General features: G+C 38.2%; 22 protein-coding genes, 2 long non-coding RNA genes and 1 other non-coding gene across 66 annotated transcripts in view; 10 read left to right on the top strand and 15 right to left on the bottom strand.

Annotated features, from left to right (window-relative positions):
- LOC105041944 (protein NEN1) overlaps positions 1–86 on the bottom strand; it is an 8,490-nt gene extending 8,404 nt beyond the window's left edge. Inside the window, exon 1 of the mRNA XM_010919018.3 lies at positions 1–86. This exon is cut by the window's left edge and continues 602 nt beyond it. The gene's annotated coding sequence lies outside the window, so the exon portion shown is untranslated.
- Positions 87–14,419: 14,333 nt separating this feature from the next.
- On the top strand, positions 14,420–21,168 carry LOC105033852 (protein FAR1-RELATED SEQUENCE 9). 3 transcript variants are annotated; one of them, XM_073243598.1, is made up of 4 exons: positions 14,420–14,571; positions 16,265–18,836; positions 18,909–18,994; positions 20,871–21,168. In XM_073243598.1, exon 2 carries the CDS (start codon positions 16,266–16,268, stop codon positions 18,828–18,830), a length of 2,565 nt encoding a protein of 854 aa, XP_073099699.1. In that variant the 5' UTR covers positions 14,420–14,571; position 16,265; the 3' UTR covers positions 18,831–18,836; positions 18,909–18,994; positions 20,871–21,168. The 3 variants fall into 3 exon arrangements, with proteins under 3 accessions (XP_073099699.1, XP_073099698.1, XP_073099700.1); XM_073243597.1 differs by lacking the exon at positions 14,420–14,571 and adding an exon at positions 14,578–15,952 and having other exon boundaries at positions 16,050–18,836; XM_073243599.1 differs by lacking the exon at positions 14,420–14,571 and having other exon boundaries at positions 14,578–18,836; positions 18,918–18,994.
- Positions 21,169–25,453: 4,285 nt separating this feature from the next.
- Positions 25,454–33,262, top strand: LOC105033853 (transcription factor TGA2.2). Of its 2 annotated transcripts, XR_012134381.1 has the most exons (14): positions 25,454–25,594; positions 25,707–25,923; positions 26,361–26,449; positions 26,837–26,904; positions 27,039–27,230; positions 27,988–28,041; positions 28,500–28,559; positions 28,673–28,750; positions 28,861–28,906; positions 29,147–29,418; positions 29,570–29,809; positions 31,976–32,118; positions 32,791–32,968; positions 33,043–33,262. XR_012134381.1 is itself a non-coding variant. In XM_019846798.2 (13 exons), exons 2-13 carry the CDS (start codon positions 25,817–25,819, stop codon positions 32,879–32,881), a joined length of 1,440 nt encoding a protein of 479 aa, XP_019702357.1. In that variant the 5' UTR covers positions 25,455–25,594; positions 25,704–25,816; the 3' UTR covers positions 32,882–33,087. The 2 variants fall into 2 exon arrangements, 1 of the variants encoding a protein (XP_019702357.1); XM_019846798.2 differs by having other exon boundaries at positions 25,455–25,594; positions 25,704–25,923; positions 32,791–33,087.
- Positions 33,263–36,280: 3,018 nt separating this feature from the next.
- LOC105033854 (uncharacterized) lies at positions 36,281–41,855 on the bottom strand. Of its 3 annotated transcripts, none has more exons than XM_010908804.4 (3): positions 41,725–41,855; positions 40,345–40,917; positions 36,281–36,706 (listed from the first exon to the last, which is right to left on the bottom strand). In XM_010908804.4, exons 2-3 carry the CDS (start codon positions 40,880–40,882, stop codon positions 36,528–36,530), a joined length of 717 nt encoding a protein of 238 aa, XP_010907106.1. In that variant the 5' UTR covers positions 40,883–40,917; positions 41,725–41,855; the 3' UTR covers positions 36,281–36,527. The 3 variants fall into 3 exon arrangements, with proteins under 3 accessions (XP_010907106.1, XP_073099941.1, XP_029117251.1); XM_073243840.1 differs by having other exon boundaries at positions 41,767–41,852; XM_029261418.2 differs by having other exon boundaries at positions 41,600–41,737.
- Positions 41,856–45,340: 3,485 nt separating this feature from the next.
- LOC105033855 (uncharacterized) lies at positions 45,341–60,459 on the bottom strand. 3 transcript variants are annotated; one of them, XM_010908806.4, is made up of 16 exons: positions 60,215–60,459; positions 58,963–59,646; positions 58,407–58,644; positions 57,758–58,035; positions 53,981–54,160; positions 52,695–53,462; positions 52,496–52,590; positions 52,313–52,375; positions 52,116–52,204; positions 51,958–52,023; positions 50,957–51,634; positions 49,762–49,836; positions 48,699–48,769; positions 48,522–48,579; positions 46,551–46,824; positions 45,341–46,331 (listed from the first exon to the last, which is right to left on the bottom strand). In XM_010908806.4, the coding sequence occupies exons 2-16, from the start codon at positions 59,367–59,369 to the stop codon at positions 45,589–45,591; spliced, it is 4,083 nt and encodes a 1,360-aa protein (XP_010907108.1). In that variant the 5' UTR covers positions 59,370–59,646; positions 60,215–60,459; the 3' UTR covers positions 45,341–45,588. The 3 variants fall into 3 exon arrangements, with proteins under 3 accessions (XP_010907108.1, XP_073099815.1, XP_073099816.1); XM_073243714.1 differs by lacking the exon at positions 60,215–60,459 and having other exon boundaries at positions 52,496–52,587; positions 58,963–59,511; XM_073243715.1 differs by lacking the exon at positions 60,215–60,459 and having other exon boundaries at positions 58,413–58,644; positions 58,963–59,511.
- A 4,102-nt stretch (positions 60,460–64,561) lies between these two features.
- On the top strand, positions 64,562–84,537 carry LOC105033856 (ACT domain-containing protein ACR12-like). 2 transcript variants are annotated; one of them, XM_010908810.2, is made up of 10 exons: positions 64,562–64,886; positions 77,349–77,403; positions 78,021–78,143; positions 78,852–78,946; positions 79,781–79,859; positions 79,951–80,010; positions 82,714–82,769; positions 83,482–83,587; positions 83,667–83,735; positions 84,061–84,536. In XM_010908810.2, the coding sequence occupies exons 1-10, from the start codon at positions 64,702–64,704 to the stop codon at positions 84,121–84,123; spliced, it is 891 nt and encodes a 296-aa protein (XP_010907112.1). In that variant the 5' UTR covers positions 64,562–64,701; the 3' UTR covers positions 84,124–84,536. The 2 variants fall into 2 exon arrangements, with proteins under 2 accessions (XP_010907112.1, XP_073100075.1); XM_073243974.1 differs by lacking the exon at positions 77,349–77,403 and having other exon boundaries at positions 64,762–64,886; positions 84,061–84,537.
- A 2,237-nt stretch (positions 84,538–86,774) lies between these two features.
- Positions 86,775–88,554, bottom strand: LOC105033857 (bZIP transcription factor ABI5 homolog). The gene is made up of 4 exons (XM_010908813.4): positions 88,262–88,554; positions 87,511–87,582; positions 87,157–87,186; positions 86,775–87,064 (listed from the first exon to the last, which is right to left on the bottom strand). The coding sequence occupies exons 1-4, from the start codon at positions 88,499–88,501 to the stop codon at positions 86,993–86,995; spliced, it is 414 nt and encodes a 137-aa protein (XP_010907115.2). The 5' UTR covers positions 88,502–88,554; the 3' UTR covers positions 86,775–86,992.
- A 5,775-nt stretch (positions 88,555–94,329) lies between these two features.
- Positions 94,330–95,210, top strand: LOC105033859 (germin-like protein 2-4). Its single transcript, XM_010908815.4, has one exon. It carries the CDS (start codon positions 94,364–94,366, stop codon positions 95,021–95,023), a length of 660 nt encoding a protein of 219 aa, XP_010907117.1. The 5' UTR covers positions 94,330–94,363; the 3' UTR covers positions 95,024–95,210.
- Positions 95,211–96,052: 842 nt separating this feature from the next.
- Positions 96,053–98,327, bottom strand: LOC105033860 (protein trichome birefringence-like 36). Its single transcript, XM_010908817.4, has 5 exons — positions 97,632–98,327; positions 97,384–97,555; positions 97,135–97,316; positions 96,891–97,049; positions 96,053–96,806 (listed from the first exon to the last, which is right to left on the bottom strand). The coding sequence occupies exons 1-5, from the start codon at positions 97,985–97,987 to the stop codon at positions 96,506–96,508; spliced, it is 1,170 nt and encodes a 389-aa protein (XP_010907119.1). The 5' UTR covers positions 97,988–98,327; the 3' UTR covers positions 96,053–96,505.
- A 4,859-nt stretch (positions 98,328–103,186) lies between these two features.
- LOC105033861 (uncharacterized) lies at positions 103,187–119,882 on the bottom strand. 2 transcript variants are annotated; one of them, XM_010908818.3, is made up of 18 exons: positions 119,677–119,882; positions 118,634–118,766; positions 115,611–115,728; positions 115,048–115,152; positions 113,488–113,606; positions 113,291–113,374; positions 113,049–113,195; positions 112,868–112,937; positions 112,627–112,781; positions 110,788–110,952; positions 110,596–110,667; positions 110,361–110,478; positions 109,617–110,282; positions 109,376–109,515; positions 109,033–109,296; positions 108,245–108,868; positions 105,037–105,192; positions 103,187–103,549 (listed from the first exon to the last, which is right to left on the bottom strand). In XM_010908818.3, exons 2-18 carry the CDS (start codon positions 118,760–118,762, stop codon positions 103,481–103,483), a joined length of 3,201 nt encoding a protein of 1,066 aa, XP_010907120.1. In that variant the 5' UTR covers positions 118,763–118,766; positions 119,677–119,882; the 3' UTR covers positions 103,187–103,480. The 2 variants fall into 2 exon arrangements, with proteins under 2 accessions (XP_010907120.1, XP_073100004.1); XM_073243903.1 differs by having other exon boundaries at positions 118,634–118,762; positions 119,677–119,804.
- A 13,356-nt stretch (positions 119,883–133,238) lies between these two features.
- LOC105033862 (uncharacterized) lies at positions 133,239–135,165 on the bottom strand. The gene is made up of 4 exons (XM_010908819.4): positions 134,839–135,165; positions 134,541–134,752; positions 133,918–134,185; positions 133,239–133,678 (listed from the first exon to the last, which is right to left on the bottom strand). Exons 1-4 carry the CDS (start codon positions 135,088–135,090, stop codon positions 133,370–133,372), a joined length of 1,041 nt encoding a protein of 346 aa, XP_010907121.1. The 5' UTR covers positions 135,091–135,165; the 3' UTR covers positions 133,239–133,369.
- A 16,496-nt stretch (positions 135,166–151,661) lies between these two features.
- Positions 151,662–161,260, top strand: LOC105033863 (diphosphomevalonate decarboxylase MVD2, peroxisomal). Its single transcript, XM_010908820.3, has 10 exons — positions 151,662–152,139; positions 152,490–152,688; positions 153,560–153,623; positions 153,828–153,891; positions 153,969–154,049; positions 155,450–155,536; positions 155,880–156,037; positions 156,166–156,214; positions 160,528–160,652; positions 160,735–161,260. The coding sequence occupies exons 1-10, from the start codon at positions 151,924–151,926 to the stop codon at positions 160,955–160,957; spliced, it is 1,266 nt and encodes a 421-aa protein (XP_010907122.2). The 5' UTR covers positions 151,662–151,923; the 3' UTR covers positions 160,958–161,260.
- Positions 161,261–163,543: 2,283 nt separating this feature from the next.
- On the bottom strand, positions 163,544–171,139 carry LOC105033864 (uncharacterized). The gene is given in 7 exon segments (XM_073243686.1): positions 163,544–163,759; positions 164,820–166,917; positions 168,584–169,248; positions 169,251–169,580; positions 169,583–169,798; positions 169,801–170,382; positions 170,385–171,139. Coding segments are annotated over 5 exon segments (2,298 nt in total). The 5' UTR covers positions 171,004–171,139; the 3' UTR covers positions 163,544–163,759; positions 164,820–166,917; positions 168,584–168,697.
- Positions 171,140–175,290: 4,151 nt separating this feature from the next.
- Positions 175,291–177,912, bottom strand: LOC105033887 (pentatricopeptide repeat-containing protein At5g66520). Its single transcript, XM_073243817.1, has 2 exons — positions 177,555–177,912; positions 175,291–177,473 (listed from the first exon to the last, which is right to left on the bottom strand). Exons 1-2 carry the CDS (start codon positions 177,903–177,905, stop codon positions 176,013–176,015), a joined length of 1,812 nt encoding a protein of 603 aa, XP_073099918.1. The 5' UTR covers positions 177,906–177,912; the 3' UTR covers positions 175,291–176,012.
- A 5,090-nt stretch (positions 177,913–183,002) lies between these two features.
- On the top strand, positions 183,003–184,575 carry LOC105033865 (protein SELF-PRUNING-like). Its single transcript, XM_010908824.4, has 4 exons — positions 183,003–183,308; positions 183,448–183,509; positions 183,777–183,817; positions 183,948–184,575. Exons 1-4 carry the CDS (start codon positions 183,108–183,110, stop codon positions 184,163–184,165), a joined length of 522 nt encoding a protein of 173 aa, XP_010907126.1. The 5' UTR covers positions 183,003–183,107; the 3' UTR covers positions 184,166–184,575.
- Positions 184,576–187,498: 2,923 nt separating this feature from the next.
- Positions 187,499–210,777, bottom strand: LOC105033867 (uncharacterized). Of its 27 annotated transcripts, XR_012134425.1 has the most exons (10): positions 210,460–210,777; positions 208,083–208,179; positions 206,792–206,814; positions 206,584–206,647; positions 206,450–206,518; positions 206,041–206,098; positions 203,397–203,503; positions 188,436–188,737; positions 188,223–188,344; positions 187,499–188,099 (listed from the first exon to the last, which is right to left on the bottom strand). It is a non-coding gene; the product is annotated as an uncharacterized lncRNA (long non-coding RNA). The 27 variants fall into 27 exon arrangements; XR_012134422.1 differs by having other exon boundaries at positions 206,584–206,814; positions 208,083–210,006; XR_012134421.1 differs by having other exon boundaries at positions 206,584–206,814.
- LOC140851875 (small nucleolar RNA R71) lies at positions 193,018–193,123 on the bottom strand. The gene has a single exon (XR_012134632.1). It is a non-coding gene; the product is annotated as a small nucleolar RNA R71 (small nucleolar RNA).
- A 6,002-nt stretch (positions 210,778–216,779) lies between the features above and the next one.
- Positions 216,780–221,934, top strand: LOC105033868 (protein ADP-ribosyltransferase PARP3). The gene is given in 20 exon segments (XM_010908825.3): positions 216,780–216,954; positions 217,514–217,824; positions 217,982–218,142; positions 218,145–218,176; positions 218,302–218,412; positions 218,532–218,589; positions 218,729–218,798; positions 218,943–219,117; positions 219,210–219,343; positions 219,432–219,669; positions 219,821–219,948; positions 220,099–220,175; positions 220,263–220,423; positions 220,510–220,719; positions 220,869–220,971; positions 221,050–221,132; positions 221,204–221,293; positions 221,295–221,348; positions 221,462–221,644; positions 221,727–221,934. Coding segments are annotated over 20 exon segments (2,454 nt in total). The 5' UTR covers positions 216,780–216,948; the 3' UTR covers positions 221,796–221,934.
- A 2,176-nt stretch (positions 221,935–224,110) lies between these two features.
- On the top strand, positions 224,111–230,468 carry LOC105033869 (CAAX prenyl protease 2). Its single transcript, XM_010908827.4, is given in 9 exon segments — positions 224,111–224,482; positions 224,485–224,522; positions 224,623–224,685; positions 224,835–225,053; positions 225,294–225,405; positions 226,455–226,526; positions 227,506–227,568; positions 228,878–228,958; positions 230,025–230,468. Coding segments are annotated over 9 exon segments (1,032 nt in total). The 5' UTR covers positions 224,111–224,232; the 3' UTR covers positions 230,159–230,468.
- A 1,069-nt stretch (positions 230,469–231,537) lies between these two features.
- Positions 231,538–244,925, top strand: LOC105033870 (probable aspartyl aminopeptidase). 6 transcript variants are annotated; one of them, XR_012134245.1, is made up of 11 exons: positions 231,539–231,749; positions 231,843–231,930; positions 232,096–232,231; positions 233,569–233,841; positions 236,045–236,195; positions 236,884–237,123; positions 237,677–237,893; positions 239,056–239,237; positions 240,838–240,950; positions 244,339–244,484; positions 244,614–244,925. XR_012134245.1 is itself a non-coding variant. In XM_073243099.1 (10 exons), exons 1-10 carry the CDS (start codon positions 231,588–231,590, stop codon positions 244,698–244,700), a joined length of 1,692 nt encoding a protein of 563 aa, XP_073099200.1. In that variant the 5' UTR covers positions 231,538–231,587; the 3' UTR covers positions 244,701–244,925. The 6 variants fall into 6 exon arrangements, 4 of the variants coding, with proteins under 4 accessions (XP_073099200.1, XP_073099201.1, XP_010907133.1 ...); XR_012134246.1 differs by having other exon boundaries at positions 244,571–244,801; XM_073243099.1 differs by lacking the exon at positions 244,339–244,484 and having other exon boundaries at positions 231,538–231,749; positions 244,571–244,925.
- LOC114912947 (protein LITTLE ZIPPER 3) lies at positions 244,869–246,200 on the bottom strand. Its single transcript, XM_029261423.2, has 2 exons — positions 245,953–246,200; positions 244,869–245,242 (listed from the first exon to the last, which is right to left on the bottom strand). The coding sequence occupies exon 2, from the start codon at positions 245,218–245,220 to the stop codon at positions 244,984–244,986; it is 237 nt and encodes a 78-aa protein (XP_029117256.1). The 5' UTR covers positions 245,221–245,242; positions 245,953–246,200; the 3' UTR covers positions 244,869–244,983.
- Positions 246,201–249,007: 2,807 nt separating this feature from the next.
- LOC105033871 (acyl carrier protein 2, mitochondrial) lies at positions 249,008–253,424 on the bottom strand. Its single transcript, XM_010908833.4, has 2 exons — positions 253,112–253,424; positions 249,008–249,365 (listed from the first exon to the last, which is right to left on the bottom strand). The coding sequence occupies exons 1-2, from the start codon at positions 253,307–253,309 to the stop codon at positions 249,189–249,191; spliced, it is 375 nt and encodes a 124-aa protein (XP_010907135.1). The 5' UTR covers positions 253,310–253,424; the 3' UTR covers positions 249,008–249,188.
- Positions 253,425–254,996: 1,572 nt separating this feature from the next.
- LOC109504799 (uncharacterized) lies at positions 254,997–258,535 on the top strand. 2 transcript variants are annotated; one of them, XR_012134312.1, is made up of 4 exons: positions 254,997–256,020; positions 256,094–256,261; positions 256,344–256,450; positions 257,522–258,535. It is a non-coding gene; the product is annotated as an uncharacterized lncRNA (long non-coding RNA). The 2 variants fall into 2 exon arrangements; XR_002163530.3 differs by having other exon boundaries at positions 255,002–256,020; positions 256,091–256,261.
- A 6,348-nt stretch (positions 258,536–264,883) lies between these two features.
- On the bottom strand, positions 264,884–270,767 carry LOC105033873 (uncharacterized). Its single transcript, XM_010908837.4, is given in 5 exon segments — positions 264,884–265,447; positions 265,996–266,365; positions 267,047–267,138; positions 267,141–267,757; positions 270,311–270,767. Coding segments are annotated over 5 exon segments (1,416 nt in total). The 5' UTR covers positions 270,597–270,767; the 3' UTR covers positions 264,884–265,396.
- A 13,404-nt stretch (positions 270,768–284,171) lies between these two features.
- LOC105033874 (sialyltransferase-like protein 1) lies at positions 284,172–287,251 on the bottom strand. Its single transcript, XM_010908839.4, is given in 5 exon segments — positions 284,172–286,674; positions 286,677–286,899; positions 286,902–286,972; positions 286,975–287,064; positions 287,067–287,251. Coding segments are annotated over 5 exon segments (1,197 nt in total). The 5' UTR covers positions 287,083–287,251; the 3' UTR covers positions 284,172–285,877.
- Between the last annotated feature and the right edge of the window lie 1,107 nt (positions 287,252–288,358).

Below are 288,358 nucleotides of genomic sequence, written 5' to 3'. Positions count from 1 at the left end.
GAGGATTGCGGGTGGGACAAGATTGGAATAATCCTGGAATCCACCGATTCGTTATGACCGTTGGCACGTGCGAGGAAGGCGCGAGGTAGGAGGAAAGGATCGCTTGTCGGGGGATGCCTCAGGGTATCGTAAGAGCAACAAACAGAATGCAACTGAAATATTTGTTTAAGCGCTTTGGTTTATTGACACGCCTGACCAAAGAAGAGATTGATTCATATCCGGCACCTTGATGTGAATGCTCCTTCTAGAGATATGTTTGGGATGGAGACTTGTCGTATTCCTCCGGTGAGACAAGAAACCGGGACATGCCTTGTGCATTGGATATAGCTTTGTGGTTCTTGAACGGGAATTCCTGGATGGCAACTTCGGGATGATGCTGATCCTCTTATTTCTTAATTGATCATAAATTTTAGGATAAAAAATAAATAATACTCTACATTTTATCTAAATTTACAAATATCCTCTATCTTGAATTGCTCTAATGTCAAATCTTTCATTTTTCTATTTATTACAATGTCCATCACGAACCTGCTAATTTGGGAGAAGCTCGCCGTCAGTGTGGTGTGACATATTATTTAGAATCAGATAATTAATATAATTTTATTGTGTTATTGTAAAAATGAAATATGATGTGGATTTAAAATAGTTTAATGGTTGAAATATGCAACCCTCAATCTTATCTTTATCTATTTCTCCACCTCTTCTCCCTACGATGGCCTATAACCCTGTCGGTGACCCCTTGACCACCGCATCACCATCCCTATCCCCCTGGCTACCGTTGCCCCCATCCTTCTCTCCTCTTGTCTCTTTATCTTTTTTTCACTCTCCTCCTAATGACTGATAGTGAAATTTTGATGATTGTCATATTGTTCCTTCTTCAACTATTTCAAATGGTATTTCTCTTGGAACCATATTTGAAAGGGTAGAGCCCAACTCCTTCAACTTGAAAATGGTCTAACTAGTTTTTGTATAGAGATTAAGAGGCTATTATAGTATCTAATTTTTCAGCTACAAAGAAGAAAGATAGAAATTAGCAAGCAAAACAATAGACGAGGAGAACAGTATGTTCAATATGAAAAGAAGCTTTTCTTTTCTTGCTAAAAATCTTAAATTTAGAAAGTTCTGAAAATATAAAATATTTAATTAAGTTAATGAAAATATATTAATATCATGAAGGAAAGCATAGTTTTGTTCACAACCAAACAGAGCAAAATGAGAGTAAAGCTATAAAAAGATGGGATGTTATAAAGTAGAGGATATAAAAGGAGTGACAAGAATATGATATGAATCTCTTTCTTTTCTATATTTTTTGAAATTCTGATTTTGAGTTGGGAAATGCTGTTAGAGGTTGGTTTGATTCATATACTATTTTAATCTCTTCCTTATAGGATCCCAAATATGAGTGCTCTGTTTTCTTTTTATTTTTTAACTTTACTTAAATATCTCTCATCTATGAAACTATCTCATCATGTGTATATTCTCCTTAATAAATCCATCAAAAAAAGGGAATGTGTTATGAAAGAAGTGGGAGATGAATGGGGAAAAGGCTCCTATTATTTTCTCACCCAGTCTCTATTTAAAAAGAAAGTAATAGGTAATAAGAAATGTTGAGTGCTTTAGAGGGGCGGTGAGGGCGTAGGAGGGTGAAGAATTTGTTGAGCACCGAAGAAATTCTAAATAGAAATTAAGAGAGCCAAAATCAAGTATAAAAGATAGGGAGCTAAAATAAAGCTAAGAATCCATCTCTTCGCCTCCATCCCTAAAGTGCCACCGCCTCCATCCTCCCCTCCTCCTTCTATCATCATTTTATTTTTCCTCCCTCTCTCTTACCTTCGCCGGCGGTATTTGGGAGGTCATTGGTGGGGTTTATATGGCCGTCGTAGGAAGGATAGTTGAGAAAAGGGATGAAATTAAGGTTGGAGCTTGAATATTTTAGTCACTAGACTATTTTAAGTTCACAGATTCAGTTTCATTTTAAAATAATGCAATAAAGTAACATTGGCCATCTAACTTTAAATAATATGCCATGTGGGATCGACAGGAGCTAACCTCTAATTTGGAAGGTCAGTGGATGATATTGTAATAAATTAAAAAATATAAAATTGATATTACAGTAATTTGAGATGTAGAGGATATTTACAAATTAAGATAAAATATAGGGTGTTTTTTTTACCCTTTTATGCTAAATCACTATCTTGTCTCAATTTGCATGCTTTGGCTGGAGTTTGGCAATAATTTTATAAGATTATTATTAGTTTGCTAGCCGAACTTAATATCCACTTATTTTTTTTCATAAAACATAACGTTTCTTCGTATTTGAGTTATGCTTTGTAGCTAACTACATATTTACCAAACAAAACTTAGATGATGTCAAAGACAACATTTTTCATGATCTTTGGAAAAAGAGTAAAAGTTGCTTGCAATAAAAAAGAAAATTCGATCAAACAAAAATTTTAATTTGAAATTGGTGACATACAAGGGGTAGCGTGGCGTGTTATCTACCGTGGGATTTGATGCAGTCCCCCTCACCCCACTCTACCGAGTTCATTACCTAAATAATTTTAAAAAAATATTTACTAAAATAATATACTTTTTAACTTATTTATAAAAGTAATGTAAATCTATAAAATACTATTTGAAATGATATTTTATAGTGTCCACCTCACCACCCTCTCTGCTCCACATGAACGATCTCAAAAAAAAAAATTAAAGTTGCCATTTCAAATGGTATTTTTGAAAACGTCATTTCAAATGGTATTTTTGAAAATGCCATTTGAAATGACATTTTTCGAAACACCATTTCAAATGGCGACTTTAATTTTTTACTTCTTAAAAAATAAATAAATAAATAAATAAATTATAATTTTAAATTTATAAAAAAATAAAAATTTTGATTTTGATTCAAACAAAAATCATCATTTCAAATTAGTATCTTCATTTCAAATTATCTTTTTAAAAAAATATCCCAAAAAAAGATCTAAAAAATAAAAAAATAAAAAAGGCTATAAAAAAAGAAAAAAAGGGAAAAGAATGTGAAAAAAAGAAAAATTATAATTCTAAATTAAAAAAAAAAATAATTTTAATTCAAATAAAAATTATCATTTCCAATTACAATCCCTATTTTAAATTAATTTTTTAAAAAAATAGCCCAAAAAAATACCTAAAAAATTAAAAAAAATGAGAAAAAAATAAAAATTATAAATCTAAATTTAAAAAAAAAAAGAAATTAGTTTTAATTTAAATAAAAAATATCATTTCAAATTAGTATCTCCATTTCAAATTAATTTTTTTAAAAAATATCCCAAAAAAAGAAAAGAAATACCTCAAAAAAATAAAAAAAACCATAAAAAAGAAAAAATAGAAAAAAATAAAAATTATAATTATAAATTTTAAAAGAAATAAAAATTTTAATTTTAATTTAAATAAAAAACATCATTTCAAATTACTTTTTCGATTTTAAATTAATTTTTTTTTAAAATATCCCAAAAAATATTTCAAAAAATGATAAAAATAAAAAAATAAAAATAAAATTTTATTTTATAAAAAAATTCAATTTTAATTGAAAAAAAATCACCATTTGAAATTACTTTCTCCATTTCAAATTAATTCTTTTAATAAAACACCCCAAAAAAGAGAAAAAGTACCCCAAAAAAATAAAAAACTAAAAAATACCATAAAAAAAGAGAAAAAAGGAAAAAATTATAATTATAATTTTAAATTTAAAAAAAATAAAAATTTGAATTTGAATTCAAAAAAAATCACCTTTTCAAATTACTGTCCCAATTTCAAATTAATTTTTTAATAAAATATCCCAAATAAGAAAAAAATACGTCAAAAATAATAAAAAAATGTAATAAAAAATGAAAAAATGAAAAAAAAAAAAATGGGAAAAAAGTAAAAATTTCAATTTTATTTTTTTTTAAAAAATAAAAATTTTAACTTTAATTTAAATAAAAATTATCATTTCAAATTACTATCTCCATTTTCAATTTTTTTAAAAAAATATCCCAAAGAAAGGAAAAAAATATCTAAAAAAAATTAAAAAAATTAAAAAATACCATAAAAAAGGAAAAAATAGAAAAAAATAGAGAAAAAATAAAAATTATATTTTAAAATTTTAAAAGAAATAAAAATTTTAATTTTAATTCAAATAAAAATCATCTTTTCAAATTACTATCTCCATTTCAAATTAATTTTTTTAAAAATAAATCTCAAAAAAAATATCTCAAAAAAATAAAAAAATTAAAAAATACATAAAAAGGAAAAAATAAAAATAAAAACTATAATTTAAAATTTTTTAAAAAATAAAATTTTTAATTTTATTTCAAATAAAAATTATCTTTTCAAATTACTATTTTTATATCAAATTAATTTTTTAAAAAAATATTACAAAAAAATATCTCAAAAGAAAATTGAAAAATGCCATAGGAAATGGTGTTTTTAAAAATGCCATCTCCCATGGCATTTTACCTGGTTAAGACCCAAAAAAAAAAAGCGATACCAGAACTCACCTTGGCGACGAGCTCCGGCGTCTTCCTTCTCCTCTCCGGCAGCACGATTGCACGGCGGCGAGCTCCGACGATGGTGAGCTCCCTTTTCTCTCTTTCCTCTTCCTATCTCTCTCTCCCTCTTCTCTCCTTTTCCTTGGCCCACCGGCGACAGCCGACCGACAGCGAACCCACGTGCCCCCCCATGTTGTTAGCCCGTCGGTGGGCCGGTGATGGTCGCCCCACCCATCCCCTTTTTTTGGCCGGCCACCCCATCCCCTTGCTCGGCCACCCCTCCCCACGCCCTTCCCCCTTGCTCAACCGACGGCGTCCCTACGGCGTGTCGGTGGCTGCCCCCCAGCGGCGGCGCCGCATGCCACCCCCTCCACATCCTTGGCCTGACGGCGGGCAGCGGCAGCCGCCCCCTCCCCACCCACCCACCCCTCGTTGGCCCTCCCCCCTCGTCGGCAGACGATGGCTGGCCAGTGGCCCTGTGGCGGCCGACCGGCGACGGCCCCCCAACGGCAGCCCCGCATGGCCCTGTGACGGCCCTGCGGCGGCCCCCCGGCGGTGGCCCTGCTGCGACTGATCAACTGCGGCCCCCCAGCGGCGGCCCCGCATGACCCTATGGCAGCCGACCAATGGCGGCCGACCGACGGTGGCCCCGCACAGCCCTGTTACGACCGACCGACGATGGGCCCCCGACGGCGGCCCCGTGCGTCCCTGCGGCGGTCGGCCAACAGCAGCCTTGCGCCCCCCCACATCCTTGGCTCGTTGGCGGCCCTGCAGCGGCTGGTCGGCAACGGCCCTGTAGCGGCCAACCGATGGCGGCCCCGTGCACCCCCCCACCTCCTATTTCAATTTTTTTATTTTTTTATCTTATTATTTATTATTTTTTATTTTTGTCTCATTAGATTCAGATTTGATTTAAAATTTGATTCGACCCTAATTGTAGAATTTTAAAATATGTTGCATTTCATGAAATCGTAGATCCGTCAATTGACCAATGTAGGATATTCTACGGTATTCATATAAAATATATATTTGATTATATATTTTTGTACGGACACCATAAAATATATATATTGATCAATTGATTATCCAGTTTGGACAGTTTGGGAATTGCATTTAATTCTGTAGGTAATTACATTATTCGAACGATATGCAGAGGGTTCAAGAGAAATTTCGGACAGTATTTTTCTTTAGTTCTCCTCACACATTTTCAGTCGTGTGGGGAGAACTAAGAAAAAATACTGTCGAAATTTTTTTCGATCCCTATTACGTATCATTTGCTTAATATAATTAACCTATAGAATTAATGCAATTCTCGAATGGGATAGGACCTATCTGTACCTATTTATTGATGATACGATATATTTATCATGTAAATCTTTTGAAACGATAAAATAATTACTAATACTAAATTTTTTTATTTTTTGTCATAGATTTCTCTGAGAAAATGGTCAGTACTCAGGTTCGTGTACTATTGTATTATGATGGCATGATACAAAATGACGAAACTGATGTGCAGTACCATCACCCTGCAAACTGGATGATTATAGTATCTTCATCATTATCACGTCAAAAATTATTGAATCATTTATACAACAGTATTCCTGTAGACAAAGAAAAATATAAAATAAAATTGAAATGGAGATCTCCTAATCTGTCGGGATAGTTAATGTAGAGCAAGTATATCTTAGTTCCAATTGATGACGATGAAGATATCGAAGAAATGCTGATCTTTCCTTTAAAATATTCAGAATATCGATTTTTAGAATTATATATTGAAAAGAAAGATGTACCGAGTTTTGGATACTATAGTCGGCTTTTAACCCAAGCGAACAATACTGTTGGACCTTCCTCGCCTTTCGTAACTCCTATGGTGCAAATCGATAGTATTGAGGTCATATTTGCAGAACAACATTCTACTACTGTCGGCCCTAGTTATCAATTATTCAAAGTCCTATGGTGACTTCTCCTGTGTCTTCTGCTATGATGACTTCTCCTTTGGTAGAAGTAGTAGTAAGTGTGGGAGACGACACTCATATAGGGAACGATGACTGGATAGGTGGTGGAATAAATTCTGATAATCTAGGCTTTGAGTCAGATGAAAGTGGAGATGAAGACTATTGGATGGATGAGGACAATAGCAGTCATGATGATGATGGTGAAGATGAGAATGATGATGAAGATATTTAGCCTAATATTATTGTGGGAGAACCTCAATTTTGTTTGCACGAATCTCCATAATTTTTTAACGATATAAATTTAGATGATGGTAGTTGTGTTAGTGCTGGTCGAAGATTGAACTCTGACTATCAGTTTTGGGACTCCTCGATGACTAAATTTTCTAAAGATCTAATGTTTGAAAGTAAAGATTATATAAGGAGAGCTATTGATCTTTATCATATTATGAAGCATCAGACATACAATGTAGTTCAATCACATTCAAAGTTGTGGTCTGTACGATGTGCATCATCAGATAATGTTCAAAATTATAAATGGAGACTTCATGCTGCATTGTTGAAAAAATATGAATATTTTCAAATCACAAGATATGAAGATCCTCACACTTGTTTGTTTACGAAGTTGAGTCAAAACCACAAATATATCAATGGAAGGATGATTGGCACATTAGTCTGACATATTGTTGAGAAAGATCCCGGTATTAGAGTTAAAGCTATTGTGGCAACTATTAATGATCAATTTCAATATACAGTGTCATACAGGAAAGCATGGTGTGGAAAGCAGAAGGCATTGGTTGATATTTATGGAGAATGGGAGCTGTCTTATGCTAAATTATTCTATTATATGGCTGCACTTCAACATGTAAATTTTGGTACAGTTATTTCATGAAATTTTTTTCAAACAACAAATTTCAATATTCAAAATTTAAATTATATTTTTTGAGCTTTCAAACCATCCATCCAGGGTTTTAGGCACTGCCGTCCTGTAATCAGTATTGATGGTACGTACTTGTATAGAAAGTTTAAAGGTAAGATGTTAATTATAATAGGAATTGATGGAGAAAATGGGATATTTTCATTAGCATATGTAATTGTGGATGAGAAGACGACTGCAAGTTAGAATTAGTTTTTTTTCCGACTCAGAATATATATCGTCAAAGATAGAAATGGAATATGCTTAATTTCTGACAGACATCCAGATATATTAAATGTCATCGCAGATAAGTCTATTGATGGAGTCCACCACGTGCCTATCATCGATATTGTTTAAGATATATATGCAGTAATTTCAACACTCATTTTAAAAATATGCAGCTGAAAAGAGCAGTATGACAAGTAGGAAGTACTCATCAAGTTTGCAAGTTCAACTTTATCATGGATAGGATCAGAACAGTGAATGAAGAGGCTTGAAGCTGATTATCTGAGTTAGAAAAGGAGAAGTGGATGTTGGCACATGACGACGGCCTGCGCTATGGTGTATTTATGTGGGATTGTATTTTTAATATTATTTTCTATCCGAAAATGAACTGTTTTGTGTGTTTAAGTTGTATTATATGACAATATTGTGTTTAAAATATATTTCTCATAAAATGAATGGCTATCATATTTTTCATGCTCTAATACATTTGAGATAATATCATTATTTTAGATTCATTAGCGTGCTATAGCTTACGATCCGCGGTATCCAAGCCCTCGAGACATGAGTATTCTTACATTGCAAGAGCACCATTGGTCACAGACTATTTTAAATGACGGCGTAAGCATTCCAATCCTACTCTTACTATTAATCTTTTTTTAAAATCATATACATCATCTAATTATTATATCTTAATGCAGGAGCCCAGACACCTTAGACTATGACGATCTGATGCTGACTTCTGGAGGACAGAGCATATCCTACTTAGAGTGGTGGATTATTTGCGATATCTTGGATTCTATAGAGTGTATCGGATTGATCGCATACAGATGGATGTTGATCTTGTTACTGCCTTACTTGAGAGATGGCGTCCAGAGACACATTCATTTCATCTTCCATTCAGTGAGGCAACCATCACATTACAGGATGTCAGCATTTTTATCGGACTACTGGTTGATGGCGATCCAGTTACCAGAGTTGATCCTATGCTTACCATTCCAGAGTGGCAGGCTTTATGCTTATGATTGCTAGGATTTGAGCCTGACGTCTAGTTTTTCGATCATTCATGACTCAAGATAGAGTATTTAGATGATCGTTATCGATATTTTTATATTAGGGATGATGCACCAGAGGAGATGATGCAGCAGTATGTCAGGGGTCAGGTGCAGTAGTATGTCAGGGGTTAAGTGCTGCGGTTGTTAGGTGGTATTTTATTATCTGATACTTCATCGAACAAGATGAAGTTGATATTTTTGCCATTATTGAAGGATTTAGAGTTCGTTCGTAGGCTCAGTTGGGATAATGCAGTACTAGCTTGCCTGTACAGGGCTATGTATCGAGGTTCTTATGCCAACCAGAGTGAGATTGGTGGTTATCTTATATTACAGGTATATAAATTAGAAATTTATATTTTTAATATTTTTAAAAAATTAATATTGTACCTCTGATTTGATATATCAGGTATGATTTTTTTGAAATTTACGGATTTGGATATGGGAGAGGATGCCGACTATTAGTCCATTACGACGACAGTTCCTCGAAATGCCACCAGAGCAGCATGACCTTGATATTCCATTCAGGCTAGACGGACCATTGGGATATAGGTATAAAAATATTGCTTCGTTTACTTCAAATTGAATACTGTTTTAAATCTGAAAAAATTTATTTAACATGAGTAGATTGTCAAATAGATGGAACATTACATTCAACATTCATCATGTATCGATGAGAATGACATCGGTTTATAAGTGCCAGCTGGATACATTAGTTAATACATATAGATGAGTAAATTTTATTTATTTATAAATATCATTTTACAGTATTCATAATCTATTAAAATTTTAACTTACTAATTTTTTTTATTTTAACTCTGTCGATTTTTGTGAGAGCCATATATACATGAGATATTGACTATATTATCGTAGATGTATACAGTTGGACATGACATATGGACTGCTAGTGTGCCACTTATTTATTTTGATGTGGTAGAGTGGTGTATTTCTGATCGTGTTCTACGACAGTTTAGTCAGATTCAGAGTATCCCAAAGCAGTTTGATACCTACCAGGAACTTCATCGTATTGATCAACGAGGGAGAGCTCGTATTGACTGGCGTATCAGACATGCAGAGTACATCGATATTTGGGATGCACGTCGAGATCACATTGTTCATGATGATCCCATTTTGAGAGGCCGTCCATATACTGAAAATTATATGCCTTGATTTTTTAGCATTACAATGCGAGTCATTGGACAGCCTCGGTATGCAGTTCCAAGATACGAGGATGAGAGTTCTACTATGCATCTTTTGGTAAGACCATAAAAATTATATTTTATATCAATATCTTTACTTCTAATAATTAAGATTAAAAAATAATTTATGTTGTTTGTGTTATATTTTTATTTTATATTTTATAGTATATTGCTAATTTTATTTTTATTATGTAGACTGATTCTATGTTGGATCTTGTGTTGGACACTCGTCGTGTTTTATCTACGACTGATGAGGACGAGCGGATTTGGATACTCTGTGAGATAGAGAGAACAAGTTCGAAAATATTAGTGGCGATTGGTGTTGATCCAGATAGCTGTGTGCCTTGATATGGACCAGTCGATGCGCCAGATATGAGATATACGCCGTCATCATATGTTCCACATATGCCATCACCGCATATTCTGCAGATATCATCACTACACGCTGCACAGGTGCCACCACCTTTTGATCCACAGATGGCAGCGCTTTCTTCTTCCTACATCCCCCTGATGACATCACTGGGTATCAGTTGGCTACATGAGTATGACACTTTCTTTTCAGGTCCATCCGTATACCCAAATGAGAGGGTTGAGGGGATCGCTCATTCCGTAGATGACCCGATAGCACCAGTTATTCCTGAGCAGTATGACCAGCAGACCTCCACTAATATAGGGGAGGAGCCATCACAGCAGATACAGGAGCAGGAGCAGCTATTGAGGAGTTTTCTGAGAAGGTTCAAGCGACCATGGGCACCACGACGTCCTTGTAAGACTTAGTATTTTTTAGATTTGTGTTTAGTATTTTTGAAACTTTATTGTATTATTTTTTGTACACTTGATATTTTTATTCTATTTTATATTATTAATTATTGATTCTATTTTATATTATTTAATTTTAAGTGATCAGATATTATGCTTTATGTATATGGATACACATAGTCTCATATGTCTCAAAACATTAGGGGAGAAAAAGTTATGCTAAAAGAGTTATAGAAATTATAACGTAAATAATAATAATAATAATATGTCGGATAATTTAATTATATTTTTTGAAATATCTAAAGATAAGCTAAATCAGACAAGTCGGTGGGGAACCAGTAAAGTTTAAGCTGATTTTTTGATAAATGAGATGAATCGGACCGCACTGGTACATCTCGATCTGCTACGGGTATGAACAGCTATGTACGGTGCGGTATGGACCGGTATAGGTCGGTAAGACTCGGTACATTATGGTGCTTTTACAACTGCTCGGTATGATGCGGTTTGGGCTGCTATAAGTCAATACGGGGATGATACGGATTGATTTTCTATTTTTTTTAAATTTATTTGAATTAAAATTAAAATTTTTATTTCATTTCCTCTTTTTTTGAAATAAAATTTATTTTAATTAAATTTAAAATTTTTATTTTTTAAAAATTTAGATTTATAATTTTTATTTTTTTATTTTATTTTTTTTCTATTTAAAAATTTAAAATTTATATTTTTTATTTTTTTGATATTTTAGCCTATTTTTGAAAATACCATTTCAAGTAATCGGATATTATGCTTTATGGACATAGATACACATAGTCTCATGTGTCTCAGAATTAAAAATTTTATTTTTTTTAAATTTATTTTTTTAAATTTTTTCTGATTTTTTTTTATTTTTTCTCTTTTTTATGATATTTTTTATTTTATTTATTTTTTTGAGGTATTTTTTTCTCTTTTTTGAGGTATTTTATTAAAAAAATTAATTTGAAATTGGAAAAGTAATTTGAAACGATGATTTTTTTTTAATTCAAATTAAAATTTTTATTTTTTTTATAATTTAAATTTTTAATTTAAATTTTTTTCTATTTTTTCCCATTTTTTTCTATTTTTATGGTGTTTTTTTAAGGTATTTTTTTTCCTTTTTTGGGATATTTTTTGAAAAAATTAATTTAAAATGGAGAAAATAATTTGAAAAGGAGTTTTTTATTTGAATTAAAATTAAAATTTTTATTTTTTTAAATTTAGAATTATAATTTTATTTTTTTTGGTTTTTATCTTTTTTATGGTGTTTTTTAATTTTTTATTTTTTTGGAGGTATTTTTTTTCTTTTTTTGGGATATTTTTTTTAAAAATTAATTTGAAATAGGGATACTAATTTGAAATGGTGATTTTTATTTAAATTAAAATTATTTTTTTTAAATTTATAATTATTATTATTATTTTTTCCCTTTTTTTAGTTTTTTCCCTTTTTTATGGTATTTTCTATTTTTTTATTTTTTTGAGGTATTTTTTTGGGATATTTTTTTAAAAAGATTAATTTGAAATAAGGATTATAATTGAAAATGATGATTTTTATTTGAATTAAAATTAAAATTTTTATTTTCTTAAAATTTAGAATTACAATTTTTATTTTTTTCCATTCTTTTCCCCCTTTTTTTCTTTTTTTATGGCATTTTTTATTTTTTTAGACCCATTTTTTTGGGATATTTTTTTAAAAAAATAATTTGACATAGGAATACTAATTTAAAATGATGATTTTTATTTAAATAAAAATTAAAATTTTTATTTTAAAAAATTTTAAAATTTTTATTTTTATTTTTTTACCATTTTTTCTCATTTTTTTTAAGTAAATAATAAAATCACCGTTTAAAATAATATTTTTAAAAACATCATTTCAAATGGTGACTTTAATTTTTTTTTTTTTTGGATTGTCCACGTAGAGTAGAGAGGATGGTGAGGTAGACACTGTAATATGCCATTTCAAATGGCATTTTATAAATTTATATTATTTTTATAAATAAATTAAAAAGTACATTGTTTTGGTAAATAATTTTTTTTAAAAAATTATTTAAGTAATGAACTCTTTTAATCTTTGTACTGAATCCAAGGTAATTTTACTCTAAATAATTTTTTTTTTTAAAAAAAACTGTAAGCCACGATATGGACATTTTGGTGAGGAGGAGTAGAGATTTGACAATGAGAACTATTGGATCCCATTCCAACTATTTTGTTTTTTTTGTTTTTTTTGCTAAAAGAGAGAAGCAGAGCTTACTAAAATTTAAAACAAACTAAAGTAACAATCTATTACAGCTTGGAACAGAACAAAAAAAGAAAAGCTTAACAGTATAAAGAGTGCACAGAACACTATTTTGTTGGAACGAAGAGTTCTAATCCAATTTCGGAGGGGAATGAGGCCATCCTAATCTTCCAAATCCAATGTAAACTCCTTCTTAGTATTTAAATTTTATTTTAATTTTAATTATAATTTTAAAAATTAAATATATTAAAAAATATGTTCATTTCGATTTTCTTTCTAATTTATTTCAATTTCAATTTCAATTCCAATCGCAAATCAAATGCATCTTTATTTAATTTATTTTTGGGATCAAAAATTGAACTTTCTATAATCCATGCAAAAATGTTTAACCATAACCAAATGGCTATCCATCATACAATATTGGTTAATATACACTTGCTTTTTATCAAAAAAAAAAAGATAAATATACACTTGTTTGCTATAAATTATAATTCACTAATTTTGAACCCGTGCATTGCACACGGATTCTAGATCTGATCATATTGAAAAAAATTATATATAAATAATAAAATAATATTCATTCATATTCTTAATGTTATTTTATATTCTCAACTATCTATATAAATAGACTTTAATTGTGAGAATACAATAATACCATATATTAATAATATAATTTAATTTATATAAATAAGATTTAATATAATTTTTTATTAATCTAAGATTTAAATTTAATATTTAAATGATTGTTAGATAGGAGGATACATAGCATAGAAAAAATTGCTTACATGGACAATCTCAAATGCTAAAAAACTTTCTTTCAGTTTTTACTTTATAATATATATATTATATTAGATTAGTAAATCATCATAATTTTTATGCTTAATTGAAATCAGAATGGATTGAAATGAGAATCAAAATGGCCATATTCCTTAATGTGTTTGGTTCACATCGGAATCAAAATAAAAATCAGAATGAGATTTGAATACTATTGATAGAGTAGATATTGGATTTTGGGACTTAAAACCCCTTTAAAATAGGAATGTTCATAATCAAATATTTGGAATGAAAATCATTTATTTCGATTCCAATCCAACTTCCTCCAATCATGCATCACTGCCTCATGAACTCTATTTGATGACTTGTTATGTAATTTAGTTTATAAATATAATTATCTTATCAATAATTTTGCTCATGATAGAGCAACTTATTATTGGGGAAATAACTTAGATAATCAATTTGTCCATTAACAGAATAATAAAGGAGCCTATAAATCCTATAAAGCAGTGCTAGCTAAACCAGCTTAAGCTAACATGGCACAATCTCTTTCATCATCTTGATATCGAGATGGAAAGAAAACATACTTAAATTTTTTAAAGAAAAATAAAAATATTGTTTAATTATTAATTACATGGTTTAAGTTCTATAGATAGGTTAAATGGTCACTGAAGCATGTTTGTGCCAAGATGAGGACAAGACAATTCAACTAGGCTTGGCGGAGCACAGGGTCGCCCAAGCCGAAGGCCGCCCACTTCTAGCCATGATTAGTTGTTTTTTTTGTCTTTTTGATGGAGTGATTAATTGTGTTAAGGTCTAAGGTTTGCGCTGCGATGCGGTGAGTTTAGGGTTATCCTCACACCATCGGGGGGGATGGCGAGGGCCGGAGAGGCCCAGCCGCCAAGCGGAGAAGCGTAAGAGAAGACCCCAGCAGCGAGCCAAAGCAAGTAAGAAGCGATGAGAGAGAGCCTCCTCCCAATCTTCTTCTCTTCCCCTCTTCCTCGGATTAACTCTCTGTCTCTCTCCTGTTTTTTTTTGAATTATTTTTTAGTCACTCCTTTTGATCTCCCTGCGGTTCTTTCCTTCCAGGTTTTCTTTATCCGCATCGTTTTCTTTCTTCCACTTAGCTTGTTTTTGCTGAATTTTCTGGCTTTCTGATTAGGGGTTTGATCTTGGTTTCACTCTCTTATGAATAAATAATTGCTCTCTATCTTTTTTGCGCATGACCTAGATTTCCGGAGTTATTCTGGCTGGATTTATCGATGGCTGTTGCCACAGTATCTTGCTATATTTTTTTGTTGCAATCCCCCTCCTGATGCTTTCGAGTTATCCGATCCTAAGGCATGAAAGACATGTTTTTTTGTTCCCTTGTTTCCTTTGATTAGTTCCGAGTTGTGTAGGATTTCGATTCTTCTCCATAGCTGCTATTTGTTGTCTTTGCGATATTTTTGCAGAAACTTTTCCGTCGTTCTGATGCCATTAGTCTTCTCTGGTCGTTGAGGCATGCAACAAAGTGTTTTTTTTTTTTTTTTGGTTACTTGTGAACTCTCAAGGGTTTTCATTCTTAAGACGGGCAATTTAATATTTTGCTTTTTTTTTTTCCTTTCAATTTTTCCATCAATCAGATGTTCCGATGATTGTTGAGGCATAGAAAAATTGGTTTCTTGATTCCCTCTGAGCTCTTGAGTTTTGACTGTTCTTCACAGTTGCCATTTTTTATGTTGTCATCTTTTCTGTTGGAAGTATTCCATCAATTTGATGCCCTTGGCTCTTCTTACTGTCGAGAAATGGTTAAAAAAAAAGTTTTTGATTTGACTTTTAACTCTCGGAGGTTTTGGTTCTTCTTCAGAACTGTCATTCATTATGTCGCGATCTTTTTGTTGTAAATTTTCCATTAATCTAAGAAAACTTGGCTCCTCTGTTTATCAAGTTATGAAAAAGAAAAAGGGGTTTCTCTGATTACTTCTGAGCTCTGTTGGCTTTTGATTTTGTCCCCCCCCGAACTGCGATCTATTATTTGGTATACCTTTTTATCGCAAGTTTTCCGTCAATCCATGCTTATCTGATTGCGAAGACATGCAAAGATTGGTTCTTTGGTTACTTTTAAGCTTTCGTAGGTTTTGATTCTTCTATGGAATGATGGACGACCAGCACCACGGCGGCAATGGACCTGCTAGAGCACCACTTTTTTATTGCAAATTTTGTTTTACCATACTTTTCACTGCAATTTTTCCATGAATGCGGTCCCATTCAGCTTTGCTGAATTTACAAACATGAAAAATGGTTTTGTGATTGCTTCCGAGCTCTCAAGGCTCGATCTATTATTTGGTAAACTTTTTTGTTGCAATCTTTCCGTCAATCCATGCTTATCTGATTGCAAAGACGTGAAAAGATTGGTTCTTTAGTTACTTTTAAGTTTTCGTAGGTTTTGATTCTTCTATGGAATGATGGACGACCAGCAGCACGGCGGCAGTGGACCTGATAGAGCACCACTTTTTTTATTGCAAGCTTTGTTTTACTATATTTTTCATTGCAATTTTTCCATGAATCCGGTTCCATTCAGCTTTGCTGAATTTAGAAGCATGAAAAATGGTTTTGTGATTGCTTCCGAGCTCTCAAGGCTTTTTGAGTCCTTTTCAGAATGATGGATGGCAACCCTCATGGTGTCAATGAACTGATAGAGCACCATGTAGACCTCGAAGATGATAGCATCAACTTTTGGGCGACGCTGGGTGTCAGTCCCCATGTCGTGGAGCCCGAGCAACACTCAATCCCACCACACCACCATATGGAGCAACAACCACCTCTTGAGATGGTTGAGCAGTCTGTCCGAAGGGAGCTGTTTGCACAGGAAGGGGATCCAAGGCTGGATCCTTTTGTGGGTATGGAGTTTGAATCAGGGGAGGCTGCAAAGACATTCTATATTGCATATGCTAGCCGTGTTGGGTTCTCTGTTCGCATTGCACGGTCCCGGCGATCAAAATGCAATGAGTCTGTGATCATGTTGAGGTTTGTTTGTTCGAGAGAAGGGTTCAGCAGGGAGAAGCGCATCATTGCTGGCAAGAAAACAAGGAAAAGGGCAGCATCCATAAGGGAAGGGTGCAAGGCTATGCTCGAAGTGATTCGAAGAAGTGATGAGAAATGGGTTGTGACAAAGCTCGTCAAGGAGCATAATCATGAAGTTGGGATGCCAAGCAAAGTGCATTATATTGCCACAGAAGGAGATGCTGTGATAGATCCATATCATGGTATGGAGTTTGAATCTCTCGAGGCAGCAAAGACGTTCTACTATGCATATGCTAGCCGTGTGGGTTTTGAAGCTCGTGTTCGGCAGTCTCGCCGTTCGTTGCATGATGAGTCCCTTAAAATGTTGAAACTTGTCTGCTCAAAGCATCGGTACCATTCAGGAAGGGACAACAATGGTGATGATAACACGAAGTTGCAAATTCAAGATCCTAATAAAGAAGGTTGTGAGGCATTATTTGAGATAATTCGGAAAGATGGCGATTTGTGGGTGGTTTCTAAACTTGTGCTGGAGCATAATCATGAATTGACATGTTCGACACCAAGCAAGGTGCGGTGCATTCGGTCACAAGGAGAGATACTTGTTATTTCAAAGAACTTTGATGATACTCGCAATCTTCTGTTAAATGGTCAGGACTCACAGTATCCTAGGGAGATTCAGTACAATGACTTGGGTCCAGATGATGCTCAAAATCTTCTTGAATATTTCAAGAAGACACAAGTGGAGAATCCTGCATTTTACTATGCAGTGCAGGTTGGAAACAACAATTGCATGACCAACATTTTCTGGGCTGATGCTAAAGCTCGAATGGCCTATTACTACTTTGGTGATGCTGTTAGACTTGACACAGCATACAAAAATGACAAGGAATTGATGCCTGTTGTTACATTTATGGGTGTAAATCATCACCTGCAACCTGTAGTTTTTGGATGTGCACTGCTTGTTGATGAGTCAGAGGCATCATTTGTTTGGCTCTTTGAAAACTGGCTTGCAGCCATGCCCGCACGCCATCCAGTGTCGTTAGTTACTGAACTAAACAGGGCGATGGCAGTAGCAGTTGCAAAAGTACTACCAAACACCCATCATTGTTTTTGTAAGAAACATGTCTTATTTACCATCCAACAGGAACTGTGTAATCTGTATTCTGTACAAACCCCATTTGAAGGAGAACTGCAGAAATGTATTGATGATTCTGAAACAAGAGAATTGTTTGAGTCATGTTGGGATGCAATAATTGATAAGTATGGCCTGAAGGAGAACACCTACCTGCAGTCCTTGTACAATATTCGCCATCAGTGGGTTCCCATCTACTTGAAGGAAATATTCTTTGCAGAAGTCTCCGTATCTCAAAGGTGCGAAAATTTTGACAAGGTTATTGAAAAATATTTCACTAAAAAGACCCCTTTGCGGGTGGCTGTTAGGCAACTTAGACAGGCCATTGCAAGTTGGTACGAAACAGAAGCCCAAGCAGATTTTGTTACATTGTTTGCAAAGCCGTTTCTGAGGACTGCCTCACCAATGGAGAAACAAGCAGCTGGCATCTACACAAGGACAATATTTGACAGATTTCAGGAGGAATTTGTTCAATCCTTGGGTTACCATGTAGATAAAATTGAAGACGGAGCAATTAGGAGGTATCAAGTGTTGAGAAATGAAGATGCTGAAGAGACATGCAGAGTCACATTTAATGCCTCTGAAAACAAAGCACATTGTAGTTGCTGCATGTTTGAGTTATCTGGTGTCTTGTGCAGACATGCTTTGAAAGTCTTCATTGTCAATGGTGTCCGCACACTTCCAAAAGATTACATCCTGAAACGGTGGACAAAACATGCCAAGAAAGGTTCTGTTTTGGATGATTATGGTGTTGAGCTCAGAGGTAATTGTGAAGATCCTTCAACCGCAAGGTATAATGATCTCTGTTGTGATGCTGTTAGATGTGCAAGAGAAGGGGCAACAAATATAGAGTTCTATAAGGTTGCAAAGGATGCTATTCAAAAGGCGGTAAATGAAGTTGTCTCTGCAAAGCAAAAGAGGGGACAGCAAACTCTTCAGAGTTTTATAACATCGCAAAAGAAGCATACCAGAAAGCTCGGAAAGGTCACACCTAAAGTTGATGCATCAAATAAGAATGTAAAGAGGCTGGCATCAAAAAGAACATTGATGGAACATGACATTAGATGATTTGATGTAAGATAAACTGCTATATTATGCTTTTGTCATTCACTAATGTTGTACCTTGTTGATCCCGTTTTCTCTCAGGTTTTGCAGATTGTGAGTTGTTTTATTTTCAGTGGAGCTTGTTAAAGGATGCATATTCAGAACCCTGGGATATGTTGAATTTGGAGGTATGGAGCACACCTTTACTTTCCAACAAACAATTTACCCCAAATTTCTTTTTTGTCATTTAAAGTAAATTTCTTCTCAACAGAGTATATCTGGACATTTAAAGTCATTTTATGGCTTGTGAGATTATTATTAGTTGTTTTTGTTTTCTGGTGTCAATAATGAGGTTGTATCACTATGTTTATATTGTCATTGTTGATTGCATAATGTTTATATGCTTGCCAACCTGTTTCTTAATTTTTCCATTTCCTTTTTCTCCTTCTTTTAGATTTGGTTGTTTGGATATGCCATTTAGCTAGGTTTCGAATAATAAGGTCTATATATCACAAGACCTTAGCTTTGTGGAGAAAGGATGTAAACCACTCTATGAATTACAGGTTTAAGTTTGTTCCTCCAACATATGTTTAGAGAAACGTGTGTTTATCACTCTAGTGAACATCAAGAACTTGTAAAATTTGAGCCTTGGATAGTTATTTAAGGTGCTTGTGAGTTGTAAATACATGAAACCAGCGAGATATGTAAATATCGGTGCGAGGTAAAATAAGGATATATTTAACTACCATATCTTAAGGGAACTCTAACTCAGCCTTTCAACTCTCCTTCAGGTCATCTTTTGCTCCTTTTAGGCTCAACTTTGCCCTCAATCCTTTGCTGTGACTTCCAGGTTGCATGATGTGCGGTTGTGCAGACGACATATGTCTCTCTCATGTTAGACTCAGTCATCTCTCCGTGGCATTTCCTTAAGTGTAGATATGTGCATTTTTTGCATCTCTTTGCACAGAAAGTAGAAGTCCTTGCCCATGCACATTTTAAAAATCAGATGCATTTCACAAGTGTATGGTGCATGCCTATTGCTAGCGTGCATGTGCCTAATGCCGATGTCTTTATTTACTTGTTTATTTTATTTATGACGCACAATTATTTACTATCCTAGTGTATGGAATCTGGATTAGTACATAATTTGAACCATTATTGTCGATCATATATTTGCAGGCGACAATTGACCTCTCTATATCAATGACTTCCAAATGTTAATGCCAATCATTTTTTTTTTTTCATATAAACACTTAGAAATGGTAATTGGTGCCTTTCCAGGAAGTAGGTATTGATTTTATTATTTTTTTTTTTCCCGGGTTGGGTGTGGGGGGATGGTGGGTGGGTGGGGGGGCGCGGGGTTTCCTGGGGTAGATTTGGATCTTTTCAGTTTGGAGGGATGGGAAAGAACCTATTGATTTAGGAGGCATGCAGGAGCAGCAGAGAGATAGAGGGAGTTCATTTGTAATTTTAACAGAGTGAGGTTGCAAGATTGTCTATGGAAAAATAACCTCAGCCTTCTCCTTTTCTGGGTTTTCTTTTTTCCTTTTGGAAGGGGGTAGGGGGCTGGGATGGTGCAGGAGTGGGGGTGGTCCTCTATGAAGCTCTGGGAAAAAACAGGAGGCAATGTGCACTGTAATTAGAATTCTAGTTCTTTTCTTCTAGGAATATCTAAAGAAGAGAACATAGTGACACATGCCAGAGGAAGTGTTTGAGGATAGTTTTAATAATGCTAACGAGTTCTTTATTCATATTTAGATGTGAGTGAAGGATATATTCAATTTTTGAACCCTCTTTATTCATAGATGCATGTAGAATGGTCTTGCTCCTATCGTTGCAATTTTCTTATTCAACTGCCAAAGCTATTTGTGGTCAAGACATTATATGGACATCTCTTCTAAATGTTGCAGCATTACTAGTTACCTTTTATAGAGTTGGAGTACCACATATTCATTTTTAATCCAAGGTTATATGTTTCTTTGAATCTCTTCTGTTAGCGTAATGCGTAAACCTTTTATTTGCTTGGTGGAGAATAATGCTCTCATATGTGGCTGCCTTGTCCAGAGATGAATTCCAATTACAAGAGTTCAGTAAGACCTTGATGCTTCAAGGAGTCACCATTTAGAGCCTCAGTGAATGGTTGACGACTCTACAAAGCCGGAACTGGATCGGTATACCTGCCAGTGTTGGACTTTGACTGGCCTTTCATATCTGCAAGAGATTTGCCATGTAAATTTGATCATATTAGCTGTGCTCACATAAGTGATGGTCTTATGTTGGAAAATCTGATGTTGCTTGAGAAATCTTTCATGCATTATGTCGGTGGCTACCACTTCCAGAAGTGTAAACCCTTTTCCTTTTCCATCCGTCCCTGGATTTTTGTGATGCTTTTTTTGTCTTTTCATTTTTTTGAATCATGAAAGGATGGTAACCCGATCAAAATTTATTGCGATCACGAACAAAGACATCAAAATGCAGATGGACCTGTTCTGCGTCGGTTGTATGATTTCATTTATCTTTTGCTTGATGGTTTATGACACATGGTTTCTGGCAGTTTTGCTCAACGTCTCATGCCATCATGCTCTCATTTATTTCACATCAGGTATGATCTTATACAAAAGGTTTTCCTACAGTTGCCCATCCATGACCCAGAACCTGGATTGGCGAGCACTCTCTGGCATAACTCAGGATGCAGGGCATGGTATGCTGCAATGCATGCTTCAAATGGATAAATCTCGGTGGGAATGGAGAGCCCACTGGTGGCTTATTCAAGGAGGATTGGTGGTTGAGTGTGATGTGCAGATCTCAAGCGTGATCAACATCAATTGCCTCTCCGTCCTCAGTGTAATAATTTAAAAACCTCCATGGAGTCGTTCCAAAAGAAGTTGTAGAAACACCAATAACTCTGATATCCCCCAATTATGTTGGACGGGTCCGTGATACCAATCATTTGTGTATCTTACCAGAGAAAATAGTAAATAATAACAAAAAAAAATAATGTCTTTTTCTTTCGAAATCACAGTTTCAGAAATCAAAATTTATTATGCTTACCCGTGGCATGTAGATTTGAGTTTAAGAATATTTACTTTGTTCCCATGAGCACTGAAAGCTGCAAAATAAAAACGACCACCATTCCCATCATGCATAGGTTATTACAATAAGTAAACAGGTAATAACTTAAAGTGGGGTCTGGATAAGAGTTATAACGGCCGGTGATTTAAATCCTGAACTACCGTCCGCCTGAACAAAACCCTAGCTCTTGGCACGTGCCAGCCATCTCGCACGTGTCTGATGGTGCTCCAGAACCCAAGAAACGAGGAGCCTCCCACTCGCCTTCTCCCTTCTCCTCTCTTGCTCTTATACTTTCTCTAATAAATCCAAATTCTCTCAGAAAAAAATATTCATGTGTTTCAACATATTTATATTCCGTCGTCCCCAGAACCTGCCAAGTATAATTGCTTACCACTGATTAAACTGGGGAAAAAGAATAGCATATGAAATATATGAACATACCCATACATTGTCCCTCAGCTTATTTGCATCTTCCTAGAATTTCTTAGCACAATGTTTTGTGTATTGCAATTCTTTGTTCATTTGGAGCAAACAAAATTCTTTCATCCTTCTCACATTGGAAAGCCTAGCTGATGCTGCTGAAATGAACGAAACCGTACGAGGAAATTCTCCCCAAAGAACTATGAAGACTCAGAATGAGACTGTCTAGAATAATGCGATAGCATTTTTTTTGCAACATTTATCCAACTAAGATCTCCCAAACACTGATCTGCTTTGTTTTTGTAATTCCAGAGCTTGTTCACCTGCTGGAAATTGGGACATGCAATTGCATAAACATTGATGGTTAATGCCAAACCCAAGCACACCTAGGGAACTCTATTCTTGTCATGCAGAGTTGCAAGCATCTAACGGTTGCAACACTGAGGTTGGCTGGGCCGATTCAATTTAACATTGCCAGGTCAGGTCCATGTCAATGTTATTAAGATCCATGGGGCCCCGGAAAATTCTTCGCTCCTGGTTATCTAATGATAATAACAGTTATTAAACTCACCCAATTATTCAAGATGGAGTGATTTATTGCGTCATGTATGTGTTATCTTTGGTATGCTTTTGAGTTCCTCTATCCTGCAAGATGGAATGGCATTATTGCCAGTACGTGAGTATAATAATTGGCCTAATTGTTCCTTGCAAATGACTTTCCTGATATTTGTATAAGCTTGTTCGGAGGCTTAGTGGAAACAAGAACACCTGCCAGATTCTTCGCATAACATGCTTGCATGCTACTGTGCATTTCTTTATTACTTTCGCTATTGCGTATTCTCAGGGGAGACATGAAAAGACTTGATATATTATGCATTGTCCCTCATGGGATGTTAAGTTTCAGAGACATGTTGTTCCATTTTCATAGCAGGGTTGAAATGCTCTATTTAGGAAAATACTGCTTTCTACTCTGTCCAGATGTGGGAACTTTCATATCAAGATTTCTTTTAAGTGATTTATTTTTGTGGAAATGTGCATGAGAATTTTGCAAGTTTCCTTCTCGCCTGATGCTCAAAACAGTTCTTAAGTTAGACAACATATGTGTTAAGAAGCTCTACAACTTAGAGCTATGCATTCATGCTGGTGAATTTTAGTTGATACATGTACTATCTTTGACATAACAAATGCATCTCACCTAGATTTCGGCCGGGATTTTCCGAAGGACACCAGAATCTTATATGCTTCCAACTTTATCTGAGAGAGCATTTTGTTAGAGAGCAGAATTACCAACAAGTGCTCTATAATGTGGGAGGTTCTGATCAAGAAGTTTGAACCAACAGCAATTGGTGCCATACCATGGTATTTGACCATTTCCTGTGCTGAACGTAGGTGGAATCTCCATTGACCAAACAAAGATTGAATGCCAGGGTTTCGTGCCTCTCGAGTTGACATTACACCAATAATCGTGGATGCAACCCAAGAAAAATTGTGTTATTGATAAATGTATTTTGACTTTCATAGCATATAAATTACCCAAAATGGTCCAGAAGGATCCCTAATTTCCATTTCTAAAGACGACATGAGACCTCTACAGTAAACTAATGCTTTAAAGAAATCTTTGGAAGCCTTGCATTCCCATCATTTTTTCACGCCAGAGTCACGAAAGCTTTGCATCAGGAAGCTTAAATAACAAATCAACTCAAATTATAGATCACCTAATCCATGGCATTTCTGTATGTATTCTTTAGCTTTTTTTAGGCCAATCATTGAAATCAAAAAGAATAATTGGAGGAGGCCTATCGCCTCCAAAAGTAGCGATAGGTGCAGCATAAAATATTTAGCATCCATCTCTGCACTGAAATGGACCTCTTTCACTGATAAAAGGGATCATATATAAACAATCAGCAGGGAGGCTGGCAGTATTACAATTTGGTAGACCTTATCAATTAGCTTTTTTTTTTGGGGGGGAGGTTGTAAGAGTGGCAAAAAGGATCCAACCGGACCTCATCAATTAGCTAATGATCAAAACACAAACAATATGATAGATATTTTCAAAATAATAAAAGGCATAATATTTTGTTTTACATCAAAACCAGCCAACCGTTGTAGTGGTTGGTTGGCTGGTGGCTTTTCAAAATGGCTTATTAACCCTCCATACAGAACACATAACAATTGGTTTGACCCGTTAATACTAAATTATGATCCATATTGAGCTTCAGTCTATTTTAAAAGTTTATCGCATTTTTGTCTTGCATATATGATTGGTAGGAGTGAATAAAGTTTTTTTAAAAAATGGCAATGCTACATACTTTGAAACCATTTCTCCTTTTTTTTTTTTTTTTTCCAAGCTTTTCATTTTTCTTCTCTTTTTGCTTCAACACAATATACCTAATATGGGCACAGGGGATCCTCAGGAGTGGGGGAAGAGGTTGCCACCCTAAACAGCCACAGGAAAGTTTATTACTGTTTCCATGGCCCTACGCAAGGCCATTCGAGCCATTGTTTAAGCTTCTGTTTGTGGAGACGAATCTTGGCGTGGCATGGTTTTTATGTGTTTTTGGACAAGGCATGGATGTCGACCCATCAACAAAGAGGATAATATCAAACAAACCCACTTCAAGGAAGGAATTTAATCCCAAGTGGATTAGCTTGTGGGCTGATTATTTCACTGTTTTAGTTGAGATTGAGAGATGGGAGGGACAAAAACAAGCAATGCCGTGCTTATCAAAGGCCCTCAGTTGTCAAAGTAAAAGTCGCTTCCTTGGTCCTAAAAGGGAACATGACAAAAACTTTCGAGACTTTTTTTTAATGATGGAGCGGGGTTGAGGTTGCTTGTCGCTTATGATATTCTGGTTTCGTTGGGTACTTTAAAATGCCTGAAGAGCCCAAGATAGAGCCAACGAAGGGGCACAGTTTGATTCCAGCGGGTTCCTGCCAAAGACCCCCCTTTTTTTTATTTATTTTCCTTGTCTATCACCTCACTTTTGAGAGGAGGTCACAAAGACAGCATATCTGTACCATGGATTAATTCCAGAGGGGAAATTATTACTGGGTAAGGTGACAAGGATACACAATTTTCAGTACAGAGGAGTAAGAGAGAGAAAACCATGAATGGTCAAGGTACCGAAAGAAAGGGTCCAACATCAGATGATTCAGTTTTATAAGTAGGTGTGCTCCCATCCCTTGGCCATGCTTGAAGCAAAGCAACCTTGGATCCTCCCACCCACCCTCTTCCTCCTGATATTAATTGGTTTAGAGCTCTCTCTCGCAGAAAAGATGCAGCTGAGTTTCCCAGGGTATTACTTATTTTTTTACTTCTCTTCCGTAGATGAAATATTTTGAAGCTCTGGAAGCTCTTGCTCTTAAGATTCTACCTTTATCTCCTATCTTTTGCTTTGTGCACAGCAGAAGGACGTGGTCTGATTGAGGCTTGGAATTGAAGCAGAAGTTGAAGGATCGGCATGTGGAACATCATTGGCGAGAGATAAGAATAGTGGGAGGAGGACAAGTCTTCTTGGATGGAAAATCATAGAGTTGGTGAAACTGGTCTTTCAGAATCTGGACCTTCAAGTCAGCCTGTGGCTTATGGAGTTCATGGCATCACTCCTGCTGCCACCAATTTCTTGTAGTTTTCTTCTTCTTCTTCTTCTTCTTCCTTCGGTTCTCCATATTATTTAACCAGCACCAACATGGTCCCTTTTTTTTTTCAATTTAGCTTTTCCCTTATTGTCTCCAATCCTTCTTTCCAAAAACCATTGGCTTGCATGTCTATCTTTTCAGTAGTTTTCTCCTCCCTCCACTCTTATGTATCACTTTCCAAATCTATCCTTCGTTGGTTCTTTTTGTTCAGTTTTACTTTTTATCTTCTCCTCCTCCTTTTCTGCTTATTACACCAATAAGGATTGCACCTTGTGCCACCAATTTCACAAACTTTTATCCTTATTTATCTATTGTCAGGTTTTCTTTTCTTTCTGTCTTCTGTTTGGGCGGAAAAAAAGAAAAAGAAAAAACATCTCTCTCTCGCTCCACTAATTTCATGAAATTTCTTATTTTTAATATCAGTGATCAGGAAGGAACTGCTTATTTTGGGGAGTTGGAAGAGGCTCTCATGCAAGGAGTTGCTGGCATTAGAAGTGATGGAGACAGGAAACGTAGGTCCCTCATCCCTCTCTCTCTCTCTCTCTCTCTGAGCATAACCACCTCTCAAATCGCACTCTCTCATACTTCAGCACAGATATGAGGGAGGGTTGAAATGGTCCTCACAAAGGCTGCTTTGCCTTTACCTACCTCAGTGGTCACATGAGGCAGGAGAGCAGGATATACGGTGTGATCCCCACTACTCACACAAACCTACTCTCCCCCTCAGTTGGCTCCAGCGTTCCATTACTAGCTCTCTGCCACCCTTGCAGCAGAGGGAAAGGAATAAGTTCCTTTTGGAACACGGACGCTTAAGTCTTTATTTCTTTCTGCTTCTGATGCAACTTTATTTGATTTGATTTCCTGCATCTCCTCTCTCTTTCTCTCTCTCTCTCTTGCAGCCTTTTTCACACCTCCTACTCTTGAAATCTTCCCCTCATGGCCAATGAGATTCCAACAAACTCCCAAGGTATGGTCTTACCTTTTGACTTGGGCCTTTGATACAGAAAGGGGAATTATTAAACAAAAAAAAAAAAGAGAGCAAGGAATTGATTGTTGCCCCATTGAGGCCTTATGGTGCTCCCCTTTCTTCAATGCCAACAGGGGAATTCACAGCCAGCAAAGAGCAGTGATTCAGGATCAGCCCAAAACACAATTTCCCAGCTGGACTTAGAGTCCCCAGTGAGCATAAAAGCTTCCTCAGGGCTGAGAGGGCAGCAGCAAGGGATGATGGCCAGTGATGCCCCCAGAGCAGGAGCAGCAGCACCAAATCATCAGCCCAAGACCCAAGATAATGTACTGTTTGAATGTTTGCCTACTCTCCATTATTGCAGGCCCAAATCCCCAAATATGTCATAAGAAGCCACTGTTGCATTTACATCTCATCTCATACCCCAGATCTCTAGTTTTTTTTTTCAATATTTTGCTGTATGTGGATGTTTGACCAGAACTAGCCATTTCAGGAAAGTATAGTCAGCATAGATCCCAAGGAGAGACATAACTTCTTGTTTGGTTGGGGTGTTCAATCTCCACACACCCCAAGAGATTAACTGTTTGTGACTTTCTTCAGACAACTATTTATGAGTGCTGCTGTATCCTTGTTTTAAGATGAGTTTCTGCTGCTTGTCGGCTGCATTTGCCTTCCACCATGACGACCAATTTTTTGCTAAAAATGATGCTTACAACAGTGTATTCCTTGCCACTTGTAGTTCACCAGGCATATTTCCCCATTTTTCACCTTAAATTTGCCGTATCGGCCAATTATAAACTTATAATTAGTGTAAATTTGTATTACCTACCGAAAGGGCATTTCGGACCAGTGGGTCTTTGGGTGGTAATAAATTAGTATAGTGACTAAGATTGACAATTTGGTGTCTTAATTTATTGAGAACAGATTATTAATTATTCTTTTTTCTGTCACCTAACCAAAGTTTCACTTACTACTGAAAATTTATAACATTCCAATCTCTTCCATCGTTTGTCACTGACTCGTTTATTCTTCTTTGGTCCCATCACATGATATTTAAAACCATTGTCATGCATTTCATGCCAGAGGAGGGTGGCTGGTTCAACAGCAGAGAAAGATGGAAAGATATTAGATGCGAAGGTGATGGAAAATCTCTCCCTCTCTCTCTCTCTCTCTCTCTCTCTCTCTCTCTCTGGTGTACATGTGGAAATCCGCATGTCTGGAGTCCTATCACATGCATGCATGCATGCGTACATGTATGTGTTCGCCAGGCATGTACATGCGTCCCTGCAAGCATGCATATGCTTGTAACATCCATATACATGCATGCATCCATGCATGTACCCGAGGCTGAATGGCTGATTAAGTCCTCTAACAACAAAACGAAGCACTTTTATTATATATCACATCGGGCATCTGACATCTGTTCCCTAGTATGCAGTTGGGTGGAATATTTTGCAAACACCAAACTCTATAAAACAAATTTTTGATTTATATCCCAAAAGGAAAAAAAAAAAAAAAAGTAAATGCTTTTGATTATGGAACCTAACCATGCGTATAAAAGATTATTAAACTTTACTGCTTCTTATTAATGACAGACCCTGAGACGCTTAGCTCAGAATAGAGAGGCAGCACGCAAAAGCCGACTGAGAAAGAAGGTGATTTAATCTCTAATCAGCGGATCTCATGCGGGAGTTGTTGAACTAGAGCTTCTGGGATCTCTAGATAACGTTAGGCTCATCTCACACCTACCTCTTTTCCATTTTGACAGGCTTATATACAGCAGCTAGAGTCCAGCAGAATCAAACTTACTCAGTTAGAACAAGATCTCCAGAGAGCACGATCGCAGGTAACATTGAGAAGATATGTATATATTCTTCTTTTGCTAGCTCCTTTCTATGCACATCGTACGTACTTCAATATATTTATCTCATCTCATCAAGTCTGGATGGTGTTTAGGGTCTATTCTTAGGAGCAGCTGGTGCAGGTGGAAATATCAGTTCCGGTAACAACCTCATTTCCTCTTCATAATCATAGTTTTGAATTCCAGAAATCTTCTTACTTGGATAAATAAATGTTAAGATTCAGATCTTATCATTTTGTATTAATTTTTGCTCATAAGTGTAATACCATGCATCTCTTTACTCATTGAGGCATCATTGAAGTAATTGAACTAAGTTTAATCATTACTCTCTCAATGTACTTAGACCCTTAATTTATACAAGACTATATATATTTTATACAGCTGCGGCGGTCTTTGACATGGAATATAGTAGATGGTTGGATGAGAACTGCAAGCGTATGACGGAACTGCGTGAAGGGTTGCAAGCGCACCTCTCCGATGGCGACCTCCGAGTCGCAGTGGATGAATGCCTCACTCACTATGATGAGATCTTCCGCCTGAAAGGAGTCGCCGCCAAATCAGATGTCTTCCACCTCATAACTGGGACGTGGACTACCCCGGCCGAGCGGTTTTTCCTTTGGATGGGTGGATTCAGACCTTCCGAGCTGCTCAAGGTCCTACACCTTATTATTTCCTTCCACCAATCAAAACTGAAGCATCTGCTCCCAAGTTACACCCATCGTTCACTAGCTAGAATGTGTTTCGATCGACAAAGGTTTTGTTAGAGTTCTAATATAATTAATTACTTAGTCTTCCTTTGAGCAGATTCTGATACCTCAAATGGACCCATTAACGGAGCAACAGCTGGTGGGGATCTGCAACCTTCAGCAGTCATCCCAACAGGCGGAAGAGGCCCTCTCGCAGGGCCTCGAGCAGCTCCATCAGTCCCTCGCGGATACGGTGGCCAGCGGGGCTCTCAGTGAAGACACGAACGTTGGGAACTACATGAGTCACATAGCCATTGCACTCGGGAAACTTGCCAACCTCGAGGGATTCGTTCGGCAGGTTCTTCTCTTATTCCCCATCTTGCTTTCTTGAGCTTTGAGGGTAGTCCTTGTTACTGGAAGTTAGCTTCAAGGACTGTCCTTGCTGCTCGGAAATTATTAAAGGAATTATGCTGGTTAAGATAGGTTTTGATCTATAGCAGAAATGATTGAAAGAGTGAACGGGTCCTCACTGCCTATCATAGTTCAGCGTGAAATAGTGGTCAAGGTTGGACTAGACCACGTTACAATCCAGTCATGTCATCCAATATGTATGTGTCATTTGCTTGCATTCCCATCAACTTGGATATTAAGCAAACTTCTGTGTCGACATCAATGTTTTGCCATCAAATGTCTGGCTGCTAGTATTTCCACACAAACACACGCACGCACATAGAGAGAGAGAGAGATTCTGCTAGTATGCTTCTTCTTTTCTTTTTTTTTTTTTTTGAAAAAGTGTGAGTAGTGGGAAGAAACCCAACAATTCTGCTCGTATGTTTTTTTTTTTTTTTTTTTTTTTTTGTTGGAAAAAGTGTGGGTGGTGGGAAGAAACCCAACTACCTACCAATTTTATTCATGGAGAAAATTAAAGAATTTAGATTCTGCTAGTATACAATAAAAAACTACAGATAAACATATATTGGAGTTATAGTAAGCTTCTAAGGACTGAACTAAAATGGATATATAAGGAACTTCAAATCTGAGCGTTGAAAAGCTATATCAGAAATTGTATAACCTTCTTTTGCTTCATGTCTCATGGTATTGGTTTTCCAAATGAATGCGGCCACATATTTCTCTCAAGCAAGTTACCCCTAAAATGGTTTAGCAAATCTTCTCACTATTTATTATAATAAAAAGAATGATATTTACAGAATTTACTAGACAACTGACTTATCATGTTTTTTAATTGGTTTTTTTTTTTCTTTCTTTCCTCTTGAGGTTGGATTCTCTCAAATTTATGCGCTACTAAGCCTCTTTGGAAATTTTGTCAAAATACCACATTCTTGCCCTTGACTCTGAACCATGCATTTTGGCAAGTCTCCGAAACATGAAAAATTTCACAGCCTTTGACTCTGATATTTTCTTTGGGAACCCCGAATTCTTCCTCCAAATCCAAATCAGCAGTTTGTACAAGAGAAATAGCGCGGCAGGGACTAGCCTGCCAATCTTCCATTAGGCTGACACCAATAAATGGTGGCACTGTACAAACTGAGAGCAAAATTATGTTCTTGGAAGGTGATTTGAATTTATATTTACATACAACTATCACGTTTTAAATAAGGTCAAGGACTATCAACAACTGAAAATTTTCCTTTAGTAGGTCCTGATATATACTGTTCCTTCCTCCATTCTTCTGTTTGTATCTCTCTCTCTCTCTGGATTTTTTTTTTTTCCTTTGGTGCTTCCAAGAGCGCCATCAAAATCCAGCTGCATGATTTCCTTTTAAATGCTGTATGCCTCACAAAAAGTTTAGAAGTTGCTGTCCAATTATAGAATTAAATAAGGACCGCATAACCTAACCTTCTCTGCCCTTGGATACCGCCAAATTGACCTATGTGTCGCGCTTATACACCATTATATTTGAATAAAACCTAGGCCTATAAGGGTTCATTAATTTTTCTCTGGAGGAGCAGAATGACATATTGCCTGCTTACTTTTAGGCTAAGCTTGTTATTTGGACAAGTTTGAGTGGGGAAAAGTGGGCAAGAGATCCCACCATTTTGTCCTTAAAAACAGTAGGACATATCAATCATTAAACATCGAAAGAACCCAATAATAAAACTGAAAATATCAAAAGAACTAATCATGGGGATTCTTTTCCAAATGTATGATTGGAAGAGTCCAAATGCTATGACCACGACAACTCTAATCCAACTCATGCCATCATTTTTTTTTTCTCACTCTGCCTATGATTTATTCTTTGCACACTTCTTATGGTAGAGATTACTTAATAAAATTATAGGTTCTCTTTCTAGACCTATATATCAACTTTTAGAAGATCAGTCTTCAATTTATTCTTTAACATAAGAAAAGAATCGATTAATCTAAAGAATGGGGACATCTTTTACATAGTGGAGCATTTTCTTTCATATTTCTTGAAAAAGTCTTACTTTCATGATTTTTTTCAGTACCATGCCTTACTAAATCTTTTAATTAATCTTAATTAACAAGTTTATGATTTATGTAGGCTGATAATTTGAGACAGCAGACTCTCCACCAGATGCGTAGGATTCTGACGGTCCGGCAAGCAGCAAGATGTTTCTTAGCAATTGGAGAATATCACAGCCGCCTACGTGCTCTTAGTTCCCTATGGGCTTCTCACCCTCGAGGGTAAGCTTTCCATGCACTTCTTACAGAAATTGATTCCTGGTTTCTCCATGTAATCTATGACTTCGCATGAACAGTTTCAGTATTTTTGATGCTTAATTGTATTCATACTTTATAAAGCACAGGCAAATGATTGGTCCAATTTGAGTCCATCACCTAGCTTCCTTTAATGATTTACAACAAATTCACCCCTTGAATTAATGCCAAGAATGGAGGACCACCTTCCCACCTAGAAACAAGGTTGAAAGCTACCTTAGCATCAAAGAACTACTCACTCTTGGGTCCACAGGATCCAACACTGGACCACCCCCACTTGATGTGCTAGGCTTGAATAGTTTCCATGATGTGTCAATCTACTCGTGATTTTCCAGTCAAAAAACAACTTAAATATTCTTTTAAAAAGTTAATGAATGATTTCTTGTTTTCTGTATTATGATCCTAAGTTGAAGGTCATAATTCATATACTGATCTTAGTTAGCCTTGCTTTGGTCTCCAATCCTGTCTGATTTGGCTTAAGTGCTTTTATCTTACAGTTTAAAGTATCCTTGTTAGCATCATATGTTTAGACCATATGTCTAGTTGTGATATGCCTGGCAAATCACATCTAATCTTTCAATCTCCTTGTCATGAATGAAGATAACAATTCTGATTACATGATCTAATGTTTTATAACAGGAGCTTGATCACCAATGAGAGCGCCTGCCCTACAACTACCGACCTACAAATAATTCACCAACCAGTTCACAGTCATTTTTCTGCCTTCTAACCGAACCAATTTAGAAGACAATTGACATTATCCACGTCTGGTTTCTGCACTTGCGGCAATGCTGGCAGCAGTGGGAGGGGAGAGGAGGTATATATAGAGAGAAGTAGAATGTCACATGATTGATCTCATGTTACCAGAGTTTTTACCTAGCCAAATTGTAGGAAGGAGAGGAGCTCTGAATACGATGGAGAGGCTGAAAACAAAAGAAGATGAGGAGCTAGGCAAAGACAGGAATGTGGTTTTTGTTCTTTAATGATGAGTAATTGAAAGGCTTAGTAGTCTTTAACAACGTAGATAAGAATGAGCAATTTTTTGCCATTATTGTTGTATATTCATATATTTATATCTACATGTATACCTAGAGCATGGTAATATTGGATATCTTAGGCACAACTTGTTGGGTACAAGTCAAAGTAGGAGGTTGATCTTTAGTGTATTTTTATTTGTAAGCTGTTGCCACAACCAAATTTCCTACTCTGGAGATGTTTGTTTCTTTTTTATTGGAGTGCGTGGGGGCTCTATCATGGCTGTCTATAAGCCAAGGTATATAGATTTATAAATGTGGGTGTTGGTGCCACCAACAGACATGGGACCCATCAAATGGACCAGAGGGAAATGGACAGGTGATCCTTTTTTTTGTTCAAAAAAAAAAAAAAAAGGCTCAATTTGAGCATATATTTCTGATGTTTCCTGACATTTGGTTTGGATTCCCTCCTCTGTGAATCTTACTTTCCTTGTACTGGTTGAACAAGCTAGTATGGTGGGGGAACAGATTGTGTTGGAAGTTGATTTGGTGGGGCTTTGTGATGGATGTTCTTTTTCTTTTCTTACCCATTAGTTTCGAGGTGCAGTGAACCTCCTACAATAGTCTCTAAAGCTAGTTTCAGTTTCTGCTGTCCCCCATTAAATTCTTTAACCATGTCCAACCATCCATATCCACGCTAATCCACTTCTTCTGGACTAAACCAACATGCCAACCTGTGCCTACTGGCTAAACTGGAACAAACCACTTTGATAATCAATATTTTTCACCAATCAAAACAGAAAAAAAAATAATATCCAGGTTTCTGAAACCTACTAAATATGATGCTTGCAGAGTTTCTTGTCACTTTTTAATTCTTTATTTACAGAATTGGAGATACGATGACGTTCCTACAGAATATGGATTTAAGAAAAGATTTGCGTTATCAGCGTAATTAAGATGTGCGAAGGAGGAGCAACGAAGATGGAAGATGCGGCATTGCCTAACCTATACAAACGATGAAGCCTGTTATAAGAATGCGTGATGGATAATGATGTAGTATGCTAATCTGTAACTTCCCTAAAACAGATTAGTAGGTTATTGTTATGCGCCTTGATTGCTATGTATGATGGAAGTTTGAAATTGATATAACTAAGAATTTGCTTGGTTGATCTAAAGAAAAAGTACGTGAGATTAGTGCAGTTAAACCGACAATGAAAAAATATTCCAGAGAGCAATTGGGAATGAAGGCGAGTCTTTTATCATAGGAAGTGAATTATAACCAGCGACTGAAGTCGTTTTCTTTTCCAAAAGGTGAGCTCACGAATGGATCAACATAGCATCAAAGTCGAAACAATAAATAAGATGATTAACAAATGAACCAAAGAAAATCGACTTGCAGAGAATTTAAACTCATGACCTGCAGCTTTAATACAATACTAATAATTCACCTTATCTAAAACAGAGCTGGTTGGAAATGGATCAACAGGTGCACATCAAGTTTTACCTTCTTTTTTTTTTTTGATGCTACGCAGCTGGATGCTCAGGGACCAAGAGCTGAATGATAAAAGTCGAGAAATAAGACAAGCTGATTTTAGAGCATTACACAGGTGATACGACATGGTAGTATTTCAGCACTGTCACGGACAAAAGTGCTGGAATGAGAAGTGGAGCACCAACCGGTTCTAGCAACAATGAATAAAACGGCAGCTATGAAAGAAAATCATTTACCACAACCAAGAAGATGCTCTAAATTCCATGATCACCTTGCAAAGCTGCATTTAGACATCCATCTCAATACCACAACCAAGAGAAGTCGAGAAGTGCCATAGGATCAACCCACACAGTTTTCTTCTTTCTATAGGTAAGCTAGCATGGTCCTAAATAACCTCATTTGCCGATCCCATGGCCTAAGAAAATAAAAAATCTTATATGAAAATTAGTCAGTTTCCACTGTCAAATAACTCAACTTTGAAGATCACAAACACAGGAGTACTAATCTCAATGAGCAAAATGAGCACCTTCATCAAGCTGTCATTTATTGCTCAGACAACTGATTGATACCAATCATATAAATTCATGGACACAGTCTAAAGCCTTGTCAAAGTTTGAGCAGCTACGTGGATGTTGTTCTATTTATTTTTTATATTTAGTCCAATCCCGTAACCAATAATCCCGTAACCAATACACATTATTAAACAGTTGAAAACCTAGAAGAACGTGTCCAGGTGTTGATGATTAAATATTGTGCATGATTTAGAAGTTTTTTTTTTTTTTTTTTGATACATATGCTTTAGAAGGTTTGACTAGCACCTGAAAGCTTGAGTTTACCAAATCCTGGTTAAAGAAAGAAAATTTCTTAATACAATTGCAGTCGTCAAAAGCCAAAAACATGAATCCTAAATATTTCCTAGTATGAATCCTAAAGCTTCTCTAAAAAGTCAGAACAGGCTCATGACTTGGTTGCCATAAAGTTTTCTCTGCTGCCTGGTATTTGGTCATTTTTCTCCTGCCCCCTTTGTGTTTTCAAAGACCTGCTTCCTCTTTTCTCCGTTTGTCTGTATCTTTCACTTTTTTCTGTTTTTTTTTTTTTTTTTTGTATTTTCATGCAACGTTCTTTCCTTATCCTATTAATAACATTTGGAGGTGGGAGTGTCTTACACTCCGAGTTCTCAAAAAGAGAAAAAAAGAATCCCCTAATTGTTGACAAAAGATAACCACCCTGTCAATTTCTAGGTGCCTTTCAGAAGTAGGTTGGAATAGAACAGCATACCTGAAGTAAAGAAAGTTCCTTTGGATATGAATGCTCAACATCTGTTGGGCGTTTTGAAATTGTAGCCTTACATTCCTTAGAAGGATAGGTGTTTCTGCAACATGTCGGCAAAAGCAGGTGACCGACACATGAAAATCCATCAAAAAGTAAAATTATGCATCAAGTTGGTTGACAATATTTCTACTGGAACAGCCTGTGCGCTCCTGCATTCTACAGATAACTGAATTTCTGAAACTCCTTCAAGATTTAAATATGAAAGATAGTAATAAAGATGCCTGATTATTCACAAACTGTACTTTTGATTAATATCATTGCTGAAAATTCGAAATAGGTTAAAAGACAAAAAAATGTACATGAAGCCATGCTGACAAGAGTATCCAATATCGACAAAGAAAAGGTGCTGAAGAATTATATTTTTCAAAAAAACAAAAATCCTGATTCCGTGCAGTTTGTAGATTTAAACATAAATCTGTAATGCTAAGACAATGATGTCGTTGGACTTGTACAAGTTCTCTGAAAAGTATCAGAGAATCAATTAAATGGCAGCTACTTATGTTCCTTTTATCAAATGATTGATTAAATTGCAGCTACTTATCCTCCTTTTGACAAATGATCGAATAAATTGCAGCCACTTATCCTTCTTTTGACAAATGCCGGTATTTAGTCCATTCCTCCAAGTTTTTCCGATGATGAGCATTCATTCTAATCCGAGGCCTCTTTTCTTTAACCATCTTCTCAGCATCTTTCCAGTCATCAGCCACACATAGTGCCACTAGAAGTGCACACATTACACAAACACTTCTGCCATGACCTGTTGCATGATCCACCTTCCATTAAATAGGAGTACAAGGGGGAAAATATCTTCAATAGTTCTCTTAACAAATAAATGTGGTGACAATGGAATAACAGATTAATTGCTAGTGGTTACATGATAAGGAGCTCATCAGGCAAAAAAGGAGAGAGAGTAATTATTTCCTCTGTCATTACTGAAGTACAAATTCCAAAAATAAGTAACCAACTCCTAAGAAAATAGATAGGACAAAATATTGAGCATGTTGCCAAAGGTTTTCCATGAAGAATGATGCACAGAATGATTATTGATATGGTTTGATTAACAATAATTATTTTAGGCAGCTAAGCATGTAGCGGCATGCTTCATGAATACAAAGATTTAAGGCATTTTGAACTCCTAAATTTGGTGAGAACATGGTGACCAACTGCAAGCTTTGGATTTAATACCTTACAATCAAACATGGGTCTGAAAGGGTCAAAGAAATATCATCATTACATTGTGTTTTTCATGTAAAAAGGTATATATCTAATCCATTCTCCCCTGTCAAAAAGTATTTCAAATAAATCTACTTCTTGTTCATGGCAGTGAAGGGGAATTTTTTTTTCTTTTTAGTAATCAGGTGCAGAGTGCAGACAGAGTTTGGTGTTCATTCTTTTCCAGAAAGCAGAGAGTAATATGGTCATTATTTGAGGAGGAAATCTTACATCTTCTTTTTTCTGACTAAAATGTCTGGACTGGTTCATCATAATATATGCAGTAAAGGGGTAATTTGTTTGGGTTAGTAGTGAATGCAAACAAAACTCTCATGAGCTTCAAGGACAGAATGTACTTTATGAAATTTTAATCCATTCACCAATAATATACCAGCCAAATATCCTCGTAAATTGCATGACAACTCCACATGCAACAATTTCTTTACAGCTTCTGTACCATCTGCAGTGATATTATTTACACCAGGTCTTTTGCATACCTCTGATATTTCAGTATGTTCCTGGATACAATGGTCATACGACATCACAAAGTTATACTTTATGGTTTTCTCATTACTATTTGTTAACCTACATCCTCACCTTTTCAGAACCACAAAAAACAAGTTGCATTTATTCTTTTCCTCAAATGAATTATTGCCTTCCTTGTTCATGGTTGCACAAACCATCATTTTGCAAATTTGTTACGTTTGATCATGCTTCTTCTCTGATAGTTACATCATCTTCTTTTTATTTTGTGCAATTCCCACAATCAAGCTGAAAGATTGGAACATGTCTTCAAGCCTTGTCACCTAGGGCATTTGCCTGCCCCTCTTTCTAGTGTTACTACTACTCTATGCCTACTTTTCTTGCCTTAATTTTGAAAAACTCCGATCAGCAGCATGAAGGAATCAAGATTTGCACAGTGCATTCAAATATATATATGTATATATGTGAGAGGATAGTGTATTAGCTAAATTAAGCTTCTGTCACATTCCATCCTGCAAAAATGTTATATGAACAAAACAATTTACCATATCAATCATATAATTTTTTTAATAATCACAGGAGTCAATGATCCATATTTTGTCTCAAATCCTTTCTGACAAAGATCAATAGAGTCAATACAGTACCTTGAGATAACAAAGTCTCTACAATAAAATGTTAAAATCAGTAACGTGTTAACTTGTTAAGAGAAGATAAGAAGTAACTTGGCACGACTACCATCATTTAAATCCTTTAGGTGTCATATTAGTATCTATATGTTCCAATAAATGCATAAAAGAGTTTTTGTTGGTAATCAAATGTATATATATCTCGGAGGCTAAACATGACAATGTGGAAGGCCCTTTAAAAATAATCATGGTAAAGAAACAATTATTAGTCAACAGAGAAGATTAGCTATAAAATTCAGCAAAGAATTTCAACTGCATACAACTTACAATGCCCATGTATTAATATTAATATCAATATTATTCATGATTCAAGGAAACAATACAGCTACTTACTGAATTTGGAACTATCCTATGTGAAAGTAGTCATAGTATTCGATGCTTAGAAGACACATGCATTAATGTATAATCTGATGCTCAGACTTGAACGTTTATTACAGGTTTCCCTTAGAAAGTCAAACACAGAAATAAGCATACAACTAATAATGTTACAGATATGTCCTTATCCAGGTGTCAAAAACAAGTCCACAAATGCATATCATTAAACCAGGTAAACTCTGATATTGCAGATGACTTGTTGCAAGCTTTAATAAGGTGTTTTTTCTCCCTAGAACATCTTAACAAAAGCGTCACATTTTTTAAGAAAGGAAAATATTAATCTCATGATATCCAAAATGCTAATATATGTGTACAATCTTATTAGCTTCTCTACAGCAATAGGAAAAACCTGCTACACAAATACTTTACTTTTCTATTTTCTTAGAACTGAAAACTGAGATCTGGTTATGATATTCTTAGCTGCTTTACAACAATACAAAAAAAATACCACATAAATTATAGGGTTTTTTTGCATATATACCCTCCCAAACATTCAAATTTGCATAAATATCCTTTCAAAATTGATATCTGCATGTATACCCTCATAAAATATCTTTTTTTGCATATGTACCCATATCATCTAACACCGTTAAAAAATTAACGGTTTAAAATTAAAACGACTAAAATATCCTTATGGATAGATATGCAAAAAAAAAAAATTATAAGGATACGCATACAAATAGCAATTTTAGAGGGTATTCATGCAAATTTAAATATTTGGAAGGGTATACACGCAAAAAACCCTAAATTATATACATGACTCTTTGATTAGAACTGAAGCTAAACTTTAGCTTTTTCACATTTGTTTATCCTCAACTCATCTCATATTGACCAAAGCAAATAACCCAGGAATTTGCTTAAAATTTTGAATTGAGGTAGCTCTGAAAGCCTAAGTAATCAAGCATGTCTAACTAGTTGTAAGCTTTGCATATATTGCTTAACTTGCATAAAGCATAAACAGTGTACAAACATACACGCATTTGGGCACATACACACAGACATTCATTGAAAGAGACATGATGCATGTACAAAATCCATATTATAATATCAAATAGTGGACTCTTCCTCGGTATCCATTCAAAAGTTCCACTATTTTGTTGCATCTCGAGCGAAGAGTTTATGGTTTCCACTTAGAAATAGTTTAACTGATTTTAGTCTTCAGAACACAAAATTGTACAGTTAGTTGTGAAGCTCATATGCGCTATGGAAACAGCATAAGGCTATGAAACTACATACATTCACATTTCTAAACTTGCCAAACAAACACATGTCCAGAGGCATGTTCTATACATGTGATCGGTAAAAGCAATTTTGTTGCAACTGGCTTAACACCCATCATCACTAATCCAGTTGACATGTAATAATTAAAAATCATCCCTCTCGGTACATCATGCATTTCATATATCCCTTGTTGGTGAGCAGCTACATGATCTTTTTCATCCTTGATGAAAGTGTAAAGTCAAAGAATAAGAGTCATGCATCATGAGTGTTGGGCAAGCAAAGTCTGCACATGCAGCAGCGTGCTGCTATGGTCACTGACAAAAGAACAACTCATGAAAATGGTATGAAATGAGAGTAGGTAAATATTAACACCAAGTTTAGCTGAAGAAATCTAATGAAGGAAAGATGGGATGCTCACCAAATGCACAGTGGATGTATATAGGCTTCTTCTGAGCCCTCTTTTTGCATGCCCAACGAACTGCATATTCAATTTGCAAAGGTTGAGGGGACCTTGTATCCCAAATGGCAATGTTAAGATAAGCATCCTTTGAAACAAAAGAGCTCCTAGGCAGTTCACACGTGCAATCAATTACTACAGGTTCACCAGGAGGCAAATGATTTGGGGAAGATGGCCAGCCGCCAACATATAAACCATCAGAAATCTCATTGTACACTGGTTCCGTACTCTTCAATTTTCTAAGGAGGACGTATGCCCGCACAAACATTAGAAATGGGCCAAACAGAAGTTTTGACCAAAGTGGAAAGCTCCCATCAGATCCCTTTCCCAGGATCGAGGGAAAATTTACAGCTGGATGAGAAGCGATGGTGACCAAATATGCAAGCAAAGAGCCAACTAGGAAGGGTATCATAACGAATGTCATGCCAGACTTCTTGAGGTAAACAGAGGTCATAAACAAAAGTGTTGCAGCCGATCCAATCACTTTAGATATCCCCATTATTGTTTCTCAATGACACTTATCTCTACTTTTACCTGAATACAAGAGATTGGAAGGTCAAAAAAGAGCATGGGTAGGCATATGTGCCTACATCAAGGCATGATGTATTATCTACCAGAGATCTCTAAGTAAATCAGAATAAAATGACTATTAAGTTACAGATTCAACTAGAGTCTCAACAATGAAAATCCTTGAACTTATCAATTTATAGAAAAAATTGATATTCCTCATTCTTTTCTTTTTTCTTTTTTTTTTTTGTCCAAGCCATTTTTTGGAACAAAACACTGATTTATAGACTGATGCCAAAATAGTACTTGGAAAGAAAATAGTTCTATAATGCGTTGATTCCGGTACCTAAAAATCTTTGAATCCATATAAATTATCTCCAGTTCTTTAAATATCATAATCGAAACAATAGTTACTTGCATGAGAAAAAAATCGAACTTTCACAACCCCATATTGGCCCCTGCATTGTTTATTGGCGACATAAAAACTGTGATCCAAATCACACAAGTTTCTTTTCTTTTCTCAATCTAAAAGGAAGCAGATCGCCAGGTCAAACCATACACAGCATATCCAAATCGACCAACAATATCAAGAAAACTTACAATAACGCGACAAAGATAGAGCTATCTCTTTTTTTCTTTTCTGAGTGAAAGGAGGCCGAGGCCAACCAACTCTCTCAAAATTCCAAGAAAACCTAGAGGAAGCGCAAACCTTTGAGATCAAAACCGAAAGAATCGAAAGGAAATCCGAAGCCCAATCGCTCACAGATAAATCGGTCAGCCCCAACTTCGCCCCGGGAGACGATGGAACGGAAAGACGGAAGGCAGAGATTTTACCTTCTAATGAAGAGGAAGAAGAGAAGAAGAGAAGGCCCGCACCGAGCTCTGAGGTCCGACGGGGTCGCCGTTGGAGAGCGATAGACGGACTCGGCCGCATTTATATTTTAGCGAGGAGAGAACTATTAATGCGCCCGGTCGTGAGGATGCAATGGTTTAAGCAATCAGTGTTTTTTTTTTTTTTTTGGTAGAAATTTAAGGAACCAGCCTTTTTTTTTTTTTTTTAAAGAAATAAAGAATCAGTGTTTGCATGACTCGTGCACGCTAGTTGTACACCAAGCCAGTATGGACGGTAGAAATAGATGATTTAGGATTGAAATTGAATCAGATACGGACCCATATTTATATTTATTTTTTTAAATAAATATAAATATAAATATAAATATTATTTGAATATAAAAATTTATATTTATAAAATTTATATTTATTTTTATTTTAAATAAATATAGATACAATTTAAATACCAAAAGTGTCGAATCAAAAATATTATTGTATAGATAAAAAATTTTATGGTTAAATTTTATGGTTACAGAATCAAAAATATTATTGTATAGATAAAAAATTAAACTAATAATATATTTATATAATTATATATTTTTAAAAAATTAATAAATATTATATAAAATTATATAGAATTATACGTAGATTTGAATATTTGGATACGAATCGGATAGTTATCTATCCATATCTATATCCATTTTTTTTTACAGATAAAGATACAGATACGGATACTAATCGGATCTTTAAATTTCTATGCATATCCAGATTAATTCGGATATAAAAATAGATCCAGATGGATAATATTTATACCACTTTTATCCTTAAGATGATTCTTTTTTCTAATTTTTTTATAAATATTAATTTTTAAAATTAAATATATATTCAAAGATAATATACAATATCGATATATATTTAATTTTATATCGATTATTCATTGAATTCGAAATGTGATAGGTAGTGATCTTCATAACTAAAATCTTATTTATTTATCTGAGTTAATAAGCAAAATCTCATCACTAATTCTTGATATACTGCTCATGAGGGGTTTTAGAAAAGCCACACGTGCAAAAATCCTTAATCTCATTAATTGGCAACCGTGCACAACCACTGAGGAACAAGCCACTATGTGATGCCATCCAAGCAAGACCCAATTATAATTACTCCTCCGATAAAAGTCACAATGGACACTTCAATAAGAAATAATTTTTTTAAAAAATCCTCAATTTTTTTTTCGACTAATGAGAAGCTGAAAATCATTTGAAGGTGAATTAGCAGCAATTACGTGAGGACTTTTTGCAAGTAAAACTTGGCCAGGTTCATTTCAACAGCAAACCAAACCACAAGAGTACATGCCTTTTCCAAGCAGTCAAGTCACATAGTTATTGTGGATAGCTTGTGACTTCAGTGGCTTTTCCAAACTTCCACCGTCTTGATGCAAGTCTCATGTTATTTTCATGCCTTTAAGACATCAAAGACCTCAAGCCAAATGAAATATAATGGTTTTTTGGATGCAAATTAACTAAGTTTTTGCTTATTTATTTTAAATTATTTTTTTCCCATTTTCTTTTTTCTGTAGAAGGTTGATCATAAAATATGGTGCATGCAAGAGGCATTGAACCAGTTGGTATAAAGCTACAAAAAGTCGATAGCCACCCTGTAGATGAGTATATGAAAACAAAACTCCGAAGGACAAAGGAAAGATCTAGATCATTTAACATACGAGGGAATATGCATTTTGGTGCAAGTTGCTGAGATTACCGAAGGAAGCCATTTCATGAGATGGTTCATTTTTACAACTGTACTAGAAGAAGGCATTCAATGAGACTTTATATAAATGATGCATGCTACCGGCATTCGGGCATCCGGGAACAGAACAGGTCTTCAGGTTGGACTATAGAATATTAGGGTTAGTTTCGCGAAACAACGACGAGTATCCGAACTCCGGTTCATGTGTCCCATAGCAACATCATGGAATTCATATGCAGATCACCTCGCAGAAAGACATGACAAACCCAGCTAGTAAGTTTGTTGGCATCCAGTATTCATTAGCATGCTGTAGACCCAGCAGTAGGAAACTCATGTGATGTTCACCAACTCTAATGCAGAGTGTGACTATGAGTTGCTGAAAAGCAAGCAAATCATTCTGTTATGGCAATTTTAATATAGTACTACAACAATTTTAGAAGAATAAATGATGTTAGCTGCCTTAACTAGGCGAAGGATCCTGATATATTGCTAGCTAACTGGCACCAATAGCATATTAGAGGACAAATTTGTAATGTACAAGATAGAAGATTATCAGCGAATGATGAGATAGATGGAAGCCTACTCCAACTTAGAATTTGGGCAACTGATCTACATCCAGAGATATACCAAAAATACTAGGCTTCAATTCAAATATGGATGAAATCCCATCAGACTCTTATAATGCAACAGATGCTTTAGTTGTGAATATATCTGAATAAAAACACAACTTCAACCAGCAACTACATAAAATTCTTCCCTTAGCCGATCATCTCTCAGATGTAGGATCAGTATCTTTGAAAGTCGTGACAGACAAAAGGAATGAACAAAGAACTCCAGTACCTATGACTTCCTGCTGTGCCACTTGCTTCAAAATCATGCTCCTGATACTACATCAGCTTCATCGACATGCTCAGACGAGCTATCATCATCCATTATCATCTTTCAATGAATATTGTATCACAAACAAGTTTACCCGTGCTTGAAATTACATTTAGTGCCTGCTTCTTAACACAATCACAAAACAAGAACAGTGTTCAAGATTAATTCCAACAACACTTGTTGGACACTACAATTTTTACAAATCACATCCTTGCTCCAGTGCCTACATTTGTCTCACCTGATTCCGGCTGCTGTGAGAATAACCAAGCTGAAACTCATAATTAACAAAATTAATCAGATGAACATTCTAGCAGGATGGCTATCTCCTCTTGGCCTAAAACCCCCACTGGCCCACAAACAGTAGTATACGTATTCACCTCAGGTACAAGCTTGTCGATCTTTCCCTAGACATCTTCAACTTCAAATTCTCTCAAAAGGCATATTTAACTTCCAAACAGGAAAACCCTCGTAACAAGATGTTGTTAACGGGAAAAATAATGACCATCCAGTTTGCAAGCATTATTGGAAAGCATTAAATGTCCAGGTTCCAAAAGAAATAACACATGTACTCACAATAAAACTTGCATTATAAGTTTCAAAGTTCAGATAAATAAAAACCTGCACCTTCACACATATGGAAGTCAAACCATCAGGAAGAAAGAACTGCTTTAGCTGGTAGAATTTAACGTAATTTCAAAATTCATGTAGTCAAACAACAGTCAACAGGTCACCCTCAAGATCCCACAGTTTGCCAGACAACAGAATCACTAAAAGAGTAGGGGCCTCACCTTGTCACAAGAAATATAAACTGATAGTAAAATGCATCAGAAAGAGGTGCTTAGGAGAGTGTGCTTGAATCATCTGTTTGGTTGACCATATGAGCTGAGGAATCCACGAAATAGGTGAATGTTCAGTTCTGCTGCTGAGAGAGTCCAGAAAGATGGATACAAATGTGATCAACAGAAAAGTTATAAAAGTGACGAATGCCAGCTTGAAATAATATAAATTAGATAAATTCTCAATTGAGATTGTAGTTTGTTACAGGAAGAGACCTCAGATGACAGAAGAGAATTGGGATCTGCCAAGAACTAAAAAGGGTATACAAAAGAATGGACTAGGCTAGTTACAAACTCTACTTGCTTGAGGTTGACATTTTGATTAGTTAGTTGTTTCATAATAGAAGCACTAGTATTCTGATCTAGACTCTTGAATATGCACAGGAGCTATAGTTGGCACTCTTCAAAAGTTTAATTTCAACTCTGAAAGGTCATCCATTGGAATTTCTAGGCCCACTAAATCATGGTCTTGTAATGCATCTTCATCAACATTCAACCAAGAACCAATATCCTGGCCTTGCCCACCCAGGCCTTCAGCTACATCTAATTCATCAATAGAGTCTATTCCATGTAATGGTAAGTTCGTGAATATATTATCATCCATCTCCTTGGATGAATTCTGAGCCCCATTACTTACACTCCGCAATTCAACCTCTTGATCGACTCTGGTGCCTGCACTGTTCACGGTTTCACCTGAAGGCAACATTAAGCTGGTTGTCTCTGTAACTTTGCCAAGACCATTTCCTGAAGTTGATAACTGTGCTATCTTCTGTTTCGGCTTTGTCTTTGTTTTACGCTCACCCCTGCCACTGCTTAATGACGGACGGCCAGCTTTAGCAGTAGGGTTCCTTGCCGGTGCATCTTTATTCTGATCCCTCTCCCTCTCGGTCCTTTTCCATTTTGGACCACCTGGAAGAGTGTGGCTGAGAGTTGATGCAGCTCTTGAAGCAGCACTTGTAACAACATCATCAAGTAGCACCTCTCTCTTCTTCCCTCTGCCCGAAATTGGATCATTTTTAACAACAGTTTGCTCGGACACATAAGCAAGGCCTTGATATGAATCCAATGGACCTCTGTCAATCTTATGACTAGACCCATGCCTCTCAGTGATACTTGATGTTGCACCTGAAGCCAAGGTACCAGAAGCTGCAAATTCACACCAGCAATAACTCATTATAGTTAGACTAGTTAGAAAGAGGACTTCACTCAGATTAGATAGCTATAGCCTGAAAATTGCATTAAAAAGCATTTAGCAAATTAATAAAGCAGCTCTAAAAGAATAGGTGCAAACAAACATACAGTATGCAATAGCTACGAACATTATATGTGCAAATGTGTATTATTTAGAGCATCTAAATAGCATACCTGATACACGAGATCCAAGCTGATAGCTACGTGATTCCCCATTTATAGGAGTAGCAGTTCCAGATGTAATACCATCAGCATATTTTGCATCAATGCTGTTATGTGGTGCAGCAAAGATTACATCACAGAAAGCAGGTTCACTAAAGCAGCTTCGACCTGTTTGCTCAAATTTCTGACATCTGGCAAGAGTACGCTTAGCAAAGGCCAAGGCGAGTTGTTTCGAGACCTTGCTGACACCACTCTTATGACTTGAACCATGACTTCCACGACCACCCTATAAAAATAGCAGGTCTTAAAGGCATTTCCGATTAATTGCATGCAATATTTCATATTTATCACATAAAGATACTTATCTAATACAGTGGTGAATACCCAGGACTAACATACAGCTCCTCAAGGAGACAAACTTAATTTATGGATCTTAACATAGAATACAACAAGCACATGATAATGATATGATAATTTACTTATGAGTTTTTTATATTGATTTATAAACATTAGAATAATGAACTAATTGTGGCACTGAAAGAGCATATACAAATTCGCAGGTTGCAAGCACACAACAAATAATTTGCATAAGATCAAAAAAAAAAAAAAAGAAATCCGTTTATGTACACTGCTCAAATGTTTAGCAGAATATGCCATCACAAAAACAGAAATATTAGCGCAAAGACTGATTTACTTATTTAAGCATAAAAACGAAGATAATTTGCCAGCCAGTTTACAGAAAATAGCAGAGACAACCAAGGTTAACAAAGCTCCCTTTGTACAGGATTGCCAAAGGAAAATCATTTAGAATTTCAATGACTCCATGGCATTCCAGAAACCAAGCAAGCATTAGATTAAGGAGGTGAAAGTAAAATGAAAGAATCCAACATAGAAAAGAAAAAAAAAATAACAAAAGAAGAAGATATGATATGATCTCCAAACCTCTATGCCTCCAACATATCTATAAGCAAAGTACTAAGCACTTAAGCATATCCCAAGAAATCCTTTTTTTTTACTTATCACCATCTAAACCGTCAATTTTATGAATCATATGTTTCTGCTAGTTTCTAGTAAATAGGAACATATACAAAACATATATAAATGGATACTAACCAACATACATACATAATAGCAACAATAATGAAGAACATATAGAACACCAAATCACAATAGCCGGTGCCAGATATAACTCTCCAAAAACAAGACTCAAACAGGCAATTCTAATAAGTACCTACTGCGCACGCACACACAAAAAAATTCTTTAAAAAAAAAAACACCTTAAGACCACATATAGAAATTCAAAAGCTACAGACAAATGTTTGCAATGAAACATTTGCATGCTTGCTTGATCAACTGGAGGGGAAAAAGGATACAAGTTCCGTACTAGGAAGAAAAAGACTAATTGATCACACCCAGAATGACCAAGGATAATTATTTAGTAATAGCAAACACAAACATAGGCTTGTGCTGGTAGGCTTCTCTGATGCCTGGTGTCCATAACAAGTATGGCTTCTATTGGCAGACTCAACACAGAAGCATCAAGAGCTGAGGCAGAAATTCTAGCTGTGACGATAGCAGTGCTCTCCGCTGCATAATAATTGCAACAGGAATGATCTCTGCTGTAAAGGAAGAAAATCGGCTTGAAAGAGATGTGGCTATGAGTAAAGGACAACAATTAACTGAGAATTTTGGCTTAAGAAAAATGCACATATGCCAATTATTCTGCATCCAAAGAAGATACATGACGAGTATGAGTAACAATACAATGAACAAATTCAATTAGTTGAATGCAACCGGATCCAACTAGTAGCTTAATGCATGAGTTTATTGCATCATGCATCCCTTAGTCCCTTGGTGGAAAGGTTTTCAACCTCGTATGTGAAAATATAATACCTAAAGCATTACAGTGTATATTTTATCCGACATTGAGCTTAAACATAATGTTATTACCTTCTAGGAGAAGAAAAAATTAAGAACAATTACCATTAGCCTTTTGTATGCCATCTCAACAAGTTTGTGCATTGCAAGCTGCTCAAGACTCCTGCAAGTTAAGTGATAGAAGATGTTTGGTCACACATGATGAGGTACAAGTAGAAACTTGTAAAGACATCTACATGTTGTAACTTGCAAGCGCACTCCAGAACACATACGTAAACATACCTTTCCTCAGTATCTTTTGCATCTTGAATAGCTTTTTCTAATTTATGCAACTGATTTTTCTTTTTCCTCACCTATTGAATCAGTAAAATGTCAATGCATTATATTATCAAAAGAAGATGCTTTCGTGTTTTGCATCGATTAGAAAGGGAAAACAATTGCAACCATGAAACAGATTACAGGGGGAAAGATGTTCAAAAACTGCATCAAGCTTTTATTTGTAACCTCTGACCATACAATATGCACTTCTTTCATATAATAATGATAAACTGCAAGTTGTGTATTACATTTCGAAACAAATACATGGGAATATGGAATGCTCCTTTTATTTCCTTGCACATCATCCACAAAAAATCAGAAGGTAACAGCTAGGTTTGGGGCACCGATGACCAAATCAATCCAACCAAGCAGTTCGGCCCACATACCAAACCGTACCAACACTAGCCCAGGAATATTCAGCCGCTCAGCTTGGTTCGTATACAAAATCCCTCCCCCCAACCTATTTGATGATTCGAGAACCTACTCTCTCTCATTTGCTAGCTCCCCAACTACTGCCTTCGGTGGTACCGATGCTGCCGAACACCGTTCACTCCCCCCTCTTAAACATCCCTTCCCCCCACCCACCCCCTTAACACCCCCCCCCCCCCCGGTGTCCCCATCAAAGCACTTGTTAGTCGTCCCCTCGAAGACCTCATCTGGTGAGTCTCTCTCTCAACCTCTCTTCCCCCCTCCTCTCTCTCCCTCCCTCTCCTTCTCTCCCTCTCCCTATCTTGGTACACTCCATAATGGCACGATATGGACCCGTACTATAATATACTAGTAGCCAACTGGTACGGGTCGCAGTACCAGTTCAGCAAACCCTCCTTTGGGGAAAGGGAACATCCTGCTGAATCCATGAAGGTTAAGAGAATATGTAATAGGATGGCATTGCACAAGCTTAAACAATTAAGTTATGTTAAAAGGATTGAATTATCTATCTATATTAGTAAAGCAAATTAACTTCTAATAAAACAGAAAAGACTGACTTGTACATATTTAAAAAAAAGATATATTGTGAAAATGCAACCTGCTGGTAAAGCCCTATCTTAAGCTCCAAAATAGTTTTATCGATCTCACAGTCCTCGCCCTCTGCCAGATCAGGCTGTAAAAAGGAAATTCCATAAATAGAAAGTAAATTTTCACGAAAGAATCCATTATCAAACATAAAAAGAAAACGGTTAACATGTTTTATTTTTTGCAGAAGATAATCAGCAGTTAAAATATAAAGCATAAAGCATACAAAATAAAATTATGGATACAAGGTTCAAAATAGAGATAATGGGCCTACAGATCTTTAATCTTTACCTCTCTCCTCAGAAAGCAAACCGGAGCATTTCCCTAGATGGTTTAGAAAATTTAGGCTGAGGCAATTGCAATTTACAACACTTATGTTGCTTAAAGCAAGTGTAACATGTATAATACTTTCAGCCAATGCTAGACATCCGCATGACTTGAGTGAAACAATAGTGTTGAAGATAAATCATCAAGAGCACAATTAAATTTTAAAATATAACATAGCAAGAAAAAAAAAACAGTGTCCAACAATGAGTCATGCAGCACAGAATGAACACATGAGACCACGTACATAAGAAACAAAATAAAAGTTAAACATAAAATATATATCATGGCAACTGGTGAGCTGGTGGTGGTACTTCAGAAAATCCACTGGTAAACTAGGGATGCTGCATGAGAAACAAAGTAATATCATTGACCTTGGCCTCTGTTTTATCTCTAGTTTACAAGATAACTCACCTGCAATATTTTCAACTATGATCCAGTATTAGATTAAAAAGGGGTAATCAAGTAACCAGGCTGAGTGCTAAAGAAGCACAAAGCTGTAGAGGCATAAAGAAAGAGATTGTATTAGAGAGCTAGAGAATTCTTTTCTACTTTCCCCATTTCATATTAATGACCATGTTATCATGCACCAGAAGAGCAATATAATGAAATATGTGCTAATAAAAACATGAGGACCATTTCAATAAGAAGATCAGCTAGTCTGGCCATATATATGTCTCAGAACAAAAAGGTTAGCCAGACATTGTGGAAATAGGTAGACTGTGGAAATAGGTCAATAAGAAATGGAATTGAGCAATGAGAATTGCATGGGCGAGGGTGACTGTGCAATCAAAAATAACAGGATTTGATAAAACAAGTCATGCTTGTCCAACAAAGAGACAATTAATCAAATGAAAGATTTGAAAATAGAAAAGTGAGCATACCACTGACTCTGGATATAGGCCTATACTGTGCAGCTCCATCAAGATCCTATCATCCAAAGACATATGCTCAAACTGGCACTCATATGGGGAAATACCAGAAAAACTTGTACCCATGGCTTGTAGCTGATTCGAATTAGTTTGCCCGAACTCTGAAAGAGACCCATTATCTGAATGTACCATGACATTGTTTTCTGCTAGTACCTCATCACCAGATGTGAAATTCCGAATATTTGAACTCCTAATACTGCTCGACATCACAAATCCATTGCAAGGAATGTTATCTCCTGAGTGGTTTTTCTGATTCTTGAAATCAAGGTCCATTTCAAACTCAGATTTCATAAAATCTGTCTCATGTTCATTTTCAACATTGCTATTAGTTCCATAAGGAAAAAAATCGCTTGAAAACTGAAAAACCATATCTCCTTGTTCATTATCGCAGTTAAACTTCTCAGTTCCTTCTTCTGCAATGAAGGCTGACAGAACCCTCTGTGATAGTGGAACCATTTTCTCGAGCCACTTCTCTCTTTCTACTTTTCCATATGCTGTGTTGGCATGCTGTGGCTCATCAACTGAACACAGAGTCCCAACAGATTTGTTCTGTCCATCAACATTTGCCTGACTTTGTTCAATAGAAAAAGAAGAGTGAGGTGATAGCACTGTTTGGCATGCAAGCTCACCCTGAAAAGAAAACAAATTTATATATACCAAATATCCATAGAGAAGGCGACTGAAATGAAAAAAGATATGTCGCTGTTCCAAAGTTCTCAGAGATAAACTGGTATTGCAATACCAACTGGTGGGCCATGGAAATAAAGAGACTAATAAGAAAGTGAAAGAAATTGAGATAACAATGGAGGAAGCCCCAATGTGTCTGAAGACCAAGAAGGAAAATAAAAAGAACAGAGAGCTAATAAGAGATATGACACTCTCTTTTTTTCCCCCAAAACAATGGAAAAAAAAAAGGCAGATTTTGTAAGAAGAGACTTGGAAAGAGTTGATACCATTATGTTACAGTCAATATCATGCATATTAGACAAGCTTTCATCAAGCTCCTCCACAAAATTTACCTGATTAAAAGGTTGATTCAACCAAAAAATGAGAATGGTATTAAAAATAAAAATTTAACTAAAATATAAATTGTAGCAGCACAGAAACTAGCCTCATTCTTCACATAGGTTATATCTTCTGAAGTAACAAAAGCAAAAATTAGTTCCATTTTCTTCCAGAAAGAACTAGAACAACCGTTATCTGCAAAAGAAAGAAAGCTGAAATTTATATATTAAAAACAAGAAAAGAATAAGAAAGAAAGAGCTTTGTTCTTTAAAACCAAAAAAGCTAGTAGGGTGGGTTGCACACAGCTAGAATTGCGAGCAGCATTTGCAGCTGATAACAGCTCTTCACGATCATCATCTGATTCACCTAGCAATTACAAATATATAAAATGCCAGCATATTCAGATATAGGCAAAAGAAGAATACCAACAATATATTACAAAATCTTAAAATATTATTATATTATAAAACATATTAAATAAACAACCTGTCAAGTCTGAGGAACCGCTATTTATAATTTGTGCAGGACGAGTAGAAGCCTTGCGATCAGATACCTTTTTGGAAGGAGGGCGACCTACCCTACTGCACCAAGGAAATAATAATTAAATTAAGCATGAACAGAATTAGTAACGAGCATGTAATCAAATACCAGATTTTCAATCTCTTCACAAATAAAATGGCAGCACCTTTCATTCTTATCAGAACCAGGCCTCCCACTTTTGAGAGGCTTCATTGTGTCGATATTTTCTGATTTTTCTTTCATTAAGGTTAAGCATGCTTTTGACTGCATTGAACCTCTTCCACTCCTGCCTTGCCTCCGAACTCCATCTCCAATTGCTTCTTTTAGAAAAACCTTATTCTTCTTTGTAGGCAAAACAAAAGTTGCTTTATGGACCGTACTCAGGGGCCCATCCTCCAACTCGCCACTCTCAGTTCCTTTTTCTTTAAGCTTGGTTTCAGTAGCACCTGATTCCTCACTTTCTGATAATCCAGCTGGAGATGGCACATTATCAGGTTTCAACTTTGACTGCAGAGTGCTATTATGTATGCCCCTGGGAAATAAAAGCCCACTGGACTCCATAGTTATTAATCTTGCCCCAACATCGGGAGCTGAAAATCCTTCAGGCAAAATCTGAGCTTCATCAAAATTTGAGACTGGAGAAACTACATTTGCCCTTCTCGTCCGGGAGATTTTTTGTGGCCGTTGACCTCCCCATTGAGTTACAGGGGGTGATGATGATCCTGTCGGCATGGGACGCTTACGATTGGTCGCCCCAGCTAAAGGCTGGACTTTGTTTAGGGAAGGGGCTTGCTCCCATCCCTCACCAGATGTGCGAGGAAAATTTGAAGAAGCATTTATGACAACAGCTGAACCTGTCCTTGGAGCTCTAGATGCTTTTCCTTTCGTCAAAGGACTTTGGCTTCCTGGTTGAGCATCCTCACGAGCATTTAACCTGGATATCAGGATGACTTAAATTCAGTTTAATAAATGGAAGTATAACAAATGAAGGAAAAGTAACGGAGAAAATTCTTTTAAAAAACTCCTTGTGAGACAATAAGAGCCTATCATAAGCAACAAGCATTGTGCTGCCCCATAAGGATATAATTATATAACCAAGCATGACTGACATGCAAGCACATGACAGACAGCATGGCATATTAAACAGTTGCAGTCAAGTTTGTAGACAGTGGAGATCAAGAAGCTAAAATCATGCATGCAAATGAAACCAAGAGAGTTGATTGCACAGGCATTGGAGGAAAGGAAAGAAGAAGAAGAACCAGGGTTTTTTTTTTTCGGTTTGGTGGGGGGGGGGGTGTTACACTGGGGAAAGAAAAAAAGAATAATAGCATAAATGATTTGTCAATTAATTCAGTCAAGGGATTTTGTATCATAAAATAGAATAGATGCTAGCTACCAAAGCAGTATTGATGAAGATACCAAGTTTGGAAGACCTCACAAAAGTATACATACTTATTGATTCCTTTAGCTATAATCCGCTCTTTATCTAGTCCAGCAGAGCGCTCTCTTCTATCATTTGAAAGAGAGCCATTATCCAAGTCATTCTTCGGTATGACACGAGAACTAGCACCACTTAATTGGGAATTGCCATCAATCTTGTTGCTTCCTACAATTCCACTGGATGATCCAGACCTGCAAGATGGGAAGTTCAAGAAGAAATAGCAGAAATTTCTCTCAATTCTATAACCACATAAACCTCACCAAATAATTTACATGATGGTGATTGAGCAGCAAATATGTCAAGTAACTAAAGCATTTATGGAAAATATGCCAAGTAACTAAAGCATTTATGGAAAGGCCAAAATGCAAAAAAGACAAGTAATTTCTTTGTTGTTTTTATGACATGAGGTTAAAGAAATGATAAAAGCATAAGCTTGGAAGCAGCAACAGCAAAACAAGAGTAGAACCTCGCTTTTCATGTAAAATGAGAAGTGACAATCATGATGCAAAAATTGGGAACAGAATAGCACAAGAAAAGAAAATGACAGGGTGGAGGTTGTACTCCAATGACAAAATATCCAAGAGAAAGGAGGCAGCTTTATTCCACAAACATATACAAATAGAAAAAGCAGGATACAAGAAGAAAGACTGTGGTGTCCAAACAGATAATAGTAGTAGATCCAACCTAAAAAAACTAACGAGCTAGCACAAAGCTCATCCTGGAGGAAATGTCAATAGCAAACAATCTCCATTTTAATTAAGCTTGGCATGCATGAAAATTATCCCAAAGCTTTCTTCTAAACAGCCAGATGAGGGATAAAGTTCTGTTCTTCCTCATCCTTTTCATAACAAACACATTTCCACGACAAAAGCCACTGCTCCACTGCTTTGGTCACACAAGTAAGAGACTGAATGTTTGAAGTACTAAGAAAGTAAGAATCAAAGATATGATTTAATATGACTATATTATTTTCATCCTCCAAAATCTAAAAGATCTTTGGACAAGCCCATAAGTGCGATTAAAGCAATCAGAAAACCAAGGGTAAGGAGTATCGTACATGTACAGAAATCTAGAACATAATGTGATATAGAAACCTCTGTAAATGATTATTATATGTAAATAAGTACAGATATATGCAACAAGTCTTATAACATCAATATGGGGTAAGTTCATGTGCATCAGTTCACTACTAGTTCCTAGGCATGCTCATTCAAAACCATTGGACAACAGGTCATTTGCAGTTTTACACAACAACCTATGATGAGCATGTCCAACTTTTCTTAATAATTTCTTCCTCACTTTATCATCTAATAATAATACTCCCCATACCCCCCTGTTGATAGCTCAACATTATAACATATATGATTGCCATAAATTTTCAATTTTTTTAATGATCTTACAAAATCTTCAAGCAAGTCCTAGTGACAGCTCATGGTGATATAGTGAGTTATCACATAATACTCAACAAAACTCCCATTCATCCACCCACCTACTTCACTCCTATATGAGATATTTCCATTTATCTTCTTATCTCTCCATTCACAAATTTGGAAGCTAGCAAGCCCACCATTTCCAACTCTTCATCCATACTAAACAAAAAGTGAGGATTTAGGTTGCATTTTAGTTACCTATTTTTTCTACTTTTTATCATTAAACTTCCATTATTCGGATAATCTGTTCACCCCTCCATAGTCATATAAGTCAATAATGCATCATAGACATATAACGAATATGAAGCAACTACTTTTTCTATAACAAAGCACATTGCATCCAAGAGACATACAAAGGTATAGCCTGAAGAGGCTTGTCATTGTCAACCCCCCAGCCACTTTATAAGTAGTTCATCCCTAACATTACTAACTTGTACATATCTTAAACCAATGTTAAAAAGATCTAGTAGATACAACTTTCTTCCCTATTACTTACCTAATAACTTCACTAGTCAATACTGTATCATAGGCAAATAATGTATATTAAGAAACTACTTTTTCAATATCAAACTCACTGCATCCAAGATGATAAAAAAGGCAAAGCCCGAAGAGGCTTGTCGTCTCAAACTAATAATCCAACCAGACAAGTAGTTCATCCCTGACCTCATACATATCATAAAACAATACTCAAAAGATCCACTAGCTGCAGCTTTCTTTCATATTACCTAATAACTCACATGGTGTTATAGCATACACTATTGGATAACAATAAAATCAATGTTCAGGTTCTGCCTCTTCATACTAATTTATTCAATGAATCAAATGATTCAGTGCTAACCTAGATGGCCTTCTCGGCATGACCAAATTATTTCAAACTCTCTCTCTCTCTCTCTCTCTCTCACAGAGATTCATCTAACAAAATTGCTAAAATGATTTAATACTGAAAGAGCACTGTTCATTGAAAAAAAAAATCTCCACACTCTGATCAGTGCATACATATTGTTTCTTACCAAAGCAACCTCCATTGCAGTCGCTTTAACCAAGAATTTAGGTCGGTACTATCAGTACAAAGAAGAAACCAGCACCTAGGACATTTGCTGGATGCTAGACCCTTAACGGGACAGGACATTCCATCTATCCTGGCTGAAACCAGTTGGGGGTGGTCGGCATGAAGGCCAGTACAGCCAGTACCAAGAGCGACCACAACATGTCATTAGATTTCAAAGAAACAAAGCAGAGAAAAAGAGAATGGTGGGGGCCATACTCTCTCTCTTTGGCTTAGTCATCAGAGTAGCATGGGTAGAGAGAGAGAGAGAGAGAGAGAGAGAGAGAGAGAGAGAGAAGGGGGAAGGAAGGGGAAACGAGAGAGGGACGTAGAGGATAAATTTAAGAAAAATAAACAAGCAAAACAAATATTCATTGACATACCTATTTAGGCTAAAAAAGAAAAAAGAAATTGATCAAACAAAAAAGAAAAAATAATAGTGTTCCGATCTGGTACCTTGACACAAAACAGTACCAAGAGTCGGGAGTCTCAAGACGGTAGCATCCTGATATCACCTCAACCCAGGATAAAACGGTATCTTAAATCTTGGCCTTAATGGTTATAGCCTAAAACATCATGGCAAACACATCTCTTAACAATATCTAGATACAGATTTCCATCCTTTCACATCCACACCATTCCTTATGAGAAGTGTCTTGCAATCACTTTTAGTAGATCCTACATAATAGATTAAACAAAAAAGCACCTCAATATCTCCTAGAGTCGTGGAAATTGATAATATTGCAAAACCTAGAATGGATGCACCAACCTTCTCATATCAAGAAACTTTAGAAATCCAGCAAGTACTAAACTTCTTGTACATGTAGTATAACTTACCTACTTTCCCTTGACTCCCTATTTTCACTAAAATGCAATATGTAGAATTTCATTTCTTAGCTAAAGATCAAGAGAGCTAACACTTAATCAATTATCTTTTCAATACATGAATCACTTAGAGGATTTTTATTGTTAATTAACGCCATTATCTACATATTTAACCCAATTTCTAAACTATTTCTCTTACGTCAAGTTTACTAATTACCAAACTTTCCACCAAACTCTTGATAAAAACACATCTTAAAGCAACAAATCATCCAGATGTTCCTGACACCAAAGGAATCGTCAAAATCCTTTAGCAATTCTATCAGCATGTAAAAAGCAGACTAACTGCAAACATCAGTTTGTGACAACCAATAAAGCAAGTGAGTAACTAGAAAACCAGGAACTACCTTCTATGGTAACTAGCAATTTACACCAACATATGAATTTAAGATTGTAAAAGGAAGAAAATATAATATCCTGTAGAAAAATACCGGTATCCAAGGTTATCACATGATCGTGGACGGGGTTCATTGTTGGGCCTCTGTTGAATTGCTTGTTTGGAGTCTCGATCACCCTCTGCAACTCTGTTAACCATTGTACCAACAGACCGTCTTCGTTTCATTTTTTTCTCCCAAACATCGCAGCCAGGAGGGAGCCCACGAATCTTGTCTTCAGAGGTCATGGGTCCACCATTGCAAGCCCTGATCATATTCTTATCCTTGTCTGTTGCTGTACCTTGCCTCACAAGAACAGCACTGCGGCCTTCCGACTATAGCAGAAAGAGAGAACTATTTATAGTGTATCCAGACCATATATCAACAATATTTGATATTCTTTTCATCAAACAATTGCCCAATGGTCAGAAACAAGTAAGCTATATGCTTCTTCTTATAAGGGATCAGACAAGCAAGCATACTATTAAAATATCCCATGGTTTTTTAATAAAGGCCTATATAACTGGCAGGGGGGAAAATTCATCTTTAAGCCTCACATATGAATGGTGTGGAGGAACATGACAGAAAATGATAAGGAAAGTGCTCATATACTGACTGCAAAGCTAGCTCTATCTATACAATTAAAAATCCATCATCAAAAGTTCAAATGCCTCAAGCAAATAACTACTTGATAGGAAATACAAACCCGTACTTCCGCCATAGATGAGCGAACGCGCTTATTTGGAACAACATTTTTTGTCCTGTCCTCCGATCTTTGACTTGCAACTTCTGCAGGGTTCTGATGAACTTGACCTCCCAACTTTAACAAATTTGTGGTACCTGACTTCTCACTTGATGGTTCACTTCTTTGTCGTTTCCTTGAGAGAATGTTGCGATACTTATCCAATTTCACAACCGAATCTTGCAAGAATCTTGCCCTATCCCTGGTCAAAGAGATGCTATATCTTCAGCAAACAGCCACTATCAGATATACATCGGTGTTCTATTGAATCTAGACGTGACTAATAGTCTGGTTTGAAGGATTTTCAGCATTTATTCTGTGTACCCTAGGACCAGCACATTTTAAATCCTTCAGCCGGATAAATTGACAGGATTCTGTTTGTGTCATAATGTATGGAAAAAAGTCTACAATTATACTGCGCCATAAATTATTGGGAAGAAAGGGAAAAGGCACCTCATGGTTACAGTATACATTACGGGCCACTCTCGGAATAAAGGAGGAAGGAATACAAGTAGAGTACCTGGCCCTGTTTGATGACTCTAGCACGCTTGCTTTGAAACGTTTTAGCTCCTCCGATGCTATAGGGGGGAGCGGTTTAGATTGTACAGCACCAAACGAATGCTCCTCAACAGAAATACCAAGAACCCTTCTTAACTCTCCTGAGCGAGTATACTTCTGCTCACTCATAGAAATAGGCTCCAGTGTTAGATACTGGGACACTGGTGGAACTTCCGTTGATGGAGCTGCGCTTCTGGATGTACCTGGCCCTGAAACCATGATGCGATTATCTAGGCTCTCACGAAAGCTTCCAGACCTATCCAAGTTGGAGCCGGAGTACGTTCCCCGCTGCCCACTTGAATATGTGGCAGCAAAGGTCGATCCATCCAAACTGCTTGAAGCCGACTCTGCTCTTGTGCTTCCCGCCATCTCTCTTAACCACGCGTTACAACTTAAATCCGCGTTTTGCCCCTTCTCATGCACATCACCATTTCCTTCACATTTATTGGGATCAAATACGGCACCATTCGATATAAATACCACACAAATAAGAGCGCAGCACTGAACATGGGTATGACAAGACAGATATATAGAATAGGATCAGGAACTCCTATAACCCCAGAAACTAAAGTCGATACTTTATCTGCATCCCACAAATTCAAGATTGTTTTTCCCCCTTGTTCATAGGAACTACACCTCCAACAACCTAGTAAAACAAAGCAGAAAACAGAGCAGAACTTAAGAAGTGAGAGGATATTAATGAAAACAGAACTAAGAGACTTCAACCGTTCAACTGAAGGGTCAAAGAGACCACGAAGCAAACCTAGCAACAACAAGAGCAAATGCAATAGGGATTTACAATACTCAAGCTATTGTAACGACCAGAAAACTCAATAATTCCACCAAAGGCAGACTCCCACGAGATGAAAAACGAGAAGTACAAGTAGGAACAGCAAGAGACCACCCCCAACCAAAAAAGAGAAAAAACTTGACCTGAAACTCCAGACTCCAAAGCTATAGAACGTAACAAGAAAATTCACAAAAAATCGAATCAAAATCCCAATGAGAACGAGAAATCCAAAGATTTGAGCAAGAAATATGAAGCAGAGCTCGAAGTCGTCGCCCGAATTACATCAATTCGGCAACTCTAGCTCCGCAACGCAGGCCAAACAGCCAAGGAAACCATCCGGTGACTGCGACGAAGCGAAATCAGAAGCTTAAGCAACCAAAATCAAGCGAGAGAAGCGAGATAAGTAAAAGAGGGGCGAGAGAACCCTAATCGCGGGTCGAATCCGGCGATTCGGCGGGCGGCGCCAAACCCTAGTTCCCTCAGAATTCTAGTGCTCCTCCGCCGACTGGATCGCCTGCCACATTCCGCGATCGGAGGGGATCGGATCGGAATTTGGGGACGCAACGGGCCGAATTGATGACGGAGAGAACGGACTTTGGACCTCCGAGCCGTCGTCGGGCGGAAACTTCCGATATAAGGGGGTCGGTGTATGTGTATTTTTTTTTCCCCAAGCAACCGGCGAGTGTCTTAAAAAAACCCCGCGAAGGCAAGACGAGGGGTTATATACTCACTTTTGGGGGTAAAAAAGAAGTATACATATTTTTCGATTGGGATTCGGATTGGGGGTAGGAGCTCCTTATCCTTTTGGCAGGGCTTCGGGCAGGCAAAGCGGCGTGGTATGGTCCAAAAGTGTTCCTTTGATTCTTGAATCATGAGAGTCCATTTTGGTAGGCTCAATCATCATTGATACCATGTCATGGATAAAACGTACGAACCTATAATTCAAGTCACCAAAGTTGAGTCTTTGACCAATGTAGGAAAGTCAACGGTTAGGTGATTTATGGAGGTGACTCGGGGTTGACCGGGAGGTCAAGATGCAGAGCAATTAGGTAACTAAGCTCGAGTTGTTGATTAGATTTCTAGGACTTATTGTCATGGAGTGAAGGTTGTATTTAGTTGTGATGAGAAGTCTTTCTTGCAACATACATTGAATTTAAATCATCATACATGCTTTGATCTTTCTCTCAATCTTGCTATATTTTCCTGGCTAACATCCTTATCTACGTTATAATCATCTAACGTCCACCATCTCCTACAATAACATTCAAATTCATATAAATAGAGTTAATATATAATTATTGCACGTAAATCATATTTTTTATTTTTTATGGAAATGTAATTCATATCTTTGCTGATCATCACGGGCACCTGGTAAAATAGCTCTTTCCTGCCACTTTTTGTTTTTCTTTTTTGAAGGAAAGGATTGGCTAAACCCATCCATATTTTATTGATATTATGAAATAAAAAAATAATAAAAATAAATAAAGAAAAAAAGAGATTTTGCAAACCATCAAGTTTCAATGTTTGGGAGCTCTACTAGCATTCGAAAAACCCAGTCCAAGCGAATGTTGACAATCTCCTTGGGAAGCAATGGGTCGAGCTTTATTTTAAATCGAAATATCAATAAATTTTTTTTCTTTCCGACTACTTACTTGGATCGACAAAATATGATTCGACTCATCAATCGGATCCATATTCGATCCATCATAAATAGATTTAGATTTATACTAAATGAATTTAGATCATAAATAAGACGATCCGTTTAATCCGTTTAATGTTTGGATTAAATTTGAATTTTAGATATCTATTCAAATTGAATTAAGTCGAATAATCTATTTAACCTATTTAATCTGTTTAATCTATTTCTGATCCGTTTAATTCGATTTGTTTAATCTATTTAATCCGTTTAAAATTTATTCAATCTGTTAAAAATTTATTTAATATGTTTTTGATCTATTTAACCTGATCTGTTTAACCTATTTAATCCATTTAGCATATTTAGTCCGTTTAACTTAATTTGATCTATTTAATAAATAGATCAGATTGAATTATCTATTTAATAAATAGATTAAGTTAAAATTTAAATTTTTAATTTATTTAATAAATAGATCAGATTTGAACCGATGATTTGATCCAACTCACACTAATTCGATCCTTATCCGACCTAAACCAACTCAATTGCCACTCCTGCTGCCCACCAAAACTAAAGCTACTAAATGGTCCAAACCTTGGCTGGTACTAAGAAGATTTCGAGGCCTGTGTCACCTTAACATTTAATTTTAGCTGTGAAACAAACCCATATTTTTTTTACATGTTGGCAACTTGAGAAGATACGCAAAGCATATCCGAGGACTCTAAATCACCCTCAATAGAACTTGGCCATGATCATTTTGCCAAATTATCTGCAACGGAAGTCTTATCCTTAAAAGCAACTCGAATAAAGACTTTAATTTTTTGAGAAAGAAGATTTTACAAATAACCGAAGAAAATGCTTCAAGCGAACCGTGAAGATGCTATTTAAAAACTACATCTGCTAAAATTTATGCTTTAACTATAAAGGATAAATAAGTTAAGAATTTCTATGTTACAGAATTTCAAGATACAATCTTCTAACATATTTATGCTTATGTTCTCCCATGTTTGAAGCATCTCTGCACATATTAATGTCAATTTAAATAATTTTGAAATGTTATGAAATTACAACATGAAATAGATTCTAATATTTACTTAATCACAATAAAAACCATGCTAGATTAATGTTTTAATGGGTTTTATAGTTGAATGTCCAACACAAAGGTATTTATTATTTTATAATATTTTCTGAGAAATTACAATTACTTAATTAAAAGATACAGTTAATGGATTCCCATCAATATATGAATGTTTGAGTATAAGGGCATTATACAGAGAAGATATAACTCCACTATTCCATAACTATATTATGTCTGATTAAATAAAGTTTCAATATTCAAACCTTTCATGGTGATGTAAAGCCTTTAGTTCTACCGATTTGGATTTTTTTTGGGTGATTTTTGAGATAAAATTTCACTCAAACACCAAGTAACTTTCCTCTCAAAAATACATGTGCATGTACAAAAGCATTAGAAAAAAGAAAAAAAACTTATGTCAATATTATATTACTCATATGCAAATGCCATGCCCAAAACATAAACTAATATATGGGTACAAATGTATCAACAAATTCATGGTGGAAAAAATACTAGTGTGTATGTCTCTTTTTGAAATATTTTTTAAATAATAATATTTTAGAGCATACCAAGAAATAAGAAATGGTTGTGCTACAAATAATGTGAAGGCTGTGATTTTTTCAGTTGTAGGATTTGGCAAATAATAAAATCCCATGTAGAGCAAGGGAAAAAAAATGAAGAGAGAAAGCAAATTTTTATATATTTTCATAAATAAAAATAATAAAAATTAAAAAAGCAAATATATATATATATATTATAAATAAATAATAAAAATTAAATTTAAAAATCTATTTAGCCATTGATATTGTCTCAAGTTAAAGAAAAAGAAGACATTTTATACTTAAATATATCTTGACTTTTAGAAATAACAAAAATCTACAAAAGGATCATAACTAAACTAATAGTAGTTTAGTTTACAAATTCATTATCTGTCTTCACAGGAATTCAATGCCGAACCTCTCCCTCCCATTGCTTGTTGCATCTGTTATCAATTTATAAACTTTTATGAAGAACGGATAACTATATGCCTATAAACTTGTATCAAGATACATGATACGTGTTACCCATCCACCTTATAACAAACTTGGGTGGCGTTTGGACACGTGCTAAACTACTTTGTTTAAATACCAGGCGGCTTTGCAATTGCTGGGATCCAGAAGGGATAAAAAAGAGTTAGATTTGTTGAGGTTACATATTCAGAGTGACAAATTTTTTCTCTTCATCCACATTCTTAAGCAGTAGACACTCTCGACTATGATCGATATAGGATTTTTGAGGCTCGGTCTCTCGATACCTGACCCACAACATAGTCTCCCAAGTCGAAAGGGTCGTATGCGTGAGTACAGGGACGGATTCTCTTACCTAGCGTGTCAATATTGAGGCTACGTATCCAGAGTGACAGATCTTCCCCCCTCACCGAAGTCACGTGAGGTATTGTCCGCTTCGGGACGAGGTGTGGGCCATTGACCCGCTAAGAACCCCAGCCCTCAAGATTTTGTCCCGCAAAAAGTACCTCATGTGGACAATGAGGGGTCCGCACTCTTAAACAGTAGACACTTTCGACTGTGGTCGATATGGAACTTTTGAGACTCGACCTCCCGATGCTTGACCCACAACAGAATTATGTACTGAAAGATAGAGATTTTGTGATTTTTTTTATTATCTTTTTTTCTAAAATTATCGATTTACTGATGTTTATCTTGAACTTGAACTTGATGCATATGCACCATACTATCTTTTGCAGTGCCATCTTGCGGAGGTGAGAGAAGAAAAATTATCAGGTAGACTCACTCTATCGTGAGTAAAATATTTGATAAATTTTGATTATTTTTTTATCTCATATTTAATTATATTTTATTATAAATAATAATAAATAATTAATTAATTGATGTGCGGATCACTTATTGATTATATATATATATATATATAAATATATATATATATATATATGATAGAATCAGTCTGCCGAATAATTTTTTGGGGAGAGGGGGGAGTTGTATATTTCGTGCAAAGAAATAGTTGTTCTTCTTTCGCAACATCAAGCTGTCGAAGGAAGGGGAAAACGTCACGGTGCTTTGAAAGTTGTGCGTCTGCTTTGAGAGCAGTGCGGGGCGCAATCCAGCGTGGGGCCTAGACCGGACCGCCTATAAAAGCCTCCGCACGCCTTTCCATTTCCGCTCTTTGTAACAGCTCGGTTCAGGCGATGGCTTCCACTACTGCCTTCTCGTCTCACTCTCTCTCTTCCTCTCTTGCCCTCCGCCTCTCGAGGGCTTCCACCCTAGGGTTTCCCCGCTCCCACTCCCTCCGGGTCGAGGTCGTCCATCCCTCGCCCTTCCTCCATGGGTCGATCGCCTCCGGCGGCAGCGGAATTCTCGGAAAGATCCGTGGGTGAGCTTGGATTCGCTGCCTTTGCTGCTCTCTTCTTAAATCGTAGTTTCTTGGTTTTTTTGCGTTTCCGATGCGATTCTGTAGTGGATTCTTTTCTAGCGTTTGCGATTGGAGTGCTGTGGTTTTGTGATCGGTCGTGGTGGTGTTTCATTCCTCTTCTTGCGGTTCACTTTTCTCTTCTTGCTGGGGTTTCGCATTTGGTTTCCTGATTTTTTTTTCTTCTTAGAGGTTGCTTGCGCTGGTCGATTGTTGGCTGCTTGATCAAGAACGCTTGCCCTGATTGAAATTTCCGTGGTTCTTGATGTGGATACTAATTCGAGGAGTTGCATGTAGTTAGAATAACTTGCTCTGGCAGTTTGATTTCCTTCATGCAGCCTTTTTCATCCGTTAGTCTTTGTGTTCTACATAAAGAATCTGTGCTATGAGTTCAGTACCATGCACTTCACTTGGACTTCTTTCTTTTATTTTTTCTTTATTTCTATATATTGGGAGTAAACTCGGGTTTAATCTTTGTTTCTTGATGTGGAATCTGGGTAGGACTATATTTACGGTCGAATGGTAAAATACTTATAGCATTAGTGTTGATGCGAAGAGATGCTTGCTGACAGTGTGTTTTAGTCCGGTTTGCTCCAGTTGATCCTTGAATTCTTGATAAACAACTTGTTGCGGCCAATCCCCTCGTCGCCTAGTCGTCGAGAACAAGCACCTACAAGAGAAGTCCACACTGATCGGAGATGCCTCCGACGGGGACCCTCCGACGGTCAAGTCAGAGAGGAGATTAGGCAACAGTAGAAAAGAATCAGGAGGACTCAACGAGAGAGAGAGTGTGTGAGAACTAGAGAGAGAGAGTGAGTCAAGGGGTTTTGAAAGAACCTCCCTGCAGCACTGTTGCCTTCCCCGTTTTATAATAAAGCGCGGCGTGGTGCCGCCATTAATGGCGCAGACAACCGGAAGAGTTGTCAAATCGTCGGAGGCTGTCAGAGTCACCGCAGACTGTCAAGTCACCGTGGGCTGTCAATTCGCTAGGATTAATCTATGTCCTTGGCAGGATAATGCTCCAGGACAGCTATGTCGCACGTCCTTGTCAGGACGACGGCCCACAGCAGTTGTACGGTATTTGGGGGAGCCGACCGACCATACATCGGCATTTGGTTGCGGGACGTCGAGTGAAGACCCAGGGACACCGTCGGCTGGTCTGGCGTATTGCGGGAATCGGATATCGGTCACCACCCCCGCCTGACAGTGAGTCTGTAGAGTCGGGCTCCACCGTTCGGCTAGTCGGGAACAGAATGGGTCTGCCTAACTGACATACCTTTGGTCGGACAGTATCGACAGTCGTCGGTTGGTGCGGTCGGTAGAGTCGGGCTCTGATCAGGCAGGCCCGAAGGTGAGTCGGCGTGAAAGAGATCGGTCGGCATATCCCAACAGTTGTCCTCCCACTCCAGAGTCGGATGTCGTGCTGGCCAGCGTCTTTGCATGGACGACGGCTTCGGGCGAAAGGAGTGGATATCCATCGCATCATGCTCCGACTCTGACGATCGTACCAATGATCGGTCTGGCGTCAGACGTCCGTCCCATCGATGTCAGACGTCCCATTGGGAACAGAAACCACCGTTTCTGCCGTCTCCTCGGGAACGCAAACTGCCGTCGGTTAGTGAATCCTGAGGCACGGTTCTTCCGCCACGTGGCAGGGTGCCATTGGGCCGAACCCGTTCAAGCGGATGGAGGTGACGTGATTTGATCTGGGGCAGGTGCGTCGAATCATCGAACCGAAGGAAGGCCCAGATGCTGCCACATGTCAGAATCCGGGAGACCTTCGTTGGGCGTGCCCTCGTCCCGGCCGTCGAGGAGCACTATATATACAGGGTCACCTGCATCCAAAACTCCACTTTTCATAGTTCTATCATCGAGACTCTGGTCGAGTGGTCCTTTGTCTCAGGTAGCTGTCCCTGCCTTCCTCTTAAGAAAGTTTTCTCGAAGCCTTTGTCTTCTTGTTTTTCGCTCCCTTGGAATTTTCTTCTTTCTTTTTCTTCTTCCTTCGACCTTGGTTCTAGCGTCATGACCAGAACCTCCCCACGAGGAAGTCGGTCGAGGAACTCGACCAACGATTTTCGATCGACCTCGGAGGTGGAGGTTTCTTCACTTTCGAGGCCGAACGTCGATCGACTCAGGGAGCAGTACTGCATCCCGAAGCAGTTTCGGCTGTTCGCCCCTGGAGCCGATGGTCGGGTTAACAACCCGCCTCCGGGTCAGGTGGCTTTCTACGTCGAGGACCTCCGGGTCGGTCTTTGCTTTCTAGTTCCGAAGTTCATCCGAAACATACTGGACTATTACGGACTTTGTCCGACGCAACTGGCGCCGAACTCAGTCCGGCTGATAGTCAGTTTTGTTTTGTTGTGTCGGCTTTTGCCGACCAATCCTCATATTTTTCTCTTCCGAGCATTTTTTGTTCTCAGACCCCACCCTAAAGCCCGAGGATGGTGGTTTTTCAACCCTCGAAAGGGTCTTTCCTTCATCACCGGTCTTCCATCGTCAATCCATGGATGGAAGAACCAGTTCTTCTTTGTTTCTTCCCTACTTCCCTGGGGTTTCCTTTCCGTTGGGGGGACCCTCGGACTCAGCCGAATGAGAATAGTCGGGTGGAGGACGGGGACCGAGAGGATTTCCACCGTTTGAAGGATATCTCGGTGCCGAAGCAGAGGGAGCTTGTCACCGAGCAAGTTTTGTATGACGCCGATCTGAGCTCGGTTCCTCGTTTAGGTCTGTTTTTCTTTTTCTTTTTTTCTTTGGCTGGTGCTGATCCTCTGTTGAAATTGCAGGCATGCCGCCGAGGGTGAGGCTGACGGAAGCCAATGTTCGGCAACATGCGGTGCGGAAGAGGCCGGCGCATGGGGCCGAACCATCGCGGCCTCCCAAGAGGCCTCAGGTAGCGCTGCCGAGCGAGCCTACGGCGATGGGAGTGCAGCTCGGCTCCGAACGAGCGTCGAACCGTGAGCCGATCATCGCGCTGTCAGTGCCGACAGTGCCCACTGAAGCCCCGTCCGAGGAACGGGCGGTCGAGGGAGCAGCCCCATCCGAAGGACGGGCGGCCGAAGAAGCGGCCGAAGATGTGCCGGCAGCACAACCGGCTGAAGAGGTTCGGGCAGAGACACGTGAGCCCGAACGACCCGCGTCGGCGGCCGTCGCGGCCTCGGGAGGGACCCAGTCGGGCTCGAGCCTCCCCTATCTCTCTGACGTCATGGTCTGGGTGTCTGAACGGGGGAAGGCCCCGATGGCGTCAAACGATGACAGAAGGTCGGCTGGCTGAGGCACGTCGTCCGACGCCCAGTTTCTCGAAGGAGCGTCGGCCCTAGCCAATCATGATTTGGCCAGGAGGTTATGCCAGACGACTATCCTTCCGGCCGACCACGAGGTCATGAAGAATCAGCGGGTATCCGACATGCTTTCTTCCTTTTATCCGACTATGATTCAGGTAAGTCTCTCTCCTTCACTTTTTATTTTCGTCGTCGCTTTCTATTAGTTCGATCTTCTGACGGTCGGTCTGTTGTTTGCAGCTGATTTACAACATATCCGAGCTGGAGGCCGGATATCGGAGGTTCGGTGATCTCCGGACGGCCTGAAAAGATAAGGTCACGGCCGTCGAGGCCGAGAAGGCAATAATGGTCGATCAGCTGAAATAGTCGGTCGACCGTGAGGCCCGGCTTGAAGAGGAGATCTCCCACCTTACCGGTGCCCTGGCCGCCTCGGGGGCCAAGCTGCAGTCGGCTCACGAGGAAGCCAAACGGAAGTCCCGCACTGTTCGCCGGCTGCGTCGCGAGCGGGACAACTACGTCGATGAACTTAAAGCCGAACGCGAGCAGCTCCGGATAAGTTTGAGAAATCTCGCCAAGGCCGAGGAAAATTTGTCCTCCGCTCAAGCCGATGCAGACATAGCGAGGGCGGAGATAGAGTCGGCGAAAGAGGCTATAGGTCGGGCCATGGAGGACTTCCGCGGCTCCGACGAATATCGGGAGGAACTCTTGGAGAGCGGTTTCCTCTCGTACCGAGTGGGGTACGAGGACGCTCGGAAAGCGGTCCAGGGCCTGTACCCGGAGCTCGATCTCAGCAGCATCGTTCCCTCAGGGCCGGAGGGCCAAGACACGGAAGAGTTGGCCGACCCGTCGTCAGGAGATCATACTGCCGCGGAGGAAGTCATCCCAGAGCAGGTCACCGAAGGCGAGGCGGCTCCGAACCCCGAAGCTACTCTGGCTTGAGCGGCCGCGCCGATCGCCCCCGAACTTCTCCCGATCGAAGATGCTGACTCCGACGAGTAGTTGGAGCATCCTTTGTTTTTGTTTTTGTTTGATGTACTTGTAGTCGGGCTTCGGCCCAATTTTGTAAATTCGGTTCATACTTGAATGGAATTAATTTTTTTTTTAACTCTCTCTTACTTTATATTTCTTGAAATGAATCTTGGAATGTATGTTTCGCCGAAACGCCTTCGAGCGTATAAGTCGTAGGCCCGACGTACCTAGCTAGAATGTTCGGTAAGATCTTAGGTAACTATCCGGGACAGTTGGTAGCACGCGCCATGATAAAGGCAGAGCGAGCTCCGATTTTAGATCGGCCTCCCGGCTGTCGTATGACCCGACAGTCGAGAGTTTAAGTCGAGCGCCCGTTGCCCAGACCTGAGTTGGGCATGTTCGTCGAGTCGGGTGTTGTCCGTCCTTCGGGCGTAGCTCTTCGACCCGATTATCTTGTGGAGTTCGATAGTTGAATAGTGTCCGATGCATTTGGTTGATGACAAGTCGGTCATCCATTGCCCGATTCTTTATCGGGCGTATGCGTCGTGACGTGCGATAAACAGTGGTAAGCCGAATATCCTTTGATCGGTCGTGACCTGGTCGGTATGTCACGAACGCGATGTTGGTCGCGTTGGCGTTTTGCCTTTCTTGGCCGGAGCCAAGTCGGCAAGTTAGTCAGTCACCTTGCTCGAGAACTGGCTGCGGAAGGGGCGTGGCTTCAACTTAGGGGGTTTTTTTTTCATCGCCATCGCCGGCCTTCCACCAACGTAGATATTTCGATCGTTGTAAGAGTCCGACGCGTCGTCGGCGATTGGGCCGCAGATTTCCAATAGAATGTTGGGCCCAAGTCGTGGCGTCGGGGCTCGTACTACTAGCGAGCGCCGACGCACAGTTGGAGAGCTGAGATTCTAGACTCCGAAGTTCTGAAGCTGAGTTTGTATTCTGAACAAGGGCACACAGAGTTTACTAGTAGTACAACCTCAGATTGTCGGCATTCCAAGTCCGGGGAATGGCGCTTCCTTTTAGAGTCTCCAGTCGGTAGGCTCCCGGCCTGTAGGTGTCCACTATCTTGTAGGGTCCTTCCCAGTTCGGAGCCAATTTTTCTTAGTCTAGAGGCTTCGAAACTTCTGCCTTTCTTAAGACCAGGTCCCCAGGCCTGAAAAGCTTCGGCTTAACCTTAGCGTTGTAGTATCGGGCCACTCTCTGTCGGTAGAAAGCCATGCGGAGTTGAGCCTCGCGCCGGAGTTCGGATAGGAGGTCCAAGTCGGTTCTCCGGCACTCGGAGTTGCCCGGCTCGCGGTACTGCTCGACTCTAGTCGATGGTAACCCGATCTCGAGCAGGATCATCGCCTCCGTCCCATAGGCCAAACTGAAAGGAGATTCTTCGGTCGGGACACGGGGTGTCGTTCGGTACGCCCATAGGACGGAATTCAATTCCTCGACCCAGAGGCCTTTGGCTTCATTCAGTCAGGTCTTTAGTCCATGTAGGATAATTCGGTTGGTTACCTCGACCTCGCTGTAGGACTGTGGGTGCCCGATCGAGGTCAGCCTGTGCGTGATATGAAATCTCGCACAGAACTTCCGAAAGTCTTGGTTGTCGAATTGTCGTCCATTGTCGATAATAATAGTGTGCGGTAGCCCGAACCTGAAGATGATGGATTTCTGGATGAAGTCTTCCATCTTTCACTCGGTGATTTGTGCTAGAGGTTCGGCTTTTACCCACTTAGTGAGTAGTCGATTGTGACGACTATGAACTTCCTTTAGCCAGACGCCGGAGGGAAGGGACCGAGTATGTCGATTCTCCACTGGGCGAAGGGTCACGGGGCGACAATGGGAGTGATTTGGTTGGCTGGTCGGTGTTGTATGTTAGCGTACCTCGGACATGGTTCACACCTCTGAACCAACTCGGTCGTATCCTTTCTCATGGTGGGCCAGTAGTAACCCTGCTGTAGGACTTTGTAGGCCAAGGATTTACCCTCCAAGTGATTTTCGCAGATCCCTTCATGTACTTTTCTGAGCGCGTAGTCCGCGTCAGTCGGTCCCAAGCACCTGAGCAAGGGAAGGGAGAACGACCTTTTGTAGAGTCGGTCATCCATTATCACGTATTGGGAGGCCACCCATCGGAGTCGTTTGGCTTCTGCGGGGTCTTCAGGGCTGGTTCCGTCGGTCAGATACCGAACGATCGGATCCATCCAGCTTGGTTTGGTCGTCAGTTGCAGCACCTCTTCGGTCCTGTCGATGCTCGGTCGCTCGAGACTCTCCACCAATGTCCGACCCAAGGCGTCGTAGGCTGATGTCGCAAGCCTGGAGAGTGCATCGGCCCGAGCGTTCTCCAATCTAGGAATGTGGGAGATCTTGAAATACTTGAGGTATGCCACGAGATCTCTCATCTTCTGGAAATATTTTGTCATGGTCGGGTCTCGCACCTCGAATTTGCCTTTGACTTGCCCCACGATCAGCTGGGAGTCAGAGAAGACTCTAAGGCTGTCGATCCCGAGCTCCTTCACTACTCTCAAGCCAGCGAGGAGCGCTTCATACTCGGCTTGATTATTGGAGGCTTTGAAGTCGAACCGGAGGGCGTACTCGGTGACCACTCCCTCTGAGTTGGTGAGTAGGAACCCGGCCTCGCTCCCTCGAGCGTTGGAAGCTCCGTCAATGTGCAACACCCAGGTGGACCCGGGGTCAGGTTCGGAGATTACCGCCTCTTTGGAGCTCCCGCCTTCCGATCCTTGGTCGGTTGTCGGGCACTCCGCAATAAAGTCGGTCAAGACTTGGGCTTTCAGGATAGGTCACGGTCGGTACTGAATGTCGAACTCACTCAGCCTCACCATCCATTTCGCCAGTCGTCCCGATGTATCGGGGCGACGCAAAATTGCCCTCAGGGGCTGGTCGGTGAGGACCACGATAGCGTGCGCTTGGAAATACGGACGGAGTCGTTGTGCAGACACGATCAAGGCGAATATCATTTTCTCCGTCTTTGAGTACCGAGCTTCAGCTTCGTGGAGCATTTTGCTGGTGTAATATATGGATTGGTGAATTCGGCTCTTATTCTTCCGGACGAGCACCGAGCTAACCGCCTCTGGGAGGTTGCCAAGTAGAGGTACAGCGTTTCTCCAACTTCTGGCTTTACAAGCAGCGGTGGGGAGACCAGGTACCTTTTCAGATCCTCGAAGGTCTGTCGGCACTCGTCCGGCCAAGAGAAGTCCTTCGTCTGCCTCAGGGTTTTGAAGAACGGGAGGCATCTCTCTGCTGACCGAGAGATGAATCGGCTGAGCGCGATGATCCTTCCGTTAAGCTGCTGTACCTCCTTTTTGGTACCCGGATGCCGTATGTCGATGATTGCCTTTATCTTCTCAGGGTTAGCCTCAATTCCTCGTTGAGAAACAAGGATTTCGAGAAACTTTTCCGAAGTCACCCCAAAGGCGCACTTAGTCGGATTTAACCTCATCCGATGTCGTCGAAGAGTGCGAAAAGTTTCTTCGAGGTCTTGGACATGATCTGAAGTCTGCGCGCTCTTCACCAGCATGTCGTCCACGTACACCTCCATGTTGCGTCCGATTTGGTCTTTGAAGATCTTATTGACGAGTCGCTGGTAGGTGGCCCCGGCATTTTTCAATCCGAAGGGCATTACCCTGTAGCAGTAAAGGCCCTTGGCAGTCACGAAGGCTGTGTGCTCCTCGTCTTCGGGCGCCATCCGGATCTGATTGTATCCGGTGAAGGCGTCCATGAAGCTGAGCAGTCGATGGCCGGACGTCGCGTCTACCAGCTGGTCGATTTTCGAAAGTGGGAAGCTATCCTTCGGGCAGGCACGATTTAGGTCGGTATAGTCGATGCAGATCCTCCACCTCCCGTTGGCTTTTTTCATCATGACAACATTGGCGAGCCAATCGGGGTACGTGGTTTTCCTGATGAAGTCCACCTCGAGCAGCTTGTCCACCTCCTCGTCGATGGCCTTCTGTCTTTCGGGAGCAAAAGACCGCTTCTTCTGCGTCACCGGCCTCATTCCAGGATCGATATTGAGTCGGTGAGTCATTGTCTCCGGGGGGATGCCGGACATATTCGCTGCCGACCAAGCGAATACGTCGGTATTGGCCTTCAGCAGCTCTACCAGCTGCCGCTGATCAGGGTCGGACAATTGGGATCCGACCCAGATCACTCGTTCGGGATTCTCCGCTATCGGGATGGAAACCAGCTGTTCGGCCGGTTCGCCCCGTTCTTCCTCTCCCTGTTGGTCCAACTTGTCGGCCGTCAGGGAGTCCTTTGCTTTGTTACCTCGAGCAGAGATTTGGAAGCATCGCCGAGCGAGTTGTTGATCCCCGCGTATTTCTCCGACTCCATTTTTGGTCGGAAATCGAACCAGCAGGTGGTAGGTCGAGACTATTGCTCTGAGGGCGTTTAGTCTGGATCTTCCAAGTATGGCATTGTAGGCCGAAGGTACTTGGACGACCGCAAAGGTTAGGTGGACGGTGCTTTGTCGTGGTTTGGTTCCAGCTGTCACGAGAAGAGTAACTTTTCCTTCCATCGTGACGGCTTTCCCGGCGATATCCACCAGGGGCGTGGAGACTCTCTCGAGCCGATCAGTCGACAGTCGCATTCGGGAGAAGATCGAGTAAAACAAAACATTAGTCGAACTTCCATTATCAACAAAGATCCTTCTTACATCATAATTTGCTATTGTTGCCGAGACAACAACAGCATCGCCATAGGGAGTTTAGATTTCCCGAGCATCTTCATCTGTAAAAGTGATTACATCATCTTGGCGCAGCTTCTTCGTTGACTCCCCTCCAGCAGTCGTCCCGCGGTCCAGTCGTTTGGAGATCATGTTGATGACCCCGATCGTGGGCTGATTGTTCGCTGCCTCCTCAGTCGGTTGGGGTCGTCGATCGGGGACGGATCGAGACGGCGGTTTCCTTCAAAATTTTTCGAGGTACCCTCGGCGTATGAGGGCCTCGATTTCATCCTTGAGTTGGATGCACTGCTCGGTGTTGTGGCCGTGGCCCCGATGAAATCGGCAGTACTTTCGCCGGTCGAGGCCTTTTGCCTTCAAAGGCGGAGGCCGTCGCAGATATTCTTCCCCCTCGATCTCCATCAAAATCTACGCACGAGGAGCAGAGAGAGGAGTATAGGAGTCATACCTGGGATGCATCGGCCTCGGACTCCGCCGTCGAGGCGATCTCGAGCTCCGTCACCGAGGTGAGACCTGTTTGTCGGTCGAGGGCCTGCTAGGCTCGGTAGGAGCTCGACCTTTCCTTCGCTTCTTCTTCGGGCCCTTGGTCTCAGTCAGGCGCTGGTCGGAAGCTCCTTCGTCTGCGCGCATATATTTGTACGCACGCTCCAGCAGTTCGGCGTATGTCCGGAGGAGGGTCTTGTCCAAGGAGTATGTAAATCGGGACCTCCTTAGCCCCCTCTTCATGGCTGAAATAGCCATGTCTTCGATGAGGTCCCGAACCTCAAGCGTGACCGCATTGAATCGCGTCACGAAGTGTCGGAGTGTCTCGTTTTCTCCCTGCTTGCGGGAAAAAAGACTATCCGAGGTTCGTGGGGACTTCCGGTTGGTGCTGAAATGGGCCACGAAAGCATGTTCGAGCTGTCCGAAGGAGTGGATGCTTCCTGAGCGGAGGCCGGAGTACCAGACCCTGACGGCCTTGCGAAGTATGGCGGGAAAGCCGATGCAGAGAAGGGCATCGGTTGCCCCTTAGATCGTCATGAGAGCTTTGTAGCTCTCCAGATGGTCAACCGGGTCAGTGGAGCCGTCGTAGGGCTCCACATGAGGCATCTTGAACCGACTAGGGATCGGTTCGTCGAGCATGAGTCGGGAGAGAGATTGGGCGGTCTGGAAGTCGACGTCGTTCGAAGACTTCTGTCCATCCACCTGGAGCTGGGCAAGCCGACGGTCGATTTCCTCGAACCTACGTTCGTAGTCGTCGGTCCGTCGGTGCTGGGAGATCCCGGGGGTCGAGTCTCCCGACGAATCTGAGGGGGAGGTGGACGATGTCCGCGGCCGCTTCTCCTTCCTCGCTCGTTCCAGCTGAGAAGGAGAGGGTCGTCGGGACCGATGGGTATCATGCCGTGGCCGCCTCTCCTCCTCTCGATGGGAGTGCTGTGACAGCTGCTCCCAAGGAGGAGACAGAGACCGACGCGGGCGTCGGCGGCTGCTCCTGGAGGGCATCAGGTGTGCCGCCGGTTGTCCCACCAGTGATTGCGGCAACCGGATTGGTTGTTGTTGAAGGCTCTTGACTGCATCTGTCAGCACAGTCATCTGCCGTACGATCGCCGCGATCTGTGCCTCCGTGGTCACCACGGGATGCGGAGAGCTGGGTTCCGCCATGGAGGGTGGAGGAGAGGCCTCTTCCCGACGGGAAGAGTGCCTCGCCGATCCAGTGGCCCTCGATCGCTGAGCCCTGGTTCTTGTCAGTTCGAAAGGATTTTTTCAAGCTCTGTGGGGGCCGTGATCCCTGGCCCCCCTTCCTGGCACGCCAAACCTATTGCGGCCAATCCCCTCGTCATCTGATCGCCGAGAACGAGCACCTGCAAGAGAAGTTCACACTGACCAGAGATGCCTCCGGTGGGGACCCTCCGACGGTCAAGTCAGAGAGGAGACTAGGCAACAGTAGAAAAGAATCAGGGGGACTCAGCGAGAGAGAGAGTGTGTGAGAACTAGAGAGAGAGAGTGAGTCCAGGGGTTTTGAAAGAACCTCCCTGCAGCACTGTTGCCTTCCCCGTTTTATAGTAGAGCGTGGCGTGGTGCCGCCATTAATGGCGCAGACAACCGGGGGAGTTGTCAAATCGCCGGAGGCTGTCAGAGTCGCCGCGGACTATCAAGTCGCCGTGGGCTGTCAAATCACTAGGATTAATCTATGTCCTTGGCAGGACAATGCCCCAGGGCGGCTATGCCGCACGCCTTTGTCAGGACGGCGGCCCAAAGCAGTTGTACGGCGTTTGGGGGAGCCGACCGACCATACGTCGGTATTTGATTGCGGGACGTCGGGTGAAGTCCCAGGGACACCGTCGGCTGGTCTGGCGTATTGCGGGAATTGAACATCGGTCACCACCCCCGCCTGACAGTAAGTCGGTAGAGTTGGGCTCCACCGTTCGGCTAGTCGGGAACAGAATGGGTCCGCCCGACCGATATATCTTTGGTCGGACAGTGTCGACAGTCGTCGGTTGGTGCGGTCGGTAGAGTCGGGCTCCGGTCAGGCAGGTCCGAGGGTGAGTCGGCGTGAAAGGGATCGGTCGGCATATCCCAACACAACTAGTACACTCTTTGTTTCTCTTGATTTACTTATCTTGGTAATAAAATTGGGTTTGGCCTTTGGTTTGCCTTTTTCTTCTTGCAACCTCTTTGGTTTGGTTTGGTTGGTCGGTCTTTGTTTTCTTGATGATTTGAGCCATGACGAAATTTTTTGTTTCCCTTAATCTGGTTTTATTTCTTTCTTCTTCTTTCTTTACTTATTCTCAAGGATACGATGCTCCCCTCTGGCAGTTGGTTTGATGTGAATATATGCATATGAAATGGTTGGGTCTGCTCTGATGATCTGCTTTCCTTATTGCAGCCCTCTTTTTTTTTTTGCTTTTTTTTTTTTTCCAATTCAATTGATCTTCAAGTTCTTGCATGTTATAATATTCATTTGTGCTTTCTTTGTTTATTTATCTGATTATATTTGTATATTTGCGTGTAAGTATATGTTTTGTTTTCTTGATAGCACAAGGATCTGTATAATAGGGATATACTGTCTGTAGAATTTGACTAAATTCATAATAGTGGTAGAAAAGCAATAATTATCTGATGCCATAAATCTCAAAGTATGATTAGGTGCATTACATAAGAGATTTGTAGCAATGCAGTGGTTGATGGTTCACAATGATGGTTAAAGAAGCAGGGTAGAAAAGTGACAGTACTCTTGTTAACTGTAGTTTTCTATTCAAAAAATTGTGCAGAGGACATGGCACCACATGCTGATACATGTTGTTTTTCTTTCATCTTCTTTGTTCACTTTTTCATACATATATCTTAAATTGTGAAAAGAAAAAAAACGTATTAGGGTTGTCGTATACCTATGATATTCAATGCTAAATTTTCTTTGGTGGGAGACAAAATTTTGTGGTACCACTGATTACACGACATAGACATTTTTTTAGAAATCATCATGAAGTATATCTTAAAGTCTTTGCTCTGCAGGAATGATTCTCAGTCTTCTATCAATTCAGAAGACACAATGGGATCTTCCTCCTCGGTATGTGAAAACATCCTTCATTTGTAATGTGTCTATTAAAAACAATCTTCTCTATGAATGTTCAAACAGTTGTATTAAGTACAATTATGCTTTGGTTGGGAAAGAGCAATGCTTCTTTTAATGATCCTCTCTGCATAACATTTTGTTTTGTCCTACTTTACTAGTACGAAGTCTTGAATCTTTGTTTTGTATATGCTGACACCTGTGAGGATCATTCTACCCAGGCCTGAAAGACTATAAGTGGGTTCATAATCGCCTAAAGAAGATATGAAATTCTGGAATAAATAATTTAAAGCTATCATCATAATCTTATTTAACTTAAACTAATGCAAGCGTTTAACCAGTGCCAACTGAAAATCTGGTCTCTGAAATGAAACTAGAACTAGCATATTATGCAAATATGGTCTCCAAAACAAAACTACATTTCTTGTGCAAATGCAATATTCTTCTGTTTAAATTTATGAAATGTTGTGCAAAGTAGGTGAGCTTGGTTGGGCTATCTGCAGTTTATGTGTACTTTAAATTGGTTGCTTCCTGAAACTGTATGAAATTTTTCGGTACGATTGGATTATATTGTTTTGATGTCCACTACTTTGACAAAGTTCTTTTTGTGGCAGATGTCTGACCAAGAGAAGGATGTGGTTCCAGTGCCAATGGTACTGATTGATCAAGATTCGGACCCTGATGCAACGATCGTGCAGCTTAGTTTTGGGGACCGTCTGGGGGCACTTGTTGACACGGTGATATTACTGTTTTTCCTTTTTCTCAGTAAAAAAAATTGCACCTTATCCCAGTTTACCTTGCTGGATATATTTTCACTCTCTTGCAGTTGTTAACTTTGTGGTGTACAGAACATGGTGATCTGTAAATTTGTGTGGTGGAATCCTCTGTCATGCAGTTGTCCTCCATTCTTTTCAAAAAAGAATATCTTGTAATCTTTTACTCCTTTTTTTTCCTGGTTGATTTGTCCACTATCATTAGTAAGGTCATTGACTATTTTGTCACTCGTGGGATTCTATATAATGGCAATCTATACAGCAGAGATGTACTCTACCCATAAAAAAGGAGATTTCTTGAATTTTTCCAAATTATTTTCTTTGTTTTGTGGTCAATGAACCGATGTTACAAAATGATAATGCCTTGGACAATCTATGCTGTTGGATACTCATTCAACCATTGCCTACTGTCATAAGCATTCATCTCGATTTAGTTTGCATGAGCAAAATGCGAAGCATTTGAAGCCAATGATGCGTTGATAAAAGTTAGGCTATGGTTACATTGCACTCGGTCCCAGTATTATGCATATCCTTGAGGGTGGGTTGGTTTGTCTATTGTGCTTCTGAACATGGTTATACTTGTCATTGTGACTTACAAGACAATTAGATTATTTAATATTTTCTCTGTATATCTGGGTAACATGATACTTATCGATTGTTACAAATCTGCAGATGAAATCACTTAGAGATCTGGGCCTGGATGTGACCAAGGGAAGTGTAACAACTGAGTCTTCTGTTATAAAGAGAAAATTTTTCATTAAGCGATTGTGAGTGATATTTTGTTATGTAAGATTTTTTAGTGATTTGTTTTATAATAATCTTTTAAAAGAAGTTATGGATCTTCGCTTAGAGAACTGGGCCTGGATGTGACAAGGGAACTGTAAGAGCTGAATGTCCTATTTAAAAGGCAAAATTTTTCGTGACACACAATTGCAGGTGTTATATTTGTTATGAAAGATTCTTAGTGATTTATTTTATAATAATTTTTAAGGGTAGTTATTGATCTTCTCCATATTTATTTATTTTTTGTTTAGTTGGGTATCCTGCCTTGTTATTGAACTCAATCCTCATATCTGAAAATGTCTTAAATATTACAGTCGGTTGATGAAGGCAGTCCTCTTGTTATCTATGCACCAATATTCTATCATCTAGGTCATTTACTTGGTGCAACCAGAATATGCACTGCATTTTTAACAGATCAGCCATCCAACATCTTCAACTTCTACTGGGATTGGTGATAGTTCATTTTTGGCAAAGTAGATGTATTTTTGTGAATATCTGATGTGGAAATGAATCGATGCAACCAGAACTTGAAGCCATTGTATACACCAAGTGCCACATAATCTGCTTTTGTTGTTATACCAGCAGGCAAGTCCTAACGGACATACCATCCTTGGTCATGAGCTTATCCATTATGTTTGTAATAAGAACCATTTCTAAGAGTCGTGCAACATTGCCATATTAAAGTGTAATTGAAACTGATTGCCAATGAGGGCATTTTTTTTCTTGTCATTTCTTGTGGAAATTGAATGGTTAGAGTTTTTGTTTTTCCCCATTAATATTGTTATCTGATCATCTAGTGCGCTTCATGAACATGCTAGGGGACGGAAGGTTGATGACCCTGCAATGTTGGAAAAAATTCAGCTTACCATAATCAACAATCTTCTTGAGTACCACCCTGTATGTTCCTATTTTCATACTTGTGTGGATTTGGCATGTGCTTTAGTACTTTTTGTCCTTTAATTGCACAACCTATTTGCTTTTTCTGTAGGAATCTAGTGAGAAGCTGGCAATGGGTGAGGTTTTTGGAATAAAACCTCCACAGAAGAAGGTAACAAAGTTCATTCTGATGGTTGAATATTGTACTACATTTTGTTGAGCCAAGCTTTTTGTTGATGCGAAGAATCTACCTTTCTGTCATTTCTAAGTTCAGTGTTTGGAATTTTGTATTAGTCTGAATCTAAATATTTTACGTATCCTTCATTGGCAAAATATATTAGCTTTCTTGCTGAAGTTCTAGATCAACCAACCACTGACAATGCAAAAACATAAAGAAATTGTGAAAAGTCTACATATGAGCAGTAAAAAGTTCCTCTCACTCCATTCTGTTGTTTCTTTCATATATTGCCCAGAAAAATGGAATTGAATTTGTTAGTTAATTAAACAGAAGTAACAAAAGGTGATACTGCAACTCCTTGAGAAGCTTATTAGCATAAAAAAATTCTTATTTTCATAACTTAAGAATTGATTCTCTATTAAGCTCTATGAGGGAATTTTCTTTACTGAGAGTTTTGATGCCCTCATTGCAAATTTTCGGTTATTTGGTTCTGAGTATTGCTTTATATTTACTTCAAATAAATGCCTTAAGGTTCACACAGTATCACAATTCTTCAAGAAACTCAATCAAATTCTTCAGGTACTGTACTTTTTTTTTTTTTTGCAACTTATCAAAATATAAGCATTTCAGGAGTTAATCTCCATCTGTCTATAATAAACACCATTCCCTCTACCACAACATGGCTGGACCCATTTATTGGACACAGTTTAAATGAGTTTGCTTGCTTAGCTGGTTTATTTTAACACGTAAAGAGAATAAATAAAAGAAAAGAGAATACAATATCTGGACCAGTTCTGCTAATTAAAACTTTATGGACTGTTGAAACTGGAATATTTTTAATTGAATATTTTGGAGTATGTTGGACTTGTTATCTAACCAAACTGCAATTTAGTCAAAATTTTCTTTTCATTTTAGAACTTGTTTGGCCTATTGGCCTGGTGACCTACTTCTTCTTATCAGAAAAGGAATGGGTTTTGTGACTTTAGTATTTTCTTTTCTCCTCTATTGCATGAGAGAAGGGCATGGAAACTAATTCTTTTTATCAGTACATGCTGTGGCCCTAAGGATAATGCTTTTGCTCTTTAGAAACACTTTGCTGGGCCTAAATAAGTGCACTGTATCAGTTCAGTATCACTACTGTCAGAGGAGAAATACTTTGATGAGCTTAACAAGTGCAATATTCACTGGACGTTGCTTACAGCAAGAGTGGTTATCCTCTTTTTCAATCTTTAGAAAGAAAATTACATGCCATATAATATTCTAGTAGTTTGGTTTCTGCAACATCCAGTCATACAATATTATATATGAGCTTTTTGGATTGGTGCTATATACTTTTTGATGTGTCATATCAGTTATACAATCTTACATATCATTATTCTATTATGTCTACTTTTATCAAATGGAGGCCTTGTTGCAAAAGAGGACTGGACGTATAGATAATGGCAGGTGTATTAAGAGTGGGGATACTGTAGTTTATCAATTATCATGGCATTACATTCATGAAGCATGCAATGGGGCTGTATGCAAAATTGTTGGAACGTGCAAAAAAACATGGGTTAAGCTAAGTAAGTCATTGAATGCTCAAGCCTCAAGGCCAGGATAATCTTGATTAGGTAATCACTAAAAATTTTTGGGGAATATATGCATTATGGTTTTATTTGTAGGCAAGAGCATGCCTTTAAGGGCCATTTGAGGTAATTTGGTAGGCAATAAAGTTGCTTATGAAGGTTTCCAAATAGAGCATGAAGGGCATGTACAGAGGATCAAGTAATACAGATGGAAACACATGCTAACCTCGAAACTGGCAACCAACATATAAAACAACATTTAAAAAAAAAAAAAAACTTTGCTAGTTAGATTTTTTAAGGATTTGAAAGATGGATGTAGAAGGTTCTAATATCATGGTCTGGAATGACAAAGTGAGATGATTTGAAGGCTCAGGGACAAAAAATAACCACAATAGAACTGTGTTAGGCTGTGTAAGTAGGGATGTGAGACTAATTTAGAAATGTGATAAATGATGATAAAGTAACTGCAAACTGATTGAAGTTTTAAAATTTTATGATTTTTCGCAACGGAATACAAAGGTAAGTAACATTTCTTGCAGGAAGTTACAGATGCATTGCAATTATAATTATGTGAATATTGGATTAAAAATTTGAAATTGGTCTAGTGCAAAGTATGTTAGTCTCTGATTGCAAATCCACCTTTTGCTTCCTAAGAGATGGACTGCCATATTACAAGAGGAGCTGTAGATCCATGGTTGTTTCTTCGAGAGTTGTTCATCAGTTCATCATTTAGTTAGTGCTAACTCAAACATTTGCAAGTGAAAGTAGTCACTTAACTGACCTTGTACGTAACATTTAATCTAGTAAGACTTATTCTAGGACCTGAGTAAAATCTTTGCATTGTTTGTGTCCAAACTGTTAAAATCATGTTTGAAATGTGCATGTTGTGACAAGCATCAGAGCATTCTTGTTAGTTAAAATATAAGGCCTTTTTTTTATATTTAATACAAAGTGTTAACTAAATGTTATATTCAATACAAAGTGTTATACTAAATTTGGAGCATGTTTTCAACTACGTTTTGCGTACCAATTGGGTGCATTCCTGGACCTAAAATTATCTGTCTTGGATGGCTCTCATCTTGCATGCCATTCAAACAGAAACCTTGACCTTGATTTTTGTTATTGACAGCTTGACATTGACGTTGCAACACGTATATTTGTTGAAGATGATGGACCGAAGAGAAGGTTTGTTACTCTCTCTCTCTCTCTTTTTTTTTTTTGCGCTTGATATTATTAAGTTTGCTGTAAATTTAGGTAAAGTTCTAAACATTTAAAAAGGAGTATGCAATGTGAGGTTTTGAAGTTAGCTAAGCATTATAATATTTGAAACCTTTGCTTAATGGCAGTCAGTATGGTTTACCAATGTGGTCATTGGTTTCCATGCTCATTACAAGTCTTTTTTTTGTCATTTTATTGGTTATCTTTCTAGAAGTCATCATAGAACACACACCTTTAATTTCGCATTAGATCTACGTATTTCTTTTAGAATAATTACATATTATTTAAGAGGCATGCAAGCATTGAGATGGTCTTTTTCTCACCAAGAATTGCCATCTCGGCACTAGACCCTCTGTTGGTACCATGTTGGAACAATACACCTGGTACATGGATAGATTTGGTGTATCGAGTTCTGGTTTGATATTGGTACAGTATGGTACTTGCATGGTGTGGTATATTTCAGTACGGCAAGTTTTAGTTCTCACACTATTCTGCTGTGCAGCTTGCACACCCCACCCATTCTCCTACCCATCTTTTTTCTTTTTTTAATTATTATTTTTTTAACAGTAAAATGCCTTTCTCATTGCTTTTCCTCCATCAGGTGGTTACTGTTTCCTTAATCTGGAATTTCTCAAAATGTCTCAATCCTACCTTCTTGAACTTCTTAATACTGCTACAGCTTACTCTACATTGAGACTGCTGATCGACCTGGGCTACTGCTGGAGATAATCAATATTATAGTAGACATAAATATTGATGTGGAATCAGCTGAGATCAACACTGAAGTATATCTTCTGCTTCTTCCAATAACAACTACCCATTGCTTTTCAAGTAAAGATATATCTAGTTTATCTTAATTTACAGGGCCTGGTTGCCAAGGATAAATTCCATGTAAGCTACAGAGGTGCCGCATTGGACAACTCCTTAGTGCAGGTAAGGTTATCTCTGTATTTTCTTATCAGTTATCGTAGGTAATTGTTTTGAGTCATATGTTTTTTCAAATACCTATGCAGACAAAGCTAATTAGAAAATTTGTCTGAACAAAAGGACAGCCTTATATCTTGCACTAGCACTTCCATAATCAGTAATCTGTTTCAGAAGAAGTCCAGAACTCAATAGAGATTGTGTGAATGTGATTGTTTAATGAGTGTATGTTGAAGGAGAGTTCGTGCAAATGATGATACATGATATGATGATTCCTTGACTTAATAGATAGTACTCTAGATCCTCTTATCCAGGAAATCTATTGCGCATGCAGGCGTTGACAAACTGTTTGCGTTACTACCTTAGAAGGCCTGAAACAGAGGAAGACAGCTACTGATGCCTCATTCCAATGCAGTTCAAGACTGCACAATCGGTGTAGCTCCCCTTCCACCTTTTACAAAACTGGTTTTCTGTAATTAGAGACCACACGGCACCCCTCCTGTTACATCCTTTGCCAAAATCTGTACATAATTGGTATCTGCTCTGTGCATTGCCTAAACTGTAGGCGTGGGCTCGAGCTCTCTATTCTGAAGCGAACTGGATGCTTTTAGCCTTTGATTTTGAATGGCTTTAGGTGCAGCCGCTTCTGCATGTCAGAGCGATTCATTCTAATCAAATGTTATGAATGATGATGCTTCTTTAGTTTTGCTTATCCTCCATTTTGAGCACTTGTAATTTAGGTCTGTTGCTTTGGAGATATGATCTAGCTCAAGTCCGACCACTAGGATGAAAAATACTTAAGCTGTCACTTCTTAATTCTGCTTTTAAAATCTGAAGTTTTCATGTTCAGATGCCAACAGCCTTTCCTTTTCTGATGAAATCAAACATGCAATTATAAATATATCGTGGTAATATCTTGTCACGGAAGTGATATCCAAGCAGAATACGGGCATTTAGCAAAGCCTCAAAAACTATTGTTTCGAAAAAAAGGGCAGAAAATTGAATGATATGCCTGAATATTTATTTCATTTTCATTTGATTGATTCTTTTATATCACATAACATATTTTTCTTGATATCTCATGTTACCGATAGCAAGGATTTAGCCCTTTTAGTGGTACTTTTTTAGGGATACCGTTATGGACAAATAATCTCTTTAGCCACAGTGACTAGGACACAGTGAATGGTAGTGGTTCATTGCCAAATCAGCAGCTGATTGGCTTTGTGGGTTTCATATATGTTGATAATTGTTTGAAGTAACAAAAGGTTGAATATTGTTGCAGGAGAATTAGTTAAATCATATCATGGAATGCATGCACTAAGTGTTTGTCAGTATAACCTAGACCCATCTCATTCCTATTGTATCTCCTATTCTAGCCTTCTTCCCATATGAGGTTGGTGTGAAAACTATAAGTGACGGAAAGAAAGAAAGAAATTAGTAGATTACATTGAAATTATTTATTTCTAATGATTTGGTATATGTTAATTATAATATTAAAATAGTTGTTACGGTTTCTAGTCTCGGGCAGGCCTCATGCCAAGGACAGTTTATATTTGGAGAAAACAAAAATGTTCTGGTAGAATTGACATGTCGATTACCAGGACTAGATCATATTCAACGGAAAAGAATAAAGAAAAAGTCGATATGGTGAGTTTCAACTATTCCTGCCAGCCATGCGTCAAGATTAGTTTTTTTGTTCGGCAAAAGCTTCTAAATGACAAGTTTCTACTAGTTTCGGCTCGTTCCTACTGAGACCAGTTCATATTTTAGAAAAAATTTCTCATCACAACATATTCCAACAGGTCCTTGCATGTCGCCTAACTAGATTGGTCGTATTTGAGTAAATTTGTTATGGCGTGTTAGGATTTGACATCTCGAGATTCAGCCCATATTGAGCCCACAGCGAGGTTCGCGACGAAAAACGGAGTCCAACGAGACCAAGATCACCTGAATCGGAGCTCGGATGGAGGAGATACGAGCTTTTGAAATCGGTACCAGAATCGAGGCGGCGGAGGATCGTCGGTGACCGACGGCGGGCTGTAGCGGCGTGGCCGTAGGCGGCGGCGCACGGGACGCGCGACCTAGGCCGGCGCGGGACGCGCGACCCAGGCCCGCGCTGTGGGGGCCCGCGGCCCAGCCGGGCGCGCGGCCCAGCCGGGGGCGCGCGCGGGTCGGCCCAGGCCAGCGGCCTGCTGGCCCTCTTGCCCCGGTCCACCGTGGACCGGGCGGTCCACGGCTCGGCCTGTGGACCGCGTGGGTGTTTTCCACGCGTTTCTCGCGGTCCACGGCACTATTCCGTGGACTGGAGCGCGATCCGACGGTCCAGGAGGCTTCCGGTCTTGATCCGACGGTTCAGGGGGTTTTTGGCTTTGTTTAGGACTCCTAATCCGTGTCTAATCAAACTTAAACTCTGTTTAAGCCTTTAAAAAGGCCCGAGACGAACAGAGAAGTGGAGAGTGCTCGGGTTTCTCATCGTACAGCCGTACGAACCAGCGTGAAGAGAGAGAGAGGCGCGGGCGTACTGTGAGAGAAGGAGCAGGAGGTTCCTGGACAGCGGTCGTCAGGCTCTTCAGGGGTTCAGGGGGGTCTCCAAGAGAGAGAGAGCTTTTGTGAGGGGAACTTCATGTGAGAGAGAATTGGGTATACAAGGGTTGAGGGTGAGGTCTCCTCTTGTAAAATTTTCTTTTCATAGTGAAGTTTGCATGCCCCGTGGAGGCGAGCCCTTTTGTGGCTGATTCACGTATTTTGATTGTTTTTCCTTTTGTTTTGTTTCTTCTTTCTTCCTGCTGCATCGCGTGGTACTGAAAGGATCTTGGGAGGTGGTGCTCTGGCCAGACATCCACCCCAACATGACGCGTTTGAGCTAGCGTACGCATCTTGGCCAAGGAGATTTCCTGATGGCAAGGACGTATACGAGGATTGAGGGGATTGAATGGGAATGACCATACGAAGTACAATTTTTCTACCGAAATAAACTGATTAAAATGGTAAAAAAAAAAAAAAAAAGGATTAAACCTCAGAACCTCTCAGAATATATACCATCGAACAATGAAGAGGGAGAACTTTTTATTCCATTTTGATTTCTATTTCTACAAAATCCATCCCCACTGCTTACAGAAAGTATTTGACTATAATATAGTGATCATACATAGGTCATGAAATCTGTGAGAAACAGAAGCCAACAGCCATTCTCATTCCACCTCCACAATTAGGACACCAATTGGAGTCATGGGGGGCCGGAGCCGGCGATGATGGGTGGCATCTCATCACCAGGGGCAACTGTTGTGGCGGCGACGGGGAATGCGGACAGTATTTTGCGCATCCATTGATTCATAGAGCTGGTGACAGATTGAACAGCAGAAACAACAGACTTAGTAATTGGGCTACTAATTGTGCAACGACATGAATCATAAAAGGTTGTGATTTGTACCAGGTGGCTCATCGTCGCCCAGTTTTTTTGCTGAAAATTAGGGAGAAAGGAAACAAAATAAACCTCGTCAGTGACTGCGTAGGACAGGAGCCGTTTAAGTTGTTTCTTAAAGATGCTAACAAGGACCTTAAGGAATGGGGACCACCAAATTACTCAGGTCCCGGCCGTCCGCGGGCCCACCCGCGATTGATTTATTTATATATATATAAGGCTGATTTGTTTTCTTTTCCGCCTAGATCCTGGAGTTTTTAAGTAGGACTCGTGCTTCCATGGAAGGACTTTTACTGGGAGGTTGAATTATAAACCTTCGTAACGACATTTCAAAGAAAACAAAGTTCTGTAGATCTCATTTACCTCCTCTTCTTGGAGCCTGGCATTCTCTTCTCGGAGCTGGTTAACCTTAGCCTCCAGCTCTCTCGTGTAAGCCTGTATGGGTTCCACAAAGAAAGGTCAAGAAATGAATATAAATTTGGTGCTCTCGAACAACAGGCTGCTTGGTTGTTACACTGCAACAAACAAGATTCAAAATAAAATAGCCATCTAAATATAACCTTGATGGACAAAAGGGATATCTGGAAAAGGTAGTCACTAATAGGCGAGCAACTCCACTGATGAAAATTTACAATTATAATATATATATGGATGAAATAAACAACACTACATCAATTATTTATTTCTCTCCGTATCTTTTCTGTTCTGTCCACCTCTACAACTTGCCATTAGATATGATATTTCTTCTAGTTCCTCGTGAATGCGCTCCATGATGCATCTGTGGACCCATCTCGGGAGGGAATAACCTCCCAAAAAGACATGATGTTCCCACATCATTCCACATAACGAATGATGGAGACACTCAGATGTTACACCAAGAGTAGAGTTCGGAGTGTGCATTGCATGTGATTGTTAAGCTGCCAACATCTGCAGCCATATGTGCTTGATACAACAACCAATGCAAGCCTTTTTGTGAAAATCTGAGAATAAGTTATTTAAGAACACACTTTATGTGAGTTCGAGGACTCTCAATATTTTCAAATGGGATTCCTGAAAATGATTAAAGTTAATAATTAGAGTTTTTCCCTTTTTCCCCTCGGAAACCCATTCGTACCTGTTTTTTGGCGTGAAAACGAGCGGCAGATTCCCTACTTCTCATCAATTTCTTCATTCGTCGCTCCATTTCCTTCTCGTTCGTCTCATTCATCCCTTTCCTCCCCATTCCACCTCTCTCCCATTCCATCCCCTCTCCACCGCATGGCCCAAGTCCTGCTGTTGGACCGCCCGCCGATGTCGAGCTAAACAGTACCGATTCCCCTTTCACTTGCTGCACCGCAAAATGTGACATCTCCATCCTCCCTCCACTTTCCTGCAGGGTTTGATGGTCTCCACACGCCACACTCTCCATTGGAATTGCAGCAATCTCACACGGATATGGGGATAATGACGGAGGAAGAGCGTCCAAGTCATCAACTCTCTGCGCTCCTCCCACGTTCATCATGAGGGGTAGTTTCTCCTTTTGGATCTTTGCCCACACCTTGTCCACAATCTTCCGGTGGAGAGGCCCCGGGATGGAGAGGGTAGGGGAGCCCTGGCGATGCACAGGGGTTGTTGGGTTGGGGTCCGCAGCAGTGGAGGTAGTGGCAGAGGTGTTGGTCTCCTCCTCAACAGACCAAGGATTGGGGATGAGCAAGTTGTCCATGTTCAAGGACTCAAAGGTGTCGCAGTGCTCGAGGAATATAGTTTCTATTGATGGCTGCCTCGATGAGGGCAGATTTGGGTCCATCTCCTGCTTCCTCTTCTGAGTCTCTCGCTCTTTGTTGATGTTCTCTTCCCGTCCCAATGTTTTATATGGTCTTGTTGCTAAGTAGGGAAGACCATTCGAGTCATGTCCATCAGCAGGTTCTTTTGTCCAGGAGTTCCCTTCTTTTTAGTGTGAGAGGGAACGTTAGTTTGGTTTTTTGCTGAAGAAAGAGGCAAGAGGAGAAGATTAAGTTAGCTTTGAGAATAGGAAAGCATAAACGGACATTTCTACGAGTTTATGCTAAAGCGGTGAGATGCAGACGCTTTTTGGGCAAACAAGGCCAAAAAAAAAAAAAAAAGACTACTGAAGTTGGTGGAGAACGTCTCTTTGCTTCCCTTGATGGTAGTGAAATTTCCATGGAAGCATACAAGAAATAATAACAACAATAGTAGTAGTAGTAGTAATATTGAAGCAAGGATTTTGACACACATGGAAAAAAAAAAAATATATATTTTTAGAAATGAAGTCTATGGCCAGCTATCTATCAATTATGCAGCTAAAGTTATCATGCAAACAATGAGGCCCAACAATAATTATCACCACTACGTCAATGAGTGCAAACCATCTAATATCTCCTCAACTACGATCGTATCTCTACGGTAGGCTATTCTTCTATTATCATAAATTTCTTCTTGCGCAGAAGAAGGTGAATGGAGGATGGGGCATGCTAGCATGTGGTAATTTGATTTGTTTGAAATAATTTGATCTTTTTAGTACAGCTAGCCATAAAAATTTGTAGATCAAAACCTAATACAGTCGAATCTATCTCTAACTTAGAATATGATTAAAATATAGAGAGCACAAAGCCCTTGTAGAACCTCCAAGAAATTAAAAATCCGTGCCAAGGGTTGCCATAAAACTCACTGTCTCAAAGAAGTCTAAGAATTCAAACAAACAAATTAGACAAAGCAAATTCTTCTATTTATGTGCTATATATAATAAAAAAACGGGTGGCTTTTATTGCCTTCCTTTTTGTTTTTTTTTTCTTTTTCATGAATTCGGAGGCTGGAAAAGCATCCGCCTACCAATTTATTGAGAGACAAAACTTACAGAAGTCCAAAGGGACTGAGGAGCCTTCCTTGCCATCAAAAAAGGAAATATTTATGTGATTAACCAGAAACAGAGCGTATGCTATGAAACATTTTAAAATCAGAGATAAAATGAATAGCATGACGATGAACTAAAGAGTTGTGGAGAGGCCCAAGTGCCAAACCATTAGACTAAGTTTGGAAATGCTAGGAATCTCGATGAGAAGAACGTTAACTTCAACTCAATCTCAAAATCCGGTCGATTGCTCAAACGACACATGCATTAGACGTATTCATGTTGAAATTAATGGAATCCAAACCCTATTTTGCGTGATCAGAGAGATAGAGGTAGAGAGAGAAAGAGAGAGCTCCAACTTCCACGTGGAAGGAAGACAAGGTAGGGGCATTACGTTACTCACACGTCAGCCTCCAGTGCTTAATTACTCCCTCAGCCTTGCTTAATTACTCCACGGATATATAAGGTTAATTTGCGTCTTCACGTCTTGTATATATTAGTTTTACTTCTCCTTAAGGAGCTCTCTACCACTAAGCTCTGTCGTTATGCTGGGCCCAAAGTGGAGATCAATTCTATTGTTCTTTTCTTAGACACCAGACGCACCGCAAGTCATCGATCTCCTTCCAATTAGTTTAGAAAACCCACCCTTTACCCGCCTTCAGTCACATCTTTCTTGGGTTACCAGTGGAAAGTTGTAATATCAAGAATTAGCAGTGCAAGGTATAATTAATCTCAATGGGTTATCACATTCGTTGTTTGCGTAAAAGCTCTTGATGTTGGGAATGAAATACTCATGGTACTTTAAATTTTTCAGAGAAAAGACCAAACACCATGAACGCAAATTGTTGATGGTGATTTTGAATTTTGAACATGATGTTAGGGATCAGTCTAAGCATGGCAATTATATCATTTTCACACTGGTGGGGACCCTAATGGTAGGAATGAAAATATCTGGGTCTAGGCTTATATATATATATATATTGAGGGAAAGGGAAGCAAAGACGTCACCCTGATTTTAGGCTTCTATATTTTTATATAACAATAATTGGTTTTATAGAAAGAAGATTTATTGTTTAGCTTCTCATTTTAACTACTTAATCACCCGTGGGGCTTGCAAGGTTGGTTTGTACTAGCTGTTGAATGTCCATAATGAAACTTTATCTCTAGTTTAACATAACAATAGCCTCTGTTAGTAAGTTAGAAACAATGACTTGAATAAATGGGTGACAAGGACAAGATTTTCAACCTAGAAATCTCAAAAGAATAAAGAAAACAACTAGAATGTAGGCCATTTTGCTAGAGATAACATAAGTGGGCATTTGATGCTATTAAATATATCATGAGTTTACAAGCTCTAAAGAGACAAAAAAGGACCTTTCTTTCGAAGCGACTATAGTACAATGAGTGAAGCGAGAGGAAAAAGATCCTTCGGCCATCATACTTGTTCGGTTTAGACTGCATGATTAGTTACACAAGAGCATGAGGATGGAGCTCCTGCAGGCTAGACTAATCTAACTATTGTAGGATACCAGTTCGAATTCAAATCAATTTTTTATATGATATATATATATATATATATATATATATATATATATATATATATATATATATATATATATATATATGTGTGTGTGTGTGTGGTGTGTGTGGTGTGTGTAATCTTATAGTCCTAAAAGATGAGAACAACCAAATATTTTAGAGATCAGATGTATTGCTAGAGTTTGAGAGAAAATCTTATAATTTGTAATCTTTAGTTTATTATAATGACATTTTTGCATCAATATCTATCTGCAGATATAGGTCCATAGACCGAACTATGTAAATATTGTGTATTACTCTTTTTTTTTTTTTTTGTGTCACTATTCTCTCTACCTATTGCAACAAATATAACAATGAATCCTCATGTTTTTTTTTAAGAACATAACGAAGCATGCAATTATATATCTATCTTTGTAATCTTTTGTCAGATAACTGATAGAGCGGTTCTTTTTGGTTAATAAGTTTTTTTTTAAAAAAAAAGACATGGAATGAAAGGCCGACCTGCTGCAAGTTTAGTTTGCAACATACTAATTTTTTTGAATTACAGTTTTTATCTTATATAATACTATGATTAACACTTTTACACCTTTCATAAGAAAGGATTATATTACATTTACTTCTAAGATTGTCTTATATTTCCCATAAGTTTCTTCATGATGACTTCAAACTATGCTATTCTTTTCTTCTAATTGGTAAGCGGGTGACTTCTGTTTTATAAGCATTTATAATTTTAGTCATATATATTAGCTTGTCTTATGAATGCTAAACAACTACCATATATTTGACATAGTAACCGCATTTAATTCACCATCTTATGATTAACATACGTGAGACCATGTTTACAACAATTTTTTGCCCAAACTAATTATGGATCATAAAACTTGAATCCCCTTATTTCAATCCACATTGCAAACAACAAAATGGTATTCCTATCTCAGATCTTGATGCCCAAACGGCATGCTTTTATGTTCACAAGATCCAACCCTTTTCGGTTGTTTTCATTCCATCCTCTTTTTCCCTTTTTCATTCATACATAACTAACGTGTTTAAACTTAAGGAATCAGACCTTCTGGTTTGTGTCTTCACATCAAAATTCGTGTCTTTGAACTCATATGCAGCAACCTCACGTCCTCACAGGTTTGACGCCGAGAGAATAGAGAATTATTCACCAAAAAAAAAAAGAATAAAGAATGCTCCTCAGAATTCTTGGGACGTAAGCATTAAAAACCATCAATGCGGTTCTCATGGCAATAATGGCTTTACACCCTCTCGGTGATAAGAAAAAGACAAAGTAAGGATCAAACTATGTTGAATCTAGCCTACATGCCGCTTTTCTTCTAAGCTAACGACAGCATGGACAAAAAAAATTTACGCCTGTATGATTTTTTTTTTTAAAATTTTAATCCCACCTTCCTGACAATTTCGTAGTAATGAATCTCGGACGCGGTTTTGGCAAGGCATCCCTGCTTTAATTGAGAAGGACGTCCCCCGCCCCGTGCGATACGACATGATTTAGGAAAGCACTCGCGGGGAAAATTCGTAAAAGAACGACTTGCGCCAGCAAAGCTCACCCAAACCGCGTGGACCAAACCTTTATCCCTACATGGGAATGTGCAACGAAAGCGCATCAGTTTGGGTGTGGGTGAAGTTCGCGTACAAAGCATCGCTCCTCGATATTATCAAAATGAGTCCATCATGTCATGAGAAGCTTCAATTTGTAACCTATCTACCATTCCGTTGACCTCATGCCCATGACAGTTGACTCAGATACTTGACCATATAGATGGGAGCAGGGTTCAGAATTTAGATGGGCTAAGTGTCAAATTATCCCATATCGACTAATAAAAAAAAAATACCATATGAATTTATTAGTCTGGATAGATCCTCTTGAGCTTTTGAATTTTGAGCCCATAACAAATAGTTTCTTAACGAAATCTTTTGCACAGCATAATTTTTGTCAATTATGCAGATTCCCATTGAGGGATATCAAAATTAAGTAGAATCTAGCATGGTTACTCGGATCATGGGTGGGCCCTTTCTTTCTTGAATATGGCTGCACCCCTTCTTTCTTGAATACAAATTGATTGTGATGAGATCATCATGAGATTAGAGGAAAAGATTGTCATGGTCTCACATTGAACAACAAAAGGAGTGCTACATGATGTAGTAGCCTGAGTTGGTTCTCTTAATTGCTTAAATTTTTAGAATTATGGATGTATTTTAGCATTGCTTTGGCATAACAGGGCCCGAAATGCAAACTTAAAGTAGTTTGATACCATTCAAAAAAAAAATAGCCCCACATGGTTTATTAATACCTTCTTACGTACATTACTAACATCCTGAAATGCCTAATAAATGTTAACACGCAAGATTATGAGATTTATGATGGTCTAGGAGCATCAATAAATATACGTGGATGGTAGGGATTAAAAAATATTTGTAGTATTGGATTAGTTCATTGGGTCTGTTCTATCTAATAGTTTCTATATTACATCAATCCCATTACCATACTTTTCCAGCAACATCCTTGTCAACCTTAACATTAATGCTACAAGATCCACTCTCACGAAATATTCTTTTATGTAAATAAATATTAATGCTCATGCTGCTTCTTTCAAATTAAATATATATTAGATTAAAATAAAATTGTAAATCTTCCGTAGCATCACAATCATTTGCAATAAGAAAATTAACACCTGGTAAACCAATGGAAAAGCGGGCCTCACTAACAATAAACAAATTTTGAAACGTGCCAAGTCCGTCAACCCATCGGGCGTTTATATATTCCCCTCTCCTCCTCCCTTCGGCCTCACCTCAAACCCCAACAAAATGGCCCGAAAATTAGCAACCATCTTCGTCGCTCTCCTCCCCATCCTCCTCGCCGTCGCGTCCGCCGACTCCGATCCGCTCCTCGACTTCTGCGTCCCCGACCCCGGCACGAACCCGATCGACCTGAACCGGCTCGCCTCCTACCCTTGCAAGAACCCGGCCAACCTCACCGCCAGCGACTTCGTCTTCTCCGGCATCAAATCCCCGGCCCAGATTCCCGCCTCGACCGAGTTCGTTGGCGTGGCCGTGAACCCGGTCCAGTTCCCTGGCCTCCACACTCTGGGGATGTCCTTCGTCCGAGCCGACTTCGGACCGGGCGGAGTGAACCCGCCCCACTACCACCCGCGGGCTACCGAGACGGCGCTGGTGGTAGCGGGTCGGATCTACTCGGGCTTCGTGGATTCAAGCGGACGGGTGTTCGCTAAGGTGCTGGAGGAAGGGGAAGTGATGGTGTTCCCCAGGGGGATGGTCCATTTCCAGATGAACGTCGGGGATTCGCTGGCAACCATCTTTGGGAGCTTTAATAGCGAGAATCCTGGGGCAGTCAGGATTCCGGCTACGGTGTTTGGATCCGATATCAAGGTGGGGCTGTTGGAGAAGGCGTTTGGGTTGAGTGCCAAAGAGCTTGAGAGGCTAAAGAAGAAATTGGGGCCCAAATGATGGATGGAGATAATGGGGTAGAAGGTATTTTGGAATTGGAACATTTAATGCTCAACATTTTACGTATAATTTCTTTTCGATTTGTTTAAATTTGATAGAATGACAATAAGCTAAAAATTTGAGAAATATGTGAGATGGGCTTTTAAGACCACAATGTTTATTATTAATATTAATATTATTATTTTAAGTGGCAGAATTTTAAGTACGTGGCATCTTCTTGCTCTTGTTTCTCTGAGCTGTAATAATGTGTGAACATGAGCACAGCACCAAAACGAGAGTTGGGTTGTCAGCTAGCTGTGCGTCGCGATTGGTGTAGGCGAACAACCGAAGGGAAAGTAGTTGAATGATGGGACCACATGTCCTCTTTCATTAATGGCATCCATGTTGGTAAGAGTGGCGCCACGCCCTCCCTCTTGGTAAAAGTAAAACCATTGGCGCACCACGTTGTCTCTTTTCACGCGAAACAAGGATTTGTCTTTCTTCGCATGAACCCACCATCAGATCACCCATGCACATATCACCATCCAAATTTTATCAATCATCCACCTTCGCAGATCGCAAAGCGGGCGGTGAATGATCCTACAGTATATTCATGCGCATGAAAGCGGATCCTTACTTCGCACGAAGGATTCAACTCCAAAAGACCCTGATCCTTGTTCCAACTCGTGTCATGAGCAAATCAGATCTCAGATCTAAATTCTATTCATTTTTAATCAGATTTGGGATCAGGACTATACAAAATTTTATATTTTTTAGATCCAAATTCGATCCATGATCAGCTCTAACCATAATACCGGTTCTACAAGCAGCAACTCATGTTTGTCTGGCACCTGAGACGAGTTAGGATGGGTATGGGCTAGTGGGTGGGGAATATCCCCTCCAGTTCTCGAGAAGAAATTTTTTTTAACAAAAAAGAAACTTGCCTTTCGAGGATGTTTTGATGCTCTAATACATGCAGTCAGTGGCAAATCCAGTAGGGTTCTAGTGGGAAGCAGGTTACGCCCCACGGCTATTGACCGCTGGGTCCGGTGCAAGGAGCCAAAATTGAATCCGAGGCGGCTCTGAAAACTTTTGACAAAAGCCATAAACTCGGGACCTCTTTGTAACACCCCTCTATTCATTGACCTATGGAATTGACCCTGTCACCATTTGCTGGTTAATTATGCAGTGCAATTATCATCTGGGGAAGGTGAATCAAGTCCGCCCTCCATTTAATTTGTTTAGCTAACAACCTGAACCATTATATGCTTGATCATTAATTAAGGAGCCCAAGACAAAAGGTTAACCACATGGATCTCTTATTTTAAGAGAAACATAGAAAAGTACACGCTAAGTTACATCATAGCCTTGATCATATAAGCAACCCAACAAAGAACCGCAGCATACCTTAATAGCATCACTACAAAGGCTCATCCCCAACACACCACTAGCTGAATTTTTCCACTGTTGCACCAAGACAGATTACATGATCTCTTCCGATATCTAGAGAAGAGCATAAAGCATCTCATTCCATGCATCGGGCACCCCGGGCAAGCACCAGTGGGTGCAATCTGAGGTCCGGACTGCTGTGTCCTGCCTCCCCTGTGCATCGGCGGCTCGTCCATATACCGATGGATGCCCATCTCTTCGAAGTGCCGACATGCTCGTCACGTCTAGAAGGTACACCGGAAAGCTCATCTTCTTCAGCACCTCACGTAGCACCACTAGTTGTCCGGGAACCCGAGGTTTGAAGCCCAGAAAGACCAGAGGCTCCCTCTGTTTGTAACATTGCCATCCATTTTCCCTATCCAAATTATTAATATACATCAAGGTCATGTTTCTTGTGCAGTTAATGAATCAAATTTTCCATAAGGACAATGTGTTACACCTGTTATGCCGGGGCGAGACGCTTCGAAAGATGACTCGAGTTCGATTAGGATCCAAGTTCAAGTCCACCCACTTAGCCCATGTTGTGAGTCCCTTCTCATAGGCAACCATTGGGTTCAAACTAGTGAATAGCCTCTCCCCCTCTTTGTAGTAATCCCACCTGCCATACTTTTCACATTTAATTTGGAATGGTTCTTAGTGCAATTGTAGATTACCACAAATAAAATGGAGAAATTTCAACTTACAAGCTCCATTTGCCGGAATGAGTCCACCAGTGTGCAGAATCGAACACAAGTATGTCCACTCCACGCCAGTACTTCGCATTGTCGTCGATTGAATCCAGGAGGAGAATTTTTTTGTTATGCGATTCTTCCTTCAATTCGACTAGAAGAGGAGCCCATGCAAACTCGATCGATGCTTGGTAGTCCTGCACGCTTCATTCCTTGTTATCATCTAGATTTCTCGATGCATGATAACAATATTATTGGTCTTACCATAGCATGGAAGGCAATGGTTTGGCCATTGGAAGAAACCAGCTTCCTCTCATTCGGAATCACTGCTTCCACCAAGCAAACGAGAGACTCCCATTGATTCCTCATCATGGAGTCTCCCACCAGCATGACTCTCTTCTTTCTTATTCTTCCAAGGAAGGCCAACGCATTGAACCTATGCAACATCATCACCTCATTAGAGTATTATGGAAATTTCTTTTTAATTACTAGGTGGCAAGTCTCTAATTTACCTTGGAATTGAGCATTGTTGCGGCTTCCACCTCCACTTCTCATAGTCAGAGTCCGGCCTTCCGTTCCTCCGGCAGCTTACTTGGTTACTGAGGTAAGGGCAATTTGGTTCATAGAGAGGGTATGATGCATCGAACACCCACTCTCCAACGGACAAGTCACAGTCTCTTGACAGTGTGTGTTGGCTCTGAACCTCATTAACCTCATCATCTTCCTTCTCTTCGGTCCACTCATCAACAGAGTCCACGTCGAAGTTAGCCAGACAAGGTGTAATGTAGAAGTTCTTAGAGACTATCGAGAGGGTGATGAAGCAAAAGAAGAGGAGGAAGGAAGTCTGGAGGGTTGATTCGGTAGCCATTTGGAGATCAAGGGAGAGGATGGATGGGGGGAGAGCTGAGGTTAATTTGTTGTAGAAGGCTTTGACAGCCTTTTATACAGAGGAGTAATCAGCACTAACTATATACGAGGGGGTGGGTGTGGTCAATTTTGTCCTATAATATACCTCATCAGGCACCATAAATGACGGGGAGAAATGGAGCAGTTGGCTTTCGTTTTCGTCCCATGATGCCAAGCCATCGAGATGTCGTGTTTTATCGTTGAGTGTGTTGGCCACGAGCATTCTAGATGCAGAGAAAGTTGGTTGGACGAGCTCAACTTCTTTTAGCAGGCTTCGTCTCATGTCATGATTTCATCTACAAAATAAAATATATCTGAATTTGCCTGTCATGCATTTTGTTGAAACTACTGAGTCAATGGTCTGACCATCAATTTGTACACTATTCTATGATCTACATTTCCGCATGCTTTGTATTTAGTGTCCCATTTTCACCCCAGGAGGACTGGTGATGGCACATAAGCAGACCCGTTCCTGGCTTTTGTTGGAATTTTTCAACCATATCCGCTCATGACTTGGCCACTTTGCATGAATAAATTGCAATCAACCTGGCTTGCCCGGTCCAACCCTGGTAACTGTCACTGCCTCAAGTGTTTCAGATAAAACACACAGGCTAAAATAAGTGATCGCTCACCAAAAATGTAACCCCACAGTTACAGTATGACTTCACCTAATTCATATGCTTAAAACTTTATGAGATTTGTTAGGCCACTAGGCCCGTGTATGCAGTGTCACTTTCATGACGGACTCATGGGCTACAATTCCTACTGGTACGGCCTGTAGACTGCTCATTTGGGCCGACCCAAACTGTTGTTTTAGAGAGAACGTGAAAGCCCCGGGCCCCCCACTCGCCGATACCATCTCTCCTCCGTAGCGGTCCACCCGATACGTGAAGCTTCGAATTCTAAATTCCCTCTCGTCTTCTTCCCATTATCTCTAATCAAGGCGAGGAGGACACGAACGAAGCCATGAACCCAAAACCCAACCCCTCGATGCTCTTCTCCTCCTCCTCCGCCACCGCCGCCCTCGGGCTCGTCTCCCTCCTATTCTCCTCCACACTCTCCTCCCATCTCGAGACCCAAACCCCCCAACCCTCCTCTTCGACATCCTCGCATCCGAACCCACTCGCCTTCACCCGCGACTTCTTCCTCTCCGGCGCCCTCCGCTTCTTCCGCTGGGCCGAGCGCCAGCCCGGCTTCGACCGCTCCGAGATCGCCTTCCTCGCCCAACGTCGGCATCCAGCCCACGATCGTTACTTATAACACGACGCTGGATCCTTGTTGCAAGGCAGGCAAGGCCGAGGAGGCCCTCAAGCTCTTGGTAGAGATGGAGATGATGGGCACTGGGTGCTTCCCCGTCATCAAAGGGTTGTCAAAGCAAGGGGAATTGGACAAGGCCGAGAAGTTGCTCGACAAATTGAGGAGTTGGGTAAAGGCTTCGGCATTATCTTGCCATCCTCTGATCGGTGCTTCTTTAGCAAAGGTTACATGGATGAAGCTTTGGGTGTTAATGATGGGACTTGGAGAGGTATGATGCCGACGGTGCGACTTACAATACTTTAATCTATGGATTATGTAGAAGTGGGCGGATGGAGGAGCCTCGGGAGTTACTTTGAGATGGAGAAGACGAATTTGGCGCATCAAAAGCAAGTGTAAATCTGAAATCTTTCTGTGTGGAGATACATGAAAAACCCAGAGAATAAAGGAACTCAGATTTGTTTTAGATAGAAATCCACACAAAGAATCACAAAATCCATTTAAGCTATTACGCAGAATCATGCCGATGATTTTTTTTTAAAAAAAAAATACCTCACACAAAATTAACTTGGTAAGATACAACTAAATGAAGTCCAACTAAATATTTCAGAAAGATATACATATACAACTAAATGAAATTCACTCACACAAGAAGAATGGGATTGCCCTTACATATCTGAAAGAGGGCTGGTTTGTATAGCCCTAGCTCCTCAGACAGATTACAAGAACAACTTTGTTTTCAAAACTAAATAAGCACCATGCTGAATCCTTTTTTTTCCATTTTTTCTTTGATAAAAAGATATTTTCTTCTTATACAAAAGAAGCTGAGCATGTTCCATGCATCATAAAAACTGAAGATTACAAACATGAAGCTTATATCTTTCTCATGAAAAAAGGGGAAAAAAATATAATCAAAGAAAAGGTACATAAAGCATAGAAAGGTCCGAGATTAAGTTGTTTGCACCAACTAAATGAGCTCTTCCATCAATTTCTCAAGGTCAAACTGCCCATGTGAGCACTTCATAGCACTCACCACCTCCTGAAAGACCGAGACATTGCATGGAAACATCAACCCACTCCTCTGTTCAAAGCCATACTCCCTGGAAGCCCTCTCCAAGAGCATCCTAAAGAGTGGGTGTGAAAGAAACTCGGTTGGAATGATAAACCTCTGCCGCTCTTCTCCGACATAAACCGGTAGACACCCAACTGGGATTGCATTCAGAGGAAGTTCATCGGAGCTTCCAAGCAACCATCGGTGCTTCCAAGCAACCATCGGTGACACAATGGCTTGAGACTATCGAGCACCTTGGCTTTTTGAACAACCTTCGCGACTGACACCATCTTCATCACAAAGAACAGTGAGATTGAGCTGACAAAGAAGGAAGAGCTTTAAGATACAAGTCTGTACCAATGCAGGATGATGGTTGGAATGTTAAGGATATGGGTAGCAGATAAGATGGATCATAGTATATATAGAAAGGACTGTACCTGGAATCATAGCTGTACGGCGAGGCAAAGTTTTTCAATAGGGAGGGGCGACGTTATGCCACTCCATGCAATCGTTATATAAAATAACAGAAGAGGCTTGCCGTTTGGGACCCGAAATATTTGATGTCTCATCCGGAATATTTCCATTTGAGTCCTAACAGTTCAACACAAATATTGAACTACTAACAAGCATGTACACATACTGTGGCTTGTGCAAAGTGGTCGTGGCTGAACACACAGGAATATTCGGTGAGGACTGATATCTCATCAGGCACCACAGCTAAAAGATCATGGAATTGCAAGAAAATAATGGAATCACGACAATGGAAGAAAACAGAACTCTGATAAATTAATAGAACAGTCCGGCCATGAGAAGTTTTATCTCAGTGTATATTTGAGATAAATAGATTTGAAATTCCTCTTCTGAAAATGTAGAAATGATCATGAAAAATCCAAGAATGGCGTATGAACTAATCCTGAGGACGACTGATATTTTCCTAACTTCTCAATGAGGGGTGTGGGGAAGATTCAAAAAATTTAACCTGGCAATAAGTTGATAAACATAGTGTTGTGTCTCTTTCTAATTGTCTCTACTTAAAGAATGGGGAGGATGTTCCGGACACGGGGCCACATAAGCTAGTGACAACTTCTGGTTTGAACTACTCCGTTTACGGTATCAATAGTAGTCTATTCTTTATTCTTTCACAATTAACTTGCAACTTAACCTATTCCCTTTTCCCTCCAAAAAGCAAGATAAGGCCTCCCCTCGCTGAAAACAACAGCAAGTTTTAACAATTCATTTCCACCCAATTCACAACAGGCCTCTTAACTTTCAAAATTTTCTAACCCAACGAATGCGACTGAAAAACTCTAACAGTAGCTCAATAGATGGATTTACATTTTTGCTGCAGAAGATAGCACAGACAAAAAGACTAATAAGTCTTAAAAATCACTTAAAATGGTGTAACAGTTAGAGAAGGTAGGATATCTAGTCCAGCCATCAGAGTTAATTTACAATGGGAAAATGGGGGAAAAACTTTGTTTGCGGTAAAAACGTTATAATGATGTGAATTCAACACTAACAATAAACTACCATTACAAGCTTCCAAACAAGAATTTGTAGCTGAGAATTTAATTGTATTTCTTTGTTTTGCAAATGTGTGTAATCACACAAGTAATTAATGTTAAAATGCATCCAGTAAGCTGTGCTTCTGTGCAAGAAAATTCCAACTTCAAAGAAGAATTGGAAACTTGCTCATATAATATCTACCAAACATGACATGGAATCTTGGATCACATATACTTCCGAAATTTGTAACTGAGCTCAAGCCAAATTACATCCCAGATGTCAATAAGCCACAGGGCAGGGTCAACAACACCGCTAGAAATTAGCAACCAACAAGCCTGGAAGAACTTACAGCGACCTTTACCACCAGATTCGATATCCTCACATTCTATTTCTATATCCATTGAAACCAACAATAGACAACTTCAACTGCTGCTTACCAGCATTATTATTGGAGTCATCCTCCTCCAGCTTATCAGACTCCCTAGGCAACACAAGCATATCATGTAAATCGGATATATTTCAAAAGGGCACACAATACGGACACTGTAAATCAGGGAAAAGGAAGAAAAACAATTACTTATATCACAAAATACACTCTCAACTTCTCAGATAGGCTAGAGTAATTTAACCTTAAATAGCTAGCCAGATCCCAAAAACTCACCAGATGACTTCAACTACATCCGAAAAGATTTATGGCATGTTTTCACCAATAATTCAATATTAATATTTTTATAAATTTAAATAAATAATATAATATTTTTTAAAATAAAATATTAAAATCTAAACGACATCATCTCAAAATAAAAATGAGTTCATGATATACCAAAAATAAATTCTTGATATACCACAACAAAATAAAAGTGAGTTCATGATATACCAAAAATAAATTCTTGATATAGATTTCACAGATTAAAAATATAAGATCCGAATTCAACCATAAATAATCAATTTTTTACAAATTCCAATCAAATTCCATCCAATTTACATCTTTCAACCAACCAAAATGAACACCAACCAAAATCGATGTTCATTGGATCGGCTTGAATGAATTTTTTTAAATTTCAATTATTTACTCAACCCTAAACCAGCTACCAAAATATATCATACGACAAAATTTAGTCAGGCCACGTTTCAAAGGCAAATGAAAAGCTTGAACATATCTAACAAAATATAATTTTGGACTCATTAGACTGCGGTGCAACCAAGAAAGCTTCAATAAACCGGGGCAATTGCTTTAAGAGCATCGAGTTAATTAGCACCGAGCAGCCAACATGAAGCAGGTCAAAGGTGACCACTCGGTGTTCTCATTGTATTGGCATCTATTCTATAGCTTCCAGAAAGAGATAAAGGTACACAGAATAAAGAAGTAAACATTAAATAACCCTGATAGTTTCATGTAACCATCTCAAACGAGAATAATTATTTGTTACAGTTTTGAAATGGTACAAACTTTGCATCATGCACACCACCAGCAAAGATCTCCGCACCTTAGGATTTGTCCGAAAAGATTGAACCCACGACAGAACAAATAGGATGTCGCACGTACTGTTACCATCAATGGCAGGTTGACGACATGGAACTGCAGGTTTTCACTTACACCAAGTCCACGCAAAGAAGTGGTTCACCGAGCACGTGGAATGCAACTCAAGACTCTGATCTGGACTCTCTTTCTAGCCTCTGACGGATGCTACGGCGCAACATCTCCATGTACTCCTGCAAAATTATATTTCTTTGGTTTGAGTTCCAGGAGGCTAACAAAAACTGATGAAGCGAAGAACTTTTTCAACTGCACAATTTTGGAAAAAAGGATAATGATGTTGGAAAAAAGGATAATGATGTCAAAGTAGGGATGTAGGATGCAACATTCTCATAATAGGTAATTCTGTCAACTTCCAAATTTGGCACCAACTATGATGTGTTCCACAAATTTGCACGTTCGTGTTACATTCCAAATCACATAAAATGAGAGTACGTTGCAGCCATCAATGTTTCACCTGTTTGACGCTGCTGAAACAGTTGATTAAATTCAACCTATGTACAACTCAGTTGAACAGGGCTCGAAAATAATAAACCTTAGTTGTTCTTTCCTATTTTAGTTTCAAGTTCTCCACTTTAGTCATAATACTACTGATGCAATACCTAAGCATAGAAGAACAAAGGGTTTAAACAACAAAGATTCCAGCAGAAGAGACCAACCTATGAAAATAAATCTCTCTCTCTTTTGCAGCTAAGGTGGTTTGAACCCAAAACCGCAGATGCACAAATCTTTGACAGCTATATGAGCATGGTCTGAAGACTTCCATGAGATTTTATATTAACCTTGTAAGCAAATTATATATGAAGTTTCACAGCTGCTTTTTCACTCAATGCTAAGTTTCAAGGCACCTAAAACAGCAAGGCCTGCAAAGGATTATTTAATGTTCTCAATTTTAATAGTTGCAATGTTGCACCATGTAAAATATTTTCATATCCTAACCATATGACTAATATACAATCAGTTCAAACATAGACTTGACACAAACACAAGTCACAAGCATGTGGAAGAAATGAGATCCCAGGACACATAATTTCCTGAACCAACATGCTTGTGAATCAGAGACCATGTTCAATGTGCACTACACCACGGCTGCACCAGTACTAAGACCTGTTAATCTTTAACCATGCGGTGACAGGTTCTTACCCAGAGCCAATCACAATTGCATAATATGTACCCTTACAGATGGTTATACTTGCATAAATGCATGTATCCATATGTGCACGTATGCACCCACATACATGCACAGACATCATCAGAAACAAGTTGATATTTGATGTCAGTTATGGTCAAACGAAGCATGTAGTAATAGTTTTCCTCAAGCAATGGTGACTTGGTAAAATGGTTTTATATAACTGAGAAGTGCGGTAAACAATTTGCTAAAACAAGCTCATCCAAGGAAAACCTAATTGTATCTTCCAATTAACTGCATAACCATGCTGGTCATTTTCTAACTTAACATTATATTTCGAGGGGACGTGCACTTGCCCCATGATTTTCATCATTATCAGTTACTTCAAATTATGACATAATATCACCATGTGCAGTTAAACCAGAAAACACATTTTCTTGCCGAATACATCAAGAATAATAATAAAAAAAACGAATAATCAAGTTGGTTTGGTCTCCTCTTCACAGTAATGTCATTAGCAGACAGAACGCTTACCTTGATGAACTCCACATTATTGCCAAGTTCTTCAACAAGGGCTTCATAATTGTCCTCTCCATCAAACAGATTGCCCGCACTTTCAAGCACAGCACGGAAGATATTTTCAGCAGAATCATGCTCTTCAATTCTTTCACGAGCTTGATGGAGATCAATCTGAGAAACCAATAAATATTGTAATAGTTTTTTAAGAAAAATGGCGCTCAGAATAACACTCATGTCAAGCATGAAGCACACCTAATTACAGATTCTTTTTCATGAATGACTAACCAAAATATAAGCAATACAAACAGTCTAAATTCCAAAAGAAAGACTACTTGAAGAAAAAGCTAAAGAAAGAAACTAAAGCTATTTAATTTATATTCTCCATGACAAAAAAATGCTGAGATATTCTAGTCAAGTGATAAGATTTTTGGGAACAAATTCACCAGAGTGCAATGAGTTTTCTAGACTCCAAGAAGACAATGTCACCACATTATATGAAAAAAGAAAGGTAATTAAAACATAAAATAGTTTATATTCTGTAAGTGCAAAATAAAAATATCTTCTTAGAGAAGGAGAGAGCACTAGAAATGAAACAGACCACTAGAAAATTTAGAATAAACCAAAATATACAGAGGTGGCATTGAGACAAGGAAAAATTATCATTCCAGTCTTGAGATCTGGAATGACAAACAGCAAATTGTACCATGATATTCAGTTTGTTGTGCACTCTGTGGGATGGTCTATTCAGTTCATAGTCACAAGTTCGAAACTTTTAGAACATACATGTAAAGTTCAGATAGAAAGGGAATGCCTCGATGAAGTACGCAAAGCACCCAAAAAAATAAAAAATAAAAAAAGGAAAAAAACTATGGTGGAGAAAAGGACAATCAAGGTACGCCATACCATACCGGATGGTACAGAGGCTGTACCAATACTTGGTACGCCAAACCAACCCCCATACCAGGAATATTAACACAGCAACAGGATGGCATTGGTATTGGGCCCGATACCAAGATGGCATACCATGACCATACTATTCCCTGAACATCATCAAATATGGTAGCATGAGGATTCTTGTTATAGCTTCCCCAAAGTTAAACAACAATAGAGCAACTATTTTTACCATTCCACAGTAAAAAGGAGCTCTTGGTTATCCAGAATTAATAACATTGAAATCTAGACTGCAACAAATAGAAAAGAACATTCAGGGATTACAAAAACGCACCACTGAATTGATATTATTCTCATTATCAGTATAAACTATCACATGTTTGGCTTTTCTTAAGCAAATTTCATTATCTTTCGTTGATTTTTCCTCATTTTATTCCTCCCATTCTTCTAAAATATCGGTCAATTTATATGACCATCGAGAAACCTTTTTACAGATTTATTCTATTCCAATAGATACATTTCTAGTGTATAAACTATCATGCGTTTGGCTTTTCTTAAACGAATTTCATTATCTTTCATGAATTTTTCCTCATTTTCTTCCTCCTGTTCTTCCAGAACATTGGTCACTTTATACGACCATCGAGAAACCTTTTTACTGATTTCTTCTATTCCAATAGATTCATTTCCAATGAAGTAGAATCATCTTGATAGAGATGACAGGCCCATTTTCTGCATTATCAATAGAATCAATTATAACAAATCACACACTCATTCTGAAAATACCAAAACAAATAAATCTCATGGTCTAACTACCAGAATGGTCTAGAATCTGAGTCTTTCTCCAGTAATTTTTTTGATTTCCAAGAGCATGAATGCAAAAATTTCAAAGAAAACTACATGGAATTACCATAATAGATAATAAAATCATACAATAAGTGCCTTTCATATGCATGTCCCTGCAGCAGGGAATATAAGAAACAAGGGAGTAAGAAATGGACAAGGATCTGAAAAGAGATTTTTTAACTTATGAGACAAGGTCATTATTACAAATCCATAATGGAGTATGACTCTAGAGGTGCAAACAAGTCAAGCCGCTTGCGAGCTACTCGAGCTTGACTTGAGTCGGTTATCATCAAGCTCAAATAGCTTGAATGTTTTTTTGAGTCAAGATACTCAGCTCGAAAGCTTGCGAGCCTACTCAAATTTATATATATTTTTAATAATATTATTTATATATATATGTATATATATATGTATGCGCGCGCGCGCGCGCGCGCGCGCACACACACACACATATATATATATATATATATATATATATATATATATATATATATATATAATTACTAGTAGACTCACGCTCGATTTCGAACTCGAGCTCGAGTATAACTCAGTTGATATTCGAGTCAAAGTCATATTGATCACGAGTTTTGCCTTTTTTTTTCATCAAGCCAAGTTTGAGCTTTAGATATTAAGGATCGATCGAGCTTGAGCCAAATTTCGAGCCCGAATATTTTGAGTCGAGTCAAGTTCGAGCTTCCAACTACTCGGTTCGGTTCAACTCAGCACAATTGCACCCTAATGACTATAATTATATCCCCAAGGGAACTGGTGAATAAACAAGGATTTGAAGAGACTTGTTGTTTTGGGAGACAAGGGCATGATTTACAGATCTATGATGAGGTATGATCCTCTAATGCCCACGACATACTGATGGAAAAGAAAGATTGTGTTATGGTCTTTTCAAGCTTTTTGTTCTTACTTTCTTGGTGCAGGAAACTCTTACCAAAGTCCACTATGTTTCAACTTGCAGAAAGCATTTCTCAAACTTATCATCCCCAGAGGACCTATTCCTCTGAAAAAACTTAGAAAGTTGTGTTTCATTTTTGCAAAGTCCAAAAAAGAATATATGAATGAAGTAACAAAACCTACATAAAGATATAGCCTTCTTAGAACTTTTATTGTTTTAACTGAATACAAGTTTTAGCCATGATCCTACAAGATAAATTTCCAGCACCAATATGAAGCATTGAAATTAAGCCGTTCACCATTCAACAGAGATTTCCAAAAGCTTGACCACAAAAACAACACATGACTTCTTTATTGATTGTTTGACTGAAGACATGCTGCCTACTTCACTTCAAAGGGGCATCTTCAAAACGAAGTGAGCATCCAAAACTTGAACCCCCCCCCCCCACAAAAAAAAAAAAAAGGCACGATTCAACATTTGCTAGCAATTAACATTATTCACATATTTAGAATCAGAACTTCAAAGGAAACTCTTTCCTGGAAACAAAAACGCAGAAAACACTGAAAAAAAACCAACATGCACCTGAGAATTTCGGCTGTCCAGCATATGATCTCCAACAGTCCTACCGCCACTACGCCGAGGTTCAGATCCAACACCATTAGCAGGCGTCGAGAGTGTTGACCCCCTGCCAAGAGCTTGTGATACAGCAGGCAACATTTGTTGAATCATTCTTGAAAAGTCAATTCCACCTTGGCCCCTCCCTAACCCTGAAAGCATGTCTCCAAGATCTTGGCCATGTCCGTCCACCTGTTGTACAATGTCATTCAATGTATTTCTAATCACAGGGCTCTGAGTACACATCTCCAACATGCTTCTAAAATCTGAAGGGGAACCAACCCCAGACCGCTCAGCTACACTAGTCAGGAGACTGCTAAAAGCAGGGCTCTGAAGGACATGAGACATCATGTTGCCAGCATCTACTTGCTGCCTAGCACCTTGCCCTCCCAAAGGCATGCTATCCATCATCTGACCAAGGACACTTGACATGGGACCATTTGCATTTACTCTGCTTGTATCAGAGCCCTGAGAAGCAAGAGAATGCAGAACTTGTTGGCCCCTGGCAATAGATTGCTGATTCTGATCGGCTGAAGGTGTGCCACAGGATATTCCATCTTTCTTTGTAGGCTTTGTTGGCCTACTCCGCCTCTGCAAACAGTTGAAAAATGGTTATGTATACAAGCAAACGTGATGTCACAATTAAATGAATACAATAAGTCACAAATACTTGGCTACAACCAACAAGCATAAAATGGCAGTGTATTGTCGAATATTTCCCCATTGCTGAAAAGCAAGATAAAAGTTTCTATCACCTTGGTAGGTTGCAAACCTCCAAGCCCTAGACCCAAGGGAGCAGGCCTACCACTCTCAACGTCCTGACTTGACCTTGAAGCATGCATAGTTGCAGAAGACTCTGAAGTTTGCTCTGAAGATTTATCCACCGATTTACTCGATGGAGCATCACAAGGTTGGCAGATTGTGAGGCCTCCTGCACTGTTACTAGTTGATGGTTTCTGGATGGCCAAGCTTCCACCAGATCCCACAATGTCAGGAAGATCATGGCCTTCTTGTTGGAGCTGGAAATGAAACAACAGTTTTTATCAATTTTACCTTTGAAGAGGGATAGGATAATTATAAGCACCCATGGAACATTACCTGCTTCCCTTCACCTTTTGTCATGCCAATATCAGAAACTTGTGATTCAACAGAACCACTATTGTCACAATCTCCTGCGTCTTGAACACTGTTAGCTGGACAACTCTCATTAGCATCACCTATGTTTGCCGACGAAGCACCTTGGAAATGAAACAAGGCATATTAGAAGAATGAAAACCATTTAATTAATCAGCAACATAAAGAAAAGACCTGCTTCAAGAGAAATTAGACAGATATCTACCTGATTCACCTAGTTGAGGTCCTTCTGTTGCAGGTGTTGTGTTAATATGTTGCATGCTGAAAGATGATGAGTTGTTTCCTTGGGCACTGCCAGAAAGTGCATTAGTTATCTGTGTACTTATCTGTGTAACAAGCCTAGCAATGGTATCTGTTTCTGAAGACGTCTGTGAAAATGGACTAGCTGTAATAGGTTGTACTCCACTACTTATAGATGGTTGAAAACCTTGAGCATCAGTAGATTGCAAACTTGGAGATGAGGAATCTTGACCAGATGCAGTGGCAACACGTGCAGCTGCTTGTGCTACAACAGCTGGTATACTAGCAGATTCTGGAGAAGGCTGGGGAGTGACAATTGCTGCATTGGGTTGTGTTCCACCACTCATGGACGGATGCGTCCCTTGAGAGGAGGCTAAAGGAATAGAGACTGATGCCTGAGACCTCACATGAACTGGGTAAATAACACTGAGGACATGGCTTGCAGTCTCAGCAGAAGAACGTGCTGGAATAGCAGCAACAACTGTTCTTGCTGGCAATCCTCGCACCGAAGCTGAATCACCTGAACCATTCCCATTTTGGCTTGCTGGTTCCACACCTTGACGTCCTCCATTAATGCCCTCGGAACTTGCCCTGGTACCAGCAGATGATACACCAGGTGCGACAGAAGTCCCTGATTGACATATGAAGTCAGTCCTGAAAATATAAGGATAATGGTCAAAAATATAGTCTTACAATATATTTCTCTTACCAGCATGAATATGGATGTTAATGTTTCTGGAAGGATCTCCAACACCAAATGGACCTGAAACTCCAACTGAAGGGGGTGAAAAAACAGCTGGAAAGGAGCTCATCTGTTGAGGAAAAGGCTGCATGGAGGAATAAAAAACCTTATAAATAAAACGTTTTTTTTAATACAAAAAAAAAATGTTCAATCAAAGGTTTGTAAGCAAGACATGAAACAGAAAGAAATGCTATATCTTTACCTGAACCATTATAGGATTTGGTCCAGTTGAAGATATATATACTGCTGGTCCAGCATTCACAAAAGACTCAGCCTGCACTATTCAATAATTTCTATAAATATTTACTAGTTGAAATCTTGCAAACTAAACCACATAAAAAAAGTATTTCACAGAATAAAAATTACATAACAAAAGAAAAAATAATCAACATACTGGGGATTGGCCCATACGAAGCGTCATCATGGTACGACCAAGCTCCAAAAGCATAGAACCTAAATGCTGCATTGATGCTCCTACATGCATTGCTTCAGTCTGAATCTGACTCCGCACTAATGGATCAGTAGAACTTCTCCCTCTTTCCAGATTTGCCGCAAATTGCTACATAGTTGCAATGATTAAAAATGATCTACATCAGACAAGCTGCTAAATAGTTGCATCACTTAAGATTGATCTTCATTAGACAACGTGCTTCTAAGAAAACATCAAAGGAAAACCCAAGGAAATCATAAAGCAAAATCATTATAACCCAACATACATACTGAGTAATGTTGAGTGTAACTTAATGGAACTGCCAAATGTACAACAAAAATACCATCAAGAGTTTAAGTCAAAAAAAAAAAGCACAATTCAACATCTACATCACACTAAAACTGCAACATTGTTGCATCAAGAATAATCTACATTAGACTACATTCTTGTAAATGCAAAGGAGTAAAGAAAAACCCAAGAATGTCATAAAGCAAATCATTATAATCCTAACGACATATTAAGCAGTGTTGAGTAGAACTTAATGGAACTGCAAAATGTATAATGAAAATACCAAAGAATTTAAGTCAAAACAGAAGCACAACTCAACCAATGTATGAAAATGTCATGTCAGCTTGTGTTTCCATCAGCAATTCAGGTAAGGTTTCTAGCATAAACATTATACAGTCTAGTACTGCATACAGATAGACACATATGCATGAATGGACACATCCAAGCATCTGACTCAGCAAAGCAGAAAAATAAAAGTCAAAGAAAAATAATAATCTCAATCAGAATTACCTTATAGCTGTGTAATGTTGTTGAATAATAAAACATTGAAAGGCAACGTTCAAAAAGGAGTTCCTATTGCTAAATTATTAGAATTGATTAGCTCCTCCAATCAGAATAGTCACTCACGATTTCAAAGGTGTTCACAAGCATAGTGAAAGGGGCAAATATTAGTAAGTTGGTAATGCTCCTTGGACTGAAAAGAAATATATATCACCGGCATGAATTTTAAGACTTTCAATTTGCCATCTTTAAATACAAGGCATTAGCATCAAGGATAATCACAAAAGTCACCTGGTATGTTACCTCTTCTTAATGCTTCCTATAATGGTTACCATGACCACTATCATGCACACAAACACACGTGAGACAACCACAACATCTTGTACAGTAATTGAGGGGTTTATATGGAAACTATGTTAGAAGTTCATTAGGAAGTGCTTTTTTACAAAAAAGAAACTCTAGCACAAAAATTGAAACCTACATTTGAAACAAGCAGAAGAGTACAAATCTGCTACTATATAATATTGTTGAATTAGGCAAACTATACAAAATTTCGACTTAGAACCAATTCACTGTTCCAACAATCAGAACAAGAACAAACTTTATCATTCACTCCAGCTTAAACAGCAATTTTTGGGAATAAATCTCTAATAGGGTGATATGGCAATCAAGCATGGGTGGCAGAAGCTAGATATGAAATAACTAAGACAGAAACAATTCCTATACTTATCCGCACAACAAAAATTCATGAATCCACCGCCAATTAGTCAAATCAGATCCTGGTTACAATATTCAGTTCGCAGGCATCATCGGCTGCATTTTGACTTTGCAAGCATAGGTGAATATAAAAATTTTCAGTCATGCATGTTAAGGAATGCCTACAACTACCAGTCCAAATATACAAAACTCCAAAGTCTGACTCTAGTCATTGCTTCTTATTTTTAGACAGAATATAATCATACATTGCAATCACTTTTGTGAAAATACATCACAATTGCAAAGATTGGGACATACAGAAAGTGCACTTGATGCATTGCCGCTAAGAAGTTGCTGTGCTCGCTCAACAACCAAACCCAACATCTCAGGAGTAAGTAATCCTCTCAAGTTCAAAGATGGGTCATCAGATCTTTGCGGATCACGAGCGTTGGTAGGTGCAGACAACTGAGAACCTTAATATTCCACAAAAGAAACCAAACTCATTAGCCATAACATGAATCATTTCCTTAGCTCAAGATAAATGGAGCAATGTACTTACCACCGTTTTGCAATACAAGTTCCATGCGGCTTATGAAATCCGAGAGGGTTGTCAAAGAATCAGGAATAACCTGAGTTGCAAACCAATAATCCAAAAGACAGCAGCCGTCAGACGCAATTCACGTCAAAAATCCAACGAAGAAGAAATAGAAGATGATAATGATGGTGATGATGATTACTACCCTCTGTCGTGAGAGTGCCCCTCCTGGTGAAAATTGTGGTATTTGAAATGGATGATTGAGAACGGTAAATCCTGGTGGTGCTGGGTTGCCAGGTTGGCTTCTGCCACTATTATTTTGCATTCCTTCTGTATCAGGACCTGGAGGGACCTGATTGGGTAGCATAAGACATACCATAAGTACTGATCATTAGATAAAGTTAAAATGTAAAAATAGCAGAAATAATGAAAAAAAATCCTTGTTACAGCAGCAGATGAGGTGTTGCCAGCTCCTCCAGCAGCAGGAGACAGGATCCCCGCTCCCAAAGAATGCAGAACTGCCCCGATAAGCTGAAAACAATGCAAAAGATAAAGAACAATCAGAACAAATCCTGCAGGGAATTACGTTAACCAGCTAAACTTTGATCAGACAGAACAGACCAAATTCAGATTAAAGTAGATACCCGGCTAATATCAGTAACCATCCCTTCCCCTTGGTCAGAAACATTGACAGTCCCGAGAACAACACTGTGCGAAATTTGTCCAGCCCTGTTACGAGGTGCATTGCCAGTAGAATCATTTCCTGGATAACAGGTTGAAAAAATAATAAATAAATGAATATTGCATAATTATTAGTCATGCAAAAACAATTTTTCCCAGCTGTGATTTAAAAGAAATAAGAGGCTAGGTTCCCAAATGATCCACAATATTATATGAAATGTAGAGCAGACACTCAGTAAAATCAAGATTACTTTTAGAAAAGAAAAATTACAGATGAAATGAATAGTTGACCCTGACTCCACATCATCCCTCTTCACCTAACCTTGCTTTCTGTCGTCCACACCTTAATCAGAATAGGCGCAGGAGCAGATTTAGGTGTAGGAACAAGAAAGCATGGTCTGGCATAATTAACATAGAAATGCCCAGCAATGTCTGGATATGAGTGCTATTTGAACAGTAGAAGGCAACAAAAGTCTACTGTATTTGGCGGTTGCATCATATAAAAGACATGATACATACATGATAAATTGAGAAAGCAAGTATTGCTATTACTTTCAAGGTTGGAAAAGAATGTAAGAATACAGAAATGGCACTAAGATACACTTGGACGGCCTTTTCTTGAATTCAGACTGTTTCAATTGTTCTCAATGGAATTAGACATGCTATGAACACTCAAAACATGTTTTTGACCAGTCTAAGTTGATCAATAAATACCAAGTAAGGATCCATGTTTAAAAGCTTCTAAAATCCTGGAGAAGAAAAACAAGAAATTAAAACCAAAAGATATGGATTGTAGATGCATTCAAGGTCTAACTATGTAAGTTTACAGTTCCACCATATCGGTTTGGATTTAGTTAAACTTACTTAGACCCACCAGATCTCTGGGTTGGGCATGCATCATGTATTATTGGGTTGGGTATCAAACAGTTCCAACATGTGAAGAAGTTGATGTAACAAGCAGTGGGTGGAGCAGTGATGAAGCCCTTAGGCAGAAGGCATTGAAAGGGACTGAAAAGGGGGGCCGGTCGGGGGACAAACTTCAGATTTCTTTTACACACTTTAAAAGAGCAGCTGAAGCTGAAATTATATAATTTATGTTATGTATGATTCATATACTGGGTATCCAGGTAGGTCAGGTTTGTTTTGACAAGACCTGGACCTGTTATTCTTTTTTGGAGCAATACCAAAACAAAAAAGTTTCTCCTCCCAAATTGATCGAGACCAATGAGTTTGATAGACATCATAAGCGCCAGAAGACAAAATTTGCTTCTAAGCCTAATAAAGTTCAAAGTAGGTCCTTAGACCCTGGAACAGGTAGTCCAAATTGAGAAGGGCTTCCATGTCCCTAAACTGAGTTAAGATGGAAAAGTGGAACACAAGATACTACAAGAAAGCTAAACTTCTATCTTAAATTCAGAAGTTCTAATTATTCAATATCTGCTTGGCAAGTGTGCCATCATAATGATACTGAACAAATTGTTCATCAAGAGCTGACAGCAAACTCTAGAGTAAAAAAATCAAACCTTGGTTTCCACCACTGTGAGCACTATCAGATGGTACCCCAGAAGTAGGTTGTGCCTGGACCGGCTGTCTGACAACCAAATGCAGTGTATGTCCATCTTCCAGATCTATATATTGTCAAGCATACAAAATATGCATGCACAACCGAAGGCATTAAAGTGGAAGAACAGTACCAGGCAAAGTAATTATGTGCATCAAAAATAGAAAGAAAAATTTCTATCTACAGCCTTTGCAGTCCAATCATCCAACTGATATTAACACAGTTTGAGCATGCTACATAGCAAAAATTTGACTAAGAATGGATTTGGTTTAACTAAGGCAAGATTTAACAATCTAAAAAATTAAGCTGTAACAAACTAAATTTTAGCATTATATCCCCTACAGGTTTTTTCTTTTTCTTTTTTTCTTTTTTTTGGTGTTTGTGTGGGGTGGGGGGCGAGAGTGGGGGGAGTGAAGGGGCGGGCGGCCTAGAGATTTAGTAAGTTTTCTGGGCAGTCAACCAACAGTTAACACCAAGCCAAAATCAAAGTACATTTAAAAAACAAAAAAGATAGAAAATGGATACGGTATTCAGAAAGGAGATGATTATCCTTCAAAACTTTTCCCCTAAATATCAGCCGCTGCTGCTCCACAGGAATGCCAATCGCATTAGCTACCTTCTCCTTTAACACCGGCACTGACATCTGAAAATATTTTAAAAACTATGTCAAAACAAAAAAGTTCCAACTCAATATAAAACCTATATATACGCTATATTCGAAAGAGCATCACTGAGTCTACATGCGTCATATTTTCCCACAGATAGAAACTTAATTAAACAAAAATATTTTATACATGATAGTTATGAAATGGATTTTAAATGTTGATATATCAGTTATCTCAGTGAGTAGCCCAGACCAAGATGAACTGAGATCTTGGTTTATCTCGGCTAATATGGAATTTAGAGGGCATTCAAATATTTTTGTACCAAGATATCAAAATCTCAGATGATATGATAAATCTGGATTAAGAACCATTTTTAGGTATGGATTTTGAGATTTATTAACTCAGAAATTCTAATCAAGGAAATAACAAAGTGATTAAAAAATATGGCCAATTCAAATATATTATAGTGGCCAATATCTCCAATTTTATCAGTTAATAGCAGCCAAGATAACATGGCTGAGCTTTTTATGTATATCATAATGGAAACCAAGATTGTGGTGGAGATGAAAAACCTTGTTTATAAGCATACATAATTTTGGAAAGACGATTCCCCCTCAATATCACCTCCCTATCTAACAACGTTATCCCTCTTCAAACTCTATACCCCATTTCAACCCCAACATTCCATCTCACTTCTTCCCTCTTCCATCTTCACTTCAAAATTTGATATTTATATTTTTGACCTTTCCTTATTTTCCAAATTTATATCAACCACCTTACTAGGCCTACTTAAACAAGAAAGTAATTTTCTCTTAAAATAAAGTATTTTGAATAAAATTATGTCTACTTCTCAATGCAATGCACACGCCTGTGCACTAGTTTTGCATGAAAATAATATGAAATAACAAATAAGCACAACAATCTTAAAAGATGTATGGGGAGAATGTTTATAGATAGAAAGTATATGATATATTAGTAGGAATATGATGAATTTGTCTTGCTCCAAAAAAAAAAAAAAAGAAAAGAACCACACCTGATAAGATGGTAGCTTAAATTAAAAAGCTTTCATGTTGCAAAAGACCTTGTCAAACAACTAGGCCATGGGCCCAAATCCAAATTATGAAGATTCTAGATTTGCCCATGTGCTTAAAAAACGGATAACATTGCTCATCAAAACTCAATAATCAAGTGCAAATAAGGACGGAAATTAATATTGGATCCAACCCTAACTACCAGTATTATTTTATAATGAAAGGAATAAGAGCAGTCGTTTTTGGAACCATTAGCACTTGCTACACATGCATGTCTCTAGAACAATCTTTAATGCAACACTATTTTTCAAACTTAATACTAATGAACAATCTGAACAAGCATTCAAAGGCATATATAATAAATTATCGTAAACTGCTATAAAAAGAAATACATAAAATATTCTTTTTATTTGGAAAAAGTTGTTGCAATAGGCTAAGGTTCTTCCACGTTGTTGCCCTAGATAATGCAAACCTTGGCCTTGACATCAATGGCAACAGAGTCCTAATTATAAAAATTCAAAAAATGACGACCTAGAATGCTAACTAATCTTTTCTCAACTACTTTGGCCAATACCTCTATCATCATCTATTGGCCTGAATCTAAGTTGCTAGAATCAAGTGCAGGAACAGGTGAGGAGAAGGGGATATTTTTTGGAACACTTTTAGTAATGAAGCATTTAAGAAGAAGGTGCATAATTTGAGATTCTGAGAAGATTCAAAAATAGGCATTACCCTAGGTAGAAGATTCCAGCAACTAAGGCCAGGATTTCACCATCTCTTTTGAATTTCTCCAGACCTTCATCTTGACCGAGATATCCTCAAAACATTATTCGTTGTTTGATCATCAAAATAATAAGGACCAAAAATTTTTTTTTTCTGTAGTATTATTTATCTTTGAGCATACAAGTATTAGCTCTGATGAAAAATTAATGGGTAAAAATTCGTGCTTGCTACTAAATTTACTTTCTCTATTCCTTATACCCATTTATGTCTTGATACAGTCTCATTCTTGGAAACTAGTAACTTAAGTCTTGAAAAGGATGCAAAACATGCGATAATCAGTGAGGCAAATAACCAACATCTATTTTAATAACATAGTGCAAACTCTGCCAACGGTCATTCATGAGGCATTTCCATTCACCCATGTTTCCCCCTCCGCAGATCTCCCTATTTTCCAAGTCCACATGCGCATGGTAACCCAGTTGGTTAGAGCATGATCATGTCAAACTTTCAAGGCCTTCCTCTAATGTTTATCATTTATTTGGATCGGTCTCAACATTTATTTTTTTTCTCCAAATAAAATCAAAATAAAAATAATAAAAACATGTGTCGCACATGCTGGACTCAAATATATAATTATCCCAAGTAGGGCCCTCTTATATAGCTCTTGAATACAAAATGCAAACAATGGTGTGTTTCTTTGTACGTTGGCATCCAAGCTTGTACCTTCACAGCACATGCCAAGCAATCTAGTACTTCAAAATCTATAACCATAACACATAAGATATCTACTGTACAGAAACTTATGCTCTAACATTAGAGTATCAGTCGAATACCTTCCCCGGCAACTTGTACGGTTGTTATATAAATAATAAGTGAAATTTCTTCCTTTTCTTCATGCTGCATGTCATATGAGCTTCTGCGCTTATGATTTCAGAATCTGATATTATTTACACCAATGATTTTCATATTTAGTATGCCCTTTACACAATACAGCCATGGCCAGTCCCAGACTTGGATCAGAAAGGTGTGGATTGACTGGCCAGTGATAAAACATATATCAAAATCTATGAAATGGATCCAAATTTATGGTTATACTATGTTATTAAGCCATTAATCGTGTATCCAAGCAAAACATCATCCAAATTCAAACTTATCAAGCAAGTATTCTAGAGATCTCAAAGAGCATTACATCTTTGTTCACCCGGAATGTGTAGATCTGTGAATCCAAAGTTTTGATATTGATCTCAATAGTAGGTTCCGAACTTTCGCCAGTTGATTGGCTTGAACTGGTACCCTCATTGAGAGTTTCATCTGCCATCTTGCTACATATAAAAGGCAAATTAACACAAGAGATGTCACAGATAGAAACAGATCGCATGCATCGTAGGCACAAACCAACTGCATTAACATAACTCCATGATAAGCTTATTTCACATAATACACTGAAAACAAAAGAAACATTTCACGGTGCTACAGTATGATTGAGATGAACTGATTATGCAATTTAAAAACATGAATGATCCAAAGGAAGCAACAAGTAAAGATATTTACTTATAACAAGATTCGGCTATATGGGAAACTTTCAACAAGAGAACCTTTTCGGTTATATGCAATAAAGATTCATCAGAAAGCAAGAACGAAAAGAAACACCGAAATGCATTCTCTATAATCACTACCAATGAAACTATGCAGAGAATCACTACCAATGAAACTATGCAGGAAAAAGGAGTCAAGCAGATAAATCACACAGGAGATATTCCAGCATGCGTGTAGAAAAAAAGTAATAATAATAAATTACATTGATTTCCTGCACCATTTTTTGAAAACAAAAAAAAAAGTATAAAATCAACCACAGAAATTCATTTCAAAAGGGAATAAAATACCCACTCATGCTCATGCAGATCAGCGCATAACCTAGAAGATTACAGCATGAATACAATCAAAAGAAATGGCGAGAAAAAAAAAAGAATTATCAGCAGCTCGATCGCGGAAGGGTGGAAGGGTGAAGGGGGGCCAGAGAAGGGGCACGTGTGGGAGGCGGAGGCTACGACTAAGGTCGAGCTGAAGGCCAAAATTAGGGTTCCAGAAGAAGATTAGGATTCCGCCGTGAAGATGGTTAGGGTTCCAGCGTTAAGAGGGTTACGGCCTGGGTTCGGGCGGCATCGTTTCGCCGGCGTCGGAGTTCGAAGGGAAGAGGAAGGGAGTAGTCGGGAAAGAGGAAGACAGACTTACCAGAACCGGAGGAGGGATCGATCGGAAGCGTCAACACGGGATCCGAGAGAGACGAGAGCAGAGAGGCGATCAGGGAGCCAGGATTTTGGTTACAGCAACGATGAAATAAGAGCCGACGAGAAACAAAAGAAAAGAGAGAAGCATAAAAAAAAGGAAAAGAAAAGAAAGACGAGTCCGGAAGTTTCGAGACTTTCTCTAGGCGGTCCGATTCAACGGATGCCAGTAATCCAGATTTTAATGCAGGAAAGACTTTTAGAAAACAAAAAAATGTTGAGTTGTTATCCATTTATTTTTTTTCTTTTTTTTTTTTTTGGTAGAGGGTATCAATTGGATGTACACTCAGAAAGCATGATAAGAGGCATTAAAAGCATGGTGAAACGCATTTCTTTCCGGATTCTTGAGGAAAATGATAAAACGCTCGTCAAAATTCAAGGTGCTTAGAGAAGAAACCGACTCTTTAATAAAAAGAATGAGGTTATTGAGCTAGAGATCGGTCCCCATAAAATAAAATTATATTACCAATCTGAATATAATATTATATATATATATATATATATATATATATATATATACCAATGTGAGGCGGCGGATCAGGTACGCTTGCTTTTCATCGCGAAAGAAACGCATCTGGATGATATATAGTTTGAGGGAAGCTCACAAGTAATCCAAAATGTCGCTGAAAACCTTCAGGCCCCTCTTAAAAGGGTTGAAAAAATTAACTAAAAATTTATATATTTTTAGATAAATATTCTTTAGATAATATTTAAATAAAAAAATAATTTATTTATATTTTTTATATATTAAAACGTAATTTTTAAGATTTGTTGCCTGTGTTTCTTTGCATTGCTATCTTTTTAGATAAATTGATATGATATATTTATATTTTTCATAATATTTTTTATTTATATATATACATATATATATTATAATAATTTTAAATATGATTATAATGATATTATTATATATTATATCATAATAACAAGAAATACATAATATTATATAAAAAAATATTTTAAAAATAAAAAAATATTATTTTATTGATCGATGGAAAAATAATCATCTCCCAAGTGGATAAGGCATTCCCTCTATTTCATGCGTGACTGTTATCCATAGAAAAATAATTTATCCATCTAAAAAAATATAAAAATATGGTAAATTAGTCTATAGGTGAAAGAAGAGTGCCCTATAAGCCAATCGTAAGTTTTACGATTTTTCTTTGTAATTTTTTAACTCATGTAATGATATTTATTATTTGATAATTAAATAAGGCATTGATTAATCATATTAGCTGTATCTTATTATAACTAAAATTATGATGCACTCAAAGATTAGGGCAATAGTTTTAGGAGACATGAATGGGTCATGCTAGTGAGACCTAAAATCCTAAAATCCTAATCTTAAATATTTCTGATCGTAGGAGCATGGAGTCAGAGATCAATGTTCCGGATAGACTGGCATATCCTATTTATGCTCGATGGAGAGGATGACAGATCTCACTAGCCATTTGTGTGGAACACTAATACAAGGATGTGAATACTCATTTGAAAAATGAGTCCACTGAATTGACTTGATAAAAGAGAACATCTTATGGAAGCCTTACTTGTATGTCAAAGATGGTTTTCTAAGTGAGAGTTATGCAAGTGATCCTTAGACCTGAGATCACCATAGAACCTTGTGCACATTAACTCATATTTTGGTTCATACCCAGGCATGGCATTAAGATATGTACGGGATATTCTGGATATGATAGAGTGTGTATGAAGGTTGTGAGTAGGTCAACATGAAATTGATCACTCCTAGTAAGAGGAGATCGCATCCTGTGTATTCTCATTCCTAGATGATTTTAAAAAAATCTTTTGGCCAAAAGTAGGAAGGAGATTAGAAAGAGTTTCTAATGCTTCTTCATTAGAGTCATCATTGATTAATTGAGAATCGATATGAATATGTGTTTGAGTTTGATATGGTTCCATACTCATGAACATATTTAGGGTGCAGGGATGATTGAAAGATTGAATTGCACAGTAACTTACCACTGAAATATGTATTTGATATTTTTACTAAATTTTACATCTTCTAGATAGTCATGATACATTGCTAGACATCAATCTTGACTTGTAGGTCTGATCGAATTAAAGAGTTTAATTCGATCACCAATTAGAACGAGTTCTAATTGCTGAAATCAGATTAGCTCGATTGGACCTAAATTAGTTAGATTAAAATCTAATCAAATTAGGTCAACTTGCATCCAAACTTACTGCTGACTAGATGTGGAACCCAATGGGTCACACATATATAGAAATTGGCCAAGGATCCTTTTAAAAAAGGTTGATTGGAATTTTGGATTCAATCAGGGTTTCGATAAGCATGCTAGCACATGTGGAATCTCTAGCTCCTTTGGAAATCAATTTGGTCTCATGCCTTACTGATTTGCTAGCCCAATTTGATGGGCATTTGGGTCAGGTCAAGACACCTGAAAACAACCAAAAAAGAGGCACCAGATCTTATCTTAACGCCAAAACCCAAGAGTCAAAGATGATAAGGACTCTTGACGCAAATATACAGAGTGCACGTGCTATTTGCTTTTGGCATACAGATAGACTAAGAGTTCTTCTGTTTTGGATCTCTATTTTTTATGACAATGAGATCAGATGATGAACCACTTAGCACACTATTTGAAGTATGAAAAATCCATCAAATTGTGCGTGAAAAAAATTCTTGGAACATTGCTGCACGAGCGACAGATTTTCTGGACGTGCGAAGGGATGTGAAGACTCCTTCTGTTTAAGGAGTCTTAAGTGACCTTTTTATCTGATAATTTTCTTGATAAGGATTAGTTTTAAGTGCTGATCACGTGGTAAAACTCTAAAAAATTATCAGATTAAGGAAGGTTGCTTTTGAGGCCCTTTTCTGGGCGTACATGCGTGCGACAGCGAGAAGGTGCTCGCGCATCTCTCTGGTGAAGAGTCTTTCTTAAGGTTGAACTCTTATTCAAATTAGGCATCACTTGCTGATAGCCTTTCTATTTGAATAAAGTGTTACATGGTAATTTTTCATGCTGATCTGAAGTCAGAAGAGACACGAAAAGCATCTCATTATGGACATGTGCATTTGAGAAGACTGAAATCGACGTATCACATCCTGAAGAGTCCTTCTGTTTAAAGACTCTCAAATAAGTGATATGATGACTTGATATGGCATTCCAGATGAGGCGTGCCTTCTCTGTTGGTGTCCCATCTGGTGCTATAAATAGGGGATGGCAGAAAGATTGATCATTCAATTCTTACGTCCCCTATCCACTCCCTCTCTCCCTCTCTTACAACTCTAGGGTTTAGGACTAGGGCTTGTTCTTTTAAGACAAGCCTAATCCTAATAGCTCTAAAGGTTTAAGAGATTCAAAAAAAGGTGGTCAGGTATAGTGGGTGGTTTTGAGAGGTTCAGACTTAGATCTGAAGAAAGATCTGATCGATTGGTAGCTAGTCGAATTCTAAGGGCTAGAATTTTTGAAGCAAGGTGAAGGAGGAGCGTTGTCTTTGGTTTAATTTTTATGTGGATCACCGTTGGAGGGCGAACACTTGGATATCTTGTAAAAATTGAATTAGCACTCCAGGTATTCTTCTGATCCAAATTTATTTTAATTACACTTTGATTGACATAGTCAAGGGTTTCTGGGTATTAGGGTTTCCTATGCATCAGGTATTTTTAATGAAAATTTTAAATACCTAATCCTTCCACTGCACCATCAGAACCCAACAGTGGTATTAGAGCCTATCTTGATCTATATAATCAAAGATTAAATTATTGTCTTGATTGTGATCAAGCATGGATTTTTGGTTTGGTTCAAGTCGAGTCAAGGGTTGAACCCGATCGAACATCCAAACCCTAGCATGTCTTAAAGATGTATTTTATGTTAAATGTATGATGTATGTATAAATTTTTTTTAGTAACTTAGTATTCTAATTATGGTTCATTACCAGATCGTTTGATCATAAGAGCAAGTAGGGTTCAGAGACCCTCTCTTCCTATTTTATAGGGTACTCTTATGGTGTGTAGGAGTGCCACTGTGATGTCCTAAGAAGAAGAACCGTGAAAAGAGTATTTTGTATTCATGCATATTATTAGAATTTCATGCATACATGATATGCTTGAGATGCTTAATTATAATCATATTATATGATTATATTTTTATATCTTAGAAATATGATTGGATGCTATGATTAGTTGTTATAATTTTTAAGATACAACTGTATTAGTGTATTATTGTGATTGATTGATTTAGGATGTGCTTGAGATCATTAAAATCCTAAAAAAAATTATATTAAGTCATAATGTTGTGAACCAGTAGCTGACCTATTTTTTTGAATCGATTAATCAATTGGTGTCTAAGGAGTATTTCAAGTGCGGTGGTTATTTGATTAGTTTCGTTGCTGGCCTGACCAATTTTATTGATGTCTAAAAAAAGCAACGGGGGGATCTCTACCAATCTTCATACTTTTCTGATCAATTGAATTAGTTCAAATCTTGAATGATGGTAGCTCAGTATTTTGAACACTACATATGCCTTCCTTCATGCCTAGTCAATATCCTGTCAAAAATCATAGTAGGTTTGTTATGATATCCACAAGGCTTGCTATGGGGATTGATGAGAATTTATCTTGATGCATATTAGATGCTTTACGGCATATTTTGGATATGTTACTTTATTGTGATATCCACAAGGACAGTATTTTTTAGATATGACTGTATGAAAATGAAGGATCTGACTTAACTACAAAATACTATAGTTTGTTGTGATATCCACAAGGCTATGAGTATTTTTAGAGGCAAGGATTATGTTGAAAGTTGCATAAGATGCAATTGGATAGATTTACCTATCTTTGAACTTATTGAGATTTATTATGATATTCACAAAGCTTCAATGAGGGATTAGGGACTCAACCCCATTAAGAAATCAGATTAGGATTTCTCGTTTATCATAAGAGATGGTTATGGTATCCGATAAAAATAATAGAAGATATAACTAGTTTTAAAAGTTCTCATCTAATTATGTATGTCAAATATAAATGGTCTGCTTATACTATTGTTCTTTATTTATGCAGATTTAAGCCTGCATTGTGGCTTCTTTATTTTCAATGCATAACACCATAGATAAAAATATATTGATCGATTTCAACTATGTAGATTGGTTGAGGATCTTACAAGTTAGATTTATATCGAAGAAGAACTCCGATGTTCTGGATATTAATGACCTTGGATTGGTCAGTTATAATGAAAAGGCAAAAGATGTCCATAAAGATATTATCTATTCATTTTGTGGTAAATTTAGATATTGAGAGTATAATTGCAAGAATAATCTTGCAAGTTTGAAGCAAAGTGTAAGTGAAGCACCAAAAGGTGTGTATATGATACAGACATATTTTTCATTGAGTAGCTCAGACTCTGATACTTGGATATTGGATACCGTCTGTGAATCGTATATTTATAATTTATTATCGTGACTACAGAATATCAAATGTATGAAAAGAGATGACATCGAGCTTTATAGCACAAGTGAAGAGTCCATTAGCGCAGAAGCTGTGGAAACCTGTATGCTTGATTTACCTTCGAGCAAAACTTTAGAATTGAAAGACTGTTATTATATGCTAAAGATTATTAGAATTATTATTTCTATATCTTTGTTATTAAAATAAGATTATGAAATTAGGCTAATAGAAAATGGATGCTCCATTTTCTTTTCTAATGAATTTTATGGCAGTGATTATATTGATAACAATTTTTTAATTCTTTTACTCAATGAAAATATTTTTTATATTGAAAGAAATATGAAAAGAAAGAGAGAAGATGTGAATATTATATATCTCTAGTATTGTCACCTTGGTCATATTAGTGAGTCAAGGATGAACAAGTTATACAAAGAAGAATTCTTTGACTCGTATGATTATGAATCATTGAGAACTTGTAAATCTTGTCTCATGGGTAAGATGATCAAGACTCCATTTTCTGAATATAGAGAGAGGGCAAATGAGTTGTTAGCCCTAGTACATACAAATATATGTGAACCAATGACAACTCAGGTCAGAAGAGGATGCTCTTATTTTATCACCTTTACAAATGATTTATCAAGATTCGGATATGTGTATCTTGTGAAACATAAATTCAATACTTTTGATAAGTTCAAAGAGTATCAATGTATGTCAAAAAGTAAACTGAAAAGGATATCAAGATTCTTCAATCTGATCGAGAAAGAGAATACTTATCTAGTAAATTTCTTGATCATCTTAAAAGTAAAGATATTCTCTCTGAATGAACCCCTCCTTATACATCTCAGTTAAATGGTGTAGTAGAAAGGAGAAATCGCACTTTGATGGATATGGTGCGGTCCATGATGTGCTTCACTGATCTTCCAATATCTTTTTGGAGATATATCCTAGAGACTGCCGCATACATATTAAACAGAGTATCTTCAAAGTTTGTTGCAAGCACACCATATGAGATATGAAAAGAAAGGAAGTTTAATCTTAAACATCTTAAGATTTGGGACTGTCTTGCTTATGTCAAAAATATTTTTGGACATAAGCTAGTACTAGATCAGACAAGTGTAGATTTATAGGGTATCCTAAGAAAACTAATGGTACTATGTCTACCATCCTACTGAACAAAAGGTATTTATTAGTAAGCATGCCATTTTAATACCTATGAATGAACCACAAAAAGATCCTCAATCAGAAGTACCCAAGGATGAGGTACATCCACAGCACATAACTCCTTTTCAAAGGTCAGATAGAGTGCGTCAAGCACCTTTGAGATATGATTTTGTTATGGAGAATGATAATTCGATCAACATCATTCAGGATGATGATCCGCTGATCTATTCGAAAGCTGTCATAAGTAAAGACTCAGACAGATGGCTGAAAGCTATGAAATCTGAGATAGACTCGATGTACACCAATCAAGTATGGACCTTGGTTGATGCGCCTAAGGGTGTAACCCCAATAGGATGCAAGTGGATCTTCAAGAAGAAGATCAGAGCAGATGGCCAAGTAGAAACCTATAAAGCTAGATTGGTGGCAAAGAATTTCAAACAAAGGCAAGAAATTGACTATGATGAAATCTTCTCATCAGTGGCTATGCTCAAGTTCATCCAAATTTTGCTTGTTATAGCAGCATACTACGATTATAAGATTTGACAGATGGACGTCAAGACCACATTCCTCAATGGTAATCTAGAGGAAGAGATCTATATGACTCAGCCAGAGAAATTTATCTCAAGTGGGAGGACAAATCAAGTATGCAAGCTAAAGAGATCCATTTATGGATTGAAGCAGACTTCGAGGAGCTGGAATATCCAATTTTATATGACAGTCAAAGAGTTTGGCTTTATCAAAAATAAGGATGAATCGTGTATGTATAAGAAGACAAGTGGGAGTACTGTTGTCTTCTTGGTTCTGTATGTCGATGACATACTGCTCATTGAGAATAATATCCAATGATACAATCGATCAAGACTTGGCTATCAAATAAGTTTTTCATGAAAGATTTGGGTGAAGCATCCTATATACTGGATATAAAGATCTATAGAGATCTAAAAAGATATTAGGCTTATCACAGTCATGGTACATAAATCTCATATTAAAGAAGTTTAATATGGAGATAAGTAAGAGAGGATACCTGTCTGCAAGTCATGGTATACGTCTCTCTAAGAAAATGTGTCCTAAGACACTAGAGGAGAAGAAGATGATGAATAAAATCTCTTATGCTTTGGCTGTGGGATCAATAATATATACCATGCTATGTACCAGACCTGATGTAGCTTATACTTTGGGCATAGCTAGCAGATTTCAGAATGATCCAAAAGAGAATCATTGAAAAGCTGTGAAAAATATTCTGAAGTACCTAAGAAGGACTAAAGATATTTTTCTTATATATAGAGGAGGATCAGAATTGAAACTAGAGAGTTATTTAGATTTTAGTTTTTAATCTGATTTAGATGATAGCAAGTCAATATCAGGGTATATATTTATCCTTAATGGTGGGACAGTGAGTTGGAAGAGTTCTAAATAGCAGATAGTAGCTGACTCAATTACTAAGGTAGAGTACATCGCTGCTAGTGAAGTCATTAAGGAAGCTATCTGGATGAAGAAGTTCATCATGAATTTAGGAACGTTTCTGAGATTGAAGGATCAGTGCCACTTTATTGTGATAATACTGAGGTCGTTATTCAAACTAAGGAACCTAGGTCTCATTATAGACCCAAGCACATCTTCAGACGCTTCCATCTCATTCGAAAAATTATAGAAAAATAAGATGTTGTTCTCGAATGAGTAGATATAAAGAACAATATAGCAGACTCATTCACTAAGGCCATACCACAATAGTTATTTGATCACCATTTTGCTTGTATGTAATTGAAATATAAAGGCGATTGACTTTAGTACAAGTGGAAGATTGAAAGAAGAGTATCCTATAAGCCAATCGCAAGTGTTGTGATGAGATTTTTTTTTATAATTTTTCAACTCATGTAATGATATTTATTATTTGATAATAAAATGAAGCATTGATTTATCATATTAGCTGCATCTTATTATGACTAAGATTATGATGAACCCCAAATATTAGGACAATAGTTTCAAGAGACATGAATGGGTTATGCTAGTGAGACCTAAAATCTTAAAATCTTAATCTTAAATATTTCTGATCGTAGGAGCATTGAGTCGTGGATCAATGTTCCGGATAGACTGGCACATCCTATGTATGCTCGATTGAGAGGGTGGCAGATCTCACTAACTACTTGTGTGGGACACTAATACAAGGATGTAGGTGCTCATTTGAGAAATGAGTCCACTGAATTAACTCGATGAAAGAAAATATCTTATAAAAGTCTTACTTGTATGTCAAAGATGATTTTCTAAGTGAGAGTTGTGCAAGTGATTCTTAGACCTGAGATCACCATGGAACCTTGTGCATATGAACTCATATTTTGGTTCATACTCAGGCATGGCATTAAAACATATATGGGGTGTTCTGGATATAATGGAGTCTGTATGAAGGTTGTAAGTAGGTCAACATAGAATCGATCACTCATAGTAAGAGGAGATCGCATCCTGTGTATTCTCATTCCTAGATAACTCGACAAAAATCTTTTGACCAAAGGTAGGAGGGAGATTAGAAAGAGTTTCTAATATTTCTTCATTGAAGTCATCATTGGGTAATTGAGAATCGATATAAATATGTATTTGAGTTTGACATGGTTCCATACTCATGAACATATTTAGGATGCATGGATGATCGAAGGATTGAATTGCACGATAACTTACCATTGAAAGGTATATTTGATATTTTTATCAAATTTCATATTTTTTGGATAGTCATGATATATTGCTAGATGTCAATCTTGATTTGTAGGTCTGATCGAATTAAAGAGTTTAATTCGATCGTCAATTAGAAAGAGTTTTAATTGCTGAAATCGGATTAGCTCGATTGGACCTAAATCGATTAAATTAAAATCTAATCAAATTAGGTTAACTTGTACCTAAATCTACTGCTGGCTAGATGTGGAGCCCAATAGGTCACACACATATAGAAATTGGCCAAAGATCCTTTTGAAAAAGGTTGATTGAAATTTTAGATTCAATCAGGGTTCCGGTAAGCATGCTAGCACGAGTAGAATCCCTAGCTCCTTTGGAGATCAATTTGATCTCATGTCTTGCTGATTTGCTAGCTCAATTTGGTGAGCATTTGGGTCAGATCAAGCTACTTGGAAACAGCCAAAAAAAAGGCACCACATCTTATCTTAACGCCAAAAACCAAGAGTCCAAAATGAGAAGGACTCTTGGTGCAAATATACAGAGCGCACGCTCTATTTGGTTTTGGCATGAAGATGGACCAAGAGTCCTTCTGTTTTGGGTCTCTATTTTTTATGATAATGAGATCAGATGATGATCACCTAGCACATCATTTGAAGTATGAAAAATCCATCAAATTGTGCATGAAAAAATTCCTAGAACATTGCTGCGTGAGCGACAGGTTTTCTGGACGCATGAAGGGATGTGAAGACTCCTTTTGTTTAAGGAGTCTTAAGCGACTTTTTTATCGGATAATTTTTTTGATAAGGATCAATTTTAAGTACTGATCATGTGGTAAAAATCTGAAAAATTATCAGATTAAGAAAGGTTGCTTTTTATGCCCTTTTTTGGGCGTGCGCGCGCGACAGTGAGAAGGTGCTCGCTTGTCTCTCCGGTGAAGAGTCCTTCTCAAGTTTGAACTCTTATTCAAATTAGGCGTCACTTGCTGATAGCCTTCCTATTTGAATAAAGTGTTATGTGGCAATTATTCACGCTGATCTGAAGTCAGAAGAGACACGAAAAGCATCTCATTCTGGGCGTGTGTACGTAAGAAGGCTGAAATCGACGTATCACACCCTGTAAAGTCCTTCTGTTTAAAGACTCTCAGATAAGTGATATGACGACTTGATATGGCTTTCCAAATGAGGCATGCCTTCTCTGTTGGTGCCCCTTCTAGTGCTATAAATAGGAGACGGCAGAAGAGTTGATCATTCAATTCTTACATCCCCTATCCACTCCCTCTCTTGCAACTCTAGGGTTTAGGACAAAGGCTTATTCTTTTAAGACAAGCCTAATCCTAATAGATCTAAGGGTTTAAGAGGTCCAAAAAAAGATGGTCAGATCCAGTGGGTGGTTCTGAGAGGTTCAGACTCAGGTCTGAAGAAAGATCTGATCGATTGGTGGCTAGTCGAGTTCTAGGGGATAGAACTCTTGAAGCAAGATGAAGGAGGAGCGTTGTCTTTGATTCAATTTTTGATGAATTTTTTTTAATATTAATATTTAATTATTCTAATCTTGTACAAGAGGAAAGTCTTTGGGTGGTTCATAGAGGTGTATGTTTAAATACCGATTAGGTTTTGCAAGGAGAAGGATTTGGAAGGTAAATATAATTTTTCTTGACTTATCTAATATAGTGTGAGCAAAATTGTTCTCTACCGTATGAAATGGATTGGTAAATAATTAGAGATAAAATTGGAAGCATTATCTAACTTTTCTTAAAAATCATGGGATGGCATTTGAAAATTTGAATCTTGAAATGAACGAACAATAAATAATTAACAAACTACTTGAGGATATCCATAAAACTTTTTCTCTAGATAATATTTTGAAAATTTTGATGGTTACTGGAGCAACTTCAAAGAAAAAATAAGAATTCATGTATTATTTTGCTTTTGAGAGTTTATGGTAGGGATAATACGATTGGTTGTGGATATCTATATGAATCCTGAGATTTTGTGCTGGATGGCATGAGAGACTTGGGGAAAATAAAGCACGATCTTAAAAAGCAAGAGAGATGAAAATGGCATCACATTTCATTTATAGACTAGCAAGATGCATGTGTAATGTTTATTTTTTAAAAAAATAAACTAACAAATAGATAAGGAAGGCAATCTACCCCACTCCATTAGTATCTGATTCAGGGTGGATATGGCTAGTGGTAAAAATCACTTCGAACTCAAACCATCCAACCAAACGCAGTTAACTCCACCCATCTTGCTCCACCCATGAGCAAGTACAAGGTAGGCACAGATAATAGCTTACCAACATATTGCCATCCCTAAAAAATAGAGTTTAAAAAAAATAGAAATAAGAGATATTTAAAATTTGTGGATTAGATAAAGAATATTATTTATTTTTTGATTTTAAAAAGAGTAAAAGTAGTTGTGAATGTGGACAAGTGATGGATAGATTTTTCTTCAAAACATATAGTTTAATAAGACGTCCAGGGGAAATAGTGCAAATAAGAAATTTAGATGAAAATATAAATAAAGGCACATGTGTATATTATTCATTATATTTTTTTATATATTAAATCTTATCATAAAATTTGGTCTATAGAATTTAAAATAATATTTTTTTCTTATTTAATAATACATATAGATTCATTTTTTTTAAAAAAATCATTATTAAATGTCAATAGAAGGAGCAAGTTTGTAACCCTTATATTACTTGTCAGTCCATAGCTCGCAGAACAAAGGCTGCAAGTCACTGACGTATCTTTGTATTGCCTAGAAAAATATTTGCTCATTCCTAGTTCGCAAACTCCATGAAGTCGGCATACTTGTCGACTTCTTTTTATATAAAGATCGTGAAAGAATTATTTGCAGACTTATACGAATATTTGTTAGTTTTCGGTACTACCGTCCATATCGACTTCATTTTGTGAAAATATATAAACCATGGTCAAGGGAAAATTATATACAGGTCCCCTTATAAAGATTAATCACCTAAAACTCTGCGTCCCCATCTTTGTGCAAAGTCCTCATATTTGCTGACTTCTATCTCAAAGTTCAGACTGTAACTAGCTACTTATTAATAATTCCTCATTTTTCAAAAACAGTTGCTGTTGCATGAAAAAGATGAAAAAGACAAATCATCATGCAATGACTGATATTCTTTGCATGTAGCCTGTGAATGTGTTGCTTGTACCTGAAAATGATTCATATCACCCACCCAAACGAAAAAAGAAAAAAGAAAAAAAAAAGAAAGAAAGAAACTGATGCCGAATGTTTCTAGGCCTGTCTTGGCAGACAGTCTGATTTAAATGCCATATGACTGTGCCAAAAATGATACATTGATTTGCTCTGATGCCTTTAAAACTGCTTACTGTTTCCCTTCATCGCAATGTCAAAGTATACTTCAGCCACCTATTTCTATATGCTTATATGGTGTTGCCAAGGATCTCATATTTTCACAGATGATGTAAAGATGTCTAGAGATGACATGACTAGCTTCTAACTTAACTAGCTTTCTGCAGCTGAGGGCTTATCTCCAGGTAAAAGTGCCTTGAGGATGGTGTCAGTATGACCATCTTTAGTAATGATCATATGCCCACTTTCAGGATCCTCTTGATATTGAATCCAAGAAGCTTTTTAGGCATATATCATTGTTTGTAGCCAACCGACACCAGTTTATCTTCGTACCCCTGCCATGAGGAAATGGCTATATTCATGGGGTCAAACTCCCAATTTCCAAATTTTGTTTGTCTGTAATGAATAACTTGGACATTGCTGCACTTACTCTGATAAGCAGACCATTTGAACTTATGCAACTAGTAACATTAATTCACAAACTCAATGTTGTAGTCATACCCAACATACATCCATGGCAACCAACAGAAAAGAGATCGCATTTGTGGCTGGATGGCAAGAAGGGATAGATCATAGTCAAAGAAATGACTGATGATCTATTGTGCGTGACCTGTGAATGTCTTGCATGCATGTGAGAGTCATTGGCATCACCCAACAAATGTTTTGTTTTTTGTTAATTTGCTTCAAATGCTTTACTTGCTTGATGTTTGAACTGGACTGGAGAAGTATCAAAAATATGCATTGAAATGATGAACAATATGTGCAAAAACTATCATAGAAGCAGGATTTTTAGAAGCCATATCCACTCTCAGGTAAGAAACATGGAACAATTTTTCTTCTGTGGAAGACTTCAAAAAGTTATGGCCATTGTCATCTAAACTGTATGAAATGCAAGAGTTGGAGGGCTTGGGTCTGTCAAACCAACCAAGAGTTGGAGGCTTTGGCATTTTCCATGAATAAAATGTTTACACATTCATTTTGGAACTTCATACGATCATTGTTTAGAGATGCATAATACAAGATCTGCAACTCCATAAACCACATTCACATAACCGAGGGCTTCTCTCCAAGTAGAAGTTCCTTGATGATTTTGTCACCATAACCATCAAGAAGCATGAACACATGCCCGCCATTAGGTTCCTCATGATATCGGATCCAGGGAAGCTTCTTAGAAACATAGCGCTGCAGCTCCACTTGGCACAACCTGTCTTTATACCCTTGCCAGATGTGAACAGAGCCCTCATTGTGAGGGAATGGATTGCTAAGATTCATAGGATCAAATTCCCACTTGCCAAATGCCACCATTAGGTCTCGATGGAGTGATTCATGAACACCTTGCTGTGTTGGCTTATCCTGAAACAAAAACAGATCAGTTTGCAGCTACCACCAAATAGATAGTTTAGACATCAGCACTAAAATGACAAAGTTGATGAATAGATTTCCCTTTTTTGTCGCTGTAGTTCCTTAATTAGATGCATTACTTCATGATTCTTTACTTCCTTTATGACCTTTAATGCAGGATAATATCTGAATATTTAACAGGGTAGTGACTGAGTAATCTATTCTTTAGATGAGCTTCTGAAGAACTGTACCCCAGCAGGATTTGGCATTGCTTGGATTTTCTTAAAGATTTCCTTATCTTCCTCAGGGAATAGATCAGGGTGTCCCCCAATTATTGCTGAAGAAGGGAACCATTTCTGAGTCAACCATCCATACAGTAAAGAAGGAAAATGATGTGCGATCCAGTGAGACCATTGTTCTGTCACAAGTATCTTGCCGTAGACCTCCTTGGATAGCTCAGCCGGAAAAGAAGGCCACCAGTAGTTGATGACTGGTACTACAAGTCCTGCTCCTGCCAGCCTATATTCAGAATCTTTGTAAGTCAAACATCTTCTTGTGAGAATTATTCAGTATTACTTTATTGATATTTAGAAGAGACAAGCTATCTTTCTCTTAAACAGGAGCTGGATCTGAATCTATATGGCTTAGATTTCATCCTCCAACAAAATTACATCAATACTGATGAAATTATATTTTTGAGTCTGAAACTCTTGTAAGTTTCCATGCCACATATGTTCAAATCTGCCAGCTAGATACATGAGATTGGTAGATACTCTATCCTCTTAGGAGAAGGGCAGGTCGTATCTATTTCAGTTCAGAATCATTCATAGAACAAAGGATGCCATGATTCCAAAATATAAAGTTGCGACCAGACCTGTGTGGTATGTATCTCAGGCACCCCCAGATCGTGTAACCTCCCATGGAGATCCCGAGGACGTAGAATTTTGGCCCAATCTCCAATTGGTCGGCAAGTTCTTCAATGTCCATAGCCTCACTCTTCACACTTCGCTTTGGGTTTGGATCGCTCTCCCCATATCCTGCTCTATCAAACGAGAGCAAGTATATTCCTAGCTCCTCCACCAGTGCCTAACCAAATTACAAGAATACAGTCATGAAACAAGAAGACTTAATTATACCTGAAAAAAAATACAGAGATCTCATCAGTTTATGACCTGAGACACAGGGAATACAAATTCTTTGGTGGAACCAAAACCATGGGCTGTAATGATCTGGTATTTAGCCTTCTCTTTGGGAGTTCCTGCTTCTTTGTAGGCCAGATGCCTTCCATCTTTGAGTTGGATTCTGGGAGAAGTGATGGGGGGGCCATCGGGAGAGCCACACAGCTTTGGAGGTGGAGGCTGGATGGATTGATAAGCCAATCCCAACAACACTATCAGCAGGACTGCTGCGGCTCTGAATAGCATCGTCCTCCAGATTGTTTCTAGCTTTTCACCCGTAAAGATGCTAGAGCTCGCTCTACCAAAAGAAGATGCTAGCCCAAGCTTGGGTTGTGATAGAAGATACCTTATTTGTCGGGTTGTGATATTTTTTCTTCTTATTATCAGGCTACATGTATTATTTTATGCGTTTGGCGGTAGACGGCAAGCCAACAAAACGACATGCGAGCTGTGGGAGGGGGGACCATCACGTGTTGCAGAAATTGTTGGTCTTTATCTGGGGCAGGTCTACAGCACATGTTGTGTCCTTGTAAATATTTTCATTCAATAAAATATTAAGTGGGTAAACCTCCCCGTCCATTTCAATATTAGGTGGCACAGTCCTGTTGTCTTTTCGAGTTAAGTCGCACCGTGCCGACCTGTCTGCTTGTTTGAATTTTAAAAGGTTCTGGAGTCAATTGACAATTCTTTGGTTTTCAAATTAATAATTGGTCTAAGAACACGTTTCGGGCGCGATGGAAATTGAGGTTGGAATTCAAATCAAAATTTAAATATAAATTAAAATAAATATCAAAATGATCATATTTTTTTGATATATTAATTCATGATCAAAATTTTAATCAAAATCGATAAAAAAATCAAATACTATAGAAGAGTAAAAATTATATTTTAGATAATTAATTTTTTTCTTCTAACATCAAAATAAAAATTATATTTTTTTAATCAAATAATTAAAATAAAATGCTTATTTTCATTCTCATCCATGAGTATAATTTTTTTCAATCAAATATATCCTAAGAAGTGACAATGAAATGAATGAAGAATATTTGATCATGTTGATTGTCTTATAACTGTTTGGGGCTCCATATGTTCTGATATGAACTGGAGTTAAGATCCATACTTTGCAATCCAATCTTTATAATGATTTTTTTTTTTTTTGTGGGTTAAATAGGTTGGCTGTTTTTTTTTTTTTTTTTTTTAAGAAGTTGAGTTGGATGAAACCAGAAATGATATTATAAATAATTTATGAATAAAAATCTTTTAGCAAATATGGACAAGAGTGCTTCATGGTCAAGCAACATCTACCAATAACAATATAAAATCCTTAGATGCCTGGGATACGATGTATTTTGCTAAAAGTTTGACTTCTATTTAAGGATTTATGAATTAAGATTTAATGCCAAGTAAGCATCATTGAATTTTGGTGAGAGAAGAAGAATACAGTTTAATGAAGAGTGGCTCTCTATAGCAACGACTGAAATTAAGTAAACAGAATTTTTTTAAAAAAAAATAAATAAAGAAAGAAAACCAGTTTACCTGTTGTGCTTGGTATATTTGGGTCACCAATTAAAAGCCAGAAGTATATGACCTATTGTATATCGGCACAAATGCTAATACAACTTTTTGTAAGGATGTGTGAACTGGATACAGCTTCCAATAGAGATCATTGGATACTTTCACCAAAAAAAAAAAATAGAGCACATTGGATATTTAACTCTAGTAGCCACAGGTTAAATATGTCTCACCTGTATATTTATATGTTTGTGTTTGATAAAAGCTTTATAAACTTGCTTCTTTTGTTTTAATGGGATAGATCTTGAGCCTTTTAGACCATGATACATACATCACCAATCAGTTTCCAAGCATGCCTTATCATTTGGATTGGACATTGTATAACATTAAAAAAAAAATCTTGTCTAATCAATTGCATAGTCAGCTAAATTTTAGAAAGATGTGAGGCTAATTTATTTAGATGGTAGTGTAAAAATTTAATATGACGATGCTGATGACTTCGAAAGTTACCCTACGGGCCCCACTTTTAGAGAAACAAATTTTGAAAGTTTGCAAAAATTTTATGTTCTTCATTCTTTTTTTTGAGGGAACATTCTTCTAACTTAGTTCGAAGAATTCTTGGGTAATTAAATATTGGATTAGGGCCTTACCTACAATTTTTTCTAAGCACATCTACAAATAAGTAATGAACTTGCAAGTAAATAAAGGAGCAGTGGAAGTTCTTTGCCTTTTCCTTTTTGCAATATATAATGCTTATTTAAATTTTGTATTAAGATTTATTCCTTTGGTTTTGATCCGTCGAGTTTTGATTTCGGAGATCATCTCCTTTCTCTTCTTCTCCATCTTTTTTTCTCCAATCCGACGTACTAAAATCCTTCTCAAATCCAATCTTCTCCAGCAAAACCTAATCCCTTTGCAATCCCTAATCATAGTGAAATTTAGCGATGGACCGCATTGAGGTTACAAGAACTCTTTTCATTCAAAACCACGTGATTGATTTCATTGGTTTCTTTCATGTGCGATGTTTTATCAAAGCATGTGCTTTCTTTTTTTTTTTTTTTTTTTATTGCAGCCATGGCATTTTTATTTGTTATAAAGCTTAATTTGATTGTTGCCTTATGTCTCCTAAAATAGGAAACCTAGAAGATTGTTTCTTTTCATTGGTTCAGTCATCTTTTTTCATCTTTATCTGGAAGGCCCATGAGCATGTTGACCATATCAACTTGTTGCATTTGATGAGCTTGTGCAACAGCATGAACAATCCTTTTTTCTTTTGGGTTAGAAAGCCACACTAAATTAAACTGAAATAGTAATACAAAATCTCCAAATTACATAAAGGCGCATAAGGCCAAAACAAGGAAAAAGAAGATACCCCGTATGCAAAAGAATATAAATACATAAGATAGCATTCAAAGTGTTGCGGTCAATCTCCTCATCGCCCGATCATCGGGGTCGCACACCTACAAGAAAAATCTTCACTGACCGAAGATGCCTCCGACGGGGACCCTCCGACGGTCAAATCAGAGAGGAGACTAGGCAACAGTGGAAAATCAGGGACTCAATGGGGAGAGAGAGAGAGAGCTTGAGAGTTTTTTGAGAGCTTAAAGGCCCTTACCAAAACTGTTGCCTTATCACATTTTATAGTAGAATGCGGTATGGTCCCGCCATTAATGGTGCAGACAACTGAAAAGTTGTCAAATCGCCGGGGGCTGTCAATCGGTGTGGGTTATCAGGTCATCAAAATTAACCCATGTCTTGGCAGGACAATGCCCCAGGACGGTCGCACAGCACGTCCTAGACAGGATATCGTCAGGGGCTGTCAAATCGGCGTGGGTTGTCAGGTCATCAAAATTAACCCATGTCTTTGACAGGACAATGCCCCAGGACAGTCGCACAGCACGTCCTTGATAGGACAACAGCCCATAGCAAATGTACAGCGTTTGAGCGGGCTGGCCGACTATATGTCAGTATTCGACTGCCGGAACGTCGGGTGACGACTCGTAAATACCGTCAGCTGATCTGGTGCCTTGTGAAAGTCGGACGTCGACCGTCACCCCCGACAATGAGTCGGTGATATGGGTTCAGCCGTTCGGCCAGTTAGAAACAGTATTGGTCTGTTCGGCCGGCATACCTTCGGTCAGATATTGTCGGCAGTCATTGTCGGAGTCGTCTGTCTGTCCGGTGGGTAGAGTCGGACGTCGGTCAGACTGGTCGAAGGATAAGTCGGCATATTGGGGTCAGTCGGTATATCCCAACAGTTGCCCCCCCACTCCTGAGTTCGATGTCGTGTTGGCCTGCGTGAACACATGGGTGATGGCCTTGGGCAAAAGGAGTGGTTTTTCGTCACATCATGCCCCGACTCTGGCGACCGTACCAACAGATGATTCGGTGTCAGACGTCTCATCGGAAATGCAAACCGCCGTTGATTGATTAATTCCAAGATGTAGTTTTTCCGCCACGTGTCAAGGGGCTATTGGGCCGAAATCGTTCATGCGGATGGAGGCGACATGGCTCGATTTGGGACAGGTGTGTCGAACTGTCAGCTCGAAAAGGGCCCAGACACTGCCACGTGTCGACATCCGAAAAACCCTCGTTCAGCGTGCTTTCATCTCGACCATCGAAGGGCCTTATATATATGCGGCCACTTACATCCAAAGTTTCACTTTTTGCTGCCCTGTTTCTGGCGCTGAGGCTCTATCGAGTTGTCCCTCAGTTCCAAGTAGCTGTTTCCGTCCTCCTTCTTTGAAAGCTCTTCTCAAAATTTTTTCATTCTTGTCTCCTTGCATCCTTGGCATTTTTCTTTTTGTTCTCTTTTCTTGGGGCTAGCGTTATGACTAGAACCTCTCCTCGAGGAAGTCAATCGGGGAACCCGATCGATGATTCCCAGTCGACCCCAGAGGTGGAGGCTTTTCACTCTCGGGGCCAAATGTCGAACGGCTCAGGGAGCAGTATGGTATCTCGGAGCAGTTCGAACTCTTCGCCCTTGGGGCTGAGGGTCGGGTTAACAACCCGCCTTCAGGTCAGGTGGTCTTTTATGTCGAGGACCTTCGGACAGGTCTTCGCTTTTCGATTCCGAAGTTCGTCTGGAATGTTTTGGATTATTACGGACTTTGCCCGGTGCAACTGGCATCGAACTCAGTCCGGTTAATAATCAGCTTTGCTTTGTTGTGTCGGCTCTTGCCGACCTCTCTCCGTATCTCTCTCTTCCGGACATTCTTTGTCCTCCGATCCCACCCGAAAGCCCGAGGGTGGTGGTTCTTCAATCTTCAGAAGGGTCTTTCGTTCATTATCGATCTTCCATCATCGATCCACGGGTGGAAAAATCAATTTTTCTTTACTTCTTCTTCGCTACCTTGGAGGTTTCCTTCTCGCTGGGGCGATCCTCGAACTCAGTCGAACGAAAACAGTCGGGTGGAAGCTGGAGACCAAGAGGACTTTCATCGACTGAAGGACGTGTCGGTGCCGAAGCAAAGAGAGCTCATCACCGAGCAAGCTCTGTACGATGCCGGCCTGAGTTTGGTTCTCCGCTTAGGTACAGTTTGGCCTGTCGGTCGTCTTTTGATTTTTTTCATCCATCTTCAGATTTGTGCTAATTTTTCATTAAAATTGCAGGCATGTTGTCGAGAGTGAGACTGACAGATGCCGACATTCGGCAGCATGTGGCGAGGAAAAGACCAGCGCCCGGGGCCGAACCTTCGCGACCACCCAAGGCACCGTCCGAAGAAGGGGCGGCAAAGGGGGCAGCCGAAGGAGTGTCGGTGCCCCCGTCTGTGGAAGAGGTTTGGATCGAAGCAAGTGAGCCATCGATGTACCTGCTCGGGTCGGAGTGGGACCAGAGGTTGGAGCCACCTCACCTTCGGCAGCTCGTTTCACCGGCCCAGGGTCGGCCTCCTCCTCCGTAGCCGTCAGATCCTCCGGCATTGGGTCGGCCTCCTCCTCTGCGACCTGGTCCTCTGACCCTGGAGGGACGATGCTGCTCAAGTCGAGGTCTGGGTGCAGACTCTGAATTGCATCCCAGGCGTCCTCGTACCCCATCCAGTAGGAGGCGAAGCCGCTCTCGAGAAGCTCCTCTCGGTACTCATCCGAGCCGTGGAAGTCCTCCACCGCCCAGCCTAGCGCCTCTTTAGCCGACTCCACCTCGGCTTTCGCTAGGTCGGCATCGGCTTGGGCAGAGGACAGGTTCTCCTCGGCCTTAGCCAGATTCTCCAGGCTAACCCGAAGTTATTCGCGCTCGGCCTCGAGCTCTCTAATGCGGCCGTCCTGCTCACACCACAGTCGGTGAACGGAACAGGTCTTGCGCTGGACCTGCTCGCGGGCCGACTGAAGCCAGCCTCCGAGGTGGCTAGGCCATTGGTGAGTCGGGAGATCTCCTCCTCGAGCCTGGCCTCGCGGTCAACCGACAGCTTCAGCTACTTAACCAGCGTCGCCTTCTTGGCTTCGGCGGTTTCGGCCCTATTCTTCCAGGCCGCCCGGACATCGCTGAACCTCCGGTACCCGACCTCTAACTCGGACATGTTGTAGATCAGCTGCAAATGAAAGGCTGGTCGTCAGAAAAATAAAATGATGAAAATAATAATGAAGAAGAAAGAAGAAGAAGATGAGCTCACCTGGATCATGGTCGGGTAAAAGGAAGAGAGCATCTCGGTCACCGACTGACTCCTCAAGAGCTCCCGGTCGGTCGGGAGAATGGTTGCCTGACACAACCTCCTGGCCAAGTCGTGGTTGGCCAGGGCCGATGCTCCCTCGGAGACCTGAACGTCGGACGAAGCGACACAGCCCACCGACCTCAAGTCGTCCGCCGGCACCATCGGAGCCTTCCCCCGATCAGTCGCCCAGGTCCAAAGGTCGGAGAAGGATGGAAAACTTGAACTCGACTGAGTTCCTCCCAAGGGTGCGACGGGAGCTGCCGTAGGTCGTTCGGACTCACTTGCTTCGACTCGAACCTCTTCCACAGGCGGGGGCACCGACACTCCTTCGGCTGCCCCCTCTGCCGCCCCTTCCTCGGACGGTGCCTCGGGTGGCACCGCCGGTGCCTCCGGTCGAACCTTCGCAGTCCTGCTGAGCTCCTGATTTTTCACTGTTGCCTAGTCTCCTCTCTGACTTGACCGTCGGAGGGTCCCCGTCGGAGGCATCTATGGTCAATGAGGACTTTTCTTGCAGGTGCGCGACCCCGACGATCGGACGATGAGGGGATTGACCGCAACAGATTTGACGTGCCAAGTAGGGGATCGACAGAGGTAAGACAACGAGCTCCATAGAGCTTGAAAAACCTTTCGAGATGACAAAAATTAGGGCTCAACGATTGAGAGCTATCAGATCGGCGAGGCACTCCTCCCACCGGAAAGAGGCCCCTCCTTTACCCTCCATAGCAGAACCCAGCTCTCTGCATCCGATGGTGACCACGGAGGCATAGATCGTGGCGATCGTGCGGCAAATGACCATTCTGATGGAAGTGGTCAAAACCTCCAGCAACAACTGACCCAGTTGTCGCAACCACCGGCGGAACAACCAGCGGCGCGCCCTATACCGTCTAGAAGCAGCCGCTGACGCCCGCGTCAACTTCTGTCTCCTCCTCAAGAGCAGCCATCTCAGCACTCCCACCGAGAAGGGGGGAGGCGGCCACAGCGTGACAACCGTCGGTCTCGGCATCCCTCTCCTTCCCAGCTGGAGCGAGCGAGGAAGGAGAAGCGATCGCGGACACCGTCCGCCTCATTCTTAAATTCATCGAGAGGTTCGACTCCTGGGGTCTCTCAACATCGACGGTTGGACGACTACGAACGTAAGTTCGAAGAAATCGACTGTCGGCTTGTCCAGCTTCAGGCAGATGGTCAGAAGTCTTTAAACAACGTCGACTTTCGGACCACCCAATCGCTCTCCCGATTTATCCTCGATGAATCGATCCCTAGTTGATTCAAGATGCCTCATGTGGAGTCTTACGACGGCTCCACCGACCCAGTTGACCATCTGGAGAGCTACAAAGCTCTCATGACAATTCAAGAGGCAATCGATGTCCTCCTCTGCATCGGCTTCTCCATCACACTCTGTAAAGCTGCTAGGATTTGGTACTCCGACCTCCGTTCAAGAGGTATCCACTCCTTCACGCAGCTCGAGCATTCTTTCGTGGCCCATTTCAGCACCAGCCGGAAACCGTCATGAACCTCGGACAGTCTTTTCTCTCTCAAGCAAGGAGAAAATGAGACACTCTGATACTTTGTGGTCCGATTCAATACGGTCACACTTGAGGTTCGGAACTTCAATGAAGACATGACTATCTCGACCATGAAGAGGGGGCTAAGGGGATCCCGATTCATATATTTCTTGGACAAGATCCTCCCCCGGACGTATGTCGAATTGCTGGAGCGCGCGTACAAATACATGCGCACGGACGAATGAGCTTCTGACCGGTGCCTGACCGAGGGCACGGGCCAGAAGGAGAAGCGGAAGAAAAATTGAGCTCCTGCTGAACCCAACAGGCCTCCCCACAGATAGACGAATCTCGCCCCGACGACGGAGTTCGAGATCGATGCATCGCAGGTATGACTCCTACACCCCTCTTTCCGCTCCTCGTGCGCAGATCCTGATGGAGATCGAATGAGTGGAATATCTACGATGGCCTCCGCCTCTGAAGGCAAAGAGCCTCGATCAACGCGGCCCGATCGTTGAACCTACATCTCGATCATCGAACCAACGACTCGATCGTCGAACCTACGATTCGATCGTCGAATCTATATCTCGATCGTCGAATCTACGTCAAATCTACATCTCGATTGCCGAATCTACGTCGAATCTACATCTCGATCGTCAAACCTACGGCTCGATTGTCGAACCTATAGCTCGATCATCGAATCTACGTCTCGATCACCGAATCTACGTCGAATCTACATCTCGATCGCTGAATCTACGGTCCGATCGTCGAATCTATGGCTCGATTGCCGACGACACATTGGACTCTTACGAGAATCGTTCTGTCTACACTAACGGAAGGCTAGCGCTGGCGATGAAATCTCTCTAAGTTGAAGCCACGCTCCTTCCACAGTCGACTCTCGAGCAACACGGTTGGCTAACTTGCCGACTTAGCTTCGACTAAGAAGGGCAAAATGCCAAGACGACCGCGGTCGCACTCGCAACATACTGACTTGGTCACGACCGATCAAAAGATATTCGGCTTGCCACCGTTTATCATACGTCCCGACGTGCACGCCCGACCAATGATCGGATAACGGATATTCGACTTGTCATCGTTATCCTATCCGAATACGTCGGATATTACTTGACTATCGATTCTACGATGGAGATCGAAGGGACAGAATATCTACGACAGCCTCTGCCTCTGAAGGCAAAGGGCCTCGACCAACGCAGCTGGTTAACTTGCCGACTTAGCTTCGACTAAGAATGGCAAAATGTCAAGACGACCGCAGTCGCACTCGCGACATACCGACTTGGTCATGATCGGTCAAAGGATATTCGACTTGCCATCATTTATCATACGTCCCGACGTGCACATTCGATCAAGGGTCGGATAACGGATATTCAACTTGTCATCGTTATCCTATTCGAATACGTCGGACGCTACTCGACTATCAGACTCTACGGGATGATTGTCATGTCGACATACTACGTTCGGGGATTGACCGACACCTGACCTGACGTGTACATCCGACCAAGGATCGGACAACGGATATTCGACTTGTCATCGTTATCTTATCTGAATACATCGGATGCTACTAGACTATCAGACTCTATGGGATGATCGTGTCGACATGCCACGTTCAGGGATTGACCGACATCTGACCCGACGTGCATGCTCGACCTACAGTCGGGATGACTCTCGATAATTGGATCCTATGCAACTTGTACGACAGTCAGGATGTCGGCCTACGATCGGGACTTGCTTTGCCCTTAGCATGGCATGCGTTACTGACTACCTTGATCAACTACGTTGGATCCTACCGAACGTCCTAACGAGGTATGTCGGAGCTACGACTTATACTCTCGGGGATGGCTCGGCAAGACATACACTTTGAATCGCACGTGGAGAAAAGTTTGAAAAGTCTTTGATTTCATTTAGTTGAAATTAGACTTACAAAATTGGGCCGAAGCCCGATTACAAGTATCAAAGGTGAAACAAAAAATAAAAGAATACAAAAACAACAGAGCAGATACTCCGACTATTCGTCGGAATCGACTCCCTACACCGAGAATAGTTTTGGAGCAACCGATGTACCCGCTCGGGTCGGAGTGGGATTGGAGGTTGGAGCCACCTCACCTTCGGCAGCTCGTTCCACCGGCCCAGGGTCGGCCTCCTCCTCCGCAGCCATTGGATCCTCCGGTATTGGGTCGGCCTCCTCCTCTGTGGCCTAGTCCTCTGACCCCGAAGGGACGATGCTGCTCAGGTCGAGCTCCGGGTGCAGACTCTGAATTGTATCCCGAGCATCCTCGTACCCCACCCGATAGGAGGTGAAGCCGCCCTCGAGAAGCTCCTCCTGGTACTCGTCCGAGCCGTGGAAGTCCTCCACCGTCCGGCTCAGCACCTCTTTAGCCGACTCTGCCTCGACTTTCGCTATGTCGGCATCGGCTTGGGTGGAGGACAGGTTCTCCTCGACCTTAGCCAGATTCTCCAGGCTAACCCGAAGTTGTTCGCGCTCGGCCTTGAGCTCTCTGATGCCGCCGTCCCGCTCACGCCGTAGCCGATGAACGGAATGGGTCTTGCATTGGACCTGCTCGCGGGCCGACTGAAGCTCGACCTCCGAGGCAGTTAGGCCGTTGGTAAGTCAGGAGATCTCCTCCTCGAGCCTGACCTCGCGGTCTACCGATAGTTTCAGCTGCTCAACCAGCGTCGCCTTCTCAGCTTCGATGGTTTCGGCCCTGTCCTTCCAGGCTTCCTGGACGTCATCGAACCTTCGGTACCCAACCTCCAACTCGGATATGTTGTAGATCAGCTGCAAGTAGAAGGCCGGTCATCAGAAAAATAAAATGATGAAAATAATAATAATGAAGAAGAAAGAAGAAGAAGAACTCACTTGGATCATGGTCGGGTAAAAGGAAGAGAGCATCTCGATCATCGGCTGACTCTTCAAGAGCTCCCGATCGGCCGGAAAAATGATTGCCTGACACAATCTCCTAGCCAAATTGTGGTTGGCCAGGGCCGACGCTCCTTCGAGAATCCGAACGTCGGATGACGCAACGCGGTCCGCCGACCTTGTGTCATCCGCCGGCGTTATTGGAGCCTTTCTCCGATCAGTCATCTAGGCCCGGAGATCGAAGCAGGATGGAAAGCTTAAACTCGATTGAGTTCCTCCCGAGGGCACGACGGGAGCCGCCGCAGGACGTTCGGGCTCACGTGCTTCGACCCGAACCTCTTCCACAGGCAGGGGCACCGACACTCCTTCGGCTGCCCCCTCTGCCGCCCCTTCCTCGGATGGCGCCTTGGGTGGCACTGCCGACGCTGACAAGGCGATGACCAGTTCGAAACCCAACGATCGTTCGGTGTCAGACTGCGCAGCCGCCCCTGCAACGGCGATTGGAGATGATGTCTGGGGCCTCTTGGGGGGCCGTGAAGGTCCAGTCTCGGGTGTCGATCTCTTCCTTGCCGCATGCTGCCGAATGTCGGGATCCGTCAGTCTTACTCTTGACGGCATGCCTGCAATTTCAACAAAAAATTAGCACAAGTCCGAAGACGGATGAAAAAGTTAAAAGATGACCGACAGATCGAACTGTACCCAAGCGGGAAACCAAACTCAGGCCAACGTCATACAGAGCTTGCTCGATGATGAGCTCTCTCTGCTTCGGCACCGACACATCCTTCAGTCGGTGAAAGTCCTCTCGATCTCCAACCTCCATCCGACTGTTTTCGTTCGACTGAGTTCGAGGGTCGCCCCAACGAGAAGGAAACCCCCAGGGTAGCGAAGAAGAAGCAAAGAAAAATTGGTTTTTTCACTCGTGGATCGATGATGGAAGATCGGTAATAAACGAAAGATCCTTTCGGAGATTGAAGAACCACCACCCTCGAGCTTTCGGATGGGGTCAGAGGACGAAGAACGCCCGAAAGAGAGAGATGCGGGGAAGGGTCGGCAAGAGCCGACACAACAAAGCAAAGCTAATTATTAACCGGACTGAGTTCGGCGCCAGTTGCCCCGGGCAAAGCCTATAATAATCCAAGACATTCCGGACGAACTCCGAAATCGAGAAGCGAAGATCTGCCCGAAGGTACTCGACATAAAAGGCCACCTGGCCCGGAGGCGGGTTGTTAACCCGGCCCTCAGCCCCAGGGGCGAAGAGTTCGAATTGCTCCGGGATACCATACTGCTCTCTGAGCCGTTCGACATTTGGCCTCGAAAGTGAAGAAGCCTCCACCTCCGGGGTCGACCGAAAATCATCGATCGGATTCTCCGACTAACTTCCTCGAGGAGAGATTCTAGCCATAATGCTAGCCCCAAAAAAAGAGAGCAAAAAGGAAAATGCCAAGGATGCAAGGAGACAAGAATGAAAAAACTTCGAGAAAAGCTTTCAAAGAAGGAGGATGGAAACAGCTACCTGGAACTGGGGGACAATTCGACAGGGCCTCAGCGTCAGAAACAGGACAGCAAAAAGTAAAGTTTTGGATGTAAGTGACCGTATATATATAAGGTCCTTCGACGGTCGAGATGAAAGCGTGCCGAACGAAGGTTTTTCAGATGTCGACACGTGGCAGCGCTTGGGCCCTTCCTTGATCCGATGGTTCGATGCATCTGCCCCAGATTGAGCCATGTCGCCTCCATCCACGTAAACGGTTTCGGCCCAATAGCCCCCTGACACGTGGCAGAAAAATCGTATCTTGAAATTAATTAACTGACGATGGTTTGCGTTCCCAACGAGACGGCGATTTGTGTTCCCAATGAGATGTCTGACACCGTATCGTCCATTGGTATGGTCGTTAGAGTCGGGGCGTGACCTGATGGAAAACCATTCCTTTCGTCCGAGGCCATCGCCCATGTGTTCACGTGGGCCAACACGACATCGGACTCAGGAGTGGGGGGGCAACTATTGGGATATACCGACTGACCCCTATACGCCGACTTATCCTCGGAATGATCCGACCGACGTCCGACTTTACCCACCGGGCGGACAGATGACTCCGACAATGACTGCCGACGATATCTGATCGAAGGCATGCCGGTCGAACCGACCAATACGATTTCCAACCGACATACAGTCGGCGGTCGGATCCATATCACCGACTCACCGTCGGGGGTGGCAGCCGACGTCTGACTTCTACTAGGCACCAGATCAGCCGACGGTGTTTTCGAGTCATCATCCGATGTTTCGGTAATTAAATACCGACATACAGTCGGTCAACCCGTCCAAATACCGTACAACCGCTATGGGCTGTTCTCCTGCCAAGGACATGCTGTACGACCGCGTGGGGCGTTGTCTTGCTAAGGACATGGGTTAATGACCTGATAACCCATATCGATTTAACAGCCTCCGGCGATTTGACAACTCTCCAGTTGTCTGCACCATTAATGGTGGGACCATACCGTATTCTATTATAAAACGGAGTAAGGCAACAATTTTGGTAAGTAAGCTTTCTCAAGCTCTCTTAAGCTTTCTCAAGCTGAGCCCTCTGATTTTTTCCACTGTTGCCTAGTCTCCTCTCTGACTTGACCGTCGGAGGGTCTCCGCCGGAGGTATCTCCGGTCAGTGAGGACTTTCTTTGCAGGTGCGCATCCCGGACGATCGGACAAAGAGGAGATTAGCTGCAACAGACGGTGTGTGCCCGCTACAGGGAACCACAATCGCCGCCCCTCACGGTTTTGCCTCACAAAAGGTGCCTCACGTGGGTAAGGGGGAGTCCACACTTTTAAGTCGTAGTCACTCTTGACTGTAACCGGTATGGGACTTTCGAGGGCTCAGCCTCCCGATGCCCGACCCACAACACAGCCCTCCCAATCAAGAGGGACTGCGACGGGTACGGAGACGGGTTCCCACAGACAGCGCCAATGAAGAGATTATGTGCCAAGAGCGACGGATCTTTCTCCCTCTACCGTACGTGAGGTATTGTCCGCTCTGAGACAGCGTGTGTCCGCTACAGGGAACCACAATCGCCGCCCCTCACGATTTTGCCCTGCAAAAGGTGCCTCACGTGAATAAAGGGGAATCCATACTTTTAAGCCGTAGTCATTTGTAACTGTAACTGATATAAGACTTTCGAGAGTTCAACCTTCCGATGCCCGACCCACAACACAAAGCATAAAAAATGAACACTGATCATAAGCCTAAGACCAAAAAGGAACTTAAAATAACAAAACAGCAACTGTTTTGAACCAAGGAACAACCGAGATGATATCACAGTCACGACAGCAAAGCATAGTTAGTACAGCCAGAAGACACATGACAACACCAAGCACTTGGAAAGGAGCAGCAAAGCATGGAACTCATAAGAGAGATGTAAGATGGAATTGTAGAGAAGAGCTTCAAGAAGATCAACACAACAACGAAATAAATCTTTGTTATATCAAATTGACAGAAAAAATAGGAATATGCCATCTCAGCGATGAAACCAAACAATGCAGAGCCGGAATATGGCAATTTGATGTTGGACTGTAAGAGGAATAAGAAACCTTTATGTATGAACAATCTTTGTATGAATATAAAATGGTAAGATTTTCTTTCATAGAAACTTTTTTTTATGATATCATCAATTGTAAAGATTCAAGTAGGTTATGATGGCTTGAGATTGTGCAATCCTCATCTATCATAGACATACTGGATTTATCTTCTATCCATGTATTTATGTTAATTTGTGTTTTGATCCCTATATGTTTGAACTGCAGTGAGTGTATTGAAAATATGGACTAAAAGAGAACAATATTAGTAAAAGCTCTTCCGGAAGCAATTTTTTCAGAGATTGATTTTCAAATAAATGTATATTTTCCGATAACACACCTAGTCCCTGATTATAACTATGAAAGAAGGACAAAAAAAACCATTTACATATCATAAAAGAGTTGAAATGGGGAGGGATTTATATCATTGCAATTTTGAGATTAACCTCCTCCTGAAACACTTGAATGGAGATGAGAAAGTTATGGCACAACTATAATGATCCAAACTGTATTAAATGCATAACCTAGTGGCTTTTGTTCAACCGATGGACATTTTTTTTTTTTTGATGAAACTAAACAATAGGTGGAAATTTATACCGCCTCATCTATATCTTAAAGCAGACATTTTATTTTTTTTATTTTTTTTATAAATAAGTTGTCAAACAATGGTTTTTTTTAGAACTTCAAATGATTCCTGGCTAAAAAAACATAACAAAACATTTTTGATTTTATAAACTAGATTCACATATTTGAGATTTTTTCTATATTTAAAATACCTGTATTTGTAAAATGCCTTTTTTTTTATATATCTTTTTGATTATCAATTTAATAGATATATATCTTGACATTTATCGTCCATTTTTGATGAAAAATATCATAAGATGCTAGTCAATTTTTTTATTGATTAATTAATATATATTTTTATATTTTTTTGGATAAGTAAGTTATTTTTTTATGATTAATATTTAAAAAGAATAAAACTGTACTCAAACCTACTTTCTAATTTGAATCGAAATAAAAAATGAAACAAAAATTTAATATATTTTTTTTATGCTCACGGCATGTATCATGCGCTAGGTGTCCTATACAATCACCTAATTCACCGCTTCATTCGCTATTTTTTGATAATCTAGTTTTGAAGTACTGCCTGTGGTGTGAGATCTTAGACGATTAATTCTTAATTTCTATATAAGATATTACAAATGCAAAAGCTCCATGCGTACTGCAGCACCCTTGCAAGAAATTATTATGTGGATCATGTTCAGTGGATTAGTCCAAATTCCAGAGTATATGAATGGTGGATAACAGATGCCCTTTATTTGATCTTAAATTATTTAAATACAAGAGGTTGATGCGGTAAGTGCATATTGTATATATTGGTCTGTTGGTTGCTCTATCTAATAAGACTTTTAGTAGTGTTTGGATGTTTTATTCTAAATAAAATAAATTTATTTATTTATTTTTTAAATATTAGAAAAATTGATAGCGGATCCTGCAGGCTTAGCAATTCCAATCAATTTGTATTAATTGTACCTTATTCTTTCTACCCTGAATTAGCTATTCCATAGTAGACTATAAAATAGCTTATTCTAGTTTTTAATGAGTATTAATTGTACCTTATTTTAGATACATAGAATAATACTGCATTAATTACATCTTATTTATGATGGAATAGCATACTACTAATTAAATAGAAATCTGGAATAGGCACGGTGAATAGCTATTCTCGAAAAATTCGTATTTCTATTTCAAGAATACGAAAAGGACAACCAAACATTACCTATGAGATTTTAGCACGATGTAATCTGCATACAAAGAAAAAAATCCTAATATTATCGAATGTCGAAGCCTACAATAAAACAACATGATCCAGTAATGATCTAATGCCATATCATTCCAATGACAACTTGATAGTTGGTAACGGCATCAACACTGCGATCCACGTTGCCTAGCCCATGCAGGTACCATGAATCATATCTTCAAATAGTTTTAAGCTCATATGTGAGTTCTAACCATATCATTGATTATTTTTTAAAATTAATTATTTTTTAGATTAATAAATTAATATAGTAAAATAATGTCTATCTAAATTTTTAATATCAATCCATATTTTAGGTTACATATATGAATAAATTTTAATTATAAAAATATAATAATATTATATTTTAATCATATTATTTAATCTGTATATATAAATTTCAATTCAATCATTTAATATTATAATATATATATTTTTATTTAATTTAATAATATTTTATAATTTTTTTGATACATATAACATTCATAGGTGATAAATTGATGCTTACGTGAATAACTAAATTAGATTTCAATTCAATTATTAATATTATAATATTTTTTATTTAATTTAATAATATTTTATAATTTTTTTTTTGAATCTATATAATATTTATAAATGATAAATTGATGTTTATATGGATAGTTTAATTTGTAATATTTTTTTTAAATTTTTTTTTTGTATATATTAGGTTAGGTTTGATTATATCGACCTTCGTTCTGGATGTTGCCACAATGACTTTCAGCCGTCGCATCGTAACCCACCAATAACCCAAACCAATAATAAATGATTGCTCTCCCACGGCCGTCGGATGAGCATTCCCCAACCGTGTCAATCCAATAATAAATGATTGCGAATCGTGATTTAATACTTTAACAATATACAACCTCACTTCCCCTGCAGCCACTCCATCCTTCTCCCCGACCGCGAAAATTTCGAAACGTTCTCGAACTCGGGGAGGGAGCGAGAGAAGCGAACGAGAACTACTCCCCTTCCCTTCCCGCAAGCGCCTTCCCGCTCTCTCTCTGGTGATCGCATCTCGTCGCCGGATTAATTTATCTCGGAATCCGCCAGGCAGCGAACTTGAGGCAGTTTTCGGATTTCCTCTCCGCTCGGAAGTTAGGATTTCTCTCGGAGCAGATCCGGGGTTTAGGGTTTTAGTGCAGGAGGGGATTGTTCGGGTTGGAGATGGCGGCGGAGACGCAGAGCTGGGTTCTGATGGCCACAGCGAGGGCTCCGACCAACATTGCGGTGATCAAGTACTGGGGGAAGCGCGACGAGGCCCTGATCCTTCCCATCAATGATAGCATCAGCGTCACGCTCGATCCGGATCATCTCTCGGCAACTACTACTGTTGCTGTTAGCCCTAGCTTCAAGCAAGATCGGATGTGGCTTAATGGCAAGGTAGATCCTTTCTTTTTTTTTTTTTTAAAAATTTGTTCATATTTTCATTTTTAATTATATTCATATTTGTTTTTGGTTCCTTCTCACTCTTGCGTGAATATGTTACTTTCTATTCATTTTTTTAATTCTTAGAATACACAGATCCTTCTTGTTTCAGCTGAAATTCGCCTCTCTAGCTAGCTATGTACATTCAATTTATTGAAGCTTCTAATTATTCTTGTGATGTTAAGATGGGTATCTCTTTCTATCTTAGGGAGAAAGAGGCAGTAATTCGAGGGGATAGATCGGCCTTTTTCTCCCTTTTCTCGTGGAAAATTATTCTGATTTAAATTAGTATCTTATTGGAGTAGGAGATCTCGCTCTCTGGAGGGAGATACCAGAACTGTCTGAGGGAAATCCGGAAACGTGCAGGTGATGTTGAGGATGAGAAGAAGGGCATTCGGATCAAGAAGGAAGATTGGGAGAAAATGCATTTGCACATTGCTTCGTATAACAACTTCCCCACTGCTGCTGGATTGGCTTCTTCAGCTGCCGGATTTGCCTGTCTTGGTAAAACCTTTCTCTTTCTCTCGTTTATTCTTTTTCTCCCCATATCTTGATCACCAACCGAATAAAAATGTCTGTTGAAGTCAGTAATAGATAGTTGTTGAACTATAAAGAGTAATCAAAACCGCTGTTAATCTTTTCTTGCTTTTTTTTTTTTGTGGATTAGAATTTGTATGCTTATTATTGTTAGTTTAACTGTAGTGCCTTGCAAAATCAACTTGAAATGGAGGCGTTTATTTTGTCTGAGCAGTGCATCTTGTGGAATTGTGGTTACATCATGGACACGGCTGATTAGTTTGCTATGTGTCTCAGGTGGCTACTGAATATGTACTTGCTCAAGTCCTTGTTTTAGTAATGAAATTAAATGCTTTAACATAATTTTTTCCCCAAAGATGCTGCAAAAGTCGTGAGGAAAAAAATATCTGCGAAATAAAGCCTCCATCTCTAGACTTATAGAATTATGGTTATGCAGAGCACAACAAACAAAAGTAAAAGAACAAAGAACAAAGTGTAAGAATCAAGGGTGCACAAAAATCACTATTGCAACTGAGAAGCCACTAAGTGGACCATGGTGCAGAATCACTAATAATTCGTGTCTGAAAATCTTTAGGCTGACTCTCTCAAAAAAAGAAGTGAAAATCTTTAAACTGTTATTTAAGACTTTGATATTTTGGAGCATTTTTTATCTTAAACTCTTTGCCCTTTATACCTTAACCATAAATCTATCAACATGAACTTTCACCTAGTCTTGTTAGCCTAGAACAGCAGCTGAACAATTGTTTTTAACTCCATGTTTTAATTATTACTACTCTGAATTAAAGTTACCCTTGGCAAGGGTCTCTGAGATTTTCTCCCCTTAAAACTTTGTCTACAGTTTTTACCCTCGCAAAGTTGATGAATGTGAAGGAAGAGCATGGAGATCTTTCTGCTATTGCAAGGTCTCATATTTCACATTTAACCTGCCTTTGCTTTGAAGTTTGTGTGTGGAAGTTGCTTGCTTTTGCATATAGCTGTGTATGTGCTCTCAGAATACACTTATAGAGATGATTTATTTGGAACAGATCTACCTCATGGATAAATTAGCTGAATGTGGCTTGTACTCTAAGATGCAAGTTAGTTCTGATGATTTTTGCATGATGCAGGCAAGGGTCAGGCAGTGCATGTCGCAGCATGTATGGTGGGTTTGTCAAATGGACAATGGGAAATGTATGGTTAAAACGGAGAGTACAAGTTCTAATTCCACAAAGGCGATAACAATTTGATTGGACCTTGTAATTTTGCAGGATGCTGATGGGAGTGACAGCATTGCAGTTCAACTTGCTAGTAACACACATTGGGATGACCTTGTTATTATCATAGCAGTGGTATGAGTTGTTTTACAACTATATTCTTTGTCAGTTGATAAACTTGGATGCTTGTTTAGTATTCATGATAGCCATCGCAGTCCATGCTTTGCCACAGGAAAAAAATTATTTCTGTAAGATGGAGGAAGCTTTGCAATGTAAAGAATCAAATGCAATTCTATTTTCTCCTTCTTTTATTTCTGAATACATAGGTATCATCAGAAATGTTGTATGTTCCTGCTGAAATGGTAAAACATTAGCTGCCAAAATGTATATTGGTGGCAAATAGTATCCTCAAGGTCTGTAATATAATTGTAATAAATGCTTTTTTTTGATAACCTGGTCATCAACATGAATTTATAATGCAACTGATTAGTCCATAATCATGTTAATCCAAAACAAACAAACAGGGCACCAATATTTACTATTAATGATGATATTTACAACATTTAAAATGCCTAAATACTATAAAGCAATTATTTTGCAGGATTCGTACCTATGCCATGACCATTTGAACACGAAATGGAGAATAATGCTAGAGTTAGTAACATGGTATGCATGTTTGCATACATGAACAAGAATCCATATCACTCATCATGATCTATATATCTTATAATGTGTGGACCAAATTTCCAGTGTGTTTGGATTTTCTAGGCTATATTTCATATTGAATCATTATATTTTGCAGTTAGAAATCACTTCCAATTTACCTATATCACTTGGGATATTGGCATCTTGCAAATCAATAGGTTTCTAACCGATTTGCAATGCGATTTAATGGAAGTTATGAGATGAGGAGATAAAAGATAAAAAACATATTTTGTTTATGCGAACAAGGTTTTTGGGCGACTATGTGAGGAGTGCTTGGAGGGTTTGCATCATTTGAGATTGGTAGAAACCTCCAAAATGTCCATTTTTAATTTTTAAGCATTTTTATGTAAATCATGATCGATGATTGTGTATATACCAGTGCTTGCAATGACAATTGATATTGCGTACTAAATGACTTGTAAAACTGTTTGACCATGCTATGGTTCTTGAGAAATTGAGCAATTTTCTAAAGGATCAAGACATTTAATAATTATGCTACTCAGGAATGTGATTGTTTGAGCAGACAAATTCACCACGGGTATAATTTAAGCTCATTGGCTAGAGAAGGATCTTGATATGTTTCTTTATTGACTTGAAAATTACATACTTGTATGGGCCTTTTGTCAGATGTTGCTGTAAAAGCTTTTTATTTAATTAGACAGACTGTTTTGCTATTCTAATAGATCTGTTGTAAATTTCTTGTTGATGTTAACCTTCAAGAATAGACGTTATGTTGTCATTTGATGTGCCATCAGCAGCTTTACACTTCATCGCACCTCCAGGTCAATTTGTAAATATATAGCTGAATATGTCATCTTATTGATCTTCAGGTAAGCTCAAAGCAGAAAGAAACAAGTAGCACCACAGGAATGCGTGAGAGTGTCGAGACAAGTCCACTTTTAGAATATCGGGCCAAGGTGTTGTTTCATTTGAACCCCCTTATGATAGTTGGGTTGTCAAACTGTAGTACTTAGACCAGTTCAAACATCAATCATTTTTATAACCTTGTAATATTCTATGGTGCGGCTTTTGCATACTTTGCTTGCTAACTCATCCCTACTCCTGATGAAATTTGATCAACTGTTTGTGCTAAGTAATTTTGATTTTGTGCTGTCACCATATTTTAACTGCATGCATGTATGCCACACACTCGCCCACCCAAATAGAGATGTTTTTTTTTTTTATTTTTCTGCTACATGAATGATAGATTAAAATTATATACTTGCTAACTTATTTCTTTGGTCGTTAATTCTGTTCCAGACGGTTGTCCCTAATCGAGTGTTACAAATGGAAGAAGCAATCAAAAGTCGTGATTTTGCATCTCTTGCCAGGCTAACCTGTGCAGATAGCAATCAGTTCCATGCAGTCTGTTTGGATACTAGCCCTCCTATATTCTACATGAACGATACATCACACAGGTATGATATTTTTTTCAGTTGTGTAATGGCATCTATATGGCTAATGACCACAAATGCTGTTCATATGTGAACAAAGTCATTATTTATGCTATGCAAGACATGTGAGTAATAACCCTTCTATATTTCAGGATAATCAGCCTTGTTGAAAGATGGAACCGGTCTGAAGGATCACTGCAGGTACATTTTTTTTTTTTCATATGTTTCTGATTGTTGCCAATTTTATCTGAAAATTTAGCCAGCTTGTTAATATTGTACATATTACTTGAAAGCCTATGAAGTGTTCCTAACTGGTTGCATTATTCACAGCACTGGAACATTGCAAATTTGCAATAGACAACTTTGGTGTGAATTCGACATTAATATTTCTTTTTAGTCCAAAATGAACAGGTCCCTTTAGTTTGTTATGCATACCACCCCCCCAACCTTCCTCTTGGGGAAAAAAATGTATATGGAACTCAAAATTTATTTTCTGGTGCATCATAATGAGGTCAAAGGTCAATAATAGCTCCATGTGTTCCCATTTTTGATTGAGATGATTGGTGTTAGTAGATTAAGAAGCCAAATCATACTCAAGATGGCTTGCTAGAAAGATTATAAATGACTAGGGATGATAGGTTAGGTCGTGAAATACTGATGTTTTTTTTTTTAAAAAAGAGATAATTGGGTTATGAAGCTTTTAAATCTGTCATTATTTGACTGGATGAGAGTGCGAGGGTTGGATCATGACTGTTTTGAGTGCTTGATTTTAATTGATTTCTTCAAAATCCATGTCTATGGTGTTAGAGGGGATAAAGAAACATCAATTAGTGCCCCCCTGAGGGCATTACTTATCCATGAGCATTTTTCAAGTAAATTTAGATAAGCTTGCACCTCCTAAAATCTTGGGATTAGTTCCAATGATAGAATGAAACCTACCACTAGTTCTCTTCCTAAATTTTTTTGGGGTTGGTTGATTAAGGCATGATATCAGTGAAATTTCTTAATACCCACTTTCAATGTTTTTCAAATATCTTCTTACAAACTACTCATGTATTGAATTTGTATTCTAAAAGAGATAAGTGGGCTGTTCAGATCTGCTGCGCACAAGTTGAAGCTCCACTTCTCATGTCCCAACCTGTCCACATTCCCCATCACTCCATATCCTAATAGGATATGCTCCTCTAAACTCAAAATGATAATGTATATTGGGTATGTTTCTTAAATGAAGGAATCTTGTTGTGATCAGCATTTGAATATGTATGCTTTTTTTAAAGAGTTTTGCCAGGTAGCAGAAGGAAAAACTATAAAAAGACAAATTTTTTTCCATCTCTTTTATTTTGAGGTATGCAATATGCCACCTTTCTAGTTCCTCACATGATCTCATCTTTTTTTAAATTCTCAAACCCACCCTATACACTTTCCCCATAATGAAAATATATCAAATGTACTGTTGAATTTCATTTCTTTTTCTTGGATATACAAAAATATTATTTAGGTTTTTAAAAATTTAACACACACATGGCAATTAATTATTAGCATTGTCCCCTGTGGGATGATCAAAATCCTAGTTCCTCCACTGAATATGCTATAGGTGTTAATTGTGATGCACTTAAATATCTTCTTCACCGTTTCACAATTTCATGTAGAATTTCAGGAGGATCCACTCATGTGCAAGTTTGCCAATTATTTAAGGGAGATGGGATCTACTAGTTTGTTGTGGCCATGATTTTATTTTGACTGATTGTTTAGAATGCTTGGAGGGTGAGCCTTGGTGTAATGGTAAGGTTGCTTTAATATGACCTGGAGGTCATGGGTTTGAAATATGGAAACCACCTCTCCACCCACCTCCACACACAGTGCAGGGTTGCATATTTTTGATCCTCCCTGGACCCTACAATGGTGAGATCCTCATGCACTAGGTGGCCTTTTTGTTTTGAATTAAGTTTGATTGACTCCTTTTGAATTCCATGTCTATGAGTTTAGAGAAAGGATTTAACTAGTGGTATAGATGTTAGTGGTAATGTATGAAAATATCTTCTTGAGTTGTTTTGCAATCCCATTTGGAAAACTCAAGAGGAGCTGGCCGCTTGTGTGCAACTTCAGGTAAGGAGATGCAATTCACTAGTTTGTTACGTGCATGGTTTTGTTGGTTATTTTTTGTTTCGGTTGATATGGTGCAAAAAGTTTGTTTTAGCAAGGTTGACATGAATCTAAAAGGGAGAGAATGATTTCCAAGGTTGCCATCAAAATTTAGCTTTTAGGTTGGAGGGCTTATGTCTGATAAAATGGTTGCCAAGGTGGGGAATGTGAGGAAAAGGGCATGATCCATTTAACACCTGGTATAGGGTCCCATTTTAAGTGAGATAAGTGGGGAGGTGGTGAATCTTTTATGGGGTGGATCAAGTATGGAGTGATGCTAAATTTTATTCTTTATCAGCTGATTTGGGTAACCGTTGCAAGATAATTTGCCAACCCTAGGGATTGTCTAGGTACCTTCAGTTGCTCACATGGTATATGATGAGGTGAGCCAGGGGGTGTTTTAAAAAAGTTAGTCACGTTTCATGGTGTATCATATTTGATGGAAGGATTAGTGGTGGTTTTTCACCACAAAATTGTACAGGAGTTAAGCTATTTGAGATGGGGTGTGTCAAGGACCAACACTTATGGGGCCTAACAGTGTCCTAATAGGGCAGCAGTCTACTGTGCTTCTTTTTAAAACTATATACTATAACATAGGCCACTATAGGGGCTTTCTAGTGATGTTTTTTGGGAGATGCTTATGGGGCCAGATTGAGTCTGAAGTCTGGTAGTGCTGAAATTATGGGGCTTCAGAATGCAAACTGAGTAAAATTTGAGGACAATAACTATCATATGATGGTTTAATTGTGGATGCAGGCTCTACTGCATTGCATTGGACAAATGGATGACAAAAAATATCTATGATCTAGTCCACAAGAAGTTTTTTTTTTTTTTGATTATCTTTTTGGATGCGTAATGTGAAATTTGATTATATTTCTTTATATTTGTTTATGCATATTTTTGGATGGGGTCAGGTTAGAGTCTGCTAGACCAGTACTTCCTAGTGTTCATCCTCAGTCTTGGAGGTGTCTACCACAGTCTAGGAATGAAATTCAGAATTTTAGTTTGAGGGTAATAATTGTGACACATTAATAGAAGTGACAACAGTTCGTTTAGGTTCTCATTTGGGTTGGCTAAAATAAAACAAAATAAAAAACTCTAGTCCAAACACACTCATTTATAATCATGTTAAAAAGAATAAACCCATACTTGACCCGTTTGTTTAATATCAACCCAAATCTACCTGCCAACCCATTAGGGCTTCACTTTGTCACTTTATCTTAATTACTGAAAATTAGGACAGGGCTAGGCTGAGGAGATTTAAGGTTGGGTTGCTTTTATTGTTTATTTTATCTTGGGTGCGTGGGTGGGGTCTGGTTCACTTTTAAGTATTTTCGTCCTTTTCAGCTGTTAACAGGATGGTCCATGGAAACCAAGCTTTGACCAGGGCAATTCCTATTAAACTATAACCACTATTTTAGGGGCCTAGGCCTAAGGTTTAAGGGTCTGTCCGATCCATACTGATCCATTCATTTCAGGGCCAAACCCAACACTGGCCCATTTATAACCGGGCTGGTCTTGTGTAACCTGTATTCAGCCCAATTACAAAACCATCACCAAATATATTTGTTTCGAGCAGGTTTGGGCATGTTGGCAGGCACAGGTCAGGAATTGCCACCTCTATATATGGTCTTCATGTGGAATACTTGGCTTGCTCTGGTTTCATAGGACCGGTGATGGGTGGCATTGAGAGGTCCACCAGGACAAAGGGTCTTGGTCATGTCTAAACTCTAGGTGTAATTTCATAGCGATGTTTGTTGGTTTGAATTCAACCATGCATGAATGGATGATGCAGATTGCTGATTCATTTGTTTATTCCTTTACACAACCTGTTTATTGTGCCAACACTTGCTATACATAGCATGGAGAGATCCATGGCCTTGTCAACATATGCTAACAAATATATGGAACTTATTTTTCTTCAAATATAATTCATTTTCCAAGTAACCTTTTACCAATGGATGAACATATTCTGAACCCATAAATTACGTTATTATGCTTTGTGTAAACATATCCAGTACTAGTAATTTTTGCTCAGGTATGATTGATTCTTCTCGTAACTTTTATTAAAAGCATGTAAGACATAGCTCCTAAAAGGAAATAATAAAATAACATATATTGGGAGAACAATCTTACAAAAAAATATGTACATTTTATGAAGTTCTATAGATTTTACCAGTATATATTGCGATGAATCATTCTGTGTCCAAGCATATCCTTAATATGCTTTGTTATGGAGCACTTCTGAATTGCTGATCAGCCCTCAGTATGGTATGTATCATTAGATAAGTTGTCTTCACATTCATATGTAATGCTTGATTGAAATGAAAAATAAAAAAAGAAATTAACATATGAGATGGATTGTATGACAGGTGGCGTACACTTTTGATGCGGGGCCCAACGCTGTTCTGATTGCGCCAAACCGAAAAGTGGCTGGTCTTCTGCTTCAGAGACTTCTGTTTCAGTTCCCCCCACCTCCAGAAAGCGAGTTGGCTAGGTTTGTGCATTTCCAGGTTTGATCCAAATCTATTGGTTATTTTTGGCAATGCAAATTTACTTTCCTGTATCTTTTTATCCAGCTACATATTAGGGGACAAATCGATACTGCATGAAGCTGGTTTGCAATCGAGGAAAGATGTCGAAGATCTGCCACCACCTGTTGAAATCAAGGATAAGGTCCCATCACAAAAGTTTCCAGGTGATGTTAGCTATTTCATCTGCACTCGGCTTGGGAGCGGTCCAAGGCTGCTAACTGATGAAAATCAAGCTCTTATTAGTCCTGAAACTGGATGTCCAAAATGAACTACAGCAAGGAGGTGAACGATTTTCATTGGATTTACCTCGTAGTTTTATTTTCCATCAAGCTTGATGAATAAATTAGTTGTGGAAATAATCCCTTGATAGCACTGGCTTTGCTCAAATGTCGCCAAATGACTTTGATGGTCAATCTTCCACTCGAATGAGGATGGCTTGTCATTCAATGTTGTACCAATCTAGGAATCCTGAACTGGGATCGGTGCCTCAAAATTTTGTACTCTTAGTTGTGGCGGCGAGGTGTAACTGGTGCATTATTTTAGACACTTCTACGTTGCTTTCTGTTCCTTTCGTCCTGTTTCTAACTTGTTAATCTCAAGTTTGTTTTGTCTCTTTCATCTACTAAGAGTATTAACCGCATTATAAGATTGACCTCGTCTTCTCAAGCTTTTAAGGTGGACTCCTGGACTATCCATACATTGAAGTAGCTAGCACTTCCTCCTTGTATCAACTCAACAGAAAAAATTTCCCATAATTTGACTTAAAAAGAGCAAGAAGTTTCTTGCTGTTATGGGATTTGGACTGGAGAATAATTTATTCCCAGCATGCTGCATACTCCAGTTGTATGATAATGTTTTCACTAGGGTTTCTCAGAGGGGTATACCAACTACAATTTCTTATTTGTTAATTTCAGAATTTGTCTATACGACATAATGAATTTTTTCTAATGATTATGGGTGTGTGTATTCTTAATTGCAGAGATAATAAAAATATCTATATTTTTTAATTATAGAGATAATGAAAATATAACTATCACAACTAGCCATTCTGCAAATATGTATTAAATTTTCAAATAACCATCACTTATTGAGAATAGAAACATCAACCGGCCAAAATCTTAATTTATGCTCGTATGATATATTTTTTCAGAGAGAAAAAAGAGAGGGATATCTCTTTGGTCAGCCTAATGATTTTACCAACTAGCTTAGGGTGCATTTGATTATACTTTTTGATTTTTTATTTTTAAAAAATATTTTTTTTTTTATTTTTACTATTGAGTAAAAATAAAAAATAAAAAATATAGTTGATAACTATGTTGCTATAAAGCAAAAAAATAAAATTTGAAGATGACAGATGAAGAGTTTGATAAAGGAGAAAGATTTGGAAAGAGGGAGAAAGGGATGGGGAGGTGAAGAGGAGAGAAGGATTTGGGCTCTTTACTTTTTAATTAGATATTTTAGATGTGAAAAAGTAAAAAAATAAAAAATAAATTTTTGAGAGTAAAAATTTTTTGTTTTGTATATAAAGTAATTATTTTAATTTTTTTTATTTTTGATTTTTACTTTTATGATGTTATCGAACATTATTTTTTAATTTTTATTTTTAAAAATTAAAAATAAATAAAAATATTTTTTTAATAGCTAATCAAATGCACCTTTAGTTGGTGCCCAACAGGAAACATTGGTTAAGTGATGGAGGCAGCTGCAATTCGCATCCCTTAGTTTCAGTGCGACTTTATTTCAGTCTGTCACCGTTTAGCCCCTAACCCCACCCAAGGAAAAGAAAAATAAGAAAAAGAAAAAAGAGGAAAAGATGAAGAAGAAGAAGAAGAAAAAAAAAAAAAAAAAAAAGACTTCTATCAGCCTTCTAAATATATATCCTCTTTGGTCAGCTCTTCATTTACTGGAGAGATTCAGTATAATTATGGGTTCGTTGTTTATGATCCAACATCAGGTGATTGAACAAGGACATCCCAGCTCTATCTAATGACCTGCAAGTTTGTGATACATGGCATCTGGATTAAGAGCCCGACTCTCCAACCTTAGCCTACAGTCATCCAAAAACTAGTGGTTTTTATTAATCGGACATGAGAAAAAAGTGTATATCGTCATGTAAGACTACAATAATTTGTTTATCGATAAGCATTAGAAAGTTTTGGTACGCACTATGCATCCAAATTAGTTCATTGAAAATTATTTGATACTTAAATCTGATCAGGGACTATTTAGTCGAGACGTTTAACCATAAAAATTTTGACCATACGTGCTTAGTCTCTTATGGCTTGCAGATTTTTTTCAGAAGAAGCTTGCAGAATAATTTGATATACGATAAATGCTTTAAACTCAAGTGAACTATTTTAACCCGCCAAAAACCAGAGTAAAGATATTCTGCTTTCTGGCACGATGGCTTTAATTGCCCATCATACCTGCACAATAAATGGACTGTAAAAGTGGGTTTTGACTTTGAGAGAATAAGCTCGAAATAAATCCAGTAATATCTTAGTTTTCCTGTTTCAATAACGAATCAACCTGGAGGCCTCACACAAACACAAGGATGAAGGATGTCTACCTTGCGGACGAAGGATAACTGAGTTCTTTTAAAACCACTGTTCGTTGGGCACGTGATTTGAGGATCAAGAAAATAAGCATCGAGAGTACTCTGAGTCGAGCATGCTCAGGCTCTATATATAGTTCATCAGTTTGTTTAGCTCCACTGGAAAGCATCAATTTGAAGCCTTTGATTCAATAAACGTGGAAGAGAGCGATACCAGACAGCTAAAACAATGTTTTTGATATTAAATACAAATGACCTTCAAAATATAACCACACTGAGAATTTTAGTTGAAGATTGATCTTTCGACCAGACAACTTTCATCTTCCTGTTATATCGTGTAATATATGGTGATAATTTTCTGCGTGTCGTTGTCATCAGAAAGAGTAAAAAGGCAGTGATACAAGTTTTTTTTTTTTTTAAAAAAAGTAGCTGGAAAACTAGAGAGCTTCTGTTGACAGATAGTTGAGGGGGTGGCCCACATGCACCCACTCTCTCTAAACTTCAGAATGCTGAGTCCTGCGTATCTAATAAAGTTCTGGTCAGCTAGATACGAAATTTGACAGCCAGAAAGAGACCCAAAACAACCAGCTTTCGGGCGATGCCACCAGATGGGTTCCGCCACGAGTGGAACTTGTGAGGAAGACAATTTATTTTACCATCTCTCTTCTCTTTTCGTATCAAACATGATAATTTAACATGAGACTTATTTTGCCTATAATTAACATGAGACTTATTTTGCCTAACGGATTACTCCCAACCAAATCAATATGGTAACCTAACATGAGATTTATTTTTGCCTTAGATTACCTCCAACCAAATAGACCCTAAAAGAATTGTCTTTAAGAGGCCACCTCACAAGGACCAGCTAAACCACTCCAAACAGAAAAGTGCAACAAGGATGCCATTCCCTTTAAGCCTTTCCCCTTCTCCATTGTTCTCCACGAGCTTCTTGGGAGGAAAAACACATGTCGGGCCTCCGTGGATGTTACCTACTTCATGGATCAAAGTTGTTGTGTTACAACAACCTCGGCTGGTCCCCTCTAAGCTAATGGTCATATTATCAACCGAGCAACTCAACTGTTTAGCTTCCAATGGCTAATTTTGCTTAAGGATAAGGACCCAGCATGCCTTACAGAACATGCTTTCCTGTGTTGAGAAAAGAATTTTCCATAGTTTGGAAACTATTCATATATATGGAACGTTATAATTCCCTAGAGCACACGAGTTTCATTCCTGACAGACCTCTCCATTCTACAATTAGAGATTAGTCCTTCTGTTTGCCTGTTTGGTGCTCATTAATGGACTTGTTCCCTTGTGTCTGTGTTTCTATCTAACAGGATAAAGTATGCCTCTCTATCTACAAGATTCTACATGCATCTCAAGACAGTGAAGACACTAATTATTGTTATGGTTTGACACTGTGAGTACCCTTGTCTTATATTGTTCTCACCAAGTTCTACCCAAGATATTCCATTATAAAACAAATAAAGTTAACCCATGATTAGAACAAAAAATTGATACCCTGATGATCACAGAGTTGAAGCAGACAGAAGTGCTAATAAAATTATGTTTATACCTCTCACAAGGGATTCATGAGTTCCCCTACGCTTGAAGCTGGAAGTCAGAAATATGCTCTTTGACAAGGGCTGCTACAACAATACAATGGCCAGAACAACAATTTTCAGCACACTTTCATCACATTATAAAAATAAAAATATACAACAGGATACCAAGAACAACTGAGATATAACCACCAGAAGACATTAATACAATAGTTGCTCTTTTTTTTTTTAACAATAATGACCTAAAAAAACAAAATTTAAGCATTTTGTATTCAAGCCTTACATAAATATAAAACATCTGTTACTTAGAAGCCATAATACACCATTATTATCCATTAAAGACCATTATTATAAATATAATGGCACAAAATTTTAATTTTTCGGATTTCTATAAAGATACTTTATAACTGTAACAACAATCTGTAAAATCTCAGGGTATAATAGTTATCTGCAGATAGTAAGGGCCCCACCGTAGCCATGATAAGAGTCAGGACCAAGGTTGGCATTAACTTGCCTATATGACGGTAATCAGCAGCTAAATAATGGCCATGATAAGAGTTAGGGCTCAAACAATGATAATGACAGTAATTTCTCCTGTCATGTGTCAGTTTTGGATTTAGCATCTTCCACTAACTCAATTTCCCACCATGCATTTAATTTATTAACTCGTATTTAAGCAACAAACTTGCACGCATTATGAGTACCTATAATATTTGAGATTGCCTGAGAAAGACAGATCTGTGCATTAAGAGCTGTGGAATATCACAACCTACAGTTTGCATGCCAAATCTTGGAGCAAGTAGGGCCTATAGTAGATATGTAGGCCATATCTTGCAACAAATTATTGCATGGATTTGGTAGGTCACCCTCACCCAGAGTACTTAATTTAAAGCAAAAAAAAATCCCAAGATTATTTGTTGTCCATGGATCTACCCACAAAAGAATTGCCATTAATACAGATTTTTCAGAGTGTGAAAAATATGCCCATGTCAAGTTTTGAGGTTCACCACAGCACTGTGATATATGGCACCATAATGATTCTGTAGGATGACACCTTCCAGAAAGGCAGAATTGTTCTAAAAACAGGAAGATATACCTCTTAGATGTGTAATTCCGAGCAGCAAACAAGAAATTTTTTTTAAAACTAATTTGCCAAGTTATCACTAAAGACATAAAATAGAAAACCAGAAATCAAGTGGCAGGATTTGAAGTGCTAATGATGAACTGCATGACAAGCCACCTAGATAATTTAGATTTCATAGAAAATTCTTCGCTGGTACAAAAGAAATGGCCGAACAGCAACTTTCAGAAGAACTCTGAAGAGCTAGCTCCATCAACTCTTTGGTCCCAATTCATTATGTTAATAGATGATATAAAATTTTCATCAAACTGGCCAACAACACCGAGAAAATTCAATTGTGAGAATGGAAGAATATACTTGTGCTTGCAAACAAATAATAGGAAAATGGTATATGGGTTTATTTAGTCAAAAAAAAATATATTATCATCTACCCCTTTATGATTCTTGAAGTTTAAAAAGAATCAGTCCTTCCTCACAAAATTAAGCAAGCAGCATGCAAAAGCATTTGCTGCATATTAACTTCAATCTCTTGAAGGAGAATGGCAGAACAGTGGCAACACAACGTTCTCTCAAAGGCAATCTTTTCATACTCTTTTCTAAAATCTAAGTTGATAATCAAGACACTAAGAGTTCCCCCTTTCTTAATAAAAGATAGATAGATAGAGAGAGAGAGAGAGAGAGAGAGTAATGAAATGCTAACTACAGATTTCAAATAACAAAGAAAGGATTCCTAAAGTTCTACTAACATTTCAGAAAAATGGACAATCTAGCAGAATTAGGAAGTGAAGACCTTTCCTCTAAGGAACAAGAAAAATATAGAACCACTATTCTTCAATATGGTTCCAACATTGTGTTTGTGTGTGTGCCTGTAATCTTCTACCTAGCTGCCAAACAGATGCAAAGATGTAGGCTTCTGCATATTAATGTTTGCCAACTTTCAGCTTACAAAGGACATGTAGCAAGTCAAAGAGGATCTGATATGTTACGTCCAAGTAAATAAGCATTACCACTTGTCGAGTGCTTCAGTGTGACTGCAGGATAAAAAATTTATATTAACATTCATACCACAAAGTACAACTCATCTAATAGTAATTTAATCATTTGCAGAGTCGAGCAAAAGAAAAAATGCATTTTGATAGCATACCAAAAAAGATGACTATAATGCATGTCCAAAAGCATCCACTCCCATGTAATAGCAAGATGAGCAATCAAAAATGCATTTCATGGCCTGGAAATGGTTTCCACCTATTCATTGTATTGAATTTGATTCCATATATAGAAACAAGACTGTCTATGTGATATATGAAATAAATGCAGTGAAAGCAGTGATTTTAAATAAGAGATGAGAAATCAGCAGCAATAGACTGAGACAACTGAAGTAAGCATTGTCATCCTTAAGCCATAAGTACTATTACAAAATTTATTTAGATCACATATTTGAACAACAAACTGAAGAAAGAGACACACCGACAAAACATTTTGTGTACACTAAAATAGAATACAAATAAATGCTTGATCCTTTTGAACTTGTATAGCTTTGTGTCTTGACATGATATTGTTTCTTAGTAGGACCAAATCTTCTAAGATGGAAGTGCATTTAAAAGCCCTTTCTCTCTCCCTCTCTCTCTCTGAGCTTTTCATTGGTTTCCTCATCCTATTCCCAGAACATGGACCCATGCTTCATGGCCAAATGATTTTTCTCGCTTTGTCCAATATATGCTAATTTAGCAATCCTAAGTCCATAATTTCATCGTCGTTTAACAAACCCATATGAACATCCTTGCTCTTCCCCTTCACCTCCCCACCCCCTTAAAAATGGAAGAAAAATTCTGATGAAACAGCAAACCTAGTCTTATATCTGTTTTGAAACAATTTTTCTTAATCATTGAATGTTATCTGATTGCATAAATATTCAACTTCATCCATCCCCCATCAAATATCAGTTAGGACATAGATACCTATTTCTCCATCTTGTTGCTTAAGGATTACCCACCTGAACTTGGAGTGCAACTGGCGAAGTGGGTCTCCAGTACATACATACATACATACTTAAAGCTTGGATGACAAACAGTTTGACCAGACCTTGCTATTGATTTATTTGAGAGTTATTTGTTTACTTATACATTTATATTTATGTTCAGGTATGAGCGCTATTATTTATTCTGAATGAAATCTAATGCAGATAAATTTTTAATTTGAATTTATGGTTCAACTCTGTTCTGCTATTACAATATTTAATGAGTAATTTTGTTTCCACGAACTTGTTTTGACCACTTTCAAGTTATTATCCGGTTGCCCTTAAGTTGAAAATTGTGACAAACATGCTGATTTTATTTAACAAATTTATGAAAGAATTTTATAAAGAATTAAAAAAAAACCCGAGAATTGTGAATAATATGTGAATGTAACTAAGAATATGGAATATATTTTTCCTGTTAAGTTTGGTTGAAGTTTAAAAGAAGGTGGCTATCCTATTACATCACTAAGATATATCCTTAATATAGCAAGAGAACAACAATCATTAAAAAAAAAAAAAGATAGAATAGAATCCATAACACATGGAGAAAGCACATTCTGGATAAATGAATGATGGTTTAAATAAGATGCAATTTCTGCACACAAAATCAAGAGAACACTTACTGCTCTACATAAATCTCAAGATGTCAATGCAAAATACTTAAAGTGAATAGTGCATACCTGTTTCACATGTTGACTGTATCGCTACAGAAGGGTCAGCAATACATGATAACAGAGGCCAAGTTCACGTGCTTGTGCCTTCAAAGGCAAGGCCTAGTGAATGATATGACAAGCTCAGAGGACACAACTTATATTTTCATCCAACCTCCAGGTCAGAGGTTTCTCCCCTCTGTTCATCAGGAACTCAAGGAATTTCATGGCCTTGGGAAATTGTTTTGTCCCACCTTTTGCCATTGCACGGCTTAAGATTTTGAAGGAAATAGCATCTGGTTCAATTCCTTCTAATTGCATCTTAATCAGTATTAGGAAGACATCCCACAATCTACCCATTCTAAATGCAGCATCCATTAAAGTGTTGTAGTAAGAGATGCTTGGTGAAACTCCACTCTCTATCATCCAGTCCTCCAAATGAAGGGCAACATTAACATTCCCCTCCTTGCAAAGGCCATAACTCAGAGATCCATAGGTGATGGCGTCAGGCACCAAACCACGACTGTACATATCAGTCAACAAACACTTCACTGAGACATAGTCAGCTTTCCTAATTGAAGCATGTATGAGAATATTATATGAGGCAGTATCTGGGAATGTCCCAATATTCTTGAACTCACTAAATATCCTGTATGCATCTGCAAGCAACCCTTTCTTGCAAAGGCTGTCAAGCATACATTTAGAGTCGTTGCGGTAGGCCTGTGTCCATCACATATCATATGCTCAAAGAGCTTAAAGCACTCTACAAACCTACGCACTTTACAAAAATAGTGCATCAAACAAGTCATACTGACAACGTTAAGCTTGATTCCTTCAACATCCATTCGATAAAGAATCCTGCGGATCATCGAAGAGTTTCCTTGTTTGCCTGCTGCAGACAAAATTGTATTAAAGGAAATCAAGTCAGGTCCATTTCCACTCCAATCAAAATGATCTAGAACCTCCAATGCCTCATCAATGTTCTCTTCCCTACAAAGCCCTTTCAATATGGTGTTATATGTTACAGTGTTGGGACAAAACCCTTATCCAACATACTGCTTACCAAATTTAATGCCTCTTGTGCTCTGCTATCACAGCATAAGCTATGAATATAGATATTCCAAGTGACAGTATCAACATCATTTCTCCTATAAAGTATATTGAGCAGATAATCTTGGGAATTTCTTACATACCCAGATTTTAACAAACCACTAGCTAGAGCACAGTGGGTGAACTGATCAGGAAGGTACCCTTCTGTTCCATAAACTGAACTAGTTCATGGGCTTCTTGGAACTTATTGTGGCAGCAAAGTGCATGGAGTAGTATATTACATGTGACTAAATCTGGATGACAGCCTTCTTTCTCCATCGTCTCAAAAATGCTGATTGCATCCTTAATCTTCCTATCTTTACAGAGGAATTTTATAAGTATAGTGTACACGACAACAGTAGGCATATACCCATCATCACGCATATGTTCCAAAACCCGATAAGCTTCTTTCCACAGCCCTTCCATACTGAATCCAAGAACCAGTGCTGTAAAAGAGTACAGATTACAACAAAATCCTTTCTTTCTCAAACCGTAGAAAAATGACAAAGCAGTATAGCTCTGGCCAGACTTGCATAAACCAAAAAGAACAGGATTGTAAGTGCACACATTAGGAACTAAACCTTTCTCCAAACACTGTGAAAGAATGTTATAAGCCTCCCTAATCCTGCAGGCTCTTATGAGTCTAGAAATCAATGAATTTAAAATTGGCAATGTCGGCAAGTAATCAAATTTCAGCATCAATTCTAGTATGTCGAGAGAGAGTTCAAGGGTACCTGATTGAGAGATTTCCTGATCAATCTCTTCAGTGATGCAAAAGATGGAACGAATCCATAACTGCACATTTCCTCAACTATAAAGCGAGCATCTTTTAAACGCCCTAGTGTACACATTCCATTAAAGAGTGTATTGAACGTCCAAACATTCGGATACGGTCCGATTCTTTTCATCCCTTCAAAAACTTTCCGCAATTCATCAACACAAACACGGCCTGATTTGAGATAACAATGCAGAAGTGCATTACAATCAAGCACACTCGGTTCCATGAGCCTCAAAGCATCCAAAGCTTCCACCAAGTACCCTTCCCTCGCGCACTCTTGCATCTTTCGACGAAGACACATTCGGGCAGATTCCCAGAGCTCGCCGCGCCTAGAAGTGCAGCTCTCTTCAAAGCTTTGATCATGAAACGAGAGACGAGGCTTCCCATTTGGAGATGGAGAACAAAAGATCGGATTTTGATCCGGTTTTCTATCACAGAATTCCGAATTGGAAATTTCCTCTGGAAAATCCAGGGCTTCGACGGTGCCGCAACGATGGGAAAATCTCAGAAATCGATGGCAACAGCACAATTGTTTGCAGATTCTAATCGAATGCCGTCTCACATGGAAAACAGAGCAACGCATGGAGATCCAGTGACGGGAAGAGGCGGCCTAGAGATTAGCTCTCTTCTTTAACCTCCTTCCTTTCATTAATTGCGGATTTGCTCTCCTTCTCGCTCCCTTTCACTCTAGCCAATTTCGTCTCTAAAACCCTCCGCCTTCCTTTGCGCAAGCAAAACCCTAAACCCCGCCCCTCTCTTCTATTTGACATGGCCCAGATACCGGGGTGGACCGGTAAGGCCGAGGATGGCTGGGCCCAAGACTGGCCCATAAAATTTTCTGGGTCTGATCCTGAAGTTGGGCTGAGGGTAACGCCACTTGTCCTTCAATCCTTGAAGGTGAGGATGAGAGGTCCTTAATGACTGAGAGACTGATAAGTGATAAGCCATGGGATTCACATGGCACGGATAGCTCATGCATTACATTCTTCTTTGGGTCCAGTGCAGTTTTTAAGATAGCTTTTTGTCATGGACGGCAGCCCAAAAGCGCTTTTGGGAGGAGTGGCCCATGTTAATGAGTCCCTAGGTACCACCTCTTTTATTATTGATGCAGAGACTCTAACAATCACCTCCATCCAATTATCTTAAAATACATAATCATCATTTTTAATATATATTTAATAATATATTTAATATTTATAATTTTATTTTTTTATTTAAAATTTTAAATAAAAATTTTTTTTAAAAAAAATTATAACATCATATAGTCATATTATGATATCTCATGGTCAAATTATAACTTCCTGTATATAGGATGTAGGGATGGCAATGGATAGGATTTGGATTGGATATTATATACTATTTCAAATCCGAACTTAATATCTATACCTAAATCCTATTCGATACCCGATCGGATAAAAAAGAGATACCCATCCCCATACCCAATGGTTCAAGATACCACGGATAACCCATTTCCCATACCAACCCATACCCGTCCTATACCTATCTCATACCCAAAAAAATAAACAATCAAAATAATTTTATGCATATTATCAATCAAAAAAAATTACCAATTCAACATAGAACATAATTTATAAGTCCGGATTTATAGAAATCAAACATAAAATAGAATTACAATTCAACATAGAACATATAAATAACCAAAATAATTTTATGCATATTATCAACCAAAATAGAATTATCAAAATAAAATTATAAATATATATATTGGGTATAGATTCGGTATTACCCATATCCGTAGGTTCGGATCGGGTTCGATTTCGGTTTGGGTATAAAACAGCACTACCCATACTCTACCATATCCGTGCTACAGTTTTTGGTTTTACCCCAAATCCGGTCAAACCCTATTTTTTAAGTTTGATCGGATTTGGGTAGGATACATACCATCGGGTCGGATCGATTTTGCCATCCCTAATAGGATGTCATAATTTTTTTTCTAGAAGTCATAAAGAGAGAAGGGCATTTTCGTCATTAAAATTTATAAAATTTTTAAATAATGAAAAATCTCTTTTTTTTTATGATATCCTGTGTGTAGAAAGTTATAATTTGACTGCAAGATTCATAATATGTCATGGAATGTCATAATTTTTAAAAAAAGAGAATATATTTGTCATTCAAAATTTCAATCGAAAAAAAAGATTTATAGACATTAAATGTGCATCGGAAAGCATAGGCTATGTGGCTCAATCAGATAGGATGGCACATTTTTTTTTACTTGAGATGGAACCCAAATGATCACAGTAGGCCTACCTTTGATACTATCTAACCCAAAAGCTTATATTGTTGGAAGCGAAATTGTTTATACACTACCTGTGGTGTAGAAAATCTAATGTGGAGTGCACCGCGTTATCCGATTGGTCTACGTAGCTCTTCATGGCATAACGTGATGGGCATCTGAAGGCATTAAGAAAATAGAGATAGTGCATTGTTCCATTACCGAATACATTTAATATACATCACAGTCTACTTTTTAAATTAAATATAACAAAAATGCCCTTTCCTCCAAAACGAAATATTCTTGCTGTTTTGAAATCTGATTGGATATTACGGTACTACTTTTCTGTCTCTCTCCTTCCTCATTTTGTGAGTTTTTGTCAGAGCGTCTGGATATCTAAATTTATTCTATGATGACAATTATGCATCTGAGATTGTTGGCTAGTATGTAGATAATATTATTATCCAAGCAATATATTTCATCCATCAAGAAGTAAAATACGATATGTACATCCTTTATTACCATTTTTTTATAGTTCATTTATTATAGTAGCTCTTTGGTAGTTAAATGAAGTTAATCTATTTGGTAGGTTCAAATGGAGTTTTTTTTTTTTTTTTTTTTAACTTTGAATGCAGCGTATTATATAATTTTTTTGAAAAGTTATATAATAAATCAGGATGTCATGATTTTTATCCAGTATAGTTTTTGACAATATTATGATATCTAAAATCAAAATTATGATATTATAGGTTTCTATTATGATATTGTATGTTAAATTATGGCATCCTATATTTTAAATGATTTTTAAAAATAATTTTGATAATATTATGATATCTTATGTCAAAATTATGATATTATAAGTTAATGTTATGACTTTCTATATGTAAAACATCTATCGAGTATACTTTTTGATATTTTTATAATATTCTATATCAAAATTATGATATTTTATGTTACAATTATAATATCTTATATATAAAATATCTTTTAAAAGTAGTTTTGACAATATTATTACATCCTACATCATAATTATGATATTATAAGTTAATATTATACCAATCTGTCGGTAAAAACATCCCAAGTATATTTTTTTTGATATTTTTATGACATCTTGAATCAAAATTATGATTTTTTATATTAAAATTATAAATCCTGTAGGTAAAATATCTTCTGAAGATAATTTTAATAATATTATGATATTCTAAATTAAAATTATGACATGATATCTTATAGATAAGATGCCTTCCAAGTATACTTTTTGATAATTTTATGACACTCCGACTCAAAATTATAAATTTTAACTTAAAATTATGATATTTTATAGGCAAAAAATATTCTTGAATACAGGTTATGACATTTTGAATCAAAATATAATATTGTAGGTTGAAATTATGATATTCTACTTTAAATTGTGACATCCTACAGTAAAAATAGCTTTCGAAGTAAGAATATATCATAATTATAAATTTTAGGTTGGAATTATGACATTCTAGATTGAAAATTATAATATTTGTAGTATATCTTCAAAAAATCTTATTTTTTCGAAGTAAGAATATATCACAATTATAATATTTTAGGTTGAAATTATGACATTCTAGATTAAACTTATGATATTCTTTAGTATATCTTTAAAGAATTTTGTACTTTTATTTTTCATATGTATTTTTTGACTTTAAAGAACCTTTTATACATTTTCTACAGAGATTCCTATAAAGCTGGATGAAGCTTCATATAATGATTATTTTGAGAATCCATCTTCTTCTAGTACACAAATGTAGATAATTCAATCTAAAATATCATAATTTCAACCTAGGTTATATCCAAAATAAAAAAAAATTCAATTTGAACCCACCGAACGGATTAACTTTATTTAACTACCAAAGAAGCTACTATAAATGAACTAAAAAAAATTGTAATAAAAGATTTATATACCGTATTTTACTTTCTGATGAATGAAATATATTGCTTGGATGGATAATATTATCTACATACTAGCCAACAATCTCGGATGTATAATTGTTGCCGTAAAATAAATCTTGGACACCCAGATGTTCAAGCAGAAGCTCAACAAAAGAGGAAAGAGAGAGAAAAATAACATTCGTAATGTCCAACCAAACTTCAAAATAATAAGAATATTTTATTTTGGAGAGAAAAGATATTTTTGTCATATTTAATTTGAAAAGTAGACTGTGACGTGTATTAAATATATTCGACGATGGAATAATACACTGTCTTTATTTTTTTAATGCCTTCAGACGCTCCATCACGTTATTTTCTTAATGCTTTCGTATGCTTATAATTTTTAACCTAGAATGTCATAATTTCTTAATAGCTTAAGTTTTTAAATCATGAATCCATGACATGTTATCTTGGATATCATTCTGCATCCTCTTGCGATTAAAGTGCATTGCATTATCATCTTGATTCTTGTTCCATTTATCTTCCATGTTCAATCCTTTTTTACCATTTAATTTTTTATTCTTTCTTGAGAATTACTTATGCTCAATCCATATAACATTTTTTTTTCAGAGGTCAAAAATTTTTGAGCTTTCCCAAGACTTGCATGGGAAATTCTCAAATTGGATTTATCTAAGATATGATTTCGATGGCATAAATCAGAGAAGAAAGCAAAAAAAAAAAAAAAACATTCAACTGTTCATGTATAATCATATATTTCTGTTTTTAATCATGATGAAATAAACGTATAAATTACATTAATGTATTTGTGATGAAATTAAAGTTTCAACATTTAGAAAAAAAAAAAAAACTCAAAAGACATGCGAGCTTGACACTAACTTCCACTTCCGCACCACCTAATTTCACTTTTATAGTCTCAAAATTATCAATGTTTTAGGATCTTTTTTCCTAACAACCATTCATGATTTTGTTTCTCCAGCTCAATGTTTCCGGCCTCCCTCGCCCAAGGAATTCATCACACCATTCATTTACATCCAAGGTCATGCCAATGTCTAACCAAGAATCTTCATGCCACATACCAGTTCACTTTAGATCTCCACCAACTTTAACTATATTATCGACTTCCAGTTTTCAGGAAGAATGTACAATCACAAATTGTAACCTAACTACACTGCTCAATTTTCTTTATGTTCTGAGAAGAACTTGGAGGTCGGAATAAGGCTGACGTTGTATTTCATAACTCGAGCCATGTTCTCACGATTTCATATCCACTTTGTGAAACACTTTGGTGCTTGATGTTGAGCTCATGAATGCTGATATTGAAATCCGAGGGAACCTTCTTGCAAGTTGTGCCGAATATAATCCATGCCTTCAACAAAACCATCTCTCTTGATTTCATTGAAGCTTGATTTAGAGGCAAAAACAATGAATGGCTTCATTAATTACCAATAGTCATTGCAAGAGCATGAACCCCCTTTGAAATGGTGGAACCTGTTCTGGTCCCTTAGAATTATCTCATGGTTATAGATCCTCGAAACCAACTTGCTGAAGGAGTGGCAATCACCACACACCCTGAGGTTCTTCACTATACGAATAGGTGCCCCCTTGTTTAGATTTAAAAGCCCAAAGGCAATTGCCATCTTTTCACTATGGACACTTAGCAAACTCTCCTTCTCTTCCTCCTCAACATCCACAAGGACTTGGCTCAGATCTGGCTCATAACCTTGCAACTTTAATCTATGGATCACCTCCTCTAGCTTGGAATGAACCACCTCCCTTCGTCCAACACCCATTTCTTTCCCCACCAGGAACTCATGAACTTCCCCTTTAACCATTATACAGCTGCAACCTGGGATCTTTTTGACACCTCTTTCTTTCATCAATGCTCTAACTCTCTCAACATCTTCCCATTGCCCAAACTTTGCATACATGTTCGAAAGAAGAGTATAGCAACTAGAATCATGTGGAGCCAATTCTATCACTCGCATGGCGGCATGTTCACCAATATCAACATGACCATGCCTCACACAAGAACTAAGTATAGATTTCCACACCACAACATCAGGTTCCATTGGCAAATCCTCGATGACTCTCTGTGCCTCCTCTAATAATCCAGATCGGCTAAGAAGATCAATCAAACAGCCATAGTGTTGTATCCCAGGCTCCATTCTATATCTTTCTTGCATGAGCTTGAAATAGAGCCAACCCTCCTCGATCATACCACTATGGCTGCAGGCCTTTAATAGCCCCAAAAAGGAGATATCATTGGGCTCAACTCCTATCCTCTGCATCTCATCAAAGATCTCTATCGCTTGTCGACCAAGACCATGAATCGCAAGGCCAGAAATCATTGAATTCCAGTCTCCTACCTGCCTCTCATGGCATATGCTTCTAAAGACAGATAAAGCATTGTCTATAAGCCCACACTTGGAGTACATATCGATCAAAGCCGATCCAAGAACCCCAGAGACTAACTTAATGTTACTGCGACAAACATAAGCATGAACCCATTTGCCTTCATCACAAAATCCCAAGTCAGCAATAGCCGCGAGCACATTCACAATGGCAGTGGCATCCGGTTGCACACCAGCGTCCAACATTCTTCTAAACAGTTCCAGAGCTTCGTCTGAATGGCCATTAAGCACATATCCAGAAACCATAGCCGTCCATGTAACAACATCCCTTTGGGCCATACTCTCAAACAATTTCTCAGCAAGATCGCATCTTTCACACTTCATAAGCCCATCAATCATTGAATTCCATGAGATTATATCCTTTTGAGGCATTTCATCGAAAAGCGCCAAAGCCAGGTCGACATCCCCAGCTTTCAAACATCCGGCAATCATCGAGTTCCAAGAGATCACATCTCTTTGATTCATTCTATCAAACACCTGTCTCGCGGTCTCCAGTTCATTGAAATCCAAATACATTCTCAGAATCGAGTTGAACACAAACGGATCGGATTGGAAGTGGGTCTTCAATACCTGCGCGTGGAGCTGCCGGCCTTGGAAGAACGACGACGACTTCCCGCACGTCTTGAGGAGCGAAGGGAGGGAGAATTCGACGCCGTGGAGGTCGTCGAGGCGAGAGAGCATTCGGGAGTAGAGGAGAAAGCACTCGTGGACGTTATTGGAGTCGGAGAGGAAGGAAACGTTGGGGGAGCGGGCGCGGCAGAGGAGGAGGCGGCGGAGGACGCGGGGGTTGGAGGCGAGGCCGGATTTGACGAGGCGGGCGTGGACTTGGCGGAGCTCCGACAACGTGTGACACTTGTCAAGCAGAGAAATGGCGGCATTGGGAGCCAAGAGGAGGGGGAGGGACTGGGAGGCCGTCCACATCAGTTTGGGCCCTTTGGGCTCTGAATTGAGGCATAGTTTATTGCTTATATATATATATATAATATATATAATATATATATATCACATCATAGAAAAAAAAAAAAAAAAAAAAAAGGTGATCCAATGGTTATTGCCAATGGGGCCGATGCTGAAAAATAATATTTTTTTTCTTTCCTCGGCCATCTCCTCTTCCTCTTCTGCTTCTTTTAAAATTAGGAAGAAAAGAAATTTTTTATACACCACCTACGATACAGAAAATTGACATGAAGTACACCATTTTGTCCTACTAGACCATGTAGCCATCGTTTTCTAATACGTATTTAATATCTATAGTTCTATTTTTTTGTTTGAAATTTTGAATGATGAAAATATTTTTTTTTCAAAAAAATTATGACATCCTGTGCTGATATTATGGCATGCTGCATTGAAATTATGACTTTCTACACAGGATGTCATAAAGAAAGAAGAACATATTCATCATTAAAAAATTATATTTTAATGTCAAAATACCTTTCTCTTTTTGTAATTTTTCAATGATAAAAATATCATTATCTCTTTATGACATCTTATGTAGAAAGTCATAATTTCAATGCAGGATATCATAATATTAATACAAAATGTCATAATTTTTTCGAAAAAAAAATATTTTCATTATTCAAAATTTCAAATGAAAAAATAAACTATAGATTTAAATAATATTAAATATCATTGAAAAGTGATAACAATGTCAGATAGTTAAAAAAATTTTTCTTTTTTTTTTCTTTCCTTCTTCTGCTCCTTCTCTTCTGCTTCTTTTAAGGTTAGGAAGAATTTTGAATTGACCTCCTGATCTCTTACCCAAGTGGCACAGGGTTACACCATTTAGACTAACTTTTCATGGTGCATTAACATCCCCTTGGATTGGATTGCTATATTAACATGCATTTTTTGCTAATAGAATCTTCAACTTCATAGACAACTCACAAGTCACAATACCAATAATCATTTTGCTTCGCTCTTTTTGGGATGGGACATGTTTTCTCTGGATTGAGCCGATGCTTCTTTTCTTTGACTTTTTTTTTTGATAAAAAAATAAAATTATTATTTAACTATAAAACCAAAAAAAATATAAGTATTTGAAGAAAACTAAAATATTACCTAACAAACACACATCCGCCGGATTTAAAGCCAAAACACGCCGAGATGTTCTGCAGCTGCTGTTTCAGACAGTAAAGGATGACAACCAGTAGCATCTTGTTGCTTGAAATGATCCCATCTGGTCTATAATCAGCCATAGAAAGCTTGATGATAGAAGAAGAACAGGAAAATTCAACAAAATACGTGCTTGTATCAGTTGAGGCTGTTGAGTTTCTGTGATCGTGTAAGAATATAATAGCTGTTTATTTTCCCATGCTGTCCAGATGTGCATCTGATAACGAAGATGAACAAATATATTAAGGGCCTCGATGTAAATGACCATGGAAGTAGTGTGAGTATAATAAGAAGATCAAAGCTGCCTCGAAGTATGTGTACCGGACAAATCCTGTAAATATTCAGCAAGTTGAGATAAACAGGTTTATAAAAATATAAACACTTGGAATACGATTTTTCTTTGACCTTTATTTTACCACTTTAATGCAGCATGATTATTTTTTTCCTTTTTCCTATTTATATTCTCCTTGATGGGATCCGATTGGGTTCCCAACCCTTCTTTTTTCCTTCCATTTTTTTTAAAAAAAATGATACAATTTGCCTGTTGCACCAAAATATATTAGATTGCCTAATCAAAGCTGGAAGCAATGCTACGGAAACACAAAAGGCAAATAATTTTAAAAGATAGATAACATCGCTTACACTTTTCCATAGCAAGTCATCAATTTATGGATCTAGCCCATATTTTATTAATATTTTCATCAGCATGACAGCATCAACTATTGCTTAGACATTCTTTTGGGTTTCTCTAGCATTGCCCATTTTATAACTAGGAAGTGGATAGGAGAGGTCAATACTGGAATAATCTCTTTTTCACTGAAAGACAATAGCATTGTTGGCATCACAGCAATATTTGAAGTCAAGAGAAGGAGAAACTGAGAGTCTAGGTTATAGGTACCAACTGACATTATTGTTCGCATAGAACTATTCTATTTAAATATTTAATCCTTTGGACATGACGCGTTTTGGAAGACTAAAGAAGGCATCAACCTAAACACATGCCTGGAATTCAAACCTTTGTCAAACAAGATACATGTTAACTATGTATATACTTGAGAGAACTTCAAACTAGAAATTAAAATATCCATGCTTCATCTTTTTAACTGGGGTGTGTCTATTTCTCCTCTACAGCTATCTATCTTGGTTCATTTCCTCCTTTACAAGAGGGAAAAAAAAAATGTAGCAAGGAAAAGAAAAAAAAATATTTACCATCTAACAAAAAATCGAACAATTACATTAGTTTTGCTTCTTCTTATATGTGAAACACGTATTAAGTAACCACATTTTTAACTTTTTAAACTTGAACAAATTAAATGGAGGATGGAGGATGCCAATCCAATATTGAGTGTTGACACGGGTGACTTGGATTCAATTCCTACCCTCCCCTTATCTTGGCTGCACTTTAGTTCTTTTAGAGAGAGAGAATCATTTGACAGCCCCATTGTTACATTAAGTTAGCATGTATGAGTTGAGACACGAATGAAAAAAATTTATGCTATGTTGGTCAGATTTAACATATGCAACTTGAAGCATGCAAATAAAATATAGATTGTGATGGTTATTGAGAATGGCCAACCAGAAACATCAAAAAATAAAAAAAAAAAAAAAAAAAAAAAAGAGAATGGCAATCCAGCACTACTACCATCACCGTGGCTTGACCTTCAATTCAAAGATATGAACGTTGAGTTAAAATAGACTAAAATCACTGAGTACAGCTCACATGGGCCCCAACTTAATTACATTGCTTACATGATTTGCTGATCAGAATTACTTTTACCTTTAAAATGGCCGATTATAATGGCAAAATTTATCATCCATCCCATATCATCTGATACAGGATGTAGCATACTATACCATACTACATCGACATATTCATATCGAACTGTAATAAGATCGTATTGATATAGAATTCTGTATGAAGACAACAAACTTTGATGAGTGATACTCAGGAATTAATCTATAGGTTTCAGTAACTTGATTGGTAACTTGGTTCACCCTAAGATCTCTGAATCTGAAAAGCCAAAGGCATGCTCTCCTCTTTAACTTCTCTCTTTTGTAAGTTGCAATTGAAGTTTTCTTACTCCTTTTACTTAGAAAAAGAACTAAACAGGCTCAATCCCATGCTCTCACGTACTTATCTTGCAGCCTAAATTGACCTAAGTCTAACTTTAGCTTTGGGTCAAAAGTTCTGACTCAAATTTGACCGATCGCTAGATGGCTTCAATATGAGGCGGGATCTCTTTCCATTTTGAGCCAAGTACAAAAAAGTCTAGGCTCCTATATATCCAGGAACGGACTCTTGTGACCAATGCTATATTAATGCAGAAACCTACCACAAAAAGGATGCATAAATGATGCATGACTCTCCAACATTTTTTTTTTTTTTTGTGGCATTGCTTTATGCTTCTTAAATTTTGTTGGATGGCTTGGATTCGATGAAAGACTAGGCTTTATTTCCAGACCATGCTCGACCTATGGGTGCTAATTACATGTATGGAATTGTTATGTTTAAGATAATTATTAGTCCAATGGTTAGATTTAGGTCTACTAGACCTACTTGGAGTTACAATTTTTGGCGTCTATAAGTATTGCTCGGTATAAATAACTGGGATACTGCGAAACCAATGGGTGACAAAAGAGGAAAGAGGAAAGAGAAAAAATGGAAACATGATGAGGTGTACGCGGGGGCGCGCTAGAGAAGGTGTGGAATACCAAATGGTCACTACGGCTTGGGAAAAGTGGCACAAAGATGTACTTGGATCCACCAATCACGGAGCCAAACCTCTCTTTTTGCCTAATTAAGAACCATTTTGAGATCTCTTTAGTCTGATATGACATCTCAGCACTAGATACATGGTAGCCACTTTGTGGAGTGGAGATGGTGGAGGTCCTTTATGCTCTTCTCTACATGCCCCTCCCCCCTCTGATGGAATAATCGCCATTAATGGCAAGTCCATCAGGGTGCAGTGCAGTTTGGGGAAGGTTCCTGCGGCACCCAACTAAGGCAGCGGGTGCCCCTTTTTTTGCCTGAAGAGAAAAAGAGTGAATGGGCTGCATGCAGTTTGGGAATGGCCAAGCATGGCTCCAGCTGCAAAACATCCCACTTGTGGTGGATGAAATAAACTAGGCAAGTCATGCTCCAAAGAGTGGATAGGGTCCCAACGCAGCGAATTTCATATTGTTCTCTCCTCATATTAAAGAAAACAAATGGTAAGGAAGGAACGTACCCCCCCCTTTTTTTTTTTTTTGGGATACAAAAAAGGAAGGTACTTTCGGTGACTCAGTTTTGCTCACCATTCACCTATGCAAAACTGGATCAATTATATTCTTATAAATTATCCTAAACTATTCTAAGAACAAAAAGAATGGTAAAATTTCGTCATTAAATTTTTCTATATATATACCATGCAAATCTAGATCTATTTTTGTAAGCAAATATAATAAACCCTAATATAATTACAATAGTGTCATGGTGGCATTAATTGTTGAATTGGCCTTGTGTAGCATTGCTCGACTTGTGCATTATATTATATTTTGTATTACAGATACTACTCTCCTGCATAATCCAACATCTATAAATAGTCAGGAGAATGAAATAATGTGGTTAAAGTAATATTTTCAAAATGAGATTTGACGCAAATTATCCACTTTTCCTTAAAATATTCACTCCCATTAAACAATCAAACAAAATACAGGTGAAAAAACATGTATGGCTATTTGCGAATTTGATTACGTGATCAAGACAGCAAGAGAGATTCTTGTAGTTGCGTCCTTTAAAAAAAAAAAAAAAATCATATATGTTTTGCTAAAATCAACTACCTCGCTCTCATGTCTCACAGTTCTCTTTTGAGTTTGTAAATTCCGAGAGTACCTCTTCAACACTATAAATAGAGGCTCCTACCTCAATCGCGCAACAAGAAGCCTTCCAGCTCCTATAGTAACAGAACCCTATTAATATCTACAACACCCTTCCTTTCTGACCTTTAGTTTCTTGTCTTGTCCCCCTTAACCATGGCAAGAGCTTTGGAGCCGCTAATTGTTGGCAGGGTGATAGGAGAAGTCCTGGACTCCTTCAACCCCAGCGTGAAGATGGTGGTAACCTACAACTTTAACAAGCTGGTCTGCAATGGCCATGAGTTCTATCCTTCTGCAGTCACTTCCAAGCCGAGGGTTGAGGTCCAAGGGGATGACATGAGGTCTTTCTTCACACTGGTAGGCTTCTACCTCCTGACCGGTTTTCCTTTAGAAACCTATCTCATCACTTTTCTCTCACCATCTTAGTCTTTGAACCCTTCTCGAGCAAATAGTCTTTAAACTCATCTCACACTTTCTTGTACTTCATTTATTTCAGGTCATGACAGACCCAGACGTTCCTGGCCCTAGCGATCCTTACCTGAGGGAACACCTTCACTGGTAAACCCTAAAAGGCCCTCTCTCTCCTCCACTCTACGAAGACCAAATGAACCTGTAAAGTAAAAGCACCATGGTCTATCTCGTCATGCATGCATGTAGATCAGCGGTATATCTGTGTATATTATAGAGTACGAAACCTTCATATACCTAAGAAGTGCATGCTTAAATGCAGACATGTGTGGATGCATAGAAGTGGATATATATGGTAGCTTATTTGGCAACGTTTGTGTGGCTAACTATTTGCTTCTGCATTTGACCATCCAACAGGATTGTGAGTGATATTCCGGGCACCACTGATGCTTCTTTTGGTGGGCCTCTCTTCTCCATCTGTCTTTGCTAATTCTTTTTGCGAGGAAAAGAGAGAGATTGTTGAGTGCTAACAGTGATAGAAAGTGAGCTATCTAACAAAGGGATGGTGATGTTTTTACTTGAACACAGGAAGGGAGGTGGTGAGCTACGAAAGCCCGAGGCCCAGCATAGGCATCCATCGCTTCGTGTTCGTTCTCTTCAAGCAGAAGCGAAGGCAGGTCGTTACCCCGCCGGCCTCCCGGGATAACTTCAGCACCCGCCGCTTCGCGGAGGAGAACGACCTCGGCCTCCCTGTTGCCGCCGTCTATTTCAATGCACAGAGAGAGACCGCTGCCCGGAGGCGCTGAACTGCCTGACTAGCTACCTCTTTGATCCATCTCTCTCAACGTCCGAATCAGATTAATTCTCGGTTGAGCTTCCTTTCTTCACGCAGAATAATATTTAAGATCAAGCCATTAGGTTCTTTTTCTTCCGTTTCCAAAGTCTAGCTAGTGTGATGGAGAACTATGTTTACGTTGACTGGGAGCAGTGCATGTGTTAGAATCCTGCTGTGTTCCGAAATGGGACGTGTCGATTGGAAAATGGCCGAGAGGCCTACGAATCTCGGTGGCCACCCATGGCTTTGTGCTGTTCTTACTATTGCCCGCTTAATTTGACTGTTGGTGCTGTTGGTTTTACTCTTTTCTAGTGTACTTGCGCTGTTTGCTATCATATGATAAGATTTGCGTGCCACCTCCGTCTACCTTCAACTGTTTGAGACTCCTCCTTTTTTGATGGCTTTTTCTTCTTCATGCTTTCACTACTTTTGTTCACGTACGGCGCGATTCCCACTAATTAAGATGAGGACGTGGACCAGGGTAACATATCTTGTATAACTGATTTATTTGCGATAATGGACAGCGTATATTCTACGTTGGTTTTAATTTGTAGTTTTACACCCGAGCTTCCCTTAGCCATCATCATATGCAACTCGTTCTGATTGGATGAAATTGATTTTCTGATATAATTTAAGAACCGATAAAATATGCACCACTAGAGAGCAGTTTTACAACTAGGGAGTCGGCTTTTCAGCTCTCCAGCGTACGTATTGGAGGTATATAATTGACCTAAAGATGGAGCTTCTTTTTCTTAAGTCAACTGCTGTCCATCCCTTTTTTTTTTTTGGTAGACTGCTGTCCATCTTTGCTAACTATTCCAGTGACAAAGCCAACACACACCCCAGGCCAGCAGACGACAATACAGAGGAACGGACTTTATTGTGATCCGATTAATCTTCACATCTTGAAAGCACATATTCCCCGTTCTATAGATATAGTATCACTTGATTTATCAAGGGGAAAGTCGATGGCTGGTTTTCTGAGGGTAGGACCCCCTCTTGTAATTAATTGATGAACTTGGTCAACAACATGGCATCAGGAATGAGTAATCCTCATGCGAGACGGATCGCTTAGGCAACCAAGAGTAAGGATGTCTCCATGGGCAACAATCAAATCTAAGCCACTAATAAGCGAGAGATCGAACCTGCATGGCTATCTAAAAAACTAATGCCGTGGACCCACCCTGGTACTAAAGATAACAACTTTCCAGAGCTGGCATGTTATGCTGCATAGAGTGATAGGTGCAACTCAGGGTGGGTTTGTACGAACACCAAAACACTCGTGACTTACTATGCAGCGGAGCTTTCTTCCAGCACATTACTTCTACATAGCCCCCCTGGCCACAATATGCATCAACTGGGCATCAAAATGCTCACGTTATTTTTTTTTTTCATCCGATAATTAAGACCCGCATTAGCTTTTTAAATCATACAATATATATTCCTCATGGATATCGGCAGACTAAAAAAAATAAGATTTGATTACCTTCACAATTAATTCTTCTGAAAAAAAAATGAGGGAAAAAAAAGGAAATTTAAGACCTAAACAAACATGTTTATGCACTCGCACAGAAATGATCTTATGTGCTGCAGTAAAGCATCATGTCCCCTTCGTGAGTGCTATTGAAGCTAACCCGCATCCAGGACAACCTAGTAGACTCGGACGGACCCGTCACGGCTCCAATAAAAGAAACGTGTCGGCCCAGGGAATACGGAAGGATGCATAAGATCCCACGGATGACGACATGAGATGCGCGGTGTCGATCCACATAAACGCAAGGCCGGTCCCCACGGCAGCGGGTTCCTGTATAAATACTGTCCCTTGACGTGCTCCGTCAACTAGATATCGAGAGGTTTCCTTCGGCATCCGCCCCTGCTTTTCCACGGTATCTCCGCTCTCTGCTCTCGTTCCGAAAATGACAGAAAAAGTCATCCAGCCAGTGGGGTCTGAGAACGGGGTTGCATCTTTTGCCCTTCCTTCACGAGAATCCACATCATCCCGTTCGGCGCGCTTTGCGATCTGTGAGGTGGGTGATTCAATGGTGGGTTCGTGTGAATGAAGGTAATTAATCCTGCTCCTGCGCGACAGAGACAATCTCCACTCGAATTGGCATCATCAGGTGCACCGCTAAATGAAGCAAAGTGATTGGTGCAACGCACCTGAATGGCTTTTCTAGAGCGACGGTGATTTACCATAGGCTTGCTCTTATTCTCAAGGGACAGCAAGCCGTCCGAAGGACTGTCCGGAAGGAAGTCCGAGCTGTTCCACGGATTAGCACGCAGGTTGGCTTCAGGCCACTTGGATGCCCGTGAACAACAATCTCTGCCCTGCCACTAAGGGAGTGGTTTGACGGAACCGCCTTGACTTCCATGCAAATAATCCGGAGACCTCCATGCAAGTAATCTGGATTCGAATCATGCAAGATGCGAATGATCGAAAAAAAAAAAAAAACTAATCCTAATGGCCTAAATGTAAGTATTGAAAATAATTTTTGATCCATCAGATCTCGATAGTGCTGGAGTGACATATTCACTTGTTGAATTCATTCGATGGAAAGAAAGATCCTTTCATTATTTGAATAGATATCTTCAGTAGGATTAGAAGTCTTATGATCACGTCCAGAAAAGTAGCCACACCGGAACACCCCCTCTTCTAACCCCTTCCTGTTTTACCAAAAAAAAAAAAAAAACAACAATGTCTGACCTCACATGTGGGCTCGACGCTAACATCAGCCCATGCAATGCAGCATTGAGAACATGCTACAGCCTGTCTCAGAGGGAAACTGGAGTAAGACAAGCCGAGCTACATACCAGGCTGCTTGGGCTTGGCTTATCACCTAAACAAGCTGCTCAAGAGCGGCTCAAACTCAGGCCAGGCTTAAGAAAGCGGCTCGGCTAAGCCCGAGTCCTGGTGTTTCGGTACGCTCATTTATGAGTTGGGCTCCAAAATATGTCCCAGCTAGGCTCACGTGTTACCTGAATCGAGCCCAAGCTGACCGTTGGCAAGCGGAGCCCCAGCAGCTCAAAAGCAGATGGGATTATTTACCGCCCTATTAGCAACTGCAGTTGAGATCCTCTCCATGTTGGGGTTGAACCCTGGCAATAATGAGTATGAAATCCTCTCCATTTTGGTGTTACCTCTCCAAATCACGACCATTAATGCTTTGCAGGATAGTCATGACCGAGAGGAACAAATACAACCCATTAGACAGGACAGTGCATGTTTTCAGGGCCTCTCAGTTATGGCTGTCAGGCAATAAAATACTGCTGTTATGTCAACAAATTCCTCCAGATCAACCCATGCTGAAGACGTCCAAAACTCCAAGGTCTGATAACTTCTCTGTAACCTGGAGCAATGTGCCATACAGAAACAGGTGGGCAGTCTAATGGCCTGACTAGAAACTAGCAGGTAAACAACCATCCTTTTTTCTCTTTTCTTTTTCTTTCCTTTCCTTTTTTTTTTTTTTTTTGAAAAACCAAGGGATGACCAAACTGGCCATATAACAGCAGACGCGTTCATCCTTAAGACGACACCATGTGTAAATATCAAAGAGAGAGAAGACATGGAGTTGCCATCCCATGCAATGCGGACTACCAACCATGAACTAATGAATTCATTGGCCCAAGCACGCCGGGCAGCCGGAACCAGCAAGCACGTGATGCTTATCTTTCAAATAGGGAAAAAAGTTTAGTCAGGAGTGGCGTCAATTTGTCACTCACACTATTTCTATACTATCCCCTCGGTGAAATTATCAATATAATCTTCAGAAGGATGAAACCGAAGGATTGATCCCTGCCTCTCACCGCACCAAGATTCGGATGGTCATCATGGAGGCAGAAACCAAGACATATGTCTAGAATTCCTGGGCAGCGCATTCTTCAGGCCAGATAACTGCAGTTGAAGCCTACAAAGCAAAATATTGTACATCTACTTTCAGTCGAACATGCAAATAGAATACAATTTGCTTAAAAGAAAAAAAAAAAAGAGAGAACACAGTTGGAGCTCCCCAACAAAAAAAAAAAAAAACCTGAATGATCAAACCTCGTCCTCGAATAGGGGCAACCAGCACAGTTACTGGAGTCTAGATGCATAATCTAATGAACAATACTGCAAATGCATCAGCCAGTAGAGCATTCTGTGAGAAGCTAGCTGTAATCATATATACAATCACACTTATTAAGCAATTAGTGATGCAGAATATTAATGGACCAAGTCACGAAAAGGATTTCTTTCATTTTACCATATGAAAGTGTGCTGACTCACAATCTGAGCTTCTCTGGTTTTAGCAGACAGTTGATCCTCCCGAAGCCACAAGTTACACTATAAAGGGGGTAGATAACTATCTGCAGAATTTTTTCCATGTCCATTTGTGGTGCCAGAAGAAAAACAGATATAAACTCATAGAAGAAAATGAGGTCTGTGCATAATCCACCTGGCTCATGTGGGAAGCAACACATGGGAGGACCAAAAATCCAGTTTCGCCAAATGATCAGCCAAGCAGCTCAACAACAGCAACCATCACAGATGGTGTTTTCTACAAGACTGAATGAATAAATGGACAAGTCAATTAAATTAAATGACTTTTTTTATTCCCCTAAACATGAACTTAACAGAAACTACAAGGAAATCAAAGGGAACAATTTGAGGCGGACATTTTTTACCTCATACTAAATAGAGCAATTTATAAAAATCATGACATTCTTTATAAAAGCTAAAACCAAAAAAGAAACCAAGCTGGTAACAACCACGTTCTCTCAATCACAGGTGCCAGTCTGAACACTAAAAGATTGGCACCTTGGGGAAAAAAATTATCACACCAAGTATAACCATGCAAGCACTTGATATTAACTGTACTCAACAGGCCACAGATCTCTGACCAGTCGAACAGGATCTTATGACCCATCACTGCACCAACTTTTGATTCAAAAATTAGAAATCTACTCATTCTTGACCATAGCACTTTTATAACACTGAATTTTCTAACCCACTTTTTACCTGTCATTATTTTTATTAGAGAACTAAAGATGTGAAAGCATCCATAGATAACCAATTTCAATAACACTATTAAGTATGATACAGTAGACAATCATGGAATACTGTACCACCCCATACTGGAACACTGTTAAGTACAGTACAGGAGACAATCATGGAATACTATACCGCTCCGTACCATCCAATATGGGGAATACCGTACTATACTGATCTTGTATCGGTACACCTTGGAGCATACCGATACTACTATATTGTATTGAACTGCATACCTATATTACAGCAAGATTTTACCGGTATGGAATCCAGTACCGAGATAGCGAACTTTGGGAGACATGACCCCAAACTGTGCCAAGATGTTATAACATTATAAAGGATCATTATTTGGTTAGTAAAGTTCACAAAAATAAGTGCAAGTTAGTAACTTATGAAAGTAATTTTAGAGAGCTGGCTTTTAAATGATTATGAAGTAGGCACAGACAACCCAACTCAACCCAACTCCTCCTATGTACTTAGAGACAGAAAAAGGTACCTACAAAACAATATAATGACGAGATGAGCCCAACAGTGCACTAGCAATGGAGCTGCAAACAATGAACTTCTAAAACAAATATCAATGTGATTCAGAATACTGCCAAAGATTTCAAGCAGTTGTAATTAGTAAGATGATATAACTGGGATGCTGAGGCCACTGACTTTAGGTGGCTGTTGTTTACTGTTAATGAAAAAGATAATTTTGTATTTCTCATCTTCATCTTCATGAATATAACTCTTTAAATAGACTAAAAGAGAATAGCTACTATGGTAGCTTTACAATTGTATCCAAATATATATGGAAGTTGTACAATTGTGTCTAATAATCAAACCAAGTATAGTAAATTTGATCCTGAAATCTCTATACTAATCACTATCATAATAGCCATGATATTTAGGACCATAATAGCTATGTTATTCTGACCATAATAGCCATGATTTCTGATCTTAGAATCTTTGAGAATAACCATGATATTCTGACCATAATAGCTGATAAACATGAGAATTAATATATTAGAGACCTTAAATATATCATGAATTAAATTAATTAGTTGAGAATTGATGTTATTTAATTTATTTTACAGGAAATTAATGAAAATCCAAATATGTCCAAATAGTCAAAACTCAAGTATCAAAGCTCCACCAAAGCTAACATGGGTGCATGCCGTTCAAGGCTTGAAGCTAGCCTTCAGTGAAAACCATAACATTAAATGAGAAAGCCCATGGTATATTTAATGCTCAAGGAGTAAAGTGAGTGCTGTGAGCTGGTTCCAAACAAAGCATTTAATTGGCTTCTAGTTTTTCTCCACGTGGTCCATGCTGTACCAACAAAAGCTATATGGCTTCTTCACACGAAAATACTTGGATGCTGACCGGATGCTGCAAGCATTCAAATAAATATGGGAGAAAGGGAGCCGCGCAATGCATAAACTCATGTGGAACGCGAAACGGACACACCTGGAATGCGAAACCAATGCGCGAACTGCGGAACAAATGCAGAATGCAGTGTGGAAGTTTTGACGCGATACGGACGCGGCTTGGATTTTTATTTAAAGAGAAACCATAAGAACGAAAGGGGGGAGACATGCTGGACACCGCCATTCTTCGTCTTTTCTCCCATCATTCTCATTCCATATTTTATCTAGCCTAACCCTCCAAACATCCAAAAAGCTTCCACCATCCATCACATACCAGCCCCCCCCTCTTCCATCTCCAACCTTCCAAACAATCCATCTGCTCAACCCCAGGATGTCAGCGCGCAAGAGTTCCATGGAAGGCAAGACTCCTCCAACTCGGAAAGACGATGAAGCCTGCAACACAGATTTATTTTCTTTATCTTGTATTTATTTTCTATACAATTAAATAAAGAATTATTTTATGCTTCATGCTCATTTGATATTCTTTCTTATTTCTTTAGAGGTTTGGATTCGACGTGTACGACTTATATTTTTCACAGACATGCCGTGATCTACAGATACGGTACGCGCTAGGAAAATAGATCGTTACATTTCAAGTTCGAGTTTCTAACTGGTAGTTGAGTTAAGGTAATCTATACTCTGGACGGACGAGCCATAATCCAAGGATACAGTTCGTACCTATCCAAAGTAAATTACGCTGCTTCTTAATTACAAATCTCATCATTGCGACATAAAAGTAAAAAAAAATAGAATTTGTTTTACATGGTGGATTCTGAATTTTCGAAGTTTCTTTCCTATTCAATTTCATTTCATAAATTAAACTTAAATTATTATGTTCTTAGTAATTAATTAAAATCAATCCTCTCTTTCTTTTATTAATTATAAACAATTGTCCGAGATCTCTGTGAAACGATCCTGATTCACCCTAGCTACGTAGTAAGTTAGAATTAGGTTTATTTTTGGTGCCCTAACGACGCACATCAAATTTTGACGCCGTTGTCGGAGATCTTGGCACGGTTGATATTTTTTTTAAAAAAAAAATATTATAAATATTTGCTTACTTGCCGAATTGCTTTAGTTTATTTTCTTTATATTCTTGAGTTAACTTTTAATATAATTAATTTTTTTATTTTAATTACTTAAAAAAATAAAAAAAAATTATCTCTACATTGACACCTCATAAACCATTTAGAAAATTAGAGACTTAATCATAAAATCTAAAAAGAGAAATAAATTGATTTAATTTAGTCTTGATTGTATGCTAATTACGAAGATTGGACATCTTGGTTTGTTGCATCTCATCTCCATAATTAATCTTAAGGGCAATAACCCATTAATCAGATAAGGTGGAGATTTGATCATCCTTTTTTGGCCCAAAAATTATATCCTTCATTTTGCATTAAACCAAGCCTTAATTTTAAAATCAACTAGACGTCAGCCCTAGAAATTTCTAGCTCAATAGGACAAGAAAGCTCTAGAGTTGAACCGAGTGCGGATTGGTTAATTGCTCGGTGTCTAAGGCGAGTAGTTAAAGAAAGTGGTTTTCAATTGGTTCCATTGACTGACCTGGCCAACTCAATTAGTGTCTAAGGAAAGCAATGAGCAGGGAACCTCCCACATCTTACACTTACCTGGCCGAGTCAGTTAGTCAGTCTTGAGCTTGAAGTGCTCAAAGACGACCTTAGAAGTTAGGAGCTGTTTAGATCTAGGTTAACCCTAGGATAGAAAGTACATGCTTGTCTAATTTGATTGTAATCAACACCTAAACATTAACTAATTTCTCCCTTCTCATAGTTTTAAGATTCTTAGGTTCTTCTCTTTAGATTTTCTTCATTCTTTTCTCACTTTATTTAAATAAAAAAAAAACTAAAATTTTTCGTGTGTGCTCTAAAGTATAATTGTAGGGTGTATGCTCGGTCGTAGATCGTTACGACCAGAAATCCAACTTTTTGATCCAGAAATAAAAAAAATCTTTAGAGCCAACAGACGTAAAAATATGGAATGAAATCAGGAGAATGATCCACCTAGGCAATTGAAAGAGTACTTTACTCCTTCCACATATACCTACTCTCCTTGTATTCAAGTGCCCCCTGTGGAGGCCACCCAATATGAAATTAAGTCCAGTATAATCCAAATATTATCTTCATTTTATGGACTTAGTAATGAGGACCCTTATAAACATCTTGAAGAATTTTTGAGATATGCTCAACTGTCAAGATTCACAACTTCTCCGATGATGCTCTTAGGTTAAAATTATTTTCTTTCTCACTTAAGGACAAAGCCAAATACTGGCTACATACTTTGGATTCCATGACTATATCAACCTGGGACCAGCTGTAAGGAGAGTTTCTCAAGAAATATTTTTCCATAGGAAAAACTAATCAAATAAGAAAAGCCATAACTAGTTTTTCCCAATTAGATGGAGAAATGTTCCATGAAACATGGGAGAGGTTAAAGGACCTTATTAGAAAATGTTCCCACCATGCTGTACCCAAGTGGCAGTTAATCCAATATTTTTATGATGGGTTATCTGAAAGACATCGACAAATGGTCGATGCATCATGCGGTGGAACATTAATGCTCAAAAGTGAAGAAGAGGCATGGCAACTCTTTGAAATTTTAAGTGAAAATTCATTACATCATATGTCTGCCTCCATTAGAGATAAACCCATGTTAAACCCAAAGAGAGGTGGAATATATGAAGTAGGAAACTCAATAGATATCCATGATAAGGTAGATGAATTGTCCCAAAAGATAGATCAATTATTAAGTATGGGACATTCCTCTTCTCCATCTTGTCAGATGCAAGATATATGTGCATTATGTTTGAGCCCCACTCATTGTGTGAATGATTGTCCAGTTGCACCACAGTTTCCTGAATATGTACAAGAACAAGTCCATCAAGCCCAAACTACTCATAGACCAGGGAACAACCCCTATTTTAGTACGTACAATTCAGGATGGAGAAACCATCCGAATTTCTCATGAAAATCACAACCAGTGGTTCCTCCAGTGCAACAAAGATCAGGTTATCCGGATGCGGTTTATAGGCATCCATCTCAGTCACAATACCAGAACCCTCCTCAACCCACCCCGAGTACTCATAACTCGGCTTTCGAAGAAAAGGTGCTGCAAGCATTTAAAGGACTAGAAATGAATACCCAACTCCACTCCCATACGCAATCAATAGCAAAGCTAGAGATCCAGATAGGTCAGCTAGTAATAGCTTTCAGTAGAAGGAAAGAAGGCAAATTACCCAGTCAGCCTATTAATAACCCAAAAGGATAGTACATAGCTGAAAGCACCATTGGTCCTGAAACTTTTTCCGAACATGCCAAATCGATTAGGACCTTTAGAAGCGGGAAAACCTTAAATCAACCTGAAGTAATCCAACAACAAGAGCAACCAATTCCAGCTACACCAGAAAAGAAAAAACCTGAAGAGAGGAAAGAACCTGTTAACCCAGCACCTGCACCTAAGGCTCCATTTCCCAGTGCTTTAGAATCCCCTCTGCCTCTTGATAAGAAGGGTATAAAAATGAATGAAATGCTGGAACTATTTAAACAAGTCCAGATAAACTTACCCCTTCTCAATGCCGTTAAGCAAGTTCCGACCTATGCCAAATTTCTAAAAGACCTATGTACACAGAAACGAAAATCAAAGGCACAGATACCAAGAAAAGTCCACCTAACTGAGCAGGCCAGCCAGTTTTTCAGCAAATTGCCCCACCCAAACTGAAAGATCCAGGTACCCCAATTATTTCTTGTGTCATTGGGGACCTCATGATTAAGAAGGCATTATTAGATTTGGGTGCAAGTGTCAACCTTCTCCCGAGCTCTGTATATGATCTATTTGGATTTGGAGAGTTAAAATCCACGACGGTGACCTTACAACTAGCAGACCGATCTATTAAGGTACCCCATGGAATGCTGGAAGATGTGTTGGTGAAAGTAGATGAATTCTATTTTTCTGTTGACTTTCTTGTGCTGGATATGGAATCTGACAGCAACCTTAGCCAAATACCGATCATCCTAGGTAGACCCTTCTTAGCAACCGCTAATGCTTATATAAATTGTAGGACCGGAGTTATGGATGTATCTTTCGGAAATAAGAAGTTGAGGTTGAATATTTTCAATGCATCTCAGGGACCACCTACGTACGACCATAATAAGATCAACCTGTTAGAGGAAGTTGTAGAAGATAAAGCTCTTGCCTTACTCAACTCAGATCCTTTACAGGCATGTCTAACACATTTTGGAATGAATAATTTTGATATCAATGGATACACTGAAGAAATACATGCTTTGTTAGAACCTTCCAATTTTAGCACCACTCCCCCTTGGACTGTAAAGTATGAACAATTACCAACTCAATCAAGTCCTCTAGTACCATCTTTAGAAGCACCACTTACTCTAGAACTAAAGCCTCTTCCTGTCATGCTAAAATATTCATTTCTTGGACCCAATAATATCCTTCCAGTGATCATTGCATCTGACCTAACTACTGACCAGGAAGACAAACTTGTAGGGGTGCTCAAAAAGCATAAAGAGGCTATAGGATGGTCGATTGCCGATTTGAAGGGTATAGATCCTTCTGTTTGCATGCATCATATTCACCGCAAGGTTGAGGCAAAACCACATAAGGACATGCAACAAAGATTGAATCTGAATATGCGGAAAGTCGTGAAAAAGAAAATAGTGAAATGGCTAGATGCTGGAATTATCTACCCAATTTCAGATAGCCAATGGGTTAGTCCAACCCAAGAAGTACCTAAGAAGTCAAGTATTACCGTAGTAGAGAACAACGAGGGTGAATTAATTCCTACTCGTGCAACAACTGGATAGTGAGTATGTGTGGACTACCGAAAGCTGAATGCCGTTCTAGGAAAGATCATTTTTCTTTGCCTTTTATTGACCAAATTTTAGAACGGCTAGCAGGACAAAGTTTCTTCTGTTTTCTAGATGGATATTCGGGATATAACCAGATCCCGATATTCCCTGCTGATCAAGAAAAGACTACCTTCACATGCCCATATGGAACATTTGCATTTAGACGTATGCCATTCGGTCTCTGCAATGCACCAGCCACTTTTCAACGGTGCATTTTGGCCATCTTTTCTGATATGGTCGATAAATTTCTAGAAGTCTTCATGGACGATTTTTCAGTATTTGGCTCTACCTTTGATGACTGTCTTCAGAACCTAGCTAAGGTTCTCCAACGATGTGTAGAGACAAATTTGGTTTTAAGTTGGGAGAAGAGCCATTTTATGGTTCGTGAGGGAATCATGCTTGGACATATTGTATCCAAGCGGAGGATCGAAGTAGATAAAGCAAAGGTTGAAGTAATCTTGAAATTGCCTCCCCCAACCTCGGTTAAACAAGTGCGATCCTTCCTAGGCCACGCAGGTTTCTATAGGCGCTTCATTAAGGATTTCAGCAAGATCTCACGACCCTTGTGCAACTTGCTTGCCAAGAAAAATTCTTTTGATTTTAATGAAGATTGCCTAACCGCTTACAATAAACTCAGAACTGCCTTAACCACTGCACCAATCATAAAATCTCCGGATTGGACCCTACCATTTGAAATCATGTGTGATGCTTCTGATTTTGCTGTAAGGATAGTCCTTGGGCAAAGATTTAATCGAAAACCGCATGTAATATATTATGCAAGCAAAACTCTTTCAGATGCTCAATTGAATTACACCACGATTGAAAAAGAGTTGCTCGCTGTTGTGTTTCCCCAAGATAAATTTAGATCATATCTTTTGGGCTCCAAGGTCCTAGCATACTCCGATCATACAGCGCTGAAACATCTGCTATCCAAAAAGGATACAAAACCTAGGCTGATTAGATGGATCCTTCTATTACAAGAATTCGATTTAAAATTTTAGACAAAAAAGTTTCCGAAAACTTGGTAGCAGATCACATTTCTAGGATTCTGGTAGAACACAATAGAGAAACGATCAAAGATAGGTTTCTGGACGAATAACTCTTTTCAATGTCTTCTATTGGTCTTCCCTGGTTCGCTCATATAGTCGATTACTTGGCTGTGGGACAAATACCATCACATTGGACCCAACAAGGAAAAAATAGATTTTTCTCCCAAGTACTATTTCTGGGAAGAACCAGAGTTGTTCAAATATTGCCCAGATCAAGTAATCCGACGTTGTGTCCCCGAGTGTGAAGTTTAAAGTATTCTTAACTTCTGCCACTCGCTAGCATGTGGGAGACATTTTAGTGGAAGGAAAACTGTAGCAAAGATGTTGCAGAGTGGATTTTATTGGCCGATACTATTCAAAGATGCACATGAATTCAGTCGTAATTGCCTGCGATGCCAGCAAATAGAGAATATTTCGAGAAAAGATATGATGCCCCTATCCTCTATACTTGTAGTAAAAATTTTTGATGTTTGGGGAATTGATTTCATGGGACCTTTTCCCTCATCATTTGGATTCGAGTATATTTTGGTAGCAATGGACTACGTATCAAAATGGATAAAGGCTATGGCAACCCGAACCAATGATCATAAAGTCGTGATCAAGTTCATTCAGTATAACATCTTTAGTCGATTTGGATGCCCAGAGCCATAATTAGCGATGGGGGTACACACTTCACGAATAAGCACTTCGACACGCTAATGAAAAAATATGAAATAACCCATAAAGTCGCCACACCTTATCACCCCCAGACAAGTGGCCAAGTTGAGGTGTCCAATAGGGAGATCAAGCATATTCTTGAAAAAATGGTAAGACCCGATAGAAAAGATTGGTCAGCACGCTTGGATGATGCATTATGGGCTTACCGTACTGCTTTTAAAATACCCATAGGAATGTCTCCTTATCGACTTATATTCAATAAAGTTTGTCATCTACCGGTGGAATTGGAACATCGTGCATTTTGGGTCATACGACAATTTAACTTTGATATGAAAAATGCGGGTTCCAATAGGAGACTTCAACTAAATAAACTTGAAGAGCTACGCAATGAAGCGTACGAGAGTGCCAGAATTTATAAGGCTCGAACTAAAGCGTACCACGACAAATTCATTGCACGAAAAATGTTCGAGCCCAATCAAAAAGTTTGGCTCTTCAATTCTAGGTTGTGACTTTTTCCTGGTAAACTTCGTTCATGTTGGAACAGACCTTTCATTGTAACTCAGTATTTCCCTATGGAGCCGTAGAACTCAGAGATCCTAAACAAGGGAACACCTTTAAAGTAAACGGTCAGTGATTGAAACCTTACATAAATGAAATTAGCGATGGAGAATTAATTGAATCTATTGATCTAATGGATCTAGTACCGCCATGATACTCAGTTCAGTCTGACTAAAGACTTTAAACTTAGCACTCCTGGAAGGCAACCCAATTTATACATTTTTTTAATTATCTAGCTTCTTTTTTTTTCATAGAAAAATCCAAGAAAGGCAATTAGCTAAGTTGGGGGGAGCATCTCATCCAAAGCCCAGATGGAGTCATGAACTAATCATGCCCACAAAGGAAGAATCCCTCACCTGACAATGAATGAGCACATCACATCCAGGTGGTATCTTTCCTTGTAATTTCTTTCTCTATTCTACTTTGTTATTTTCTTCATCCATTGGGGGCAATAGAAATAAAGTTTGGGGGGAGAATAATTAAATTAATCAAGTCCTCAAGTATGACCATAATCAGTTTTGTATACCAAATTTTATCTTGATTTGAAGTAAATCAGATTTTCTAATTGATGAATGATTAACAGTTTAGATAATTTTAGAGATAATGAGGGGCAAATTATTAAGGAAGCCCAATAAATGGTAAGGTTTAGACCAGAACAAATTTTGGAGTGATTCTAAAACCTTTTCTTACTTATCTCAATGAAGAATCTGCTTCATGAGAGTTGAGTGGAAAGGTCGAAGTATACAAAAATTCTCCTTAGTATTTGCTTACATGCTCAAAAAAAAAAAAAAAGGTTTTAGCATTGTCTCATTGAGTAACTGAGCCCCTTCGCCTAAGTAAGCGTTGTGGTTCGCATCAAAAGGTGAGGATGCAAGAAATCGAGTATAAAATTATATCTTTTCTTGGACTCGAGTCAGTAAGTCCGAGGGGTGTTCTACACCTAATGCCCTAAAGCCAACTGATTTGGAAGTCATTGGCTGAAAACTTGCTACAAAGATCAGCAAGAAAAAATAAAAAAAAAATAGAAGATAATAAAGGAGACTAAATTGTAAGAAGACAATAGACTCAACTCACATCAAGTTAGAGGATTTAAAGAGTAGAGTTGGGAGTCGGTAAAAGAAGATCTCTAAAAATTTTTATGGACTTCACTCAACCACTAAATGGGTAAAATTAATAATCCAATGAAATACTTCTTTGATTGTCTAGCCGGGTATCAACTGATTTTAGAACTACCTAATATAACTTTTAATTCAAAGACAAGTCGGTACCCATTACTGATTTTTCTATTTTACTCGAGGACGAGCAAAAGCTAAGCTAGGAGGTGTGATAAACATGAGAATTAATATATTAGAGACCTTAAATATATCATGAATTAAATTAATTAGTTGAGAATTGATGTTATTTAATTTATTTTACAGAAAATTAATGAAGATCCAAATATGTCCAAATAGTCAAAACTCAAGTACCAAAGCTCCACCAAAGCTAACATGGGTGCATGCCGTTCAAGGCTTGAAGCTAGCCTTCAGTGAAAACCATAACATTAAATGAGAAAGCCCATGGTATATTTAATGCTCAAGGAGGAGTAAAGTGAGTGCTGTGAGCTGGTTCCAAATAAAGCATTTAATTGGTTTCTAGTTTTCCTCCATGTGGTCCATGCTGTACCAACAAAAGCTATATGACTTCTTCACACGAAAATACTTGGACGCTGACCGGACGCTACAAGCATTCAAATAAATATGGGAGAAAGGGAGCCGCACAATGCATAAACTCACGTGGAACGCGAAACGGATACACCTGGAATGCGGAACCAACGCGCGAACTGCGGAACAGACGCAAGAATGCAGTGTGAAAGTTTTGACGCGATACGGACGCGGCTTGGATTTTTATTTAAAGAGAAACCATAAGAACAAAAGGGGGGAGACATGCTGGACACCGCCATTCTTCGTCTCTTCTCCCATCATTCTTATTCCATATTTTATCTAGCCTAACCCTCCAAACATCCAAAAAGCTTCCACCATCCATCACTTACCAGCACCCCTCTTCCATCCCCAACCTTCCAAACAATCCATCTGCTCAACCCCAGGATGTCAGCGCGCGAGAGTTCCATGGAAGGCTAGACTCCAACTCGGAAAGACGATGAAGCCTGCAACACCGATTTATTTTCTTTATCTTGTATTTATTTTCTATGCAATTAAATAAAGAATTATTTTATGCTTCATGCTCATTTGATTTTCTTTCTTATTTCTTTAGAGGTTTGGATTCGACGTGTATGACTTATACTTTTCACAGACATGCCGTGATCTATAGATACGGTATGCACTAGGAAAGATAGATCGTTACATTTCAAGTTCGAGTTTCTAACTGATAGTTGAGTTAAGGTAATCTATACTCTGGACGGACGAGCCATAATCCAAGGATACGGTTCGTACCTATCCGAGGTAAATTACGCTGTTTCTTAATTACAAATCTCATCATTGCGACATAAAAGTAAAAGAAAATAGAATTTATTTTACATGGTGGATTCTAAATTTTCGAAGTTTCTTTCCTACTCAATTTTCCTTCGTAAATTAAACTTAAATTATTATTTTCTTAGTAATTAATTAAAATCAATCCTCTCTTTCTTTTATTAATTATAAACAATTGTCCGAGATCCCTGTGAAACGATCCTGATTCACCCTAGCTACGTAGTAAGTTAGAATTAGGTTTATTTTTGGTGCCCTGACGATGCGCATCAATAGCCACGATATTCTGATCTTGAAATCTTTGAGGTCATACTTACTATAGTAGTCATGATCTTGACAACTCATTATGATATTCACCATGATTCTATGTTTTATTCTTAACACTCCCCCTCAAGCTGGAGTATAGATATTAATCATGCCCAGTTTGTCACAAATGTAATCAATCTTGGTCCGGATAAGACTCTTTGTAAACAAATCGGCCAATTAATCCTCTGAGTGTATGAAACTGATGGAAATGAGCTTTTGCTGAATCTTCTCCCGCACAAAGTGATAATCAACTTCGATGTGCTTCGTCCTTTTATGAAACACTGGATTCGATGCAATATACATAGCTGCTTGATTATCACACCATAGCTTCATAGGAGAAGAATCTATATGACCAATCTCTTCTAGAAGATGTTGAATCCACATCAATTCACATGTTGTCTGTACTATGGCTCAGTATTCTGATTCTGCACTTGATCGAGAGACTATATTTACTTTTTGCTCTTTCAAGATATTAAATTTTCTTCTATAAATACACAGTATCCTGTTGTAGACTTTTTATCATTAGTCGAACCTACTCAATCAGCATCAGTGAACCCCTCAATCTATATACCACCATGATTTCCATACACAATATCCTTTCCTGGGATTCTTTTCAAGTATCTCACTATACGGATTAAGGCATCCCAATGTACAGTAGTGGGTGCTATCATGAACTGACTCAATACACTCACAGAAAATACAATGTCTGGTCGAGTGATTGTGAGATAGTTGAGTTTTCCAACAAGTCTTCTGTATTTTTCTTGTTCAGTAAACATCTCCTCATCTACTACAAGTTTGACATTTGGATCCATAAGAGTTTCGCAAGGCTTTGCTCCCAGTGGACTAGTATCTATCAAAAGATCTAAAACATACTTTCTTTAAAAAAGAAATATACCTTTCTTTGAGTAAGCTAGTTCAATCCCAAGAAAGTATTTCAGTTATCCCAAATATTTTGTTTGAAAACTTGCCTGAAGAAACTCCTTTAGTGAAAAAATATCCTGTGCGTCGCTTCTTATAATCACAATATCATCAACATACACAATCAACAAAATACAACCACTGTCAGTATGTTTGAAAAATATAGTATGATCACATGAACTCCTCTTCATGCCAAACTCTATCACCACATCACTGATCCTGCCAAACCAAGCTCTGGGAGACTGTTTCAACCCATATAATGATTTTTTTAATTTGCATACCTTACCATACTCCCCCTGAGCAACAAACCCAGGGGGTTGCTTCATATACACTTCTTCCTGCAAATCACCATGAAGAAATGCATTCTTGATATCTAACTGATACAAGGGCCAACAATAAGTAGCAGCTAAGAAAATAATTATACGAATAGATGTCATCTTAGCCACAGGAGAGAAAGTATCAGTATAATCCACACCATAAGTTTGGACATATTCTTTAGCTACCAAACGAGCTTTCAATCTATCAACAGAACCATCAGCCTTCATCTTCACCACATATACCCACTTACACCCAATAGTATACTTACCTGATGGGAGAGAAACCAGGTCCCAAATGCCATTAGCCTCAAGAGCCGATATTTCTTCCTCCATAGCTGTCCTCCAGCCATTGTGTGACAATGCCTTATCTAATGTCTTAGGAATAGTCATAGAATCAAAAGAGATAACAAAGGAGCAGGTTGACTATGATAAATGATGATAAGAAACAAAGGATGAAATAGGATGGGTACAATTGCGTTTATCTTTTCTGAGAGCAATAGGTAAATCAAGATTAGAATCAGACGACGTGGAAGCTGGTAAAGTTGAGATAGTCACTGGTGGATCTGCTGGTTGAGGACCTGCAACAATTGACTCGGGAGGTTTATCACGACGGGTGTAGACATAAGTAATGGGAGGACGAGGTGGATCAGATGAAGCTGTAGGAGTGAGATAATTGATCGTGTAGATCAGAAAGTCCTTCATAGAATCTATCTCAGAAGTAGAAGAAGGACTAGCAAAGAAAAGACTCGAATCAAAGAAGGTGACATCTCGAGATACAAGGTATCGACCTAGCACGGGAGAATAACATCGGTACCTTTTTTGTGTACAGGAGTATCCAAGAAAGTCACACTTTAGTGATCGAGGGTCCAACTTACTAACCTGAGATCTCATATCCTGTACAAAACAAGTGCAGCCAAATATCTTTAGAGGAATGGGAAACAATGATCGAGTGGAGAATAAAACTGTATAAGGTGCATGACCATTAAGAACAGAGGATGGCATGCGATTTATAAGAAATGCAGTAGTATGAACCGCAGCTGCCCAAAATATTTTAGGTACTCTCATTTGAAACATTAAGGCTCTAGCAACTTTCATAAGATGATGGTTCTTCCTCTCAGCTATTCCATTTTGTTGAGGGATAACAATACATGACGTTTCATGGATAATACCATTCTGTGTCATATAAGTATTAAATTGATCAGAAAAATATTCTTTGGCATTATCACTACGAAGAATACGAACATTGTAATTATATTGAGTACGAACCTCAGAATAAAAAGCAGAGAAAGTATAAAATAACTCAGATCGAGATTTTATTAGATATAACCAAGTACTTCTTAAATAATCATCAACAAAAGTTACAAAATATCGAAAGCCGGACTTGAAAGTAACAAGACATGGACCCCAGACATCAGAGTGAACAAAATCAAAAGAAAACAAGGCTCATTTATCCACTCTTGGAGGATATGACATCTGATAGTGTTTAGCAAACTCATACGACTCACAAGACAAACTAGTTACTAAACTCAGGATACATTTTTTTTCAAGACTTCTAGGGATGGATGACCAAGACGACAATGAAGTTGGAATGGAGAGATGTCAGACCTGACAGTAGATGCCATACCAGATGGGATAGTAGTAGCAACCTCATCCAGTAGATACAGCCCATTTGACTCGCTTACCTTATCAAGGATCTTCCGAGTCGACAAATCCTAAAACAAACAGTAGCCAGAAAAAAATATAACACAACAATTTAAGACTTCAGTGATTTGGCTAACAGACATCAAGTTAAAAAAAAAATTAGAAAGATATAATACAGAAGACAAGGGTAGCGAAGAGATAATGGATGTATCTCCATTACTTAAGACTTTGGTAGTGGATCCATCTGCTAGTGTTACATTAAAGCACTCATCAGATGGTTTATAATGGGATAAAATACCTTGATCACTTGTCATGTGGTCGGTGGCACCTGAGTCAATGATCCAGTATCAAGATGAGGATGAAAGGTAGGCAACAGGATTACCTGTCTTGACTAGAGTAGCTTTAGAGGAGGATGTCGACGGCTGAGACTGCTGAAACTGGGTGTACCTTGCAAATTCCTCATCAGACATGACTACGGTGCGACCCTCTGAATGGTGAGTAGCTGAATCAATTGGATGTGATACAGCATGAGCAAATCTGGATGTCTGATACTGAGGTTGCATCTGCTGTGCCTGTGGAGGTTTAGAACACTGATGACAAAAATATCCTGATTCTCCACAGTTATAGCACACCCTCTGACTCCCACGACCACCATATCCTCTACCTCCACGTCCTCCTTCTCTCCCTTTTCTATATCCACCACCACCATTATTCTAAGATACAAGGGCAGATCCACCAAACATGTCCTTAGTGCCGAAGGTACTCTCACGAGCTGCACTGAGTACAGTAGTGACAACATCGAATAAAAAATTCACATCCTTGTTGGCTAACAACTGTGATCGAATCACCTCATACTCTGTATCCAATCCAGACAACCAACCAAATACAAAGTCTTTCAAGCTGCTCCATCATAGCTACATCAGTGGAGATCGGTATTGTCGTACAAAAATCTTCTGTGGCTCGTTTATCCTCATAGTAATACTCTATGATACTTCATCCATTCTGACTTGGACAACTCACCTCTTGAGCCAAACTATATAACCTTCTCATATTTTCAATCCCAGAAAAATACTGATGTAATAACTCCCATAACTCTTTCACCGTAGTAACATGCTGCATTGAAAGAGCCATCTTTCTATCAATGCAATTGACAATTTGAGAAAATAGTCTCTTATCTTCAGCCAACCATAGTTTAGCTTCCCTTTCTCCCTCAGGACAACTCAGTAAGGTGTTCTTCCTTGCCAAGTCCTCCAACATTGACCTTGACAAGAAACTGCCATTCCACAAAATTGGATCCATCACCAGCTAGCATCATATTAATTAATTTCTGATGTGAGGACATCACTTCAACACTCTTAGGATCCTCTCCCGATGCCATTACTCAAACACTTCACTAAACAATACCACAATAAACTACACCCTCACACCTCCACAAATCGCATCATGCTACCACAAATAACCTGAGATCAACCCAATCATCCCTATTAGAGACTTCTAATCTATAGGTTATTATCACACAACCTACATCCCATCAAAACAAACTCCACAATCATTGCAAGAAATCTGCACTGAAAGGCGGAAATCAGTAAACACATAGATACATAAATAGTAGACTATTAAAGGACTGATCTGGATGGCGGTATGGCAGATCTGCAGATCTGATTCTGGGGTAGATCTAGATTGGCAGGGGCTGAAAGGGTTAGAAGATGATGGGAGGTGGAAAGGGTTAGGAGATGATGGGAGGTGGAAAGAAGATGGCGGCTGGACAGAGAAAAGGGGGTGGCTGCTTGCTTTGATTAGGGTTTTGGCTCTGATACCATGTTAATGGAAAAGATAATTTTGTATTTCTCATCTTCATCTTCATGAATATAACTCTTTAAATAGACTAAAAGGGAATAGCTACTATGGTAGCTTTACAATTGTATCCAAATATATATGGAAGCTATATAATTGTGTCTAATAATCAAACAAGGATGGTAAATTTGACCCTGAAATCTCTATAGTAATCACTACCATAATTACCATGATATTTAGGACCATAATAGCTATGATATTCTGACCATAATAGCCATGATCTTCTGATCTTGGAATCCTGGAGAATAATCATGATATTCTGACCATAATAGCCATGATATTTTGATTTTGGAATCTTTGAGGTCATGCTCACCATAGTAGTCATGATCTTGACAACTCATTATGATATTCACCATGATTCTATATTTTATTCTTAACATTTACAAATCAATAAACAATAAATAGGCTTAACATAAGATAACCTAGAAATGGCTAACAAGTCTGCTGACCATCACAAAAATGAAAAAGTAGTCTATCAAAGGCAACAAATTATTAGATTTCAAGCAACGAACCCCTTTTGTATAAAGAAACATCAACCTCTTTTATCTGAATGAATCATCACAGAAACAAAAGATTGTTCATGAGCCTTCTCCGAATGTCGGCAAAAAAAAAAAAAAAACAAGACTTCCAGTATCGAAGCTGTGATACTATCGAATAAGCATAAAGAAATCTCCACAGGTGAACAACTTCATGTACATAATTAAACAGTGCAAAAGAGCTAATTAAAATTATTTATTTAAGGGAAAGTGCTCACCTTTCCTCATTGCTGAGGTTAAGTCAACCGTAGCAGCCTTGCAAGTTACATGATGCATCTGTAAAATGCATAACATAAAGGGTGTGATAGGGAAGTAGAGATGTATTTTGCAGGATGTAACCCAGACAAAAGTATACATTGCACACTTCTAGATGATTATAAAACCAATCCATCATCACCTGATTATTTTTTCCTAGAATATAGCTTTCTAATTACTGTTTATGCAACTGGCAAATAGAATCTATTCGTGAGTACGCCTTCACAGGCCAGCCTCTCACTGGAAGCATGTAAAAAGGAAAATGTTTAAAATTTTAATAGAATAAAGCACTTGTTTTGTGTCTTTAATCATAGACACCCTAATGTAATAATTGATTTAAATCCTAGAAAAAAAAGAAAAAGCTTAACTTACCATCAGAATGCCTAACAAATTAGATTTCACTGTCAATACAAAAGCAAGAGCATCATTTCCCCCAGCAAGCTGCATAGGTGCAAAAGTCTATCTCAGTCACAGAAATTGCTAACCCTGGAAAAACAATATGTTACCTTATAATTGATAATGCAACTCCACTTGACAAGGTTGTTGGCAAGCAGCAAAAAATTTCTAACCCTATAGAGTAAATCTACAGTCAAGATTTTTGAACAAACTGCAGTATAAAGTCCATGACAAAGAAGACAGCGTGAAAAGAAAATACACCTCAACAGAAATAACAAAAAAAAAGAAATGAAGTTATTTGTCAAAATGTCCACATACCAGTGACAAATTCTTGGATAAGCCTTGATAAAGAAAAGGAGTCCCCAACAAAATTGAACACCATAAGGAGCAACAGGATAAGTATTGCAAAATCATAGATCTCAAGTAAAGCTAATAAGAAAAATGTTGCAGAAAACACCAGGAAAAAAGAGGAAAGATCAACAATTATATATACATCCACTGGACAGTTGAAATACACAATATGAGCAGAAAGAAACAGCCAAATTAGCAGTACATACAAGCCTCACACAAAGGAAATCGAACTGGGGTAGATGATTTTTCCCTTCTCATCTTGCATGCAGGATGAGAAATAGGAAGGGATTTATTATGTTCGACGAAACAGAATTAATAAATCTCTTGGTCATTTTCATGTAGAATAGACTGACACGGAGATCATTCATTCTTGAGTAATCAATGGTCATTCCATAATAAAAAGCATACAAGCAGTCACATGCAATGTCAAAGTATCACTTGCCAAGGTAGTGCCAACATGGCATTGACATGGCAAATACTTCAAAACGAGCTGTGCATTGGCATGGCAACATGCCAAGCATTGGCACGCAGCTGGCATGTGCCATGTGCAAGTAAGGCATTGTTATGTTAAACATCATGCTGATGGACACTTGAATCCACGGTCAAAATGTTAGATAAGACAAATAGTGGCTAAATAAATCTCTAAGGAAAAAGAGCACAAAATAATCTAATAGGCCACATGCAATACGTGTACCTAGTCATAAATCTTGCTCAACCTGCTAGTAAGCTGTTTCTTCACTTATGCTCCACAACTAACCCCATTTTGATCGCGAAAAGCTTAGCTGTCATAATACAATGTACTTATACTAAGGCAGATTCCTCCTGTTTGAAAAGTCATAACTAACTACACGATCTATATGCTCAATTTGCTTCCCTAAGCAAACAACTTCTACATAATCCTGCCTATGTTACCTATGAGTGTGATACATATCAGATACTTGGATTCTTATAAAGGTCTATGGTCACTGCTTTTGAACATTGAGCGATAATTGAACTCTTCCAATAATGAATTTGATCCTCTATTTTCATGTCAATGGCAAGCATTCGTTTTTTTTACTGATTGGCCAAGGATGTAAGTATTGCATTAACTGTGCAAAATATTTTTCTTATATCCATAAGTTAATTAGAAAGTCTGAACAAAAAACATGAATATTGAAAGACCTTAACAGACAATATCTTCTTAGTATTCCTTTTTCATGTCCAACAACATTTAAAGGTACAAATATATAATTTAGTTAAAACTATTAATACATCCTACCAATCTTGTAATCTCCTTTTTTCCGTCATGTTGCATCAAACACTTCAATAAACATCTGAATCCCATTCTCATATCCATGTGCATGCAATACAGATTCCTACAAGATCAATATATATCAATGCCCAAGAATAAAACAATTAATATGCAAGTTAGAGTAAAACTGGCATGACCTAGCATGATGACTAATGTAAGGAGTACAGCAGTATAGATTCCACATTTAGGCTGCATATATTTTGGGGTTAAAGAGGGGTGTAAAGTGAAAATAAGAACCCCCAAACCCATCTATTCCATTTAACCTCCTAGATGTAGAAAGAAGTCATTTTATTTTTAGATGGCAAAAATGGATATTTTAGAAGGTTGGTAAAGCCATCTTTTTTATTCAGCAGTACTGATTCATATTAGGCTGTAGATACCACCTTCTTAGGTATTTTTATAAGGCCAAGGAATCTAAATAACACCTTCCGGCTAGCTTTTATAGATGGGATCTTAGATTGGCATAAATGATATTAGAGTGATTTGACTCGTGGCCCATGTGAACTAGAGGATGCTGCAACATAGGTTTGAATTGATTAAGGATTGATTGTGATGTTTGTGATTGGATTTCTAGTATGTGTAACTGGATTTGAATGGATTTTAAACCTTAACATGGTGAGGAAAAATAGGAAGAGTATGTAAGGACCAATGTAAGTGCCTGTTGAGTCTCACAACAGCTATGCACTGGATAGATCTTGAATACTTATACAATGCCAAGGAACCCAACAGGCTATCCTGGATTGTGACAAAAATATTAAAGGCTTATTGAAATAACATATCAAACTTTTTGGCCAATGAGTTTAAAGGGGGTGGGGGGGAGGCGATTTAAAGCATTGCCATACCAATTTAGATATTGATATTTCCTAGTCTAAAATAGATGGAAAAAAAATTAAGGGGTCTTTTGGAAAAATATTTATATCATATACAAGAAGTCACCTACCATAAATTCTACACTAAAAGCACTGAAGAACCTTCATAAGGAAGGTTGGATAAAGATTGATCTAGTGAAGATCCAACATGATTAGCACTGAAACTAGTTAAAAGACTTCAAGACCTAATACAATAGCATTTCCAAACGCCACACTGTTTAAGGTTACATCAGTATTCTCATCATGCAAAAAACAAATTGCCTCCTTTCAGCAATCAATTTTGCTAAATCCTCGTTGCAAGTTTTCTGCTTCCAACCAAAGCTACAAGCATTAATTAGTCTTTTTTTATTTTGGTTGTAGATTTTTAGTAAGAGGATTAGTTAGGAAATAATAAAATCCTGCCTAAGCATATCACCTCATCCTTTAACAAGCACATTAAAATGTGATTGCAGTGCAATATTTTGTTTATTTTAACCTACTGAATATAGATATTAGATAGAGGTGTTATACATAGCTATTGTGGTTTTAATAATATGGAGAGCACCAATAGTCCCACATCGGTTGTGAGTCAAGGGAGACTCACGCTTATAAGGAGAAAAAAATTCTTCTCACGTGAGGTGCCTTTTAAAGGGCAAAACCGTGAAGCTCATGGGCCAGAGTGGACAATATCTCACGTGACGGGCCGAGCCTTTGTCTGCAACAATGATGCGCCAGGGGCTAAGGTCCGCCTTAGCTGACTGTGGGGCTCCTCGGACTGTACACATCGGAATCTCTCTTGACTGAGGGGATCTGTTGTGGTTCTAATAATGTGGAGGGCATCAATAGTCCCACATCGGTTGTGTCTTTTTATAAGCAAAAAAAAATTCTTTCCACGTGAGATGCCTTTTAAAGGACAAAACCGTGAGGCCCATGAGACAGAGCGTAATGGGCTGAGCTCTTATCCGCAACAATAGCCAAAATTAATCCAATGCAAACCACACGGAGTTTCAAACCTCGTCTCCAAACTTACAGGATATTTAAAGCTGTGATCACCATAAAACTTGTATCAAGAAAGGAAAGCGCACGACAAACTTGTATCAAGAAAGGAAAGCGCACGACTACAATATGAAATATGTAAGCAGTAAACAGTAATCCAAAGAGTAAAAGATGTATCAGAAAGTTCGAGGCCTTACCTGATCATGTTATGAAGTTTATGGTATTAAAAAGAACCATATAATGCTATGCCACTGCTTTTGGCTACTTAAGTAAAGATCATATAGGAGATCAATAAAGAAGGATTTCATATTTTACGAGTTGGCAAAATTACCAAAAATATAAGCCGCAATTTTCAAGAAAACAGATGAGAAAAAAAATCAAATATACGGAACAGGGGATTTAGTAGTCTCGAAGATAAAGAACAACCACGCCAATTAAACTAATAGAAGCCACAGGTTTTCGAGAAAACAGACAAAAGCAAAAAAGAAAGAATAGGAAACCTGGTCGGATCCTCCGATGGCACGCAGAAATCGCAGAACCGCGCGACATTCGCGGAAGAGCAACGGAGGAGCGACCGCAACGAGAAATTTACCGAAGAAACCGAAAAGATTCGCCAGAGAAGATGCCATTCGTCGCCGGGAAACGCCAATCTAGCTGACGATGGAGGCCTGAAACGGGTTTTAAGGGACCCACCACCGTGGGGAAAAGCAGCTCGATACGCAGCGGAGCAGTGGAGACTGGATACCGTAGAGGAGAGAGGGAGATGGGTATTTCCACCAACAACAGGAGTTCAGGGGACAAAAGAGAAGAGTGGAAAACAAAAGAAAGTATTAGTAGGGAGAGAGAGAGCAAAAAAAAAAAAAAAATATATATATATATATATATATTGATTGAAAGTCTAAAGAAAAAAAAAATATATTTTTTTATTTATTTGGAAGTAAAGAAGGAAAAAAAGATATTACAATATTTTTTTACTATTATATCTCCGAACATACCACATATAGTATCAATTTGTATAAATTTCAAATTATTGTATTGGACAACTAAAATTCAGAATTCATTCACTTTATATAATATAAATAACTAGTAAGAGTTTCAAAATCAGTCTAGTAAAAATTTCATCAAAGACAATAAAAATATACCAGTCATACATTGCAAAACCAGTGTAGCAAGAGTTTCATATTTTGATAATTTAATAAAAATTTCAAAAATAGCTAGACAATCAAAAATAATCATTACTATATTCCATCAATTACTTAGATGCCATGCATCATTTTTTCTAATATATTCTTACGCTTCTCCATTGGACAATAAAAAATGACTTTTATTTTTTCCAAATTTTGGATAAGAAAAAGATACGCATCATCAAATAAATGGGACTCCATTCTAATGGCTACCAATTCATTAAAAATCTCTTCTTCTGTATAGATACATGGCCGATCTTTTTGGATAATAGAATTTTTCTTTCTAATCGCATCAGCAACATTGTCCATTGCGAATTTTAAAATTTCAATCTCTTGATCAACATCAATTGAAGACTTCTTTTTTTATCTTTTGAACTTATTGTACTTTTAATCTGAACTTGAACTTGTGGTCTTGGAGATGGCACATTAATTCCATCATTCATATCATCAAAACCTTCCAACAAAACTTCATTTTGGGATATTAGTTGATCAATATCATAAATAATATCTGTGTGACTGCCACTTGAGCTAGCTCATCTTGTGATTTCTCTTTTGCAATCTCGACACCTTCACTTATTGCCTTATCTTTAGTAAATAGTTTCATTAAACTCTTATAGTTACTGACAGATTTAGTCCTTCATTTTTCTGCATCAGGATGTGCCTAAATACAAAATATATATATAAGTACATAAATATTGCAGTAATAATAATCAAATTAAGAATCAAAAAATAAATAATTAAATTTAAAAATATATCTCTATTAGTTCCTTTCAAACCTCAGGTTCTGTTGTCCATAATTTTGTAATTAGACTCCAAGCAAAACCACTTAATCTATTTCTAAATAACTCAAACCACTCATTGAATTCTTTCTTAAGAGACTTCAACAGTTCTTCAAATGAGCCTTATTTAAATCTATATCAATTTTTTCACTTACATCTTTAATCATTTGAGCATAAGCTGTAGATGTGAAAGTTCCATCAGGTCTATTTTCTGCTCGCTGTTGGTAAACCATTACTTTAATAAATACATCATCCATTTGATCTGTCCATCTCAAATATTCTTTTTTCTTCACTTGATCTTTTTTGTATCACTCATTGGTAATATTTATATCATAAAAATATATAAAAATAGATATAAAATATATATTGAATACTAGCACAAAAATTTTAACCATAAATATTATAAAAAAATTTAAGTACAATCAATTGTAATAAGTCCAATACATAATGCAATAAACAAACAAGAAATATAGTAATCACTACGGGATGCTATTCACTGCATAATCATTCCACATGTCAAGTACTATATAATTTCTTAAAAATTCTCTTCACATAGCATCTTCATTATCATCTTTTAAAGTAGGAACCTCTTCTTAAGATGAAGATTGATTTAAAATCTCTCGATCTATTTTATCAATAAGTTTTTTATCAGAATCTACCTTTATTAAATAATTATGCAAGATGTAGCATGCCAAAATAATCTTTATTTGTGTGCCAACTGAATAATTAAGCTCTATTGTACTTTTGACGATAGAAAATTATTTCTTTAATACACCAAATGCTCTTTCTATTACATTATGCAATGATGCATGTCGAAGATTAAATAACTCTCAAAGATTTTTTAGTGCTCGAGTGGAGAATTCTTTCAGATGATAGCACACTCCTCTATAAGATGTGATAAGTCCACTTCTTAGCATATTTTTCGCATCAACAAGATAATATTTATCTAATAAAAATTAACAAAAATGAGTAGTTATTTTATTAAATTATAAAAAATTATTATTAATTATTAAATATTACTTTTAGGATTCTCTAGCTTATCTTCTCTTCTAAGTATATTTTTAATTATTCTTAAGTCAAATGCCGTCCCTTTCCAGTCAGGCAAGACATATGTAAATTTTAAATTGATGAGCATGCAGCCAACACATTTTATATTGGATAATCCTTCCTATCATGATACCTTGGGACATCAGAACAGGACACTTTCATACGAATATGTATTCCATCAATAGCTCCTACACAATCCTAATATATAAATTTTATGTAAATATTCATTTAAATACATATTTACATAATTAAAAATAAAATAAATAAAATTTGATTTATCTTGAAATATGGATAAAATCTATTATTGTTGAATATTTCTGAGAGAACTTGTTCTCCTATAAGTTGAATAAAAAATCGATCTTCTAAAGATATTATTGCTTTTAGTACTCTGTGAAAATGATGACTAATAGTCTTATTAGAGCGATGAAAGAAAAATAAAATTATATAATTCCTCATATTATGTGACAACATATGAAGAAACTTAGTAACTTGTTTTCAACTATTGCTCGTTGAGTGAGTTAGAGATCGTCATCTTTTTGTAAAATCTCACATAAATTTATAAAAGCTTGTGATCCCATTCGAATAACATCACGATACTTTTCATTTGTACTTAAATATTACATTATTTTATATTCGTACTAGTTGTCTTTCTATGAAGATTGACTAATAGGCCGATCAATATAATTCTAATGATAATGAAGCCTGCGTTGCACCATAAAATTTATAACATGATAAATAACTTCAGCTGCAGTTAGTTATCGACTTCTCTCCCATAAGAGAAACTCATCTATTTCTTCATTTTCTTGTCCTTCCATTTAAACACTTATTTTATTTTAAATTTAAATAAAATAAGTATGTTATGGAAACAAGTATGATGTAGCAATATTAATTTTTTTTAATAGAGAAGTAATTCTCCTTTCCCACGGATCCCCTTTCCCATATATGTTCAAACAAAAAAAACATTATCCCTATAAATCTCCTTCCCCACATATGTCCAAAAAAGAGAAATAAAAAACTCTCGTCCCATACATCTCCTTCCCTACATATGTCTAAAAAATAGAGATGTGAAAAACTCTCTGTCCCCACAGGTCTCCTTCCCTATATGTCCAAAAAAGAGAAGTACAATTTTTTTTAAAAAAATGCAAGTGGATAAGGCCATATCTTTCAGTTTTTTACGTCCTTCCTATTTCCTTTGCCTTTCTGCTTCAACCGCATGCGGGGAGGAGACGGTTTTTCTGCTTGCAGGAGTGGAGGCGGCTGTCTTATTTCTATCTACAGATGGGAGGAAATAAGCCCTAAGGGTATAATAGAAATTATAAAAAAGTCACTTAAGTTCTAATTCTTTTCTTTTCAAATCCATTCGATTTAGGGGAGAAAAAAAATGAATATTTGAGGAAGTTTATATTCTTTCCGTTTCTCTTCTTTTTCTTCCATTTTTTTCGTGAAAAAACTTCCAACCAAAAGAAAATATTAACTTTTTTTTTTATTTTTTTCTCTTCTCTCTAATTCTTCCCTCCCAACCAAGATGTAAGAGGAAAAATGAGATAAGTACATTTTGGAGAATAGAACAGGATTTGGGGACTCTTTGGAAAGTTGGCAAACTCGACTAGTACTATTTTTGGAATTACATGCTACCTGGTTGTTTTCTTGTCTTGTGCCAATGATAATGCGTACGAGCAGTGCACAAGCTAAAATTAGAATTGCATTTGTCAAATTACTAGCCGACTTTATATAATATATATTCTCTTGATTTTTATAAAAAAATTAATGAGAAATATTAAATTGAGTTTAAACTTAAAAGTAGCTATTCACTAAGTTTTAAGTAAAAAAATCTCTCCATTTGAAATATAACCTAAAAACAACTAATCAAATGGAGTGCAATGACCCAATTATCTTTGAAGTTATAAAATAACACCGCACTATTGTAAAATAATAATATATTATTATAAAATAATACTGTACTATAATAAAAGTAACACTACACTATTATAAAATTATACTATATTATTATAAAACAATACTGCATTGTTATAAAATAATACTATAATAAAAAAATATTACACTATAACAATGTAATAGTATCTTATTGTAAAAAAATACTATACTAATATAACACAATAAAGCAACACTATATTATTATAAAAGAATACTACATTAATATAATATAATATTATCTTATTATAAATAAATATTATATTAATATAATATAATAAAATAATATTATATTATTATAAAAAAATATTACATTAATATAATATAATATTATTTTATTATAAAAAATATTACATTATGATAATATAATACTGCAATATTTTAAAGAATATAAGAGTATAAGAATAATTTTAGCTAAAAATGGATAGTTGTTTTTAACTTATATTTGGAATGGGTAGTTATTTTATATAAAAATTAAAATTTATCTGAAAATTATTTTTAAATTAAAAATAGAGCTGAAGATTTATCTTTAATTATTTATATATATATATATATTTTTTTTTGAGAGAGAGAGAGAGAGAGAGAGAGGAGGGGGGAGGGTGAGGGGATTCATTTTATCAAGTAAAATAAAATTTTTAAGGGATGGGCTCCCTGGGCGCACGGCCATTCATCTTTCTGTCAGCAAGAGATGCCATCGCCGTTGAGACCCAAACGTATCTCATCCGTCTGTTGGTTCATCGCGTCACTTTGAGCCGTCGCTTTTTTGTGGGACGTGACGTACCAGAATATAAGACCACCGCATATATAATAGATGCGTGTACACGCTGATAAAGCCATTTCTGCAGACCTTTTATGGTTACTCTTCCTTTCAATAAGCACGCCCGACTTAATTCAATTCCCCATTTTTTTGTCAAAAGTAGGTGTACTTTTAACACGGCATCTTGCATAAAAGTTTTACACATGTTATTGATACTACACGCAAGTCCGCACTATTATCGAATTTCTTTTTTAACAAATTTTGTGGGAGAAACAAATTTAAAATCACATGGAAAAATTATTGAATAAATGTATTCGATCACATCATTTTTAAATCAGTCCATTGCGTAAACAGATCATCCCATTTAATATATAGCATCAAACCTAGCGTCACTGTCCCGCATAAGAAGTTCTATGCGGGCAACAATCTGCTCCTCTCCCAATCCTCTTCCCCTTCGCTGGCAGAGAGGGTCACGGTGGTGCGCCTCGCCGGCGTCCACTCCTCTCCGCCGCTGCCGCGATCACCACCGCCCCACCACCTTTCCTCGCCTCCATGATCAAAATCCCATCTTGAGGGATAGAGTTGGGGTTTCCAACCGAGAAAAGGTTGATCGGATTGGCCGCCGACAGCATCGAGGAGAATCCTAGACATGTTAGAGCCGTAGTCCCTTAGAAGAGGATGGATTACGGTGGACTATTCGGTGTGGCGGTAGCGGTGGTGTCTGGGAGGACGTGGAAGGATAACGCTACCGTGGCCGCTCGGCTCCGGTGGAGAAGAGAGGTGGCGAAAGAATCCGACAGAAAACCACAAGTCTCGACGCGTGGACGGCCACATAACGTACGGCCCGACAGATGAGCGCGACTTGTTTGGTCTCCGCTCCAAAACCTCGTAATTGGACTCGTCACCCTAAAAGAGAGACCTATGCCGGAGGGAGAGTTTCGCATGTGCCCACGACGACACCTGTTCACTCCTGGGCGCGTGGGAAGGGCTGTTAGTGGCGACGTGTCCTCGTAGCGCTCAAAAGCATCAACTTATGGGCTTAAGAGAGGACAGGCGTGAACAGCTGCAACAGGTGTCTCGGAGAAAATGTTTGTTTATATAGCAGGGGATAAGCTCCAAAGGCCTTAAAGAGGTTTTATGTTGTTCGGGTTTCTCTTCTAAGGTTTCCGGTAGGAAAAAGCTGGGTTTCAGAGCCTCCATTTATGCTAAGGAAGTGGTTTTGTTTCACTGCTTTCTCTGTTTTTTCTTCTTTCGACGAAGATAGAAAGTTTGAAAGAAAGAGAGGTCACCATGAAGGTTTGTTCTTGTTGCTCTCTATGCTTAAATAAGTTTGTTGGTAGGAGTCTTGGTTCAGAAATTGCTATGCAAACTAATGAAGCTAATAATAGGTTGAGAATATGAGCAAAATTTCTTTTTTCTTATCTATTTGGGTTAAATAATTAATGGGTATGTAAAGTTGATCTTGCTTGAGAATGCAATTTTTTTTAAACTTTCTTTTACTTAAAAAAAAAAAGAAGTTAAATTGCACTTTCTTTTCGAGGCTTCTCCTTTTAGTTGTGATGTTTTAATTCAAAACATGAAGTACTGAGCATCTGATTTTAACTCATCATTTCGTTGCTTATATGTGTTGTTATTCCTTTTTTGAAAGAACCAATGAGACTTGCTCCAACTTCTATTGCTTTTTGGTGATCACAGAATGTCATATAAAAGCCAAATCAACAGGATGAGTAATCCGAATTTGAATAACTCTAATGTTTTTATTTTCATTCTGTTTTCTTTTTTGGTGAACATTCATTGTTTTATTTTGGAAAGATCACAAAAGTTAATTGATTACTTGTTCGCCATATACTTGGAGGTTCATGAGACTAGGTCCCACAGCCATGCCCACTCCTCTGCTGAGGAAGAAGGGAAGGTAGGGACAAGGAAGCAGAAGGCAGAGAACAAAGGACAGGAAAGTGAGCAACTGGCATCTAAAAACAAGAAGGCAAAGGTGATCAATGACGAGAATGGGGATGCCGATGGAAAATCTGCAGCTGATGTTGCTGCTGAGTTCGAGGAGTTCTGCAAGGCCATGAGAGAGCACCTGTCCGTTGAAGAGATGCGTAGGATCCTTGAGGCTAATGGCCAAGATTCTGCTGGTTCTGATGATGCCATCGTCCGCAGATGGTACTAATATTAGAAAAACAAGGAGATTACAGTAACTCTTTAATCTTTATCCATTAACATGTATCATTACAGTAGCATTTTAAGTGTTCTCTACTTGGTTACCTTTTACTTTTCTAATTAAGCAGCATTTGCGTCGTTCTATATGTTGGTCCTACAGCCAAGATATGATGTTTTATGGGCCTCTAGAGAGATGCCCACTCTGCAATGGCCAGCTTGAGTACACGGGGAGCAACTATTCGTGCAGAGGTGCTTACAGTGAATGGACTACTTGTACATTCACTACAAGAGACTCGCCAAGGAAAGAGCAGTCCATCAAGGTTCTGAGGGGATTGGGGACGCCGTGGTACTAGAGGTGAGTTAGCCAATTCTGATACCAATCTGGGGTATATTTCTCTATGTAACTATTTTTTTCGGGGAAGAATTCTACATGAATGCCCAAGGAACTCGTTAAAAAAATTCAGCTGTTCTGGCTTGCAGTGGGCTAATAACCAAGACTCAAGGGCCCGTCATCAGCGGGAGTTGACTCCATTGGATAAGCCTCTGGCTGGTATGATGATATCTCTCTCTGGGCGGCTCTCTCGAACACATGTAACTACCAATATTTTGAATCTTAGCATTCTCAAGTTCTTGTAGTTATGAATGTTTCATTTTACTGTTGTCAATGGTTCCATTGCTAAGCTGTGCTCTGTTCTGACTAATGTACTCAGCAATGCTGGAAAGAGGAAATTGAGAAGCATGGAGGAAAAGTATCTAACACTGTTCCTGGTAGGTGAATCCAGCTTTGTAAAATTGAGGTTTTCAGTCTTTAATCTGAGTTGATTATAACTTCTCAAAAAAAAAAAAAAAAAAAAAGGAAAAAGGAAAAGGAAAACTGAGTTGATTATAACAGCGGGGTTGATGACAGGTGTTACTTGCCTAGTTGTGTCCCCTGCTGAACGAGAGAGGGGTGGTTCATCTAAAGTGATAGAAGCAATGTAAATCCCTGGACTTTCCACATGTTTTGACACTTCTATTTGACAGTCATTGAATTTTCTAGATGTACTTGTGATCTGATACCTTAAATCGAGCTGTGTTCTTTTATTCGGTATGTTGTTTTTAGGGATGTTCTAATTGTACAGGGAGAGGAGCATTCCTGTGGTGAGAGAAGCCTGGCTGATCGACAGCATTCAGAAACAGGCAGCTCAACCCTTGGATGCTTATGAGGCTCTTTCTGATCTTGCTCCAGAAGGGAGGGGAATTCCATGGGACAAACAGGAGCCTAGTGAAGAGGCTCTCGAGTCTTTAACAGCAGAGGTAATGCTTTTTATACGAAATTGCTCTCTTGCATTTATTTTTGAAAACGTTCAGTTCATTGTCAATAAGCAATATGCCATTGCATTGGGCAGCTCAAGCTCTGTGGCAAGAGAGGAGTCTACAAGGACTCTAGGTTGCAGGAGCAAGGTGGCTACATATTTGAGAAGGATGGAATTCTTTACAACTGTGCATTTTCCATTTGTGATATGGGGAGAGGACAGAACGAGTATATGTTCACTTTCTTAGCTTTTGGTGTATTAGTTTTATTTGGTTGTCTGCTTGAGGGTGTCAGTTCTTTCCCTATTTGCAAGCAGATATTGCAGCACCCAGTTGATCATGGTGCCTGAGAATCACTTGCATCTGTATTACAAGAAGGGACGAGTTGGAGATGATCCCAGAGCGCAAGAGAGGGTGGAGGAATGGAGCAGTGTGGACGATGCGGTGAAGGAGTTTGTTCGACTGTTTGAGGAGTTGACTGGCAATGAATTCGAGCCATGGGAGAGAGAGAAGAAGTTTCAGAAAAAGCCTCACATGTTCTACCCCATAGACATGGTGCTACATCTAAATTTTTTATCATTATTTTGTGCTAGTTTTGGCGAATCCAGTCATAACTAATGATCGAATTATTACCCTTAGCTATAAAAATGTGTATTTTATTTTAGTTAATTTAGACTGTCAATATTGAGTTTGATCTTATGTATAGGATGATGGCTTTGATGTGCGTTACGGAGGTTTGGGTCTTCGTCAACTAGGAGTAGCCGCCGCTCACTGCAAGCTCGAACCATCGGTTGCAAACTTCATGAAAGTATTATGCGGCCAGGAAATCTACAGGTAGGTTAAAGGCAAAACTATTTCTTCCTCCCTTTTTTGGTTCAGGGAGAGTCCAATGTTCTATATATGAATTCCATAGAGTGCCATGTATCTCTCCTAGGTTGTTTATCATTGTGTTCCAGAAGGTATTACTGTATCTTGTTCGAACAGGTATGCTCTGATGGAAATGGGGCTGGACAGCCCAGATCTTCCCATGGGAATGGTATCTGATGTCCATTTAAAGAGATGTGAGGACTGACATATTGCTTGATTGCACCTTGCTGTCCCTCCTCCTGTTTGTTTCTCTGGCATTAAAAAAAAAAAAATGGTTGCAGGTGAGGAGCTGCTGCTTAAGTTTAGAGAGGAGCTCAGGTCAGTGCCAGACTCAGGTCACAAGGCCGATGCACTGCGGATGGACTTCAGCAACAAGTGGTTCACCCAAATGCACTCCACTCGGCCATTTATAATCAGAAATCTGCAAGAACTTGCTGACCATGTATCTCATCTTCAAATTCCTGCATCTTTGACGCGGGTCCCCATAATTAGACACTTATGATTAATGCAAGCTTGTTGGAACTGCAGGTGGCTGCAGCACTGGAAACAGTAAGGGACATCAATGTTGCATCGCGCCTTATAGGGGACATGACTGGAGCAACTGTCGATGACCCACTGTTCGACCGATACAAGAAAATGGGTTGTTCCATCACATCTTTGGATAAAGAATCAGAAGATTACAAGATGATCTTGAAGTATTTGGAGAAGACATATGAGCCTGTCAAAGTTGGTGATGTGGTAAGAATAAGATTCAGTATGGTGGCATCATGTGTCTATTTATTGTTTATTAGTCAGCACCAGGACCCTTTGATAGTTCAATTTATCAAGGAAGATGATCATGCACAAAGCAGTATATTGATGACTTAATTGATGTTATCTTTGTGCAGAGCTATGGGGTTTCAGTGGACAATATATTTGCTGTTGAGGCAAGTGCTGGCCCCTCATATGATGACATAAAAAAGCTACCCAACAAGGTCCTCCTGTGGTATGGTAAGCGTTCATTCTCTTCTCTGTGAGGTTATTTTTGATATTCTTGTAGAAGGAAATGATATGGTGTTCGTCTTGCAGGTACTAGGAGTTCCAATCTACTCAGGCATTTGCATAAAGGGCTCTTGCCAGCAATTTGTTCGATACCTGTGCCTGGCTATATGGTAACGTCAAAAACTCTGATATCAAATAACCAACCTTCAAATTCTAACACTCTTGGATTTATCTCTTCTAGTTTGGAAAAGCAATTGTATGGTCGGATGCAGCAGCTGAGGCTGCAAGGTATGGATTCACAGCAATAGACAGGCCAGAAGGGTTCTTGGTCTTTAGCTGTGGCCTCTTTGGGGGATCAGATCACAGAGATATCTAATGCACCTGAGGTAAATCTTTTCTGTTGGCTCTCCTTTGATGCTTATAAAAACTTGAAATGGCCGAATGACTTCTTCGTTGGTGTCCTTCATATAATTTTCTCATCCTGGTGTGTGGTGGACAGGATACTAAAGCCCTGGAGGAGAGGAAGGTGGGTGTCAAAGGGCTGGGAAGGAAGAAACCCGAGGAATCTGAGCATTTTACTTGGAAAGATGGTGTGAAGGTACCTTGCGGCCGCCTTGTTCCATCCGAGTGCAAGGACAGCCCACTGGAGTACAATGAGTATGCCGTCTATGATCCTAAACAGGTAGAAGTTTGTGTGCTTCCGTAGTTTAAGATCGGGTGGTTTTAGTTGGTTGATATTTGATCATAGCATGGTGCCAATGCAGGTGAGCATAAGATTTCTGGTGGGAGTGAAGTACGAAGAGAAGAACGTGGAGATGGATACTGCTGAATAGAGACCTTTACCTTCATTTTCCTGACTGCTTGTATGCTAAGTTGGTGACTTCTCTTTTTTTTCTTTTGTATGGGGACTTGTTTTGGAAGCCCTTTTGTAGCAAAGCACCAGGACTAATCTAACCGGATGACTTGATATGAGCGCACAAATATTTGTATGTATATTGCTAATTTGGTGACTTTTCTGGACTTGCTTCGGAGGCCTTCTCTACCAAAGCACCTGGACTAATCTAAGCAGATCACTTAATAGAACTAGAAGTGCGCCCTCAAGGAAAAAAAAAAAAAAAAAAAAGAAAAAGAAAAGATTTATTGAACTGCGCAAATGTATGTGTATGTTTTCTGTTGTAGCTTTGGTTGACGTCGTCTTTCGAGTTGAAAGTTGTTTTTGTGGAAGGTGGGAAAGTGGAACGAGTGCCGAGTACTTTCAACTAATGACTTTGCCGCCTCTTCGTTCTTGTTGAGGTGGTCCATGTTAGTAGTTTGTCTTCTGAGAATTTTGCAAGAAAATTCACTCAAAGATCAATTTGTAAGAGAAGATAGGATTGTTTTTGAAAGAATAATCTATGTTTAATGTCACCTGGATATTTTTGCTCCCAAGGAAGAGATGGGCAGATTATACATGCTTTGATGGCTGTTGATACACTATCTATTGAGCTTGGTGCATTAGAAAGAATGCAATAATCTCTTATTATACTTTGAAGCTTTAGCAACAGAGAACTGGCAAAACATACCTCTCTCTCTCTCTTCAAGGATTGGACTACTGTCTCTTAAAACACTAAAAACTTGTTGATGACCTTCAGTTAAGAATATAAAGAATTGTATGCACCACATCATTTTGTATTGGAGTATATATATATAGGCATAAGAGAGCTTATTTTTAGCATGAGATAAGCTGGAGTTGTTACAACAAATACAATAGAGTTAAGAATGAGATAAGCTGGAGTGATTATAACAAATGCAATGGGGTTAAAATTTACATGGATAAGATTATAATAAAATGATAAGAAAAGAAAGATTTTTATAGCCCTCTTAACATCTTCACATTACGATGCATTTTCATACGAAAATAAATAGATCAAAAAGTTCACCTCATCCATCGGAACTTCATTCCTGATGAGAAATTGAATGCCTTACATTTATCTCGTGTCAAAACTGGACATCAAAAGCTGAAGAGAAGCTGAAGGCAAACTCTTCCATGCATGCATACGCTGTTCGCTTCTTGTAAACGAAAAGGTCACAATTCCTACCAAAAAAAAAAAAAACGAAAGGACCACAACTCATGTTCTGCCTTTGCATGTAATCACCAGTTCCCATTTTCGATGACATTCCTCTGCCAATTATAATATCCAAAGTGGGGGCCATTTATTCAGTACCTTTTTCTTCCATCCGTTCCTTACTGATGTACCATTTGTCTCAATTCGAACTCTTTCTGTACCTTATATAATTAATAAGTTTTGAAGAAAGTATCTTGCCAGCTTTGATATTTTCATTCCCAAGGAAGAGATGGGCAGATCTATACATGTTATTGTGTAAGTTTTGATAAAGGCAAATCCAAAATACCATCCTCAAGTTCTTCAGCTTGAGTTTAGCAGACATCTCGTGAACTTGGTGATATATGTCATCAATCGTGTCAAATCCGACATGTTTCTGGTCATGTGATTAACTTGTTGGAGCCTATCATTTGACAAATTTGGTCTTATGTTTTCCAATCTTTGAATCTTAAGGGAAAAAACAAGATGTTTCCTCAGATGGGATCTAGGAGATTTCTAGGGAGATATTCGAAATAATATCATCCTAAACCAATTAGATCGGCTACATAAATCCTTCTTCTTAAGTCCATCCTTATTACCTCATTCCATGCTATTTTCAGTTCATAACTACCGGTCTCCTCTTTTATATTATCAAATCATACTTTCGTATAACATTTAACACATCTTTCTATCTGTATGTCCTCAATTAGTGCTATCTTTATATTTTTTTCAAATGATTTTATTTTTTATTTTATCTTTTTCTTATATTATCATATCCATCTCAATGTTCTTCCAGATATAATATCTGCATATTACTGGGATAAAGAACACAATTGATCAAATAAGATTGGCCACATTTGTTTGTTGAAAAATGTTTAGAAAGTAGTTTTGACTCTAGATAAATAATTAAATTGTTAAAAATGCAACTAATCATTATTTTCTAAATAAACCACATAGAAACCCACATGCCGCTCCTTCAATAATAAGTTTCAAATCAACGGTGGATGCTGCCACGATAAGATTTCCGAGTGACTGCACCATCAAATACGAACTGGGCCTTCCAAGGGGTCCAAAAGACGACCAAAGTAGAAGTATTCTCTCTCCTCTCTGTTTACTTTGGTTGTCGCCTTTCCGACGTTGCTTTCGGTGGGACTGGGTTTGCAGAACTAGATCACTTGGGCGCGGTTCTATGATTCGCCGATCCCCTCTCTCCGCCGCCGACTCCATCCTGTCGTCTATGGTGGTGGCGCCGGAGAATCCTGTCAGCGGAGAGCTGCCGACGGCCGGCTCCGTGCCGGGATCGGCCGCGGTGGCGGCATGCGCTGCCATGGCCGTCTTCTACGTTGCGATCCTCTACTCCCCGACTCTCATCCTCCGTTTCCCTCCCCCGAGCTCCCTCGAGAGCTTCATGATCCGGAGGTTCGCCTGCGCCGTGGTTTCCTCGCCGTCTCCGTCCTCGCCTCCGCCGTTCTCCTCGGAGTAAGCTACCAATCCATCCTCTTCCCCATCCATCTCCTTCCTTGGACTCAAACCAAGAGCTAAGCCTAAGCATATTTCTTCCACCGTTTCTTTTCACCAGTTTGGGAGATTCCAGGATTTGCCATCAGTCTTGGGTGTATTTGGCATTAGAAAGGACCACTTGGTAAGTTCTTGGTGTATTTCTCTCTTTGTAAGGATGGGTTCCTGGTAGTTTCTTGTTTCTTATTTGACTGAATAGAGGCTTTTGAGCGTTGAATCTAATTAAAGTTCGGGGGTCTCTAGTTTTACAAGTGTAAACTTTGGATCTTGCAGTGGCAAGCTGTGGTCTTTCCTCTTTTGTTGACATCCCTACTGTATGCTGGATCACTGGTAAAGAAGTCCTGGTCACTGATTAGTCCATGTGGAGGAGTCAGGCCCAATTCTTGCTGTGGAGTCCGTTCTTATGATTGTGCTAGAGGCTATGCTCAAAGATGCCTTGACTGGACAAGCAGTTGTGCTCGTAATGTTATGGTCTGGCGAAACTATGTGGTGGTTAGAACCATTTCCTTTTAATTTTTGCTTCATAAGTTGAATTGATAAGTTAGGATTTTGAAGGTCTGGTATGTATTTAGAACTAGCAAGTTCTTTCTTACTCTTCAAGTACAAAGGGGATATTTGTTTTCTAATCCCTTTCATGCTTATTTCTTGAGTTACTTTTGTTGCAAGACTCTAGTTTCTTTAATGTTTAAGTATTACAAAGCTTCTAATCATTGTAAATCCCTTATTGAACAGGCACCATTTACAGAAGAGTTGGTTTTCAGGGCATGTATGATTCCTCTGCTTCTTTGCGGTGGATTTAAAACTCATAGCATCATATTTATTAGCCCAGTTTTCTTCAGCTTGGGTAATTTGCTTATCAAGAGAAACCTCAATTGCGTACTTGTCTTTAAGTTTAAATTGTTTCATGTTGAGAAAGGTGAATTCTTCATTAAGCACAGTACTCTGCATAACAAGTTATCCTGCTTGTAGCAGAATCTTTTCACTGTCAATGATACTTGACCAGAGAAAATCATTTACATAATTTAGTTAACCAAAATTATGGAATGCAGATCCTATTAGGAACATGGCCAAGAATTATCTGACATTATTGTGCTGCTTGGACCGAAACACGATCCCACGTCAAATATTAAGTTTACTGACCAATCGGGTCTTTTTCCCTCCAACACTTTCAGAAATCTTACAGTTTTAAGATAGTTACCCAGGGTGTCCATATTCCTGAATTTCAATTGTTTCTTCTTGGTGTTAAACTGCCAATTTGCAATAGTGAAGCAGAAAAACACTCCCAAATTGAGATATAATCACTTCAATATCTCTGCTAATTTTGTTGGGCTCCTTAGTTGACTAACAGTTGAGCCATACTATTCAGTCCAATAGTGTCTTATAAAATTTGCATTTATGTCTTCATAATATCATTATCAGTCAAAGCAGATAATATGTCTCTGATTATCCTGCTAAACAACTTTGCTGCTCATAGCTAACTTTCACAGTTTCCTCTGAGATAAAATGACTAAGCTAGCAATCTGGAGATCCCAATGTCTGATTCATAACTTTCACAGTTTCCTCTGAGATAAAATGACTAAGATAGCAATATGGAAATCCCAATGTCTGTTCTGTGACAATTTTACTTATTGTGTCCTTGTATTCCATTTGAGCTTATGCTTCCATCTTCGACAATTTTTTGGCCTGATTGCCTCATTATAAGTTTCTTTTCAATATAAGAAAATGTCCTTTTTAATGTGACTACAATCTTATTGTTCTAGAAAGAATATACTCTAAGAAGTCCTTCATATCTCTGTAACCTCATATTCCTTTTACTATACAAGAAAGTGCTTCTTTTGGCTGTGGTATGAGATGGTAATGTGGTAACTTCTTTCTTCATTTTTTTTTTGGCAGCACACCTAAACCATTTCCTGGAGCTTTATTTTCAACAGAAGTATAGCTTTGTGAAAGCTTTCCTGATTGTAGGTATTTCTTTTCTCCCTTGGCATGTGGTGTTTTTTTTACTTGTTCACTTAATCGTAATCCACAATTTCACTATACTTTGACTCTGCCTTTGGTGTTATCTGGCAGAACAGATGGGATAGTTGTCACTCTATCATGTTGTCCACTAAGCTTGAAGCTCATATGCCTTGTATAAGTGAATGAACAGATTTTTATAAGTTTACATCTGTGATTTTTGTTGGCTATGTGCACTATTTTGATCAGTCATATGAATGTAAAATCATGATTTTAGTTGAGAATGTATATGCACTGCTCTGTAAACCAAGCTTCTGAAAACCACATCACCATCCCCTCTCTCAAATGCCCTATCCGTATCATGTATATTAGGTGTGCCTGAAGCAGCTTTTTGTCTCTTGCACTCTCGAAACTAAACATAACTGAACCATTGGAATTTTATGTGTATTATTTGTCACTTTCTGCCAGCATGGTTAATGCTCTGCTGGCATTATTGGGTTTATTGGGAAAACAAACTTGTCAAAAAAATCCATTGCATGAATATCCACCATGTCAATTATATTTTTCTCCTTTCATGGCCAACTATGATAGAACTTGTTGCCCGTGTAGGATCTGTCTTTTAACAGTTTCATCAGAGACTGCCAGCAAGGGGCTTAGGCAGGGTATGTTGCCTTGGTGAGCCCACACTGTCTGGTGTATATCTTGGCAAAACTCAACAACTGTTCAGTTAAATTAATTGACTTACATTGCTAGGAAATATACTATGCGTGCTGAATAGTGTATACATATGAGTGAAAATATAGCTCAACGTATTGTTTAAATTCACTAGATTTTATATTGATGTTGAATGAGGCTATAAATATTATGCATGTGTTTCTCTATATATGCTTCCACTATTGTGTTGTTTCATTGCTGGAACACATTTTATGTCGAACTTGGATCTGTTTTGTTGCAGTGAAACCTTAAATTGCTATATCATGCTTGTCAGGTCTCCAGCTTGGTTATACTGTGATTTTTGGCTGGTATGCATCTTTTCTCTTCATCCGGACAGGTTTGTTGACTCATTCTTTTAATGTAATCCATAATATCTGCCATGTAATGGCTTTTCTATTAATTAATAGCGATTATAATAGCATCGTCCTACCAAAGAAATTAATTGCATTGAGGAGTTTTTGTTTATGGCTTTTTGTTATCATATGTTTGTTTGGTGGGCCATGATAACAATCGCTCATAGGGCATTGTTTTATTGACTGCTTGTCCACCTTTTTGTTTACTGAAATCTGAATCAAGATTTCCCTAACATAAAAAAAATCGGAAAACTTCAATTAGATCATAGTTTAGATTTTTTTCCAACTCTAGCCTTGAGTCCCATCTTCTAGTTCCTGCCTCTCATCTCTCCGTCGCATGAACACCCCACGGACAGACAGACTCAGCACATTCTCCTCTCCCTTAGACTTCTTTTCTGCCTCTCATGAATAACACACATCCTCCCACTAACCCTAAGGCATTACACTCTCTCTGACTCTTAAAACAACTAGAGAAGGGATGGGTAAGGTTCTAGCTCATGGTTCCTGTGTAAAGGAAGGGTGCTGCCTATGCTGTGTACATGTATTTTGTGCTAGGAGGGGTGTAAGGGACTTTGCTGGGATTCATGATGCATGGGAGATAAGGACCCCCAGGGGCGGGGGTTGGGGGGGGGGGAGAGGGGTTCATGATGCAGGAATCATTGAATGCATGTGAGAGAGATACCAAGTTTGAATGTATCAGATAGAGATCAAGGAGATGGTGAGGGCTGAGAAGAGATTTTAGGATGGGTAAGGTAGGAAAGGAAAAATTGAGTTGTAATCTCACAAAACTCACAACTGTTCTCGAGCATGACTAGTGGAGTGGAGATCTAATAATAGATGGATATTCAATGAAATGATCGCCCCATGGGCAGTTGTTATCATGACCCTGGTTAATTGATACTTTGGCCAATTACAAGGTGCATCCAATTGTGTTTTTTTTTCTTGCTGCTGCTGATCATGAAGATGATACTTGAATATTGGTAGTCATGAACCCCAAATTTTATTCTGTTGTTCAATGAAAAGACATGTAGAAATTCAGGTTCTCAATGCATGACCTTATGTCTTCCTATACTGGGCATAGAAGATTGTCACTGATTGTGGCTCTAGTGACTATCTGCATTCCTGTATGTTAGATGATTTGCCAAAACCTCAACATTCCATAGCCTGAATACCAAGCCTCTCAGGTATCTTTGACTTGATACATGTTCCAGGTGATTTGCATGAGAACTTCTAATTTTTTGTTTTATAAATGAAGATATGTTGGCATAAATACATTTGTTCTACCATGTGCAGGGAACCTGATATCTCCTATCGTGGCTCATATATTTTGTAATATAATGGGGTTGCCTCTTTTGTCTTCTTCGAGGACAAAAGGTTTGTGAACCTAACTTTCATGATGATCAATGCATGTTGACTGTGGAATATACTTATTATGCTATGAACTCAAATGCTTGTAGACATGTTCCCATTAAGTTGATGATATCATTGGTGCAAATATTTTGCTTGATACATTTGCTAGAGACAAAAATCAACTGTTTTCAGTCACTTCCATTAGCTGGTGTATTTAGATGTCACCATTGCTTATCTTTTTTAGTCAAAATATCATGATGTCTTTTTTCGAGTTGCTGAGAGGTTAGTTCAGCATTCTCAAATAGGTTGAATTGCTCTACAAAAAGGAAGAAAGAAAGAAAGCATAGAGCCTGTATTTAGGAAGTTATTTCTTTGTGCAAAGGTGAGAGATTGTTGCCTTCTATAATTGAATAATGTAATGAGGCATTATCAGATTCAAGAGTTTGTGCTGACAAAGAATAAGCAATAATTCTTCAACTATTTTCAGAACAGATGATACAGATATTGATGGATTGGAAAGATCTTTTAATTATAATTTTCTGAAACCTTTTTAGTTGTGCACAAGCACAAACACAGATATGGGATACTGATACATTGATATAGCAAATCTTGAAGTAGGATATTATACTGCTAGGATACATCAAGCAATATATATACCTGAGTGCATGCATACATATATGTATGAATTTTAATGCATATACATGTGCATACACATTTGTATGCATAATAAAAAAAAGCATCCATAAAGCATAATCGGTTATAAAAATTAACAATCTATGTTTTGTACAGTTGCATTAACTTTGTATGCAGTGTCTTTTTTTTTTAAATTGTAAAAAATAAGATATTTAACACAAGTGTCAGATATGTATCCAAGAAGTATCTGACTAGTATTGGTATCTGATACCAATATGATATGGACACGGTGTGCCATTTGAAGTATAATTGCTTCCTAGGTTCACTTTTGACAATGTTGTTTGGAATATTGGTTAGTGTTACCACTTGTATATTATTTCTGTCAATTAAGAAATTTTTGTTTGTTTGGTACGAAGATTTCTGCTGTTGTTTGCATTAAACTCTTTTGCGACATCAGGGGTGGCAACTATGGCATTTGCAGCTGGCTTGGCAGGTTTCTGTTGGCTTTTGTTTCCTGCTACAAGTCCGGATCTATACAATGATCAGAGAGATGGCTGTAGCTGTTGGCAGGGCTATTGCAGTTGGAACTAACTAGAGCTTCACGGTAGAGTTGAAGAATGACCTGATGAGAAGGATATCATAATTCTTTGGCATAAAGGGTGACGAAAGATTTTCTCCTTGCTGCTGCTTTCCTGTCTAACGTTTGCCAGTTTTTTATCAGCATGTAATTAGATGGAGAGCTGGTTCAATTATGATTAAAAGCAGCTAAAACAATCAAACTTTTTGATTGATGTGAGCAAAGCTTAAGGGGCATCAATCAGGGGGAATTTTTTTCTTTGAACTTCTCTTTGTAATTTAGCAAACAATGCTTCAATGAAATTGATGCAATTTCTCTAATCAATGGCTGAAGCTTCAGCAAAACAAGTAGAATTCTGCGGATGGAGAAATCCCCATGAGGTTAATCAAATAATTGATGCTGAGGCTTATTATTATGAATGGCCTTGGATTTTTAACCAATCAAAATATTATTTTATTTTATTTTATTTTGCATGGAAGGAACTATTGGGTATGTGAATCTGGATGCCTTATTTCCTTATTAAATGTGGTCATGATACTAAGCTAAATTTTTAAGATCTGTTTGGATGATTGGGTCCACAATCTTTTGGGATTTATGGGTTAGGCTAATGCAATCAAAACAATAGACTAGAATTCATGAGTACTCGTAGTATTTTTGGAATGGGCTAGTCGATAGGTCTTTTTCAAAGATACTTTGGATGTTTATGATATTTTTGGAATGGGCTAGTCGATAGGTCTTTTTCAAAGATACTTTGGATGTTTATGAATGTAGATCTTGTTCAATCTGATTTTATTCATTAATGATTCAATCTACAAATTTTATAGGATTTTGGATTCAATTATTCAAATAGCTCTAAATGAAAGCCAAGTGGAGCAACATTGTGAGCTTTATTCCCTGTTGCAGATAATGAATAATGCTAGTGTTTTAGGAATCTTTAGTTGTTTGTTAAGTTACTCAAAAAACACCTGAAACCTCATTAGCCTACTAATGAATAATTCTAGCATGTTAGGAATCTCTAGTTGTTTTTCAAGTTACTCGAAAGACACCCAAATCTCATTAGCCTACTAATATTAGAGAAAAATATTTTACAATAATTAACAAACATTTTCCTGATTATAAAACTTCTATCAAAATGATGACATAATAGACATGCTAATTAACAATTTAATTAAATGTGCCGGTAAAAAAATAATTACATCCTATAGATGGTGTGATTGGAATTTCATAAACAAGCATAATTTTTGAACCGAAAATCTCTAGTATCTCAGAAAATCTGCACCACGCGCTACCATTTTTTAATCAACGGTCTTGATGAGTTGATTTTACACCGAGGGGCGATGAGCCTCTTATCATCGCGGGAGACGACGGGTAGAAAAGATGAGATCGAACTCTCTCTACGGTATTCAGTCTAGCTGCCCAATAGTAGCGAGAGCAAACGGAGTGATGGCTCTGAGTCGTCTCCAGCTCCTCAAGCCTCCGCATCCCTCTCCATTATTATTCCCCACCATCTCATCTCCTCCTCGTCTTCTCTCCCAGTCCCGCTCGCTTGCCAAGGGCTTCTCCACCCGTCGTCTCTTCTGCTCCCAATCGGATGGGTCGCTCGAGGTCCGTGCGGCGGATGGCGCCAACTCGCCTGTGCGATTCCTCGTCTTCTTCGTTTTTTGATTTCTTTTTCTCCCCTTATTATTTCTGAAGCAGGATTCGGGCGCGGGGGAGAGCTCTCCGTCTATAGTGGGCGATCTTCTGGATTACCTCAATGAATCTTGGACTCAGTTTCACGCCACTGGTACTATTGATTCTGAGATTCGATCTTTTCCTATTTCGAATTTTAATAGAAAAATTATCTTTCAAGATCAAGTTGAATGAATTGTCCAAAAAAACTCTAAAAGAATCTGTGATTTTAACGAGATGGATTTTTTTTTTTTTGGATGTGTTTTTTTCGCATTTTCAGCTGAAGCGAAAAGGCAACTGATTGCAGCTGGATTCCGTTTGCTAAATGAGAACGATGATTGGGACCTGCAGCCGGGAGGGCGCTACTTCTTCACGCGGAACATGTCCTCTTTGGTTGCTTTTGCAGTCGGAGAAAAGTGAGTCATCTATCCTTCCTTGGCGTATGTGATGCATATGGAAATCCGCGGCCTTTTGTACGTGTACCAGCTGTTTAGATTGTTGTTATTGTTGTTGTTGTTTTGGTTAAGGGAGGCCAAAGTTCATTGCTGTTTAGATTGTTGTTGTTATCGGGAAAAAGCTAATCGTTTATGCTTGACATGGAAGACACGGTTTCACATGAGTGTTCTGATCAATAATTTTAACTCGCATGATCTAATCATTCGTAATAAATTTCCACTGAAGGCTCAAAACATTTCATGCTTAAGCTGAAATTGTATGCTGCATATTGCAAAACCATCATTCAGTTATCATTAATACTCGCATAAAACTCGTGCATTGCATAGGTATGTTTTTTTTTTCCTCTTCTTTCCCCAAACCTCACTGCGGAGAAGAAACTCCATTAATATCAATACCCACATGATGAATGGAGAATTCTGCATAAGCCGATCATCTGTATAGAAACTACCATCATTAATACCAGCATCATTAACACAGCCTCCCATGTTGTGCGGGATATGATTTTTTTGTCCTTTTTGCAACTATTTTTGAAATGCAATATGATAATGTATCCCGTCATTGATATCAACATCATTAATAGTGGCTTCCATATGGTGAATTAAGAAAGCAAAATTCTCCGTGAAGAAACTACTGCTATTACTATCGGCATGATTAATATCAGCCCCACATGATTCACGGGTATAGTTTTGTCTCTTTTTTCCAACTAATTTTTTCTCTTATGTAGTTAATTATACGAGAATAAATGATACTTAAGCAAGATACTCTTATCTGTTACCTAAAATCACCTGTCATTAAATGAACCAATAATTTTCGCAAAAGGAAATGCAAAATAATATAATAGTTGCTTATAACAGATATCCGTTAATAAGTAATTTTTATAAGCTTATCTTCCTCTTGTATCAACTATAGGAGTCCTATTTGTTATCCAAAATAAAGAACTTTATTGATGATATTATTAATAAAGGCATCCACAGGGCGAATGGTGCACTTAGCACAAATTGAGCCTCCATTACACACACACACACACACACACACAGATACATATATACACACACATACACAGATACACATACACATACACACATATACATATACACATATATATATATAATAAAATAGATATAAGAGTCCTACTTATTATCCAAAATAAAGAAATGTATTAATGATATGATTAACATAAGCATCGGAATTATTCTATCTTTTTTAAATTCTTGATAATTTTTATCTGATTAAGTCAAAAAAAAAAAAAATTGCAAATCCTCTCAATTTCACAGGATCATTGCCTTGCCTTTTGCAGATACAATGTTGGCAGTGGGTTTCATGTAATTGCTGCTCACACAGATAGCCCATGCTTGAAACTGAAGCCCAGATCTGCATCCTCCAAGTCTGGGTTTCTGATGGTAAATGTGCAGACATACGGAGGAGGCCTATGGCACACATGGTTCGATAGAGATCTAAGTGTAGCTGGAAGAGTTATCCAAAAAGCTAGTGATGGTTCCTTTGTGCATAAGCTTGTCAGAGTGAGGAGACCTTTACTGCGTATACCAACACTGGCCATACATCTTGACCGGTTGCTACTTGTTTCTTCTTTTTATTGCTGATTGCTACCTGTTGTTATTTTTAATGCGAAAGTATGGTATTATGTTATTTTTAATCACTTGTAGCTGTTTGAAGTTGGTTGTGCAGAATAAGTCATTTCTAGTTTTTAAAGTGTCGAGATATTCCCTTAACATAGTTACCAAGTCTTTGTTTGGATGTAGCTGTTCAATTACACACAAATACTTTTGGTGAGGAACTAGAATATACCAAAATACATGGAGTGCAGATCCTATTATCTCATATCAAACTTATCCATCAAATACTCCACTTATCGAGATGGAGATTTCATGATAAACTTAGTGAAAGTTGTTGGGAATTTAAATCCGACAATGCAGTGAGGGATGCCATTCATCCAATGTGAAAAGGAAATCAGTTAATTCAGGAAAACAAATTTGACCATTCATTCTGACCGATGCATGAAATAGTTCATCTTTCATATGACTCTTATTTGGCATATATTTAAAGCACATACTTTTCATTCACCATGTTAGGCTCTTTATGTTGATTAATCATGGTTTTTTGATTGGAATATGATTGATTATAACTCAGTATTAGATTTGCTCAAAATAAAAGAAGGCAACATGGAATTCTCTAAAGCTATTTGTGAGTCTGTCCTCTTGGATTTTAATGGCATTTTTTGATGGAGATCAATGTTAAAGCTGAAATAATTAAGTGTCGTGCTAAAGCATGTCATAGACACATGCAGGCAGATACATGCACCCATGTAGACATGCTTAATTACTTCATATAGAAATTTTGATACATCTAGCATTACATGGCTCAGATTTTCAGTTCAACTCTAATCAATTCTCTGAAGGTTTGGTAAATGATTTGCTTTCCAAGGAACTGGATGGACATGCCAAGCATTTGAACTGTTCAAAGGGATATCTTGAAGAAGTTGTTCTCATGGTTGAGCATAGTGCCAATTTGCTGGGTGTTCTAAGGTAGGTTGAAGAATAGATTCAATGATTCTGGAGATAAAAGTTTAGATATTTATCAATGTTCAAAAGTTTCAGGGAATTTTTTTTGAAGAAAAATTTGAGTTAATAGGGTGCAACTTGGATTGTACTCAACCAGAACCTGCCTGCCCAACCCATTTATTGATGGGTTGGGCTGAGGTTTTATAAATTTAGGTGGGGGTTGAGTTCAAAAATTGCAACCTGATCCCAAGAGGGTTGGGTTAGGGCTGACGTTCAACCTAATAAGGTCTGACTTAACCTGACCCATAAATAAATAAATAAATAAATAAATCATATTTACATTTCATATAGATTACTTGTATGTTTATATAATTGTATCATTGGTCTTGTTAAATTATATTATGTACCATCAAAATTATAAGATAGTTTAGATCATAACCCAGTGAATATTAATCAAACAGAAAGATCTTAAGAATTTCTCTATCTTAAAATTCCTATTCAACGTGATTAACATGGCGCATTCCAACCCAACCCAACTAACTTGACCTAACCTAAATTTAGCTTAAGGCTGCGCTGGGTTGTGTCGGATTAGAGAAATCCCAACCTGAAATCTTGTTGAGTTGGGATACATTATGGTTGGGACATATAGAGATTGGCTTGGGCTAGTGTCTTCCTCCACCTGACTTAACTTGCCTGAGTTGCAGCCCTCTGAGTAAATGTTGAAAGCTTTAATAATTTGGCAATTTTTCTGACTAGATTATCTTGGGTGGTGAACTATAACACATAAAACACTTAGATTTCATCATTATTTTCCTTTTGAGAGTATTTTATTTATGAGAAATTTGTTCCATTCTTGATTGGCACCCATTGTTCATATGCCTTATTATGATAAGGAACTCTGCTGCTGAAGTTATAAGACAAACATATATATATATATATATATATATATATATATATATATATATATATATATATATATATATATATATATATATATATATATAAAATATCACATTTCTATATCAGTCCCTTTTACAACCCTACAGCCTCCATTTGCCTCCTGTACTCTTTGTTATGTTTCCATGCATTTCCATTTGATTCTCTTTAAGGTGCCCATCTCATTTATTTATTCTTCCAATTCACCTGTGCCTATGCATGAAAATTGGGTTATGGGTACAGAAGATGCACTTGTTTTAGTCCTTTATATTCATTTTGTTTTCATAGAAATATTAACTTATTCCTCTTTTTGTATAGCACAGTGAACACAGAAGGGTTCAAACCAAACTTTGAGAGTCACCTTGTTCCACTCCTGGCAACAAAACTTGAGGAGGCACAAGTGAAATCTGAAGACAAAAAGTCTTTATCAATCTCTTCAAAAAGTGTCCATCATTCACTGCTGTTGCAGGTATTTTCATTAATATTATTTTTATTTTTTGCTAAGTTCCTGATGATGTCACATTTGTAGTTTCAAATAGAATTATTAGGGCTGAAATCGGATTGGATATGGATCGGATATCATCATATCCATATCTATTTTTGTTTTGTCTGACGGATACAAATATGGATACAGATATTATTCGGGTGCAAAAATTGATATCCATATTTGTTTTAAACGGATATGGATACAATTCGGATATTGGAAGTATGGATATAATTACGGATATAACTTGGATAATTAAACTTTATGATTATAAAATCAAAGATATTACTAGATAGATGATAAATCAAGTTAATAACATGTTTATATGATTGTATATTTTTTTAAAAATTACTAAGTAATATATAAAATTATATAGGATTACATGTAGATTTGGATATTCGGATACGGATCGGATGGTTGTCTATCCATATCCATATTCATTTTTCTTTGACGGATATGCATACGGATATGGATATTAGTCAGATCCTTAAATTTCTATCCATATCCGGATTAATTTGGATATGAAAACGGATCCGGATGGATAATATCCATACTACTTTCACCCCTAAGAATTATTGATGAGATTATTAGGTTATTAGCAACTTCACATTTCAGAGTTGAAAGTAGGAAGGTGGTGGACACAATTTGTTGATTTATGAACTCTGCATTTCAGGTGTTATCTGAGGAACTTGGATGCAATGTTGATGAAATAATGGGTATAGAGTTAAATGTTTGTGATACACAGCCTGGCTGTCTTGGAGGTGGAAATAATGAATTTATCTTCTCTGGTAGACTTGACAATCTTGCTTCGAGTTATTGTGCACTCAGATCTCTTCTGGATTCATGTAAGTTTCCTGGAGATTTAGCCAATGAGCAGGCTATCAGAATGGTTGCTTTATTTGATAATGAAGAGGTAATCATTTCCAATGCAACTTCAAATCATGGTCCTGTCTTCTGTACCATTTTTCTGTTTTCAGTGGCATCTCTTCTTGCAGCATTACTTTCCTCTTGTTTTCTGCTTTGACCTAATCATTGTCTCTATATCCAGTCACTACATTTATCTTTGTATTCTGGTCTTATTTTTTTGTAAACAAGGCAAACATAATGAATTTTAATATGTGGTCGTCAACTTCAATGGTAGTATCATACTGATAATTGTAGTGAATTTATGTATATTAAAATGTAGAGAAAGGCATTTCTTACAGTTCAATCATGGAGAATTGATCTTAGTTAAGTAGATATGAGACAAATGTTGTTTATATCAAATAAATGCTCTTGAAAAGCTGTTTTTTTGGAAGGAAAATCCGGTGTAGGAGCAAGTGCTTCTTACTCATATTGCTCAAACTTCTGATCTAAGTAATCTGCAGTATTACTAGGGTGTCTGTGGGCGCTGATTTTTTCCCAGACTTGGAAATTCACTAACAAACTTAATTTGCAGTGTCACATGGGTTTTCTCAACTTTGCAGGTGGGATCAAACTCAATACAAGGAGCAGGCGCACCAACCATGTTCCAGGCCATGAGACGCATTGTTGATTGCTTAGCTCAGGATTACATAGGAGAGGGTGCTTTTGAACGTGCGATACGTTCATCTTTTCTTGGTATGCTGTTCAAGTGTTTGCCTTTCTCCCCTTTTTTGTCTCGAACTGGTGACAGATCAAGTATTATCAGATCATTTGTAAAAGGTAGTCTAAATGGAAATGTGAATCCTTTATCACTTGCATATAAATCATTCTTGGTTAATTTTTGTAAACTGATAGTGATCATGTTATTACCTTGTTGTACATGTATGTATCTTGTCTGTCTATTTGTTAGTTTGTTAATTATCTCATACATTGATTTGCTATTGACTGCTGGTGCATAGGCCAGGTTAGTTCTATGACGTCAGCATGCAGAAATCAATGAATGCTAATTAATTGAGAAAGTGATGCAAGCATGTGAATTGATTACTTAGTTGATTACTTTTAAAATTTCTGATCATAAGATGATCACAGGTGAATTTGAGCTAATTATGGTCTTAACTGATAATGTAAGCAATGCTATCTCAAACCATATACAGTCCTATCATTATATAATTTAGTAGATGTTTAAATTATGCAAGTTACACATAGTTACCAGTCTTGTTAAGATGAAGCTTGCAATCAGCAAGAGCTATGCTTTTGATAGCATCAGTATGTGACCTATTGGCAATATAAAACTGGGTACTTTTTCAGTTATAGATTAAAATTTGAAGTTTACATGCACATTTCTAGTTGCCCCATTGGTTGGTGGTTATTTCTTCAGCATACGGTGGGAAGTTGGCATTAATAGGATGAAATTTCTTCCAGTGGAGGAAACTCCTGACTGTACAAGCCCAATATTTTCGGGACACTTGAAAATTGAAATCACCTTTTACAAGGAATGTTGACTTAAATGACGCAGGAGCTGTAGAGCCTGGTGTGCCATCCTCCACTCTTGATGGAGGGTCACCGCTTATTTAGTAGTTCAACTCCAGTGCAGGTTCCTACTCCCTCATCGAAGTCGAGTGATTGCCACCTGACAATTGGCTGTTAAGATGCCTTGTTTGTGCCTACGGAGCTTTTTTGGTGGCTTGGGATTCTTCTCTTATGTTGCTATCTTCATCTAAACTTTGACCATTTTGGATTTATGCGGTTAACAATATATAGAGGCATCAAAATAGGCCCTCAAAGAATCAGACAATCAATGCCAGTGTTGTTGAGGCTTGCAGTTGTGATTAGTAAAAATTATTAATATTATATGGTTAATTTAATCCAGCATTCCTTCCTATATGTAATTTCGTAACCTTGAAATAACCAGATCTTTTGTTTTTGTGTTTCCCCTACCCAGTATCGGCCGACATGGCACATGGTCTGCACCCAAACTTTTCAGATAAATATGAAGAACACCACAGGCCAGAGCTACAAAAGGGGCTTGTTATCAAACATAATTCTAACCAGCGCTATGCCACGAGTGCAGTAACTGCCTTTCTTTTCAAGGAAGTGGCAAATATTCATAACCTCCCTGTTCAGGTATTGCCTATGGGATTAAATGCATTGCATAGTAATTGCTATTGCCACTTCAAAAATTTCCTTTTTTGCCATGTTATTGATCGCTTTGGATTTTAAAACATGAAAATGAATTTTTAAATCAATTTTTTAATCAAAAATTCGATTTCTATTAATTGCTGGCATTGTGATTACTGTCCTATTTACCCGATTTTTGTGTATCGACAACATAATTGCCTGGAAATAAATCTTTTAGAGATTGCTTAATGCAACATGCAAAATCTGTTTCTTTGCAACTTCTTTGTTACAAAACCATAATTTGGGAGTTTCCATATGTCAATATTGTAATGCTTAAGAAGCATATGAACAAAAACATGTAATGACGTGAAAATAAGAAGTCATAACATACTTTTCAACTCTCAGATTGATTCTATGTTTGAAATTATGGCATTTTGTATGTTATAATTTGTTCTATGTTTTTCATGGATTCTTTTGGAATAAAGATTTGCATGTTGTATTTCTGCTGTGTATAGCCCATTCATCAAAAAATTTTGTATAAGAACTTCTAGTCATGATCTGCTTTACTGTTTGTAGTCTGTTATCATGCCATCTGGTGATCAATATTATGCTCCTTCCCTTCTTTCCTCATTCCCTCCCTCTCCATGTGTGTGCACGTACATGTGTGCATGCGCATGTGCATGTGAGAAAGACGGAGGCTCATGGTCTTCTCTTTCACTATGAAAATTTTTCTCTTGGAGTCTAGAGTCTTAACTAACAACTCAGGTGCCATGTAATAGTATGCAAAAAGTGTTTGAGAGAAGGTTATGTTGCTATCCCATAGAGATTACTAGTGATTCTTTAAGGATTGTCTCTTGCCTGTCTTTAATGTTAGACAAGATTGGTGACTCAATTCTGTTCCTCATTTTATTTAGTCTTTGATTTCCTTTCAAGAGCTTGAAAAAGGAATATGTGGCAAATGTTTTTTTATGCCAGTCACAACATATGTTGGAGGGGGCACATCCTTTTTCAAGGTTAACAACAAAATTGGCCTTAAAAGTTGTTTGGATTGATGTCATTTACCATATTTCCTTCTAAGTTTGTTTGCTTGAAGAGCTCTGTTCAACCACTCTAACACATTCCATTAGAATACTGTGGTTGTTGTCTCTTCTGCTAGTATGGAAGAGCAGACCTATAAGATCTTTAATTGGCTTAAGATGTAGGCCATCATTGGCACTTGATATTCTTCCATGCGCCACACCTTTTTTTTTCATTGGAGGGACTTTCTTAGCATTTATTAAGAATTAAAAGTCGCTTGCTTGCTGCTTTCAGTTGTTCATCTAAGTGCATCCTACTAAGTCTAGAAGCCTGCTGCCTTGTTTTGAATGTATAGCTGCTTCTTCACCATGACATTTAGAAAGAGAGGTCATGACATGGTTCATGGAAAAACTGAGAATGTTATTTTCTGTCCTGCATAGTTTGTGCTACAAACTGTACATTATTTTTAATTCTTCTGTGGCCTGTGGGTACCACATTTTAAATTGATAATTTTGTCCTTATCTTTGTTCTGGATAAAAGTTACAAGCAGCAAAATGGAGAATAATTTTGACTTGTTAAATCCATGCAGGAGTTTGTTGTAAGAAATGATATGGGATGTGGATCTACTATAGGCCCCATACTTGCTTCTGGGGTTGGTATCCGAACTGTAGATTGTGGCATTCCTCAGCTGTCCATGCACAGGTGTGTCTATCTCATCCTCAGGCTTTACTACATGTACATAAATTCCAAGCAAATTTGTTGCTTCAATGTGAGAAAGTATCATCTCTATAAATTACATTAATGGTAGGAAACTGAGAGTTTGGGAATGCATTAGATCCAAAACCATATGGGAAGCCAAAATTTGTGTTTAAAGTCATGCAACATAAGTCTCTTGAATGATGACGAATCAGTTTTTATGAGCATAAAAGTGACAGTAAGCAAGTTTGATTGGCTGAAAGTATAACCTAAAGCCTGATCCTCTGGCCAAAAAATGAAATTAAGCTGGACTTTTGTTTGTCTAAGTCAATAGAACCACGATTTGGTATAAACAGGTGGTCTGGCAGATGCATGGATATCTGCGTGCATAGAAGTCAACTTCAAATGAGAATCCATCTTGCGATTTACTTGGTTCCATAATCTTGGTCTCCACCATCTATATTTTAGTTCATGTCCTTATCAGGGTCACGCCTCCCAAAACATTATTAACGGAGCAGAACCATATATGGATCCTAGTTGTCTTCAGCTTTTGCTTACGCAAGTGAATAATCTCATGTCCTCTATTGGTTCTATTCCTAGCTTCCTTGTGGATTCTATTTATTATGTTCTTGACGCATCCATCCTAATATGTTAACATGGTTGCAGAGCTCGTCTTATGCACCGGAAGTCACTTCATCAAATTATTGCCCATATCAAACACATTGTCTAGTTGACTTATTCTGCTAGACAAACAATTTTTTCGTTATTTCTCCCTGATATACCATGGTAAACTTGTATCACTTTGATCACCACATTAAAAACCTTGATCCCATATTAAGGAGCCAGTGTTGAAATTCATCCTTCCATACACTCTGATGCCTCATCTCCATAAAATTTCCTTATTATTCTGCGTCTGATTATTACATTGTTGCTGTTGAATATAAACCCATTGAAAAGAAAATGCAAGTGTTTCTCTAGGTTTAAATGGAGCAGTCTTCAGAGACATGGCGAGAATCTAGCCTGGCATATCTATATATTTCGGTTTGCATATCTACGGGAGTGGATGTAGCTCTAGGTCGATCCAACTGCTCATCAATGTTAATGGTGTTGATATGGTATTACTGCCATCACATGAACATCAGTAACCCTGTATTTTTCCAAACACTGGATTTGGTGTCCTGGCCTGATGGTGTAGTAGGTCCCTTTGTCCTGGCATCTTTTTGCGTGTAGCTGGATGGGTGGGCTGTGAAGTTGCCGTCCAGTTACCGTCCAGGTTGTTTACGGTTTTTAGCTGAAAAGCTATTGGTTATTTGATGATCATTCCTCTCTGAATTGTCTTTTTCGTTTGGACCATATAGCTTTTCCTGCCATGTAGACACTTATGAATCAAGTAGGCAGCATAATTTTGTGCTATTCGTCTGAATAGCTCATTGAAAATGGACAGAACCAAACTGCTCTGTAGTGCCCTTAATTCTTCTGGTATGATCTGAGCCCTTAAACATCATTAATTTAACTTGGCTCCCACCTTTTATCCCATCTATGATCACTGAGCATCTCTAAAATTTAGGGTGAATTTTCACGTGCAGTGGCCCAAGCCAATTAATGGTGGGCTATGGTCTTATTTAATCCAGACCACTCAATTAATGATCGGCATATTTCACGGGTGAACATCTAGAAAGAAATTGTCTCAAAGGGGGAAAAAAAAAGAACACTTAAAAAGAAATCGTGCATATTACTTGATTCAATGTGTGTGGTCTTCCTACTTTTCTGACAGTATTCATGTAAAGCTCATATTTACAATAAAATCCTTGCAATACATATAGCATACATTAAGTCTCTTGATTATTGATTTCATAAATACAGGATTTACAATTTATTTGGCAATCTAGTTTTTAACTATATAATTATATTTTCTTTTTGATTTAATCAATGTAATGTCGGACATTCTAGCACCATGTCACTAGTATTAGCATTGCATTTGAAGTGGTGCGTTTAGTGTCATTTACAGTGCTACAGCTCTTATAAAATTTAGCAGTGCCTATATATTGCTAATCATGTTTTTACACATTAATAAGAGTATGCACCACACCTAAGGGGAGATTAAGTGACCTCGAAATGAGTACTTGGATGACTTGTGCTCAATCATAGGCCATGTATGCGCTGGACTCTGGACTGGAGAGCCAAATTTAGCGGCAGTGTGAGTGTATAACCACCACAAGAGCAAAATCTAGTTATAATGGGAAGTTAATAAGAAAAGTGAAAAGCTCTATTTTATGTTTAAATTAGTGTCATTTTGGAATAAATGCTTTTAGATATTTGCTTTTAGTCTCGACTGTACTTTATTTGTTTTCTCGAAATAATATTAAAACACAAAAATACGCGGACCGTTTTGTTTTAGCTTATTTTATGATGTAATCATTGCAAAGGGGCTCAAGTGGGCCGTTGATGGGACTCCGAACTCAAGCACACATGACACATACTATCTCAGGGTCAACTGGGGCGTACGGATGGGCCATGGGTCATGTCTCACTCTCTGATGTAATGTCATGGTGGACCCTCATCCCTCTGTCCCTGTGTGGACTCTCCTTTTTTTTCTAACAGACGATGGTCTTTGTTATGTTTAAGAAACACATTGACCTCACGTCGAATCCATGACATCTGTCTCTGACTCTGACTTATCATCATCCATCAGACTTTTAAATCTCAGACATAATCTCACAGTGGAGATTACTGCATCTCTTTAGGGATCCGGTTTAAAAAGCCCATAATTATAACGGGGACAGCTTAGGAAAGTTACGGGGCATCTGCCAATTATTCCACTGCGGGGCTGTCTTAATTCTTCCTGCTATTACACTGCAAGGTTCCCTTTGTTTTGATCCCACCGTACACTAGGGACTGTGAACTGTTCACGGGGAAAGATCATGCATCAGATGGTCTATGATAGCCTTTTTCATATGGTCTCTGTCCGTCTGTAGCTTGCCCATCCAAAATCTAGTTGCATCATTGGTGAGGTGGCTAGCCAAACTAAGCTATTTCTGGCCCGACAGCCGAGCATCTGTATTCCATTTGATCAAATCCGTCCCTTACTATGCATCATATGTATGGTGAAACTTAGATCGTTTCACTTTGTAGTGCAAGCTAGTAGCCCTGAGGGTTGTGATGTAACTTGTCGACTGTTATTACTTCGGTTGTTCATGTTTAATTTGCTTGTGGTCCAAGCACATAGATTATGCATTTAACCTTAATTTTATATTTAGTCATTTTATCACCTCAATCATGCGTCGTTTTTTTTCTTACTGGAAACCTTGATCTGTAACATTAGAAATCTCCTTATAACTTTTGAAAGTTTGCATGCTAAGAAACTAGTTTGACAAACATATTTATTTAAATTCAGAAATGTGGAAATGATTCAATGATTCAACACATATAAAACTGAAGTAAACAGAAGTGGAACTTGGAGCAGGATTCTGGTGGCTACTTGTTCCGTAACTTAGAGACATCAAAACTTTGACTTAGTGAGAAAGTAGCTGAATTTTCAAGGTATAAACATTGACTATATCGATAAAAGATAAAAGAACATTTTGTGCATGTGTCGTAATTTTTTTTCCCTTTTTCCCTGAAAATAGGGAGCATTATAATGCTAACTGGTCTTTCGTGTCCGGGATGCAGCGTGCGGGAGATATGCGGCAAAGAAGATGTGGATATCGCTTACAAACATTTCATGGCCTTCTTCCAATCTTTCTCCGACATCGATAGGAAGCTAAGCGTGGATTTTTAGGTGATATCACAGGTTTCCTTCTCTATGTTGTTTCAAACTATTCATAGTTGCAGTAAAATCAAATTGTTTAGCATGTAGATTTTTTCGTCCCTGTTGGCACCGTTTCACATAGAACGAAGAGAAGAAATTCTTGTAGCAAAGCTAGATTTGATTACACAACTATATATAACTGCTCTGTGGCAAAAGAGATCCAACAGCATACATTTTTAAGCTATCACACAAAACCATCCAAAAAGTCCCCAGTAATACATTTCCACTAGATCAAGGCTTGCTTGCGTCAGGAGTGTTGGTGCCCGAGGGGGTGGCGTTAAGGTCCGGGATACGGCTGGGGTTGGGACTGGAGTTGGAGTTGGCATTGGATTTGGCCAGCTTCTGCTTCAGCTCAGACAAGAGAGCCTGGTTCTCCTGGTTGAGAAGCTCGGCCTTCTTCCGCAGCCTTTCGTTCTCTTTCATTATGTAACAGTTCTGCAAATAGAGCTTGGAGTTGATCCTTTCCATCGGTTCTGGTCAGCAACGGTACCTTAAAACAATACCAACAATAACCAAGATTAGCTTAGGAGAACAAAGGAACCATGAATTGGTCCGAGTTAAAGTGGTGAGCAACACTCATATTTATTTAATGAAATGACTTAAATGTTTTTCCGACGGGGGAAAAAAAAAAAAAAGGTTAAGGCACTGCATCCTAGAAAACCCCCGGAGAACAAAAAGCTTTGCTCAAAACATGCATAACTGAACCTTCTAAAGCAAAAGAAGACCTTACCATGTCATGGACTCTGTGCCATGGCACCTAAGGCAGGTGGACATGTGTGTGCGTGTGCGTGCGTGTGTGAGAGAGAGGGAGAGTCTTAACTGCAGCATCTCTCCATTTCTATTGTTTGCGTGAAATATAAATTGGAAGAAATGAGGTTTCACATAAGACAGATCCAGTAGATAACAAAAATGAGGTTCGAAAGCAGTCACCGATAAAAATTCCCTAAAAAGGATTCACAAAGAACGACGGACCTACAAATATAAAACAAACCAATTCCCATGAGAACGAATTCCATCTATTGTCCTCCTCCAGCAGGGAAAAAATATGAAACCAAAAAACAAATCTAAACCAGCACACCAACTTCAGAATGAGAAAACAAGATAGATGATGCCAACAATCTCTCACTTCTCAAACAAAACATAGACTACCCTGCACATCAAGCTCAGGTATTCCAAAAGAAGCAGCTCCAAAGAGATCACCTTTTGGGAGTTTTTCCTTCGAAGTGAGTAATAAGAAAGACAAAGTATGATGGACAGGAGGGATGGAGTGATGTATGCGGTCGTGGATGGGCTTTCGGAGGTGGGGTGTGGGGATATTTATAGTGCAGAAGATGAAGGGGTGGGGAGTGAGACATGCCTCTCTCTCTCTCTCTCTCTCTCTACACACACTGTGTGACAATTCTTGCTCCCTCTCTCTTTCCATCTCTAGCGTGGCACAGGAATCATGCATGTATGCAAGCAAGCAAGCAAGGTGAGGCGGCCGGGAGGGGGCGAGAGTTTAATGTTAGCAAATGATGAGGTTGGGAGGGGTGGCGTCACGTGACGGTGGCGGGGTCCGGGGGGCATTCCGGGAATTCCTTGAGCCCTCCACATGATGATGGGTTCGGCCGGCCCAAGATTCGCAATGATGGCCCCTTCGGCCCCCACCCTCCCCATCATCACCCCTCATCGATGCTCTTTTGTTTTTTCCCATCATCACCATTATTATCCCATTTATTATTATCATCAGCATCTCCTAATTTTACCCTCCATCCAGTCCTTCCACCTACGGATAAAGTAAAAAACTAGATTCAAAATGATTTAGGCTGTTCGGTTAACTCATAGGTTGTACTAAATTTATTTTACCTTTGCTGCTTAATTTTTCCTTTTTTATTTTTAGTCTAGGAATTGCTTCGTAGTCCCTGTTTTGATTCATATTCTTTTAACGTTCTGGTCCCCGGCCTGTGTGAAAGTGTGCGTAAATGAGGTATAAATGCAAACTAGATCTTAGTAAGGGCTCAGGTTGTAATTATAAAATTACAATCAAATGAGGGACCGGAGTTAAATTTTACTAAAACTTTCCATCCCAATTGGTGCCCCACCATCACTAATGTTAGTCTTTCCTGCTGCCCGCAACACCTGCATGAAGTGGACGTGGGTTTTGTTTTTCATAATGACGGATTTGCCCTCAGGATGCAAGGGGGGCATAAGGGCAAAATGGTCAATCCGTTGGGACCTCGTCCGGATCATATTAACCGTCGCTGAGATGGGAGAGGCGTCTCTTCTACAGTGTTTGACAAACTTTTGATGCATTTCCGGCCGACTTTTGATGATGTTTTGCCGGCATTGTGACAACTGGACTATGGCTGGTGGGCGTGACCGACGCTAAAACGATATGACGCTTTTGCCCCTGCGGGTGATGATGTGACCGAGGATAGAATGGTCAATTTGAAGCAAGAACCTCGTGAGGCTCGTTAGATATTTTCCGCGGGAAATGTGGCAGGGAAGGGGCCCAAAGGGATAAGAGATTGCTCCGATTCCTTCCACCCGCATAATCTCTTGTATGCTTGTATTGGCGCTAATTAGTAAGTCCGCATGCTAAAATATCAATCATGTTACGGCACGAAGATGGCTAAGATTAGGTTATTTAATACCTCGAACGGGGTGCATTAGATGCCTCTAATCTGCTGCAAGAGAGAATTTATGCAACGCTTTTAACCTTTTTAGCTACAGATGATTAAATTATAGGCCTGGGGATTCGTATTAGCCTGCCATATAATTTACTCGAAATTAGAGCAAAAGGTGATGCCTGGTATTAGCCTCAGGCGCCAACATTGCCTTTACCTCAATCATAGGTAGTATTCAAGACCGGAAGAGATCAAAGGTTTGAAATCACTGCCAAGGTTCAGAGATAAACCTGAACCTCTGTAGTATAGTGTTATTCTTGAACAATAATAATAGTGTCTGCTGGCATGATGTGGTAATACCTGCTGCCCACACAAGAATGGATTCTTGTGTCCGTGGCCTACTACCGCGAGGCACAGAGAGGTTGGGTTTCGATGAGCGTAGCCTGCTTGATTCGCCCAAGAGATTTTGCATGGCTCCAAAAACAAGTAATGAGCACCATCCAAGTGCTCCACTTGATAGCTAGTCAAAACACCCATACCGGCTTCTTTCCTTCTTTTGGTGTTCTCCTTCCAACCCCATCATGACTGCTTCAGGGATTGGCATTATCGTATTTTTACCATCATAACAGACTTAACTTCCATTTGTCTGTGCCTCCATAGCGGGCATATTTTTTTTGGCAATAGGGTAAGGATGCAGTAGGTTTTTTGGGGATGGGTATGAGAGAAGAGGAGCTTCTCTAGATTTGGCCACAGCACTCAAAATGGAGAGGACAGACAGATCTCGAAGAAGCTCTTTTGCTTGCTGGAAAACAGCATCTAACTCGAGATGGTAGGATGTGTTTTTCAAGTAAGAAATTCATTAGTAGAAGGCTTTGGAAGGAGGAATATAATCCCATTTCACAGAGGTAGGGATTGCATGTTCAGAGGCTTGCAGGTGTCATCGAGTTCATCTCACTTAATGCCCCTCCACTTGTCCCACTCAACATAATGTGAGAGGTCTTTTCCTTTTTTTTTTTTTTTTTTTTTGTTTTGTGTGGTAAAGAATGTGAGAGCTCCTTCATTATCACCTTTGTTGCCATGGCCTCAACCCTCCCAGTCCATTACGGCATGCTTTAAGCTCGATGGTTCAGAGAAAGACTCGATGATCGGATGGCCACAGCAGCTTCTTTAATGCTTTTGATCAGAGTTATAAATCACGTTGTGGGGATACATGATGGGCAGCTTGAATCTAAAGCCCTGTGATGCCTGCCATTTTTTGTAGGGTGAGAGCAGTCCGACCAAAGAAAGAAGACAAGTGTCATGGGAAGCCCGGGTCCACACGGGAAGCAAGCTGGAAGGTCGATGGCACAGCATGACCCACGTACCTTGTACTCAGACCAAAGAACAGGGCTTGTTCATACTTACCATTACGTGCTCTGTAGCACTAATGGAAGTCTCCTATTGTACCCACCCTCCGTAAACCGTGGGGACAGGCCAATATGTGAGGTTTATCATCCGTGAATATATGATATCGAGCCATCAAGTCAAACAATTGCAAACAAAACCATCCTGTGCAAGAACAAAATTTAATTGCGAGAGCAATTCTTCAAATAGCCTCAACCTGTGCCCATTGTTCACCTCTTATGAGATAAAAACAAAGAACCAAAAGATGAAAACAGGGAGACTATTATATTTTTATCAATGAGATGAAAATATTTTCGAAAGAAGACAGTTGAACTCCTACCAAATATTGAGACAATCATCTGAAGGTTGCAAGGAAATGGTCTTGACAATGTAGTTATTACAACCAACCCAGAGTCCAGGTTCAGTAAAAAGAAGGAATTTGAAGAGTTATTTGGCTTGTGGATGGGCCGCAATGTAGTCGATGAGATGAGCAGCTGACGAGATTTTGTCAGCCTCACTGTTGGGAATTTCAACTGCAAATTCCTCTTCTACAGCCACCATAACTTGCACATTGTCCAGCATATCCAACTGCAGATCATTCTTAAAATTTGCAGTTGGGCTCACCTGTCAAGGAAAGCAAGTAATCTAACACATTTAGATATTCAGTTATTCAATAGAACAGCATGCCACATAGACGATACTTAGGTCTACCGTGCATTAACCACATGCAATTTAGAAGCAATGGTGAAGCAGCTGTAGTACAATTAGCTCGCTAGCCAGCTGTCTTACAAATTTCTCCTAACAAATAGTTTTTCTCTCTCTCTGTATCAATAAGACATCCAGAAGACTATCGACAGAAACAAAAAAAAAAAAACAAGTTAAACAGAAAAAAATGAAAGCAATGTGTCACATCAGCAATTATTGTGTATAGAAGGGATTGTATCAGTGTGAAAATCTTCATCGTAGACAACCCAATTTTTTCCCATTCTTAACTTAGTCCTGTCATCAGAGTACCTGCTGAAGCTAACATCCAAAAGGGATGTTTTACCGAGCAGTGTGGATAACATATCATTCCCATATGGTTCTTTAAAAGAAGATGACCTCTTTTTCTTTTTGACTTCTTGTGGCGTGCATTTCACATGCTACCAGAGATTAAGCAAGAAAATGCTAGAACTCATGAACATGCATCCAAACAAGCATATATGTCGCAGTTTCAGATAATTTATTATCCACTTAATGTAAATCAAAACTAAGGGCAACAACTAAGTTAATTGAAGAAAGAAACTAGGTTTAAATTGCTTCAGATATAAACCTCTACCTGGGTTCAACACTAGAAATATTTAGTTGAATGGGATCAAAGGTCACGGTCATCTATCATGAATGTGGCCAAAAGGAAGCACCCAGGTTCACTAGCATATGCATGTTACAACAATCAACGGGCCATCAACCACAATCAAAACCACTCTGACTATGAAGATCATGGAGAAAAAAAAGGGATAAAACTTCAGTGATAGAAATTTGACGAAAGTGAATCAAGCAAAATGTTTTGAAGGAAAAAGCTTTCCCTCAACTCTTGGGTAGTTATGTCCATATAACAGTTCTCTAGGAGTTACATATTCTAGGCTTAATAAAACCAAGAAAACTTCAAAAGAATACCATCAGTGTGTTCATGAAGACGTGCTGGCAGTACCATTTGGCACTTACCTGCATTTAAGCACTTTTCAGATATGGACAGTAAGAATGCTATCCTTCAGGTGCAAGATAAGAGCCATCGTAGGCAATGTTGAAGCTTTTAAACATGCTAAAGCTTTAGTGGATATCTGTTTAAGGTTATGTCAGTAAGAAAGACAGTTCAACAACAAAAAAACTTCTAGTACATGGTGAAATTCTGCTTTGAATTGGAACTAGACGGTAACCAAACTAGCATGCAAAGTTGAGGCACACTACGCAATCACCTAAGCTCAAGAGTGAGGACCCCCCTCCCTACCCATACAAGCCAGCCCCTTGACCACTACGCCATCCAAAAATGGTGGGAGAAGGGGGGGAGAGTAGAGTAGGCGTAAGGTTGTTGTTTTGGGGGGGGGGGGGGGGGTCAGGGGAGGTGTTGGAGGGGGTGTGCTGGGAATGGGAGAGGGAGAGGGGGAGAGAGAGAGAGAGAGAGAGAGAGATTCTTTGTCATGGAAAAGTTTGGTATGCCCATCAGGTCTTGTTTTGTCTTTTTTTCTTAGAGAACAAGGAGGTGGTACAAAAAGGTAAGCTCTGACTTTGAACCTTAGCACTGATAGAGACACATAATTAGCAGAATAATGGCAACCAAAGAACCTCCAATGACCTTTGTTTTCTGCTGCAAACATGATAACTCCTAATACGCTTAGCAAACATAGGTTTATCAACTGAAGTTTAGACCTACATTCATGTTATATAAAAATATCGTCCAACTGAAGCTATTAGTAAGAGAATATTTGGGAACATATTTTTTTCAAGGGGGGTTTTTTTCAATAGAAAGCAGGTTCTCTTCATAATCTAATTGCAGGTGAAGGGCAGATATGAATGATGAGAAAGTTTAGAGGTCTAATGTTTTATGCAGCTAACCACAAACTCAAGTTTGTGAATCATATATTTAATTGTGTAAGTTATAACAGAAATTTGAGACTTTCTATTAGCAATAAACAATATAGTCTCAATGTCCTGAGTTGCTTTCTGAAAGCATAAAAGGGCATTGAAAGTTCCATACATATGATTGCAAATGTCAAGAAGATGGAAAAAAATGTCTTAGCGAAAACAATCAAAAGAAGCTGAGAAAACAACCATAGAGATGGAACATGATGAAGCCATATTACATTCTCAAATCAAGAACAGTTACTACATAGATACTTAAGATAAAAAATCTGACTTTCAAAAATTTCTTATATAGATGTATCAATGTCTGCTTTTCATGTGTTATCCACAGTGCAGCTAGAGTGACAATCAAATCATGACTCTATGCAGGACTTGGTTTTCTACTAAACTGGAAAATACTGATCTTTTTTTTTTTTTTCATTTTTTTAACTCAAAAACCTACCTTCCTTCATATTCAAAAACTAAAAATGGAAAAGAAATCATACAGTTGTTGATCTAATGTTCATAATGATCATTGACATAGACAGGTCAGAATCCACCCTAATTAGTACCAACAAGTACTCACATGCAGCCATCTAAAGTGACACTTATCTTTTTTTGATGGTAAGATGTTGAATGTACTCAAAATAGTTTAAAAAAACTAAGTTTTCTTTCATATGTAGATCATAATAGAACATCATCACTAATCTCAATATCAATGTGAACTAGCTTATGAGCATTGCCTTACATATTCAAATCAATAACATTCTTAGCACCTGTTTGTTTTTTAAAGTTAAAGAAGCAGTAATAAAGTATCAGACAGAATCCACTCTATGGTACGGTGCTGGAAGTTGTTCCATTTTACACTAACTTTTGCACTGTTGGCATGGTCGCCTAAGACAATCTCCTATATGACACATCCCACTGGTAAGAGTTCTATTACAATCCAACCAAGCACAGTTATCAGAAGTAAGACACATTACCTCGAGCAAATGAAAAATGGTAAAGGTTTCGGATCTGATATATGAAATACCATCAAACGAAATGCCATCTTTCACAGCAATAGCTTTTGCTTTGCCGGACTCCAGAACGAATGAAATTTCCATTCATCCCAAAATTCAACTCAATCTCTAACCCAACATTCTAAAACTAATTTAGAATCAAATCCTTTGCATATATGGAAGAATCTGACATGTTGGAAAAATCCTAAGGATCCAAATCCAATTACAAGTACGATGCATCCAATCACAAAGAGCACGATCAGCCTGGGGTAAGCCCAAACCTGTACTACAGTTCCCCCAGTCCACACAAGGAGTAGGCTGGGTAAGCTTTGATACTATTTGTAATAATCTAGGACCTCACCCAACAAAGCTAGTTGGAAGGTGTTATTCAGATTCCTTGACCTTGTATAAGTACCCAAGATCTACCAATAGTAGACGTGGGCTAAGCACACGCCTGCACAGGTCCTCACAAATCCAGACCTCCAAATCCTAACCATATTTTTCCAGCATCAACAAGAAGCGACTTTTACATTCCCAATCCGTCGCGTCCCACCGAGGTCACTCAGTAACCAGGCGAAAAGCTATCACATAGAGGAGGGAAATTGTAAGATGAGATCTTCCTGGAACAGGAAGAATAGTCCAAATCAAAGAAATAGATCGACGATAGATAGAAGAGGGAAGAAAGAGAAGAATAATCTGGTTCATTTCAAGTGATGGATCATAATATGAAAAAGAGAAGAGGGTATGTTAATGGAGGGGTGGATGATAGACCTTGGAGGGATCGATGAAGGGGCAGGATCTGAGGAGATCGAGGACTCGATCGGTGACCTCCTGCTTCTCCAATAGCACGGCCGCCGCCGAAGCCTGGGAAGAAACCCTCCTCGATCCCGCCGGAACCCATACCAGCGCCGCCGGAGGAGGAGGAGGGAACGATCTCAAGAGACGGATGGCGTTCCTCGCCGCCTGCATCTCTACCGCGGGGGATTTTGGGAGAGAGCAACGAGCTCGGCTGTATCAAGGCCTTTGCCTGAGATTCGTGGACCTTGCTGAAGTGGTAGTACTCACCGTCCCATCAATCAAATGAAGATTAGCCGTCCAAAAACCGGGTGAAGCCCTGGTCTCGAATGACGCCTTGCAACTCCAATTTTACATGAAAGTCCGCCAGGACCGGAGTGGGTTGTTTGCCAATCACGGTCGTCCGTAAATGGAGTGACGGCTGTGATTGAGCAGGAACCACACGCAACCAGTAAAGCTATAAAATATGTGATAGTAATTTTGATACAATTTGTCTTTTATTAGTTTTTTTTTTTTTTGTTTTTTGAGAAAATTCGGAAGCGCTAACCCTAACCAGCAATCTTGTATGGCATGATATTTTGCTCCCTCAAGAAAAAACAAAAAAACCCTCCACAGCATGATTTTGTTTATTTAATATATATATAGCTTTTGTTACGGCGCTCTTAAGAACATTTACGGCGTCTTTCGTTTAAAAAAATTCTGACCGTTTGATTAAGAAAGAACGTCAAAAAGATTGTTTATCGAAAACTTTCCGTAGCCGGTCACGATCGTGGCTAGTGCGGGTAATTTGTTCAAAGCCAGGGCATTTACGAAGTCTGACCTCGGTTGTGCGGTAATTGTTGAGAACTTTATGGGCATTTTGAAAGTCATCTTCTTCCTCATTCTCGATCGTTTTCAAACCTGTGTTCTTCCTACTTTCCACATGGAGGATGTGGTAGAACATCATGTGAAGCAACGATTGGTGCTCGTCGGCGGTCGTGGAGGATGTGTCTTCGTCTCATTGGTATTTCTCGATGGCATGCGGTGGCTGCCATGATGTCGTGGACTTCTCCACCAGAGAGTGTCTTTCATCCCATTCGATTACTGTTCCGATCAACCATTCATTTAAAAAATACCGTCTCCTACTTTCCACAGACCAACTGTTTGACGAAATTCCGAGCCACCTTTCCACCAACAATTTTCTCTAATTCTTTCATCAAACAGTAAGTTGTCTGTTATGAAATCCTTTCATTCATTTGGTTGGTTTAATTTATTTTATAAGAAAAGTTTTGGAGTTCTCGTGAGATGCAATCTTCTCGAATTTATCGAACAGGGATGTTAAGGTTAGATTATTGAGACTTCATAACGAATTCTATTTAAATTTTTTTTCACCTTATATTCCAAAAAAAAAAAAAATGGTACATGGTGTTGGGGTAATGCATATTCGGTATTCAAATGATCGTTATTAGATGGTAGAGATAAATCTATCTATTTTATCATTTTATCGCTGACTACATGGACAATATATTTGAAATTCGAATTTCTTTACATCAGTTGACCACATATTTATTTTACTGCTATCTACTGTCACTTCCCATTATAAGGGACTATGATGGCCATGAAAGCAGCCAGTGCTTCATGCCAAAAGCATACCTGACTAGCTAAAAGATGGCCATTTCTTGATGTATGTACATGTATATTTTCTGAATCTCTATCGGTCCGTTTTTTTACAGATAAAAAATTTATCTAAAAATCTATATTTATCTAGATAAATATTTTTTAGATACTATGTAGATAAAAAAATAATTTATTCATATTCTTTTATACATAAAAATTTGGTGTTTGTAGGTTAAAATTCCTATCCATACATGGTTGCATGATAGAATCATGGTAAAAGTAAATTAATGTTTATTTATGAACTATGTTGGAAATGAATTCCATGCAAGATACAACTTCAATGCAAGATATTGATTTGACAACAGATATAAGGTGCTCTCCGAGACGATTGGCCAGTGTAATTAATAATTTAAATAATGCATAGAAGGATGCAGTGAAAGAGATGAGATTTGGTAGTATATTACATTTGCCAGTGATCAATCTCCATCAAGTTCTTTTGGCTTGATTGTTGAAAAGATGTGTATTCCATTAAAAGATCGATCTTGATCAATAACATGGATATCCCTATTACAGAATGGGATTTACATTGCATAATAGGGTTGAGTGATAAAGGAGAGGAGATATTGAGTCAAAAGTACAAACCCAATCAAGTTCTAGTGGACATCTATGCTGTAGAGGGCACAAGACAGATCACTATAAATTACTTGGTTTTGTGTATCAAGAATAGTGATGATGGAGATGAACATTTTAAAAGAAGGTTAATTCTTTTACTAATAGGAGTTTTTCTTGTCTCATGCACAGGGGTTGATATTCCTATTTCCTACTTAAATATTGTTGAAGATGTCAACCATATTCATACCTATAATTGGATAAAATTTATCTTAGATTTTCTCTTTTCAAATATTTCAAAGATGCAGTCTGGGAAGGCAAAACATCTCCAAGGATGCCTTGCATTTCTTTAAGTTTGAACTTTTATATAATGTTCAAGTAATCTTATTCTTATTTATAATTTATTTCATTTAATTATTTAGCCTGAAATGTTCTATATGTAGTTCTGGTACTATAAGCAAATTTGGGTTTCTCTATCTGGATCTGTCATTATTTCCCATGCACATCCTCTCATGGGTTACTGGACAGAGGAGCATTATAGACATGGAGAGGAGTACGAGATGGAGCATGGATGGGGCAATGGGGAGGTGATAATGTTGTTGAGTCTCCCTGAGAGAGAAGAGCCTCTGTGTGTAGGGAGGAGATCGAGAAGTATGATGGCGAATATTATGGATCTTCAAGTAATATCAAAATAAACTTTATGAGTTTGTACATTTATTATGTATGTCAAGCTAATAATATTTTATATAGTAGGAGAAGCATACAATGTTTGGATCAAATGAGCCACCACAAGATTTAAAGTGCTGAGCTACTAGTAAGAAGGGGCCTTCTGAAAATTATGAGGATGTGGAGAAAGCTCCTTCTGAAATTTGTGAGAGTATGGAGAAAGCTCAGGTGCAAGGCCACAATCAGTTTTCAGAGGTACTAACAATTGATTTTATCTCTTACTGTGATCTTCATTAATAGATGGGATGAGAAATACCAATACTAGTTATATTGGCAGAAAATGATTCTTCTCTTTTCACAACGTTTGTTATCTTTGGAGCAACAACAACATCGTTTAGAGAGCAAAGTTGATCAAGGATCTCACTAATGCAAGAAATGTTTCAGGTACCATAAAACTTTTGATATGAAAAATTATAATATACATGTGTTGAAACGATTTTTGTACTATCAATAATTAAGATCTACATAGATTCAATTTATTTTTTTCGTAGGAGATATTAAGGAGGCTACATGACAAGGTACAAATTCAACTCATGAATGATATACCAATTGTGCAGGAAGATTCAGAGTTACAGCGGAATATTTCTTTGGCATGCCATGAGATTACTTCTATATTGGTAGTGACACCGATTTCACTTAAGAAAAAGAGAGAGAAAAATATCCTTTCACACAACTACTAGAACTTTGTTATTTACTGTAGCTCAGAGAGTAAAGGCAAGGTACCAAAAGAAGCCTAGTTCATACATAAAATCTTTCTGGATAGTAGAATCCAAACAGTGTAGGAAAAGAAAGTGGACAAAAGTATCGAAGAAAACTCAATTACATTTCATCAGCAGTGAAGTTTTACCAGCAAGTAGTATGTTAAAAACATCAATAGTCATGAAGAAATGCCTAGCGAGCCCATTAAGATACTTGACAGTGTGAAAGTTGGTTTAAGCTCAGATGCTCTAACGACTGCAGTAAAACTTTCATTGCTCGAAAGGGCCTCTCTTAGATATATAAAATTTCATGTGTCGTCCGTTGAGAAGACAATAGTCTCTATAGACGATGTTGAAGTCACTGCAGAGCAAATATCCTGTCTAACCAAGATTGTATGGTTGAATGATAATATATGTTTTTATTATTATATTTATATTTGCTACCTACAATTTATACTATTATTATGAATTTCATGTAATTCAGATCATGGATGCGTACACAAGGATGCTATGGCTCCAACGGCATAATTCTTTAGAGCTTGACAACCAAACAGTTTGTATTGAAAGTGTGCATATGTTTCGAGTGCTATCCAAACTGGGTGAAAGTAGAGAGGACACTCTAAATTTATCTGATCATAAAATTTAGAGATTTGCAAGGACAGGAACAAGATGGATAAATTCCGACATAGTAAATATTTTTTTATTTTTTTGGAAGTCTATATATTTTTGATGTGTGAAACTATTTGCGTGTTTATAGGTCTTGTTCCTCGTGAATACCACTAGTGACCATTGGTGGCTGGTTGTGATTTATGTACGCAAGAAGGTATTTCAAATTTTGAACTCTCTAGAGTGGGTCTCTATCAAGTATCCAAGCATGCTTCATAATTGGGTAATATAAATCATAATTGGGTAATATTTATACTTGTTGCAACATGTTGTTTATTAGGATGGTTATAATTCATGAATTTGATAGTCTTGATTAACATTATTATGGTATCAATGCAGCGGCTAGGTATACAATGCTATATGAATATGATAGTTGAATGTTCACATGATTTGGGGGTTGTAATGGCTGATTTGGATGTTACATCATGGCCTTTTGATGTGATTGATTCTGTCCCAAAGCAGATAGATGGGTATGTTTGTGTTAAATATATCTTATGTATATGTATGTAATATTTTTGTGATTTAAGCTTGCAATTCATATATGGGTTTCAAAGTCTGTAAGTCCGCATGTGGTGTATTTACCTTGATGTACATGGCCTATTGGAATGGCACATGTTTGAGGCATTCATTCTCATAAGTAGCAATATACTAACTAATATCTTATCGATACCTGCAACTACATATGTCGATACCTTAACACATGTTGATATTAATGATAATAGGATGATGTTCCATATCTTTGAACCTATATACTAGCTGAATTGATTTTATCAGAATTCAACAGACAAGATAAGATCAAAAATGATGTATTTTAATTGGTCAACCATGATGACAGTTGCGTTTCTCAAGTAGAATTTTGACTTGGCACCTATAGGCACATATGGGCAATGTATCATGTGAAGGGAAAACTCTCTCTTTTTGGCTCGGCGTTTCTATACTTACAGTTGGATGATGCAGGCTGTATCAGCATTATGTTGTCAGTTGTAACATTTATTTTAGTACAGGCTGTATCAGATTTACTACTGTTGTTTGGCTGTAATTTATGTTGTCAGCTGTAACATTTATTTTAGTGGTAATGCTATGTAATATGACAGAGCTTTCCTTGTGTTTCTGTTTTTGCTTAAAAGAAAGCAATGTTATGTAAAACATAAAATCAGTTTGGCACAGGAAATCTGTTTGGCACAAAATCAGTTTGAATTGTTGTGGGTGAATTTAATTGCTGGGACAAGAAATCTGTTTTGTCCACAGGAAAAATTTTTGTTTTGTTCCCGCAGTGTTATCTTTTTGTCCACACAAAATCTGTTTGGCACAAAATCAGTTTGAATAGTTGTGGTTTCTATTCTTACTGTCCTTAACCAGTTTTATATTCTGATTATGTTGTCTTTCAAATATCTCATGTTTTTTAGCTTGGTCATTTTCTTGGTCTGCTGTTGCTTGGTTTGGTTTCGAAGCATGACTTGGTTAGTCACAATCGGTTATGCTGGCATACTTGGTTAGTCACAATTGGTTTTGATGCATGACTTAGTTAGCGGCTTTAGCGGTTTGATTGGGTAGTCACAATTGGTTATGTCTGATTGGGTAGTCACAATTGGTTGTGTCGGGATGGGATTGAGCTTGACACTTGGGTTCCGACCACAGCTTTAGTGGTTCAATCAGGTGGATAGTCCTAATCGGTTATGTCGGAGTGGATCGAGCTTGACTTAAGATCGAAGCATGGATTTAGCGGTTCTCTCAAGTGGATAGATATCAGTGGTGCCAGGATGCGATCGGACCGACGTTGGCGTACACTTGGATTCTGACCATTGCTTTAGCAATTCAATCAGGTGGATAGTCACAATCGATTATGCCGGGGTGGGATCGAGCTTGATTTGGTTTCAAAACAAGGATTTAGTGGTCCTCTCAAGTGGATAGGTATCAGTGGTGCCAGGGTGCGATCGGACCGATGTCGGCATACACTTGAGTTCCGACTATAGCTTTAGCGGTTTGATCAGAAGGGTAGTCACAATTGATTATGTTGGGATAGAATTGAGCTTGACATTTGGGTTTCGACCATGGCTTTAGCGGTTCAATCAGATGGATAGTCACAATCGGTTATGTTGGGATGGAATCGAGCTTGACACTTGGGTTCCGACCATGACTTTAGCGGTTCGATCAGGTGGATAGTCACAATCGGTTATGTCGAGATGGGATTGAGCTTGAATGCTGATATCTCATCAAATGCTGATATCTTATCAAATGTTGATATCTAATCAATTGTTGGGGTGTATGGTGTATGTCTGAATGCCTGTTTGATGAGATTTATATTTTGGCATTTTTTGTCCAACGAGATCATATGCAGCATAAGAAATTTTTTCTGTATTCCAATTGATTCAAAACAAGAAAAATATGACTACAAACTATCTCTTCTGTTTACAATTTCAAGCAACTGCATGTAATATTTTCAATATCATCATCAAATATGCAATCAACATTCGCTATAATTTCACCATCCTTTGCTACCATGAAGGCCATTGGAGGAAGAGAATCTACAATATTGGTAACGACATAACATCTTACCTTTAAAAGTTTTTTTTGTAGAAGCTCGAATACTGTCAGGGTGTATATATTTGTAACATCCATTTCTAATTCTTTTAAATCGATGTAACAAAAAGAAAATGATTGTGATGCTCTACAATCATTATGAGCTTCATTTCGACGCAACCTTGATATCATAGTTCATAATGATCAATGAGATCTTTTAAGTACATCTTTCGATCAAGATATTTGTAAAGATCAGAATTCAGACTCTCACTTCATTGTGTACTTGTATATCTAAGAAAAATTTATCCTTAAAGATAGGCTGCAGCCCAATATTTCTTAATTTTGTATAGTGTCTTCATGTATTCATGATCTCCACTGATATCATACTTTGCCACAATTTCATTCCATTTACTCTCAAATTGATGTGGACTGTATCTATCAAATATTAGACTTCTAACATCAGATAAAATAGCAAAATTTTTTATATGATCAGACAACTTTCTCAGTATATACTAACTACATAAGCGATGAACAGTATTTGAAAGTATGCTCTTGATCGCTTTATATATTGCACGGTCATCATCCGTAAGACTTGGGATGATTTTGATGTATTGCTTTCAGAAATATTGATAACAACCACTTATAATTTTCAACAGTCTCATTAGAAATAACTTCACATCCAAAAATTATAGTTTTACGATGATGGTTTATTCCAATAAAAAGAATGAAAGGCATGGAGTAACAGTTAGTACGATAAATATTATTAAATATGAGCACATCTTCAAATGCATTATAATCAAAATGAGACTGAGTGTCACACCAAAATAAATTAGTTAAATGATCTTCACAATCTATTTCATAACTATAAAAGAATTCTTGAGCATTTTTACTGCATACCTTCATATAATTTATTATCTCTTCAGTATCTCTTCGAAGAATTTTTTTTTAATATCTTGATATTAAAAATTATAAAAATCCTTTGAAATCGAAATACTCATATCTACCTTCTCTATGCTCCATAAAATTTAGAATTTTATTTTTACGAATATCCGCAGCTGCTAAGCTAGAAATTTTTATCTTTTGAGTATCATCAATGTTACGATGTGATTTAAGAAATAGAATTTTATCTGATTCAGCTAACTGATAATTATGTTCTTCATTAAAATCAAGAACAAACCACTTTTCTATATTCCGATTTAGACGAATTGTCAGTTGTGTAGGACAATTGCATTGAGTAAGAGCTCGTTCTTTTCTTTCTCTTTCTATTCTATTTATATGCTTCTCGTCTCATAATCCTTTCCTTGAGCAAACAAAACGTCTTTGGATTATGGCTTTGGATTTTGAATCATGTAATACTTTATCTTTTCTAATGCTAAACACATGATATTTGGCATATGTATTGTAAAATTGATAACCTTACTCTTCTGATGAAAAAGTCATTAGGATAACATCTTCAAATATAACATATTGTGGATTAACAGAATTATACTGAGTTAAATCTTTATTAACTTCATCAATAGGCATCTTGCTTTTCAATGCAAAACTACTTTCCATAGATTAATATTGTAAATTCACCTATATTAAATTATAAAAAAAATCACAAAATATACAAAATTTTATAAATTTAATAACAAAATCTTTTTCAAATAATAAATTATGCATAACAAAATAGATGAGGATAAATTTTCAACAAATAATTCACCAAACTTTACGTGAGCAACCTCTCGATTAAAATACAGACCATCACCTCCCAAAAATTCAGAATCCTTAAAGTTCTTGGATGGCAAAAATCTGAATAGAACCTACATCAACTAGAAAAAACATCATTCTTAAGCCATGAATTTTCAAATTACCAAGTTCATCACGATCAATCGTCATCACCTCAATCCAGCTCATCAAACAATTCACCTACTCAAGGAGGTGAAAAAACCCAGAAAGAGAACTGCTATCATCGCAGAGATGATCATGCCCGAACACAACAGGCAAGAGGAATGGGGGCGACGCTGCCATCGTAGGGAGCCTGCGGCATGGGGACACTGCAGGTATGAAAACATAGAGGACGACAGTCTGAGAGTGGAACGGCAATGCTTGTCTGCGTGAGGAGGGGGCGGCCGGTGCTGCCCTCGCAGATAAGCTATGGCATGGGGAGGCCGCCGATAGGGGGAGGCAGAGGGTGAGGGAATGGGGGTGGAAGACGTCCGGACGCGGTGGAGGAGAGGAGAGCCCGATGACGATGTCGGCGCAAGGAGGCCGTTGGTACGGAGATTGTAGGAGAGGGGAGGGGGTGGCAAAGAGAAGTGCAGCACCGAGGTAGGACCAGAGAATGGTGTGGGGGCAGTAAAGCAAAAAGAAACCCTAAGAATTATCGATTGGTAACTTGTTGGGATGAAAATTTCTAAATTAATCTCAAATAATCAACGATCAGGATACACCATAATCTCACATAAAATATATTTAAAGAGTACTGTAATAAAATCCTATATATATATATATGTGTGTGTGTGTGTGTGTGTGTTAAAATGGAGGTCCATGTTAATAGCATTATCAATAGAAGTTTTTTATTTGGGATAATTAATAGAACTTTAATTTAATATATTTTCTTATCAAAATATAATAATATGTTATAAATTTATTTATTTGTTAAATCATATTAATTTTTTATTAGTATAAGAAATTAATATAAAAATTAATGATATTATTAATTACTATATTTGCTGAAAATATGCTGATATTAATGAAATAATCTTTATTAGTATTCTACATTGCTCAAATCCTACATGGTTTATTAGATTATATTAATATTTTATTAATTATTATTATATTTTTTGATTTGATAATACTTAAATTGAAAGTACAACTACTAATGATTTCTTTATATTATATTTAAATATCCCTCAATTGTAATACTTTTCTATTTCTTATTATATACAGTTAGATCAGGTTCCTATATTTTATAATAATATGCTATTTTACTATATTGATATATGTATATAGTAATAGTATATCATGACATTAATATCAAAAATTTACTTTACAAAATAATGATATAATATCATAATATAATCTATTTTATTATATTTATTCTATATTATATTTTAAAAATAATTAAAAAAGATAGATTACATCTTGCACGTCCGACAAGTTATACAAGTATAGAGCTAAAATAAAGACTCACTTGCATATTAATAGCATTATTGATACGATTCTTTATTTTAGACAATATGCAAAATTCCCATAATTATTCTAATTTACTATATATTCCATCTATTATTTATTATATACCTAACTGGTGGTTGCATTTGTCTCTATTCATCAATGATAATATATTAATATGCATGGCAACCATCAAAACTTATTGCTTAATATATGACAAATATTAAGACGTTGATATTAATATCCTTGGCAATCCTTAAAGTTCACTGCTCACTGTACAATAAAACTTTGATAATTAAAATATTTCATTTATTATAATTTATTAGATTGTCATGTTATATGTCAAAAATAGTTGAAAAAAAGAAAGAAAAAATTATATTACATGCAACATCAGCATTAACGATGGAAATTTATGCACAGATTCAAGTTGTGCATGGTTTTTTATTCACCATAGGGTTAATGACATCCTTGGTTTAATCATTAAAATTTATTAATTTAAATGCAATAAAAATTTGACTATTAAAATATTTTATTTATTATAATTTATTCTATTGTTGTATAGCATTTCAAGAATAGTCAAAAAGCTGTATCTTGTTTACCGCGAGGGTATATGCCGGTCTCTGTAAGATGCCAATTTTTCATTTTCTTTGTTTGGATGGATTGGTTGTATTGTGAAATTTAATATAACTGCAGGAACAATGAAAGTCAATAACTCCCGTAGAAATTTTCAAGTTCGCATTTTTCTCTCACACTCCAACGCACCCTTCAAGAGTAGGCATGTCAGCAATGACTTGGCTTGAATGCCCAAACGAGAGGAAATAACCTTGAATTTGGATGTCCTTTTTAACAACAAATACCTGAAAATCTTATAAATTTATCACCCCATTTTACAACAGTCGTAGCCCATGAAGCCATACGCCACCCAACCATGACTGTAACTTGGCCATATGAACAAGCCTCAAACCAGCGCCAGCATCACCGTCCGAAAACACCTTCATGGGTACTCCGTACCAACGCTAGATGATGAGACTCGCTAGCTTGCGCCATTTCAGGCCATCTACATACAAGATATCTCTTCACATGATCATGCCGTTTAGATCACTTATGAATGATCATAAATGCATCAATAAAGGATATCTTGATCATAGCTATTTAGAGAAATAATTTTGGCGTGTACAAAAGATAAAAAGATACATGGAACACAAACAAGATGCTTGGTAACTGATCTTCCAAATTATTTGCAAGTTTGGACAAACACCAGCTAAATTGCTGAATCATCGACTGGATGAACAGGCTTAACTTTTTTACAAGCATTGGATTCAAAAGATGGACCCATCCGGCGGTTTCAAATAACAGAAGGTTACTTAGCAAGATCTCAAATCACAACGTGTGCATTTAATGGTGCATGAATCAAACTGACACTAAAATAGAATTCATCCTGTATTATATGAGATGTGCTAAGATTAATCCTTGGGGGAAAAGAAAGAAAAGAAAAAGGCAAAAAGACCCAAGTTATAAATGTTCCTTCAGATCATTACATTAATGAACATGGAATGGATGATATACCACAAGATTTCATGTACACATTGGGATAACCGGAAAAGTTCCTTATACCATGTATGATAATCATTTTCTACAATAAATTTCAAGTACCATGTCCAACAGGGTTATAATAAATTGATATATTACACATGACCAACAATGAGGCGTGTGATACACACTGTTAATATGAAGTCAGTGACAAAGCTCATGACCGGTCATCATATACCTGCCACAATCAGAATAAAGAGGCCAATATCCCATTGGATTCACTTGTTTATAGAAAGCAGGTTCACAAGCCTGCAGTTGAGGTTCCTCTACTATAATATCATATAGTGTGGCCTATGGTGCTGTTAGAGCGAAAAATAAGCAATTCCCACATCTAGACATCCCATAAAAAATGTTACAAAGCAAAAGGACTTGAGTGCTCTTACTTGGACCTTAATCTTGATCAACTACTTACATGCCTAAGCTTCACTCCGCGCCATCTTCTAATGCCTGGCTCAGCAGCGACGTCTGGAGCCTCAGCAAGGAATGAGAATCTTAGAAAACAAACTTCATTCACCTAAAGTGAAAGCATGAACAGAGCTGAGAAAGCTGGAACTGGCTGCCTAATTTAGGTGAATGAGGTGCATTGCTCCGGTCAATCTCGATTCTTCATGCCTGAATCCTCCTGCCAGCTATGCTGCAACTGCAACCATCCATATTTCTGATCTCAAAGAGGCACTGGCAGGTGCAGGCTTGCCCAAGCCCCTTAGCGGGGTCGGGCCAGGCCAGAATTCGCTTCAGCCTGCTGCTGAGGAGTCTGCATATAGCCAGTGTCAGGAAGCAATACACCAGCATAATGATGAAACATACAAACAATGTCTGTTATAAAACAAAGAAGGGGGTAAATCCATATGCAAGTGAGTGCAGGAAAATCATCTCTCCTGCATGAAATGATGATGCATTAGTTCAACCTTATATAACTAATTACAGAAATAGCATTGACAAACAGCAAGGCTAAGTATATCAGTTGCTAAGCTATTTCCTTGATGTAGTTAGACCACGAGAAACTGGAAAAACAAGGTCAGGGAATACCAGATAAATAAAAATCTAAGGATTAAAGTTATTTGACTTGTTTCTTTATATTATCAGGCTGCTGTGCCGATGGCAACAGTGGAAAGAGTAAACAGAAGGGGAAGAAACTGATGCTCATCCGACATACCAAAACTGGTGCTCCCTTCACACTATAACAGTTCTGCCCTACATGTTTTTCAAGTATAAAGCAAAGAAAGGGGAAAAATGATAAATTCATAACCTTATATTAACAATCCATATTCAAATTTCTGCTATAATGGCATGTTCACATACCTGTGCAAAAGGTTGAACATGTTCATGGGAAGGGGCAAATGACATTCCAGTACAGGGGGGGACAGAGTATTGGGAAGGATGCGTGTAAACTGATGATGTTGAGGGTGCTCCAACATGATTAGCATTAAATGATCCCATCATACCCTCATGATGGCCATAGCTAATTGCAGAAGGTCCTGATGTCACTGACCAAGGTGCCTGCAGATGTTGAGGAATGTGTCTAGGTTGGTGTTCAATAGGAATTTGAGGCCCATGACTTGATCCAAGTTGAGGAAATTCAGTATTATAGTTAACAGCAGGGGAAAACATTGGCTGCATGGCATAAGGTCCTCCATTAAATCCAAATCCAGGGTCAAACCTTTGCATGTACCTGGAACCAGAGTAACATAAAACGCCTCAATTCAATGTGCCAAAAACTAATCTAATCCATCTCTTAGGGATATTAAATAAATTCTTATTCTTGCTCTTGTAAAAAGGGGGAGAAGATGCCAACTTGCGATAGAAGATATGCACTTAGACAAGACCATAAGAATGAATGCCAAAATGGTATTTATCAAAACCAATTTCACAAAGATGCAATGGTACAAAAGGTGGCCAATTCATCCACCAAAATAGATTTCTGTATATTCAACTTATTCAAGCCAACTCATGCATGCAAGTACATAAAATCAAAAGAATTTCTTTTGATGATCAGCAGTCAATATGGTTTAACCTAGTTTACAACTTCCCAGGCAACAGTAATTTCTTATAGGTCAGAGAAATGCAGAAAATATACCAAAACAATTATATCCACGATGAACTGGCAGAATTAATGTGATCTAATAAGAAAAACCAAAAAAAAAAAAGAAGAGAAGGGGGAGAGCGGGTGAGGGGTTGAGGAGGGGGGTGGAAGCAATAGGATCTAATAATACTGGGATTGCTGATGCTAAAAATATAATGTTGAGAGTAATAACACTCAGTGGTATAAGAGGCAGCATTCTTGATGTATGGACTTAGTTGAAGGGGACGAAATGAATCTCTAACCAATATGGGACTGCACCGTGCATCATACCTATCATAAGTCCGATCATAGTCAGGATCCTTGCGATCCACCTCGCGATCACGGAAAATGGCCACTCTATTGCTAGTTCTGTATCTACTGACAGCGGCTCTTTATCTGCCCTATTTCTGTTTGATCTATTGCTACCTATAGACAAGTCACTGAAAGCCCTTCCAGCATTAGTTTCAGATTGTTCAACTGTAGGTTTTCCATCTGATCTTACTGATTCTGAGGAGCGTTGTTGGAAGCTATCTTGCAAGTTTGCTTCACCTTCTGTTTTTGCCATTCCAACACCACCACCATTATTGTTAAATATTCGAGCTCGTGCCTTGTTATACTCCTCTTTTCTTTGTTCAACACTTTTTGTAAGGTTTGTCTTAGAAGAACAGGTATTTCCACTGGTAATAACTGAGGAATCTTTTTGTGGCCTCCGCTTGATTGCAACCTTAATGACATTATTGGCATCTTCCTGTGGCAAATTGACAGGAATATCTGCAAGCCTAACTGGAGGAAATCGACAATCAGAAGTTTTGCGAAGCACAATTCGAGAACCAGATCCATCAGGCATAATGGTGTCTGACATGGCAATTGATTGCAGGTAATAATGTTGGGCCAGACGGTGTGCTGCCAATCGTAGATATGAAGTTGGAAGGTCCTTAAACTCCAGCTCCTGTTGAGTAGGATCGCGGATGAACTTCTCTACATCTTGTTCCATCCGCAAAACTAACAAGGAGATAGAACCACATCAACAAAGGAAAATAACATATATAAGTTGTCTCAAACTCAGTAGATTCAGAAAGTCTGCTACCTGTTTATAGAATTCTATTCACATGTCAATTGCACTGTAACATTTTAGTCAATTGAACCAGACGAGATAATGCTGCATGAACAATGCACATTAACATAAGATACAAGCCTTAATCAAATCAATCCCAGTCAGCTGTATGGGTGCTTCATCAATGCCTCCTATACAAAGTCGTCCCCATATGCAGAAAGTGTATTTAAATACTTTATCACATTTTATCTATGTTTTTTTTTTTTTTCATCTACTTCTTCCAATAATGAGTACCAGCAGTCATCCCTAGCATGCATTGTCTTTTGTAAATCATTGGCAAACCAATTCAAATGATTCTCCATCATCATGGAGGACTTTGACAGACAACTATCATACCATGTGAGAATGACCCTACCTAGTAGGCTTCATAAGTCAGAGTTAACCCTGCCATATATACTAAATAATGGCATGTTTGGTTGGAGGGAATTAGGCTTTGGAATGGGAATGGGAATGGGTGACTCCCATTCCAATAGTTTGGTTGGGAAGAGTCCCATTCCTATTCCGATTTCACAGAGAACGGGAATGCCTCGATCCCCCAAATCCAAATCTCTCGACTCTCCTAGTATCTCCTAGTATTCCAATCTCGTTCTGATTCTAATTCCCATCACAAATCAAATACATCGAGGAATATGACCATTCTGATTCCCATTCCAAGTCCAATTCTGATCCGAACCAAATGCACGTGAAATGCAGGAGAAATCAAACCAACAAACCTATTCTATGACAATTTATTGTGATAGTAGCAACAAACAAAGAGTGGTTGGAATACTTGGGACTCACCAAGTAGAACAATGAAATTTTAGTATATTTCAATTATTAAAGGACTAAAATATAATTTCAAGAGTAAAATTCAAGATAGAGGTTCAAGGAATTAAAGAAAGAGAGAAAGAAGAGACACATGCAGTAGAAAATAATAAAACAATATATTGATGCCAAATGAATCAGTTAAAGTTATTACTAGGAAAAAGTGAGATCAATCATAAAAGCTTGATAATTTCATTTTTACTGATTCTAGTGCTATTAATTCTTTGAAAATCTTTGCTAGGCCCTGCTATACTTGATGAATGACACCACAACATAAAAGACATAACTACCTAAACAAACTGGTTTGATCTCCTGATCATTGAGAATAATTATTCATAAACAATGGATTTCTAACAACCCTAAATCTCATAAAGCATCTTGACATCAACTTTCCGTGCATTACTTTGGCAAAATCAGCGAAACCTCTTATACATTGGAATTTGACTGTATTTGGATTCAATACTCAACACAAAAATAAATTCTTGTTTTCCTGGCCTCCATGTCTCCCATAAGCTGATCATCATGCTGTGCATAGGAAGGAGTGAGGGGGCAGTATGTCAGAACCATGCAAATATATCACTTCAATATCGATCCATAAGATCTTGATGCTCCCTCTATAATGTCAATATCTCCATTTTGTTTCCAAATCTTATCATCTCAGTTTCTAATAGATCCACCAATCTAACAGGCTTTTTTGCAATCAACTTAGTGGCATGAGAGCTTCCTCACTGGCTTAGCTGTATGATATTAGTGGATACCAGCCCCACAAAATCAAATCCAATAAGACTAAAAGTTCATAATCTTGTCACTGCTCCTTCAGGTATACTAGTTTTATTTAACACCAATCAAATCACCTTTCGTTTAACCAGTGCTTTCACTCATTTGGAAAGAAGCATGGAGAATTACCAAAAATTCAGGTAGGTTAATGAATGAGACAGAAAATAGCATCTACAGATGACTTTTTTGACATAGAGTTCCATAGCATTACTTCATCTATATAATCTGTCTTATTATCTTCTCCAACTCTTCCGAAGAGCAATTCATAAATTTCAGAATAACAATAGGACAAAGCAGCAGGTGAATAATCCCAATGATAAAACCACATTAGGCCCTCTACAATCTACAGTAGGAATGCAAGGGCACATGCCTCATGGTGGGATATCTTAAGATGCATCATAGCACTGAACCTAATTAAATTGGTAGAAAACAAACAGGTCAACGTATCTCCGCTTGGCTTTTGCTCTTCACTATGTACTTCCAAATAATGTGTGATGCACACATCAAATGGTTGTTACTGTTAACCTGCCGCTCAGAAACTCGATTGGTCACTGAAAAGAAAGCTTTTAGAATCAGTTACCGACATATTATTAGGTTAAATTTTCCCCAAAGCACAAAGTTCCAGTTTTTATGAAATCAATGTCCGACATTGCGTCCAGTCCGAGGTATTAAAAAATAATAATAATAATAGAGTAGAATTGCGTTATTGCGTGTGCATCAAAGATGAACACTAACCCTGACTGCAATTCACATGCATACAGGAACATAAAAAAATCAGCAGACCACCGATAAACTCAGAGAATTCCCACCAATCAGACAAGAATCAACCAAAGGTACTATCAACAAACCAGGAGACTTACTCGAAAGCCGTTCCCGCGGTTTCTCCAAAGCCTCTCTGAGAAACTGATCAACTTGGCTCAATACCTCTTCCGACGGCCCCCTTCGGCGCTCGGCTAAACCAGAAGAAAAGGAGGACGAGGCAACGGAATCTGGCGGCGGAGGCGCCTCCTCGGCGAAATCCACCGCCATCGACGGCGGCGGAGTCGAAGAATCGGAGCTCTTCTTAGAGGAGAGCATCAGCCGGAACATGCTGTCGTCCAAATCCGCCAGCTCCCACTCTCCGGGTTCCTCCGCAGAGCCCTCCATGGCGGTGGAGAAGGAAGGGATCTCGAAGGGGCGAGATCCTCTAGGGTTTGTGGAGAGACAGAAACCCTGGCCCTAATCGCCGGAAGATTGACAGAGATCGGGGGAAAGAATTCGCGGTGAGGAAGGAATCGAGGGCCGAGAGGGAAAGGAACGAATATTGCCTGACTTATCCCACTCGCTAAAATATCCCGTTATTATTTAAGATTTCCTAATCCGGTTATAACTGGAACACCGTAGGGGTATTTCGGGAAAAATGTCAATGTATGATCCACTTGATCAGGTGTATTTTCGAGAAATTAGGTTATTAATACGCACCAATCATATTCGGCCACAACGCCAAACTTGAGTCCAAGACACAAGTTTCATCATCACATGCACAGGTACTTATGAATTTCTAGGTTCAATTTTAATGTATAGATTATAAATTATCTATAGTCTATTTAAAACGTATCGAGAAAAAAATAAGTCAAAATTTTAATATCATATTAATTATTTACAAGATCTCAAGATCAATTTTTATGCCAGAGGAAATGCAAATAATTATGATTTAATATGATATATATATTTTTTATTTTTAACTTATTCATTCTTTCATTTCTTCATCTAAGCAAAAGGTGAACAAATAAAAAATATTTTTATAAAAAAATATATTTCCATTTCTGTATTGGTAAGGTGCAAACATGTTTTGCTTCGATTAAGTCTCAAGCACAGTGATTTAAGACCAAGGAGTTCGAGTTAATAACAATGAGCAATACCGAATATTGATTATGTTCGATTACTGAGTAGAAATGATGGTTAGTAAAATTACTCCAAATACATGTGTCATGCCCGAATCCAACATCCGAATCAGATACGTAATGGCCGCACACTTTTAGAGCAAGTCCTAAAAAATATGCAAGACCAAAAATAATTCATTAAACCTCAACATCTATAATATCTAATTCAATAATAATTATAAAATTATATAATTACAATTAAAATTCTTTCTATTTTCTAATCGAATATCATGACACTATCTATGCATCTGCTTACTGCAAATCCATGCCACAGCAACTATGAGCATCCTGTAACTCTGAGAAGAAAAAGAAAATGAAGGGTGTGAGCTTCACAGCCCAGTAAGAATTTTATATCATACTGATATAATAATATAATTTGAAAATAAAGATAAGTAATAAAATATAAAATCTCATGTTCAATATCCAGAATAATATAAACATCTATAAATTATCTATCTTGTTAAAAAAAATACATCATCATATGTTAACAGGTGAAAGCTTTTGTTCAACAATTGTTTCATATCTTATCTTTCATTTCTCTTTTCATAATCACATGATTTTTAACATTTTCTTTATGACTTTGGACTAACTAAGTCTATACCTTAGTCATCATCCGAATCAATTTTCACTTAAAAGCCTTTCAAGGCTGTCTCAGGATGAGCTCCTGGCCGGCTGTCTCACGTACAAAAATTCGTGAGAGGCTGTCCCAGGCATGAGCTCTTGACGGGCTATCCCAAGCATGAGCTCCTGACGGACTGATCCACCTATAAGCCAGTGGAGGCTGTCTCAGGCATAAGCTCCTAGTGGCTGTCCCACGCAAAGCTCCTGACGGACTGTTCCACATGACAAGGCTAGTCCATACTATATCTTTTTTTTATTTAATCATTATGTGTTGATTTCATCAAATCAATTCGACTTACATTATGATCAATTTAGATATGTCATATCCATATAATCATGCCATCAATCTCTGATACATATATATTGACATAACATACTCATGCTCAAAATCAAATAACAATATCTCAAATATAATAAATTCATCGATCTCAAAACCGACGATGCAAAATCAATGATGCAAAACCAACAGTAAAATAACATATATATAATGGTGATCATGTACAGAAATTCTTATTTTTACTGGTGATTGATCTAAGCATAGAAATCAATATTCTTCTTCGATTTATGAATTTTAAAAATAAGATATTTCACTCGACATCTTATGCAAACAATCGTATCTCTTTATGATCTTGATCAAATATAAAAATTATATATGAAAAAATTATCGATAATCGATTCTAATAACACAAATCCAGGATTTCTCTTAGGATTACCCAAAATTGGATTTGTCTGAGTATCTGGACCCTCCATTAGTTCACAAGACTTTTAGAGAGAGAAAATTCATGAAGAGAGAAAATTTTAGAGAGAGAAAGTAGAGAAAAATAGAGAGAAAAAATCTTTATATCCTTCAAACGAGGCAATCATGATCGAGATTATCAGGGATCATATCAAGGTGACTCAATATGGATTAACTATGATCGATGTTATAAATTTAAAATAAAGATCAAGTTGGGATCCAATCTACTGCATGAATTTTGGAGCAATCTCAGGTCATCATATTTTTATCTCAAATTTATCCTACGGTCTGTGATGCAATCAGAAAGGGAGAGAAAATCCCTAGAGAGACAAAATCCATAAAGAGAGAAAAAGGTCTAGAGAGAGAAGATGGAGAGAGAAGGTAGAGAGAGGAGAGAGAAAAGAGAGAGAAAGGAGAGAGAGGAGAGAGAAAATTCTCTCTTTCTTTTTTTTCTATTTTTTTTCTCTTTCTCTTTTTCTTTTTCTCTTTTTCTTTTTCTTTTTTCTTTTTTCTTTTCTTCTTCTTTCTTCTTTTCTTTTCCTTCTTTCTACGGCCTCCCTTCGGGCGAAATAGGGGACGGGCTGAGGGTTTCGACTTGGCTCCGGTGAGGGTGGTGGATCGATCGGAGATTCGGCTACGACGGCCGACCACATAAGCTGGCCGACGACGAGATTCGACCGACAAGCTTTCCTTCCTTTTTTTTTTAATTTCTCGAAAAACAGGGGATCCACCCTTTTTTCATGATTTTCGACGACCGACAGCCAAGCACTCAAGGAAAGAGAGAGATAAAGGGATGAGAGTCCTATCTTAGGGGTGAGACATCGCAACCGACGGCACCGACAGTCGAAAAGAAAGAAAGGTGGCCCTACCGAATAGAGCAAAATAGGGCCTTATGATTTTGTGGATTTTTTGATGAACCCAATGGCCGACGAGGGTGGACGAAGCCATGGAGAGAAAAGAAAGAGAGAAAGGAAGAAAGATTGAACCCTTATCTGAACTCTGATGGTCTCTTCGACCTTCGATTTTCGACGAACACAAGAAGAGTGCCGCGGCTTCCAAGGAAAAAAGGAGAGAAATTGAGCTCAATGGTCGTTGATGGAGGCTCGTGAGGGACAGGAGAGTCTTATTTATAGAGGATCCTAAAATTTTAAAGATCTTAGAACTCTTTTCCATTCGAGATTTATCAGAGAAGAAGACTTCTATCGGGAGTCTTCTTCCTGTTCTCTCTCTCTCTCTCTTTTTATGGGATTTGGGCTTCTAGATTTTGGGCCTGATCTAAGGCCCAAATGGGTCGGATGTCATATTCTCCCCTCCTTTAAATAATTTCATCTTTGAAATTAAGTTATAGTGTTTGAGATATATTCTAAAAATATATATATATACATGTATCATGTCATTTTCATGCTTCCAATAATATCTTACATATTATTTATTTTTCATGATCTTGTTATAAAAAAAAAAATTGAAATCTCAAACTCATCCCTTCTTATTGATTTCTCAATTTTTTCGAAGAACCGTAACATTTTGGACTAATAACAGAACTATCAAGCTATTAATAATATACTTGAGATGTCTAGAATTTTTCTTGGCATTATCTACAATGAAGCAACCTACTGACAAAAATTATCTGACTATAATCAGATTAGATCAAGATCTGTAGCATCCTTTCATTATCAATAAAATCCTTCCTTATTTATAACTAATGTATTTCATAATATCTTTTGAATCAAAGGATTAATATTTCTAATCGATTTAAACCACCATGCTTTTGCTGCGCACTCTGATCTTAATTTACCAAATTATGTAAGTCTATCAAAGATAAAAATATTCTTGTATATTAGATCAATCCAAGGTAGATCCAACTTCTAAATTTTTATGTAGATCTTAGAGCAAAACTTTAAATTTCTTTGTCTTTATTGCTCCTTGGGCACAGCACATTAAAATTAAATCTTGATCCACTTCCTATATTTGAAATCATTGCATAAGTTTCATCACTCTTCAAGAATCCAACATATCTAGAATCAATTAGAGTTAACCTTAGATTTATTTTACAATCATATAGATAATTCTTAAATTAATCTTCTTTTTGAAAAGAATTAATTCCAACTTGACAAACTAGAAGAACTCAAGCCAACATCTTTATAAGTAGAATCAACTTGATTATTTTTTGTAGAGCTCTCTTTGTCACAACTCTTAATATTAATCGATAAATCCATATAAAATCTTATCCTTTGTATAAGTCATTTAAAATTTAACACTAGCAAGATATCTTAGTTTAATTCAAAAATCTAAATTTTGACTTAAATAATTAATACACTTCACCATCTTCAACAATCACAAGAAAATTAAAGAATCCAATCCAAAGATGATAATACGAATTATTAAAGATTTCATCGTAACATATATATCATACTCTAATAAAACAATTTTTTATTTTATTTAACAATAATATCAAAATACCTTTGATCCACTTAAAAGTAAACTTTTGACTTAAATTCAATGCAACATGATATTTTGAATAATCAAAAAATTTATCAAGATGTATATCTCATATTCTTAAAATAAATTTCAAATATATTCTTCATCAAAAATTGAGTTTCATATATGATCTATTTATAGGTTCAATGCTCAAAAATATTTCTCTTCCACATGATGTAATTTCATCTTAGATCATACCCTAATTAATATTTTTTTGATAAGTCCAAAATTTATAATGTTCAGACAATTATCATCGAAATTAAAAAAATATTATGATCTTCAATCATATAAGTTTAACATTTCAAAATCATCTAATATACTCAACATAACTTATCAATACCTTGCACTTCATTCCAGGGTCAACTCTTCTCATACTTAGGTCAACCTTACTAATTGAAATCCAATATATACTCGTCAATTTTATTATAAACATCATATACCACTTATGCATAATTTTCATCATAATATCTATTGATTCAAAATTCAAATATTGATTTCTTTCTTTTATGTCTATCATGTTCTTTATGATCATAATCTAAGTTCAAATATCACTAAAGTCACAATTCTAAATAATTATAACTTTAAGATCAATACCACTTAAATCATATTCTCTAGTAATTATAACCTAAACTCTAGTATCATTCTATCACATCCTTAATGATCATAATCTTAAACTCTGATATTATCTATCATACTCTATTGATTATAATCCTAGAAATGTCACAGTTCTTAGTGATTTTAAAGTTTTAATACTACTTCATTCATATTCTCTGATATCACTCTGTCACATCCTATTGATTATATATAAAACTTTGATATCACTTCATAATCTCTAATGATCTTAATCTAAGCTCTAATATTACTCTATCATATCCTAATCACTTATATCATAGTCCGCAAATGATCATAACCTAAGCTTTGATACTATTCTGTCATATCCTATCACTTATATCATAATCTCCAATAATCATAATCTAAGCTCTGATACCATTCTGTCATGCCCCGAACCCAACATCCGGATCAGATACGTGATGGCCGCACACTTCTTAGAGCAAGTCCTAAAGAATATGCAATGCCAAAAATAATTCATTATAACCTCAACTCTATAATATCTAATTTTAATAATAATTAGTAAAACTTATATAATTATATTTGAAATTCTTTCTATCCTCTGATCGAATATCATGACACTATCTATGCATCTGCTCACCTGCAAATCCATACCACAGCCAATCATGAGCATCCTGTAACTTTGAGAAGAAAAAGAAAAATGAAGGAGTGTGAGCTTCACAATCCAGTAAGAATTTTCATATCATACTGATATAATAATATAATCTAAAAATAAAGATAAGTAATAAAATATAAAATCTCATGTTCAATATCTGAAATAATACAAACATCTATAAATTATCTGTCTTGTTAAAAGAAATGCATCATTATATGTTAACAGGTGAAACACTTTTGTTCAACAATTATTTCATGTCTTATTTTTCATTTTTTTTTCATAATCACATGATTTTTAACCTTTTCTTTCTGACTTGGACTAACCAAGTCTATACCTTAGTCATCATCCGAATCAATTTCTACTGAAAAGCCTTTCAAGGCTGTCCCAGGATGAGCTCCTGGCCGACTGTCCTACGAACGAAAATTCATGAGAGGCTGTCCCAGACATAAGCTCCTGACGGACTGTCCCATACATGAGCTTCTGGCCGGCTGATCCACCTTTAAGCCAGTGGGAGCTGTCTTAGGCATAAGCTTATGGCGGGCTGTCCCAGGCATAAGCTCTTGGTGGGCTGTTCCACATGACAAGGCTAGTCCATACCATATTTCTCTTTTTCATTTAATCATTATGTGTTGATTTCATCAAATCAATTCCGACTTACATTATGATCAATTTAGATATGTCATATCCATATACTCCTGCCATCAATCTCTGATACATATATTTTGACATAAGATACTCATGCTCAAAATCAAATGACAGTATCTCAGATATAATAAATTCATCGATCTCAAATCCGATGATGCAAAATCAATGATGCAAGACTAACAGTAAAATAGCATATATATAATGGTGATCATATACAGAGATTCTTACTTTTACTGGTAACTGATCCAAGCATAGAAATCAATGTTCTTCTTCGATTTATGAGTTTTGAAAACAAGATATTTCACTCGACATCTTATGCAAATAATCGTATCTCTTCATGATCCTGATCAAATATAAAAATTATATATGAAAAATTATCGATAATCGATCCTAATAACACAAATCCAGGACTTCTCCTAGGATTATCCAAAATCGAGATTTGTCTGATTATTTGGATCCTCCATTGGTCCACAAGACTTTTAGAGAGAAAAAATCCATGAAGAGAGAGAAAATTTTAGAGAGAAAAAGTTTTAGAGAAAGAAAGTAGAGAGAAAATCTTTATATCCTTCAAACGAGACAATCATGATCGAGATTATCAAGGATCATATCAAGATGACTCAATATGGATTAACTATGATCGATGTTATAAATTTCAAATAATGATCAAGCTGGGATCCAATCTACTACATGAATTTCGGAGCAATCTTAGGTCATCATATTTTTATCTCAAGTTTATCCTAGGGTCTGTGATGCAATCAGAGAGGAAGAGAAAGATCCTAGAGAGACAAAATCCATAAAGAGAGAAAAAATTCTAGAGAGAAAAAATAGAGAAAGAATCTAGAGAGAGAAGATGGAGAGAAAAGATAGAGAGAGGAGAGAGGAAAGAGAGAGAGAGGAGAGAAAATTTTTTTTTCTTTTTTTTTCTATTTTTTTATTTTTCTATTTTTCTTTTTCTCTTTCTCTTTTTCTTTTTCTTTTTTTCTTTTCTTCTTCTTTCTTCTTCTTTTCTTTTCCTTCTTTCCGCAACCTCCCTTGGGCCGAAACAGGGGACGGGTTGAGGGGTTTCGACTTGGCTCCGACAAGGGCAGTGGCTTGGTCGGAGGTTCGGCTGTGACAGCCGACCACATAAACTAGCCGGCAACGAGGTTCGACCGGCAAGCTTTTCTTCTTTTTCTTTAATTTCTCGAAAAACAAAGGATCCGTCCCCTTTCTTCATGATTTTCGGCCATTGGCCAATCGCCGGCAGCCAAGCACTCAAGAGAAGAGAGAGATAAAGGGACGAAGGTCCTATCTTAGGGGTGAGATATCGTAACCGACGGTGCTGGTAGCCGAAAAAGAAAGGAAGATGGCCCGATCGAACAGAGCAAAATAGGGCCTTATGGTTTTGTGGATTTTTCGATGAACTCGACGGCCGACGAGGGTGGACGAAGCTATGGGAAGAAAGAAAAGAGGGAGAGAAAGAAAGATTGAACCTTTATCTGAACTCTGATGGCCTCTTCGACCTCCGATTTTCGACGAACACAAGAAGAGAGTGCCGCGGCTTCCAAAGAAAAAAGGAGAGGAATTGAGCTCAACGGGCCGGTGGAGACTCGTGAGGGAGGGGAGTATTATTTATAGAGGGCTCTAGAGTTTTAAGGATCCTAAAACCCTTTTCCATCCAAAATTTATCGGAGAAGAAGACTCCCATCGGGAGTCTTCTTTCAGTTCTCTCTCTCTCTCTTTTTTTTATATGGAATTTGGTCTTCTAGATTTTGGGCCTGGTCCAAGGTCCAAATGGGCTGGGTGTCACAACACATATTGCCCATTTTGATGAATCTTGTGATCTATTATTTTGATTGACGATATCAGTGCATGAAGACACATATTGACTATCTTCATGAATTATATGATCTATCCATAATTTTGTTCTTGACTCTTGATCATATTTTATCTATCATTAAATTTATATTTATAGTCACACATATAAGTATCATTCTTCACACATATTTATGAATCTTTTTATATAATTTTGACTATTTTATATGCATGACTATTTATCTTATGTTATATATTATTTGTATCTACTTTATATTTATATAATTTATTTTATACATAAATTATGGATTGAAAATATATTTATTGCGAAAGATTCCTGACTCGAACCTGAGGCATTAGAGTGAATTGGAGTTCGGTGAGGATGACGGCAACTGAAAAACAAGTTCCTGATTGGAGAAAATTTCGGCAGAGATCCTCTGATACTCTAGTCTGAAATTTGCAACAAATAGGAAGGAGCGTGCGAAAGAGTTGCATATCTCTAAAGATCTCCTGGTTATCTCTGTTTATAGAGGAAGGAGTCATGAGAGGGAAAGGTAGCGGGAGACCACTTTGCCTTTGGGGGTATACCCTTGGAATCTTTGTTTTGATTTCCATAGATTCGGTTGGTGGCGACACCTTATATGGCACATGGTCGGCTGTTTCCATTGATGACTCTAATCGATGTTTTTGGGATTTGATGGTTGATGTGACTCTATCTTGCACATGGTTGACTATTTTTTTTAATGACTATGGCTTGAGCATCCATAGCATAATGGTTGACATGACCTTTCTTGTGCGTGGGCAATTGCTTTCCTTAATGACTTGATTTAACAGGATCATATGGAGGCTTCCTGCAGACATCGTGTCTAGCCGTTTTTCTTAATGCCTCGATTTGATAGGATTGTGCGGGGGCTGTTTGCAGACGTCGTTAGGCATACGATCGAGGCAAAGAGTGGGGGGAGTGCACTTCAATGGCCAGCTATATACTGTTGAGCAACGAGGCTGCGATAGATGCCCAAGTTGGGACCGTTGTCAGGGATTATTTTGGCAGTTAATAAATGGATCCGCAGTCGGGCACTGTTGGAGAGGGGGTCAAGCATCGACATCAGGGCTGGCGATCGAGATTAGGAGTTGGTAGCTCGAATACGGACCGATGGTCCATAGGCAAAGATGCTGGTGAAGAGCCGAAAACCCACGTGCAGGTCGGCGACAGACGTGGGGGTCGACGGTGGATGTGCGGCTCAATGGCCGAGGCAGGGGGTCGGCTATGCCTGAAATTTACTTGTATCTTCGGATCGGATACTAAAGTTATATCCATAATAGTATTTATACTTCAATCAAAAAAAAAAAAATGTAACTGTACTCTATATAAAATGTACTACTAATTCTATCCGATGACGATCTCAATTCTTGAATCTAGAGTAAGAAATCTTGCCTATTGAACGGCCATAAAAAAGTCCCATTTGGATCAATAAATGATTCCTACTTCATAAGCCATGAGTTGCATTAATGTCCAGCATTATAATTTCCTTATCCAATTCAGCTTTTTATATCACATCTCAAAAATTCCCAATTTTACTAAATTAGTCTTTTTTGTCCTTATTTAAAAAATCATTACGGCTCTTAGTTTATAAACTATCTTTTTTTTAAAAAAAAAAAAATGGTAGATCTCATCTAAGTTGGATTCAACAGGATAGGAAGTATATTTTTCAATTGACTAAAATTTTCTCACCCAAGTAGGACCCTGAGATATTTTATGCGTTTTAGCCTACCAAAATATTATTTCATCCTCGGTTATATTTAGAAAGTTATCTTAAAAATTTACAAAGGTACTTTAGGTAGGATTTATGAGCCTTAAAAAAGAACAAAATTAGCACGTCAAAAGTTTTTAAAGGACGCATTTCTTTATCATTGCAATATTTGAACTCCCTCTCGCTCTCCCTCTCTCCCTCTCTCTCTCTGATAGAGGAAATCCATTAAAAATTGATTGAAAAAAAGAGCCATTGGGATGTCAGAGAGACAGTTACATGAAGGGACCACGTTGCAACTCCGCATTTAAATAACCAAACAGCCATTGCGGTGCTAGAGAGACAACGAACCTCTATATTCTAATTTTGGCAAGAACTGCAGCGAATAAAACATGTAATTGTGGTTGGTTGCAGCTTCAAGCTTGGGCGGGGCACTGGAAAAAGGTTACGTGACCCAGGGATCAATAGCCAGCCTCTAGTTTATCTATTTCCTCGACTTGCTCCGATTGCTTTAAATCCTGAAGCTTATTATGAGGCAGAGCAGGGATGAGAGCTACAGCTTGCTCCAGAACCTACAAGGAACCTTTCAAGGTCAAACTTATAGCATGATTAACTCTGGAGGAGTTGAGTCACATCTGGAATGTCAGAGTCCCTCTCATGATTAAGATCTTCTGCTGGGTTCTACATGGGAGCAGAATGCCAACCAGAGACAACCTGTGTCGCAGAAATATCCAGGTAAAGCCCGAATATGCATTGTGTGGAATCTAGGAAGAAATTTCTGCTCATCTATTTTTGAGCTTCTTTGTTAGGTTCCGAGACGCTAATCATGTAAGCTTGGCAAGCAGTGCTGGTTGATTTGGCTTTGCAGTGTATATCAACAATAAGATAGAACAGCATAGATTCTTTTAGATATGCCTCAACTCCTGTTTGAAGCACGACACAATGCTATTATTTCAGGAAGCATATAAGATAAATGGGTGAAAATGATTGTAGTAATAAAAAAAATCACTTTCATGTAATTTATGTGTCGATCATTCTATGCTTTTTTATAGCATCAGCAACTTAAAGGTAGTTTCGATATTTAAATCTTATAATCAGTTTACATAATTATAATTTTTGGCATAAGTGCTGATTGATTCGTGGTGTTATTGTTTCAGTTATGCATCTTGTAGACCTTGCGCTCATGCATAGCAAAATAGCAGCCAAGAATAAAGAAGATTGATCACAAAATTATACTCTGAACAATTTCGGCAAAGAACAACACAAAAGATACATAACAGAGGACAAACTCAAAACCATCCAAAGCTTTCACTCAAAATAACGAAGTTCCTTAATACTCAATACCAGCACAAATGCTTTTACTCACACAACAAGGATGAGTACTCTGAAAACAAATGCAACACCGCTTCTGCAAGGCTATTGCCTGCTTGATAATAGTCTTTTTGATCACCTGTACATCTATGAGTCACAGATGAGAAGCTAAAATCCTTCCATATTTCATTAACCTTCATCCGCCATGAAACCAGATGTAGAGGGAAATCTCATACTGACATCAAAGAGACAACTGAGTAGAAATGGTGAAACAATACTTATAGTTGCCATCAACTATGAAAATGTCACACAAGTAAGGCAATATCTGTTTTCCTCAATGCAGAGTGGTTTTAGAAGAAAAGAAGAAGGCATCGTATTGTTTTAAGAAGCTGAAGCAGGGGATTGTCTTAATCCTTTAATTGACAGAGCATCAGACAAACATATGGACATATCAAGTCTAGTATGTCTACCCCTTCAGCTTCCATTACTCAACCCACCTCTTTGCTAGTGTCCTTTATGGTGGAGAAAAAAAAAAAAAAAGAGAATATGCACATATTTACCAGAGAAATCAGGTGGCGTTCTCCAGATACAACTAGAATGCTTCATCCATATAGCTCAAAAATTAAGCAATGCATGGTGGACCTTAAAACAAGAATAAGCATGAGGATCAAGCTGGGGAATCCACTTCTATTGCAATTATATGAGGAATGCATCATCATGCATGTAATAATCCATAGACTACTGCTCTCATTTGCCTGAACAATGACATTTGGAGTACTATAGTTGACTCATGAAGCAAGCCCAGCATTAAATATTAAAAAAAATCTAGAAGATATTGATCCCATAATTTTGGTTGACACAACTAATCTCTACCATTTCCATCTCCTACGATCCTCTGATGATTGGCAAAACCCTAAACTTGGAATCCAGTAAGATTTCCAGCTGTACCATGTGAATGACTCTGTTGAACATTTTTCTTCCTTTGTTATCAAATTATTCATTTGATTTTTTTTTTTTTGGTAAAGAAATTATTCATTTGATGACCATATCATAACAGAACACAATTGAAAAATTACATTCTTCAGCATTGACTATGTGGGAAACAATAAGGTCTACTGTCACATAGGCCCCTCTATGGATAAATAATGGAACTAAAATAAGTTGTGCAGTGATACACCTCCAAGTTCCAATGATACACTGTCAAGGAAAATAGACATGTCCATCTCAAAATACATATACCATGATATGATCAGGAGGCTGTAAGAAAAACAGTTGCTGTATTTGCAAAAGATATTGCAGTTTATGCAGCATAAGTTTATATGATCCTTTCTCAGTTTACTCTCATTAAGTTGCTTAAACACTAGAAGAAATGTGCTCACCAATCCTAAAAGAGAAAAGCAAAATTTTTTAAGAAAAGTTTTACTTTTATTTTTCTTCTTTCCAAATCCAACCTTCTACAAAGTCTTCTAAGAAGTCTTAGTTTATGATTCACACATGGCATGCACTCAACCCCTTTTGAGACCCAATATATTAGCCCGGCACAGCTCCCATCACCTTGCTGCCCATGCTTGGGTTACAAGCCCATGCCACCAAGCCTTACACAACCTGTTTTGATGTTGATTTTCTTCATTCTCTGGCCTCTTAGACTCTGTATCTGATTGCATGATCACCACTTTGTATGATCTCTAATAAATGCCGGGTGGCTGCTCTTTTCAGCCTCCCTTATCATCAAAAAATAAAAGAAGTCCTAGTTTAAGGTGCAACATCACATTCTCTCAGAATACGATGATCCCTTGCTCCCTTTGCTCCAATTATGTGATTCACTTCTTAACAAAAACATGAGAATAAAAAACTCAGGAGCTCTCTGTTCAGGCTAATGAGCCGTACTATTATTGAAGGGCTTCTAAGTTTGTGAAATGTAAAATGCAAATATGCAAACTGATTTTTTTCTAGATAATGACATGAAACATGCACACAGTGCATAGACAAGGGAAGATGAGAGGACAATTGTCAAGTAGAAGCTGAAAACAGCAATAGACATCATGAATTAATTGCCCCATTGGGAAGTTAGATGGCCAACAGGAATGCAATGACATCGAATTGATTTGCTTCAGGATTTCTTTCTACCTTCAAAGTCACAATCCATTTTATAGTTTCATGTCATTACTCACACTCCTTGTGAACAAGGATCACAAAATAGGACAATTTATTGTTTTCTTGTACTTGTGTGATACATACTTCAATCTAATTACTTTGCACGTAAAGGAAAAAAAATCATGGATCAACCCAACAACATCAGAGGACCTCAGACAGTATCTTGTTGTCTTATACATGTGCAATACATACTCCAAGCTAATATTGTTGCAAGTAAAGACAAAAGAATCATGGATCAAACCAACAACATCAGATAACCTCACATGGGCCTTACAGGAACCCAAGGTCATCACAGTAAATACAATGATAACTTGATGTTTTAAATAAAAAAAAAAAATCTGAAAACAGTGATGCCCACAAAGCCACCACCGTAGAAAGTATAAGTGAGACTAAATGATTTTGTTTCACCAGACACAGGATCAGGAAGGTGATACCTGAATTCTAAACAGGTGCACAAACACTGGAAACATGTTACAGCTATGCTCAAGGAAAGAGAAAAATGAAACAAAACAATTTGGTACTTGCAAAGGTGAGAAAAGAGAAAAGCCTTGGCAGCATTTTACATAAGAATGAAAAAAGAACAACTAAGTTGAAAACGTATTTCCATTTCAGGAAAAGATATCAGCAGAAACAAATGATAATCTAAAAACAAACTGTACAATATCTCATGATCATATCTCCATTATTCAATATTTACAGTATACAACACCACCTTCTCACATGATGTATGAGTAATATGTTGGAGCTAGATATTTATGAAGTTGGAAAACTAAGACTTTGAGTGACAAAACAATCATGAATAAAATCTGAAAGCAACAATTTATAAGAAATTAGAATAAAGGAGAACATGGATTAGAGGCATGCTAGGTTTTGCCCTAAGAGTGTTATTGTGCTTCTCATGCAAAGTAGATGGCTGTAACACTCAATTGACTCCTTGAGTTACTCGAAATCAATACTTTGAATGCATATAAAATATTAGGAAAATGGTAGTAGAAATAGTGAAAAAGCTAGGCGAGTAAAGTGTGAAAAGAGAGCAGGAGTTGGCTGTCGCAGAAGCAGTGGAAAAGTAGACAAGTGAAAAGTGAAAAGAGAGCAGGCGACAACAATCTCAGGGAAAGGGACTTCTAATATGCAGTGCTGAGAGCTACATCACGGTTTTATATAGAGATAGGTCAGGTAACAACTCTAACAACTAGATGCTAGTCCGTAGAGGGTGCAATAAGCAAATGGGGAAGTTACTAGCCGTTATGCACTAATAATGCTCCCTTAACAGCTAGTCTGGTTATAAAGGCCTCTCCATGGCTAGCTAACTAAATCCTGAAATTAAACATTATTTAAACATCAAAATAAACACCAAATAACTCCGGAACAAATCAAAACAATGCGTGCAGGACATCGAAATAAATACCAAAATAACTTTGGAACAAGTCAAAGCAATTAAAAGCAAAGCAAAAGACAGGCTTCCACACGTGCATGGTTAGTCTGCCTCGCAAAGAGTCATGCACGTTCATGGCACAAGCAAGCCAGGAGAAGTATGAAATGTAACTTTACTTGTATTACTTTTCTAATTGGGACCAAACTTTATTGGACTAGTTAAAAAGTAAATGCTTTAATGGTTGAATTTTTTCAACCAAAAATCATAATGAAATATTTTCCAGCATAAGAAATTTCCATTGCAAAAATGTCCCTCGCATCTAATTCGTCTTTTTTACCTCTCTTTTCTGTGAAAATTTACAACTACAACTAGATCATGGTCTCCGAAGATTGAATTCAAACCACAAACTTCAAACAGCTCAATGATAAAAAACCACTGGAGGGACCTTAAATCCAGAATCATTAAGGAAAGGTATTACTTGCGGCCTCTGGACTAAATCCCGGTAAAAAGCATACTCAGCCTCATAATCATGCAAGTCCAGTTCCGCCTTCTGGTTGGTATGGTAATGGTGCTTCGCCTTGGCCGACTTCCCGAATCCAAAAACACTAACTCGATCGCAAATTCCCAATGCAAGCACAACAGCCTGCATCCCCGTCGAGTAATGGAACGTCCTCTCGTCATGAGCTTTCCTCCACTCCTCCAGCGGCGTCCCTGTCGCCTCCACGAACCGCTTCAAGGAATAAAATTTGACCATTCGGGCGCAGAGGACGTCGAGCCGGGCATCGGTGACGAGCAATGGAGCCCTGTGGGAGGCGTTGCAGATAGCGTAGTCGAGGAAATGCGCCGGCTGGCAAATGTAGATGAGGATCGGGACGAAGTCGCCGTAAGGGTGGCAGAAGCAGCCGTCCCTCCGAGCACAGTGGTGGAGGATGTTGCTGTTGATGAAGGCAAGAGAGGTCTTGCCGCCGACTTTCCGGATATAGCCCTTGGTGGCGGCGTTGTTGAGGCGGATCACGAGATCATGGCCGTCGATCAGGTCGCCATGGTCGGAATTGAGGAGGATGCCGCTGTTACCGACGACGGCGCAGGTGGCGTAGGGCCGGCCAGTGTCCGGGTAGCCAAAATGGAAGTCGATGGGGCGTTTGATGAGGGAGAGGAGCTCCGACATGACGTCCGGCTGGAAGTGCCGGCGGAGGAGGGACCAGCGATGGAGGCGCGGCGGAACTCCGGGAGGATGTGATGATGGATTGTCGAGAGAGGAAGGCGGGCGGGGAAGCGGATTCGGGCGAGGGACAGTGGGCGGCCGTCGTCCGCGTGGGCCGGCCACCGGCGGAGGGAGATGGAGAGGTAGCGGCCGCTGGAGATGGTGGAGGAGGAGAAGGTGCTGGAGAGGAGGTCGTCGACGTCTCTCTCCAGCGCCACATCGGCGGCGGGGCGGTGGCGGCGGCGGCGGCGACGAGGACGAGGGTTTCGTTGATGGAAGAAGCGGCGGGCGGCGGCGGCGAGACCGGAGGGGAACGGAGGGGAGGCCGAGGCGGACGAGAGTCCGGCAGCAGCTAAGGGCAGTGGCAAGGGCGATGAAGAGGAGGAAGAGGAAAAGGGGAGGCGGAGGGATCGCTTCATGTCCTCCACCGTTATGTGAAAATGATGAGAAAGAGGAGCAGGAGGAAGGAGAGGCGGAGGGATCGCTTCATGTCCGTCCACCGTTAGATCGACCCGAAGCTTTGAGAGTTCTAATGGTGATTGCCGAAGCAGAGAATCAGTTCGATGCGGTATTAATCGGAAAACGATGAAGGAGGCAATGGCAGATGGGTTGCATCGCAACTTGCGAGTGGGTTTGTCTCGGAACTTTTTTTTTTTTTTTTCCCTTTCTATTATAATTTATTTTTTATTTTTTATTATAATTTATTTTTTATTTAAATTAATTTTTTAATTTTAAAAAATATAATATATTCTATATATCCGAAATGATATTATTATTTTATAAAATAATCAAATATTTTTATCCTCATCTCTTTCTACTTCCTTTTCAATTGCTCCCTTTCTTCATCTTCAGCATCAACATCTCTCCTCTCTCCTCCATTCTCTTCCTCATTCTCTTCTTCCTCCTCATCGTCCTTCTCCTTCAAACCCTTTTCTCTCTCCCCTTTCTCCTCTCTTAATTCTTCTTCTCCTCCTTTTTAAGTCTGTCTATGTCCTTATTATGACAACTTCTATCACCTTCGTCTTTTTCTCACCGACGATCTCTCCTTCCCCTCTTCTCCTTTCTTTGTATCCATCTTTTTTCTCATTCTTCTTCTCATTCTGTCTTGTGAGCCTTCTTTTTTCTATGATGGCTCCCTCCACCTCTCTTTTTATCGATAGCCCTTTTCTCTCTCCTCCTTTCTCCTCATCCACTTGTTCTCATCATTTTTTTCTTCTCTAAGCCCATCGATGAGTGCTCTTCTTCCTTCTTCATCCTCTTTGTCCTAATCTCTTCTTCTTCTTCTCTTTCTCCTCCTCCAATTTTGCCTACGAGGCTTTTGACATTGTTCTCTCCTTCCATGCCGACTCTACGATTCCACCCTCTCCTTTCATCTCCATCTTTTTTTTTCCGATGATCTATCCAATATGAATAAAAATATTTTTGCCTGTTGAAATAGAAAACTAACACCATTAATTGCTCAGTGAATGATAGGACCGCATTGGAGCATTTCAAAATTTGAAGGAATAGTTAGACACGTTTTAAAGTTGAAAGAATATAAATAAAATTGATTAAAGTTAAGAGATATTTTTATAATTTTTTTAAAAAATAATAAAATTACGTGCTTATAAATTGTATATCTATCATATTAGCAATAGGTAGAAATCCAATGCAGCCCGTTTCCACCATGCATATCTTTCAATAGTGATGTTCTCA

This window comes from Elaeis guineensis, chromosome 9 (genome assembly GCF_000442705.2).
Source record: "Elaeis guineensis isolate ETL-2024a chromosome 9, EG11, whole genome shotgun sequence".
Classification (NCBI taxonomy): Eukaryota; Viridiplantae; Streptophyta; class Magnoliopsida; order Arecales; family Arecaceae; genus Elaeis; species Elaeis guineensis.
The sequence above is the reverse complement of the archived record's forward strand: the minus strand, read 5'-3'. Positions and strand labels throughout refer to the sequence as shown.

Bases quoted from the DNA above. Each gene is read 5' to 3' on its own strand.
- LOC105033852 (XM_073243598.1), top strand. From the start codon at position 16,266: ATGATGGATGGCAACCCTCATGGTGTCAATGAACTGATAGAGCACCAT.
- LOC105033853 (XM_019846798.2), top strand. From the start codon at position 25,817: ATGGAAAATCATAGAGTTGGTGAAACTGGTCTTTCAGAATCTGGACCT. The intron at 25,924-26,360 runs GTAGTTTTCTTC...TTTTAATATCAG, and splicing joins CCTGCTGCCACCAATTTCTT to TGATCAGGAAGGAACTGCTT. The intron at 26,450-26,836 runs GTAGGTCCCTCA...TCTCTCTTGCAG, and splicing joins AAGTGATGGAGACAGGAAAC to CCTTTTTCACACCTCCTACT.
- LOC105033854 (XM_010908804.4), bottom strand. From the start codon at position 40,882: ATGGGGATATCTAAAGTGATTGGATCGGCTGCAACACTTTTGTTTATG. The intron at 36,707-40,344 runs GTGAGCATCCCA...ATCATGCAACAG, and splicing joins ATACATCCACTGTGCATTTG to GTCATGGCAGAAGTGTTTGT.
- LOC105033855 (XM_010908806.4), bottom strand. From the start codon at position 59,369: ATGGCGGGAAGCACAAGAGCAGAGTCGGCTTCAAGCAGTTTGGATGGA. The intron at 58,036-58,406 runs GTTTGTATTTCC...TTTCTGCTATAG, and splicing joins CATCTATGGCGGAAGTACGG to TCGGAAGGCCGCAGTGCTGT. The intron at 46,825-48,521 runs GTAATTGTTCTT...CTATTTTTATAG, and splicing joins TGGCATACAAAAGGCTAATG to GGTGGTCGTGGAAGTCATGG.
- LOC105033856 (XM_010908810.2), top strand. From the start codon at position 64,702: ATGGCTTCCACTACTGCCTTCTCGTCTCACTCTCTCTCTTCCTCTCTT. The intron at 80,011-82,713 runs GTAACAAAGTTC...TGTTATTGACAG, and splicing joins TAAAACCTCCACAGAAGAAG to CTTGACATTGACGTTGCAAC. The intron at 83,588-83,666 runs GTATATCTTCTG...CTTAATTTACAG, and splicing joins CAGCTGAGATCAACACTGAA to GGCCTGGTTGCCAAGGATAA.
- LOC105033857 (XM_010908813.4), bottom strand. From the start codon at position 88,501: ATGGAGATGTCACATTTTGCGGTGCAGCAAGTGAAAGGGGAATCGGTA. The intron at 87,583-88,261 runs GTACGAATGGGT...GAACCCATACAG, and splicing joins GTTTTCACGCCAAAAAACAG to GCTTACACGAGAGAGCTGGA. The intron at 87,065-87,156 runs GTACAAATCACA...ATCTGTCACCAG, and splicing joins GGGCGACGATGAGCCACCTG to CTCTATGAATCAATGGATGC.
- LOC105033859 (XM_010908815.4), top strand. From the start codon at position 94,364: ATGGCCCGAAAATTAGCAACCATCTTCGTCGCTCTCCTCCCCATCCTC.
- LOC105033860 (XM_010908817.4), bottom strand. From the start codon at position 97,987: ATGGCTACCGAATCAACCCTCCAGACTTCCTTCCTCCTCTTCTTTTGC. The intron at 97,556-97,631 runs GTAAATTAGAGA...GATGTTGCATAG, and splicing joins CAACAATGCTCAATTCCAAG to GTTCAATGCGTTGGCCTTCC. The intron at 96,807-96,890 runs GTGTAACACATT...TAATTTGGATAG, and splicing joins GTCTCGCCCCGGCATAACAG to GGAAAATGGATGGCAATGTT.
- LOC105033861 (XM_010908818.3), bottom strand. From the start codon at position 118,762: ATGGCAGATGAAACTCTCAATGAGGGTACCAGTTCAAGCCAATCAACT. The intron at 115,729-118,633 runs GTAATGCTCTTT...AAATATTTTCAG, and splicing joins CATTCCGGGTGAACAAAGAT to ATGTCAGTGCCGGTGTTAAA. The intron at 112,782-112,867 runs GTAAGTACATTG...TGGAATATTAAG, and splicing joins ACTTGTATTGCAAAACGGTG to GTTCTCAGTTGTCTGCACCT.
- LOC105033862 (XM_010908819.4), bottom strand. From the start codon at position 135,090: ATGCTATTCAGAGCCGCAGCAGTCCTGCTGATAGTGTTGTTGGGATTG. The intron at 134,753-134,838 runs GTCATAAACTGA...TAATTTGGTTAG, and splicing joins TTGTATTCCCTGTGTCTCAG to GCACTGGTGGAGGAGCTAGG. The intron at 134,186-134,540 runs GTCTGGTCGCAA...TTCTGAATATAG, and splicing joins CTGAGATACATACCACACAG to GCTGGCAGGAGCAGGACTTG.
- LOC105033863 (XM_010908820.3), top strand. From the start codon at position 151,924: ATGGCGGCGGAGACGCAGAGCTGGGTTCTGATGGCCACAGCGAGGGCT. The intron at 154,050-155,449 runs GTATGAGTTGTT...ATTGATCTTCAG, and splicing joins TTGTTATTATCATAGCAGTG to GTAAGCTCAAAGCAGAAAGA. The intron at 156,038-156,165 runs GTATGATATTTT...TCTATATTTCAG, and splicing joins ATGAACGATACATCACACAG to GATAATCAGCCTTGTTGAAA.
- LOC105033887 (XM_073243817.1), bottom strand. From the start codon at position 177,905: ATGTGGACGGCCTCCCAGTCCCTCCCCCTCCTCTTGGCTCCCAATGCC. The intron at 177,474-177,554 runs GTATTGAAGACC...AATGAACTGGAG, and splicing joins GCCGGCAGCTCCACGCGCAG to ACCGCGAGACAGGTGTTTGA.
- LOC105033865 (XM_010908824.4), top strand. From the start codon at position 183,108: ATGGCAAGAGCTTTGGAGCCGCTAATTGTTGGCAGGGTGATAGGAGAA. The intron at 183,309-183,447 runs GTAGGCTTCTAC...CATTTATTTCAG, and splicing joins TGAGGTCTTTCTTCACACTG to GTCATGACAGACCCAGACGT. The intron at 183,510-183,776 runs GTAAACCCTAAA...ACCATCCAACAG, and splicing joins CTGAGGGAACACCTTCACTG to GATTGTGAGTGATATTCCGG.
- LOC105033870 (XM_073243099.1), top strand. From the start codon at position 231,588: ATGGCTCTGAGTCGTCTCCAGCTCCTCAAGCCTCCGCATCCCTCTCCA. The intron at 231,750-231,842 runs GTCCGTGCGGCG...TTTCTGAAGCAG, and splicing joins AATCGGATGGGTCGCTCGAG to GATTCGGGCGCGGGGGAGAG. The intron at 237,124-237,676 runs GTAATCATTTCC...TCAACTTTGCAG, and splicing joins CTTTATTTGATAATGAAGAG to GTGGGATCAAACTCAATACA.
- LOC114912947 (XM_029261423.2), bottom strand. From the start codon at position 245,220: ATGGAAAGGATCAACTCCAAGCTCTATTTGCAGAACTGTTACATAATG.
- LOC105033871 (XM_010908833.4), bottom strand. From the start codon at position 253,309: ATGCAGGCGGCGAGGAACGCCATCCGTCTCTTGAGATCGTTCCCTCCT. The intron at 249,366-253,111 runs GTCTATCATCCA...TTTCCTTGACAG, and splicing joins CCTTCATCGATCCCTCCAAG to GTGAGCCCAACTGCAAATTT.